This window comes from Prionailurus bengalensis, chromosome X (assembly GCF_016509475.1).
Source record: "Prionailurus bengalensis isolate Pbe53 chromosome X, Fcat_Pben_1.1_paternal_pri, whole genome shotgun sequence".
NCBI lineage: Eukaryota > Metazoa > Chordata > Mammalia > Carnivora > Felidae > Prionailurus > Prionailurus bengalensis.
The window spans coordinates 46,381,009-46,669,366 of NC_057361.1; the positions used below are offsets into that span (position 1 = coordinate 46,381,009).

The 288,358-nt window shown below is 45.3% G+C and overlaps 5 protein-coding genes and 1 long non-coding RNA gene across 47 annotated transcripts; 2 read left to right on the forward strand and 4 right to left on the reverse strand.

Annotated features, from left to right (window-relative positions):
- Positions 1-13,566: 13,566 nt before the first annotated feature.
- Positions 13,567-35,888, forward strand: LOC122477403. The gene is made up of 2 exons (XR_006295690.1): positions 13,567-13,880; positions 34,535-35,888. It is a non-coding gene; the product is annotated as an uncharacterized LOC122477403 (long non-coding RNA).
- On the reverse strand, positions 35,613-68,011 carry KDM5C (lysine demethylase 5C). 25 transcript variants are annotated; one of them, XM_043570347.1, is made up of 27 exons: positions 67,348-68,010; positions 63,388-63,465; positions 61,044-61,166; positions 60,566-60,736; positions 59,898-60,032; positions 59,066-59,189; positions 58,771-58,952; positions 57,566-57,724; positions 55,682-55,801; positions 55,410-55,568; positions 54,385-54,566; positions 54,128-54,290; positions 47,703-47,822; positions 47,401-47,595; positions 43,205-43,386; positions 42,992-43,116; positions 42,717-42,864; positions 42,003-42,108; positions 40,958-41,316; positions 40,211-40,349; positions 39,572-39,751; positions 39,288-39,425; positions 38,501-39,100; positions 38,161-38,230; positions 37,823-38,079; positions 37,595-37,720; positions 35,613-36,474 (listed from the first exon to the last, which is right to left on the reverse strand). In XM_043570347.1, the coding sequence occupies exons 1-27, from the start codon at positions 67,495-67,497 to the stop codon at positions 36,352-36,354; spliced, it is 4,614 nt and encodes a 1,537-aa protein (XP_043426282.1). In that variant the 5' UTR covers positions 67,498-68,010; the 3' UTR covers positions 35,613-36,351. The 25 variants fall into 25 exon arrangements, with proteins under 25 accessions (XP_043426282.1, XP_043426284.1, XP_043426290.1 ...); XM_043570349.1 differs by having other exon boundaries at positions 37,823-38,022; positions 67,348-68,009; XM_043570355.1 differs by lacking the exon at positions 37,595-37,720 and having other exon boundaries at positions 37,823-38,022; positions 59,898-60,029.
- A 6,713-nt stretch (positions 68,012-74,724) lies between these two features.
- On the reverse strand, positions 74,725-153,088 carry IQSEC2 (IQ motif and Sec7 domain ArfGEF 2). Of its 7 annotated transcripts, XM_043571332.1 has the most exons (16): positions 152,197-153,059; positions 128,455-128,484; positions 115,837-115,932; positions 94,348-94,609; positions 93,026-93,427; positions 89,718-90,613; positions 87,882-88,043; positions 87,286-87,408; positions 86,144-86,310; positions 83,812-83,951; positions 82,923-83,048; positions 80,707-80,806; positions 79,987-80,148; positions 78,133-78,306; positions 77,592-77,641; positions 74,725-76,993 (listed from the first exon to the last, which is right to left on the reverse strand). In XM_043571332.1, exons 1-16 carry the CDS (start codon positions 152,901-152,903, stop codon positions 76,028-76,030), a joined length of 4,563 nt encoding a protein of 1,520 aa, XP_043427267.1. In that variant the 5' UTR covers positions 152,904-153,059; the 3' UTR covers positions 74,725-76,027. The 7 variants fall into 7 exon arrangements, with proteins under 7 accessions (XP_043427267.1, XP_043427272.1, XP_043427268.1 ...); XM_043571337.1 differs by lacking the exon at positions 77,592-77,641 and having other exon boundaries at positions 152,197-153,088; XM_043571333.1 differs by lacking the exon at positions 115,837-115,932 and having other exon boundaries at positions 152,197-153,058.
- A 39,370-nt stretch (positions 153,089-192,458) lies between these two features.
- Positions 192,459-239,811, reverse strand: SMC1A (structural maintenance of chromosomes 1A). 11 transcript variants are annotated; one of them, XR_006295708.1, is made up of 27 exons: positions 239,587-239,805; positions 235,377-235,565; positions 235,154-235,266; positions 233,968-234,171; positions 233,636-233,874; positions 232,719-232,977; positions 232,496-232,636; positions 231,728-231,810; positions 231,365-231,572; positions 230,123-230,308; positions 229,851-230,030; positions 229,607-229,753; positions 229,370-229,507; positions 228,448-228,564; positions 228,235-228,341; positions 225,139-225,280; positions 222,995-223,140; positions 222,753-222,906; positions 221,588-221,698; positions 211,835-211,991; positions 211,024-211,178; positions 210,745-210,896; positions 209,545-209,614; positions 209,151-209,261; positions 196,693-196,900; positions 194,756-194,852; positions 192,459-192,666 (listed from the first exon to the last, which is right to left on the reverse strand). XR_006295708.1 is itself a non-coding variant. In XM_043570552.1 (25 exons), the coding sequence occupies exons 1-25, from the start codon at positions 239,693-239,695 to the stop codon at positions 196,688-196,690; spliced, it is 3,831 nt and encodes a 1,276-aa protein (XP_043426487.1). In that variant the 5' UTR covers positions 239,696-239,805; the 3' UTR covers positions 196,658-196,687. The 11 variants fall into 11 exon arrangements, 8 of the variants coding, with proteins under 8 accessions (XP_043426487.1, XP_043426490.1, XP_043426491.1 ...); XR_006295709.1 differs by lacking the exons at positions 235,154-235,266; positions 235,377-235,565 and having other exon boundaries at positions 239,587-239,811; XM_043570552.1 differs by lacking the exons at positions 192,459-192,666; positions 194,756-194,852 and having other exon boundaries at positions 196,658-196,900.
- A 141-nt stretch (positions 239,812-239,952) lies between these two features.
- Positions 239,953-254,944, forward strand: RIBC1 (RIB43A domain with coiled-coils 1). Of its 2 annotated transcripts, XM_043570561.1 has the most exons (7): positions 239,953-240,103; positions 247,742-247,855; positions 249,204-249,285; positions 249,489-249,833; positions 253,670-253,788; positions 254,222-254,616; positions 254,718-254,944. In XM_043570561.1, exons 2-7 carry the CDS (start codon positions 247,742-247,744, stop codon positions 254,797-254,799), a joined length of 1,137 nt encoding a protein of 378 aa, XP_043426496.1. In that variant the 5' UTR covers positions 239,953-240,103; the 3' UTR covers positions 254,800-254,944. The 2 variants fall into 2 exon arrangements, with proteins under 2 accessions (XP_043426496.1, XP_043426498.1); XM_043570563.1 differs by lacking the exon at positions 254,222-254,616.
- A 141-nt stretch (positions 254,945-255,085) lies between these two features.
- Positions 255,086-257,578, reverse strand: HSD17B10 (hydroxysteroid 17-beta dehydrogenase 10). The gene is made up of 6 exons (XM_043570564.1): positions 257,505-257,578; positions 257,020-257,184; positions 256,260-256,424; positions 256,019-256,147; positions 255,829-255,937; positions 255,086-255,419 (listed from the first exon to the last, which is right to left on the reverse strand). Exons 1-6 carry the CDS (start codon positions 257,529-257,531, stop codon positions 255,229-255,231), a joined length of 786 nt encoding a protein of 261 aa, XP_043426499.1. The 5' UTR covers positions 257,532-257,578; the 3' UTR covers positions 255,086-255,228.
- Between the last annotated feature and the right edge of the window lie 30,780 nt (positions 257,579-288,358).

Consider the following 288,358-nt stretch of genomic DNA (forward strand, 5'->3'; position numbering starts at 1 on the left):
CTCAGGTCATGATCTCCCGATTTGTGGGATCGAGCCCCACGTCAAGCTCTGTGCTGACGGCATGGAACCTGCTTGGGATTCACTCTCTCCCTTTCTCTGACCCTCCCCTGCTCATGCTCTCTCTGTCTCTCTCTTAAAATAAATAAATAAACATTAACAAATAATAATAACAAGAAACTAAAACCTGGCTGTTGGACAAATGAGTGCTCGTGTAAACCTAGCCATCCTCAACCTGGAAAAGAATCGTGGGGGTCTGAGTCTACTCAGACTGTGTCTGCTTTTATCCCCCAATTTTAGTGGCCCTGTCTCTGTTGATGGGCAAATTAACATTTTTCCCTGAACACTAAAGTCACCTATTCTGCCTTGCCACTCCATGATCAGTTTGCCTTGTCACATCTGTTGTTTGCTATAATTGAAATCAAGATCGAGACAATTATCCCTTACCTTATGAAATGGCTTCCTATCACCATGGGATGCCTCACTGAGCTATGTGCCTTCCTTTCTAACTCCTGCATGTCTACTAACACACCAGGTATAAATATTTCTTGCAAATCAAACATAGTAATATGCTGTAGGCCAGTTGGGCTATAATGACCTCCCCCTGTGATCTGTAACAGCTTGATCTGACCCACAGTAGCTGACTTGCTATGTTGGGTCCTTGCAGAAGTCCCAGACAGTTGACCTTAACAAGGGATGACAGCTGCTTAGGACACTCCTATTAAAGTCAAAACTACACAGCACATGTTGCCACCTTTTTGTCCCAGTGCCCACTTTCAAAACAGGCAGAAAAGGGAAAAGATCCTGTTACCAATGTATTCCTCAAACAAGGCATCTTAATGCCAACTCAGAATCTATGCAATGGCTCTGGTAAGAAAGCCAAATTTCTTTCTTTCGTTTAGTTAATTTTTTTAATGTTTATTATTTTTGAGAAAGAGACAGAGCGTGAGCAGGGGAGGGACAGAGAAAGAGAGAGGGAGAGACACAGAATCTGAAGCAGGCTCCAGGCTCTGAGCTGTCAGCACACAGCCCGACGCAGGGCTCAAGCCTATGAACTGTGAGATCATGACCTGATCCCAAGTTGGATGTTTAACTGACTGAGCCACCCAGGTGCCTCAGACAAGGCAAATTTATTTCTAAGAGCAGACAGGTCTGCCACCTTGATCAGGACCCACACCACATCAATGAATATGTCACCCCTTTCATCCCAGAGTGCTGAACCCACCATCATCCTCTCCATGAATTCAGTTCAAGCTTCTTTGAGGTTGATCTGACCAACACTTTGTTTCTCTGTCTCAGGACACCCCAATTCCCCAGAATTCTGCCTTCACCCACCATCAGCAACAGATAACTTGGGCTGTCCCTTCCCAGGCCCCACTCATTATCTCTAAGGGAACTAGACAGTGTTTCTGTTGGTCCTCAGTATGCGTCGGTGACACCTGAGAGCAGTAGTCTTAACACATAAGCCTCAATATGTCTCTTACTATCCTGAAATGGAATTCAATAGTAATGGAACCCACATACACACATAATTCTTAAAAATAAAGCTAATGTAGCGCACCTTGGTGGCTCAGTCCATTAAGCATCTGGCTCTTGGTTTCAGCTCAGGTCATGGTTTCACGGTTTCATGGGTTCGAGCCCCACATCGGGCTCTGCGCTGACAGCGTGGCATCTGCCTGGGATTCTCTCTCCCCCCTCTCTCTGTCCCTCCCCCACTTGTACTGTCTCTGTCTCTCTCAAAATAAATAGACTTTAAAAAAATAAAAAATAAAAGCTAATGCACCAACTTCAACATAAAAATATATCAAATGCTTGTTCTGCATCAGTTGAGCTAATTTATGACTGTTTTCCTTTCAACCATTTATACGGCGACTTTTGATGTTGAACCATAACATCTTTATATTCCTGAGGTGAACTCTACCTGGCCATCATCTGTGCTTTTGAATATACTGTTAATATCTGTTAGCCAATATTTTATTTTGGATTTTTGTTTCATAAATGAAACAGCCCTAGGATTTTCTTTTCTTGGGTTCTCCTTACCTGGTTTTGCAATCTAGGTTACAGTAGGTTCAAAAAGTAAAATGGATGGGTTGCACCCTTTTGTTATGCATAAGATCAGAAACTCAAAAGTTTGCTACAACTCACCTACAAAACCAACTAGGGTTTTAAAGGAGAGTTCTTTGGCTACCATTTCTGTTTCTTTAATACTCACGGGACTATTCAAGACCTGTTTTTTGTGTCAATTTTAGCATATTCTAGTTTTCCAAGTTTTTAAAGTTTTATTTATTTTAAATGTTTATTTTTGAGAGACAGCAAGTGAGAGAGAGAGAGAGAGAGAGAGAGAGCAAGTAGGGGAGGGGCAGAGAGAGAGGGAAACAGAGGATCCAAAGTGGGCTCCATGCAACAGCAGACAGCACCATGCGGGACTCTAACTCAGAAACCGCAATATCATGACCTGAACCAAAATCTGACGTTTAACTGACTGAGTCACCCAGGTGCCCCAGTATATTCTAGTTTTCTAAGGATGTATCCTTTTCATCTAGGTTTTCAAATTCATTGGCATATCATTCATACGCCTTTTTGAAAAAAAGTCTGTTTTGTTCAGTTATTGCCCCCTTTTTAAAATTTTTAATGTTTATTTTTGACAGAGACAGAGCATGAGCATGAGCAGAGGAGGGGCAGAAAGAGAGAGGGAGATATAGAAACTGAAGTAGGATCAAGGCTGTAAGCTGTCAGCACAGAGCCCGACGTGGGGCTCAAACTCACAGACCGTGAGATAATGACCTGATCCGAAGTTGGACACTTAACCGACTGAGCTACCCAGGCGTCCCTTGCCCCCTTTTTATTCTGTATCTTAGTTTTTAAATTTTCTCTTTGTTTTTTTTTTCTTGATCACTCTTTCCAGAGGTCTTTTCATTTTTAAAAAATGTTTTAAAGTTTATTTATTTTTGAGAGAGAGAGAGACAGAAAGAGTGCAAGCAAGGGAGGGGCAGAGAGAGAGGGAGACACAGAATCTGAAGCAGGCTTCAGGCTCTGAGCTGTCAGCACAGAGCCCGACGCTGGGCTGAACCCACAAGCATTGAGATCATGACGCTCAACTGATTGAGCCACCCAGGCACCCCCTTATTAGTCTTTTCAAAGACCAGTTTGGGTTGGGCCAATTTTCACTACTGTCCCTTGTTCTCTATTTCTTTTATTTCTGCCTTATCATTATGATTTCTTTCTTGTTTCTTTGAATTTAGCGATATAAACAGTGTAGTACCAGCACAAAAACAGAATAGATCAATAGAATAACATAGATACAGATTTGTGTATATGAAGGAACCTAGTGTATAACAAATCAATGGAGAAAAGACAGTTGTTTAGTTGATGGTGTTGAAAACTCTGGCTCATGACATGGAGAATAATAAAACCATATCCCTACCTCCTACCACAAACAAAAATGCACTCTGGATAGAGGACTTAAATGTGAAAGATAAAACTCTAGTGTTAATAGAAGAAATTGTAGGAGGGTATCTTTGTGACCTAAAGGCTTGGAATAACTTCTGAGGTGAAACTTCAAGATTATAACCTATATAATAAAGAGTTGATTAATTTGATTGCATCAAAATTAAGGATTCGTGCTTGCTGAAAGACACTATGGACAAAGGCAAGAGATCATCTACAGACTGCAAGGGGATATTTGCAATGTATAAGCCAACAAGGGATTTAATATCTAGAATATACAAAGACCTTCTGTGAGTCAACAAGAAGAGAATACCACCATCCGTATAAAATTGAGCAATGTATGGGGCGCCTGGGTGGCTCAGTCGGTTGAGCAACGAACTTCGGCTCAGGTCATGATCTCACAGTTTGTGAGTTCGAGCCCCGCGTCGGGCTCTGTGCTGACAGCTCAGAGCCTGGAGCCTGCTTCTGATTCTGTGTCTCTCTCTCTGCCCCTCCCCCGCTCATGATCTGTCTCTGTCTCAGAAATAAATAAACATTAAAAAAATTTTTTTAATAAAATAAAATTGAGCAATGTATAGAATAGGCAATTTGCAGATGCAGAAATTTGAAAAGCCAACAGCATATGATGAGGTATTCAGGATCACTAAAAATCTGGGAAATTAAAATAACCGTGAGATAGGACTTTATATCTATGAAATTGACAAAATTAGAAAGCAAGATAATGACAAGTGCTGGTGGGGATGTGAGGACCTACAAATCCACCTGTGTGGCTGGGGGGATGGTTGAACTTGGGCAGCCATTCTGAAGGGCTTGTCTGGCAGTAATTTGTCAAGTGAAATATGCACATCCTAATATGAACTGGCAATTCTGCTCATGGATAGAAATCCCAGGGAAATATATAGATGTATAAAGGGACATATGTGAAGGTGTTCACAGCATTAAACCCAAAAAGAACTAAGCTCCTAAGGGCAAAAATACAAGCCCTCACTCATTAAGGTGAAGTTTTCCAACCCATGTGCCCAGGTACCCTACAGTGCTGCAAATTGGTTCCAAAGGTGGGAGTTATTGATAGAAATTTTTTGATAGTAATATTGATTGTAAATTTTTTAGAGTTTTGAGAGAGAGAGAGAGATGGAGGGAGGGAGAGAGGAACAGAGGATGAGAGAGAAAGAGAGAGAGAGGGAGAGAGAGAGAGAGAGAGAGAGAGAGAGAGAGAACCTCAAGCAGGCTCCACACTCAGCTCAGAGCCCAAAATGAAGCTAGATCCCATGACCCTGGGATCATGACCCAAGCCAAAATCAAGAGTCGGAGACTCAACTGACTGAGGCACCCAGGCGCCCCCTTGATAGCTGTAATTTTTAATGATAAATGTTTTGGGGTGCCTGGGTGGCTCAGTCAGTCTCTGAGTCTTGATTTTGGCTCCAGTCACGATCCCACAGTTTCTTGAGTTCGAGCCAGGCAAGGGGCTCTGCGCTGACCCTGCGGAGCCTGCTTGGGATTCTTCCTCTCTCTCTCTCTCTGCCCCTCCCCCTGCTCGTGCTCTGTCTGTCTCTCTCAAAATAAATAAATCAACTTAAAAAAATGACAAATATTTTACAAATATCTCTAAAAAACATTTACAACTTTTTTTACCCCTTTCAAAATAGTTTGAAACTATATTTGAACAGTACAGTTTTCAACAGTTCCCTCTGTTCACTTTGCTCCTGTTTTGTGTGCATATGTATAATATTTAAAATTTTATGAGATTCAATCTGTTATTTTTAGCAGTTTTTTCCAGGAACACAGAAGTTATGTAAGTTCTGTCTTTGTTATCAGAATCATCAGCATGTATTGTCAGGTGCTGCTAAAAGGAACATAATTGAGTTTGTTTATTTTCTAAATTTTTTTACAATTTTTCTCAGTTTTTAACAGTCTCTTATGCTTTGGCTCTCTCCCATTCTAACCTCTTTTTTTTTTTCCTTCCCCTCCCCCATGGGTTCCTGTTAAGTTTCTCAGGATCCACATAAGAGTGAAACCATATGGTATCTGTCTTTCTCTGTATGGCTTATTTCACTTAGCATCACACTCTCCAGTTCCATCCACGTTGCTACAAAAGGCCATATTTCATTTTTTCTCATTGCCACGTAATATTCCATTATGTATATAAACCACAATTTCTTTATCCATTCATCAGTTGATGGACATTTAGGCTCTTTCCATAATTTGGCTATTGTTGAGAGTGCTGCTATGAACATTGGGGTACATGTGGCCCTATGCATCAGTGCTCCTGTATCCCTTGGATAAATTCCTAGCAGTGCTATTGCTGGGTCATAGGGTAGGTCTATTTTTAATTTTCTGAGGAACCTCCACACTGCTTTCCAGAGCGGCTGCACCAATTTGCATTCCCACCAACAGTGCAAGAGGGTTCCCGTTTCTCCACATCCTCTCCAGCATCTATAGTCTCCTGATTTGTTCATTTTGGCCACTCTGACTGGCGTAAGGTGATACCTGAGTGTGGTTTTGATTTGTATTTCCCTGATAAGGAGCGACGCTGAACATCTTTTCATGTGCCTGTTGGCCATCCGGATGTCTTCTTTAGAGAAGTGTCTATTCATGTTTTCTGCCCATTTCTTCACTGGGTTATTTGTTTTTTGGGTGTGGAGTTTGGTGAGCTCTTTATAGATTTTGGATACTAGCCCTTTGTCCGATATGTCATTTGCGAATATCTTTTCCCATTCCGTTGGTTGCCTTTTAGTTTTGTTGGTTGTTTCCTTTGCTGTGCAGAAGCTTTTTATCTTCATAAGGTCCCAGTAATTCACTTTTGCTTTTAATTCCCTTGCCTTTGGGGATGTGTCGAGTAAGAGATTGCTACGGCTGAGGTCAGAGAGGTCTTTTCCTGCTTTCTCCTCTAAGGTTTTGATGGTTTCCTGTCTCACATTTAGGTCCTTTATCCATTTTGAGTTTATTTTTGTGAATGGTGTGAGAAAGTGGTCTAGTTTCAACCTTCTGCATGTTGCTGTCCAGTTCTCCCAGCACCATTTGTTAAAGAGGCTGTCTTTTTTCCATTGGATGTTCTTTCCTGCTTTGTCAAAGATGAGTTGGCCATACGTTTGTGGGTCTAGTTCTGGGGTTTCTATTCTATTCCATTGGTCTATGTGTCTGTTTTGGTGCCAATACCATGCTGTCTTGATGATGACAGCTTTGTAGTAGAGGCTAAAGTCTGGGATTGTGATGCCTCCTGCTTTGGTCTTCTTCAAAATTCCTTTGGCTATTCGGGGCCTTTTGTGGTTCCATATGAATTTTAGGATTGCTTGTTCTAGTTTCGAGAAGAATGCTGGTGCAATTTTGATTGGGATTGCATTGAATGTGTAGATAGCTTTGGGTAGTATTGACATTTTGACAATATTTATTTTTCCAATCCATGAGCAGGGAATGTCTTTCCATTTCTTTAAATCTTCTTCAATTTCCTTCATAAGCTTTCTATAGTTTTCAGCATACAGATCCTTTACATCTTTGGTTAGATTTATTCCTAGGTATTTTATGCTTCTTGGTGCAATTGTGAATGGGATCAGTTTCTTTATTTGTCTTTCTGTTGCTTCATTGTTAGTGTATAAGAATGCAACTGATTTCTGTACATTGATTTTGTATCCTGCAACTTTGCTGAATTCCTGTATCAGTTCTAGCAGACTTTTGGTGGAGTCTATCGGATTTTCCATGTATAATATCATGTCATCTGCAAAAAGCGAAAGCTTGACTTCATCTTTGCCAATTTGGATGCCTTTGATTTCCTTTTGTTGTCTGATTGCTGATGCTAGAACTTCCAGCACTATGTTAAACAGCAGCGGTGAGAGTGGGCATCCTTGTCGTGTTCCTGATCTCAGGGAAAAAGCTCTCAGTTTTTCCCCGTTGAGGATGATGTTAGCTGTGGGCTTTTCATAAATGGCTTTTATGATCTTTAAGTATGTTCCTTCTATCCCGACTTTCTCAAGGGTTTTTATTAAGAAAGGGTGCTGGATTTTGTCGAAGGCCTTTTCTGCATCGATTGACAGGATCATATGGTTCTTCTCTCTTTTTTTGTTAATGTGATGTATCACGTTGATTGATTTGCGAATGTTGAACCAGCCCTGCATCCCAGGAATGAATCCCACTTGATCATGGTGAATAATTCTTTTTATATGCCATTGAATTCGATTTGCTAGTACCTTATTGAGAATTTTTGCATCCATATTCATCAGGGATATTGGCCTGTAGTTCTCTTTTTTTACTGGGTCTCTGTCTGGTTTAGGAATCAAAGTAATACTGGCTTCATAGAATGAGTCTGGAAGTTTTCCTTCCCTTTCTATTTCTTGGAATAGCTTGAGAAGGATAGGTATTATCTCTGCTTTAAACGTCTGGTAGAACTCCCCTGGGAAGCCATCTGGTCCTGGACTCTTATTTGTTGGGAGATTTTTGATAACCGATTCAATTTCTTCACTGGTTATGGGTCTGTTCAAGCTTTCTATTTCCTCCTGATTGAGTTTTGGAAGAGTGTGGGTGTTCAGGAATTTGTCCATTTCTTCCAGGTTGTCCAATTTGTTGGCATATAATTTTTCATAGTATTCCCTGATAATTGTTTGTATCTCTGAGGGATTGGTTGTAATAATTCCATTTTCATTCATGATTTTATCTATTTGGGTCATCTCCCTTTTCTTTTTGAGAAGCCTGGCTAGAGGTTTGTCAATTTTGTTTATTTTTTCAAAAAACCAACTCTTGGTTTCGTTGATCTGCTCTACAGTTTTTTTAGTTTCTATATTGTTTATTTCTGCTCTGATCTTTATTATTTCTCTTCTTCTGCTGGGTTTAGGCTGCCTTTGCTGTTCTGCTTCTAGTTCCTTTAGGTGTGCTGTTAGATTTTGTATTTGGGATTTTTCTTGTTTCTTGAGATAGGCCTGGATTGCAATGTATTTTCCTCTCAGGACTGCCTTTGCTGCGTCCCAAAGCGTTTGGATTGTTGTATTTTCATTTTCGTTTGTTTCCATATATTTTTTAATTTCTTCTCTAATTGTCTGGTTGACCCACTCATTCGTTAGTAGGGTGTTCTTTAACCTCCATGCTTTTGGAGGTTTTCCAGACTTTTTCCTGTGGTTGATTTCAAGCTTCATAGCATTGTGGTCTGAAAGTAAGCATGGTATAATTTCAATTCTTGTAAACTTATGAAGGGCTGTTTTGTGACCCAGTATATGATCTATCTTGGAGAATGTTCCATGTGCACTCGAGAAGAAAGTATATTCTGTTGCTTTGGGATGCAGAGTTCTAAATAGATCTGTCAAGTCCATCTGATCCAATGTCTCATTCAGGGCCCTTGTTTCTTTATTGACCGTGTGTCTAGATGATCTATCCATTTCTGTAAGTGGTGTATTAAAGTCCCCTGCAATTACCACATTCTTATCAATAAGGTTGCTTATGTTTATGAGTAATTGTTTTATATATTTGGGGGCTCCGGTATTCGGTGCATAGACATTTATAATTGTTAGCTCTTCCTGATGGATAGACCCTGTAACTATTATATAATGTCCTTCTTCATCTCTTGTTACAGCCTTTAATTTAAAGTCTAGTTTGTCTGATATAAGTATGGCTACTCCAGCTTTCTTTTGGCTTCCAGTCGCATGATAAATAGTTCTCCATCCCCTCACTCTCAATCTAAAGGTGTCCTCAGGTCTAAAATGAGTCTCTTGTAGACAGCAAATAGATGGGTCTTGTTTTTTTATCCATTCTGATACCCTATGTCTTTTGGTTGGCGCATTTAATCCATTTACATTCAGTGTTATTATAGAAAGATACGGGTTTAGAGTCATTGTGATGTCTGTATGTTTTATGCTTATAGTGATGTCTCTGGGACTTTGTCTCACAGGGTCCCCCTTAGGATCTCTTGTAGGGCTGGTTTAGTGGTGACAAATTCCTTCAGTTTTTGTTTGTTTGGGAAGACCTTTATCTCTCCTTCTATTCTAAATGACAGACTTGCTGGATAAAGGATTCTCGGCTGCATATTTTTTCTGTCTAGCACCCTGAAAATCTCGTGCCAATTCTTTCTGGCCTGCCAAGTTTCAAAAGAGAGATCAGTCACGAGTCTTATAGGTCTCCCTTTATATGTGAGGGCACGTTTACCCCTTGCTGCTTTCAGAATTTTCTCTTTATCCTTGTATTTTGCCAGTTTCACTATGATATGTCGTGCAGAAGATCGATTCAAGTTACGTCTGAAGGGAGTTCTCTGTGCCTCTTGGATTTCAATGCCTTTTTCCTTCCCCAGTTCAGGGAAGTTCTCAGCTATTATTTCTTCAAGTACCCCTTCAGCACCTTTCCCTCTCTCTTCCTCCTCTGGGATACCAATTATGCGTATATTATTTCTTTTTAGTGTATCACTTAATTCTCTAATTTTCCCCTCATACTCCTGGATTTTTTTTTATCTCTCTTTTTCTCAGCTTCCTCTTTTTCCATAACTTTATCTTCTAGTTCACCTATTCTCTCCTCTGCCTCTTCAAGCCGAGCTGTGGTGGTTTCCATTTTGTTATGCATTTCGTTTAAAGCGTTTTTCAGCTCCTCGTGACTGTTCCTTAGTCCCTTGATCTCTGTAGCAAGAGATTCTCTGCTGTCCTGTATACTGTTTTCAAGCCCAGCGATTAATTTTATGACTATTATTCTAAATTCACTTTCTGTTATATTATTTAAGTCCTTTTTGATCAGCTCATTAGCTGTTGTTATTTCCTGGAGATTCTTCTGAGGGGAATTCTTCCGCTTGGTCATTTTGGATAGTCCCTGGCATGGTGAGGACCTGCAGGGCACTTCCCCTGTGCTGTGGTGTATAACTGGAGTTGGTGGGCGGGGCCGCAGTCAGACCTGATGTCTGCCCCCAGCCCACCGCTGGGGCCACAGTCAGACTGGTGTGTGCCTTCTCTTCCCCTCTCCTAGGGGCGGGATTCACTGTGGGGTGGTGTGGCTCATCTGGGCTACTTGCACCCTGCCAGGCTTGTGATGCTGGGGATCTGGCGTATTAGCTGGGGTGGGTAGGCAAGGTGCTCGGGGGCAGGAGGGGCAGGCTTAGATCGCTTCTCCTTAGGTGATCCACTTCAGGAGGGGCCCTGTGGCAGCGGGAGGGAGTCAGATCCGCTGCCGGAGGTTTGGCTCCGCCGAAGCGCAGAGTTGGGTGTTTGCGCGGAGCGAGCAAGTTCCCTGGCAGGAACCAGTTCCCTTTGGGATTTCGGCTGGGGGATGGGCGGGGGAGATGGCGCTGGCAAGCACCTTTGTTCCCCACCAAACTGAGCTCTGTTGTCAGGGGGCTCAGCAGCTCTCCCTCCCTTTGTCCTCCAGCCTTCCCGCTTTCCGAGCAGAGCTGTTAACTTATGACCTCCCAGACGCTAAGACGCGCTTGTTGTGGGAACACAGTCCGTCAGGCCCCTCCGCTTTTGCAAGCCAGACTCGGGGGCTCTGCTTGGCCGGCGAGCCGCCCCTCCGCCCCGGCTCCCTCCCGCCAGTCCGTGGAGCGTGCACCGCCTCGCCGCCCTTCCTACCCTCTTCCGTGGGCCTCTCGTCTGCGTTTGGCTCCGGCGACTCCGTTCTGCTAATCCTCTGGCGGTTTTCTGGGTTATTTAGGCAGGTGTAGATGGAATCTAAGTGATCATCAGGACGTGCGGTGAGCCCAGCGTCCTCCTAAGCCGCCATCTTGCCTAAATTTTTTTACAATTTTTAAAAAATGTTTTTATTTATTTTTGGGAGAGAGAGAGAGACAGAGCATGAGTGGGGGAGAGGCAGAGAGAGAGAGAGAGAGAGAGAGAGAGGGACACACAAAATCTGAAACAGGCTCCAGGCTCCGTCAGCACAGAGCCTCACAGGGGTTGACTCCGGAATGGCGAGATCATGCCCTGAGCCAAAGTGGGACGCTTAAAGGACTGAGCCACCCAGGCGCCCCAAGTTTGTTTGTTTTCCAAGTTATTTCCCCATTTTCTCTTTCTGCTTCCACCCTTCCTCCCTCCCTCCATTGCTCCCTCTCTCTCTCCCTTCTTGCCTTCCTTCCTTCCTTCTCTCTCTACTTTCTCTCTGTAACTCTCCCCAATTTCTTTTTCCCCATCTTTATGTATGTATTATTGGATTTTGATGTTAACAATTGGCCACATGCTGAATTTTGATGGAATTTCATTCTGAATTATTTCCTTTTACAAAAAAATATGAAAACATAATAGTGGAATTATTTAATTAAATCCGTTCATTAGAGTGGGCTGATTATAAGCCCTTGCAGGTTCAAAGAAAAATCTCTTATTCAAAATGTTTATACATGAGTATAAGTAACATTTATTTTGAATATTTAGAATTAAAATTTTTTTTAACGTTTATTCACTTTTGAGAGACAGAGACAGAGCACATTTGGGGGTCGGGCAGAGAGAGAGGGAGACACAGAACCCAAAGCAGGCTCCAGGCTCTGAACTGTCAGCACAGAGTGAGACGCGGGGCTCGAACCCATGAGCTGTGAGATCATAACCTGAGCTGAAGTCAGATGCCTAACCTATTGAGCCACCCAGGTGCCCTGAATATTTAGAATTTTTAGAGTTTTCATTATGAAATTAACCAAAAAGTGAATATTTCATGTACCACATGTGAATTTTTAAATTTTCAATGAAATTTATTTTTAAGCATTCTAAATGTATCCTGATATTAAAAACCATTTTGAGACCCTAACATATAAATAGATTTAATTTATACAAATATTTATTTCCAAATCTGTATTAGAGTTCTCCAGAGAAACATAACCTATATACACATATATGGGGAGGGAGGGAGAAAGAGAGAGAGGGAGAGGAAAACAAGGAGTGATAGATTTATTATAAGGAATTGGCTCATGCAGTCATGGAGGCTGATAAGCCTCTAGACCTATGGGGTGAGCAGAAGACCCAGGAGAATTTCTGGTGTATTTCTTGTCCATGAGGCTGACAGGCTCAAGACCCATGAAGAGCTGCTATTTCATTTCAAATCAGGAAAGGCATGAAAAAAGCTGATTTCCCAGTTCAGAGGTAGTCAGGCAGAAAAAATCCTTCCTTACTCTGGAGGAAGGTCTGCCTTTCTGTTCAATTCAGGCCTTCAGTGGATTTGGATGTGTCCTGCCCACATTACAGAGAGCAACCTGCTTTACTCAGACTACCAATTTGAGTATTAATACCATCACAAAGCACTCTAACAGAAACATCCACAATATTGTTTGGCCAAATAACTGGTAGCCTGTGGCCCAGTCAAGCTGATACATTGAATTAACCATCACAAGTTTACCCCCATCAACTTGACACTCCTATGAATCTCCCTAAACTATACTTAATCTCCAAAGGAAGACAATAACAAGGTCAAACTTTCACCTAACATGTTACAATTACCCTGCATACAACCAAAAACGCACTAACCCCTTCCCTAGAAGAGAAGGTAAAATCCTTGACTCATGTTTACTTTTCTCTTTGATAGTCCATAACTTAAATACAATGATGTAAAGTTAACAATATTTAAATAGTATGATATAAAGTCAGTATATCTTATGTTACATGATAAGGGGATAAAGGAGGGAAAAAACAAAGGATAGATAGATAGATAGATAGATAGATGATAGATATAGGCTACGGGATAAACAGTACACACACAAATATATTCATATCAAAATAAGGAGAAAATAGTCACAACAATTATAGCCCTCCTTTCCGTAAATGGTAACATGGTCATTGTTGTATTATAACTCCCTTCTTCTACTACCCATTGTGTATTTCCTTTACCTTTAACAAGCACCTAGTTGGTCATGGTTCTTTACTGGTGGGGTAACTCAAACCTTTATTCCTGAAGGATCTGGGCCGATAGTATGCCTTCCTGGATCAAGTTGTACTTTTACATTGACCTTAATCACAGGGCATGGTGACACTAAGCGATTCCCTAAAGGATCATCCATATACTGATACACTATTCCTTACTACCATTGTGCAACAGCAGTCCAATTTCCCCTTGGCAGATAGGATCAGTCACCCCAGCCTGCACAGTAACTCCCTTCTTTGCCTATTGATTCAGAGGCATGAGGAGTCTAAAGTGGCTGGAGGAGCAGACTTAACTTCCAGTTTAGTGGAATCATTGTTGTGTCACCTGGTGGAAGCATCCCTCCCTTTGGAACTAAGGCCTCTAGGCCAGCAGAGAATAAGGTTGCCAGAACAGGAAGGAAAATTTTTGCTAGCGGGTCACTAGGTATAATACTGAGTGGCACCACTCTATTTCCAGCCCTTGATTCCTGGACTGACTTCTGGCTATGTGAGAAATAACACCACACACCGATGCTGATTCAGAGTACATACAGCCTTCTGGAGAACCTTGCTCCAGCCCTGCAAGGTATTGCCACCTAACTGGCCCTGCAACTGAGTCTTCAAAAGGCCATTCTACTGTTCCAGGAAGCCAACTGCTTTAGAATGGTAAGGAACATGGTAATAACAGTGAATTCCATGAGCATGGGTTCATAGCTGCACTTTTTCTGAGTTCTGTGATCAGAACCAAAGTTGTGTGGAATACCCTGATGGTGGATAAGGCACTCTGTAAGTCCACAGATGGTGGTTTTGGCAGAAGCATTAAGTATAGGGAAGGCAGCCCTGCATCCAGAGTAAGTGTCTATTCCAGTAACCACAAAATCTTGCCCCTTTCATAATGGAAGGGGTCCAATGTAATCAACCTGCTACCAGGTCACTGGCTGATCACCCTAGACAATTGTGCCATATCAGGGACTCAGTGTTGGTCCCTGCTGCTTCCAGGTTGGGCACTCAGTGGTGGCCATAGCCAGGTTGGCCTTGATGAGTTGAAATTCATGCTTCAGAGCCTGTGCACATCCTCCATCCTTGCCATTTTGTTCATGAGCCCATTGGGTGACAGGGGTGCTTGGTGAAGGAGACTGATATCCACAGAGTGGGTCATCTTATCCACTTGATTATTCAAATTTTCCTCTGCCAAGGTTACCCTTTGGTGAGCATTCACATGAAGCACAACGATCTTCACATTTTTTGCCCATTCAGAGAGGTCTATCCACATACTTCTTCCCCCAATTTCCTTGTCACCAATTTTCCAATCATGTTGGGTCAGATAACACCCAGTTTGTGATAGGCAGCTCAGGTCACATGGTAGCTCAGGGCCCATGGTTAAGCTTTCAGTCTCTGCTAAGGCTCAGTAGCAGGCCAAGAGCGGTTTCTCAAAAGGAGAGTCATTATACACAGAGGATGGCAGGGTTTTGCTCTGAAATCCTAAGAGCCTGCACTGCAGTTCATCTACAGGAGCCTGCCCCAAACTCCAAACAGCATCCCTATCTGCCACTGACACCAAGTACCCTTATATCTGCTGAGTCATATGGCCCAAGTGACAGAGCCTGGCACAGCAGCCTGGACCAGTTGCAGAACTTCATTTGTTCTGAGTCCCACTCCAAACGAGCAGCTTCTACAGTCACTCAGTAAATAAGCCAGAATAACTCACCCAAATGAGAAATATGTGGCCTCCAAAATCCAAACAGGCCCACTAAGCATTGTGTCTCATTTTTACTTCTAGGAGGGACCAGATGCAACAATTTATTGTCCACCTTGGAAGGGATATCTCAACCTGCCCCATATCACTGCATCCCCAGAAATTTCACTGAGGCAGAATTTTTGAATTTTTGAATTCTTGAACTTTTGTCAGATTTATTTTCCACTTTCTGACACTGTGTGTCTTACCAATGAGTCTACAGGGGTTGCTAGTTCTTGCTCACTAGATCCAGGCAGCAAAATGTCATCAATGCAATGAACCAGTATGGTATTTTATGGAAAAGAAAGGTAATAAAGATACATGTGAACTAAATTATGACATAGGGCTAAGGAGTTGACATACCCTAAGGGTGGACAGTAAAGATGTGTTACTGAAAGCAAACTACTTTGGGTGGTCCATATTATCAGGTACGGAGGGAAAAAAAAGAATGTTGCAGATCAATAGTCACGCACCAGGTACCAGGGGAAACCAGGGTGTGTGTTAATTTGCTCAAGCAATGAATCTGCATCTGGTACAGCAGCTTCAGTTGGAGTCACCATATGATTAAGCCTACTAAAATCCACTGTCATTCCCCAAGATCCATCTGTCTTCTGTGTAAGCCAAGTAGGAGAACTGAATGGGGAAGTGGTGGGAATCACCACCCTTGCATCTCTCCAGTCCTTGATGATGGCATTCGTCTCTGCAGTCCCTCTAAGGATGCATTTCTACTTTAGATTGACTCTATTCATAAGTAGGTGTATTTCTAGTGGTTTCCATTTGGCCTTTCCCACCATAACACCTGTCACTCCACAGGTCAGGAAAATACTATGAGTATGTATATTCCAATTATGGATTTAGCAGCTGAGTATATAGATTCTACTTATGAATTCCAGACTGGGGAAATAGCCACAAGATGGATTTGGGGACCCACTAGGCCTATTGTGAGATGGAACTGAACTAAAACCCCATTGATCACCTGACTTCCATAAGCTCCTACTCAGACTGCGCGGCGGGGGGGTCGATGGTCACAGTGACATTTTGGTGATCATGTTATCTCCCCCGTCAAGTAAGGGTCACAGTGACGTTTTGGATCTCCTGGAATCAGTGTCAGTTTGGACCTAGTGTCCAGTAATCCCCCAATGATCTGATTATTTCCTTTTACCCAATGCTGTTATCCTGTAAAAAGCTGTGGGTCCCTTTGGGAAAGGCTAAGAGAAAGATCAGAAATATAAATTTTTGGCAGTGTTCCTTAAGGAGACTCACCATCCCAACTTTCAGGATCCTATTCTTTCCCGCATCAGTGCTTTCACTTTAACCATAGACACCCTAGGGTTGGCTCAGTTGGTTAAGCGTCAGACTCTTGGTTTTGGCTCATGTCATGATCTCATGGTTTGTGAGTTCGAGCCCCATATTGGGCTCCATGCTGACAGCGTGGAGCCTGCTTGGGATTCTCTCTCTCCCTCTCTTTCTGCCCCTCCCCCACTTGGTCTCTCTGTCTCTCTCTCAAAACTAAAAATATACTTTAAAAAACGTATAACAGTAGACACCCTGTGAGGCTGTGAGTTTAGCTTATATTAAAATTCAACCAGTTGTAGAATGAGGTTCTGTGTTTGATTTTCAATGATCTCAGCCCCGCAGCTATAGGAGATAAGGGTCTCCAGGGCAACAACAGAAGCTTTCAAGTCATTTATGTGGCTCTTGCAGGGGGAATTCAAATCCTTGAGCTCATTCTCCCCCACCCCCCTACTTTGTCCAGCAACATTAGGAGCAAACAGCCAATCTCATTATATTTGTTAATTTGACCCCCCAAAAATGTTTAAAAAGTGTTAAAAAGTATATACACAGTCATCCAGATCCTTGCTTCTTGTAAGTGGTTGATTAGGAATATTACATGATGATATTTTGTGTTTCTCTATAAGTTCATGCTATGAACAATTAGTTCTCTACCACTGGGATAGAGTCATTAGTGTCTTTTTTTTATATATGAAATTTATTGTCAAATTGGTTTCCATGCAACACCCAGTGCTCATCCCAACAGGTGCCCTCCTCAGTACCCCTCACCCACCCTCCCCTCCCTCCTACCCCCCATCAACCCTCAGTTTGTTCTCAGTTTTTAAGAGTCTCTTATGTGTTGGCTCCCTCCCTCTCTAACCTTTATTTTTCCTTCTCCTCCTCCATGGTCTTCTGTTAACTTTCTCAGGATCCACATAGGAGTGAAACCATATGGTATCTGTCTTTCTCTGTATGGCTTATTTCTTTTTAAAAAAATTTTTTCAACGTTTATTTATTTTTGGGACAGAGAGAGACAGAGCATGAACAGGGGAGGGGCAGAGAGAGAGGGAGACACAGAATCGGAAACAGGCTCCAGGCTCTGAGCCATCAGCCCAGAGCCTGACGCGGGGCTCGAACTCACGGACCGCGAGATCGTGACCTGGCTGAAGTCGGACGCTTAACCGACTGCGCCACCCAGGCGCCCCACTGTATGGCTTATTTCACTTGGCATAACACTCTCCAGTTCCATCCACGTTGCTACAAAGGGCCATATTTCATTCTTTCTCATTGCCACGTAGTGTTCCATTGTGTATATAAACCACAATTTCTTTATCCATTCATCAGTTGATGGACATTTAGGCTCTTTCCATAATTTGGCTATTGTTGAAAGTGCTGCTATAAACATTGGGGTACAAGTGCCCCTATGCATCAGCACTCCTGTAGCCCTGGGGTAAATTCCTAGCAGTGCTATTGCTGGGTCATAGGGTAGGTCTCTTTTTAATTTTTTGAGGAACCTCCACACTGTTTTCCAGAGCGGCTGTACCAGTTTGCATTCCCACCAACAGTGCAAGAGGGTTCCCGTTTCTCCACATCCTCGCCAGCATCGATAGTCTCCTGATTTGTTCATTTTAGCCACTCTGACAGGCGTGAGGTGATATCTGAATGTGGTTTTGATGTGTATTTCCGTGATGAGGAGCGACGTTGAGCATCTTTTCATGTGCCTGTTGGCCATCTGGATGTCTTCTTTATAGAAGTGTGTATTCATGTTTTCTGCCCATTTCATCACTGTATTATTTGTTTTAGGGGTGTGGAGTTTGGTGAGTTCTTTATAGATTTTGGGTACTAGCCCTTTGTCCAATATGTCATTTGCAAATATCTTTTCCCATTCTGTTGGTTGCCTTTTAGTTTTGTTGATTGTTTCCTTTGCAGTGCAGAAGCTTTTTAATCTTGATGAGGTCCCAATAGTTCATTTTTGCTTTTAATTCCCTTGCCTTTGGGATGTGTCAAGTAAGAAATTGCTGTGACTGAGGTCAGAGAGGTTTTTTTCCTGCTTTCTCCTCTAGGGTTTTGATGGTTTCCTGTCTCACATTCAGGTCCTTTATCCATTTTGAGTTTATTTTTGTGAATGGTGTAAGAAAGTGGTCTAGTTTCATTCTTCTGCATGTTGCTGGCAAGCTCTCCCCGCACCATTTGTTAAAGAGACTGTCTTTTTTACATTGGATATTCTTTCCTGCTTTGTCAAAGAGTAGTTGGCCATACGTTTGTGGGTCTAGTTCTGGGGTTTCTATTCTATTCCATTGGTCTATGTGTCTGTTTTTGTGCCAATACCATGCTGTCTTGATGATGACAGCTTTGTAGTAGAGGCTAAAGTCTGGGATTGTGATGCCTTCTGCTTTGGTCTTCTTCTTCAAAATTACTTTGTCTATTTGGGGCTTTTGTGGTTCCATACAAATTTTATCATTGCTTGATCTAGCTTTGAGAAGAATGCTGGTGCAATTTTGATTGGGATTGCATTGAATGTGTAGATAGCTTTGGGTATTATTGACATTTTAACAATATTTATTCTTTCAATCCATGAGCACGGAATGTTTTTCCATTTCTTTATATCTTCTTCAATTTCCTTCATAAGCTTTCTATAGTTTTCAGCATACAGATCTTTTACATCTTTGGTTAGGTTTATTCCTAGGTATTTTATGATACTTGGTGCAATTGTGAATGGGATCAGTTTCTTTATTTGTCTTTCTGTTGCTTCATTGTTAGTGTATAAGAATGCAACTGATTTCTGTACATTGATTTTGTATCCTGCGACTTTGCTGAATTCAGTATCAGTTCTAGCAGACTTTTGGTGGAGTCTATCGGGTTTTCCATATATAATATCATGTCATCTGCAAAAAGTGAAAGCTTGGCTTCATCTTTGCCAATTTTGATGCCTTTGATTTCCTTTTGTTGTCTGCTGATGCTAGCACTTCCAGCACTATGTTAAACAGCAGCGGTGAGAGTGGGCATCCCTGTCGTGTTCCTGATCTCAGGGAAAAAGCTCTCAGTTTTTCCCCATTGAGGATGATATTAGCTGTGGGCTTTTCATAAATGGCTTTTGTGATGTTTAAGTATGTTCCTTCTATCCCGACTTTCTGGAGGGTTTTTATTATGAAAGGATGATGAATTTTGTCAAATGCTTTTTCTGAATCGATTGACAGGATCATATGGTTCTTTTCTTTTCTTTTATTAATGTGATGTATCACATTAATTGATTTGCAAATGTGGAACCACCCCTGCATCCCAGGAATGAATCCCACTTGATCATGGTGAATAATTCTTTTTATATGTTGTTGAATTCGATTTGCTAGTATCTTATTGAGAATTTTTGCATCCATATTCATCGGGGATGTTGGCCTGTAGTTCTCTTTTTTTTGCTGGTTCTCTGTCTGGTTTACGAACCAAAGTAATGCTGGCTTCATAGAATGAGTCTGGAAGTTTTCCTTCCCTTTCTATTTTTTGGAACAGCTTGAGAAGGATAGGTATTATCTCTGCTTTAAATGTCTGGTAGAGTTCCCCAGGGAAGCCATCTGGTCCTGGACTCTTATTTGTTGGGAGATTTTTGATAACTGATTCAATTTCATCGCTGGTTATGGGTCTGCTCAAGTTTTCTATTTTTTCCTGTTTGAGTTTTGGAAGTGTGTGGGTGCCTAGGAATTTGTCCATTTCTTCCAGGTTGTCCAGTTTGTTGGCATGTAATTTTTCATAGTATTCCCTGATAATTGCTTGTATTTCTGAGGGATTGGTTGTACTAATTCCATTTTCATTCATGATTTTATCTATTTGGGTCATCTCCCTTTTCTTTTTGAGAAGCCTGGCTAGAGGTTTATCAGTTTTGTTTATTTTTTCAAAAAACCAACTCTTGGTTTCATTGATTTGCTCTACAGTTTTTTTATATTCTGTATTGTTTATTTCTGCTCTGATCTTTATTATTTTTCTTCTTCTGCTGGGTTTGGGGTGTCTTTGCTGTTCTGCTTCTATTTCCTTTAGGTGTGCTGTTAGATTTTGTATTTGGGATTTTTCTTGTTTCTTGAGATAGGCCTGGATTGCAATGTATTTTCCTCTGAGGACTGCCTTCACTGTATCCCAAAGCATTTGGATTGTTGTATTTTCATCTTCATTTGTTTCCATATATTTTTAAATTTCTTCTCTAACTATCTGGTTGACCAATTCATTCTTTAGTAGGATGTTCTTTAACCTCCATGCTTTTGGAGGTTTCCCTGACTTTTTCCTGTGGTTGATTTCAAGTTTCATAGCATTGTGGTCTGAAAGTGTGCATGGTGTGATCTCAATTCTTTTGTACTTATGAAGGGCTGTTTTGTGATCCAGAATGTGATCTATCTTGGAGAATGTTCCATGTGCACTTGAGAAGAAAGTATATTCTGTTGCTTTGGGATGCAGAGTTCTAAATATATCTGTCAAGTCCATCTGATCCAATGTATCATTCAGGGCCCTTGTTTATTTATTGATCCCCTGTCTAGATGATCTATCCATTGTTGTAAGTGGAGTATTTAAAGTCCCCTGAAATTACCACATTCTTATCAATAAGGTTGCTTATGTTTGTGGTTAATTGTTTTATATATTTGGGGGCTCCCATATTCGGCACATAGACATTTATACTTGTTAGCTCTTCCTGATGGATAGACCCTGTAATTATTACATAATGCCCTTCTTCATCTCTTGTTACAGCCTTTAATTTAAAGTCTAGTTTGTCTGATATAAGTATGGCTACTCCAGCTTTCTTTTGACTTCCAGTACCATGATAGATAGTTCTCCATCCCCTCACTTTCAATCTGCAGGTGTCCTCAGGTCTAAAATGAGTCTCTTGTAGACAGCAAATAGATGGGTCTTGTTTTTTATCCATTCTGATACCCTATGTCTTTTGGTTGGAGCATTTTGTCCATTTACATTCAGTGTTATTATAGAAAGATATGAATTTAGAGGCATTGTGATGTCTGTAGGTTTCCTGCTTGTAGTGATGTCTCTGGTACTTTGTGGTCCTTGCAACACTTCACTCACAGAGTCCCCCTTAGGATCTCTTGTAGGGCTGGTTTAGTGATGCATTCCTTCAGTTTTTTTTGTTTGGGAAGACCTTTATCTCTCCTTCTATTCTGAATGACAGACTTGCTGGATAAAGGATTCTCGGTTGCATATTTTTTCTGTTCATCACATTGAAGATTTCCTGCCATTCCTTTCTGGCCTGCCAAGTTTCAGTAGATAGGTCTGCCATGAGTCTTATGGATCTCCCTTTATAAGTTAGAGCGTGTTTATCCCTAGCTACTTTCAGAATTTTCTCTTTATCCTTGTATTTTTCCAGTTTCACTATGATATATCATGCAGAAGATCGATTCAAGTTATGTCTGAAGGGAGTTCTCTGTGCCTCTTGGATTTCAATGCCTTTTTCCTTCCCCAGATCAGGGAAGTTCTCAACTATGATTTGTTCAAGTTCACCTTCAGCCCCTTTCTTTCTCTCTTCCTCTTCTGGAATTCTTATGATACTTATATTGTTGCATTTGATTGCATCACTTAGTTCTCTAATTCTCCCCTCATACTCCTGGATTTTATTATCTCTCTTTTTCTCAGCATCCTCTTTTTCCATAATTTTATCTTCTAATTCATCTATTCTCTCCTCTGCCTCTTCAATCCAAGCTGTGGTTGCTTCCATTTTATTTTGCACCTCATTTATAGCATTTTTTAGCTCCTCATGACTATTTTTTAGTCCCTTGATCTCTGTAGCAATAGATTCTCTGCTGTCCTCTATACTTTTTTCAAGCCCAGCGATTAATTTTATGACTATTATTCTAAATTCTTGTTCCTTTGTATTGCTTAAATCATTTTTGATCAATTCATTAGCTGTCGCTACTTCCTGGAGTTTCTTTTGAGGAGAGTTCTTTCGTTTCATCATTTAGGGTAGTCCCTGGGGTAGTGCGGAACTGCAGGGCACTTCCCCTATGCTGTGTGGAGTAACATGTTGGTGGGCGGGGCTGAAGTCAGACCCAATGTCTGTCCCCAGCCCACCGCTGGGGCCACAGTCAGACTGGTGTGCACCTTATCTTCCCCTCTCCCAGGGGCAGGACTCACTGTGGAGTGGTGTGGCCCCTGTCCAGGCTATTTGCACACTGCCAGGCTTGTGGTGCTGCTTTGGTGGGATCTGGCATATTAGCTGGGGTGGATCCTCTTCTGTGGGCCTCTTGTCTATGCTTGGCTCCAAAGAGTCCATTCTGCTAGTCTTCTGGTGGTTTTCTCGGTTACTTAGGCAGGTGTGGGTGGAATCTAAGTGATCAGCAGGACAAGTTGAGCCCGGTGCCCTCCTATGCCACCATCTTCCCCAGCATCCCATTAGTGTCTTTGAATATAATCAGATTAGGGGTGCCTGGGTGGCTCAGTTGGTTAAGCATCTGACTTGGGCTCAGGTCATGATCTTGTGTTTCATGGATGGGTTCAAGCCCCGTGTAGGGCTCTGTGGTGACATCTCAGGACCTGGAGCCTGCTTCAGGGATTCTCTGTCTCCCTCTCTCTCTGCCCCTCTTATTCTCTCTTTCTCTCAAAAATAAATAAAACATTAAAAAAACCCCAAAATATTTAGGGGTGCCTGGGTGGCTCTGTTGGTTAAGCATCCAACTTCGGCTTAGGTCATGATGTCATGGCTCATGGGTTTGAGCCCCGTGTTGGGCTCTGTGCTGACAGCTCAGAGCCTGGAAGCTGCTTCAGATTCTGTGTCTCCCTCTCTATCTCTGCCCTTACCCTGCTCACACTCTGTCTCTCTCTCTCAAAAAATAAACATTAAAAAAATTTTTTTTAACCAAAATATTTAGATTAGAGATTCAATTCCAGATGTCGCAGGATTCTTGCACAGAGAGTCGTTGACACTGAGGCTTTTCTTTCCCGGAAGCAACTTTATTCCTGCTGGCACCGTTCAGTTGGGTTCGTACCGGAAAAACTGAGACCCAAACGCCATGTGGTGTAGTAGTTTATACATTTTCCACTTCTTTGTCTCCTATATATGGTAACACACAAGCATGCAGTCTGATTAAGCGGTCTCATGTTACAAGGTCGTGAGGCATATTGTCATGTATGTGTATAACCAGGTTGCCTTGAGGTTTTTTTTCTTCTTCTTCTTTCCTTGGGGAGGGGACCCTACCACACAGAAACTCCAGAACCCATTCAGAAAAATCATCCTTAAAATTTTGTTCCTCGGGGTGCCTGGGTGGCGCAGTCAGTTAAGCGTCCGACTTCAGCCAGGTCACGATCTCATGGTCCGGGAGTTCGAGCCCCGCGTCAGGCTCTGGGCTGATGGCTCAGAGCCTGGAGCCTGTTTCCGATTCTGTGTCTCCCTCTCTCTCTGCCCCTCCCCCGTTCATGCTCTGTCTCTCTCTGTCCCAAAAATAAATAAACATTGAAAAAAAATTAAAAAAAAAATTTTGTTTCTCTAGCTGCTTTCTGTACCAAAATCTGTGTTAGTCAGGGTCCTCCAGAGAAAGAACCAACAGGATGCCAATATAGAGATATAGAGATTTATTATAAGGAATTGGTTTATTTATACACTTATAGAGGCTGACAAGCCTGAAGATCTGCAGGATGAGTTGGCAAGGGGAGACCCAGGAGAACTGATGGTGTAGTTCTAGTCCAAAGGCCAACACACCCAGGAAGAGTCATTGTTTCATTTGAGTCTGAAGATAGGAAAAAGCTGATATCTCAGTTCAAAGGCAGTCAGGCAGAAAGGATTCTCCCTTACTCTGGGGAGAGTCAGCCTTTTTCTTCTATTCAGGCCTTCAACTGACTGGATGAGGCCCACACACATTCAGGAGATCAATCTGCTTTACTCAGTCTACTGATTACTGATTTAAATGTTAACCTCGTCCAAAATAACACCTGAATTAATGTTTGACCAAATATCTGGGCAACCCATGGTCTGGCAAAGTTGACACATGAAATTAACCATCACAATATCGTAATGAACAACTTTTGGAATAAAGCTGCAATGTCATCGTATTTTCAAGACCAACTTCATGTCCATGTATGATGTTTCAGTCATGGGGATCATCTCAAGTTTGGATTTGGGTGCCCAAGAAGCCCTCATTGCTCAGCCCAATTGCCTGATTTGCATGGAAAATTATTGAGAGAAGCAATAATGCCAAGCAAATAATTCCAGGTTAAAATATTCAAGCAAATATTTCATGAATTATTTTTATTTTGGAATAATAACAAGGTTAAATTTTTTTTTAGCATTTATTTATTTTTGAGAGACAGAGAGAGACAGAGCATGAGCGGGGGAGGAGCAGAGAGAGAGGGAGACACAGAATCCGAAACAGGCTCCAGGCTCTGAGCTGTCAGCACAGAGCCTGATGCGGGGCTCAAACTCACAAACCGCGAGTTCGTGACCTAAGCTGAAGTCGGACGCTCAACCGATTGAGCCACCCAGGCGCCCCAGAATAATCACAAGGTTAAAGAGAAGTTGCAAGAACAGTATAGAGAACTTCTTTTCCTGATCCACTTGAAAGCGAGTTGCAGATCTAGTTGCAGACCCATCACTTCTGAATATTTTAGTGTGATTTTCTACAAATAAGGACATTTTCCTACATAATCACAATACAATCATCAGTGTCATGAAATTAATGTTAATATATCACTACCACCTAATCTTCATATTTCACCAATTTTCCTAATGTCCTATAATTTATAGCAAAATGGCCCAATCCAGGATTGTGCATTGCATTTTTATCAATATTTTGAAATAAATAAATTTGTGTAGTGAGTGAGACCACAGTGATAAGAAGATGTAAAGGCTTTGCATCTAGAGTTTGTTCTGAAAACCCTGAGATTCTATTAATATGTTGTTTCATTTATTTTATACAGAAAAGCCTTCATCTGTAAGAGTTTGCCTTTTGATCTGATTTCCATGGGAAATGGTACTATTGGCATGACAAGTCTAATTAAATACAATGCACTAACATTGCACCTGTTTTCACCTTTGTTTTAAGACAAAGGATCAGAACATCCCTCTTTGCTGTTTCACAAGTGTGTAAGCTGACCCAAAGGAAGAATATTTTAAAAAGTTTGTGAGGAAAAATCAAAATTGAGGGGTTTTTTTTCCATAAACAATTCTTACCTGGTAGATCTGTGGAAAGATTAGCTGACTTTTTTGGGTTCCTTAATATACTGTGTAGAAATGTGGAAGGACCATGTGAAAAGAGATGAATGTGCACTGACAGAGATTTGAAAGTTCAAAGCAAAAAGTCAACTTTGGATAAGTGATCTTAAAAAAATCATTCCCTGGTAATGTTGCTATTATAATTTGAATCATAAAGAAAATTAAAGAATTAGAGTAACATCTGTGAATAACTTGAAGAAAAGAACCATTATTTTAAAACTAGTATCATACGAAGTGCCTGGATGACTCATTCGGTTGAGCGTCCGAATTCAGGTCAGGTCATGATCTTGCAGTCTGTGAGTTCGAGCCCTGCATCAGGCTCTGTGCTGACAGCTCAGATCCTGGAGCCTGCTTCGGATTCTGTGTCCCACCTCTCTCCTTGCCCCTCCCCTGCTCGCACTCTGTCTCTCAAAAATAAATAAATGTTAAAAAAATTATAAAACTTGTATCATAAGATACCTAGGAATAAACCTAACCAAAGAAGTAAAAGATCTGTATGCTGAAAACCATAGAAAGCTTCTGAAAGAAATCGAAGAAGACACAAAGAGATGGAAAAACACTCCATGCTCATGGATTGGAAGAACAAATATTGTTAAAATGTTGATACTACCCAAAGCAATCTACACATTCAATGCAATCCTTATCAAAATACCACCAGCATTCTTCACAGAGCTAGAACAAACAATCCTGAAATTTGTATGGAACCAGAAAAGACCCCAAATAGCCAAAGTCATGTTGAAAAGGAAAACCAAAGCTGGAGGCATCACAATCCCAGACTTCAAGCTGTATTAAAAAACTATTAAAATATTCAACTGGATTTAAATGATTTCAAGGATGAAATAGAAATTCTGGTTAATAGAGGGGGAAAAAAGTCTCCTTTTCTATTTCCAACTAGCTGTACCTACTTGAAAAAAAAAAGCATTTCTCATTAATAGCAACAATCAAGATTTTAAAGAGGTCATTAGTAAAAAGTCCTGATGAGGACTGGGTGGCTCAGTCAGTTAAGCTCATTAAGTCACCACTCGTAGGTTTGAGCTTGTCAAGCTCTGTGCTGACAGCTCAGAGCCTGGAGCCTGCTTCAGATTCTGTGTCTCCTCTCTCTCTGTCCCTCCCCTGCTTATTCTTTGTCTATCTCAAAAATAATAAACATTAAAAAAAATAAAAAAGTAAAAAGTCCTGATGAGGAATTATGTATATATTCCAGCATAAAACCTTATGTAAAATATATATGCACAGAAGAGGCTCGATTATATCATTCAAAAATGTGAAAATACTTAGTAATATATGTTAAAGATTTACTATCTCCTCTGTGTATTTTGTTTTTTATCATAACTATATAAAATAAATGCAAAGGAGTACAAGTTTTCACCAAGCCCACTTCTCATCCCTTTCTCAGTACCCCACACCTCCTCTGAATTGGAGCTATAGCCACAGCCAGGGTGATGTCTCACTCCACCTATGAAAGCCCAAGGACCAGGACAAGGAATGTATAATAATAATAATGGCAGCTATCATTTATTGAGGACTTATGTCAGACACTAAATACATAATCTCATTTAATTCGGACATTAACCCTCTGTGGTAGGTACTCTTATTCTACTATTCTTCAATATAAACATGTGGGAACTGAGACTATAAGAGATTAAGTGATTTGCAAAAAACCCAAAACCAAAACAAAACAAAACCACAGCCAGTAATCAATGGAGGCAAGATTGGCACTCAGGCAGTTCAGCAGCCCCTGGGTGGGTGGCTCCTCCTGTAATTACCCCTTACCATGTCTGCTCTTTCTGGGCCCCTCTATGCTCCTTTTGGGCCTCAGCTGCTCATTTGCAATGCTTGGTTGTGAGAGGAGCTTATATTGGGACTGCCCAATATATTGGAGCTTATATTGGGACTGCCCAACAGGTTGGGGAGATGACCACATAAGTCACACAGCAGGACCAGCCCAGCTGGGGACACTGAAGTCTATAGTTAGGGGAAGCAAGGAGTAATGGAAGCACCAGCCCCTGGTCCAGTCTGACCCTAATACCTACTCTAGGGGAAAGGCCTGGCCTTTTACCTATCCCCCCTGTCTGGAGCTGATCACAGGATAACACAGTGGATGCCATTATCTGGGGGAGGAAGGAGGAGGGCAAGAAGGGGCTAGAAGGGAGGTGTTTAGAAGAGAATGAGACCTGAATACCAGGTAAAGGGCAGGAAAGTGTTCAATGCCAGCAGCGCCTCCTGGCAGTAGTTGAGAAGAAGATACGGCCAGAGAGGGAACTGGCCCTGAAGGCATCTCCAGAGATTGAGCCCCTCTGTAACCAGCCTCAACTCCCAATGCCTCTACACCTGGTCTTTCCTCCCAAACCAAGGCAGGCTCTTGGCACCACCTCCAAGCCCCATCGTCTACGTTTTGCCACTATCGTGACTTCAGACCACCCCCTATCTCTCCCAAGTCCCTACATCCATCCTGCAAGGTCCAAATCTAATCCCAACCCCTCTAGAAAAGCCGCTAAGGTCTCAGTTAAGTTTCCTCTCCTGATAAATTGAATGATCGATTCCTCCTTTTTCCCATTTGCCATTCTCAGGGAATCAAGCTAATGTTTTAATGTATAACCTTTTGTTTGTATGTGTTCTTCTGGTAAACTATACTGTTGTGTTTGCATGTGCAGTAAAACCCTGGATTGCGTGTAACTTGTTCTGCAAGTGTTCTGCAAGACAAGCAAAGATTTCTAATAAATTTTGACTTAAATGAGTGATATCTTGCAAATTAGTAAGTGATGCTGAATGTCATATGATCACAACTGAATCAATGGTTCCTCTCTCTCTCTCTTGCTGCAGGATTGTGGGTGATCATCTCCGATGCTCAGATGCTCAGTCTCAGGCTGCAGTGTTTGCCAGAAATCAGTGATTTTTCAGAACACTGGAAGGTACCCACAACTGGCACTGGTGTATTTTTTGTCACTTCAGACCACCTATGGACAGTCCTTTGCTTTTCCATATGATTAATCTTAGGAATGCTTTACTTCATTCTAGTTCAGATTGCCTGCAGATATAGGCCCTTTCCTCTGCTGCCTTATTGCCAGTTCCATTAAATACGGTTTATGACAAGATTTTATTAATACTGTACTGTAGTCAACACCCATGTAAGTGTACAATGACCCCCATGCAGAAAAAGATTCCATTGAGCCAATAGATAGCAGTGATTCCATTAGTGATAGATAACCCTCCTCTCTCTTGTCTCCCTCACACCAGCCACGACAGTTTTCAAAGGCAAGTGCAGGTTAATTTGCTAATTTGTCTTTATATTTTGTATTTTCTTTATTATTTTGTATTATATTACAGTATTATAATCATTTTTATATGAATATTTTTAGGTTATGGAACGAATCATCTGAGTTTTCATTATTTCTTACGGGGAAATTCGCTTTGATATACAAGTGCTTTGGATTACAAGCATGTTTCCAGAACAAGTTATGCTCGCAAACCAAGGTTTTACTGTATTTGTAGTGCATTGTGAAAATGAATAAAGAGAAACCTCACTAAAGTAGAATTGAGAAGCCAGAAGGGGGGAGCTGTCCTATTCCACCTCAGTCCTAGGAATTGTCAATTACAGACCCCCAACAGAATTGTCAACAGAAAATAAACATGAATTACAGGCCCCCAACAGGAAAAGATGTATATTGCATCTCCTGCAAGTAACTGACTACCCCTACAACTCACCAATGAGAAACTGTCATCACCCTGAACTCTTGCTTTTCTCCAGTGGACTTTCATTGGACTTTCATTGTTTCAAAACAAACCCTTTCCACTGAAATTAAAATTAAAACAAACAAAAACAACCCCTTCCAACTTTTCCTTCTCCATAAAATAACTCCTCTCCATTGTCAGACTTGCCCATGGTTTTGCTGTAGCTTGCTTGTCCCGAATTGCAATTCTGTTATTCCTGAATAAACCTATCTTGCTGGTAAAATAACTGGCTGTTCTGTTTAGGTTAACAGTATCTAAAGGTCTTATGTGGTATAATTCATTCTGTTTACTACTTGTTTACATAACAATATGTGCTTTTAAATTTTTTAGCTTTTTTAAAAAAATAATTTTGGACATCACAAGTTATAAAGCTAGTACAAAGAATTCTCATATATCTTTCACCTAGCTTTGCCAAGTGTTACCATTTTAAACAATCACAGTAGAATTATGTAGAATTATTGAAACCAGGAAATCAACATTGACACAGTACTATTAATCTATCCAAATTTCACTTTGAACTTTAGTCAGATTTTACCAGTTTTTCTCCAATTAAATTTTTTCTGTTCTGATGCCTCCATTACAATTAGTTATCATGTCTCCTTATCGTCTGTGACAGTTCCTCAGTCTTTCCTTGTCTTTCATGACTTTGACACTTTTGAAGAGTATTGGTCAGTTATTTTGTAGGCTATCCCACAATTAGGTTTTTCTGATGTTCTCTCATGATTAGATTTAAGTTGTGCTCTTTTGTCAAGAACACTGTTGGTGAGAATGCAAACTGGTGCAGCCACTCTGGATAACAGTATGGAAGTTCCTCAAAAAGTTAAAAATAGAACTACCCTATGATCCAGCAATTTCACTACTAGGTATTTACCCAAAGGATACAAAAGTACTAATTTGAAGGGATACATGCGCCCCAATGTTTATAGCATTATCAACAGTAGCAAGTTATGTAAAGAGCTCAAATGTCCATCAATGGATGAACTGATAAAAAAGATGTGGTGTATATATAATGGACTATAACTCAGCCATAAAAAAGAATGAAGTCTTGCCATTTGCAACGACTTGGATGGAGCTAGAGAGTATACTGCTAAATGAAATGTCAGTCAAAGACAAATACCATATGTGGAATTTAAGAAACAAATGAACATAGGGAGGAAAAAAGAGAGGAAAACTGAGAAACAGACTTTTAAGTATAGAAAACAAATTGATGGATACCAGAAGGGCAGTGGGCGGTGGATGGGTGAAATAAGTGATGGGGATTAAGGAGGGCACTTATGAAGAGCACCGGGTGTTGTATGTTAAGTGTTGAATCACTAAATTCTACACCCGAAGCTAATATTACACTGTATGCTAACTGGAATTTAAATAAAAACTTGGGGGAAAAAATACCACGAAAGTGTTGCGCCCTTCTTAGTCCACCAGAACAGAGGGTATATGATGTCCATATGTCTTATTTTTGACAATGTTAACCTTTCTCAAGGTGGTGTTCACCACTATAAAGTAGTAATTAGTAACTAACTTGTGAGGACATACTCAAAGTATTTATGCAAATCTTATTTTTTCATCAAGCTTTCACCCACTAATTTTAGCATCTACTGATGATTCATGCCTGATATAATTGTTATTGTGGTGTTTGCCAAATAGTGATTTTCTATTTCAACCATTCCTTCTACATTAAGACTTCATTAGACTTCTTCTTTGATGAGGGCTTTGCCTTCTCCCCTATTCATTCACTCATTTATTCATTCATTTGTATATTTCTATATGGACTCATGAATTTTTTAATTTTTTAATGTTTATTTTGAGAGAGAGCACATGTGAGCAGGGTGGGAGGGGCAGAGAGAGGGAGAGAGAGAATCCCAAGCAGGGTCCCTGCTGTCAGAGCAGAACCCAACTCAAGGCTCAAACTCACGAACCGTGAGATCATGACCTGAGCTGAAATCGAGTGGGACGCCCAACCAACTGAGCCACCCAGGCGCCCCATGAAATGTTATTTTATGGATTATAATTCATTCATTATTGTGTTGCTCAAATTGTCACAGATTTAGACATTAGGAGATCCTTCAAGTGGCTTCTTTGTGCTTCTAATGTTTCTTTCATTTTTAAGCCCTTGATTCTCTGGTCCTAGCCCTGGCATCAACCATTTCTCCAAAGAGGCAATAATATGTTTAGACAGATGATAGATGATGATAAACAGATGATAGATAGGTGATAGATATAGATATTTTGTATATCAGCAATAGGTTTATATATAACAGCTTTACTGAGATACCATTACCTCTAAAATGTACATAAGATATATAACACCTTTATTGAAATGTAATTCACATATACAATTCACCCATTTAAAGTATACAATTCAGTGTCTTTTAGCATATTCACAGTTGCCTGACATTATCACAATATAAATATAAAATATTTTCATCACCTCAAAAAGAAAACCTCTACCCATTAGTAGTCATTCCCCATTTCCCTCCAACCTCCCCCCACACCACTTCCCTTAGTAACCACTAATCTATTTTATGTTTTTATAGATTTGCCTATTCTGGAGATTTCATATAAATGAAATCATACAATAGGTATCTTTTGTGTCTAGATTCTCTCATTTAGCAAAATGTTTTCCTTCTTTTTGAGAGAGAGGGTGTAAAAGCAGGGGAGGGGGCAGAGGGAGAGAGAAAATCCTAAGCAGACTCTGCACCATTAGCGTGGAGCTCGATGCGGGGCTCGATCTAACAAACCATGAGCTCATGACCTGAGCCGAAATGAAGAGTCGGTCACTCAACCGAGGTGCCCCTAGCAAAATGTTTTCAAGGTTCGTCCATATATTTGTAGCATGGGTCAGTACTTCATTTTTATTGCCAAATAATATTCCATTGTACGGATATACCACATTTTATTTATTCTCAGTTATGGACATTTGGTTTGTTTCTATTTTTGGCTATGAAAAGTGAAGGGACATCTGGGTGGCTCAGTTAAGCGTCCAACTCGATTTCGTCTCAGGTCATGATCTCACAGTTCATGTTCTAGTTTTCAATATACAAGTCTTTGGCCTCCTTGGTTACATTTATTTTTAGGTATTTCTTTTAGATGCTATTGTAAGTGGAATTGCTTTCTTAATTTCATTTTTGAAATGTGGGTGCTAATGTATAAAGCACAACTGATTCTTATGTGCTGATCTTGTACCCTGCAACTTTGCTGAATTTATTAGCTCTGTGCCTTTTCTTAACATGATCATGTAGGGTTTTCCCTTTGTTCTATCAATGTAATGTATAACTTGAACCAGTTTTCTGATGTTGAACCATGCTTGCATTCCTGACACAAATCCCACTTGATTGTAGTGTATGATTTTTTTTTTTAATATTTGTTTTGAGAGAGAGAGAGTGCAAACAGGTTAGGGGCAGAGAGAAAGGGAGAGAATCTCAAGCAGGAGACCAACGTGGGGCTTGATCTCACAACCGTGAAATCCTGGCTTGAGCCAAAATCACGAGTTGGACGCTTAACCAACTGAGCCACCCAGGCGCCCCTAATCTTTTTATATGCTCTTGGGTTTGGTTTGCTAGTATTTTGTTGAGGATTTTTGCATCTATATTCATGAGAGATTGGTCTGTAATTTTCTTGTGATGTCTTCATCTGGTTTTGTTAAGATCAAGCTTTTCCATTTTTTTTTTCATCCCCTCACCCACCTCCCCTCTGGTAACCATCAGTTTGTTCTCTATAGTTGAGTCTCTTTCTTGGTTTGTCTTTCTTTGCTCATTTGTTTCTTAAGTTCCACATGAGTGAAATCATATGGTATTTGTCTTTCTCTGACTTTTCAAGTTTATTTCGAGAGAGAGAGATGGGGGGAGAGAGAAGGGGAGGAGGGCCAGAGAGAGCGTGAATCCCAAGAAAGCCCCACGCTGTCAGCACAGAGGCTGATACAGGGCTCCATCTCACAAACGTGAGATCATGACCTGAGCTGAAACCAAGAGTTGTAAATCATTGGGGGCCAGAGAATAAACTAGTCCGTTTCCAAGATGGCACCAATGATCTTCACCTCCTGGTATTCACATCCTTATGTAATCCCCTTCCCTCGAGTGTGGCTTGGACCTAGTGACTTACCCCTAATGGATAGAATATTGCAACAGTGATGGGATGTCACTGCAGAGATAGGTCATAAAGCGACTTCCATCTTGCACTCATGCAATTCTCTGTATGTCTCATCTCGACTGGTCTGATGAAGCAAGCTGCCATGTTGTGAGCTGCCCTATGGAGAGGACCACATGACAAGAAACTGAGGGCAGCTTCCAACAGCCAGTGAGGAAGTGAGGCCCTCAGTCCAACAACCCACAAGGAACTGAATCCTGCCAACACCCACATGAGTAGGCTTGGAAGCAGATCCTCCCCCAGTTGAGCCTTGAGATGACTGCAGCCTCGGCTGACACCTTGACTGCAGCCTGTGAGGCCCTAAAATTGAAACCCAGCTAAGTAGTGCTGATTCCTGACCTACAGGAACCATGAGATAATGTCATGGTTTTAAGCCATTAAGTTTTTGGAGTAATTTGTTACTCAACAATACATAATGAATACAGGCAGGCATGAAGGTTATGTACAAGTTCAAAAATAAGGACTTCTACCTACCAAGGCCAATCTGGCTGTTGCTCAGCATTGCTGAGTTCCCACCTGCCAACAGCAGAGATCAATGATGAGCCCCTGCAATGAAATATTTCCTGGGTGCAAGCTGATTACTTTGGACCCCTTCTATCATGCAGCACAGAGCAGTAGGTTCATAGAGACTTGGTGGGAATCCCAGCTCTGCGGGTCTGATATGCCCAGACAAGGCCTATTCTTCGAGGGTTCTGCTTCCTGCATGTCTGACAGGCACTTTGTGAAATGTCTCTCATGGAGCTGGCACCCAACAGGGGGCTCACAAGGGAGGCTGCTCCCTTTTCTTTCCGTGGAGTGCCCCAGGGGCAGGGGCCCTATCTGCCTCGAAATCCCTCTTCTCCCATCACCACAATTTCAGGAGTTCTGAGAAGCATGGTCAGTGTCTGCTCCTTCATGCCCCCAGTGACCATGGTCCTGGACCCCAGACCCCACTTCCACAGGGTAACATTGTTACCAATGAGATTCATGCAGTGCAAAGAGAATAGAGTTCCTATGCAGCGGGGCTCCAAATGCCGCTCCTGTCTCCCTCCTTCTGAACCCAGACTGATTTGAAATGGGGACAGAGGACTTAGACCTGGGCCTTGCCTTCCCTCCAGGAGCTCCCAGGATGGTGGGAGAGACAGACCCATTAATCCTAGAGTGTTTCAGACAACAGGTAATGCACAGTGGAAGCACTAGAGGAGTAAAGGTGTGTGGTTGGGCTAAGTCTTCAGTGGAAGTGATGTCTCTTCTCATCCTTGTCACCTGCAGACTCAGGAGCCATCCTGAATGATGTGGCAACCTCTGGGAGGATGCAGCAGCAGCAGCAGCAGCAGCAACAGCAGCAGCAGCAGCAAATAGGGTCTATAAAAAAGGACTTTTGAGGGTGAAGATGCCCTCTTCTTCCCAGGTCCTTTCTTCCCATCTCCCACTCTGTCCCCCACCCACTCCCGACTCCTCCTTTTCTAGGTGAGTGCTTCAGCAAGGGGGACATATGTGCCACCAGAGCAAGCTATCTGGAAGAGGCCATGTTTGACCTGGGTCTTGCATAATCAGAGCCGGGGCCTCTCCAGAGCTCATGGGATGCATGCCGTGAGGAATGGCACAGGGCAGTGCCAAGATGGAAAAGGCTGTCTGCAAACTGCTGAGGGCTGGGCCATACCCTGGAGGACCCCAGACTTGGGCCAGCAGTTTGCTAGCCCGCAGGTCATAGGTACCCTTTCCCCCACCTGTTGGGTTACTTCTGGGGGCAGACTGCCTTGCAGTGGGGAGTGGGAGTGAAGTGCTGAGCCTGAGCCCCTTCCTGTCCCTTTTGTAGCACTCAAGCCTGTCTCTCCTCTACGGTGTCTCCTCCAACCCTCCTTTCATGATCCATTCCAAGTAAGTGGGCAGACAGGCCAACCTTTCCCCCTAGATTGGGGCCTGGGTTGAACTGGGCCCAGGACAGGGGTATTCATTGGCTCCTGCCTCCCCTTTAACTTGTACAGCCCAGTGCCTCCTGACCAGAAGGCTAGAGGCAGGGCTTAGCCAGATCCTCCCACCAATCAAAGCAGCCAGAAAATGGTGGGCTTTCTCACTCATCACTAGGTTCCCATCAACTGGAAATCTTGGGAAGGAGGAGAAATGGAGCAAAATGAACCCAGTGAGGGAGCAAATGAGAAAAGGGAGAGTAGTGATGGCCCCCGATCTAGTCTAACACCCTCATTTTCCCTCATTGTCAAGACTCTGGGGCCCGGAAGGGGAAAAAAAAAATCTGTCCAATATAAAGGCACCATTGACAACTCCATTTAAAATCGAATTCAGCTTGAAACCATTGTTAAGTGAAAGAACACAGTCACAAAGGATCACAAATTGTATGATTCCATTTATATAAAATGTCCAAAATAGGCAAATCCATAGAGATTAGTGGTGGCCTAGGGTCAAGGGGCCGGGGGGGGGGGGGGAGGGCAGGGGAAGGGTGATGCCTGGGGAGTGTGATTTCATTTTGGAATGATGAAAACATTCTAAAATCTTTTGCAATGACGGTTGCACAACTAGAATATACTAAAAGCCATTGTACTGTATACTTTAAGTGGGTAAACTGTATGATATGTAAATTGTATCACAATAAAGCTGTAAAAGTGAACTTGGGCTGCAAATGACCACACATCTGAGCTTCAGTCTCCATTTCACAGGGGCAGAAAAAAACCCTTTAGGGTATAGACAAATCAGGGAAGCGTCCCTGAACATGGCATATGGGTGTGTCAGGCAGGAAAGCATTCCACAAAGTATGAGATTATAAATATAACCTCGATCTTAAGGGCAATGAAGCATCATGGATGGTTTTAAGCAGCAAGAGTGACAAGATCACATCTGTACTTTAGAAACATCCCTCTAAATCACTGAGTTTTACATTTAAAGCAGGTAAATTTTATGATGTAGAAATTATACCTCAATAAAGCCAAGACCAAAATTCCCCTCAGGGGCTTGAGGAGGACAGACTGGAGGGCATGAAGTTGGAGGAGGCCGTGGCAGAAGTTTAGACGAGGTGGCAGGCCGTCCGTTGGGAGATGGGGGAAAATGGCTTGGGGGGTAGGGTAGGGGGAGACTCAGGACGTCTTGCCCTCAGGTAAGGAGAACCCGGTAGAACTTGTTTTCAGAACCCAGAGCTCCCAGACTTCAGCCCTAGTGCTCCTCCGCCGCTGACGGGTGATGGAGGCACTGTTCTCCCCCTTCAAAGAGAAATACACTTCAGAAACATGTTTCCAAAAAATGTTGCTAAGGGTTTTATTTCTAACAAGAGGAAAATAATAAAATAAAATTAAAATAGGCTTCAGTTGGAACCAAGTTTCTTTTTTTTTTTTTTTGAACAAATTAATTACACACCAACAATCTTCTTTTATTACAACATGAACCCAGGAGGAGGAAAGGAGATGGGATGGGACAGGGAGAGAAGGTCAAGGTGGTTGTGAGGACAAGCACCAAAAGCTTTCTTCAGATCATGGGGAGCTCCCCAGCCAAATTCATTTAAAATAAAAAACTGTGAGCACAGCTATGTGAAGTTTCCTCCTCCTGGGTAGACCAGTCAGGGAAGGGGGAAGGGGGAAGGGGGAGGGGGAGGTAAAGGTGGGGGAATAGAGGTAGGAAAGGGGAGGGAGGAGAAAGAGTGAGAGGGAGGTGAGGTTAGTGTAGCATGGCCTGGCCAGGGCCAGAACTGGGGACAGAAGGGAGAGATTCTCCCAGTTTGCGTATGCACTGGCCTTGTCTCTGGAATGGTGCTGGCCCAGCCCCAGCCACCCCCCTGCCCACCTGCCCACCCATCTGTTTATCTGCCTCAGGTGTCTGGGAATGCTGGTTAGAGGCTACCAGGGAGGGGGACTCCAGGGGCCAGCCCCCAGGAGCTGAGGTCTGAACAATACCTTGGAGTCAGAATATAAAAGTCAAGGGACTCAGGGGTAGGCTGGGGAGTGGGGGGGGGGGGGGGACAGTGGCCATCCCCCCTACTTGCCCACCTCCCAAGAAGCAGGCTTGATGGTCAGAAAGAGGATCCTTGAGACCAACGGTGGGGGGGGGGGGGTCTTTGTTAGGGGTCTGTGCTAGGCTCAGCCACTGTCACAACTGTTGCTGAGGTGGCTGCTGTGGGCAGGGCACATGCAGCCTAGGAGTCAGAGTAGAGAAAGGGGCCGAGGGGCCTGAAGTGGCCCCTAGTGCCGGCTCCAAGCCATTCTGGTTCTCCTGGGTGCTGGGGCTGCCAGTGGTGGGCAGGGGTTGGGGGGGGCCCTCACCCCCAGTCTCCTCCTCCAGCTCCTCCTCCTCCTGGGCCTCCTCAGCCTCTGGCCCTGAGCTCCGTACCCTCTTTGGCTCTAGCTCCTCTCGGGCTGGGTCATCGCCCTCCCCACCCCGATCCACCTTCCGCCGTCGCCGCCTCTCCAACGCCCGGCCCCGTGCCCGGCTCCCATGGCGCTCTGCCTTTTCCAGCTGTGTGATCAGACAGGCAGAAAGAGGTGTGGGCCAGTGGTCAGGCCTGGGCTCCCTGCCTCCTTGGCCTGACCTCCTGGCCCTGTCCATCCCTCTCCTTACCTCTAGAAGTGTGCGGATCCGCTCCATGTCTGGAGGCTGCCCAGCCTGCAATAGCTGCCAAATGCTGTGGTTTTCATCCAGGGTCACCTCAAGCAGGTCCCCTTCTAACATAAGCTCCTCTAGAGGGGCCCGAGTTGCCTCAGGCAGCTCCAACACAGGGCCAGTCAACTGTGGCAACAGCGAGGAAAGCAGCTCCAGGTCTGGTGGGTTGCGGGGACAGGCTGGGTTAGAGGCTGCTCCTGGTTGTATCCCCACCACTAAAACAGAGCCGAGGACCACAGGGGTCACTGGGGATATCCAACCAACAGCCTACCCACACCTAGACCTACCTCTCTTACCTGAGCCCTCCCCGGGGGCTACCTTCTCAGGACTGGTCACACTGTCTCCGTTCTCCAGCAACCCCTGGACCTGCAAAGAGCAAGGATGGGTAGTGGTCGGTGAAACCAGGCCCTTATTTCCCACCAACCCCAGACTTGGGACGTTCCACCTCCTGGAGGAGGAGAGCAAAGGCTGCAGCACACGGAGCAGTCTGGGGATCTGGACAGAATGTAAGATGGGGCAGGGAGGCCAGGCCAAAAGAGGCCAGAAGTCAGAGAGCAGGGACAGGGCTGGCACCTAAATAGGGGCGGGGGCTAGGAGGCAGGAATTTGAGGGCAAGAGCTGGGTTGGGCAGCTCACCTTGGGCATATCCTTGCCACTGCCTTCTCTGAGAGGGTCAGAGGCAGGGGCTGAAGGGTAGGTAGGGGGTTCCTCAGGCCTGGGTTCAGCCTGCAGCCGCTGGCGAAGCTCGGCCAGCCGTCCCAACAGAGCAGTCACATCCTCAGAGGCCAAAGCCTGCCTGGCACGGCCTTGCCAGCTGATGGCCCTCTCTGTGAGACACTGCAGGGCCTCGCCCTCAGGCAGCCGCACAGGCAGTCTCTGCAGGGCTACCAGCAGTGCCAGGATGGTCTCCAGGCGGGGGCGCCGTGAGCGCATGCACAGCGGACACAAGAATTTGGTGTCCCACTCCCACCAGGCCAGCAGCGGGGACGAGGTGGGACTGGGCCTTGGGGAGCTGAGGAGGCGGGGTACCGACACACATCGCCCATGGAACCAGTCCTGACACAGGTCACACTGCAGAGCTCCCACCCCGGCCGGCACCTGCCCACACACACAGACGGAGGTTGCAGAGGAAGCTGTGGTCGATGATGCCAGTGGACTGGGCTTGGCGGAGTTGGTGCGACGCAGCTGCAGGATACCCTCCTTCTCCTTCTGTTCCCCCTCCTTGAAGGCCACGATCTGGCAGGCCCAGGACAGCGGGAGAGGAGGTCAGCGGCCCAGCCCCTCCCTTCTCTGACACCATTAACACCCTACTCCCAAACCAGGAGAAGTGAGGCCCCAGGAGCAAGCGGTCTGGCCATGGTCGCCCCATTCAGACACCTATCACCACCAGGCTCTTCTCCCAAACAGGGCCCCAGCTCCTTACCACAGAGCCTGGGTCCCTGAGGTCCTGTGCAGACAGTCCCAGCAGCTCCGTGTCAGATTTGTACAACCCCAGCTCCTTCTCCATCCACCGGCTGCGCTTGGTGCTGTCTGAGCCGGCGTCTGCACACGGGCAGAGCACCTAAGGCAGGCAGACACAGCAGGGATGACTAAGCTTCTCTTACCTCCCACTGCCAGGACTTCCAAACCCCCACATCCTCACATGAGCCATCTCCCAACAGCTGGGCCAGAGGCAGGAGACGGTGCGGGTCAGGGTCCAGGCCTTACCTCCAGCAGCGTGTAGCAGGAATTCCTCTTGAGGAAAGTCTTGGATGCCTTCTCCCTCCAGGAGTGTGCCGTCAGTACCTGCAGCTCTAGCTGTCTCAGCTCCTCCAAGCCCACAGGTAGGTCCCGGCCCACAGCCACCAGGCCCTCTAAGTCATCCAAGCAGGGGTAGTGGTCACCATTCTGGGACAGGGACAAGAGAAAGCTCCAGTCAACTTGCCAACATCTACTGATGGTACTACTCTGCCCAGCCCTGAGCTGGGAGGAGGGACTGAACTGGTAGTCTTCGGGTAGAACAAACCAGGGATCATCCCACGGGAAGCACTCCTGTAGCTCCTACATCCACTGGCTTGTCCCCTGATACCAGTGCCAGTGACTGCCAGACTAATCATCCTCTTGTGGCCTGCCTCTCCCACCCTCCCTGCCCCTACCATTCTCACCCTTTCTACAACCTCTCTGCCCTCAGGCTGGCCCTGCAATCCCTCTTCATGCTGCTCACCACACCAAGCCCATTTTGCCTCCACTAGATGTACCGCGCTCACTTCTCTAGCCCACCCAACCCAGCACAACCCAGTGTATGCCAGCTCTCCTGGCTGGACTGAAGGCCTGGGGTGGAGGTTCAGGGGGCAACAGGGTCCTCACTTGGATCTCATCCACATCAGCAATCCAGGCCCGGGCCTTAGCAAGAGCCTCCTTGAGAGCCTGGATGTTGGGCAGGTGAACAGGGATGTTTTCTGCCTCATGGATTATGGCCTCGAGTGTGGCTGGTGGATGCTTCTGCCTGAAGGTAGGGAAAAAAGAGGCCTCAGTGTAGGGTAATCTGCTTGACCAGCAGCCCGGCCTGACCGCCAGGTATATCGGCATGGGACCCTGGAGCTGCCATGTGGGCCTACCTGCTAGTACTCTGCCTACAGGGGGCTGCTGGTCCCTGTTTGCTCCAGACTGCATGCACCCACCCGACTTCTGCCACAGCCTTCGTGCCTCTGCCTGGCCAACCAGTCTGTCATCCTGTTCACACTTCCTACACAACTGGAAAGATTAACCTGGCACTCCAGTTCGTCAGACTGCCCTGTGTGTGGCTTCTTTCTATGGACAGCTGTCCACCTGCCTGTTAGTACTTGTGCTCACACGTGTGCCCACGTCAGCCCGTGGAGCTGGTGCCACTATACGTCTCTGTATCTGTCCATCTCTGCTTCCCCACTAGCCTATCTCTGCCTCTATGTATATATGGAGTTTTAAAAGATAAGCTAGGGAAGAGAAAAGGGGAAGAAAGTCAATACACCAGTGACAGAGTCTGGTACCCAAGGCCACCCATGAGAATCATTTCTGGCTTCTCCACTACACTTTGACAGTTAGGGTAAAGCAGGTAGGGGAGGAGGCTGGACCTACCTGGCCTCCAAGCAGAGGTGGGCTTTCTCCTCCCAGCGTTCAGCAATGGTCAGCAGCTCCTGCAGCTCAGCCCGGGCTTTGTCCACAGCAGGGCTAGGGGCTACGCTAGCACCCGCGACCAAAAGTCCCCGCATGACAGCCAGGGTGCCCCTCCGGGCTGAGGGGGCCAGCGTGCGCTTCACCTCATCCAGCCATCGTGCCTGTTCCACCTGCCGCTGGAGCTGCTGGGCCTCGGGCACCTCCACCCCTAGCAGCTGCCCCCTCTCCAACAGGGACTGCAGTAGCCCTGGACTGGAGGGCAGTGAGGCGAGGGCCTCACGGGCCTCAGCCTGGTAGGCCTCCACCTGTTCCAGAATACCCTACCGGGACACAGATGAAGAAGAAACTCTTCAGCTGGGCACACTTTGAGGTGCCAAGGCCAAATACCTTTGCCCCACCTACCATCTTACCCTCCAGTATTTGGGAAAAGCACCTAACAGGGGCTGCACTCTCTTCCTGTCCCACACCCTAAGACAACAGTTCCTAATACTCAGTACCTGGTAGAATGCTCTGAGGAATTTATTAAAATGCAGATGCCTGGGCCCCACCCGTAGAGATTCTTAATAGGGTTTGGTCAAGAGTCTGTGCTTTGCGAAAGTCCCCAGAGGATTCTGATGTTTAGCACCAGGAGACCCTTGGCCCAGAACACACTTGCTACACTTGGCCTTCTCACAAACCCCTATGCTCATGCTGGTGTCACTACCTTCTTCATCCCACCTCTCCTCTACCTCCCTGAACTTGACTCAGCTTTCTAGGCCCACAAACATCCTTGGTCCTTTACCTTCTTCCACTTCCACCAGGACACATTCCCTTGACTCCATATCCTGTACTTACCCCTTGCCACCTGGCCCTCAAACCCCCTTTGCTTATCTCCTGTTATTCTCATAAGTGCATCCTATCTTGCCCAAACACTTGATGCTTTTGAAGGAAGCCAAGAGTAGCCTGCTGCTCGGGTCTCCCAATCCCCCTGAATCCTTATCAGCACTCTGAGTGCACTCCTCCTCACCTTGACATCCCCAATCTGGTGCATGGCACAAGGCAGGTTGTTCATCTGGTCCAGAAATGCCCGGAGCTCAGCCAGGGTCATCTGTAGACCAGCCACCCTGTGGGGGCTATGGAGTTTCACATGTGGGGTTTCAGGTCCAAACCCAGTCCCCTCCCTCCATCTCTGCACTCAGACCCAATGCCTTTTCTCATGCTTGCCCACCTGGATCTCTCACACTTCAGTGCCCCCAACTAGCCAGATCAGAGGGAGGAGGGTTTTAAGATATAAGCACATTCATATGATGAGAGCAAAGAATTGGAAGGGGGGAATATAGGGTATGTTGGGGGGGGGGGGAAGCTGAGAAACTAAATGATAGTAACAAAGGCTGAACTTTTTAGCTCATCCTCTACTGCAAATTCTCTGATCAGGTTTATTCTTCTGTGTCCTTTCTTTGTCCCTAAACCTTCCACAACTCCTCTCTGGCCACAAAATCCCTCAGCCTGACATCTCCAGGTACTGATAAAAAGGACCATTTCTAGCTTTCTTAGCACTGAGGCACTCTTCTCCATCCTAGTTACCTGATCTCCCTGCCCTCCCAACACCTCTTAGGCCACCTTGCGCTGTAGTGCTTGTCAGCTTCCTGCTGTCATCTGCCCAGTGGCATTCAGAGCCCACTCCTTCTAGGTGCTGGCTCCTCAGCAGGCTACCTGAACCCCACACGTCCCACTGTCATACCCTGCTTCCTGGCCGCTGACTAGTCCCAGAGCCCGGGACACGCAGGCCTCTGCCTCACTCAGGCAGTTCTTCAGTTGCTGCAGCAGCTCACTGTTAGGAAACCTCCGTTCACGGGCCTCAGACTCTAGTGCCCTCAGCTCTTCAAGGCCTGGAGAGAGAATGAGAGCGGCAAGGAGTAGGCAGTATTGAGTAAAGGCAGAGAAGGGGGTGGGGAGGTACAGAACAAAAGGGAAGAGAACTTGCCTGTGGAGTCCCTCCGTCCCCCCATCACTCACTGCGCTTCCGCCCATCCTCCACCTCCAGGGCCACTCGAACTTTGTTGGCCCAGGTGTCAAAGGACTCGGCCCGAACCTTCAGTTTATGCAGCATAGCAGGGAGCTCATCCAAGGTGTATCGATACCTGGACGAAGACAGCAGGGAAGCACATCTGGCCCAGCTCTGTATCCCCCTCCTCAGCCCACTTCCTTCATAATAGGTCCTTGGCTCACCGCAGGTACTGCCGGCTACTGGAGCACTTGCAGAGGTCATTGATGTGGGAAAGGCAGACAAGCCCGTCCGGGCAGTCGTAGCAGGCCAGAGCTGACAGGAAGCATGTGGTCTTGCACTTGATGCATTGGCGCTCGTCATCTGGGAGTAGCTCGAAAGCCTCTCGCTCAGCTTCCGTGATGCCCTGGGGGCAATTCAACCCACACACGTCATACAGAACCAGAACAGGGCTGCAGAAATGCCCCTATCGCTGCCACAACCAAGCCTCAACCTAGACTCCACAATCTGTGCTAAGAGCTGTGGAGAGCAAACTCCTAGAACATACTGCCTCTGTGAAGTTCAAACTCTCAAAACTGGAGGAATCAGATGAACCAGGGCAAGATCAGTGAGGGCTGAGAGGAAGAAAAATTGGGTAGGATTCAGATCAGCAGAGAGGGCCTTTATGGGTGAAAGGAGGTGAGGTGGTGGATCAAGGCACCAGAGAGGTGGCAACGTGCGGGAGCGGCTAAGAGAAAGGCTATGTGCAAGGGAAACGATGCTGGCTTCCGGTCCCTTGGCACCCAGTGTTCCAGGCACCATGCTGGCAGCTTAGCAGGCAGGACACGCTGCATGCACACATATAACTCACAGAAATAAGACTCTGTGCTTGTGTCCAGTGTCTAAAGATACAATTTTTTTTTTCAACAACTTGGTTTCCAAACCTATGCCAATGACTTCATCTGTCACTCAGATGAAGAAAAAGCCATCTGTTCCAAAAATGGACGAAAACCCAGCTAGGCTGAAGTAACCAAAAGACAACACAATGTTGTACCTTATGGGCAATTTTAGGGATTTCTAAAGGGAAATTTGGACTAACAGTTTTTGTTCTACATTGACTCTAACATCTAACCTCTGCATAAGATATGAGTCCATTGTACGTTACAAATCTCGCTCTGCCTCTTATTAGTTGTGTGATGTTGAGTAAATTACTTAAACCTCTCTGGATTTCTGTTTCGCCGTCTTATTAAGTTGGAGATAATGGCACCATCCTCACTGTACTGTTACGAAAATTAACAAAGGTGCAGTGACTAAGACTTAGAAAAGTATCTTAACACTTAGAAGAAGTGGAACCACAAAATATCCCTAACAGCCAAAACAATCTTGAGAAAGAACAAAACTGGACACATCATACTTCCTGACTTTGAACTATACTACAAAGCTATAATAATTAAAACAGTATGGTACTTGCATAAAAATAGACACACAGACAAATGGAACAGAATTAAGCCCTGAAATAAACCCCAAAATAAATAAAGTCAATTAACATTTGATATGGGAGCCAAGAATACTCAATATAGAAAGGACGGTCTCTTCAATAAATGACAGTGGGAAAACTGAGTAACCACATACAGATGAATTTGGACCCTTCTACCACTCGTGAAAATTAACTTGAAATTGATTAAAGACTTAAATGTAATGCCTAAAACCGTAAAACTCCTAAAAGAGAACATAGTGATAAAGTTTCTTGACATTGGTCCTGGCAATAACTTCTTGGATAGGACACCTAAGCACAAGCAACAAAAGCAAAAATAAGTAAGTGGGACTACTATAACAGCATCTGCACAGCAGAAGAAATCATCAACAAAATGAAAAGGCAACCTATGGAATGGGAGAAAGTATTTGTAAATCATCTGTTTGATAAAGGATTAATATCCAAAACATATAAGGAACTCATCCAACTCAATAGCAAAAAAAAAAAAAACCCCACAAACAATGTGATTTAAAAAAACATGGGCAGTGGGGCGCCTGGGTGGCTCCGTCGGTTCTGACTCGGCTCAGGTCATGATCTCACAGTTCGTGAGTTTGAGCCCCGTGTCAGGCTCTGTGGTGACAGCTCAGAGCCTGGAGCCTGCTTCACATTCTATGTCTCTCTCTCTCTCTGCCCCTTCCCTGCTCATGCTCTGTCTCTCTCTGTCTCAAAAATAAACAAACATTAAAAAAAAAAATTTTTTTTAAAAGAAAAAAAAAACATGGGCAGAGAACCTGAACAGATACTTTTCCAAAGAGATACAAATGGGCAAGAGGTACATGAATATACACTCAACAGGACTACCAACAGGGAAGTACAAATCAAAACCACAATGTGATATCACCTTACACCTGTCAGAATGGCTATTACCAAAAGAGATAAGTGTTGGCATGGATGTGGAAAAAAGGGAACCCTTGCACACTGTTAGTGGGAATGTAAACTGACTCAATTACTTGGAAAATAGTATGGAGATTCTTCAAAAAATTAAAAATAGAACTACCCTATGATCTAGCAATCTCAATCCTGGATATATACCCAAAGGAAATAAGAATGTCAAAGAGATATCTGCACTCCCATGATCACTGCAGCATTATTCACAACAGCCAAGCTATGGAAACAACCTAAGAGTTCATCAGTGGCTGAACAGATCAGAAAAATGTGATATATACATACAATGTAATATTATCCAGCCATGAGAAAGAAGGAAATCCTGGCATTTGTAAGACATGGATGAGCCTGGTGAACGTTATACTAAGTCAAGTATGTCAGCCAAAGAAAAAAACAAATACTATAGGATATCACTTATGTGTGGAATCTAAAAAAGCCAAATTCATAGACACAGAGTAGAATAGTGGTTTCCAAGTGCTGGGGAGTAGGGGAAATGGGAGATATTGGTTGAGGACACACACTTCCAGTCAAAAGTTGAGCAGGTCTGGGGGATCTAATGTACAGCATGGTAACCGTAGAAAAGAAAAAAAAAAAAAAGAGTAAGTGCTCAACAAATATTTACTATTATTAACTTTAATTTTCAGATTAAGGATACCTATTCTCACAGGCCTATCCCATTTTACTGAGGAGGAAACTATGTCTCAGAGGGTCTGTAACCTGCCCAAAGTAAGAATCTGATGACAGTCTATTTTGACTATAAAGCCAGAGAATGCTCTAAGGACGAAGCTCCTAGGTATTTTTGGAACATAGGCTCCTCTGAGAATTGGATACAATTCTCCCCATAAAAGTGCTCAAATACACACACACAGTCTTTTACAGATTTTTAAGACTAGGGGGTTGAGAACCTTTCTCTACAGTAAGGACCAAGTATAACAAATTCTCAGGGTCAGGATGAGAACACCTTGTCTTCCCACCTTGCTGTGGCTCCTTCTTGCAGTCTGGTACAACCTCAGGGTCATCATTTAATAACTGCACTGAACAGAGAAAGAGAATGATGCCTGGAAAAGCCCAGGGGCTTACCAACTAACACCAGAGACTTCCAACATCACCACAGCTGCAATTCTCCTTACAGCCCATGCTCATAGGCAAATTATAAATGAGCTTTAAAATAAGAAAGGATTACCCTAAATGGGCAGCAAGGGATCCCTCAGGACCAGCATTCCCTTGTAATATTATGTAGGACTCTAAGTCAATTCCCTAGTTGGGCAAGAGTGGAACTTTAAGAAGGCAGCTGAGCTACAAGAGTAGCACTCCCACTGGTCTACAAACACAGCTGACCACAGGCTTACGAGAAATCTACTAAAGGAGGACCGCCTTTGTATTTGGTAGTGTCACCCTAGTTTGGGCTACTGAACCATCTGAATGCAATAAAATGGCATTTGCTAAAAAATGTTCCATATTTCAATCATTTCCTTCATGTGTTACTATTACCAACAACAGCAGCTGCTACGTTGCAAGCATAATAATAGATACTTTGACATAAATAAATGACCTTACTCAAGCTTTACAACTCTCTTGCAAATGTGGTATTTAGTCCCATTTTCCAGAGTAGGGAAGTGAGACTATGAGAGGTTATGCAACCTGAACAGGTCACCCAGCTAATCAGCAGTGGGGGTTTCATATGCCAGGCTGTCCTGTCGGGTTATTTAAATAATGACAAACAGCGGTAACACCAGGACCTGCTGCGGGTCAGTTACTTAACATAATCTTTATCTACTCAACTATCCAAAAAGATAAACATTATAATCCCCATTTTTCAGAGATGGATTAGGACACTCTGCAAATTAACTTGCTCACAGCTGTTGATAAATGGCAGAGCAGAGAATGGAAAGGGATTTCTAATCCAGATGCATCTAGTTCTTTTTACTACACTCCAAGACTAGAGGGTACATCTACTTCTTTCTTCCCCCACTTCTGCCGGGCTAGGGTGCCTAATTCAGGGCACTCTCCCCTCCACCCTACCTTTTCAAGCAGGGCCTTTCGTAGACGCCGTTCCTCCTGCACCATGATGAACATCTCCTTATGCACAGCTGCGGCCAGGTTCAGGTCCAGCTTCTCTGGGCAGGCAGCCATCTTACAGATGAGCTCCTCATGGGAGAAGACGCAGTATCTTCGGAGCCGGCGGTAGTGCTCAATGCATTGGCGCCCAGCTGGCAACTGTGGACAGATTCACGGTTGAGTGTGGCCAAGTCTGAAGGCCGTGGTGCCTCAGCTTCCCCACATCCCTCCTGCTTCTCCCTGCCAACCCACCACACTCCACTCACCCAGTCAGCAGTGCAAAAGTTGACAGCCTCCGCAAAGTTGTAGCCTTGGTTGAAGCCACTGTGGTAAGCACGAGGGAAAGTAATGACAAATTCTCCTGCACACTGGTTTGTACGGACAACCTGAGGAAGAAAAAGGCCAGGAAACCTGATTTAAGTGCAGGGTTCTTAAGGAGACAAAGGAGAGCTTGAGGAAACAGTGTGACAACAGAGTTCCAGATCCAATTCCAAAAGGACCGACCACTGGCCTCTGCTCTCAAAGTTGTGACTTATGTTGGCAGCCAACAGGAAGATCAGAGTCAAAAGTAGGAAATGTACATACCAAAGTATTTCAACTTTCCTAGTAATTTTTATAAAAATTTAAAATCTCACTTTTCATTAAGCTGGCTAAGCCTTTTTCATTAATAATTATTTTTATCAGTCATATATGCAGTTCCCAGAGCCATGTGTTCTACAAGATTTGTTTTAAAATCAGCAGGCCCTGGGGCGCCTGGATGGCTCAGTTGGTTAAGCATCTTACTCTTGATTTCAGTTCAGGTCACAATCTCGTGGTTCATGGCTTCGAGCCCCGCATCGAGCTCTGTGCTGACAGTGCAGAACCTGCTTGGGATTCTCTGTCTCTGCTCCCCCACCCCGCCTCTTCTATTGGTGAAAGCCAATCACTTTCACCTCTTCTATTTTGGCATTCTCCTTGACAACCCTAAATAACATGCCTCTCGACTATACTGAAAATAGCCACCTATTATTTCTCAGTTCGCTTAGTTTTCCGTGCATGTATTAGTAATTCAATCCCAACCTTTTAGACAAGTGTCCAACCCTCTTCTCATCTATCAGTTTTCACCTTTCTGTTGCAGAGCCTTATGATCTGTTCCAACCTGAACCAGCTACACTATACTCCCTGGATCGTCACTCTGCCATGATGATCTCCTGTTTCCTAGATCCCAGGTCTTCCTCTTTCTTGGTGTATTCTTTTGCTGTACTTGAGCACATCCTCCAATAGCTGCCTAGGAAACAGTGGGAACAACTTTTTGAAAATGTTTCTATTCTACTCTCATACTGCATAATTTGACCATATAGAATTCTAAATTGAAAACCATTTTGAAGGCATGGCTCTACTCTTCTAGATTCTAGTGATGCTTTTGAAAAGTCTGAAGCCATCCTGATTTCTAGTGCTATGAATTAAACCTCTTTTCTCTCTCAGAGAGCTTGTAGGATTTTTTCTGGTCCAAGTGTTTGATATAAAAATTTTACCAGATATACTTGGTGTAGATCTATTTTCATTCATGTACTGGGTAGGCGCTTCAATTCTGAAAGCTTGGGTCTTTTAGTTCAGGAAAATTTTCTTGACTGATTTCATTAATGATTTGTTTTCATCTCTGCTCTTTTCAGAACTCATTTGAATATAGAACCTTCTGAACAAATTCTCTACCTTTTCTCAACTTTCGTTACCATTTCTCATCTTTACTGTTTATCCTCTAAACCTTTTTCTTCCACTTTTGCTATCACAATTTTAATTTCCAAGAGCTCTTTTTTGTTCATCAGGATGTTCTTTTTAGAGTATCCTGTTCTTATTTCAGTTTGCAATATATGCTCATCTCTGAAGATCTTAGTGAGATTTCCTTCCCTTTTCAAGTTCTTTTAATGTTTATTTTTCAGAGAGAGTGAGCAAGTGAGCGCATAAGCAGGAGAGGGTCAGGGAGAGAGGGAGACAGAATCTGAAACAGGCTCCAGGCTCTGAGCTGTCAGCACAGAGCCCGATGTGGGGCTTGAATCCATTCACCACGAGATCATGACCTGAGCTGAAGATGGATGCTCAACCGAATGAGCCACCCAGCACCCCATCCCTTTTCTTTTTGAAGTTTACTTCTCTCCCTGCCTAACCTCTGTATATACAGGTTGCTTTTTTGTTTTGTTTGGTTCTGTTTTCTAGAGTTTCCTCAGTTGTCTGTTAATCTGTGGCTGTCTACTTTTTTAAGAGTAAAAAATGGAAAAGCTGAATGGAAGTTCTGAGTATATAGGTTAAGTCTGTCAACTGTCGCTGTAGGGTGATGTGGCTGAGCCATTTAGTTTAGGAAACTGTAGGTCTTTCTTTTCAGGTCACTCAAGATTCTCCAGGGAAAACTCCTTTTTTTTTTTTTTTTTTTTTTTTTTGCCTGAAAGAAAAACATCTAGCTGCTAGTTCTGAGAACCAGGTGAAGGAAGACTGGGAACCTCAGCATCCATCACTCATACAATGATGAATCCTACTATTTTCACTTTCTCCATCCTCAACTGTACCTAGACCTCTGTCCAGAGATATTTTAACCTCTTCAAAAGTAAATCTCCAGTCTTCTGCTTTAGTGAGGGAGGGCCACATTTCCAGCTGCCCAGCATGGCAGGGGATCTCACAGCTTCTTATAGACATGAATGAATCCTTATTTTCACCCCATTCTTCTTTCCTCCCAGAATGTCTGGTGCCACTGACTACTGAACCTCTGCGGGGATTCTGAACTATATATCAGGTTGCTTGGTTCTGAGATGTTTCAATACTGGCTTAAGTTTCAATTTTCTTATCTGTTTTCTAGTTTCAAGAATTTTGATCTCTCTCTTTTCTCCATTTTAATAATTTTTTACCTTAAAAAAAAAAGCCCTTTGTGCCATTTTAGTGGAGTTTCAGCAAGGAATGGAAGCAGCCATGTGTTAGTTTGCCATCTTTAGGAGAAGCCTCACAAAGTTTTTTGAGATGAATATTAAGATGAATATTCAATGATGATGAACACACAGTGAAATAGGTGCAAGGCTGGTAATGGGACCAGTAACTAAAACTAAGATATTATTACTGATATATATCAAGAGCCTAAAATGTTTATACCCTTCAAAACAATCTGCTAGGATTCTAGATTAATGGGGAGAATTAACATCCTCATGACACTGAAATTTCCCATTCATGAATACATCTCCGCATTTATCCAGGTCATGCATCAGCTCCCACCTCCAATACATTTTCTTTTCAAAGATGCAACAGCATTTCTTGCCTGGATTATTGTACTGGCCCCCATTACCAAGCACTAGAATTATCTTCCAAAAAATGCAAATCTGACCAGCAATGCCCCTGCTGAGAACCCCTTACTTGAAACTCCATGTCCACATGACTGAAGCCACTGTTACTCTTCCCTCAAGGATCATTCCTTCTACAAATGCTTTCCTGACCCCCTCTTCCTAATGACACAGTCTGTTGTTCTTCTGAAGCACCTCTAACATTTATTCCACTTGTTTACTCACCTCTGTTGTCCACTCAACTGCACATACCTGAAGGTAGGGACTGGTTTATTTGTCTTCAAGGTGCTGGCCAGAGGCCTTGTACACACAGGGAGTTCTAGCAGTAGTACTTGCTGAATGACCTAAACCCAGCCTTGATTCTATAGATGTGAAAACTGAGTCCCAGAGAAGCTTCAAGTAGCAGAGCCAGAAATAGAACTTAATGCTCCTGACTCTTATCTCAACCTGCACCCTCACTTTGGCAATGTTACTTTACCATGTCCTATGTAGTTATTTAAAAAGGCTCTCCTCACATTCTGTAGCTGTTAAAAATGACCCAAATATCCATCAAGTGGTGAATGGATAAACAAAATGTGATACATTCATACAATGGAATATTATTCTACCATAAATAGAAATGAGGTTCTGACACATGCTACAACATGGATGAACCTCAAAAACATTATGCTAAGTGAAAGAAGCTGGATGCAAAAGACCACATATTATTCCATTTATAAGAACTGTCTAGAAAAGGCAAATCTCTAGTGACAGAAGGCAGATTAGTGGTTGCCTGGAACTAGGGGTTGGAATGGAGAGTGACTGCAAAAGGGCATGAGGGATCTTTTTGGGGTGATAAATGTTCTAAAACTGGATTGTGGTGATGGCACAACTGTGTAAATTCACTGAACTGTGTACACTTAAAATGGGTAAATTTTAAGGTATGTAAATTATACTGCAATAAAAAAAATTTGTTTAAAAAGATGGTTATAAGCAGCTCATAGTAAGAAAGCAACAATCATTCTAGTCCAGCACTGTCCAACAGAAATATAATGCCAGCCACATATGTACTTTTAAATTCTCTAGTACCACATTAAAAAAGTAAAAAGAAACAAGTAAAATTAATAACTTCAGAGTATTCTATTTAATAGATCCACAATATCAGCATTTCAGTGTGTAAGTGGTATACAAAAATATCAGTAAGATATTTTCATACTAAGTCTTGACATCCAACACGTTTTATACTTTCAGCACATTTCAGATTGGACTAGCCATGTTTCAAGTGCTCAGCAGCCACATGTGGCTAGTGGCTACCAAACTGGACAGTGCTGTTCTAGATCATTCAACTTAAAATGAGATTATAAAACCCATACACTGATTGTTGTATCAAAATTTACATAGAAAAATAACAGATGGGAAACAACAAAATGTGGAGGAAATAGAGATGATCACTATATTTCCATTTTCTGGAAAGGGGGCAGGTTTCTTTTATAATGAAAATAAAACTTACACTATATAGCTATAAAAAAAAATGGTTTTCTTCTGCCAAAGGGGAAGGGGGGAGGGGGTGGGCTAAAGATAGATCCTGGGGGAGCTTCAGCTGGCTAAACTGCAGGCTGCCAGCATGAGAATATGAAAATCAGATGCCTTGGATTGAGGGGATACTGCCAAGTCCAAAGAGTCTGGAGATGCTGGGAACCACCTATAGGAGGGGCAGGGTGGGGGTGGGGTGAAGCAGCAGCTGGCCAGAGAAGCTGGTGAGCCATGAGCAGGACAAATGCTGTGGAGCTGGAAGCAAAGAGCACATGTTTAAAAATCTGTAATAAATTTTTCTTAAAAAGAGTTAAGGATTAAATAGTTACACACACACACACACACACACACACACACACACACACACACATACACGTGTGTGTGTATCTTGGCTGTCTAAATCTTTAAGGAGAATCCTCTTCTACTCATAATTTTCCTTGGCACTGTAGGCAAGGACTAATGCTGTGCTATGTGTCAGGAAGAATGGACTGTGAGGAAGTCAGACCCAGTGTCTACTTACGAAGAGCTGAATTGGAAGGGCCCTTGATCATCTCCACCTCTCGAGTCCAGTAATTCTTAAATGGGGTGAGGCAGTGACGGAAAAGGATACCTGCCATCCCCCTACCACTCTGCCACCTCAAGTGGAAGAAGGCTGCCTGAACGGTTGTAGGATACACTTCCACTAATTCCCTAGATCCCTCAAGGCTTGGTTAAGTATCACTAAAGTAGCTAATAAAAAAATACTACAGGGTATGTAGTATATCAAAACAAGGTGAAGGCAAGAAACAATATGGGTGAGAACCACTGACCTAGTCCAAAGCTCTACTGTACAGGTGCTCGGGGATCTCAAGGAGACATTAACTCAATATGTACTGACCGCTTACCACATCCTATGCATTATACCAAGTGGCAGGGCAGCCAAGGTGTTGGCAGGGGGCGGGGGGAGGGGGGGGTTGAAGGGAGTGGGGAGGAGGAGTAGCACAGAATAAGACTCAAAGTACAGGTGGACGATGTACCAATTACTGACCCTACAGGACTGTTGATCAGGCTGTTTTAAGATCTACACCAGAAAACTGGCTGATGCTAATCCTTGAAAGTTTCTTATAGGCAAGCCAGATTGTATACCCAGCAAAACATTTTATAGTGTGGGAGAGAAGTCCACAGAGGAGGAGGATAGGTTCAGTCTAGGACTCTGGGTTCAACTTTATTTTAAATGTTGACATTGGCACTTTTTTTTAGAGGTTACTTCCCCTCCAGCTTTACTGAGATATAGCTGATGTATAATACCCTACAAGTTTAAGGTGTACAACACGTTGACCTGATACACTTATATATTGCAAAATAATTACTACCACAGAACTTTTGACCTGTTAAATAAGTAAAAAGACCTACCCATTGCTCCCAAAAGGGCTACTATATGGAACATGTCAGAGACTGCTAGTTGCCCCCCAATATTCATCCTCACCCTCTCTCACAACAATATGAATTTCTAACTGGTACATGACCATCTGGAGTAAGAACCACATTTTCCAGTCTTCCTTGTAACTAGACATGGCCACGTGACTAAGCTGTGACTAACAGGAGATGAATGGAAATGACGCGCGTCTTGCTCTGTCCTTCTGCCACTTCCCTCTCCTACTGGCTGTCATACAGACGTGAAAAGAACCATCCTGAGGTGTTGCCCTCAAACACATGGCCCAGAGCGCTCACCATCACATCATGTATCTAACTATTGCTATGTGAAGTCTCTATTAGAGTTGTCGAATAAAGATAAAAGAGGAATGAGAAAGAAGCACGGGTAGATTCCAGATGAACACCACCACCACAAAGGACATCGCTACACCATTCCTACCCCTTGTCCTTGTTTCCTGAGCACTCACCGGCACACCATGGGACATGAGGGTATTGGGATTCATGAGGGTGACAAGTTGGTGCAGGAGGTCAGGCTGGCTATCAAAGAGCTCAGGTGTCAGCTTCTTCATCACCTCTTCCAAATGTTCTGCTGCAAGTGAGGGTACCCCATACCAGGTCTTCGGCTCACCCCTGGCCATGTGGAAAGGGGACATATGGAGTGGTCACACACATGGTCCTCAGGGGGCCTACCCTGCCTCCCCAGCTTCCCAGGGCCCCCGCTCACCAATGGAGGTAGTTAATGGAGTAACTCCAGTGATCCTCAATATGCCAGCAAAAGGCTGAAAAGACCATGCCCACATAGAGCCAGGGCACCTTCATGCCAGAAATATCTGCATTGATGTGGCATAGTACAGACTGCTCCAACACTGGCATCACATTCAGGTTCCAACCACTGGTAGCATACTCCTGTCAGGTTGGGTATTTGTGGATAGGGGAAGAGGGTTATACTAAGGAACCGAGAGCTTTAGCCCAGGGAACCTTAATTTTGAGGTCATAGACTTTTTTTTTTTTAACGTTTATTTATCTTTGAGACAGAGAGAGACAGAGCATGAACAGGGGAGGGGCAGAGGGAGAGGGAGACACAGAATCCGAAACAGGCTCCAGGCTATGAGCTGTCAGCCCAGAGCCCGACGCAGGGCTCGAACTCACGGACCGCGAGATCATGACCTGAGCCGAAGTCGGCCGCCCAACCGACCAAGCCACCCAGGCGCCCCGAGGTCATAGACCTTTTTGACACATCTAAGAAATATTATAGACATTCTCCACCTCCCACCCACCCTCCACCAAATGCATGCACACAAAATTTCAATTCGCTTCGATTTTAGCAAGTTTTACAGATATACTCACCCACCAAAATACCTGCAAGTTAAAGGCCCCCGCATTGGACCAAAATGCACCCTTCTCTTGAGGTAGGCCTGGGCCCTCATTTTTTTTCCTGCACATACAGTCTCAGTCCCTGAACACTTCTTATGAATGAGCCAGGCACCCTGCCAAGTATTTCATATACCTTCTCATTTAATTATTACAAATTTGTAAGGTAGGTACTATCCCCATCCTACAAAGAAGTAGCCAATCTCGTGGCTAGAGATGCCATTCCAGATACTAGGCTGTGTTCTTTACATGTACCACCTTCATCTAAATCTCACAGCAACTCTATGAGGCAGGCATAATGATCCCCACCCAAAAGAGATATTGAATGACCTGCCAAAGCTCACACCACTGACATATAATCATGAATCATCCACTCACCTCCTCCTCAGGGGTTAGGTGCCGCTTACTGTCACTGACGGGGAAACCGCTACCAAATTCTTTGGAATGGATGTCAGCCCCATACTCAACAGTCACATCTTCCTCAATGCTGTTTACCAACCGCCAGAACTCCTTTTCCACGAGTTCTGTGGGCACCATCTGGAGAACAGGGGTAGATGACCATGGCCCCAGTGACTCAGGAGAGCTAAGACCACCAGGCACCAACACCTACGACCCTAACCCTGACACTACCCCAGCCCTCCATCACCTACGTGCACAGGCATGTTGAAGTAATCGGCTTTAAAGGAGTCAGCCATCTCGCCAAAGCTCTGCAGAGTGTATTCCCGGGTAGCCTGCTCAAAGCCAAAGGCTTCAGGGGGGCGCTTACACTCCTGAAACCCAAAGGAGAACATGTCACCAAGGTAGAGGGCACAGGGGTGGAGATTCCTCAAAAGCGGAGCTGGAATATGGGGTAGGAGCAGGGAACAAGAACAGCCCTAGGTCTGTACTCAAGGCCCCTGAGGCAGACCTCACTTTATAGCTCCACCTTTTTCTCCTAGCACCTCAGCTTAGTCTTTTCATTCCCCACATGCACTGCCCTGCCATGCTTTTGCTCTTTTCTTCCTTTAGGACTTTACTACCTAAACCATGAACTCAGACTTAAATATGCTATCCTATATTCTTCTGCCATTTTTTTCTCTTGGGCTAAAATAGGAGTTTAAGCAGGGTGTGTAAGGAAGCTTTCTTAATGCCCAGCCTGGAACTACAAGCCTGAGAAAATGGCACTGAATGTTCTAGTAGCTCAGAGGATGGAAAACGAAGGCACTAGCTCCTACGCTGTCAAACCCTACACTATTCCTGTTCTTTAGACTGTCTCAGAAGACAGGATGTTGAGTCTACCTCACTTTGTACCTATGTTCATGGTTTTAGATGAGAGCTGTATGTACCCCAGAGTTAGACTCATGTCTGAAAAATCAATGTCAATCTGGTCCACTGGCCCACAACCACTTAAAGAGAGCCAAGCAGAGCTGACAGCCTTCATTGTCTATGATACTACTGGCGTCCAAACTCCTCCCTGAAGGAATCTCCACCACTACACCAAGGCCATTATGCACTGCCCCGGTCTCTTTCCTCAGCTGTGAGTGTGCACATGCACACCCAGTCTCTATGACCACAGCTGAGTCTCTAAGACAAGAGACCATCCACATTTGCTCTCCAGAAACCCACAGAGAAATGTAGATGAGTGCCCAGAATTTGGACGAAGGTAGAAAGCTCATGAAACAGACCTGACAGACAGACCAGGCCTCTCAGCCCTCACTGCTGCTTCAGATGCTCGCTCTCCTTACTTGTCCCTCTTGCACTAGGCACATTTGCCCCAAATACTCTTGCTCCAGCATGCCTCCATTCCCAGGTTTAGAAAGCCTGCCCATCTCTTCTAGTTAAAGCCTATATCACTGCAAACCAATCAAATTACCAAAACAAAAGGAAAACTAAGTATTATAACCATATGATGGACCCCCCAAAAGAAAAATTAAATCATACCCATGAATAAATTTAATATAGAAAATGATCATAAAGTAGCAAATGAAAATATACAGTAAGAGCCCAAACTCGTTAAAGGTAGTTATATATATGCAACAACAAAAAGATGAGAAGAAAATATACCAGACTATTAACAATGGTTGTCTCTAGATGGTGAGATGATAGGTAATTTGTCTATTTTCCAAGCTTTCTAAAAAAAACAAAGAATAAAAAACTTGGAAATCAAAAGAACAACTTTTTCTTCATATTCCTGTTCTCCAAATCTCATTCCTGACACATTCCCTGATTACTACCCTTAGTCATCTTCCTCTCCTCTGAACTTCTACACCTCAGAGTTTCTAACACCTAATTTAGCATTTGACTATACATCAGCATACCATGTGTCCAATCATGACTCTCACTGCCCCAGGTGGTCTGGGAGCTCCCAGAGGACATAAGCAAAGGCTAAGTCTCCTCCTCTTCTTTCTCCTAACACTCTGCCCAGCCTAGCCCCACGCTGGAACCCAAAATATTAAACTGTGGCTGAACTAGGAAGCTGTTCTCAATAAGGCCAGATGAAGGAAGGCAAAAATACCCTATGGGGCAGACATGATCTGGGGCTGTGAAGGCCTTACCGCCATGACACACTTTGGGCACCTCCAGACACCCTTGGGAATCTCAGGCAGAGGAGGCAGCAGGCAGAAGATGTGGTAGTTGTCATCACAGCCATCACACAGCAGAAGCTTGTCATCCTCATCCCCTCGGGAACACATCCGGCAAACATAGGACTCGATCTGCCAGGGAAAGGAGGCAACAGTTCATCAATCTAAGCCCTGTCCAGCCTTCAAACTGTCCTCCAGACAGTACTCTAGTCCACATAACTCTCCAATAGAAACCCACCATGCTTGCTGGCTAGATTAGTCATAGCCCTGTGACAGGCTAGTCATGCTAGTTCTGGAGTTTAACTGTGTGCACATACCATCTCCCCAAATAAACTGGTAGAGCTGTGAGAGCGGAGTCTTTATCATTCAGTCGTGAATCTCCCATTTTTATTCATTCAACAAACACTGAGCACTTATGTGTTCAACACTGTGCTGGACTCTGAAGTACAGCAATGAATAAATATGGTACCTGCCTCCTAAAGGCATACAGTACTCCAGAGACACATATTCATAAAAATTAAAGGGCAATGTGGCAATTGCCAATATTGGCCCATGAAAGTTACTATGGGAGCCTAGAGAAGGGAGCCCTCAAATCAGCCAGAGATAAGGAGGGATAGCCTTGAGGAAGGACTTCACTGAAAAGGGGACACTTGACAGTGACATTTGAAACTGACCAAAACCTGAATGCAAACTGAAGTCTGGCAATGGGGCAGAGCACAGGGGAAAACTTCCAGGCAGAAGAAACAGCATGTGCAAAGGGATGGGGGCAAGAAAGAGCATGGCGCATCTCAGGGGAAAAAACAAACATACCTACAAGTAGTTCAGTGTGGCTATAGCAGAGGAGTGAGGTGGGCAGTGCTGGGGAATGAGGCTAGAGGTCAGCAGGGACTGGATCATGCATGATAATGAGGAGCTTAGCCTTTATCCTGAAGCAATGGAGAGGGAGTCTCCTTCTTTGGACCCTTCCAGCACTTCATGTTGACAGCACTTGATCACCCTTTCTTGTCCTCTGTTCCATGTGAGTTGGCCTTGTTTCCCCAATTAAGTGAGCTACCTGAAGGCAGGGCCCACCAGGCCCACTTTTCTGCTTAACGCAACCTGGTCCAGAGCCATGCTGGGGAAATGCTCGTTGAAGGGATGAGAAGCAGAGCATTAAGAAGTCAGGGCTGGGTCCTTACAAACTGGGCATTGCTGTGGTTCCTCCGCAGTCTCATGGTCATCTTGGTGCAGGGCTCTGGGCTGTGACTCAGCTCCTCCTTGCTCTCCAGGAAGGTCTTAGGTGAGGTTGACTCCACCTTCACATCCCCGCCTGACTCCTCCTTCACCACTACGGTGGGGGGACACTCAGGCCCTTCCTTATCTGGGAGAGGGAAGAGTGGCTCTAAAGTACAGGTCTAGAACAGTCAGGGCCCCGCCTCCTCTCCCCAGGCGAAGCCACCATCCTTCACACTGCCCCAGCCTGTCAGGCCTCACCTTTCTTCCGCAGAGTCTTATCCTTGGCCATGAGGCCCAGGCCCATCATCTTGGGGCCTGCCCCATAGATCTGTAGCTTCTTCAGTTCCGGATTCTTTTCAATGTCTTCTTCCGTGGGTTCCGGCTGGGAGAAAAAAAGGAAATGAATCAAGCCTGCTATCTGAGGCAGACTGCCCATCCTAAAAGAACAATAGCTTGGACTATATATCACTTGAGCTCATGCCAGGGACTAAGGCAAGGGCAGGCCTGGGCAGAGCTGCTTTTTGGAGACTAGGGTTAAGTGAGCTCCCCCCTCAGCCCTCTCTTGGAAAAAAATTAAGATGCAATTTGTTTTCCCAACTGTAAAACAAGAATATTAACTCCTACCTTACAGAGAGGCTTACAAAGAGTTTTGGGGATAACATATATAAAGAAATCTAATAGTGTTTGACACTACCAATAAATGACAGTGACTAATACGATCTACTAAATGACATGCTTTGGTGAGCCCAGGGACAATGTCTATCTTATTCTACTGTATCCCCAGTGCCTAGAAGAATGTCTGGCACACAAGCTTCTGCCTAAAGCTAGGATACAGGTATAAGGGAAAAGAAGAGTTCAACCCCTACGAGCAGAGTGAGTCAGGAAAGAACAAGATAGGCAAGAAGGGCCAGCACAGAAAAGATACTGTACGAGGAGATCAAGACCCAGCTCAGAAGCTGGAGGGGGGCACACTTCTGCTCAGAACTCAGCGAGTGGAGTGAAGAAAAGTGGAACAGGGAACAGAACTCTGGTCAGAGGAAGGGAGAGGACTCCCACTTCCAAAGCTCTGAGTTAGAAGTGAAGTACTCACATCAGGCTGCAGTCTCTTGGCCCGCCGGCCATAGCTATTGAACTTGGAAGGTTGCACGGACTGTCGAAGGGGGATACTGTGGGGTTTGTATTCCTTGTCCTTTTCCTCATTATCAAATGGACGTGTGTTGCACTGCTGGGGACAAGTGAGGAGTAAGGGTGAGGGTATGGGGCCCTAAACCCCAACAATGACTTCCCTCTACCCTTACCCAATGGCAAACCAAGCTGTGGCTGCACCCACATGGCCCACACCAAAAGGCCATGCTCAACTGGTCGTTACCCATGACACCAGCACACAGTTTGAGAATTCTTCTCTTGCCTTTGCTTAGGTCATTCCTCCTTCAAACCACCTCCCCACAACCATCTCCCTAACTAAATCAGATGCCATCTCTTCCCAGACCTCTCCAAGTCCAAAATGTCTCTCCCTCCTTGGAATTCCTTTATCAGTTAAAACTTTGTTATATATTGGATAGTAGGCTGGCCCTGTGGGCAACTCCAGGACCTCTGATCCTGGGCAGCATGGAAGAGAATAAGCACCACTAAAAAAGGGTAGAGTCTAGCTCCCAGGTGTCCAGTTCTCTGAACCAGTTCCATTAAGAGCCAAGTGTGGGAGAGCTGCATCTAGTGTGGGGGGGAAAGCCTTTTTCCACCCCAGCCTGGCATCCTTACCACCAGGTTGGCTCCAGACTGGTACATCTCATAGGGGTAAACGATGCGTTCATAGTGGGAGCGTAGCAGGGAACCAATGTTTTTGCCTGGTGGGTAGTTGAGGCGCTGGGCCACCCGGGCCCACCGACGGTCTTTGCAGATGGCTTCATAGCCACCTTCCTCCACCACGATCTGCAGGGACAAGCAGGAAGGGATGTGGATGTGCTGTGTGTATGTACATGAGGGAATAGGCCTGCAGAAAGGGAAATGAGGACAAGTCCGGCCCCTCACTTCAGTGAGGACTATTCCCTCCTTCTACCACCACCACTCAGATTCAAATTGCAGTAGGAAACACCAAGAAGTTCTGACAACAGCTCATGTGCTACCAGGCTGTGCCCTTCCACTGCAGCCTAGAGATCTAATATCCAAACCAAGGGAGCCCCCAGAGTACCAAGGATATTAAGGGGTGGGGAGGGGTTTGGGAAAAACCTTCTCTTACTTTGCTGAGGCTGTAGAGGTCCAAGATCCGCCGTTCTACATTGGGAATTTTTAAGGAGGAGCCCTGGATTTCCCAGAATTTGGCAATCTGGTCCAAATAGTTCAGCTTCACTCTTGTCTGGGCCTGGAGAAGAAATTGGTCAAAGAGGATGGCCTCCCCCTCCACCTGAGCCCCATCTTCTGGCCTAATCTTAGGAGAGAAGAACGTGTACAGAGCAGCCCACCATCCAAGGCCTCTCCCCGTGAAATGGATCCCAAACTCTAGGCAGTGCTTAGCCCACCTCTCTCGCATCTCTGCCACCTTCTAGTCAATAGGATAAGCCCAAGGTTCCAAAACAGAGAGGGTTAGGTCACAACAGCTCTCTCAATCTCTTCGACAGGGCTGTGTGAATATCACCATTCCTGTTACAGACAGCCTCTGTTTCCTTAAGTCACAGAGCAGATATCAAGAGATCTGAACGTCAAATAACTTAAGTTTCAGCTTGTTTCCTGCTATTGATTTGCTTGTATAGCCTTCTATTCTCTGAAACTCCATTTTCTGATTATAAGGGGGAACTAACATAACTGCCCAGTCCACTTACTCCAGAAGGGTGGAGTTATGAGAGAAACAGGAAGACCCTCTGGAAACTCCAGAATTGTATCTAAGTTCTAGGCACGTTTCAGATTGAAGGCTCCAAAAGAGCACATTTACCTCTTCTTATGCACCACAGAACTTGTCCCATGGTGGCTGAAGGCTGAGAGTGCATGCTGGAGACAGAATGGCCTAAAGAACTAAGAGACAGTATACCAAAGCAGCACTGGCACCTGACCAACCCAGGACCCGATGTGGGCCAAGTATCCTAGGAACAAGGCATGTACCTTGCTTGCTTCCCTGAAATCTCAGTGACCCAAGAAAGGCTCCCCAAAGCTCTAAGTCTAGAACCACCTTGCCCTGGTCAGATAGCCTAATTCTATGGAAAACTAGATAAGTCACTACCATTCACCGCCTTGTTCAGATCCCATTAGAAAAACAGAAACAGTTCTATTTCATAGATGGGGAAAACTAAGGTCTATTTGTGGAAAGAAACAACCTATGGCTATTTAACTGCAGAAACCTGGAAGAGGCCAGCAACTCTACTCCCTCCATCTTAGCTTTCCAATCTTGGCCTCTTCGTTGCTCCTCCCCATCAACAGCCAGCACAGTATCTCTAGAAAACCTGCCCTTGTCCCATGCTAGGTGACACCTTGCACTAGCTGCACCTCCATAGATCTATTTCTTTAGGATCCATTTCTTTAAGGAACTTATACCCCATTCATGAGATGATTTTTTTCCCTGACCAGGACAGCTCCTAGATTGACCCTACAACAGTGGTTCTCAATGAGGAACAATTTTGCTCCCTGGGGGGATATTTAGCAATGACTGGAGACATTTTTGATTGTTATAACTGGGAAAAGGTATTACTGGCATCTAACAAGTAGAAGCCAAGGGTACTGAAAAACATCCTACAATGCATAGGATAGCCCCTCCATGACAAAAAATTATCTGGGCCAAAATGTCAATAGCATCAAGGTTGAGGAACTGTAGTCTAGAAACAAGGAAGCTTTTAGGTCATAAGTTTCCAGTAGGGCCCAATACACTCCCCCTCCCCAGGGCATCTAGTAAGGTTTATGGATACATAATGAGAGAAAAAGGTGGTAACATAGTTCTCAACTGTATCTTCCCTGGGAAACTCCAGGATCTTCCTAGGAACTGGTTTCAAAGCACACACTCTCATTATCCCAGGGCATTCTCAAGCCCTTAGTGGAGAACCTCACCTATCCATGCACAGAGCCTGGACTTCCTGTACAGAAAAGGGAGAGGGAAAAGCCTACCTGCTGACCCCTGTCCAAGTTTATAACCATTCTAGCCTTGATAAAGACCAGTTCTTGTGTTGTTCCTGCCCCCCCTCTACCTCATGTCCCACCTCACCAAGCCCCATAGAAGGCAGGCCAGAAGCACAGGATTGTGGATGAATTGGATAATGAGACCACATTCAGCTGGCCAAGCATGAAAGGGCTCAGCCAACCCCCTATTTCCCTTTTGTTGACTCAGTTACAGTAGGCTGGCTGACAGGGGACTTTCAGAAGTAGCAAACCTTTAGGGAAAGGGGCGTCCCTAGTCTTTGAGCTATCATATTAGAGATCCTAAATGCTCCTGCTCTTGGTTATACACAGAGCTCTAAAGCTTCCTCTATGACCTCCATGCAACTTCACAGGAGAGAGAATAAAGGCATAGTCAGGTAAAGCACCTTAGCTCAAGAAGGTATGAGGGAAGTGGAATCGGAGTTCATATATCCAACCCCGCCACCAGCTGCTAGTCTTCTCACCTCTAGTTCATTCAGCCTCTGGATTCGGGGAGTAAACCTGAAGTTGTCCACTTCTACAGCAAAGGGTGGCTGCCAGTCCTGGGGGGTTACACAGAGGGGAAAGGGAGTTGAGTTATTCCAGCATAGTGCAAGGCCAGAGGGCACCACAAGCAGCTCAGCACCCCATTTGTTCCTTCCCAGACCTCTAGCCACCCCAGGCCCTTTAACTTGGCAAACACCCAACCCACTACCTGCCCCCCAGAACGCACCACAGGGCTCTAGAAGTCCCTCAAGTCCATACTCAATGCCCCAAGCATTGAAATTTCTCCCAAGTCCCTCCAACAGTACAGCACCAGGATTTCAAGAAAGAGAGAGATGGCGCCCAAAACAGCTGACCTCAAACTCTCCCTACATCCACATTAACTCCTTGTTCCCCAGGCATGTACTGTAGGACATAGTCTGGAAGTACTGGTAAGCACAGGGATCTGGAGTCAGAAGACCAGGGTTCATGTTCTAGCTCCACTACTTACTAGCTGTGGGATTTTACTTTTCTGAACCTGTTTTCTCATCTGTAAGGTGGGAATATGAACACTTGCCCTGGTTTCCTCATAATACTGATAACGGCAAATTAAATTGGTTTTCAAATGAAAAATGTTATTCAAAGGAGTCATCCTTAAGACCTGGTATCTTAAGCTAACTCCACCACCTAATATACACGTAGGGTAGCTCAGCTCCAATTCTGCCAGGATTTAAAGGTTCAGGCCTTTAATGTCTTCTCTCAGTTGAAAGGGCCTGAGACATGTGCTGTAGGGAAAAGCAAGGGATGGGGAGCAAGAATCTGCATCATTCACCCAGTCTGGAAGGCTTCTTATGGGTCCTCTCTCAGACACCTGCCTGGTACAGGAAAAGGGGGGGGGGGGAAGCGGGGGAAAGGGTTAGTGATGGGATACCCAACCGTGGTCGCAAAGAACAGGAGAATTTGAGGAGAAGGAAGTTGCGGAAGGATAATGGAAGTGGGGGGTGACTGCCATGCCAAGTTGAGGCTTGTTGTGTCCTACCAAAGGGTAACTGTGGGGAGCCCCTCCCTGATGGCCTTTTCTCCAAAACCTCCCATGCAGTCCTCTCCTCCCCAAAGCCCTAGCTCCTGCTGGGGTGGTAAAAACTACCCAGAGTAACCTAGACCAATGCTCTCATTTTATGAATGGGGAAAGTGAGGCCCAGATATGAATTGTGATTTCTCCAAAATCACATGCTGATTTAGTGGTAGAGTCAGACTAGAACCCAGGTCTTCAGACCTCTAGTCCAAGGCTTTGTACAACACCAGGATACCAGTGTTCATACACACATGCATACATATGGAAGTGGGGGGTAGTAAAAGAGAAGAAAAAGCTGTTGGCCTTTTCTGCACACACACTTTTAGGAAAGAGGCCAGAGGACCCTTACTTGCAGGCACACATACTCTCCTCAATCCCCCAACCCCCAGCCGAAGCAGGTTTGCAGCAAACACCTGCGGCTCAGTGAAGCAGGGGCAAATTAAAAAAAAAAGAAAAAGAAAAAGAAAAGAGAGAGAAAAGAGACTAAAATGGTATGGCTCAAGCCCAGACAAGCTCCTCATGCCCTCTTGCCACCCACCAGTAGGGCACTCCCCTTAGCGCAGGTAGAAAGGTACTCAAACCCAAAACTCCAGGAACCCTTCTTTCCTGCTGAATCAAGTTCTGGATAAGAATAAGCACAGCATCAAGCAACCGGACAGGAAATGGCAGAACCGAATCCTAGAGCAGGAGCTGTGGGTGCAACAGATAGCTGGGGAAGGTCCAGCAAACCCCCACCCAGCTCTCCCTGGAACCTATGAGCTCCTTCATTCTGCCTTCAGTCTCCTACTCCTGTGTGCCAAACACACCCGTATTATTAGGATGGTGATAAAAAAGTTGGCTACCCGATGCAGGAACCAAGAGCCTTCCAAGATCCCCTGGGTCTACTCCAGGGTACCAACACTCTCCTCCCACCCACCTTCCCCAAGAGCAGCAGTCAACTGTCTAGCAATTCAAAGCCCAAATCGCCCTTCCTCAGGCAAACCTCCAATTTCCAAGAACCCACCCATACACAGGTTCCCACCCTGGGCTGAAGCACCACTTGGGCAAGGGCTTCAAATTCCAGCTAGATGGCCTGGCTGCCTAAAGGTGGCGTATGAGCAGCTCTACAAGAGGAAAAAACTGAACAAAACCAGAGAGACTAGGTCTCCTGGATTTGAGGGAAGTACACTGTTGGGGTAGAGAAGCATGCATAACAAAAGATGGCCTCCTTCAGGTCACACACACACTAGGGATGTGTCACTTTTCTCCTTCCTGGTCCCCCAAGGAAGGGTATCAACACCTGCACAAGGCCAGCCTGCCCAATAAGTCTAAGGCAGAAAAACAGAAATTCATGCCTCAGCTACCCTCTGTGTCAGATACGATTCCTTGCCTGCTGGACCACTTCAGGGAGTGCCTTCTTGAGGCTGCCCAGGACTCCAGCCTCTCCTTTCTGCTAGCCTTTCTGACTTCTCGCTACCAAATGCCACTCCTTCACCATGAACAAGGATACCTCAAAGATCTATGGCCAGGCTCCAACAAGGGAAAAATTAGTATACCCAACACCTCCCAAAAGATCCATTTGAAACTAGCCTAGATCTGTGGCTGAACACCAGAAAACACCAAGATGGACAAGGAGGCCTGTGGTGCCCTCCTCAGGTGGCAGTGAGGCTTCCCATCCTGTTTCAGCCAGGAGACACCTACTCAGAAACACCCTGTTCCAAACTCAATTCCTGTCCTTGGAATCCCAAGTGGTGACTGAACAACACATACCATCATTTCTCCTCCATGCCAGCAAGGTGGCAGCCTATCCTAGCCCTTGGGGGACTTCTCGCGGCCCTGAAGCCAGGCCTAGGAACAAAGATATGCCCTTTGTCATTGACCTCTGGAAATCAAGTGTTCTAAAGGAGACAGACTTCCATAGCTCCATTCTGTTTTGGGGAGTCCAAGAATATCCTATCCTCTGGGACCTGCTACATCCTGGGACAGAACACAGTACAAAATCTTCTGAGGACTCATACCCCACCGTCAAGTCGGCTGGTCCAAGCCTACCCATAGGAGCCAGGTCTGGGGGGATGGGGGGTGATGTGCAGGGAAGGATATTGCCTTCAGCTAGGAAAAGAAGGGGACAATTCTCTAATCCCATCTCAGGGGAGCCAGATAGAACATTCCCTGTAATAGAATTTCCTGATCTACTAGGCCAGGACATTATCTTAGATGGATTGGCCTGACAGGGCGTGAGTAAATATGAGTCAACCCACATAGGAGCAAACCAATGACCACATCAAACACCTTCGTAGTCACAATAATTACCACTTATCTAGCGCCTACTACAGAGAGACTCTACCTGGCTTAATCCAATTCTCAAAATAAGCATTCAGGGGACTCAATTCACAGGCTCAGAGAGATTAAGTTACTTGTCCAAGGTCACACAGCTAGTAAGCTTCACAGTGGAATTTTGAACTCAGGTCTGTCTCCCTTTAGAGCTGTGATCTCTCCACTACAGCACATTGCCTGCCTCGAGGGAAGTGATGACAATAAACGGAAAAAAGGCCTTGTTTGGTACAGCCTTGACCTGGGTGGTCCGGGATAACTGAGATGTGCAGATACCTCTCTGAACTCTCCCGGGTCCACTAGGCATCCCCGTTTTGAACCTCACCAGGAACGAATCTGAAAGGCGGAGTGAAAGTGGGGATGGGTCAGAGACCCAGGTCCCTTGGGGGCCTCACACCGCTAGAGGACCCCTGGCCCCACATCATCCTTTCTCCGACCCCGCGCCACATCCACAACGGTCCCAGCCACCCCCATTTCTCCACACCTCGAGCTGCCCTCCGCCCCAGAGTTCTCCACCAGCTACGCTAGTTCTTCATCCCTGGCCTCGCCGCCGGCGACCACGGACCCCGGGACTTACCGCGGGTGGGCGGATCTTGCAAATGCCCGACTTCTCGGCGATGGGCCGGATTTTCGCGATGTAGCCAAGAGGGTCTCGGAACTCGGCCCAGCTAGGCTCGAACACCGGGCACTCCGGCGGCGGTAGGAAGTCGTCAGACCCCGGCTCCATGGTGGGCCCTAGGACTTGGAGGGCTCGGACCGCCCTTAAGGACTCATGGCGGACACCGCGGTATGAAGCCGAGGCACTGCTCGGGGACTAGGCCCTAAGCGGGGCGGCCGCCGCCCGCCGAGGGCCTTGGGGGGCGTGTAACTGCCACGCTCTGAGAGGCTCAAGCTGGCGCTACTGCTACCGCCTCTTCGTCCTGCCTCGTTCCTTCCAAACTCTGCCGCTGCCTCCCAACTACCGCAGCCTTCACCACTACAGTTACCTCCCAGCCGCCGTGGCCTTCGGCGCCGCCGCCGCCGCCATCTTGGTTTGTCAGCGTCTCCTCCCCCCTCCCCTCACCACAACAAACCGGATCCCTCCGCGGTGTGTCCCTCCGAGCCTCGTATACCTTGCATGAGGCCAAGCTCTAAGAAACTTTCATCCCATGGAGACCTAGCTGAATCTGCAGGCATGGGTTCCCTATTTGGAAGCAGGGACGCAAAAGTACCTCCCAGACTGAGAGCAAATAGTCCACCACGGTGGCGGACGAGCAAAGCAATTCAACTGTCGGGGCCTTTTTCCGGTGGACCGGAGGCGCACGTTTAAAGGCCAGTGATGCGCATGCGCGTTATGAAGAGCGACCGGAAGAGGAGCTGGCGTTAGTGGGTGGTGGGTCCAAATTGGCTCTACCCTTTATGACCTCAGCCCTGGCGCGAGCCCCGCCCCAACATTTTCTTCTCCAGGGTCTTTCCGGTGTGGGCCTCAGAAGGCGGCTTTGGGTGCCTGCTGGCATGCAGGTTGAGGGAGACGTGGGAGTTCCCAGCTCTAGGCGCTGACACCGCTGGGGCTTTGAAAGAAGGAAGACAAGATGTTGCTTACCCCCTGGGAATTACGGATTTTTGGAATCCTAGGTCCCAAGGAGAGAAAGGAAATATTTATTTCATCCAAAATTATGTGTAGAGGCCTCTCAGAGATGGGGCTTCCATTCATACCCCCCAAAGAGTCATTGTCCGTCAGCATTTTAATGAACACTTTCAAATGTTCTGTATGCACTTTTATTGTGTACACATTTGTGGAAGGTACTCCTATAAAATAAGCCTAAGTGTATATATATTTTAACTGTTGGATGTTTAGCAACAGCATATTTGTCGCCTACTAATGCCTACTGTATGAAACACCTACCATTTGTAAGCCTAGAGTGTACTTATCAAACATTGTGTACATGGGTTGTATTTATTGTGTATAGCCCTGTCATATGCATTTGAGTACCTGCCATGTGTATATCTACTATTGTGTGCATGTTCATTGAGCAGTTTACGAATAAGTTTATGGCAACTAACCAGTTGCATGCATCAAACCAGTACTTTGCCGACACATCAGGCATCTGTTGCATTTGAGGATTATGCTATACATGCTTGTGGGCCTATTGCATACAGTTTGGACACCTACTATTCACACATTAGAGTACTTGTGTAAGTGCTTATTTTGTGTTCCCCCATTAGATTGAATTCCTTAAGGGCAGGGACCATGTGGCTTTATATATCCTTAGCACTTGGCATGGTAAGCAGTAAATGTTGAGTAAACAAAAGAAAAATGAATGTATATTTTTGAGCATCCTTAGTATATATTGACTAAAATAATACATACTCTTTGCAAACACTTTCTGTGTATATTAAACATCTGTTATAAGCTTAAATATGTTTGAAGCAGGGAACAGTTAACTGTTCCTAATCATATACCGTGTCCCAGTTAGGTACATTATTCTGCCTACTTCAGGACTGAGCTAAAGACATCCTATCTGTAGAGCGGTCCACACCAGTAGGCGCTCACACCCTAGGGTCAGATAGGCCTAATTATTTCAATTATTATTAATCTTTGCAATTTCCCTTAACCTTTGTCCTGGGAAAGATGTAGGTCAATTTACCCATTCTATAGTTGAGGAACTAAATTCTAGAAAGATTAAACAACTTGGCCACTGTTACACAGGAAGTTGCTACCTCCTGGTCAAATGTTCTTCCTATTATTTTTCTCACCAGGAATAGGATGGGGCAGGAGAAGGGTAAGGAGAATGCAGAAGGTGGGAGATATGCCAAATCCTAGGCTAAAGGAAGTTCAGCTTTTCCATCTAGATGCAGCTCATTGAAGGGCAAAGAACATGAATCAGGAGTCAGGAGACCATGTTTGGGGTCCTAGCTCAGCCTTCTCTGAGGTCCTTAGCCCAGACACCATCCCCACCATCCCAGAAGGGCAAATGGAAATTGCATAGAGTCTTTGAAGCCAGTCAGATCTAATTCATTCATTCACAAATATTTATTAAATTCCTCTTATGCACCAGGCACTTTTCTGGGCCTGAGAATATAATGGTGACCAAGACAGACATGGTCCCTGCTTTCCTGAAGCTGACATTTACCAACTGAGATCTGCAAAGTACCTCATTTACTGTAGCCTTTATTTTCTCACTTATCCAATGAGGCTCTATAATCCTTTCCTCACAGGGCAGTTATGAAGATGAGAGATAATGATAATTCCCGTTCATCAAGGGCCCACTGCTATGACATTGGTATTGTTATCCTTGTTGACATTGGTATTGTTATCCTTGTTTTACAGATAAGGGGACTGAAGCTCAGGGAAGCTTACCAAGTCATATGGCTAGTAAGTGGAAGACCCAGAATTCAAACCCAGGTCTCTCTGACTGCTGTAAAAGTCTCAGATGGTGCTCCCCACACCCACCCACCCCCAGGCCCAATAAAGTGCTCAGGAAACGGGTTCCTTTCCCAACCTTTGGGTCTTGCTGGAGATAAATCTGCATCTGGGAACTGCAGAGTTAAGAATTGGGAAGCATCAGGGAGCCCACCCTGGGCTGGGGGCTAGGTTGGCCTCACCTACCCACCTGGAGAGAGAGTCTGGCATGGAGCTGATGCAGGGCAGTGATTGGAGCCTTGGCTGGGCTCTCGACCACACTCATCCAATCCAGGTTTTCTGGATGAACAGGATGAGAGTGACTTTGTACCTCACTTTTTTGATTTGTAAAATAGGGTCCCTTCTAGTGATGTAGGTATGAACTGTGAGTTCTAACTAAATAGCTGTGGAATCCATCCATCCCCTTCTCATGCCATTTTCTAATCTTCTATCCCCCTGAGAGCCATTTATTATCTCTAGCCTGGATTATTAAAAGAGCCTCCTAAAGGCATCAAGGTATCCGTGTGAACTCATGGATACATACATACACATAATATATATTCAAAATAATGATAATTCCAAATGAATTATGATAGTGGATTATAATTCATTGAAGAGTGAAATAAAAATTCATGACTCCACACTGATATACATAAATAAAATGAGGGAAAGGGGAAAGCTTTTCCTTAAAGGAAGGATGGAGTAAGAAAATCATCGACAGATGCTCAGACTTTTTCCAAGTAAAAAAAGTAAACTCTTAAAACACACCTATAACCCTAAAATCTTGGCACCACAAGATTAGGAAATGCTCAAAGAAAGTTGGAGACTGGCCAAGAGGATATAGGAGCCAGCTTGGAGGGCCTCCTGCTGGCCACATCTGGGGCATTTTTGAACATCAAATATTAATGTGTTATAACCCACTGAATACAATAGACAACCAAAAGTCCATGAGGAGATAAACAAATACATGTAGAAGAAGGGAAAGCTTTCCCTTATAGTGGAGAGCCAACTAATCCATGTCAAAGGAATGGTGGCGTTTGAAAATCACCATTTGGCAACTTGGAGAATTGTCATTGAATACTAAAACCTGTGAGTGAAAGTTCGAGGAGAACAGGATATTTGCATAATCTCAATGTAGCTCTCCACAAGTTTCTCATTTATTACAAAGGGAAAAACAGTAACTTTACAGTGGGGACACTATACAGGCTAATGTATCCCTGGGCTCTTACTTCAGGTCCTCATGAGGCTCTGGTGAAAAAAAACCGGTTGGCAACAGAGGAGTGAGGGTACACTGACTGCCAGCCTCTGTGCTTTGGGATATGCTATGCCTACCACCTGGGCTTCCCTCTCCCATTCCGTTCTCAGTATGCCACTAACACATCACACACTCACATACATCACACACTCACAGGCCTTTGTACACACTGCTCCCTCTGACACATGCCCTTCTTTACCAGGATAACTCCTACTCACTTTTCTTTTCTTTCTTTCTTTTTAAGTTTTTATTTACGTAATCTCTACACCCAACATGGGGTTCAAACTCACGACCCTGAGATCAAGCGTCCCATGTTCTTCCAACTGAGCCAGCCAGGCATCCCCACCCATGCCACTCACCTTTCAAGACACAGCTAATAGGGCAGTTCCCTCCTTGCCCACCAATCACCCACGCTGACCCCAAGTTGGATTTTTCCCTTCTTTGCTCCCCCCACACGTGCTGTGCTCCCTTCAGGGACTGTACCTATTGCATGGACATTATCCCCAGGGACATTATCCCAATGTACATTCCTGAGGGTCTTGTCCTGAACTAATATGGTAGCCACTACCTACATGTGGCTATTTAAATTTAAATTTAAAAATTCAGTTCCTCAGTGGCACTAGCCACATCCCAAGTACCCAGTAGCCACATGTGCTAGGGGTTACTGTACTGGACAGCACAAATATAGGACATTTCCATCATCACAGACTTATTGGACAGCACTGGTCTAGGACAAAGACTCTGTGAGAGTCTAGGACCTTTGTCCTTTGTTATGTGTTGTCCCTCCCCATCTACGTCCCCAAAGAGACTGGCAGTAGGACCTTTGAGAGCTGGATAGCCACTAGGCTTCTTGTCTTCAGGCCCTCACAGAAATGGGGAGGTAAGGAGCCAAAGTACCCCTCCACAGTCTGGATGGTGAGGTGCCGGGAAGTGGGAGAGGGCGGGGCAGGGACAGTCCAGTGAAGGGTGGAGGGGGGAACATCAGAAATATCTGGAGGAGGCATGAGGAGGTCCCAGGGGGACCAAAAGCTTGGTATACAGGTTGCACCAATCAATAAGCTAACCAATGCAAAGATACCTAAGATTTAGCTTGGAAAGAACTATTCATTCAAATCAACAAAATTTCAGAGTCATCTATGCTGTGCAATGCTCTGGACAGAGATGATTCAGACCATTGTCACCCTTGAGGGCTGGTGAGGAAGAAAGGTAATGACATGAAGGATCTCAGAGGACATGATCAAGGGCACGCTTTGTAAGGGATGGGTCTTTTAAGCTCATCTAACAACAGTGAGAAAATCAGAGATATTGGGGGGGGCAACTTTTCTGGGGGTGGGGCAGGGAGCAGGAAGGCACAGGTAAAATAGAGTCTGAAAATTACACACAGGCCTTTTCAGGGAACAGTGAGTGGGTGGTCAAAGTGTGGGCGAGGAATGAGGATTAGGAGATTGGTTGGGGCCATGAGGTGGAGGACCTCCAATGTCAAGACAAGGAGTTTGCTTTCGTTTCTGTAGGTGGCAGAGAACAGCTTACTGTGCATCTGGCAGGAGGGAGGCATTTCATATGCATCTGTTAACAATTTCCCTGTGAGATTATTATTCCTATTTCACAGGTGGAAGACCAAGCTCTGAGGGTCTAGGTGACTTGCCAAAGGCAACACAGTCAAGTCTGTGACTGAGCCAGGATTTGAGTGCTAAAAGCTAAGCTTTGGGAAGACAAAACCAGCATGAAGTTGAAGGTGGGAGAATGGGGCGTGACTAAAGGCAGTCCAGCTTGGTCCACCAGGGAAGAAACCAAAGAGAAAGAAAGAAAGAAAGAAAGAAAGAAAGAAAGAAAGAAAGAAAGAAAGAAAGAAAGAAAGAAAGAAAGAGAGAGAGAGAAAGGAAGGAAGGAAGGAAGGAAGGAAGGAAGGAAGGAAGGAAGGAAGAGAAAAAGAAAAAAAAATGCTGGAGCACCTGGGCACCTGGGTGGCTTAGTTGGTTACGTGTCGGACTCTTGCTTTTGGCTCAGGTCATGATCTCACAGTTTCATGAGTTTGAGCCCCGTGGCTGACTCTGCAGCACAAGAGCCTGCTTCGGATTCTCTCTCTCCCTCTCTCTGCCCCTCCCCACTTGCACTGTCTCTGTCTCCCTCAAAATAAATACATAAACTTAAAACAAATTTTTTAAAAAAAATGCTCATTGGATTTCATTCTGAAACCTCCACATCTAAGCTCTTCCAAAGCTCAGGTTGGGTCCTGGAGGTGGCATCAAATGGTTACATGGCCCCAGCTGCTTCTCTCACTCAAATGTGCATATGAAGAAGAAAACAAAGGCCTCAGTCCAAGCTGCTAAAAAGTGGGGCCATACAAACCATTCCCTCTTAGGTGCTATTCCAGGCCATACAAACCATTCCCTCTTAGATGCTATTCCAGACTCTAAGAAAGCACCAAACATATTTACTGACTGCTGCTTCTGGGGACCCTGCTGACCCTAACCAACAGCCAGTGCTCTGCCCCACTCCTACTGGGCTCTCCCAAGACCCAGGACATAACTTGTGGGGCTGGAAACATGTTCATTTCATAGGGAGGCAGTTTGGGGGGACTGGCCTAGAAATCAGGAACCCCCATCTCGACTTGCTGTGTGGCCTTGGAAAAGACCCTTCCCTTCTCTGGACTTGTGTCCTCCCGTGTAAACTAAAGAGAATCCAGCTATTTGCTATCTAACAACATAAGTATATACACAAAAGAGCTCTTATGATGTATCCAGCCCCTGGCTTCCTGGCCCAGGTCACCTACCCCCCTACCCTCAAGGACAGAAACATGGCCAGCCTTGGGCAGTGGGGAGGGCCCCAGGGCAAAGCCAGGCAGCCACAAGAAGGGTAAGCACAGATGGCACAAGAGCAGAAGGAAGTATCCCACCTGTGAAAGGAAGAGCAGGGAACTAACCTCCCCAAGCACCTACTCCATGCTGTCTGCTTGATATCCGTTACCGCCATGTCATCATCGCTACTCCATGTGGCAATGGCTTTATCACCTCAAGGTTTAAATCAAGAAAACTGAGACCCAGAGGGTGCTTCTCCTGAGTGTGTGTGCCTCAGAAGGGAAAACCTCAGGACTGGAACTGGATCAACTCCAAAGCCCACACCCTTGCCGCTGTGGTCCATTAAGGAGCTGAGAGAGGGAAATCTCCCTCATCCCCACCTCCCACCCAACCAAAGCATCTCACCCACCCAGTTGCCTGAGCTGCTACCATTAGCTCCTCACCTCCCTGGGCTAAGGCTTCTCTCTCCAGGGGCTCCACCCTGGGGGAGGGGGCATAAGTAGGAGGCAGAGGCGGGAGGTGAGCACAAGGTCTTTTATGAGGCATCAAATATACATTCTTATATACAAGGAGGAAAAAAGACAATGCCTGAACCCCAGCTCCTCTCCATACAGCCCCTCCCACTGCTGCCCTCCCCCACCCCCAAGCCCCTGGGTCCCTGGACCTTTATACAGCCAGGGTCTGTCTGTCTGTACTGCAGCCCATGGTAGAGGGGGGAGAGGGAGGCAGGAGCTGAGAAAGGAGCTGGATGTGCGGGGCAAGAAGAGGAGCTGGGGCTTGTAAAAAATATATTTATAATAAATAAACAGGGCTGTAAAGGGGGCTGGAGAGGCAGCAGAGATTTTGACGGACAGAAGGACTCAGGCATCCTGGCTCCCAGCCCCTGCTCTGATGGCTTCAATCTGCCTCAGGAAGGACATCTTGGGCTTATGGTAGCCCTCTGGGAGCGTCTCTCCCCAGGGCTGATGCTGGGTGCCCTGCTCCAGCGAGGTGTATGTGGGCAAGATCTGTAAAGTGCATTGTCTTCAGTTGTAGGAGGGGTCAGTGTAAGGAAATGGGAGGGCATGCAATATGGGTGAGGGAGGGCAGTGCCCTTCTCATCCCAGACCTGAGCACCCCCCCCCCAAACCTGTCTGGACTTTTATCAGGGTAAGAACATTGCCATGAGAGGCAAGGCCCTGAAGCTGAAGTGGTCTGGGCGGGGGCCCACTGGAGAGAGGACAGAGGCTGGCTCTGGAGAGGAAGCACTGCCCATTTGGGGGCCAGCATTAGTGGGGACCCACCGAGTGCACTGACAGCCCTGTTCCTCTGGCAGGTTGAGAGACACATGAAGGAGTTTAGTCAGGCCCTGAGGTCTGAGAGAGGGCCGAGTCAGCCGAGGTTTGGCCACAACTCTACAGAGCTCTCTCCTAGCCCCATGTGGCTAGAGGTGTTCTGGGGAAGCCTCCACCCTTTACTGCTCCTGACACCTGCCTGCCCTTCTCTACCAGCCAGAGCTGATGGGCGCTCACACTGGCCCAGAAGTCTGAGGTCACCTTGGGGATGGAGGTGGGATGGAGACAGGGAAAAGAGGAGGAGGATCTCCAAAAGGTCCTCACCACTCCCCAGAGCTTGAGAGCCCTGCATCCAGGCTTCAGGTGGCAAGGATCCTTCAATCTGGAAGGAAACCCCATGGCAACTGTTGAGGGTTAGAGGAGGGGTCCCGAGGCAGGGAAGAAGTGGGGAGGAGGACATCTTTATGTGTATATATATTTTGGAAAAACTGGGAACCTCTTGTGGATTCCCCAGACCTCCCTGGGCCCCAGCTCACTCCCTCTGTTCATCAGACCACGGTGCTGATCCGGCTTGGCTTGGCCTTGGGGTTTGCACTGGGTGGGTTGGCCGTGCCAGGGGGCCCAGAGGCGTGCAGCGGGCCATGGGGGGAGGTGGGTGGCAGGGGTGAGTGTGGGGTATGGGGTGAGGGGGGGGGCAGGGGTGGGTAGGAAGGGTGGGGTGGAATGGGTGAGTGCGGTGACAAGGGTGACTGGGGGTGGTGAGGGTGGGAATAGGAGCCTCCTGGTGGCCGGGATCCAGGGCCCCCTGTGGCCCCTGCTGCTGGCATCATCTGTGGGTGGTGGCTGAAGATGAAGTGCTTGGGGCCCTGTTTGTGGGCTGGAGGGTGCTGGGGGGCAGGACTGTACAGGGGCAATGGGGATGTGGGCTGGTGCAGGGGGTGGCGGCCATGTGGAGCAAACTGAGGGTGTCCTCCAGCCCCCCGTCTGGGAGCCCTGCCTGGCCGGCCCAAAGTATAGTGCTGGGGGCCTGGGACTGGGCCATGGGCATGGAAGTGGCGGTGTGGCCCCACAGGTGGGGCTGAGGCGGGAGGTGGTGGAATGGAGCCCAGCTGGGGCAGGGGCGGGGGCTGCTGAGGAGGTGGGGGGAGAGGGGGTTGCTGGGGTGGGAGGTAGGGTGGCGGGGCAGGGCCTGGTCCTTGGCAATACTGGGCATGCAGGGCCTGGAGCTTGGACTGCCCATCAGGCAGCACCCCCAGGCCACCGTGGCTGTGACCATGGTGGTGGTGGTGGTGGTGGTGGTGGGTGGAAGAAGCAGATGAAGAGGAGGCAGAAGCCTGGCCTGTTGGCGGTGGTGGCATCTGGAAGGGCCCCTTGCCCCGCTTGCTTCCAAACAGGGAGCCCAGGAAAGATGAGGAGTTGGAGACCGGTCTCTGGCTCTTGTACTCCTCTGGCGGCGGGGGTGGGGGCGGAGGTGGCATCCTCTGGTGAGGGCGTGGACTGCTAATAACAGACCCCTGGAAGCGGGGAGGGGGGAAAGTCAGGCCAGTCTAGACTTCCTAAACCCCCAACCCTAAACTCCACCCGGTCCCTGAGGGCTGGAACTGGGGAGACAGGAACCCCCATGGCATAATGAAAACCAGTTTAATGGTCCTGTACTTGTACATGGAGCTCCCCAGCTTGCAGAGCTCCTCTGTCACATCCACTATCTCATCTGAGCCTCTGCTGGGAGAGGAAGAATTAGTAGTACCTCCTCCTCATCCCCATTTTGCAGGCAGGGAGAATGTTAGGCCCAGAGGCACAGAGTGACTTGCTCAGGCTCAAAGAGCAGGACTTGGAGGTGAGAGCTTCTCACGGTCCAACTCCAAGGGCATCTCAACTCAGAGTCTGCCCTGGGGTTGAGAGGGGCTAGGGAGAGTGGAAGACAGACTGAGAGACAGGCAGAGTGAGGACAGACAGAGTTGAGGACAGATGGAGAAAGTGGTTGGCTGGGAGAGGCAGCCTCGAGGTTCCCATCAAGGAAGAGGGGAAAGCATCAGGTCCCCTCCTCCTCTGGGGCTCCATGGCAGGGCAGGGTTCATGCAGAGGATGAGTGGGGCAGGAGCTGGCACTTACTTCGATGGTGCTGTCCAGCGATCCCACGCTGTTACGCCGCCCCCGCTTCCCTGCACCCACAAGCAAGGAGCCCAGCGTCAGAGCAGCAACCCCCCCTCCCCACCCTGCTGGGCTCCAGAGCTGGGCACCAGGCCTGGGCCCCTCCCGGGGACAGACACCCCTATTCCCTTTCCCCCGTTGAAGAGGGGAAGGTGGGGAGGAGGAGAGGTGGAGGAGGAGGAGTGAGAGGAGGAAAAGATGGCGAAGGAGGAGAGGTGGTGCTGGAGAGATAGAAGAGGAAAGAGAGGAGAGGTGGAGCAGTGAGAGAGAGAGAGAGGGGCTGACTGTGGCCCCACTTCACACTCCCTGGCCCAAACTCTGGGCTCCACCTGATCTGACCTGGCTCCCAGGCCCCCTGCGGCACAGTGCCCAGGGCTCTGGATAAAGGCCGGGTGTGTGCAGGTGTGGTGGGTGCAGGAGAGGCTGGCGGTCAGTGATAGGAGGCAGAGAGGACACCTGGTCCCACATCTCCCCAGCCAGGGCAGGGGCCCCAAAGACTTGCCTGCATCAGAGAGGTCTCGCAGAGAACTGCTGAGTGCGCCCCGTTTGAGCCCATCGCCTGCCCCATACGTGTCCTCCAGGCTGCTGCGGGCCAGCGTGCCATTCACTGAGTCCTTGGCCCCTCCGGGCTGTGAGGCATTAGGCCGCATCATACCTTTCTGCTTCTCTAGCTCCGCTGGGTGGTTGTGGGGGAGATGGGGAGAGAAGGTCAGGAACAGGAGTGAAAGGCCACTTGGCTAATCCCAGCCCTCCAGCAACCTTCCCCATTCTTGCCTGTTCTGTCCCCAGGCCTTCTGCTTTGCCCCCTGGACAGACGGCACATTCCCCCAAAACCTCAGTTCCATCTCTGAAGCCCCCCCACGGCACCCACCCTGTTTCACACCATCTCCTCTGGCTGGGTTTTCCCTCTGTCCCTCTCTGCCTGCTCCTCCTGCTCCTCTCCCCTTCCTCTCACCCTTCTTGCTCCCCCCTCCCCTGCCCACTCTCAGTCTGGTCTCCCAAACCACCCCTGCCCTTCAAAACAGAGCTTCACAGTGGCTGGCTGGTCACAGCAGGGGCAGGAAGGCCCTTCTAGTCTATGGCAAAGGGCAATCCTTCCAAAGTCAGCTCAGTTCTCAGCTATCTTGCTCCAGAGCAGAGGGCTCCAGGAAGAACAGGAGCAGGAAACCAACAGGAATGGAATCCTCTATTATATGCCAGCAGTCTGCTGGGAGCTATGTGTACTTGATCTCGCTTAATCTCACAACAGTTCAGAGGGAAGGATCATCATCCACATTTTCAGAGGAAGAAACTGAGAATCCAAAAAGTCATAAAGCTGGCCTGGGGTCATACAGCTGGAAATGGAGGGGGGGGCGGTGGGGAGCTGATATTCTGGAAGCAGGTCTGCCAGAGTCCAAAGCCTGTGCTCTCTAGCCTCCTTACAACGCCCCCCTTCACCTCCCTGAGGAGGTCATGGAGACTTTTGCCTGTTGCCTTCCCCTCATCATGCTCACCCCTCTCTGAATGTCCCCTGGGTCTCAAGGATCTGGTGAACTGAAATGTGCGGACCTTGCTTTGCTGAGTGGAGCGGACCCTGGAACCGTGAAGGGCTCACTGAGCAGCTGTCAGCTGCCTCAGTTTCTCTCTCTGTGTCTGCCTATCTCTTTCTCCTCAACATCATGTTACTTAACTGTGACTGCTTAGCCTGGAGAAGAGAAAACTTGGAGGGCATTGAGTAAAATTAGACGTAATCACTCTTTTCCCATTATATATGCTTAAAACGACTTGGCGTGGCCTCTGGGGGCCAGAAGGATGGGTGATGGGGACTCAGCTCAGGAAATGGAGTGTGGGAAAAGGACAGGAAAGGGGAGGGGGGCTGGGAAGAGGGATCACCTTTTTTGGACAACTAGGATGTTCAGTGCCAGGGTCCTACTAACATGTAGGACATCTCTTCTACCTTGCCTCATTAAATCTCCACAACTCTGTAAGGATATTTCATCATCCCAATGTCATGTATGAAGAAACTGGGGGATCAGGGAGTCAGGCAACTCACCCCAGCTTACCTATATAATAAGTAGCATACCTGGGATCTGAAACTAGAGTCCTACCTCCAATACCCTGATGCTTCTCCCTGCTGCCTTTCAATAGAAGGAAGAGCTGGCTCCTAATCAGGGCTTGGAATAATTATCTGAAGTTCAGAGGTAACGAGCCTCTTGTCCCTGAAGGTATTCAAGCAGAAGCTGAAAAGTTCCTAGAATGGGGGTAGGAAGGTTGGACAAGCTAACCCTCAACTCTGAGATTCTCAGAGGACAGGATTCTTGGTGTCTGGGGGGGATCGTATCAGGAAAAGGGACAAGAGGTACAGCTGGGTACTCACACTCCACGCGGTATTTCTCCATCTCCTGCACCTCGGCAATGGACTCGCGCAAGTCGGATGTGAAGCGCAGCCGGTCCTGGAGGCTGGGGGCATTGAAGATGATGAGGACTTTGCGCTCCCCGCCAGGTACTGCAGACAGCAACTTGATCCCAAACTGGTAGTCTGGTGGGGGAAAGGGGAGGTCGGGCACCCCTGTCAGCACTGAAGCAAGGTGGCTCATACATGAATGAGTTTTTCTACTCTTCAACTCCAATCCAGCCTCTTCTCTGCTCAGCATCCTCAGTGGCTTCCCTTTTGCCCCCCAAGGTCCCCAAAATCTTGGCAGTCATGGCCCTGTTACTCCCTCTACTCCAGATAGAAAGGCAAACTGCACTCTGACTCTCTCCAACCCCTGCCTTCACACCTCTGCCTCTACTCACATTGCTTCTGTTGCCACCTGACAGAGCTCCTCTGGCTCAGTCCTTCAAAGCGCAGCGTGATCACCATCTCTTTGGCCCACCAGAAAACGTACACACCACGGTTCTCTGCCAGACCCCCAGGGCACAGACCCAAATCATACTCCACCCTAGCCTACCCTGCATCCCGGGACCAAGTAGGTGCTTTGGAGACCTTAGTCCAGTTGTAAAGGACTCCAAAAACTGGAGGTTGGTATGGATGAAGGATGAACACGGGGGCCATGGCATAGACTTTGGGGATGCTGGGATCCAAGTAGGGACTCACATGAATTCTGGAAGAGCTGCATGTGCATTTCCACCAGAGGAAAGGACTGACGGAAGCTGTACGTCACCAAGATCTTCTTCTTCTGGAAAATTTTGGTGACCTTTGGCAGGGGGTGGGAAAAAGACAAGAGGCAGGGTTTGGGGTAGGGAATTTCCACATGACACCTATTTCTCATAGCCACCCTCCCCTCCCACCGCCACTGAAAGACATATACACACAAACACACATACCCACAAGTTGGGGAGAACTGAAGCTTGAGGAGCAGAACAGGAGAGATGGGAGAAAACGCAAGTTCCTGATGTAATGACAATGCGCAACGGACATTTGCGATTTTTATAGGAAGTAACCGAATGCTCCCCAGAAAGCCTGTTCTATCTAATACCTCACACAGACTCCCCCACCCTGCCCCCTTTTCTGAGCTTCCAGAGTGCTGCTTCAGTGCCTTTCACCACCAGGCTTTAGGTGAGCGCTCTGCGGGTGTAATCGCCCCCTGCTGGACCAGAAGCGCCACGAAGAGTCTGATTGTCCTGTTTCTTGCCCACCTCGGTAGAACCCCGCAACCTGTGGCAAATGCCAATGAACCAACGTCTAGAGTTAATGAGTCTCCCTCTCAATAGCCCAAGGTCTTTGTCAAGTACTTGGGCACCTGGATTCGACAACCGGAGGTTGTGAACACGTCAGACAGTCTACAAAGTGGTGTTTAAAAGCAAATTACTTGATTTCAGGATGGGTTATAGTGCATGGTTATGCAGAGCATTTTCTTAGTCCTTTGGACTGTGAGCTCCCGAGAATGAGGACTGACTTTCACTCATCTCTGTGAACCCAGTGCCCAGCATGGGGCTGGACACGCACAGGTGTCAGTGCATGACAGGTGCTGAAACATTTACACAGCACCCGTGTGGGCCTGGCACTCCTCTGGGTTAGGCTATTCCACTTCTGACTTCTTAACTCCATCCTCCTGACAACCTTATGAGAGAGGGATTAGCCCCACTTCACAGAGGAGGGAATTAAGGCTTAGTGAAGGCATTGGAGAGGCTTCATCTAAAGCAGCAATACTCGGGGCACCTGGGTGGCTCAGTCGGTTAAACGTCCAACTTCAGCTCAGGTCATGATCTCATAGCTCATGAGTTCGAGCCCCACGTCAGGCTCTGTGCTGACAGCTCAGAGCCTGGAGCCTGCTTCAGATTCTGTGTCTCCCTCTCTCTCTGCCCCTTCCCCCCCTCAAAAAAAATGAATAAACATTAGAAAAAAATAAAGCAGCAATTCTCAACTAGGTGTGACTTGGAACCCCAGGGGACATCTAGCAATGACTGCAAACAGTTTTGGTTGAAGGAGCGCTACTGGCATCTAGCAGGTAGACACCAGGGATGATGCTAAATACACTCCAATGCACAGGCTAGCCCCCACAACAAAGAGTTATCCCTCCCCAAATGTCAATAGTGGTGAGATCGAGAGACCCTGTTCTAAAGAACTGAAGATCACGGGGATAAGGGGGGAAGATAGCTCACTGTGCTCAAATCACTGAAGAGCTGTCTCAGAGCAAGAGAACACTCATTCTCTGTGATCCCAAGGGCCCAGGGAAGATGATTGGAGGAACCCCATTGGGAAACAGATTCTGTCAATCAGAGCTGTCTAACCAGGAAACTGGCTGCCTTAGAGGAAGGCACCCTTCTGTCTCCACAGTCATGCAAGCAGGGGGCCATGCAGGAAGTTGGTTTCAGGTAAGAGATTGGACAAGAGACCCTGAAATTCTCTTGTACCAGCAGAGTCCTTAAGAGTCCCAGCTCTAAAAGATGCACGTCTACAAGGGTGATGAGCTTGGTTTTAAGCTTGAATCACTTCAAGCATCCTGACCACCTGAAGGTTTCAGAGGGACCCCAGGGTCACAGGTTTCCCCTCCTTTCAGCCCACACTCTGGGCTATTGAGGTGAACAGGGACATTTCCTACCACTTCCCAGACTGTAAGCCTGTCAACTCCTCTGGTCCTCACATTTTCTCCCCCTGTGCAGCTGTCACTCCCTCCAAATGGATCCAAAAGGTGAAAGAGGGGCAGAGGTGGCCTATGCCCTATCCAAGACTGCACACATCACATGGTAAAGCACGTCATCCACCACACCTCCACCCACCAGCAGTTAACATGGTTCACATAGACCCAGGGTGCAAGTTCACCCTCCCCTCCCCCCGCCGCTCCATTTCCTCCCCTACAGTGCTCCTACCACGAGGAGATCGTTGAAGAGGAAGACTTCCCGCTGATGCAACCCTAGCCTCTGGGGGCGGTTTGGATCTGGCACCTCGTAGAGTTGACAGCAGCAAACCAGTCGACGGTGAGGAAGAGACAAGACCTAGATAGGCATGAAGAAATAGATGTCATCAAGGCTAGCCACACCAGCTTCAGGCCTCTGGCACCTTATCGTCCAACCTCAAGAGGAAGTTTACTCTGACACAAGGAGTCTAAGCAACAAAGGCCTAGGCTTGCCTTTGTCCTTGGAGCTCTCTTTGTTTAGAATGCCTTTCTTTCCCAGCTTTATATTCCATTCTTCTTCCAAATCCCAGTTCTAGTCTTTTCTCTTCCGAGAAGGTGTTTCTGATTTCCCCGGACCAGAAGTCACCTCTCCATCCTTTATGCTCCCTCAGACTAACTATAAGGCAGATGCACTGACACCCCCACTCCCAGCCTGTGAATACCTCTAAGGACAGAAACTATGTCTGATTCATATCTGTGTCCCTACTCCCCAGTCAAATGCCCAGCTCTATGGAAAGGCATCTGTAAATGCTTGTTGACTAAAAGACTACAGTGTGTTCTTGGGTTTGGTTATCAGTTTACTATTAGCTTGGCTCCTCACCTGGGATGGAGAGGCAAAACCGGGGGTGAGAAGGATGCCAATATTTATACAGCACCCACCACGTTCCTTGCAATGTGCTAGATGCATCCCCATAAGAGCATCTCACTCTGTACCACGCCCCGCTGAGGAATGCATTATCGCCTACTCCATTCAGCTGGAGAGGGGAGTCTGGGGCTCAGAGTCAGGGGTACTGACTTACCTGCCATTCAGTGGCAGAAGCAGACCCAAACCCCGTCCCTCTGCAGCCTCTCCAGGCACTTACCGGTTTCTTGCCAACAATCATGCGCTCCACAGCCTGCACCTGGGACACATGGTCATCATTGGTCCGCAGTTCACGCCCCTGGATTCGTTGGTAGATGCCCACCAAGAGGTCTCGGGGGATGTCTTCACCGTTGTCAACCCCTGGGTAAGGGAGTAACACAGGGGCATATTGCACAAATGTGAGGAGTGGGTGGCAGGGGTTCCTCCAAATGCCCCACACCCAGGCATGAGTGCAAACAATGGCCGAGACTGGAGGGAGTGGGCACCCTTGGTCCCTTGGTCAGGACTGGACTGGAAAAGGTGTCCTTCACCAAACAACTGGATAGCCAGTTGCTTTCTTTCCCATGGCGGGGATTTTTTCTAAGCCACTCAGAGCACACTGTGATTAAAATAATCAGATACTTTTCCCCTTTCTAACTAGCAAAACTAACATTAAATGTTAGTAAGAGTGCAGGAAAGTGGGCATGTATATTAACAAAACTGTTTTTGGAAGGTAGTTTGGCAAAAGCCTAAATATTCCATGATTCTTCTTCTAGGAATCTGCCCTAAGGCATTACTCAGAAGTATGCGCACAGATGTGCGTACAAGTGCTACTTACAGGAAAAACCTTGAAACAACCTAAGTTCTCACAATAGAGGGACAGTTAAGTAAAGCTGAGTGTATCCATTTAATAAAATAATTTACAGCTATTAAAAACTTGGTGTTTACAAAAAGCATGTGAAAGTTCCTGCAGCGAGGTTACATGGAAAGGGCAGGATAATAAAGAGCAGGAGAGAGAAGGAGGGAGGGTGGGAGGGAGGATTGATGAAATGAATGAATGAATGAATGACTAACAGCAGGATTCCAGAAGACAGATCCAGATGGCCTCTGATCTAACTCCCTCCTCCCAAGTCTACCATCCTTCTTCACTCCTGTCTGCTGAGTGAAACCCACTCACTCTTCCCTCCAAACCTTCTGCTAGAGAAAATGTTTTCTCCTTTGGAAATGCCACGCCTCCTCCCTGGACAGGTGCTAAAGGAACATGCTTCATCACACCGCCTTTTTACCTCAGCTGCCAGAGAGCTTAAGCCCATCTACTGTGCAAACCCTGCCGGTCAGCCAATTTGTCTCATCTGTTTGTTTTTCCTCATGTCTATTTCCCTCTTTCGTTTCTGTTTAAATAATCTTAGCATATGTGCCATTTTTAGGAGGCTGCTCTTTGGTGAGAGCCAGGGTTTGGCATCAATACAATAAACCAAGAAAAAAGGTCAAGGTGACACCTTCTACCTGGCATTCAAGGTCCTTGCATATTGATTCCAACTGACCTTCCCAACTGGATCATCCACCCCATCTTGATTGTTCTTCAAACAACTTTTCCTGCCTTTGTTATTCTTTTTTTAATGTATTTTGATGTTTGTTTATTTTTGAGGGGGGTGTTCAGAGAGAGAGGGAGACAGAGGATTGCAAGCAGGCTCTACCCTGAGAGGGGAGAGCCTGATGTGGGGCTCAAACCCATGAGCTGGGAGATCATGACCTGAACTAAAGTCAGATGCTTAACCGACTGAGCCACTCAGGTGCCTCTGTGCCTTAGTTATTCTTACTACTAGGTAAGCCTCCTCTATTGCTATTCTGTCATATTAGCCATGCCTTCAAAGCCCACCTTAAAATGAAAATACTGCTTCCTCCAGGAAGTGTGTTGGAGGTGGGCTCTCCCTCCTCTGAGGTCTGACTGCGCTTTTGGCCTGACATCATGGTTTGCTTTTTCTCTTGTGTTGGGTATCTGGTACTATATGTCAGTCTGTCCCACAAACCAGGAGCTCTCTCGGGGCAAGGGACTATGGTTTCCTTAGCACCCATCACAGGGCCTGGCACACGTGAGGCACTCAGTGTCAACTGGCTGGCTGGCTGGCTGGGTGTTCAAGCGGATAAAGGAATGTATGGATGGAGGAAAGGGTACGTAGAATACTTAAATGAGTCTTTATGGGCATAAATAAAAAGGAGAGGGAAAGAGGGAGGAGTGATAAGTGAACGGATGCATAAAATGACTGAGTGGATTACTGTAAGCTCTGTAAGAGCCAGGGCTTTTATCTCTCATGTTCACTGCTGTAACCCCAGAACCTTCTCAGTGAGTATCTGGTGCAGGAATGAGTAGATGGACAAACAACTATTTGAGTGAATTAATAAGTGAATGCCCTGGCAATACCCAGCTTTGGCAGAAAGTGAGAGAGCATCACAGGTAATTTTCCACAGAGGAGGTGTGATCTCCCCGCTCCTTCCCCAGCCCACCTCCACCCTGCCCACTCTCCCTTCCGAGGTGAAGGACAGGACAAGCTGCTAGCGATGTCTGGGGTCACCTCTCAGGTTCTTGATGAAGTCATCTAGTTTCATCTTGCGTTCAGCCTTGACGCTGGGACTGTACATGTCGGTATTGAGGAGGATGATAGCAAAAGCAAGGATGAAGATGGTGTCTGGGTTCCGGAACTGGCGCACAAGGGCTGGGTTACAGACACAATACCGCTGGCTGCAGGGCAGGATCAGGGCCAGGGTCAGGCATTAGTAATCTTCACCTACCCACCGTCCCCCCACCCCCAGTCTGGTGCCACCAACCCTCTCCCCCAAGAAATATTCCCAAGGCTTTTGGGTATGTCCTCTTTCTTCAGCTTCCCCAAGACTAGCATATAAAATCACAACCACTACCTTTTACAGAGCTCTGCCTACAGACCTCCATACATTGTCTCATGTAATCCTATAACGATCCTGTAAGGTAGCTATTAGCAGCCCCATTTTACAGAGGAAGTAATGAGGCCCAAAGTGGAGAGGTAATGTGCCCAAGGTAAAAGGTTGGTAAATGGTGAAGACAAGATGAAAATCCAGATCTTTCTGACTATAGGACAAATCCTTCTCCCATTATGGGAAACAAGTTGTCAGCAACTCTTCTGTTTCCCTGCTTGATACCCCTAAGTGGTGGAGCCGGGTTATGTCCAGGTCTGCCTGATTCCCAAAGCATTAACAGTAGAGGATAAGAGTCAAAGGCATTAGGTCATGGAGGCAAACACATTTGAGTTCAAATCCTGGTTTGTACCTCTTACTGTATGACACTGAGCAAATTACTTAACCTCTCTAAATTTCTGATTTCTTATCTGCAAAATGGGAATAATAATGGAAGCACCCACCTCGTAGGGTTGTTGTGAGTATTTGGTGAAATAATCACATAAAGTGCCCAGCTCAGCACCTGATACCTGGTAAACCAGTGCTTGACAAACATTAGCTGTTGCTAATGCTGTCGTCACCTATTGGATGCCCATGTCCCAGATGCTGAGCTAGACACTTTAGGCACACTACCTCTGATCCTCACAACTGCCTTGCATGATAGGATTTATGATTTCCAGTTTCTGGTGAGGAAAGTATGAGGCTCAGAGAGGTTACTTGTAGACACATACTACACTGCCCCCCAAAGGGGGGGAAGGGCAGCTTCAGGAATGGGAAAAAGGCACACCTGAAGGCTTCGATAAGTCGCTCCACTTTCTGGGCCTCGCCTTGGACCCGGATATGGGATTGGAACTTCCGGAGTGCATCATCCAAATCCATGGAGGAGAAGTCCATCTCATCCACCACACAGCTGAGGAGGAAAGAAGCAGGTATGCCACTCTCAAATCCTCTGCAGAAAACCTCTGACCTACCCTGACCTGCTCAAACGGACAAACACCCCCACTGACAGACTTCCAAAATCTGGACCCATAGCCCTACCAAGTACTTATGAGGATGGAATGTTTGAAATTGAATCCATCCCAGAAAATCAAGGCCAGACACATGGTTCTAAGGGTCCTTTCCACTGACCCGCTGATTTCAGAGATAGGCAAACTGGGGCCCAAAGCAGGCCATAGGACAAGCAGGACCACCCAGAGGACTTTTGGAAACAGGGCCAAGAGAGATCAGACGTTTTTGAAGTAGAGGGGTATGGGAGCAGGAAGGTCTCTTCATCCTGTTTTGTAAAGTTTATCTGAACAAAAAGGACAGGCTGCCCACTTCCTCCCTCCTGCCCTCCTTTTCCAGGAATCCCTGGCCCGATCTGCCCCATCCTGGGGTCCTCACTCCAACACATCTCTGTTGAACTGCTTCTGCCGGTTCCCTAGGAATTCCCCTATCATCTGCCGGCTCAGGCCTTTCCGTTCCAGGATAAAGTGAGCCACTCCCACCGGTGTGTCTGACAGGAAGCCCCGCTCGATCAGATACTGGATACCCTTCTCTGGCTTCCTGCAGAAAGAGGGGAGGTAGATGAGATGACTGTGCTCCTAGAACTCGGCCCTCGGTCCCACTTCATGAACTAATTTTGGGCCCAACCATAGCCTCAGAGAACCAAGGAAGGTGAATATATAACTTATGTCCAATCCCTTCATGGTACAGATAAGAAAACTGAGGCCCAAGGGGAGGAAGTCACTCTCACAGAGTTTCTAAATTCCAAGGCATCCTAAACCCTTTCACTGGAGCCAGTCAGTTAACTGGAGCCACACTACAATGGAAACTAAGATCTAATGAGAGGCTGCTCTATGCCAGGAGCTTTAATATTCCCAGTAGCCACTGAGGAGTCCTGGGAGAAGGCCTGAGCCCCCAGGCTAAACCCTTCTCTCTGAGTCACAGACCCTCAGAACAGGAAAGTGAAGAGGTTTCTCTGTCTGCCTCTCAAATCCCACCCAGACAAGGTAGTACCCAGCCTCTGTGAATGTGCCAATAGACAAGATACTCTCTACTTTCCACTAGGCCAAATCTGGGTCTGAGCTATCCCGTATTCAAAACCCCAGAGCCTTAGGACCCCATGAGGCTGGAATTTGGAAGAGACTTTGGTGCCACAGGAGTCTCACATCTGTCACTTACCAGTTGTGTGACTCAAGGCAACTCCTTTTATGTCTCTAAGCCTCAGCTCCTTCTCTATAAAACAGGGACACTACTTCCCACCTTCCTGAGCTATTGTGAGAAGTAAATATAGGAGGCAGTGTCTACTAGGCTATGAAGACACAAGGCATTTGGTTTCTAATTCTCTTCTGAGCAAATGTCAGGCTTCCACCCCACTCCTAAGCACCTGGCATAAGATCAGGCACCTAGAAAGGGCTCAGTCATGGTCACTGACTACTCCAGTACTCCACCCTGCACCCCCCAGGCCTGAGTATGCACACCCTGCTAATCAAAACTTTTTAAAAGTTTGTTTTATTTATTTTGAGAGAGAGAGAGAGAGAAAGAGAGAGGGAGAGGAGGAAGGGGAGGGAGGGAAAAAACGAGCAGGGAAGGGGCAGAGAGAGAGGGAGAGAAAGAATCCCAAGCAGGCTCTGTGCTGTCAGCTCAGAGCCCGATGCAGGGCTCGAACTCACAAACCACGAGATCATGACATGAACTGAGATCAAGAGTTGGATGCTTAATAAACTGAGCCACCCAGGTGCCCCACACACCCTGCTAATCAATAGATGGAAGCACTGAAGCCCAAGGAAGGAACACACCTTGCCCAGGGCTACACAGAGAGGCTGGCCGGAGTCAGGTTAGGGGTCGAGGGCTCCTGTTACTTAGAGCAGGGCTCTTTATACATCATATCACCTCCCCACCAAAAAGGGGACATGGGGGACCCAAGGTTCAGAATCCATCCTATAGACAGCAAACTGGGCCCAGAGGAGGAAACATCTTGCCCAAGATCACACAGCCAGTCAGAGGCAGTATTAGGGTTAGAATTACCTCTGACAGGTGTGTCTGTGTGTGGTGGGGAGGGCTTTCCATTCTGCCACCCTGTTGCCAATCCTCTTCCCTGAAAGGCTGGGGAGAAACACCACCCACAAAACGAGAGGATGGCTGAAGCAGGATCTCTGCTTGGAGTTCAGCCCCAGTGGTCCAAGTGCCTCTAGCAGGGTAGGAAGGGGCGAGGAGGCAGGATCAGGGAGCACGTACTTGTTGAAGAGGTTGAGGCCGATTCGGTAGTGCCGCCTCTGCACCACGTCGTTGTTAAAGGCTGGTGAGTCCCAGCTGTGCCTCGTCTCCCGCTGGTAAGTCTGCTTGCACAGGCCTGTGGCTGGAGGCTCTCTCAGGCTGTCCCTCGAAGAGGAGCCAGAGCTGCAGTTGATGGTCTCATTGGAATTGCTGGAGCTCTCCAGGCTCTCATTATCTCCACCATCAGAGTTCTCGCCTGCTGCCTCGCACTTCCCCAACCTCCGACCCCCAGCCACACCACTGGGCCCAGTGCCACTGTTGGGGGCTGGTGGCAGGGGCCCTGGCGGGGCTGGGGCTGGGCCCTCTGGGGCTGGGTAGTGGCGGTGTGAGATTGGGGCCCTGCCTGGTGGCCCCTTGTGCTTCAGGGTCCCATGGGGGCTGCAGCCATCAGCCTCATACACCAGCTGGCGGTGGACAGACCCGCGATCTGAGCGGTCACTCAGGTCCACGGAGCTGTCACTAGGAGGCTCAATGGTAAGCAGGGGAAGGTGGGCGGCCCGCAGCCGGAAATCCCGGCACTCCAAGCACCCAGGACCCCTGCGAGTGCCTTCCTCACGGGCACCATCTTCCCGGGTCCCAGGTGGCACTGGTGGAGGAACTGGTGGGAGAGGGGCTGGCGCCCAGAACTCAGGCCGGCCCTGGGGTGGGGGCTCTGTGCTGGGCAGTCGCTCAGGGGATGGTGGGGGAACTGGGTCATCCAAGTAGAGGGGAAGGTCACTGAAGGACGTGGCTGAGCTGTCCTCTTGCTGTTCCTTTGACTCTCGCTTCTCCAGTTGGGCTGACCCTGGCTCCTCAGACATGGGCCCTGATGGGTGGCAGTTCAGGGCCTCATCAATGGACTCAGCCAGAGACTTTACCTGTGTGGGAGTAAAGGGGAAGAGGGAAGGGAAGGAGGGTAGGATGGTGGAAGGGAGGGAGTAGGGGAGGGAGGGAGGGGAGGCAAAAGGGGGAATCTTCCTAGTGGGTCAGCCAAGAAGAGGGAATCCCCTCCCCCACCCCCACAGGTTCTCTGCAGTGTATAAAATAACTCCCAGGGAACCATTGTGAGTTCACAGGGGCTGGCTATTGGCCACAAGTCCCCTTCTCAATATCTCAATCCCTCCTTCATGTCCCTATGTACCCATGCCAAATGCCACCTACTCTCTGATTCAATCCACATTCCTGCCTCTGCCATCCCCCAGGGTAAACCAATATCCCAGCTTCCTCTGGGCTCCCAGAGCCCTCCATCTGGTTCTGTCTGGTTCAACCCATAGTATTTAGTATTTGATGATCTAAACCATGGCTGGTAACTCTGCTTCCCTGTGGTATCCAGCCTCCAAACTGGTCTCTAATGATCCCTGCCTCTTGGTATACATGATCCCAGGCTTGGTCTGTGGAGCCAACAGTATATGGCAGAAGTGATGGGATGTCACTTCCTACATCAGGTTATACAGGACTGCAGCTTCCTTCTTGAGCACTCTTGTTCACTGTTCTCTCTCTCAATCTCTCTCTCTCTCAGACCCCTTGCTCTGGGGGAAGCCACACCATGAGCAGTCCTAGGGAGATGCCCACATGATGAGGAGCTGAATCTTCCTGCCAACAGTCAAGTGAGTGAGCTTGGAAGCAGACCCATCAGACCCCCAGCAAGTCTTCACAGACTGGTCTCACCCTATGGCTTGATTGAAGCCTCATGAAAGACCCTGAGCCAGAACCACCAGCCAAGCCACTCCCAGATTCCTGGCCCTCAGAAACTGTGTGAGATAATAAATATTTCTTGTTTAAGCGCAGTCTTTATGTTCAGTTTGAAGCTACTAAATTTGGGGGTCATGTGTTATGCAGCAATGTAACTGATACATGTAACTACCACACTTCTCCATCATATTTAGATAGCATTAACAGCTGAGCCCAGGCCTGGTTCCTCAGTCTCTGCACCAGACTGTGATCCCTTATCCCCCATTCTCCCCTTGAGGGATGGGTCCAGGTTTCTGTCTTTTCAGCCAGCTCAGTCAGCTTCAGTCGACTCAGCTCAACACATTTGACACAGAAGAGGTATTCAATTAAATGTTTGTTGTATGGATGGATGAGTGACTTAGATCTTCCATTTAAAATTTCTTTCCTCCCCCCTACCTACACCCCTTCACTAGCTCCAGGGAAGCATGTCCTGGCTGATGGCAGGGTGAGATCAGAGAGCTTAGAGAAGAATGGTTTCTTCTCTTATAAAGCTTCATTCATTCATTCATTCAACCCTTTCTGCCAAATACCTCCTTGGTTTTAGGAAGGAAACTAACATGTACTGAGCAGCTGCTTTCATGTATATTACCTAGCTGAAGTGACTCTTCAAAACAGCTTTAAAAGGAAGGTTATATCTCCATTTTATTGATCATGTTTCAGTGAGGTTAAACAACTTTCCGGAGGTCACACAGCTGAGAGATGGCAGAACTGGGATTTGCACTTGAACAGCTAATGCTGACAGACCTCAAGCCGAGAATGATCTGCTACCACCATCACTGCCTATTATATTCCCACCATCTCATGCTTTTGCCAATGTAATGCCTGTGCAAGCAACACCCTACTCTCCCAACAATCTCTAACTTGCTAAGTCTTATTTGTCTGGTAAGGCCCAGCTCCAGTGCTATTTTCTCAAAGAGGCTTTCTCTTGTCCTCCCAGAAGAAAGTCTCTTTTCCCTCCTCTGCATTCCCATGATACTATATGTGATCCTTTCTCATGGCTCTGAGCACACTCTATTTCAGGAGACAGTCACGTGCATGTCTGTCATTTCCTACTGGCCTTGGAGATCCTCGAGAACAAGGACCCTGGCTGGCTCATCTGTCTCTGTCGCAGTGCCCACCACAGAGCCTGGTCGATAGTGGTAGTAGTGCAGTATAAGAAAAAGGGCATGGACTTTAGAACCAGACAGAGCTGAGTTCCAATCCAGTTTGGAAAAGTCACTTCGCCTCTCAGGGACTTGGAGCCCCAGTCTCCTCCTCTGTTATCACAATTGGGATAACAACCCCCATTGTGCAGGTCGTTATGATGCACACACAGCACCTGGCACGGAGTAGGAGCTCATCACCTGTTAGGCCTTAATTTGCTTGTGCATCAAGTTCCAAAGAGTGAGAACTTAAATTTTCTTATGTGTTCCAAAAGCCTAGATGTTTAACTTGTTCTAACTAGATGGATGCCTTTCTCATCCATCTCACAGTCCGTACTCACATGCTTGCCAGGCAACTTCTTTCAGTTTGGAATATAGGCAATATAGGGAGGAGAGGCCCTTTTCAGGGATGCTGACCTGTTTGGAGAAGGAGTCCTCGAGCTCTGTGATGTCATTGGAAAACTCTCCAGATGTGGTGACAGAGCTTCCCCCACCATCGATGCCCCCTCCACAGGAGCCCCCATATGGGAGCCCTCGGTCAAGCCGGTGGCTCCGGGCACCAGCCATGGCACCCTCGTCCAGCGAGGCAGGCTTGCCCTCGAAGTACGCGGGGTTCTGTGCCTTCTCATACTCCTCAAAGGAGAACTGCATCCGCATATTGGAAAGGATGATGCGGCGGGACATGCGGCTTTCTGAAGCCGAGCTGCGGAGCCGCTCAAAGTTCTTGTTCATGCGGTACTGGCGAAAGGCTGTCTGGATGGTCCTGGCGGCCCTGCGGCTCAGGAAGGAGCCCCCATACTTCCTCTCCAGCATTTCCACCTAGCAGGGGAGGGTTGAGGGGGATGAGGTCAGAAACTCACTGCAGCCTCATTCACCTCCCTGGGCCTCAACCCACACCACAGCCAACTGCGCATAGCTGCCTAGACAGGCCAGGCTGTGCTCTCAGTGTTGTGTCCTCACTTTAATCTCAGATAACACTTGTCACATGGGACTGGATTGTGGTTTTCTTTTTTATTTACAAGAAATAGATGTTCATTATGCCAGAAAAGTTAAAAAAAAAACAGAGATGCCAAAAATGGAAAGAAAAGTAAGAAATAAATTGAGAGCAAGGGGAAGGAAAGGAAAGAGGAAGAGAGAGAAAGAAGAAAGGGAGAGAGGAAGGGAAGGGGAGTGTGGAGAGAGGGAAGGAAAGAAGGAAGGAAGGAAGGGAGGGAGGGAGGGAGGGGGGAGGAAGGAAGGGAGGAAGGAAGATAGGTTCGTCTGAAGTCCCAATACCTAGGCATAACCACAATGAATGCTTTGGTATATGTCCTTCCAGGTTTTTTTTATATACATAGGATTTTGTGCTCCCTGACCTTTTTTGTTCTTTTTTTTTTTTAAGCTACACAAATCCTGTGTGATATATGTGATATACTATCTTCTGTGATATACACTCTTCTGAAAGTGCCCATTTATGTGTGTGCTTCTCCTATTAGATTTTGGAGGACTGGGTTCCCGTCTCATTCATCTTTGTGTCAGTGTTTGCTGAGTGAACTGGAAACTCAGTGGATGGGTGGTGAATGAGTGCATCCCCAGGAGGATGAAGGACCCCAGAGCTAGTCTCCCATTCTAGTTTCCCTATCCCTCCCTGGATACCGCCCTCAAGTGCCACATCCCAATCCCTCCCTTGGTTCTCGCACACCCACACACCCCCACCCCGTTCCCACTCCCATTCCCAGCCAGAACTGTCTCCTCTGCACCTTCTTGTCCTGCAGGTCCGTGGAGAGTTCGTAGCTGTCCGATAGGGCCTTGGAGCGCTTTATCTCCTCCTCCTCCTGCTTCCTCAGGGCGACACTGGCTGGCTGGAGGCGAGCTCGTTGAGCCCAGGGAAGGCCCACCCCAGTTGGGGGGCCCCCCATGTGGCTGCTGGTGGGGGGCATCTGGCTCAGCCGGTAGGGGGGTTGGCTCCCAGGACTATCAACCGCTGTGCTCAGGTCACTGCCTGGGGCATCACCCTCCACACTGTGGGGATGAGATAAGATGAGCCAGGATGTGGGACCAGGATATGGGCCTGCTCAGCAAGACTGAGAGTGGGTAGACCAGATCCCTGCCCACAACCCCATCCTCCCCAGCTCCCTCACAGACACAGGAACCCCAGTATTTAAGGGCAGGAAGGGAGTTCCCCTCTTTTCCCTTCAGGCCCCCTTGCCTTCATAGCCCTACCCTCATTGCCCTTCAGCCCCACCACTCACAGCTCCGGCCTCTTAGACTCCTTTACCTCAAGGTTGGGTCTTCTCACAGGCTTGTCCCCAGTCCTACTCACCCCTCACACCTGGTCCCTTCATAGTCACGTCCCCTCCACAGCCTTATCCCCAAACTGGTTCCCTCCCAGTCTTGTCCACTCAAGTACCTTTTTCTAATAGTGCTGGACCCTAACAATTCCATCCCCAAACCTTCCTTCCCTTGATGGACCAGTGCCCTCACAGTCCCATCCCTCTCAGCTCTAGCCCCTCATGGCTCTGTCCCCAACACTGCATGCTGTGGTTTCCTTCCCAGCCTGATCCCCCAGAACCACCCAGATCAGCCCTGACCCCAGGCCTGGGACCCACTCCTGCATCCTGCACCTCCACACTCACCCCTCCCCTGCCTAGCCCGACCCCCTATAGCCCCGCCCCTGCCCTCAGCTGCCTGGACACTGGTCTAGCCAGTTCCCAGGGTTCCCTGTCTGCAAGGGCTCAGGCTCCCAGACAGTGGGAGGCACCTCCCATTCAGCATCCTCACAGGTAAAGAGCTGCCCTGCGGGGCAACTTCTTTTTTCTTCTCATGGCCTCTTCTGCTCAGCTGGGGGAGGGGAGGGCAAGAGTCTCAAGGTTGAAGACTGGCAGGAGCTGGGCACTGGGCCTTCCATGCCCTGGTTACTCAGAGCTGTTGTTCTGCCAGACCTGCTCCCATGGTGCCATGGCAACCAGGCTGCCAGGGAACCCAGGTGGCGGCAGAGCCCAGGTGCCCTGAGCCTAGCGGGCAAGGTGAGGAACCACAGAGGTGGGGAAAATGGGGGAGGGAGGTTGGGAGGGGAAGGACAGGTGGGTGAAGCATGGGGGTTGTGGGGGAAATGGGTGTGGCTGGGGCCCAGGGAATGAATGGTCTGGTTTGGGCAGGCACCTGGTTGAAGGGGCCCTTGGTTGGAAAGGGTTAAGGGGCCACTCCCCAACCCCTACTTGGCAGAGGCCAGGGCACAGGGCAGTGCAAGCTGGGGTGGATGTAAGGAGACTCCCTACCAATATGGGAGCTTGAGCTGCAACAGACCTTCCAGCCTTTCAGGAGAGCACTCAGGGGTGCAGTGGGGAGGCTGTACCCACCCACCAGGCTGGGTCCTGGGCTGCAGGGGGAGAGCTCCTTTCCACCCCTAGTGGAGCCTCCCACCCACCATTCAACCTCCATCCTCCCAACGTCAGTCTATAACACTGCCAGGAGCAAGGCAGAAACAGACTGGGGAACTGCCCTCTACCCCAAATACTCTCTCCTCCTGGGCCTCAGGGCCTTGTGAAGTCCACTTTGGGGGTCAGACCTGGCCCAGCGCTCCCCCCACCAACCCAGGCATCTAAGGTGCTCCTCTCCACCTCACTCAGGACTGCAGGATACTGCCCAGCAACCTCTCAAAACTCTCCCTCTCAGCACACAGCTCAAACCCAGGTTTCCTCAATTGTCTCCTCGGTTCATGAACCATCCAGAGCTCCCACTGTCCACAAGAGATAGCCCAAGTTCCTTATTCTGGCATTTGAGGATTCTCAAAGATACCATAGCTAATGCTTATAGAGTGCTTAGCATGTCAGGCACTGTGCTTACCACTTCACATTTAATAACCTGTTTACTGTCCAAAAGAACCCTATGAGATAGGTATTGTGATTTATCTTCATTTTATACATAAAGAAACTGGGGTTCAGAGAGGTTAAGTAACTTATCAATGGTCACACAGCTATTAATGATAGACCCAGGATTCAAATCCAGGCGGTCGGTCTCCAGAGCTCACACTCTTCAATATTAAGCCATACTGCAAGCTTAGCTGCCAGCCCCCATCCCATCTACCCTTCCCTCCAGCCTGGCCCAGATCCTGTTTCTCCCAAATACTCCTCTGCTTTCCACCTCCAAAACTGCTCATACAGTACCTTCTGCCTGGAATACAGCCCCTATCATTTCTGCCATCTGCAATCTGAGAAATCCCCCCACACCCTACTTCTATCAAGATTCAGGTCATATGCCACCACAAGAAGCCCTCCTGAAGCCCACCTCCAGCCAGAAATTATTGCTGGTCCTGTGCAGAGCTCCCACACACAGCACATGTCTGTCCTTCTTTTTATGGTGCAGGTTAGCTTTGGCAAAGCATGACAACTATTTGTGTTCCCAGCACAGGAAGAGACTTTGGTAATCTCCTAGCCAGCACAGAGCACAAGGCCGGGAACAGAGTAGCTAAAAGCTTCTGGAGTGAAGGAGTCAATGAATGGGCCATGGTGGCTATGCTAATAGATCCTCCCACCTGAGCCTTGACCTCCCTCTCCAGTGTCTTCTTCCAATTCATTCTCCATCCTGCGGCCAGAGAGAGCTCTCCAAAGTACAGCTTTGACCATTTTGTGCTCCCACTAAAACCCTTCCACAGCTCCTCATAATTCATTCAACGAACAATTGAGCATTTTCTATGCACCAGGCACAATGCTAGGTGCCAGAAATAAAATAGTGGACAAAATACATAAGATGTGTTCCCTGGGGAGGTGACATTCGAGTGAGAGAAGCAGACTATAAATACATACTGTTGGGGCGCCTGGGTGGCTCAGTTGGTTAAGCATCTGACTCTCAGTCTCGGCTCAGGTCTTGACCTCACAGTTTTGTGAGTTCAAGCCCCCCATCAGGCTCTGTGCTGGCAGTGTGGAGCCTGTTTGGGATTCTCTCTCTCTCTCTCTCTCTCTCTCTCTCTCTCTCTCTGCCCCTCCCCTGTTCATGCTGTCTCTGTCTCTCTCTCAAAAATATATAAACTTAAAAAAAAATTTTAAATACATACTGTCCTTTCAGGTAGGGAGAAGTGCTAGGAAGGAAAATACAACAGAGGGATAAAAAGTGCTGTTTTCGATATTGTGGTCAGGGAAGGTCTTCTTGAAGAAGTGGCATATAAGCTGAGCCCCGATGGAAGTGAGGGAGTGAGCTCTGTGGTCACCTGAGGGAAAAGCAGTCCAGACAGAAGGTAGAGCTAGTGAAAAGATATAGAGTTGAATGGCACCTGCCATGTTTGAGAAACAGTAAGGAAGCCAGTGTAGCTGGAGCAAAGTGGATGAGGGGAGAGTGATAGAGAGGTAAGATCAGAGAGGTAATGGGGGCCAAATCATGAATGGCATTAAGCCCATGATAAAGAATTTGACTTTTTCACTCTGATTGAGATGAGCTGAGGAGGGACGTGATCTAACTTAGGTTTCATAGGAATCATCATCCATAGGATAACGTCTAACTTCCTCACCACAGCCATGGATGGTTCTGCTGACCTGACCCCTGCTTCATATTCCTCTGCCCCATTACTTCAACCTGGCTATGCTCTGCTCACCCTTCAACATTTAGCTCAGGTGTGCTCTTCCATGCCCACCTGCCCACTCCACACATGTTGGCTTTCAGGTCCTTCCTCTGCTGCCATAGGGCCTTACGGTCACTTCTATCCCTAGGGCAAGAGCATTAATGAGTTCATTGAATCCTCAAAATGTTTCGAGGCAGACACCATTAGCTCCATGTTATAGATGAGGACACTGAGGCTCAGAGAGGTGATAGAAACTTGCTCAAGGTCACACAGTTATTAGGTGAGAAAGTCAGGATGCAAACACAGGGCCCAGGCTGTCTTTTCATGACATCTCATTGCCTCTCCCCACTTCTGGCTCCATGTCGCCCCCAGGTCTTCACTCTTTGGCAATTCCTCCCTTCAGAGATGGCCCCCAACTCTGGTGCAAAGGGAATAGGGGCAGGGAGGTCAGACTGTCAGCACAGCCTCCCCCAAGAGGGCCTGGCAAAAAGGACAGTGCTTGAGGGTGTTGCCCCTGACATCATACGTACTGTTGAAGAAATAGCACCTGAGGATGTGGAATCCCTTTACTCAGGGTCCCCCAAAACACCAAAGGGCATGCTGATCACATGGAAAATCTCTCCTCTCTTCCTCATATGTGTGTGCGCGCACACACACACACACACACCGTACAGTAAAAGCTGGGCAGGCCTAGGTTCAGGTCTTGACTTCCACTTACCAGCTGTATGAGCCCAGGCACGTCCCTTTACCTCTCTGCACCTGTTTCTCTTCTGTGTAGGGCTAGAGGAAATGCAATTCCCTCTTTGGCTTCCTGGACTTCTGAAAGGGCCTGGGGGACCCCGCTCCCCCACCTCTGGACTCCTCCCAGTCAGGGGCAAAGAATATAAGAACACACACACACACACACACACACACACACACACACAACACGTGTGCACTGTCTTCTGGGCTATTCTGTGGGGGAAACTGGAGAGCATCCTCTGCATCAGGGGAAATAAACTACGTTATACAAATAACCACAGTACAAAGCTGAAAGTCCTTAAGGCTGGGGAACAGAGGAAGTGCTGGGGGAGCTCAGGAGAGAGATTCCTTCTGCTTGGGGGTGGCTGAGCAGAATAAAAATAAACTCACACTCACAGTGCACCTTCCCTGTGTCAGGCATTTTCCACACATTATTTAATCTGCATGACAAACGTGAAGGAAGAATTAGTATTCCTACTTTGCAGGTGAGGAAAAAGGTTCTGAGGGGGAAAGTAACAGCCAAAGGTCTCAGAGCTAGCAAGTGGCAGAACAGGAAACCAAAGCCCAGAGCCTGTATTAGTTCCCTTGCTGCCTTTTATAGAGGCTTCCTGGAGGAGGAAGCTGTTGACCAGGGCCTTGCCTAGGAGGAGCTGGTAGAAGTGAGTGACTTTGTGAGCCAAGGCACTAAGATAGGGAGAAGCAGGTAGGATATTCTGTAGGGATTTGGGGTGGCCTTCACATGGTGTGGGGCACTGACTCTCCCCAGATGCTGTTCCTAATGGGAAGTCTCTCTCCCTCCTTCTCTTTATTGGCACTGCCCAGAGCTAGGCAGCCAGCAGGGGATGGGATCAGGATGCAGTTGCCATGGAAATGAATGGGGGCTGTTGCTATGGATACTATAAGATGAGGGCAAGAGGAAGCTAGGGATGCTGAGGACTATTCCCATGACAACTTAGGCTGGAAAGGCGGGTTGGGGGGCAGTGAGGGGACCTGAAGTGAGAGACAAGAAAACAAGATGAGGAAGTCAGCGCACCTAGATGAGGGCATGGGCTTTCTTCGGGCCTTGGAGAAAGACAGGCAAGGACGCCAGACAAAGGGGTGGGTGGGGCAGATGGGCAGAGGGACCCCAATCACCTCTGTCTCCTCTGATGGCTCTTCTGCAAGCTGTTTCTACTGCTCAATCCCACTGCCATGGAGAATCCAAACCTGGGCCAACCTGGCTTGGCACAGGGGCTGGTAGGGGAGGAGGCCATCAAAGGGACTGACTGGGGAGAGAGTGGGCAAACACAGGCTTGGGAGCACAAAGACCCAGGTTTGAATCCCATATCTGCTTCTTTGCAGCCCTAAAAATAATTGTTGTCATTTACCAAGTATCTACTTTTTGTTAGGCCTAGCAACTTTGCAAGGTCTGGGTTGTTCTCCCTGAAGGAGATAACAGATGAGGAAACCGAAGTACAGAGAGATGAAGTAACTTGCCCAAAGTCTCAAAGCTCAGCAGTGGTGGAGCCAGGAGCCAAATCAACAAATTAAGGTGTTCTTAACCACCCTCTCTCGGCTCTGAACTGCCTCTCCCAGGTCTAGTCTGCATTCTCCAGCTCCCTACACCTTCCCACAATGATATGCACAGGGCCAGATGCTGGGTAAATATTTGTGGAGTGTGAGAAGAAGCCACCTGGGAGGAAGCAGGAAAGACTGAGGTTAGATGGAAGAAGCACCTGACTTTGAGAACTGTGAGTCATGGGTTAGACTGGCCAAGGGTAGAAGAGCCAACAGAACAGAGATGGACTCTATGAACCATGCAATCCCACAGATCCAAACTCAGGCTCAGAAAGTCAAAGTGGCATGCCCAGGGTCGCAAAGAATGAGAACCAAAATCCCCTACCTTCCAGGCCAGTGTCCCACTTTTTAGTTTCAGAATCCCCTTGAATCTGTCCAGCTGCCCCCCGCCAACCCCTGCACCTTTAAGTCCTAGACAACAGCTGGGCAACAGCAGGCTACTTGCACTTCCAACGCTATGTGAGCACAGTGCCTTTGTTCGTACTCTTAGTTTCTTCTTCCTTGTTCCCTCTCCCCTTCGCCCCAGACTTCATTGGTCTGGGTGAGCTCCTCTGCATCTTTCAGCACTCTGAGAAGGTGAGCCCTCCTGAGAAGCCAATTCTGACTCATGTCTACCCACCCCGCCATAGAAGTTGACAGGGTAAGCTACTCCCCACTCTGTGTCTTGTGCACAGTCATGTCACAGATGATCCTTATCAGCAGCTAACTTCAAGCTACTCTCTTGAAGTGTCTGTCCCCTTCCTGCTCCTGTCTCCTAAAGGCAGTGGCCTGGTATGATTCACCTCTGTGGACCTGGCATGCCCAGGCCAGGGCCCAGCACACAGCATGTGCTCACCAGCCACCCTGGTCCCCTAAGTCAGGTGGCAGTCGTGTGTGTCTGAGTGTGTGTGGCACACACTCCTGCCTGGCAACTGTCACCCTAAAAGCCATAGCCCCACATGCTCAAAAGCCACCCACACCCAGTCTCATGATTATCTCTACCAGGCACACACAGAGAGCCTGCCAGGCGTAGAAAGTCACCACGTCACACAATCAACCACACACACACACACACACACACACACACACACACACTCAGAATTCCTTATACCATCACATTCCCTTAGATACACAACAGTGCACAGTTTCTCACTACTGATCCACCTGCCTGCTGCACATAAAGTCATGCACACATATGCACAGGCACATACACACGTTTCCCTCACAACTGAGAGAAACCTTCCCTCTTCCCACAGCCTAGGCCCTCAGCCAATTCAGTTGTCTACATAGGAGTCTACACCTCCTCGGCTCCCACAACGATCATCTGACCTTGACTTGCCCTCTCCTTCCATTTAGTTGAATCCTCGCCCCTCTTCACTTCCTTCTATCTCCAATCGGATAAAGGGTAGAATGGTCTCTTCTCCAGCCACCACCGGTCATCTAGACTCACACGCCCTGGAGAGCCAGTGGAACAGATCTACACACTATTCCCCAACTCACCAGCACAACCCTGGAGCTCTCCACCAGGTTTCTGTCCATGCTGTGTGTCCTGTGATGCCTCTTCACATCTACCACCCATTCAAACCCTTCTGAGTCTTCTATTCTTGCCCTTCCTCCTCCACCAAGCCCTCCTAGACACTACAATCCTCCCCAGCCCACCTTGACATACCCCCTCCTCTTTGCGCCAGGAACATAGTTTGTTCATTAGTGAAGCCATATCTACTCCATCATTTCTGCCCTTCACACCCTGCCTACTTTTCCAAAGGAATTTCTCCTCTCCCCTGGGAGGTGGAGATCTTATGGAAAACACAGCCACTGTCTTCCTTCCTTCCACTGGATCCCTCACAGTATTAAGCGTGAAGTCTTTCCCACAGTTAGATGCTCAAACAATGCTTTCTGGACGAGTGAAGAAGGGAGAGGGGAAGAGAGAGAGGGAAGGGCAGAGTAAGGGACAGAGGGAGGGGAGAAATAAATTAGAATTTGGATGAGTAAATGAGTAGATGACTTGAGTGGTTGAGTGAAACAATGAGTGAGGGAACAAGGTGAGGGGACCCTGAAGGAGGGGGGTGCTGAAAGAAAGGAGAGGAGGAACTCTCACCTGCACCTTAATCAAAGCAAGAGCCACCAGCCACTGCACACTTGTCCAACTGTGCATCACACCTTATGCTGGGTTCCTAGTGTTTTCTTGCTAATCTTCATGACAACCCACAGAGATAGATATATTCTCACTGTACTCGTGAGGAAAATGAAGCTCAAGGAGAAGAAAATATTTGCTCAAGATTACACAGATAGTTAAGTGGGAGAACCAAGGTAAACTCAGTTTTGTTCAATGCCAAAGGCTTAGAAAGGGAAAGCCGGGGTATGAGCCCACTTGGGGCGGAGGGTGTCTCTTGACTTTGCTCCCAACACAGACACATTATGGAATGTGTGGGTCCCACTGTCCATAAAGGATACCTTCCACCCTCCTGCCAACAGCTTCCAGGGATGCTTAGAACCAGCTTCTGGAAGGTGCAGGATATATTTAGGGTCATTGCATCTGGAGGAAATGGCTTCCCCTTAGACTCAGAGATCCCTAAAGTTGTAGAATCAGAAACTTGAAAGTACAGAATCGAGGACTCTTAACCATCACAGAATATTAAAATCATATTATCAGAATTTTTTAATAACAGAATCATGAAATCTTAAAACCACAGGATTGGAGGGAGAATCCCCAAATCACAGAGTTGTAGAAATAGAAACCACAGAATTGCATGGAATGTGTCACTGAATTATCATATTTTAAGTCCATATAATCACAGTTTCTTAAAATTCTAGCATCTCAGATTGACAGAATGTCAGAGCTGGAGGAACCCTTGGAGATCCGCTGGTCCAACCTCCCTCCTCCTTTTACACATGGGGTGGGGTGGAAACTAGGTAGCAGAGGGGCCAAGCAACATGTCCAGGTTGGCCGGCCCATGCTGCCTCAGGCTGACTGACTGGAGAAGGCAGCAGACTTGCCCGTGGTGAGAGTGCCACACCATTCGTTCATTTATTGAGTGCCTTTTGGGTATTGACAATACCAAGAATCAGACCCTAATCTCTCTCCCAGGCCCTGTTCCCAGCCCTGGATAGGAAAGAAGGTAAGGCCCTGGTGGGGATGAGGAGAGGGAAGTGGGGGTGGGGTGGAACATACATCAGACAGAGAGAAGAGATCAGCTTTTATTGATGGAAATTCCTTTGTACACAGCAACACCCGCACTCTGAAAGCCCTTTCATCCTGATCATATTTACAGAGCACTATGGGAGTGGCAGAGGGCACGGGGCAAGGCCTTCAAGCAGTGGAGATGGCAGCAATGGCCACAGCGAGGGAACCAGAGAGCGAGCAATGGGGAACTAGGCAGGCTGGGTCCTGCCCCCGTCTGGTCCTCTGAGCCCTAGGCACCCTGAATCTCTGTTTGTGCTCACAGAGGACAGAGGTAGGTCCTTGGGATGTCATTTGGAGACCTCTCCAGGAGTGGCAGGCTCCAGGGTGCCTGGGAAGTGGGGTGTGGGTACGGGAGGGTCCAGGTTCCAAGCTCCAAGCTCTACTGCTCCCACATTTTAGTCAGACCTAGGGCTCCAGCCTTTATAATTCAGGGGCTGGAGTCCAGGGGAGGCAGCAGTGGGGGGATGGGGGAGTTGCAAGAAGGAGGTGGGGGAGGAAGGGGCATGATGCTTGCCTATCCTGAAGCAGGGACAGGGTCCCATGGGGGGTCCTGGGCAGGGCAGGTTGGGGGGCTGGTTAAGGCTTTTGCTTCTGCATAGAAAATGACCCTTGTCCTCTCAGTTACCGAGAGGAGGGACTACTGCACTCGGAGGCCGGACAGCAGAACTGATGAGCGTCTTCCTCTTCCTCTTCCTCAGTCTCCTCCTCCTCCTCCTCTTCCCTGGGGCCAGGAAGGGCAGGGTAGAGGCCACAGGCAGGTGGGTGACAGAGAGAGGCAGAGGCATTAGTTTGCAAAGCAGGGGAGATACATGAATGGCTGGAACCAGGGTGGTGGGGCTAGGACGGGGTCTGAATGGGGAGGCCGGTATGGCAGATGATCTATGGCCACACCCAACTCAGTCTCCAAAGAGCCTTTGAGAGCACCCCCCCCAAGCCAGGCTCATTTAAGGTCAGGCCCAGAGTATACAAATTCCATTTCTGACCTGACAGGTGCCCAACCTACATTTGACTATAAATAGCAGCAACCTGCTTGGGTGCTGGCTCTTTGCACACATCATCTCATTTAACCCTTGCAACAACACTGCAACATTTTAGAGACAAAGGAATTGAAGTTCAGAGAGGTTGGATAACCTGCCCAAGGTCACATAGCTGGGTGACTGGTAGAGTCAGGATTTCAACCCAGAGTTCTTAGAGTTCCAAGTCCCAGACTCATCCCACGAGGTCCTTTAGGTGAACTTGGCACTATCTTGAGAAATCCACCCTGCCCTTGAAGGACAAAGATTTGTATTTCCTGAAGGCTCGGAGTCAGGCAAATTGGAGATGCTTAGAAATGGAGTATGGAAAGCCCACAGCTTTGGAAGCCAACAGACCAGGGTTCCAATGCCAGCTTTACAAGTGCTTCCAGGCTATGTGCCCAGGCATATTATTGCCCCTCTTGAAGCCTAGTTTCCTCATCTGTAAAAATGGGGCTCATGATGCCAACCCCACATGATTGTTGCAAGGACTGGAACATACATCAACTGCCTGGCAAATAAGAGCAATAAGAACATGGTGGTGGTTATTGTTAACTGCTCATGAACTGAATCTAATTCCCAAGGTGGCCATTTGCACCCACACTGTAGTGCCACAGTGGCAGGGAGGAGTCATTGCAGGAACAAGTGCCTGTCCGCAGGGTACTAGGGGGCCATCACTGGAGCTGGGCTACAGTTTTTTTGGATGGGGGATGGACAGACAGTAGGGCTGAGGGGGTCCAGGTGCCTTGGGAATGAAAAGGCTGATCCTCTGGAGATAGCCAGTGAAACAGTATCACCCCACTCCCAGACCCCTTGGCTCAAGAGAGGTGGTAAGTATGGAATCCAGGAAACTGGAGGATTGGGAAGAAATGAGAAGGAAAGAGGACAGGCAAGGGAAGGCACTGCTGTCCAGGTGACAGACAAGCACACACACGTGCACGTACACACATACATGCACACAGGCACCCAAGCACACACACACACCCTCTTCATACTCAAAGCTCCCTGTGACACATTGTTCCACAGAATCACTGAGTCAGCAAAACCACGTGAAGCAGAGCTCAAGTCCTGGGCAAGCGGCTCCCCCTTTCTGAGGCTCCCATTCCTCATCTATAAAAGGAGAAAACTCCACACCTCTCAAGGCTGTCATGAAGAACAAATGATCTTCCAGTCCCACCGCTCACTCCTCTTGCATCCAGGTCAGGCCCCTGCAACCCCTCAGCCTGCCACTGCAGCCACCTCCTCATTTCTTCTTCTCTCTCCCCTTTTGGACCCGTCAGCCTTCCTAATAAAGACTGCAAGCAAAGATTTCTTGCTTGTCTCTGCTTAGACACCCACCTTGGCTCCCCACTGCTTCCTTGATAAAGGTCAGACTCCTCAACTTGGCATTCAAGGCTCCCCCACAATATGGCCTCACCTGGCTTTCCCTGTCAGGTGGAAAAAGCATGGGCTTTAGAGTTAGACAGACCTGGGTATGAATATTGGCCACACCTCCTACTAGCTGGGTAGCCTTGGGTCCACCTCTTCACTTCTCTAGGACTAATTTGCCTCATCTGCAAAATGGAAAACACCTATTCCACAGGGCATGGTGGGATTAAATGAATTCAAGTACGTAAGGCACCTGCCACAGGGTAGGTTTGGTGCTTCTTACGTAGTAACTGTTATTATTACTGTCATCATCAGTGGCTCACTCATCTCACCCTTCATCAAATCAGCTTGTTCATTATTCCATCAGGATGGCCAACCTTTTCACACCTCTGTGCCTTTGCTGACTCTGCTCCTTCCTTCTGCATACATCTTTTCCTATGGAAATCCCATCTGAACATCATAGCCCAGCTTAAATGCTGCTTCCTGCAGGAAGTCCTCTCTGACTCTCAACCAGAAGTATTCCTTGCTCCCTCCTAGCTCCAGCATCCATCCCTTGGTCAGGGATCTCCATTTGTTGCTCTGAACTTCACTGAAGCATTTCTCTCACCAACCCGCTCAACACCCTCATATTTCTCCACCCCACCACCCCTGCCTTCCTTTTCTGTAAGAAAGAGAGGGCCCCTATACTATTTAAGGCCAGCCCCTCCACCTGGGCTCTGGAACCCACCACTGCTACCTCCTCCACAACAATCACCCCCTCTCCCTCTTGTATCTCAACCCCTCTCTCTCTCTCTGTTGCCTCCTTCTTACCAACATTTATAGAAGCTCAAGTCTCTCCCATCTGGGAATAAGAACCCTCTATCTGCCCCCACATCTCCCTCTAGCAATCACTGTCCCTCTCTCCTTTTCACAGCTAAGCTTCTTGAGAAATTCATCTACACTGGCCATCTCCACTTCAGTACCTCCCACGAGCTCTTCAACCCACCACAATCTGCCTGGTGCGCCCACCATGCCATAGAAACTGTTCTTAACCAGGTCGTCGAGGACCTCCTAGTGGTTAAAGCCAATAGACTCTCTTCCACCGGCATCTAACTTCCACCAGCTATAACATTTGCCACTCTTAACAAGCCCCTCCTGTGCATGGATGGCTCTTTCCTTCCTCTGCTTCCATGAGCCCACTGCCTGCTGGTTTTCCTCCTACTTCTCCGACCACCCCCATCTCTTCTTCCTCTCCTCATTTCTTCTGTGTTGGTCCCTCTTCCCCAGTTCTGATCCTCTTCTCTTCCATTCCACACCCTTTCTCAGCAATCTCCACTGCATAACTTCAGGTATGGCTTAGGACCCTCCCCATCTCCTCCCCTCTCTCCTGGGTCCCAGACCCATCAAGCCTAATCCTTGCCAGAAACTCCATCAGGATGGTCTTTAAGGCCTTCTGAGCTCACAGGGACCCTGAACTCAGCATCTTACCACTGCAAAACTGTCCTCTGCATTTTGCACCTTCCTGAAAAGCACCACCATCCACCCAGGTGCTCAAGCCCAAAACACACCTGGGAGTCATGCTAGGTTCCTCCTGCTCCCTTAACAAGTCAGTTGCCAAATTCTGCAGATTCTGCCTCCTCATCTTCTCCTCTCACTCCCTGTTGACTTTTTGTTCAATCGTATTGGTGTCCTGCTGTCTCTCAAACATAACACGCACACTCCTGCCTCAGGGACTTTGTGCTCTATGTTCCTTCTATCTGGATCACTGTCTCCCAGCTAGGTGTGCCACCAGACACATTCTACATATTTAGTTGTTTATTTATTTATTATCCCTCTCACCCCCTGTAAGATCCATCAGGACCACCATCTGTTCTGTTTGGTGCTGTATTCCTAATGCCCGGCACAGCATCTGGCACTCAATAAATATTTGTTGAATGAATGACTCCATTGCCAGACCTGAACACTGAAACTCACTCTGAATTCCAACCTCTGTCATCTCCACTCCCTTCCACCCCCACAATTTATTCAGCCTACTATTCCAGTAGTAGAAGATCCTCCCAATCACCTCTCAAATCCATCTCCTCTGCTCTGTCCCCATGGCCACTATCTTCAGTTATCTCTCTTTTGGATTACCACAGCAGCCTCCTCCCTAGTTTCCCCTCCTTCGAAAAAGCTTTTTAGAAGGATGAGATATGCCACCTTGCCTGTTCGAGAACTGCTCACTGCTCTCCAGCTGCCTACCATGAAAGAGGAAGCCTTAACTCCCCAGACAGCTGTTTGGAGGCAGGTCCAACCTCTGCACCCTCCCATGTTTAGTTTCGCTATCTCTCACCCCTGGGCCTTTGTGTGCACACTCAGAGTATCCTCCCCCATCTCTAGCTCTCCGAATCTTTATGGACCTGAATGATTGGCTCAAACACTACTTTCTTCAGGAAACAACCTGACTCACAAACCAGAAGTAATTCCTCTTCAAAGACCATAGAGAAATAAGTGTCTCCAGTGTTGCTCAGGATCTCCGAGAACTGAGTAGGATGGAAGTTAGTAATTAGCAAGGACTTTGAATGCTGGGTAAGCATTAATAGAGATTCCCTTTTCCTCTTGCACTATTACCCTGGATTCATGTCCCTCTGGACCTCTGCTAATGCCAACTCATCCTTGTCTCCTCCCTTTCCTTCATCTTCTATTGGGTCTATCTCATTAATAACTCCCAAAGGCTTTAGATTCCATAATTTGAAATTAAAATGTTTCTATATGACTGGTGCCCAGTGGAGTACTGCAACAGAAGTCCTGCTCAAATCCATTCCCTTCCATGCCAATACCCCAGTTGAGGTCTTCCAGCTGGCCTCCATGCACACAATCCATTTCTCATACTGACTGCTACTGCAATGTTTCTAAAACACAAATTATACCAAATTTCTTTCCTGTTTAGAATCTACTCACATGCTACTTCATCACTAGCAACATTGGTTCTTGACCTTTATACATATAATGAAAGCCACGGACCATTTCCCCAACAAAAAATGCCCATAGGTACACACCCAAAATGTTTTGCATTCAACTTCAGGAGGTTCATGGACCACCGGAAGCCCATGAAACCCAGGTTAAGAACCTCTGGCCCTACCCAATAACTTCTAGGTTCTTCTACATATGCTGTTCCTTCTGCCTGAAAGGTTCTTCCACATTTCACCCTTCTGTCCCTGACCGCCTCTTACTCATCCTCTAAGACTCAGCTTTTAGTCTGAGTTGACCTGCAGCAGTCCTAGACCAGGCCAAATCCCTTCCTTTGGGCTTCCACAGTCCCCTCCACCATGAGCCCCTCTATCATAGCTCTCCTTGGTCTCCTCAACTGACTGGGAACTTGTGGAAGGCAAGAACCATTACCCAGCATAGGCCCTGGCTACAGCAGAACTCCATAAGTATCTACTGAAATGAACACTAATAACAGCTACGTGTTTTTTGAATACCCATTATGTGTCATGCATTCAGCAACTGGTCTCATCTATAAACCCCATGATGTTATGTGTTTCTTTTAACAGATAAGGAACTAGGCTCAGACATGTGAAGTGAGTTGTCTATGGTCATGCAGCTAGTGAGTGAAAGAACTGGGGATGAAATTGAGATGTGTTGGCACCAATGCAAGTATTGGCCCACCATGCTTCCCTGCCCTGGACTATGAGATTGGAAGATGGCATCGGTAGAACAGGGCCAAGAACCAGGGCCAGAATGCCCTGTCTGGGCTCCACTTACCATGGCTTCATTTTTTCCCTCCTGTGTCCCCTTTCATGGCAAGACCAGAGACCTGGCTCTCTCTTTTTATAGCGTAACCCCCTCCATCCCATGTACTACTCTCAGCTTCTCATCTCAAAGCCCCACTATGGTTGGGCCAATTCTTTGATCCGGAACCATCCTCAGATACATGAAGTTTTTAGATCCAATCCAATCCAATGCTACATACTTGGCTATGAGGAAAACAAGACATGGGTAGTGCATGCCCTTCAAGAGTTGAGAGTCACCCAGGAATTTTACATGCACCATCTCCAATCAGCCCTGAGAGGTAAGTAGGCATTATCCTCATTACACAGATGAGGAAACAGAGGCTCAGAGGTTAAATGGCCTGCCCATAGTCATAGAGTTGGTAAGTGGTCAAACTTGGATTTAAATAAAGAAAGGTACTAATTCAACTACTTTCCCCCACTAGGTCATCTTGCTTCGAAGAGCCAAAAAAGTAGGCAAGACCATTTCTGGCAGGGTTGGGGGATGAAGAAAAGCTATCACTCTTTCAAGCCTCAGTACCCATGTCCCCTCCTGTAGGGGACACGTGGGGTTAGGTGCCCTTCCTCAGGAAGCCCTCTGAACCTACTTCTGTCCCATACCAAACCATACTATGTTGTCATTGTCTACGTGTCTCTTCCCTCTAGACTTGAGCTCCCTGATAGGACAAGATACAACTCATTCCTGTATCCCACCAAGGTTCAGCACAAGGCCTAACCGACCATGGGCAGGACAAATCTTGCTGAATGAATAAGGTGGTATTTGAGCTAGTTATGAAAAGGAAAGCCAGATCTGAACAGCTGGATGTAGGGAAATGGTATATATAGAGAAGGAAATGTTAGTAAAAGCAAATAAATGGGACCGAGGATAAAGACCAGTAATTTTGAAATTATGACAGAATGTGTATAACATGTTTTCATTGTTGTTATGCAGATTTTCTTTTCCTTACAAGAATGGGATAATACTACAAACCATGTTCTGCAACTTGCTTTTTTCTTTTTTTTTTAAATGTTTATTTATTTTTGAGAGAGAGAGAGAGACAGAGCCTGATTGGTGGAGGGCAGAGAGAGAGGGAGACACAGAATCCAAAGCAGGCTCCAGGCTCTGAGCTGTCAACACAGAGCCCGACGTGGGGCTCAAACTCACAAACCGTGAGATCATGACCTGAGCCTAAGTCAGACACTTAACTGACTGAGCCACCCAGGCGCTCCAACTTGTTTTTTTTCTTATAGCGATAAGTCTTGGAGATACTTTCATGCCAGTATATAGAGATGTATCTTTTTCTTTTGATCTGTAAGAGTATGGGTGAATACAATAGGATGGGTGAATCATGAAAGAAAAGCTGTTCTCTTGTCGACGGCCATGTAGGTTGTTTTAATGTTTTGCTATAATAAACAATGCTGCAATGAACATCTTTGTGGATGTCTGGAAGCAGTTTTGAAGAATAGGTTCCTAAAAGTTGAATTGGTGGGCCAAAGGAATGCACATTTTGTTTAAAATGTAGATAAAACTTATTTCTGTTGCTTTAACATCTTTATAGACTGGCTAAAAATAAAGATTAGTCCTACTCACATAATCCAGCCTTTATTTTGAGAAGCATACATCATACAACCTTTTCATTAAGAGTTGGTTGAGAATAGCTAAATTATGGAAAGAGCCTAAATGTCCATCAACTGACAAATGGATAAAGAAATTGTGGCTTATATACACAATGGAATACTACGTGGCAATGAGAAAGAATGAAATATGGCCTTTTGTAGCAACATGGATGGAACTGGAGAGTGTTATGCTAAGTGAAATAAGTAATACAGAGAAGGACAGATTCCATATGTTTTTCACTCCTATGTGGATCCTGAGAAACTTAACAGAAGACCATGGGGGAGGGGAAGGAAAAAAAATGGTTAGAGAGGGAAGGAGCCAAAACATAAGAGACTCCTAAAAACTGAGAACAAACTTGGGGCGCCTGGGTGGCGCAGTCGGTTAAGCGTCTGCCTTCAGCCAGGTCACAAACTCGCGGTGCATGAGTTCGAGCCCCGCGTCGGGCTCTGGGCTGATGGCTCAGAGCCTGGAGCCTGTTTCCGATTCTGTGTCTCCCTCTCTCTCTGCCCCTCCCCCGTTCATGCTCTGTCTCTCTCTGTCCCAAAAATAGATAAACATTGAAAAAAAAACCTGAGAACAAACTGAGGGTTTATGGGGGGTGGGAGGGAGGGGTGGGTGGGTGATGGGTATTGAGGAGGACCCCTGTTGGGATGAGCACTGGGTGTTGTATGGAAACCAATTTGACAATAAATTTCATTAAAAAAAAAGAAAGAGTTGGTTGAGAATGCTATCCTAAAAGGGCATGTGATAAAGAGTCGCACAGTATGGTTTATGCTCAAAGTTGGGATTGAATGCTTTAGAAAAGACCTCTGGTTGGAGGACCATCTAGTAGTAAAGCCTTAGAGAAATCTACCTTCAAGACGTGGTTCTCAGGTTGGAAGTATACCCACATTTAAGATTGGGGGTGGCGGGGGGGGCAACTGACAAATTGGTGCCATAAAAAATGGTACCAATTTGCACTCCAATCATGGAACATGAGAGATTCTGTTTCCTCACTGGAAACAGTGTTTCTGTTTCCTCGATCTTTTAAATTTTGGCACTTTAAAATTGGTACTTTGTTCTTGTTTTAGTTATTTTCTCATTCATCAGCTAATGGATATCTATTCTCTGAATTGCCAAATCATGTAATTTCTCTATTCTAAAAGATGGTATACATCTTTTTCTTATTGATTTCCAGGAGATGATTTATATATAAACAGAGATCTTAACCTTTGCCTGATGTTTATGTACCAAATCCTTTTTCCTAGGCTGTTATGTTTTTTTTTTTAAATTTTTTTTTCAACGTTTATTTATTTTTGGGACAGAGAGAGACAGAGCATGAACGGGGGAGGGGCAGAGAGAGAGGGAGACACAGAATCGGAAACAGGCTCCAGGCTCTGAGCCATCAGCCCAGAGCCCGACGCGGGGCCCGAACCCACGGACCGCGAGATCGTGACCTGGCTGAAGTCGGACGCTTAACCGACTGCGCCACCCAGGCGCCCCTAGGCTGTTATGTTTTAACTTTGTGTATAGTCTCTTTCTCTACACAGAAGTTCTCAACTTTAATGTAGTCAAAATTATTGTTCTTTACTTTATGGCTTCTGGGTTCTTAAGTCATGCTCAGAAAAGCTTCTCCATCCTACTATGATAAAAATATTCTGTATTGTCTTCTGATACTTTTGCAGTTTTATCCTTTGTATTTGATTTTATGTGAGACAGAGGTTTAACTTAGTTTTTTCCCAAATGGTAGCCAATAGTCCCATCCCATTTACTGACTCCCTACTAATTTGAAATGTGTTTTTTAATCATAAATTATATTCCCATATGAATATTTGGTTTTGTTTCTAAACTCTCTATTTTGTTCCCTGTATGTAATTCTCTATTTCTGTGATGATATAAGATTGTAATTTCTGCAGCTTTATGGTAATTTTGTATAAGTTCCCCCTCATTGTTCTTCTTTTTCAAAATTTTCTTAGTAATTCATGGGCATTTACTCTTCTAAATGAGCTTTAAAATCCAATTGCCCAATTCCCAAAGAAAATACCACTGAAATTTTAGTGAGAAATGCATTGAAACTTTTGATCAGATTGAGGAAAAAACTGTCATTTTTACTATATTCAATCTTCGCATCCAGGAACAGGATAGGATCGTTGACTATTCAAGTCTTCTTACAGCCTTTGATGAAATTTTCTAGTTTTCTATGGAGAAGTATTTCATGTTTCTTGTCAATTCCTAGTAATTTTATCATTTTGTCTTACTATTGTGAATGGAATCTATTTCTATTATGTCTTCTAATTAGTTATTGTTGCTATTCAGAGAAGCTAATGGTTGGGGTATATATTTATCTTGTATCTAGCCATCTCACTGAATTTTCTTATTAGTTCTAATAATTTTCCCTTTTATTCTCTTTGATTATCTAAGTAGACAACCATATCATCTCCAAATAGTGCTAATTCTGACTCTTTCTTTCTAATATTTATACCACTTATTTCTGTTTTTAATCCTACTGGTTAAAAGTTTTAGAAAAAAATGTTGATGGGGCGCCTGGGTGGCTCAGTGGGTTAAGCGTCTGACTCTTGGTTTCGGCTCAGATCATGATCTCAGGGTTCATGAGTTCAAACCCCACATTAGGCTCAGCGCTGATAGCGCTGGGCCTGCTTGGGATTCTCTTTCTCTCCCTCTCTCTCTGCCCCTGCCCTGCTCGTGCTCACTCACTTTCTCTCTCTAGTATAAAAAAATTAAATTTAAAAAAAACTTCTAGGAAAAAATGTTGGTTAGTGACAGTGATAGCAGTCATACTTATTTTGTTCCTGAGGTTAATAGGAATTTACCTACTAGTTCACTATTAAATTTGGTGATTATCTTTGGTTTCTGATAAAAAATTATTTATCAAAATAAGGATGTTTTCACTGACAGCTTACTGTACTAGTTATCTATGGCTGTGTAACAAATCATACCAATACAAGTAAGAAATAACTAGGACACTTACTAAGAGTTTTAAAACCAAGAACAGATACATAATTCTATCAGATTATTTTTTCAGCATTTATGGAGATAGTTATACATTCTTTTTACTTTAATCTATTAATGTAATCCATTAAAATAACAGCTTCCCTAATGTTTAACAATCCCTGCACTGCTGGGACAAACTTTCATTTGTCACGATATGTTCTTCTTTCAATACAATGATGGATTCAGTTTGATAATCTTTTATTTAAAAAATGTATGACTATTGAAATGTGAGATTGGGCTATAGTTCGTTCTCTCTCTCTCTCCTTCTCTAAACCTATCCAGTTATACTAGTTTTCTGGAATGAAGTGGAGCTGCCCATCTTTTTCCATTATCTGATCTTTCCAGATTCAATAAAACTTCCATCATACCACCACTTCCGTAATACCAGTTGGGTCCTGGTACCATTTCTGAGGAGAAAACTTTGACCATATTTTTAACTTCTTCTATATTGTTCTATTCTATTCAAGTTTTCTGTCACTCCTTAAGTCATTTTGGTAATTTATATTCTCCTAGAAAACCACCCATTTCACCTATATTTTCACATGTATTGGTATAAAATTATACAGAGCATCTTTTATGACTTTTTTCATCTCTTCAAAATCTGTGGTTAAATCCCCTTCATCATACCTTATTTTATTTATGTTTCTTCTTGCTTTTTACTCAGTCATATCTGCCAGAGAATAGTCTGTCTAGTTTGCTGGTCTTTTCAAAAACCACCTCTTAGTTTATCAAATCTTTTGTTTTCTATTTCATTAATTTCTGGTTTTATCTATAGTAATTACTTTATTCTGCTTTCATTTGGTTGTTATTTTTCTAAATTTTTGACTGGGATAATTTGTTTAATTTAAACTGTTGTGTTCCCTAATAAAAACATTTAAGACTCTACATTTTCTTCTGGGAACCCCCATGGTCACATCCCATAGGCTTTGATATACAGTATTCCCATTGACATTTATTCTAAATAGTCTATAATTGATATTTATCTTAAATAGTCTATAAATTCCATTCTTATTTCCTCTTTCACACAAGTGTTTTTTTAAACTTTCAAATGGGTCTTTTTTTTTTTTGCTGTTGCTATATTTCATTTTATTGCCTTATAATTAGAAAATGTAAAATGTGATTTCTCATTAACTTGGAAATAATGTTCTCAAAGGTGTGGGTGATTGTTCCCTCTGCCTAAACATCCTTCTCCATCCTATCCAACTGGCAAACTCTTACTCATCCTTCAAAACAGCTCAAATATTACATATTGTAGAACCAACCATTCCCGCCTTTGGGAATGGGGACGTGTATCTGCGGAAGGATTTTTAAGGAAGCATAAACTACAAACAGAATCTGAATCTCCTCTTTGGTCTCCTACCTGGTCTCCCAGTCACTCTTCTCACATGCTCAGACATTCATTCCACAATCACTCAGGGGGGCTAGAGGGAGATGGGGGAGAGGGTCTGGCAATGCTATTGCAAATTTGTCTGGAAGGGTGAAGGATGAGGGGAAGGATGGGTCTAGCTCTTACCTGCTCTCTGCCAGCCTGCCTGAGGGGGTAAGCTTCATGGAGTCAAGGACCTGAGTAGGACAGCAATACTGGTGTAGAGTATGAGACGCTGTGGACCTGAGAGACAGCAAGAGACAGAGAGAGAGAGAGAGAGAGAGAGAGAGAGAGAGAGAGACAGAGACAGAGAGACAGAGAAAGAGACAGGGAGGGAAGGGAGAGGCCGGGTGGGGAGTAGGGATGAGGAAGTGAGATGGGGAAAGGGAAGACTGGGAAGAATGGGTGGTGGAGGATTGGGAATGAAGAGGAGGGGTGGGAGGTGGGGAGGCAGGGAAGAAGGGAGAGAAGGGAGAGAGGGAAGGGAGGAAGGGAGGAAGGAAGGAAGGGAGGAAGGAAGGAGGGAAAGAGAGGAAGGAGGGAGGGAAAGAGGGGAAGGAAGGAAGGAAGGAAGGAAGGAAGGAAGGAAGGAAGGAAGGAAGAAAAAAGAAAAAAAAAACACAAAGTCAAGAAAGAGAGGACGGCACTCGAACCACAAACAGAACACAACGACAACAGGGGGCAGCAGAGACAAAAGAGCCAGTCTGGGCCTCCTGTGTTCCAGGTGACTCCGTGGGGACCTAAGCCACGGAGACACTGGGACACCACAGCAGGGAAGGGGGAAGGGAGCCCTCCTCACACCAGACGCCACACAGGTAGGAAAGAGGGAAGGGGAGAGGGGATGAAAGAGAAAGGGAAAAGATATATGGGGGGCTCCCCCTTATAGAAGACCCCTTACAAGAAGGGAGGAAGGCATGGAGGGAGAGGAGACTCTGGATCCAAAGAAGGGGAAGAACCCAGGCCAGGTGGGTGGAGGAAACACTGTAGGAGGAGAGGGAGAGGGACAGAGAGAAACTGAAAGAGACACTGAAAGGGTAAGACAGAAAAGGAGAAAGAGAAAGAGGAAGACAGAGGAATGGTGAGACAAAAGACACAGAGAGAGGACAGGGAGAGGCAGAGAGCGCCAGAGCAAAGGAGAGGAGAGGCGAGGGCGGGAGGAGAGCTGCCAAGGTCTCAGTGGCCTAAGTGACGGATGGGACTGGGGCTGAGTGGGTGGGTGGAGCCCAGTGAGCCAGAGGACAGGGTGGTTCCCAGTAGGAGTCTTTGCTTCCAAGGCCAGTGCTGTGCCCCTAGCCCAGGACACGACCCACACTCCACCCCCCCAGCGCTGTACCCCCACCCCTAGCACAGGGTCCAAAGGCCCCTGTACCTCCTGCTTCCCATGATTAAAGTCCAGAGAATGGGCCTGGGGGAAGAGGGACAGTAGGGTAGTGAGGCTGAGGGCCTGGTCTACCCTGAGCAGGGCAGGTGCTGGGAGTGGAACTGGCCCTTCCAGGTCAGCCAGCCCCTCTCCCCGACATGCCCCTGAAGGCAGATTGTGGTCATGGCCTGGCCATTCCAAAGCCCAAGTAAAGGCCAGGAGATGTGGCTGCAGGCCAGGCCAGCTGCCCAGCATCTCACTTGTGATTCTGAGGATGCCCAAATCTTAGATCCTTATAGAGAATCTTGGAATCTGAGCCTGTTCTTGTCAGAGACTCTAGAATAAGCATCATCATCAGAATGACTGTCTCTCAAGTGCCATCTATGTGCCAGTCACCAACCCCAGTCCTTGACTCATTATCTCATTAAATCTGAGACACAGAGACCCTTAGGCTGCTGGAATGTTAGTATCAGAGAATCTCAGCGGCTATGGGGGAACCCTGCAGTGCTGAGCCAGGCTAGCATGCCAAAGCAGCCACTAGTTACACCCCTCATAGGCCATGGACTGTGTTGCTCAGGGCTCCAGGGTCCTCACAGTGTGGGGGGCACCCGATGCCCATGCGCTCACCCTCTCTCTCGCTAGCTCCCTCCCCAAGCCAAAGGCCTCCAAGAGTCCAAGAGGGGAGCCAGGAACCAGGAAGCCAGGAGGCTGCTGAATCAGCAGCCCAAGGACCAAGTCCAGGCCGGGGCAGGGAAGGAGGGGGTCAGGCTGCAGGGTCGGGGGTGGGGGGGCTAGGTTCCTACCTGCTACTCCTCCCGGAGGGCTCCATGGGTCTGGACCTGTCCCGAGGGCAGGCCCCCTGGTCGGGCGGTGCCTCCACTGTGTCACCACCCCCTCCTCCCAGCCCTTCCCTAGAAGGAGGAACCAAGGAGGCGGGGCCAGGCCAGCTGGGCTGTTGGCCAGACTGCAACTGGAAACTTTGCTCCTTCCCCTGCTCCCTCAGGAGGGCTGGGAACTCCAAGTAAGGGGAAGCAGTTTTGAGAACTCACAGTGACTCCTCTGGGCCAAACCCCAGGCTAGGCTCCCCATGTGCATCTCTGCTGGAATCTCCCCCAAGAACCCTGTCAAGTGTGTGTCACTAGCCCTATTCTCCGGACAAGAAAACTCAGATGGAGAGACATTAAGTAATTCAGTACCGGTACTACAGCTACAAAGTGGCAGAACCCCAAGATCGAGACCTGGTTTGACCATTCCCCAGATCTGGATCGGTCCCCTCGGCCATATTGCTGGCTTGTGAGTACAGAAACTTTTCCACAGAAGCTTTTCACATTCTCATCTTCTGCACAATTAGAGACCATGTTTTGTTGTTGTGCCTGGATGCTGCAGATCAAGTAATATTCAAATCACCCATTTAGGGAAATCAAGGCAAGACCCTGGCCAATATGCTTGACTACTGCAATAAGCTTGCATTCTCCTGTGTATGCTTCCCAGGACTGGCTACGAGAAATGCTCCCTGAAGAGAAAAGCAAAAATCAGAAGAAACACCATTCTCCATCAAGAGGCTCTTCTTCCAAGGAAACTGCCCTGCCTGACTTTACAGATGGGGAAATTGAGGCCTAGAGAGGGGAAGAGTCTTGCTAATGTTCACACAGCCAGTCAGACTAGAATCCAGATGCCCTGACTCCCCACCTACTCATCACAGGAATCTCTCTCTCTCTCTCCTTCCTTTGGATGAGGCTGGAGAAAGGAGAGAATTTGGAGGGTTGGAAGGATGGGGGATTCCTGAAGAGTCCCACAGATCCAGCTCAGAGTGCTCTTGTCCTTTCACAGCCCCAGAGCCCAGGCCCCTGGCTGTTCTGAGCAGAAGGCGGCCCTGAGAGGGGCCGGGGGGCAATGATCTAGAAGGAATAGGAACTGACAGGCAACAGGCCAGCCTTCCTGCCTTCCTGCCTCCCTGCTGGGGCAGCTGGTTCCTCTCAAGAAAGCCAAAGCCGTTGAGAGAGATAGGCCCTCTGGACCACGGCAAAGTTGGCATCTGCAGGCCCTTTGTGGTCTCTTCTCCCTCTTCCTACCCTCTAAAGACCCTGGTCCCCAGAGCTCTGGCCTTGACCCCTGCTTTTTTCTCTCTCCTTGAGCAACTCTCCTAGCTCCTGCAGCCGCTGTGCTCTGTGCCCATTTGCAGTTACTGCCCTAATGGCTGCACCTCTGGCCCAGACCTTCCTCTTGGCCTGGTAGGAGTTGAGAGACAGAAATTCTAGTCCTGGCCATAAGGCTGACGTTGTGGCCCTTGGGCAAGCTCCTTCTCCTGTGTTAAGGCCAAGATCCCACACCTGGGTGCCTGGTAGAGCAAGTACAAGTCCCAGCTCTACCACTTTCCAGCTGGATAACGCTTCTGAGGCTCAGTTACCTTATCTCTAAAAGACAAGTGGCAATTTCTACCTCATGGGTTCTTGTGATGATTCAGTGAAACGAATGCGCATCTATGGTGTAGAGTCAGCTTGAGCCTAAAGGAGTCTGACACGTCTCCCAAGAAGACAGGGGAGACCCACGGGAAGCCTATTTGTTTCAGGGATGGGGAAGATTCTAGGAAAATATCTCTGGGCCACTCCTGGAATTCAGACATATCTGAGACTGTTGGGTAGATTCATGTGATGACCCACCAGGGGCTGAAAGGAAGAAGGAATTAATGGTGAGCAGCTTGACCCAGCCACAGGGCACCAGAGGCCTTCATTCACTTATTCAACAGATCCTGTGGACCCGGCACTGGGCCAGGGGCCTGATACAGCAGGGGCTCAGGGTAGTCAATGTCCTGATCTCATGGAGCTCATATCCAAGTGAGAGGAGACAGACATTCAACAGCTAATGGAATTAAGCTGGGCAAAAAGAGGAGGCAGCAGGAGAGAGTGTTCCAGGCAAAGGAAATAATTTGGGCAAACGATCTGAGGTGATATTTCCAGGAACTGCAAGAAGGCCAATGCAGCTGAGTGGAAAAAGCAAAGGGGAGAGAGGTGAGACTGGAGATGTAGGCAGGGTTCTAATCACACAGAGCCTCGGAGGCCACGATAAAGTTTTGGTATTTATACAAAGAGCAGTTTGGCAGCCTGTGGTTCATGTACAGGCACTGGGGGAGGGGAAGTGCCTCAAAGCCCCTGAAGTTGTATGGAAAATATTAATGAGTAACAGCATGTTTGGGGGGAAAGTGTAGCTTTCATCAGATCCTCACATGGGTTTATGATCCCAAAAGAGCAGGGAAGCTCCTTATATGATTCCATTTGCTAAGCGCCCACCATGAGCTAGTGGCAGGCCTCCTAGAACCTTCTCTGAGCTGACTCCTACCCCCCCCTCTCAGCTAGACTCAGCCTTCCCCTGCCCCTGATCCTCAACCAGTGCTCCACCCAGACAGGAGTGCTTACATTCTCTGCCACACTGCTGTCCCAGCCTCATCTTTGCCTCTGCTCAAAAATCCATTCCCACCACCCACCCCCACTGCCACCTCCCCACCTCACTAGCTCCCCCTAGTTCCTCACAAGTCAGCTTACAGGTTGTGCCCCCTGGAACAGGCCCTGGCCCCTTCCCTGTTTCCTTCCCACCCTGCACTTGTCTCAGCCTTGTCTGTCCACAAGCTGATTCTCCCTCTGGGCCAGGAGCTCTGTGGGGACAGGGGTGCTGCCTTATTTATCCCAGTGTCCCCAGAATCCAGCACAGGGCACCCAGACACACAGGTCAGCACATGGTGGTGGTAGTAGACAATCCACACTGAGGTGGAGGCTGCAAGATGGGCTGGTGGACACTAGAGGGCACTGTGGTCACTAGAATCCTGGCCTGATGCTGCCCAGGCTGACCCACAGTGGGTACCAGGACCAGGTGCACCTGGAAGCAAGGAAACTGTGCTCCTGGGTCCTGCAGCTCCTCAGCTCTGGGCCTAACTGACTGGGGTCCCAGTTACAGCCTCCCAATTTACCTTCTGCGCCCTTCCCAGCCCATGGCTTATGACAGTCCCATTCCTCTGCAGAAACAGCTTTAATTCTTTACAAACACAGGTGCCAAACACGCCTCCCACAGTTCCAGCATACATTTCCTGCTCTGCCTGCAACTCTCTCCTCTCAGCTTCACCTCACCCCACCCCCAGTCCTCACCTGGCCAGCTTGTACTCATCCTCCAAGTCTCAGCCTAGGTATCAGCTTAGAGAGGCCTTCCAGCCCCTCAGGCTGGGTACAGTATACTTCTGAGATGCTCCCGCCCTATACTTCCCCTGTAATTGTCTATTTCCTCATCTCTTTCCCTCCTGGACAGTGAGTTTCCTCAGAGCAGACTTCTATGATTCATCAGTATATCAGCTGAATCTAATTTAGCACAGTGCCTGGCACATTGTAGGTACTCAAGAAATCATCCTTGAGTGAATGAGTGGATAGATGGGTGAATGGATGGGTGGGTGGGTGGATGGGTGGTTGGATAGGTGGGTGGATGGATGGATGACTCTGGGAAGTCACTTTACCTCTACAGGTTTCAGTTTCCCCAGCTGTAAAGTGCCCACAATCATCTCTACTTGGCAGAGTGGCCAGGAGGCTTAAAGAGAATGTGTGCCAAATGCTCCCTAACAGTACCCAATACACAGCAGACATTTTGCAGATCAAAGCAATTATTAATATTTGGAATAGTAAAAAAGGGGGGGAGGGGAGAAGTTGAAGGAGACTCTGCCTTGAACCTGGGATAATCTCTCCAACCTCATATTTACCGTTTACACATAGAAGATGGCTTTAATGATAATAAGGAAACTATCATTCCTATTAAAAATATTAAAAATAACAGCACCTTCTATATGCAAGCCAGAAACAGGAGGCCCCCAAGGAGGCGGTGGGCAGCCCCTAAGTCTCAGCCAGAGGATGCGAGGCAAAGGCCAAAGTCAAAGCCGTGGGCATTGCCCCTGCATCTGGAGAACAGTCATTATGGGCACAGCTGGTTCCGAACTCTTTACTCATAGGTGAAAACTTGTCTAAGAGGTCATTAATTCTCTCTGTAATTAATGTAAAAACTGCAGGGGTTTGTATTAATGGAAAAGTAAGCCCAAGCGTCAAGCTGATAATATTGATAATGTGCACTTATAATTATATACTGCAGATAACTATAAATTCAGTCCCTGCACTAATAAAATGTGAAAATTCCCGAAGCAACCAAGAACTCAGTAGTAGCTGTACCATGAGTAGCATTATGTTAGTTGTTCTGATGCTATGAAAATCACCACACACTGGTAGCAATGGTAATATTCACTGTGCACTTAAAAGCTGTTCTGGCATAAAAAGGGGGGAATTATTTAGATAAAATGAGGGTGTTTTAATGCAAGTGCATGGAACTTGAAAGCACAGTGAGCAAAGGTCAACTTGCATTAGAAAAGGAACCAAAACCTTAATGGACAGGCAATTTAACAACCATGGGCTTCTGAGCAGACCGCCCCCCGAGGCTCTGACCTCATGTGTGGACCCACAATAACTGCTAGCTGGAGATGTATTTGACCTCTCTACCCTCACCCACTTCTAAGAGAACTGACTCCCACCTACAGCCCCTTGCTGCCGCCTGTTCCCATAGGCTGGACAGAAACACTGTCATATGGAACGGACCCTTAAGCTTCCAGGTTGGCAGCCACATCAGATCGTATAAACAAACGCAGATGAAGCTAGTCCAGAGAGGTGAGTCAGTGACAAAGAGATGACAGAGACCAAGCAAGCCATGAGATACACAGAGAGATGAGACATGGGCCTGGGAGATGCAGAGAGAGAGAAGGAGGGAGAGGGAGCTAGGGCAAGTAATCTTGGTCCTCGATTTCTTGGTCCTGCTTCCAGTTGGTGTGAGGCCTGACTATATATATATATATATATATACACACACACACACACACACACACACACACACACACACGCACACTTAATTTCTCAGATTCGGTGAGATGTAGCTTCACAATAGTCCACCCCCCACCTTTTACATTCTGGAGTGAGTTTGAGTGGGTTTCTGTTCCCTGCAACAAAATGTACCCAGACTCAGACAAGGGAAAATTGGGGATATAAGTGGAGGGTTTGCATAAGCAAGACCACATAAAGAACATTATGTAGGGAGGGGTGGGTGCAATCATAAAGTGTTTGTGTTTGCTTATTCAAATGCTCCCTCATTTCCTGACACTTGCTTCCACAGATGCACACTATAGCCACATACTCACACACACTGACATTCAGTGGCACGCAGAAACAAAGGCAGCAATGGCTGGATATGCTTTTATGCAGATACCCAGACACACATGGACACATGCCAGCACCTCTGCATTCCTCACGCCCGCACGGACACAGAAGCAGGGGCCACGCAGGAGCACACACAGGCGCATGAACACAGTGGCGCTTGCCCACAAAGCTCAGGGCAGGAGTCGGGGCTTGACTGGGCTCTGTGCAGCCTCCCTCCCCAGCTGCCAAGTGACTCATCCCCGGGGCTGCTAATTAAAGCCAGGACAGAGGGGACAGAGGCAAGGGGAGGGGAAGAGAGAGAAGGCAAGTTTATTTTGGTTCCAACCAGGCACGCAGCCAGCTTAGGGGTCACCCACTTCCTGGGGCTAGGCCAGGCGGAGGCAGAGGAACACAAACTGGAAGGGGAGGGAAGACCCTCTTACCCCTTTTTGTCCCTCAGGATCTTCCTGGAATGGCACCTTCTTTGGGAAAATTACCCAACTCCCCCACACCATCCTCTTCTATCTCACTGTTATTCCAGCTGTACCCCCTCCAGACTCTTGTCCTTACAACTGGCCTCTCCTCTTCAGCACACTCTCATTTGGGCTTGCTGGAGCTGGCATATCTGTGTCTGTACCCCGCTTCTGTCTCCCCACCCCCAACAGACCACCCAACACAGGTATGGTACATAGGGAATGCTCTACGTGCTTCTGGAATACAACTGAGTTGACCCCAGTATACTGTGGTGACTGCACCTCTGATGGTCTGAATTCCTATCCTAGTTCTACTACGGGATAAATGCCTTCAGCTCCCTAAGATTAGTTTCCTCATCAGCAAAATGACAAGAATATACACCCTCTAGCATCATTATGGACATTAAATGAGAGAATATAGGTAAAGTGCCCAGCATGGTGCCTGGCATATAACAGCTTTAGCTAACACTCAGTAAGTGCTCCTGCTGTTAACACCCCACCTCAGGCCCAGGGTACTGGCAATAACACAGAGCCAAGTTCCAAGCTTGGCTCCACCACATGGTACCTGGGGAACCTCACAGAGAACTGCCTCATATGTAAAATGGGGGTCTGCGATATGATACCACAGATGGACTGCAAAGATTTGAGCCTGTCAAGCATCTTGTGTGGAGCCCAGATCTTAGAAGCTGCCAGATAAATGGCAGCAGTGAATACTAAGGGCAGCAGGAGGAGCAACTCTGGGGTCAGAGCATCCCAGGAGGGAGAAAGTAGGCAGGGTGGACTAGGGCAGCCAGGGAAGGCTTCTCAGAGTGAGGAGGACTGGAGTTGGGCTCCCAGAGCCAGAAAGCTTTCAGCAGACACTAAGTGACAAGGTTTTCAGGCACAGGAAGTGGTGAGAACAGAGGGCCGGGGCAGGGCGGGCAACCAGGCTATGCTGAACAGGACTCAGCCTGGGAAGGGAAGACTCCAACACAGCTGGGTTGCCTCCAGGGACTGGTGGAGTCTTCGACTTGTGGATGGGGGAGCCTTGGAAGATCCCTGCAGTCTCAGCCACCCCAGATTGCCAGGAGGTCAAAACAAGGAAGCATTTTAGAGATTACCTAATCCAAACTCCCGTTTGGCAGATGGGGGCACTGAGACCCAGAGTGGGAGGCCTCCTCTGGGAACAGAGCCAACCGTGGCTCCTCCTCCCACTTCTCCTCCCAAATGCAGCGGGCTCCCGTTGCCATGGGGACATCCCTGGCTCTGTGGGTGTCAGTGGCTCCCCCACCTCCTCCCTCCTTCCCTAGCAACAGGCCACCTCTTCGGCTCTCCTCCTTGTGTGCCTGGCAACCCCAGCCCTGTCCCCAAGGCCCCCCAGTTTCAGCCCGACCTTCCCTACTGTGGCACCGCCTCCAAATCTGGGACCCCTGGGAGGTATTGGCCCCTCCTGCCTCTCCCCACATTTCTCCACATCTCTCAAGCTTGACCATCCAGTAAGAGACAGTGGATTGGGCGTAGAGGAGGGTGGAGGGCACTACAACATATTGAGCACTATTTTATGCTGAACATTGTTTTACTTTAATTTCTTTCATCTGACCTGGACAAGTCAGAATCCTCATCCTGATTTCACCGGCCAGGAAACCAAGGATCAGAGAAGTTCAGTGACTTTGCAGAGAGCACACCGGCTAGGAAACAGGCTCTGCTAAGAGCTGGCTTTGTGAACTTGAGCCATCGCCCTCCAAGGGCCTTGGTTTAAAGTGCCTGTAGGCTTAACAACTTCTCACAAACCTACAGGAAGTCCGGACACCTTCCTGTGCCCACAGCCCTCGCGCAACACCAGCTGTTCAGCTCTAATTAGACTCCACACTTCCTCTGCCACCCCATACTTAGAAGCCCTCAGGCCTCCGTGGTTTTCAATCTACCTACCCTGCTTCCACAACTGCCAAGGCCTCGCTCCTCTCCTTGGTGTTTCTTCTCCCCCACCCCAGCCTCTCTCTTTTATGCACACACAGTGCTTATTAGATAAAGACACTGGGGCTCCAAGGGATGAACAGATTTGTCCAAAAGCACATAACTAGAAAGTGACCTGCCATAAATGGAGCCCTTTACCTGGATCTACTTGCTGCCCTTGGTATGTTGCAGAGCTCAGCCTCTCCCCTCTAGCCTTCCCTGGCTCCCACTGATGACAGAAGGTATCAGTCCGTGTTCTGAACTTTAACATTAGCTCTTTTCCTGCCCGGATCTGTTTTTGCCCAGCCAACTGCGCCCCCCTGGAGTCCCATCCTCACTTCTGATGCATATTGGCTACATTCCCAGGGATGTGCCCCCACCCTCCACTGCAAAGCCTGCATGTCAGTCCTCCACAGCCCAGATCAGATTCTGCCTTCTCCAGGAAGCTCTCCCTAGACCCCTAGCCGAAGCCAGCTCAAGAATTTACATGTGGTCCTGTGAGCATCCTCACACAGCCCTGGTTCCAAGTTCAAGGGTCTACCAATCAGGTTTGCAAGATCTTCCCCACAAGTGCTATGTTTTAAGACCCTTCCACAGCCCAAGTGTGACCCTTGCTTCCCAACTGCTGAGTCCTCGAGGCTGCTGTAGCCTCTTAGGCTGTGGACACAGGATGGATGTCGGGAAGCAAGTCTCCATAAAACAAATGCTGGCTTTGGAACCAGACAGCACAGGGTATGAGTCAGAGTGATGCTACCCTGACCTATTGCTTTTCTTTCCTTGGGCAAGGCACTGACCCTCTGGGGAACCTCATTTTCCTCATCTGTAAATCAGGGATCCCAATCTACATCTAATAGGGCTGTTATGAACATTAAATAAGATCATGTTCAGAGTTCTTAATATGCAAGGAGCAAATGATAACTGCTATTATTACTAATATTAGGATGATGATGAGGATGATTATTATTATCTGCAAGGCTGTCAAGAGCTCCCACAGTGACAGCGTGGGCAGGGCTCCGGGCTTGGTGCCAGACAGACCTGGGTTTGAATCCTGGCCCAGCCATCTATGAGTTGTGTGGCTGTAGGCAAAACCCATAACCAGCCCAAGCTTCAGTTTCTTCAGCTCTAAAACAGTGATGATAAGGCCAGCCTGGGTTCCACCTACAGTGTCACTAGGAGGATCATATGAAAGAAAGTCCCTGATGACTTCTATAAGTTGTAAAGGCCCAATACATGTCATCATGACTTATGATTATGATCATTAGTAAATACCCTGAGCTATAGGTCCCAGGAACTCCCCTGCTGGGAGAGCTGAGAGCTAGAGATGCCTTTAATAGGATTCTTCAACAAGTAGCAGGGATATCAGTGTGGAGGCCTATGACTGTGCTTGGAGCCATGCCAGGTTGCTTTTCTCCAAACCCACAGTGGAACAGTGGGACCCAGGTCCTTTGCTAGACTAGTGCCTTCCTAAATGCTAGGACAGGCTGTGCCCATGCCACCCTCCTTGGCTGCATCCTGGGACTAACTGCATCTTGTCATGTACTCCTTGCCTGCACACTGGGCCTGACTGCATCTGTCACATTCCCCTGCTTTCCTGTTGACACAAGTGTGCTCCCACCCCACAGTCCCGACCTTGGCCCTCATCAGTGTGCTCATCCCATAGCCCCTGCTTGGGATGCCAGGACACGGTGTGTCCCATTACACACTTCCATCTGTATGCTGGGATCCTCTGCCTCCCTCCCATATCTACTGCCTGAATGGCAGGACCTGGGTTGCCACATATGGTTGGGCAAGCTGTGCCCCGTACAAGGGTTCACAGCCAAGAGGCCACAAGTAGCGGACTGAAATGGTATCCTGTGCTCTGTTCACTAAGCCAGGAACCCCAGTGAGGGGCCACAGTAGACCAGTAGAAAGGGAACTTTCCTCCAACTGATCAACTCAGTGGATTCTACTCTTCACGAAGGCACTGTATATGCTAGTTACAATCCTGGCTGGGACTGAGTATACCCATCCCATCCCTTTGTTGCCTGGGCCCATCTCATCTCAGAGATCACCCCTGGCCTAGATGCTGAGCCTGAGCGAGCCTTATCCTGAGTCCCCCCACCATTCCCATGTAGACCCAGACCCCCTATCCTTCACACTTGTGTCTTCATGAAGCTTCTGATGGGTTAAGGCCTGGGAAATTCATAAATAGCCCTTTTCTTTACCCCCATTTTACTCCTGCCCCCACAAGCAGCCAACTGATCACACCCTGAAAACTTACTGAAGCTTGTAAATCCTTTTTACCAAGCATGTAAAAAAAATGTGCACTTGGCACCATGATGTATGTTTCTAATGTGTAGACTGTGTCACATTAAAAGTCCACCCAGATCCCAGTACTCAGGGCTAGTGCAGTTTGGGGTAGAGCACCAACACTAGACACAGAAGCCCCACTTCTCTCATACCCTCTTCTCCTGGAAGGAAAAGGTGGAGAAGGTCCCAGGTCCAGAGCCGACCTCTCTGCAAGTCAGCTTTCCCATCTGGGTAGCAACCATGAATCCCTCTGGGGTTCAGCCCAGCTCAGCCCAGAGTAGCTAGGGTCAGAAAGACTGAGGAACAATTTTCAACCCCTTTCCCATGCCTGCCACACTCACCCAGCCCTCCCAGTCTGCTCCATACCCGTCCCTGATACCAACGGGACAAAACCCCTGGGGTTGGCCCCCACCCCTGCCCATGGATCCCCAAGTTAGAAATCAGAGGGCCCCACCCCAGTCCCTGCCCCATCTCCCAACTGCTACTAGAGAAAGGGGGTACTGACCTGACTGTCCTGGAATTCTCACCATCAGATCTGAAAGGGAAACAGAAAAAAAAAAAAAGTCAGCATTCTTCTCTGTTCTTCTCCCTGTGCCCTATGCAATGACCTGGTGGCCTAATACATGTTATGAAAATGAGGGGTAGGGTATCTCATCCAGAGAAGAACCAGTGAGAAGGCTGGAAGATGGCGAAGGGCCTAGCCATTTGTTGGGACAGTGAGGAGGACAGCATGGCTGGAGTGCACTGAGCAAAGGGAGGAACGGTAGGGGGTGAGGTCAGGGAGGTGCCAGGAGCCAACCATGTGGGTCCCAGTGGGTCACAGTGAAAGGTAAGGCCCAAATCAGAGTGGCTGAGAGGCAGCCTGCAGCTTGGGCCAAGGCAAAGCCCAAGCTTTAAAGCCAGAGAGACCTCACTTCAGATATTGGCTCTGCCATCTACCAGCCCTGTGACCCAGGCAAGCCACCCCCCTTCTCAGGATCTGAGCCTCAGTCTCCCCACTTGGAACACAACGCCAATCCTGGCAGGGCTGTTGGGATGATTAAGCCCTTTGGAACCCAGCAGACAAATACCAGGTATTATAAACAACATAGCAAAGGCTTCACCAATTGCCTGGTCCAACCTGCTTATTTTCTAGATGAACAGAATGAGGCTGAGAGGGTAAGTGAGTCAGCTGCTGGGCTCCGTTCTACTACATGGGCCCTGCCTTCTCCATTGTGAGGCCCCCTCAGAGGTGAAGGAACTGCGAGAGAAGAGAATGGAGTGGAGGACAGCTTTGAAGGAACCCAAGGGAATGAGTGAAATCTGAACCACATCCCTCTGGCAGCTCCTCCTCAGAGGGGTGTGGGGGGGTGGGGTGGGGGGAGGATTGAGACAGTGAAGCTGGTGCCTTAGGGGTGGGGAAGGGGAGGAAGAAGGACCAGGGAACTTGGAAGAAGTGGGAGAGTGTAGAAGCAGGCTTTCCTATCTCTTTTGTCTTCTTCCTCCTTTATGTGCCCCCCATCCCTTCCGTGCCTTTTCCACAGAGAAGACAGAGATAACACATCACAGGCTCTGTCCTCAGTGAGGGGAGCATCATCTATGCTGAGTGCAAAGCAAGAGATGGATGCACAGGGAGGGGAGGTGGACCTCAGAAGGGAGTATTTGTTAGAAGAGTGAATGGAGCACTCACAGCGAGGTGGGGCAGGCAAGCATCAGGGTGTTGAAGCTCTGACTGGGTGAATACTGTGCTCCCAGTTCTGCTACTTATTAGCCACGTAATTCTGGGAAAGGCACTCCCCTATGCCCAGCCTCAGCTTTTTCACTTGTAAAATGGGGTGTGTGTGTGGAGGGAGAATCCCTCCTCTTGTCAGGTAAGACTTGCACAGCGTCTGCCTGGCACATGGTACATGTTCAGCCAAGGACAGTGGTACTCACCTTTGGCCTCACAGTCCTGTAAAGGGACAGATGACCAGGGCCACAGAGCACCTTTTCATGTTTATTAAAACTTTCCATCTCACTGTGCAGCAACACGATTGCTTCTGAGGCCTGGCCCAATTATTCACAGGTACCAGGTCAGAGGGGTCTGACTTCAATGACTCCCCAACTGCCAACAGAATTGAGGCCAAGCCCCTCAGCCTCTCTCCCTAACACTAACCCTCTGCTCCAGACAGGCTGGTCTTCTTGCTGCCCCATCCCACCCCCAAGCCCCAGTACACATGGATTCAATCTACCATATACCAGACCCAGACCTGGAAATATGAACCCTCCAGGAACTCACGGACTGGCCTCCTGCCCCAATCTACTTTTGAGCACAAGCAACATATATAATCACCTCCGTCAGCACTGAGCACCTATATGTACCAGGCACAGTGTCAGACTCTTTCCCTACATTATCTACTTTGATCCTGCAAAGGGGGAACTACTCATCCAACTTTAAGATGATCAAACGAGGACTCAGAGAAGTTGAAATGATTGGCCACACATCATGTAAGTAGGGGAGCTTGGCATGAACCCCAAAGCTCGTGCTCTTACCATCACATGCCACTGTATCGGTAGCTCAGTGCTGGGCACATATGTACTGTTAAGGTGAGTTCCCTTATCCGACTTCCCTAATGTCAAGACAGACCCTTCCTCTCTAGGGCTCTTTCTTCTGAGAGGTTATTAGATACCTATCTCTGCTCCAAAAGCAGGCCTATATGAGGTGTTACAGTCCTTAAGATGGCAGCTGAGGGGAGCAAAAGATCTCTAAGCCATGATGAGGAATGAATTAACCAGTTCTCCTCACTGTGGGCTGATTCTTACTAGTTTGAGGGTATATGGCATCATGGGACCCTAAATGTAGGGGGGGCATCCCACCTCAGAGGTTTACAGCCCTTTATGCATTTAGTGTATGATTAACTATGTGTAGATACCAATGATCATTAGTGCTGTGCTTTCCTACACCTCTCTGAGGGCAAATGCCCTGCCTAATGGTCAGTCTACCTCTTACTCCATGAAGCTGAGCCACCATTTTGGGGGAGGTGGCACAGACTTGGATAAGTCACTGCTGTCTGGACCTTGGTTCCTCATTTATAAACAACGGGGCTATGTTGGCTGAGTTCCAAACAATCTTCGGGCCCTAAAATATTTAGTTTCTTCAGAATGCCAAAGTTTCTCTTTTTTATCAACTGGGTTCAGCTGTCTAGATAGAGAGGCAAAGACGCAGGGTACCAGGCCTCCCTTTATCAATCCATGTCAGGAGAAGAGATCAATTTCTCCTGCTACTCCCATAGCCCTCTCCTAATGAAAGGTCACTTGGGACCCCGGGGTTCTCAAAAGGTTTAGCCATGCCAATTCCTATCCTCAGGAGCGATCCTCATAAACAGTAACTTATTGAAGCCTATGAGTATAGTGACCATATTTTCTGAACCAAAAGCTTGGGCATGTAATATGACCAAGGATTTTTCTTTCTTTTTTAAAATTTTTTTTAGCGTTTATTTTTTATATATATTTTGAGAAAGCATGAGCTGGCAAGGGGCAGAGAGAGAGAGAGAGAGAGAGAGAGAGAATGAATCCAAAGCAGGCTCCATGCTCTGAGCTGTCAGCACAGAGCCCGGTTCAGGGCTCGAACTCACAAACCGTGAGATCATGACCTGGGCTGAAGTCAGATGCTTAACTGACTGACTGAGCCACCCAGGCGCCCTGACCAAGGATTTTTCTTAAGTGATTTCTACCCAATGTGGGGTTTCGAGGACAACTGTGAACAGGGCTCCTTCCAGCAGTGCTCTGAGGGGAAAGAGGTAGATACCCTGGTCCAGGGATCATACAGGTCTCTCCAAAAGCTGAGAACCGGCCCAGGGGCAACCAGGCATCTTCTCTCCTGGACATCACCTGGTCTAACTGCAAGTCTCTCCAACGGAGAACTCCCTTCTCATTGCAAATCAGTTGACGTGGTTCTCCTGCACCAAACATTCAGTGACTCCCCTCAAAGACCTCCCTGCCAGTCCTGCCCAAACTCTCCAAAGCTCTCCATCTTACTCCGCCTCCTACCTACTTGTCTAGCACATCTGGTATTTGCTACTTGGAACACTCTTGCCCTTCTTTTATGCCTTTTAAAGTATTTTTAATTGTATTAGAGTGATACGTGAAATAGTTTAAAAAGTCAAATTGTAAAACGATCTTAACACAAAACTCATTTTCCACGTTTTTTTCTGATTGCACTTTCGTATTTCTAAAGTATATGTTCGTGCTGCTAATCTGTTTTTGAAACATATTTTCTTGTGTGTCCTTTTACCATTTTTTTGCCAAAGTAATACACATATGTAGATTTTCAAGTCACCCAGTACTTCAAGGATTGTAACAAAACACACAAATTTCCTACCCTACCCCCTTTGTACCCCCAACCCCCACTCTCAGGGACAAACCCTTTTCAACTCTTTTAACCGCTTTTTCAGGTATTTACCTCCTCATTTCTAAAGAGCCCATGTGTACATCTAGCTCAATCAATACTGGTAGCGGACATTACTATGACTATATCAATACTAATAATGGATAAATCGTATCATATGCTATAACCACATTTCCTTTTCCATGCAACTTTTTCTTTTCTCTGGTGTTGATGTTGTTGATGGTGATGATGATGATGGTGACGATGATCTTGCTTGCTTAGTTTTCTTCATATCTATGATCAATTCTCCCCAAACTCTGTCAGAAGTGCAATTCTCCTCTCAATACGTTTTGACACATCAGGTAATCTATCAGATTATTTTTTCCCCCTCTGAGACATTGTCCCTAGTGCAATTGAGACTGGGTGCTCTCTAGACCTGAACAAGGTTGCACTGAGATCTTCTCTCCTCATCACTCTGGGTTTCCTTTCACCTGTCTTCAGTGTTGGATTTCCTGGATCCCTTGGCCTTTTTTCTGACTTTATGTCCACATTTTGCTGGAGCACATTCCCCAGTGCTCCCTATGAGGCCTAGGGCATAGAATCTTTAGATCTCCTATGCCTGAAAATGTCTTTATTAGACCCTCAACCTCAATCGATAGTTCAACCAAGTATAGACTTCTAGGTTGGAAATTATGTTCGTTCAGATTTTTGAGAACACTGCTCCATGGTCTCTTAGCTCTCCAGTGTTGCTGCTGAGAAAGCCAATGCCATTCTTTTTCTTGATTCTCTGTGTGTCATATTTTTTATCTGGAACTTTTCAGGATCTTCTCTTTAATGCCTGGTATTCTAAAATTCCACAGGCATACCTTGCTGTGGTCATTTTAACATTTATTTTGCTGGTTACTCAGTAGGATTTTCATTCCTTCAGTTCTGGGACATGTTCTTGGCTTTGATCACTTTGTATTATGGCTTTGATCACTTTCTTCCTGCTGTTTCCTCCATTCTCTATTTCTGGAACTCCTAATGTCGGATGCTGGAGTTCCCCAATTGATCCTCCAATTTTCTCTTTTCTCTTCTGTTGTCTATTTCTTTGTCTTGTTATTCTGCTTCCTAGGATATTTCCTCACCATTTATTTTCTAATCCTTCTGTGGAAATCTTTATTTTGACTCTATCTTTAACTTCCCAGGTTTCTTCTCCTCCCTTTGTGACCTCTGTTCCCTCCAAGTGCCTTTGTTTTTTGTTTTCTTGCTTGCTTTTTTGGTCACTCTTATAGGTTGATGTTCTTCTTCAAACAGACTTGTACTATCTGATCATCTCTGGCTACCTAAGGCTTGCTAGTCAAGGGCAGGCAGGGAGGGGGCGGAGGTTAAATGTCAGTTGTACTGAGGTTTAATTTACATAAAATGAAATGTACCTATCTTAAGTGTCCTTGGCTGGTGATCCTTGGTGACTGGTTCCCATGACACTAACAAGCTGATAGGAAGCTCTGTGGATAGATGGAGCTTGTCAGGTGGTGGGCTTCACTACAGTTGCTTGGCTGAAGCCTGTTCTTTTGTTGGAAGACTCCCACATGTTAACTTTTGGAGGCCCTTTTCTAGGGACTTTCAGTTTCCTCAGAGAAGATTACTTTACCCTCTTGTATGCTCCTGATTTCGGTGTCCTGGAAGTAGGGGAGTGGAAGAGGTTGGGATCCCACTGTTTTAGGATGCTTGTAAGCCTGTTTCACCCCACCCTTCACTGTACCTGGTATTCCCAAGCCCAGGGCCTCTTAACTTCAATTTCTCCAAAAAATCAACCCCTATGTGCAGGGATGGGGCTGGAGGGGTGGGGGCCCTCACTAGATGGGGCCAGGGAGGGGCCAAGAGTGTCTGTTAACAGACTTCCAATATTCTCCCTGTTTTGAATTCCACACCTCACCCTGTCTGCTGCAGTTCATAGCCCCTCCAAATCCTAAGCATTTCTGGGGCTCTCTGAGTAGACCAGTTTACTTCTGGTCAGCATCCCAGACCCTGTGTGTTTCTACCTTTTTTAGTTATTTTTCTTTTTAAAAAATTATTTATTTTTGAGAGAGAGAGCGTGAACAGGGGAGGGGTAGGGGTGGGGGCAGACAGAGGATCCGAAGTGGGCTCTGCACTGACAGCAGCAAGCCTGATGGGGGCTTGAACTCACGAACCATGAGATCATGACCTGAGCTGAAGTTGGATGTTCAACTGACTGAACCACCCAGGTGCCCCTACCTTTTTTGTTTCTTTACTCATATTTCGGTTGGATTTGGGGAAGTGTCAGAGATAAATAAGTTTATTCAATTCATTATGTATAACAGGAAGTTCCTCTTCTTTTTTTAAAAAAAAATTTTTTTTTAATTTTTTTTTCAACGTTTATTTATTTTTGGGACAGAGAGAGGCAGAGCATGAACGGGGGAGGGTCAGAGAGAGAGGGAGACACAGAATCGGAAACAGGCTCCAGGCTCTGAGCCATCAGCCCAGAGCCCGACGCGGGGCTTGAACTCACAGACTGCGAGATCGTGACCTGGCTGAAGTCGGACGCTTAACCGACTGCGCCACCCAGGCGCCCCAGGAAGTTCCTCTTCTTATTGCAGCTAACTCCTATTCATCTTCTGTGACTCATTTAGGCAAGACCTCCTCCAGAAAGCTTATCTTAATGTCTCTAGGCTGGATGAGGAGGCCCTCCTCTGTTCCCCTGCACTGTCCTTTTCTTGCCTCCATCACAGCCCTGATCAAACTGTTCTGAAAGTGTCCATTTCCTGACTCTCCCTGCAGATCAGGAGCTCCTGGTGGTCTGGGGCTGTCACTCAGTCATGCCTGTACCCCCCAGTTCCCAGGGTCTGGTCCACAGAGGCACAGAGCAAATATGTGGTGATTGAATGAATGAATAAATGAATGACTTCCAAAATGAATCAGACCCAGCCAGAGGGACCATCTAGAAAGGGAAATAAGCCGAAGACAATTGTTCCTATACAAGGCCAGTTCCCTAAAAGCTAGATGTGCAAGGATGCCCACTACAGCATGATTTAAAACCGTGGACAAATGGGCCCAGCTTCCATGCCCTGCATTCATGGGATGGTTAAGTACGTTATGGTATATCAGTTGCCATGAAAAAAAATGCTTATGAAGAATATGCAATTACATGGGGAAATGCTCAATGAAAAGAAAGCAAGAAAAAATTTTATGTGCTGTATCATTTCAACTGTATGAAAAGAATGAAAAGAACAAGGGAAACACACCAACTGTTTGCATGCAGTGGCTGCCTTTGTGTGCTATAATTATGCGTAATGTTTTCCTCCTCTACTTTTCCAAGTTTTTCTACATTTTCTAATGGAAGAATGCATTGAATGTCTAATTTTTAAAAAGGTCCTGAGACGTGAAGGCCAATGTCCTGAGAGTGCTATGAACAAAATACTGTGAGGGGGGACCTAAGAGTCTGTGTGTGCAGGTCCCACAGTGCTTGGTGGGAAAGCTCCATTCTTCACTGTCCAGAGACCTTGAAGACCCAGGCCTATGGAATACGAACCCCTCTCGCTGCAAAAGTAGGACCTAGCTTGGGAAGCCAAAGGAGGAAGATTTTGGAGTCTAGCTTATTACAAATAGCAATACCATAGGCCATCCTGGGAAACAGAGGCCCCTACACTGGGCCCCAAACTTTAGAAACCCCTATCCATGAGGTAAAGGATCTGAGGGGCCAAGGGAATGGGACCATCAGGGTCTCAGGGGCCAAGGGAATGGGACCATCAGGATCTTTGGCCCTCTTTCTTCTAGACTGCACTCCTGGTACCCAGGACCCCGGCATTCCCTGCCTATGTCTCTTGAGCTTATTTGCGAAAATTGTGTGGTCTTATTATCAAGGTCCACCAGCTAGGCCCAACAGGTGGCCAAGGGGAATCTGGGAGTAGGGAGGGCTTTGATGTGGCCTGGAGTGTCCATACACATCTCAAGGTTCTATACAAACCACAGGTTCATACAGAATGGGGACAGGCCAAGGGTGTCAACTGGTACCTTGCCCGGGCCCTACAAAAGTAGAGCCAGGCAAGTCCATACCTAAGCCTCAGGGTTTATAGAAAGGTCTAACACTGAGAGGTGGATGGACCTGGGTTCAAATCCATTTATCAGCTGTGCAACCATGAATGAGTCCATTCCCTTCTCTGAATGTCAGTTTTCCCAACTATAAAATATGTATAATAATTCCAACTTCAGAGAGTTGTGGTGAGGCTTTCTGGGAACAGGATGGCCTAATGGTTATGAGCACAGGCCTTGGAGAAGACAGGCCTAGGTTTCAATCGCAGCCCTGCCCCTTCTAACTATGTGATTTGCATCTCTGAGGCTCAGTTTGTTCATCAATATAATGGAGGTATTAATAGCGTTAACCTGATAAAGCTGTTGGAAGGATTATGGTTGTAAAAAATATGTAATAAAATTGGAACATTCTTAAATGAGGAAAAGCTGCTTAATAATAGTTGTGCAAATATTGGTTATGGTGGAGTTGACGAGGCCTTCTATACTCCTGATGCCCCTGCCCAGCTTTATTTTTCTCCACAGCACTTACTACTACGTGACATACTCATATCTTCTTGTTTCTTTTCTGCCCCCACCCCCTCCAACATACAAACACTAGAATATCAGCTCCACAAGGCAGAGATTCTGTATGTTTTGTTCACTGTTTCTAAGTACCTAGAACAGTGTGAGGTACATAGAAGATGTTCTTCTACCGTTAGGTAGATATCTGCTACTTAGGGGTAAAAAGGCATTCTTGGCTGATAAAATAGCCAGAATACAGGCATGGAGGCACAAAGAAGTCCACTGTGCTTAGGGAACCATAGACAGTTGAATACAACTTGATTACTGGCCAGGAAGGGAAGAAAGTGGCTAGAAAGGTGAATGGAGCCACAGCCTGACCAAAAGGAGCATGCAAGAGCTTTCCCAGACCACAAGTGGTGTAAAGACTTACTTTTGATGGCTAGGGAATAGAAAAGCACTTGGGGGAGAGGCAAAGATACCTCCCAAGTCCAAGAGCATCTAAATCATGACAATGTGAAAAATGAAAGTCAAAACCTTTTGAAAGATTATTCATCTGGAGAAGACTCTTTCCGAAGGGACCCATCTGAAACAGGAATCAGATCTAGAAATGACAAATAGGCAGGTAGAGAAGTCAGGAGGATGAGATGATGGTGATGTGCAAAAAAATCTTATAAAGGTTAATGAAAGAGAACAACCAGATGAACCACCAGACAAATCAGAAAGCTTGTTGGATAATGAAACCACCTTCAGCAATAGAGCCACATCGAAGGCCAAGATGGTGGCACGGATGCAAAATGAAGGCCATGGTAATTTTGGTTGATGCTTATCCCTTTGCTGGTGATTACTCTTCCCATGGTCCTTGATCACCACTATTCATTGAACAAGTTCTGGGATGATAAGGATGATGATAATAATAATGAAGATTGCTGCATACTTCAAAGGAAATATTTTGCTTTTAATGTTTTGAATTTCTTTTTCAGGAAATAATGAGACAAGTACCACTTCACATTTTTATTTCAAATAGAAGATAGGCAGAGACTACAACAAAGAGCCTTGAATACCAGGCAACAGTGTATTGCCCTATAATTTCTGAGGAGCCTTTGGGGAGCTCAGCCCTAGGAGTGATTAGGTCAAATACTGCCTTCCCCAACTTCATGCTCCTTTCTGTCAAGCAGGCTTTATTTTGGTCCATAGCATATTCTGCCTTCTAATAATCCAAAAAGAATAAAGTGACTATTGATTAAGCACCTACAATGGTTCAGGGCTTGTGTTATACTCTCAACAGTTGGGCAAGATAGTGATTATTCTTCCCATTGTATAGATGTGAAAACTCTGGATCAGGGTAGCAATGAGATTTGCCTAGAGTTACGCAGGTAATAAGCAGGGAAGCTGAGATTCAAGTCTGGGTTTGTCTGACTCTGAAACCAAGGCTTTTAACTGCTACAGCTGTGGCTTCCTTCTGTCATGCCAGAGCTAAGCAGCACTTCATCTCCCATACCAGACTGTGAGCTTGGCCTCTCTCCCTCACCTGGCTCCAATCTCCCCTCCACACAGTGCAGCCCAACACCCCCGACACACCATGAGCACTCAGAGAGTACTTCTGGAAGAAACAATCATTCAAGGTCAGGGGGGGAGCAAAAATAAAAGGGAAGGTGGGATTAGGCACAGGTGTTGCAGCCCAGATCAGCTCAGCATTATGACAAAAAAAAAAAAAAAAAAAAAAAAAGGAAGGAATAGAGAGGGAGAAAAGGAAAATGGAACTGGCTCTCTCCAGCCCTCCCTTCCTGCCTCCCTCTGCTGGAGGCAGAGGGATGGAGGTTCAGCCATGACTGGAAGGAGAGTGGGTGGAAGGGGGTGCAGCTTAGAGAAGCTTGCTGTTGTAGAGGCCTCAGCTCAGCCTCGAAGCCCCTCCTGTGCACCAGGGGGCCCATCTCTGGTCTACCTGCTCCCACGGCCTAAGCAAAGGACCAGGACGTTGGGCTGCATGCCAGGCACCCACCCAATGCTGCCACAGCACAGCTCACAGCAGACCCAGGACCCTCTCAGGTCACAGTGAGGGTACCAAGAGAAGTAGAGGGGCTGGCCCGGGTTGGGGGGTACAGATGGAGGCCGTGGCAGAGCAGGAGTCAGAACCCAGGTCTTCAGTTTGCTGAGGGCTCTCTTGACTGCACCAGAGGTTGAGAAAAATGCTCATGAATGCACATGGAGCCAGAGGTAACACATGCTGAAATGAGGCCCTCCACGGTTAGGTATTTGGGGGGTTCCTAATAATTTCCAGTCTCAGTGCAGAGTGAGAAAGCAAAACAACCACTTTTAAAAGTATCTTTAGCTTCATTTGGGCCTCAGGAGCATAAATGTTTATCTCCTCTCTCTCCCAGGACCCCACTAAAACGAATGTGAAAAATCAAAGAAGGTAGGAAATTGTAACAGTGAAGAGGATGGAAGAGAGTGAGATCAATGGATGAGAGATTTCGACAAATTTCTGGAAGCAAAAAACAAAAAGAAGAGTGTGCACAGTTGGAAGGAGAGCCAGGGGCACCACTCAGGGGGTTGCAGTCCAGGGTGGGAACCAATTGGGCCAGCAGAGACCCAGAAAGACTCCAGACTTGGAGATGGTAGGTATGAGGAAAGGGTAGGAATGCTCAGGATCTGAAGACAGGGGAATAAACCAAGGGTAAGTACATGAAATCCTCCCCTGCTTCACTAACCCCTCAAATCTAGAATACAAGCTGCCTGGCATTCACCCTTAGGCAAAATATCAGAGAGCTCAGGGCTAAAGGAATTAAACTATCTGGGATGAATTAGGGCATCCAAGTAGCATGTTGGTGTCCCTGGAATAAAGTGCTTTTCAAGTGCTTTTCATCCTGGCATTTAGGGGGCACCCATTATAACAGTCAGCTCCCTGGAGGCTCATCTGAAAGAAAGCCAGCAAGTGGACAAGCCAGTGTGGATATACAAACATCTCAACCAGACTTTCTACTAACTCCTTTATAAACTACTAAAATAGAAAGTATGAGAGAAAAGAGCAGCAGCCCAGAGGATCAATCTGGGAAGCTCAACATCCAACTAAATGACATTCCAGCAAGAGGAAACAGAGAAAATGAAGGGGAGGAGACTATCAAAAAAATTATGTAACAAAAGACAAAATGCATCACATTTTTACCAGGGGGTCGGTGACTGGAAAACTGAGTGCTGGTTACATAGGTGTGTTTGGCTTGTAAAAATTGACCAAGCTATTCATTTGCGGTGTGAGCACTTTTTTGTATGCATATTATGTTTTAGTGTGGAGTTTAAAAAAAAATCCTTCTTCTAGAAATCTCCAAGGAGATTGTCCCCAGAAGAAGTGCTGTGATTATTCTGCAGGTGCAAGGAACTCCACAAAACAGTAACTAAATAAGCAAGGAAGCAAACAAACAAACAAGGTAGAAAGGAAGTCCTGGTATCAAATATAAAACAAAGTAAAAAGTGGCATGATTTTGAACAATGTCGTAGAGCAGAAGAAAGGAAAATTCATTTGATCTGGATGCTAGGAACATCTTCCTGGGAGTACAGAGGTTGTGACAACGGACCTTGGGAACTGAGGTGCAATTATAGTACACTATTTGGCCCTGCAATGAATAATATTGACATAATCATAATCCCATAAATAGAGTATATTGGTGGTCAAATTTAAAAAAAATTTTTCTAATGTTTATTTTTGAGAGAGAGAGACAGAGAGAGAGAGAGAGAGAGAGAGAGCACACAAGTGGGGGAAGGGCAGAGAGAGGGAGACACAGAATCCAAAGCAGGCTCTAGGCTCTGAGCTGTCAGCAGCTGGACGTGGGGTCGAACTCACAAACCATGAGATCGTGACCTGAGCCGAAGTCAGACAGTTAACTGACTGAGCCACCCAGGCGCCCCAATGTGGTCAGCTTTTAAAATCAATTTGTCTTGATACAGCACTGAAGACCTAATTATTGTCACAGAACAGAATATAAATGCAATCAAGCTTGCTGACAAAAGTATGGAACACACAAAGCAGGAGCTACAAGGGTGGAGGAGAGATGGAAGGAAGGATGGGGCCCTAATAACTATGTCTTACAAACCAAGTGATCGAGAGATACTGTGGAGGGGCACCTGGGTGGCTCAGTCAGTTAAGTGCCTGACTTCAGCTCAGGTCATGATGTCACGGGTTTGATTCATGAGTTCAAGCCCCACATCGGGATCTCTGGTGTCAGCACAGAGCCTGCTTCGGATCCTCTGTCTCCCTCTCTCTCTCTCTCAAAAATAAACATTAAAAAAAAAGAAAGATACTGTAGAAAATGGATGGAATAAGAAACCATAGTTTAAAATAGTACTTGATAAAAATTACAAATTTGAGAAGAGGAGAGAAAGAGTCAGGTGTTGTAAATAAGCTAAATCCTCACTTGTCATAGTAGAGAGAAGTCAGTGGATAATGTTCAAAGTTGATAAATGAAGAAATGATGCATGCTATTTAGAGATATGAAGTCACTGCCAGAAAACCTAAATGGTAAAAGCAGCCACCTCTGGGGACTGGGAAGGGGGCAACAGGCTTTTTACATGTGTCTTTGTGTACTACTTGCCTTTTTAAAACTATGCATATGTACTGCTTTAATTTAATTTTAAAAACAAGTCCCTCCTCTTTCTCTGGACCTTGGTCGCCCACATGCTACATACAAAAGAGGGAGCTTGATGATTCCACGTGGTGTGAGGTCCTGTTCTCCATACTTCCTTTTATAATTTTTTTAAGTTTATTTATTTATTTTGAGAGAGAGAGAGAACGAGCAGAGGAGGGGCAGAGGGGGGGGTACAGAGGATTTAAAAGGCTCCCTGTCAAAAGCAGAGAGCTCGATGTGGGGCTCAAGCTCATGAACCTCGAGATCATGACCTGAGCCAAAGTCAGATGCTCAACCACTGAGCCACCCAGGTGCCCCTCCATGCTTCTTTTTAGAGCAGGAACAAGACAGGCGAGTAAAGGGCTGACTCCCCCTAACTAATGCCTCAACTCCTCATGGCACCACAGTCATCTATGCAGATGCCTTCTCAGCTGCCCCAGCCTGCACCGCCCTCTGGTCTCCTTCAAGTCCCACCATTGCCTGTCCAGCCTCTCCAGCCCTCCATTCATTCAACTATTTACACCCGTTAGTTATTTATACCTGCCTGAGTCACAAAGGATTTGAGGTGGCTTACTCCAATAACACAGATAAAGAAAGAATAAAAATTGAACTAGAAAACGAGAGCTCAGAAAAAGAGATCAACAGAGATGCTAAAGCTGTACTTCAAATTAACTGGTAGCCGAGGAAGAAAGCGAGATACAATGAGTCATGGCAACCTCATATTAGGAAGGAGGAAATACACCCGTTTTCAGGGGAAGCAAATCTTTGCTGAGCACTGAATTCTTCAAATCATTGTCTATGGGAGATTCCAAGCAGGAGAAGGAGATGACTGGTTTTGTTTTGTTTTGTTTTTTAAACTTTAAGTTGTCTTATTCAGGATGAACTATTCAGATATTTGGATGAGTTATTTCCCATAAAAACTAAAGAATTTCAGGTAATACCATAATTATGAAATGAGGTATGTGTTATGGCACAATCTTGGGTTATTTCATTGATTTTCTTCCCCTGCAAATGACTATTAAGCACCTACAAGTATCAGGGAATGCCATTCAAACGTTCTTGGTTAATCCTGAGAGATGGGCATTGTCATCCCATTTTCCAGATAAGGAAACCAAAGACGAGAAGGTAAGTGACATAGCTGAGGTCATCCAGTGGGTTGGGGCACAGCCTAGATTCAAACTTAGGTTTGTATGACTATAGCTATGCTTGTGGTGAGCATATCATAATGTATAAACTTGCAAAGTCACTATATTGTACACCTGAAACTAATGTAACATTGTGTGTCACTATACTCAGAACAAAACAAAACAAAAACAAAGTTAGGTCTGTCTGTCTCCAAAGCTCCTTCTTTGTGTATCATACCATGGGGACTCATAACAAAGGCATCTAGGCTGGAGACACTCTGCCCAAGGCGATGGGCACACAAGTGATGACAGACACAAGCCCGCCCTCTTCCACAAAAATAGAAAAAGGGGGGATGACAGGGCAAAAACTGCCTGTGAGCTGCCTCAATTACATTAAATGAGGACTCCTAGGGTAAAAAGCAGCAGAAAAAATGGTGGGCCTGGGTGGAGAAAGTGAAATCTGGGTCTACTCCCCAGCTATGAATCTAGGAGATCTGATTTCTGAGGGGCTAAACTAGACAGAGCAGAGGGTCTGTCTGCCATCAAAGCAAGAGATCCTTTATTTAGGTGATCCCTCCTCTTCACGGCTTCCTCCCCAGCAAGTCTCCAAGCCTCCTCGAGCTCCAGTTTTCTCATCAGCAGGACCCAAAGATAATGATCCCTATAATCTTCACAGGCTTTTAAAGCATAAAATAGCACATCTAAGGAACAGTACTTTAAACACTGGCATTAACAGTAGAGTGACTTTTCTTTTAAAAAAACATTTTTTTAATGCTTATTTATTGTTGAGAGAGAGACAGAGCATCAGCAGGGGAGGGGCAGAGAGAGAGGGAGACACAGAATCTGAAGCAGACTCCAGGCTCTGACTGTCAGTACAGAGCCTGTCACAGGGCTCAAACCCATGAACCACAACATCACAACCTGAGCCAAAGTCAGACGCTTAACCAACTGAGCCACCCAGGCGCCCCTATAGTGACTTTTCTAGTCAGAGCTGTTCTGCTCATACATTGAGCAGCCTCATACAAGCCCTTTCTCTCTGGGCCTCAGTCTTCTCATCTGTAAAATGAACAGCTTGAGCTGGATGATTTTTAAGGACCCTTCTAGCTTGAAGTTTCTTGGCTTTTATGCTGGTATTATTAAAATCCTGCTCATCATGAATGGCTGCCGCTCCTCTGTGTCCCCACAGTAGGCTGCATGCCCCTCTGTCACAGCACTTGTCAATGTGTTGTCACTCTCCTCCAACAGAGTATCTCTACTCCCCACTACCCAAGCTCAGGCCTTATCATCTCTCATCTAGACTGTCACACTCGCCTTCTCACTGGGTGCCCTCCAATCTGTCTTCCAAACTGTCCACTAGTGGGATTTCTCCAAAACATGCCTCTCAACACATCTCCCCATTCTCTACAATAAGGACCTCTTGCCCCAACCTAAAACCCGATCTTGGCTCCCAATTCCCAACATAATAAAGCTCCTTATCCTGCTAGTCAAGTGTCCTCCTGATCTGGGATGGCTGACTCTTCAGACTCTTCTCCAGACCTTTCCTGCCTCAGTTTGTGCTTTAGTTTGTACTGACCTAATAAAAGTGCTCTGCCCCCCAACACACCCTGCTGGTTCCATGCCTCTGTTCATTCACTCATGCTGGCCCCTCTGCCTTAGTCTCCCTTTTGTTCTCCATTTCTGCCAAGCCACACACTGTCCTGCTTCACCGTGCTAACTCCTACTCATCCTCCAGGCCTCAGCTCAGGCAACACCTCCTCCAGGAAGCTCTCCCCGACAGTCTAGGTAGATGTCCGTCCTTTGGGCACCCACAGAGCCCTGTGCTCCCCCCCCCCGGCACAGCACACAGGAAACCGCATCACATTCATCTTCTCTGCCCAACTGTGAATGCCCTGAAGCCAGGAACTGTATAACATTAATCACAGAACTCCCTGCCTGCAGCAGTACAAGGAATGGCACGTCCTAGGCACACAATATTCACTGGACTGACCTCTCTTTCAGAAGTGTGGTGAGCTCCCACATGGCCTGTCCCTCTGGCTCCTCCCCCACACAGAGTTTTGCAAAATTATTAATAATAACAATGCCTCAGGGCACCTGGGTGGCTCAGTCGGTTAAGCTTCTGACTTTGGCTCAGGTCATGATCTCACGGTTCATGAGTTCGAGCCCTGTGTCAGGCTCTGTGCTGACAGCTCAGAGCCTGGAGCCTGCTTCGGATTCTGTGTCTCCCTCTCTCTCTCTCTCTCTCTGCCCCTCCCCCACTTGTGCTCTCAAAAATAAACATTAAAAAACTTTTAAAAATAATAACAACAATGCCTATCACCAACTAAACATACACTATGTGCTGAATACTTCACATATGTCATCTTACTCAATTTTTACAACAATCATGAGAATATGGGTTATTTATGAACTGGCCAGCATATCAGATATACAAGTGCCTCCCAGTTTTACAAGGGAATTTTAGGGAAGGAACATGTAGGTACTTTTAATCACAGATATGATGACAATAATTCTAAAGTGGTTATATAGAGGAAAATAATTGGTTTTATAAAGGCAAATACAGCATCCTGGATTCCAGTAGGAAATCACAAGGCCCAGATATATAGTCATATTATCCCTTTAAAAGGGTATAAAAATCACATAGCTAAAAAGACAGGCATTGATACTGGAGAAGTGGCACATATCAGGTGATAATTGTGATTAAATTGTGATAAAATAAAAACAAACTTTCCTTCTTAAAATGTTAGAGGAATCATCCTGATCAGCCCACGTAGCTCTGGCTTGTTATCTTTGTTTTGAAAAGGATGTGATGTGTGGATCTTGGCTGACTTGTTTGGTTTGCTACACTCCACCTCTAGGGGGCAGGGCAACCCCACAGACTATTTTCCATCCTTGTCTCTCAGCTTTCCATCCTGACCAGAACCTTCCTTGACTACTGTGTTAGGTAGACAGGAAAATTTTTGATACATTGGGGAGGTGGGGTGCAACATGAATCTGAATCTTATATATCAGAAAATATAGTTTTATCCCCATTTGCAACTTGAGAAAACCGAGGCTCTGAAAGTTAAGTGACTTGCTTAGAGTCACAGAGAGTCCCCCTTCCACGGCACTGCACTTTCCGTGAATACAGAGGCCCCAAAGAGCTTCAGCTCTTAAGTGCTTGATAACAGGCTTCCCTACATAAATGCTTTCAACATGGATGCCTGGAGAGATATCAAATAACTTCCATGAGAAAGTTAGAGTAACTAGCAAATTACCTTGCCCTAAATGAGTTACCTCAAAAGTGGAAATAAGTCATTTATTTATCGTTCTCCCCATGACCCGTGTTTATCATTCTGCCAGGGAATACAGCCAGGGAGTGAGCCAAAGGGGCTGTGTCTTATGACATTGAGACACCACACCCGGCCCAGGGTCTGAGCCCCAACAGAGACTTGTTGGATAAATAAGTAGCTTTCCACTAAACTGGGCAGGCTGCATACGAGTCCTACGCATGTCTCTTTGCTCCTTTCAGAACAGAAGATCTTGCACTGAGGGTCAAGACCACGGTATGATATGGCCATAGCATGGGAGGGAGAGGTAATGATGAATAGACAGGCCTAAATGTCTCCAAAGTTTCCTCTGATTCTGCTACCCTGATATCCCACAAACTGGAAGGCTGGTAAGTGTGAAAAGCCCAGAGTAGAGGCCAAACAATTCCTGGGAGCATGAGGAGAAAGCAAGGCAGGAGCCAACAGAATTCTGAAGTGGAGTCATCTCTCTATGGGGGGCCCTAGAATGAAGAAAAACTTAGGCACCTCTAGCCATTAGTGCACCAAGGCTTAATCTGACATTCATTTGTTTATTCAACATTTACTGAGCAGCTACTATGTGCTGTGCTGTGTGTTTCCAAGCTGCTGGCTCTGTCACTCATGCCCAGAGCACCTACCATAGGGACCAACACAACATGCTTTTGATACATGTCACTTAAATGTCAATCTGTAGGGGCTCTCAATCTAGTAGAGAGGATACAAGATGTAAACAAATAACCATAAAGGTATAAAAAGAGAGAGGGGCGCCTGGGTGGCTCAGTTCGTTAAGCCACCGACCGTTGACTATGGCTCAGGTTATGACCTCATAGTTTGTGGGTTCGAGCCCCACATCAGGCTCCATGCTGATGGCACGGAGCCTGCCTGGGATTCTGTCTCCCTCTCTCTGCCCCTCCCCTGCTTGCTCTCTATCTCTCAAAACAATAAAGGAAAGAAAAGAAACTTAAAAAGAGAGAAAGTGCTCATTTCAAGGGCCAGGGGTAGACCAGCAAATAGACACAGGAGAGATGACAGCTCAGCTCAGCGTGGGAACTATATGGAGCAGCCCAGGAGGAGGAACCAGCATCAGCAAAGACCCCGAGGCTATCAGAAGGCTGAGTGGGCTAACACTGGGGTGTACAGGCCCTTCTGGCTGGGGCACGGTCTGTGGGAAGTGGACTGTCAAAAGATGAGGGGAGAAAGGGAAGTCAGGTGCCGATGCTAAGAGGACTATGCATGGCAGATGGAGGAGTCTGAACGTTCTCCTGCAGGCCAAAGACAGAGTGGAACCACTGGAGCCCTGCAGAAAGCTTGGCCAGGCTGCATCTCGTCAGAGGCTTGATGGAACAAGAGCAGGAGAGGCATCTGTTAGAGAAGACTATGGCAAAACTTCAGGAAGCAGTCAGGAGACGGACCCTGACTGGAGCAGTGGTCTTGGGAGCTCTGCTGGGGGAAGCCCGGAGCCATGCCTGGAGTGTCTCTAATGTCTTTACACCCTGCCTGCGGGAGGCAGTGGTGTACCACAGTCTCAAGCCCGACAGTTCTGGGCCCCATGCAGTTGTGTAACCTCAGGCAGGTCACTGCACCTCTCTGATCCTTGTTTCCCTGTCTGAAAAATGAAGATAATACTAACACCCACCTGGCAGGGACTCTGCAAATGAGATAAGAGGCAGTAGTACTGCATGGTGGGTAAGAACGCTGCAGATGGACTCTGGAGCCTGGCTACTTGTGCTCCTTCTAGCTCCTTCTCAATTCTCCTGATTATTGAGTGACCTTGGGTAAGTTAACCAACCTTCCCGGGCCTCAGTTGCCTCATCTGTAAAATGGATTTAATAACAATATCTACATCAAAAGATTCATGTGGAGATTGAATGAATTAATACATGGAAAGCACTCAGAACAAATAGTGCTTGGCACACAGTAAATTCAGTAAAAAAAAAAAATGTTAGCTATTATTACATAAAGCCACAGAGGGTGGTGCCTGGCACACAGAAGGCTGAGACTCACTCAGCACATGTGTGGCCTCTTCTCCGTGCTCCAGGCCTTTACTATCCTCTCAGCAGATTCAGAGGCCACAGTAGGCAGGGGTGGGTGAGATGAAAGAGTAGCAGAGGGTAAGCCTCAGTCCAGTCTTCCTCCCACCTAGGCCCCCATTGGACCCCAGGAGACACCCACTCTCTTTGAAGCCCTTGAGCAGGGTCCCCAACCAGTGGCCTGGCCTACCCTGATCCTTCCTCTGAGAACTTCCACACTCCACCACCCTTGCCACTTGTTTTGTCCAGAGCACTGTCACGATGGTGGGCTGAGCCTGGAGCCCTGCAGCTCCGGCAAGGAGGAGGGGGCTCCTCAAGCGCAGAGAGCATGGTGTTTGCTCAGCCTAGTGGCCCCTCCTGCTCTGTGCACGCAGCCAAGAAATGTTTGTGGATGACAACAACCCCATTCTTGCCCCAGATCTAGACGGAGAACCAAGACTCCTCTAATTCTCATTCAACTCAACATTATCATTTCCTCCCACACAAGTATAATGCTCTCAACACAGTGGGGGGAAAAAATAGATGGCTTACCCTCCTGGGAGAAGGAGAAATCCCCCCCCCCCCGGAAAAGTACCTGAGAGCCCAAAGGAGACAGACTTCCCCGGGGCCCCTCCCTTGGGCTCACTCTCTCCCCCCCCCCCCCTTCCCAGTGCCCTCAGCCCCTGCAGGGAGAACACTGACACAGCCCAGCAGCCAAACAGCAGACCACGCATTGCCCTGGCTGTCAAGAACACCAGGCCAGGCATTCTGGTTGCTGCCCCCCAATGTGGACCAGCTTGCAGGGTGGGTGAGGGTGTGTGTGTGGGGGGGGGAGCGGTGGGTGGAGAGTTACCACCAAACCAGCTTCACCCCACCACTGCCTACGGCAGAGCCGGAGCTGGGCCCATGCACAAAGCGTGGGAAATACCGCTCTCTTCAGTGTGGAGCAACTCAGCAGTGGCCCCCAGCACACCCGTAAATCATTCCAGGCGCCAGAACTGCAAGGGGGGCCAGGTCAAGATCAACAACGAAAGCAGAACTCTTCTCTAATCATCTGGGGGTTCAGGGGAACAATTCCAGGGAAAAAAGACCTGAACACTGGTGGAGACCAGCAGCTACAAACAAACAAACAAACAAACAAGCAAGCAAAGCCCTCACATACAGAAGACCAGGGGGCAGAAGGAGGTTAAGCCTCATCTCGTGCTCTGCTGCACTAAGAAGGCCACACCCAGAGCACAGTAGAAGGCATACTGGCATCCGGGAACCCGTCCAGAAGAGACAGTGCGGGAGGATGTTGGAATCCTGGGGGTATGATATGGGTGGGGGTGGACATGACAGCCGCTAGCAACCGCAGTAGAGGGAAAGTTCACAGGATGAAGAGTCTGTCTTAGGGCCAGTGACCTCTGGTGTGTCGCTTCACTTCTCTGAGCCCCTCGGTTTCTTCGGCTGTAAAATGTGGACTGCGGTGCCTGACGCACAGGGTCGTTGGGAGGACTAAATAAGTCCCTAGGCATAAGGGGCCCTCAACAAGAGGCAGCTGGGGCCCAGGCCCATCTCTCCCCTCTTTCTCCACCAGAGGGAGCCTGGGGACCAGGAACGCCTAGCCTGTACCTGCTCTACCGATCCACCCCCAGTGCTGCAGCCTCTGCCGCTAAACTCCCACCTTGCCTGCCCTGGCTTCCAGCAGCAGCCTTCTCACCCACTCCTTACAAACCCAGAACAGGCCTGGCAAGGGAGTCTCTTCAGCAGCTGTGGTGGCAGCAATGGTTACTGCATGAACAAGCCCTCTGGATGCTTGGCTGGGAGGAAGAGTAGAAAGGAAGGAGACACAGCCTTCTCCCCCACACCCCTGCCCCTTGACTCTGCCACTCATCCCAGAGTCAGCTCCTCCTGCTCCAATCCTATAGATACCTAAGGCTTGCCTGGCCTCTCCGAGTTTGGGACCTGGCCAGGTCCTGAAGCCAGGAGATTCATGTGGGTTGGAAAGCTCTAGTGGAAAAATGACAGGTCTCAGACACAGGTGGATGTGGGTTCTAGTCCCAGCTCCATTAGGAACTAGCAGCGTAACCTTGGGCAAAAGCCTTTCATCTTGGGGCCTCAGTTTCCCCATCTCTCAAATGGAGTTGCTAATGCTCACCAGAACCTGTGGTGAGGCCCAAAAGAGGCAATAACTGATGTGCAAATATTTAATATGTGGCTAGGAGAAATTCAAAGCACTATCTAAATCCCCTTATTAATCCAGTAGGAAATGTGAGGCAAAGAAATCCAACAAACAGCTTGGAGGGTGCACAAAAGAGGGATAGACTGAGAGGCAGGCCTGTGCGGATGGCAGAAGCACAGAGCTCAAGAGCAAATGGGCTTCCAGCCAGCCAAGAGATCCACGTCTGCAGGATGGAGAATCTGAGGGTAATGAAATCCTGGTATTGGGGAAGACCCAGGTCACTTCACTGGGCTTTACACCCAATTCAGGAATGGTGCTTTTTCCAGCTCTTCCCGACACCCACTGGGCCTCTGCCGGACAAGTCCACCCAGCTCCCACCCCCACCTCTTGACTCAGTCCTCTGCATCACCAGGCAGCCAGGTTGGAAAGTTCTCCCTGATTTACCCCCAAATTTCCCACCGCTCCTGGCTCTGCTCTCTGGAGCCACACATAATGAGCCTCTTTCCTCTGTCATAGGCCTGACCACTCCAGAAAAGTCTTCCACAGTCAGGCTCAAGGACCACAGCAGGCTCCAGTCTCCTGCTCCCACCCACCGTAGCCCTCTCCTGAAACAGCTCTGCTTGGTTGATCTGGACCCTTCCTCCAGGGTGGGGCCCCAAGTTGCACACAGTCGGTCCACTGGGAATGGGCTCCCAGCAACCATGCCTGGACTGGAGAACCCATCTCCCTGGCCCCGGGACTACTCTGAGGCAGTCCACACCGAAACTCAGCTGAGGGTGCACTGCAGTGGAACCCAGCCGAGGCCTCAAGCTGCAGCTGCTGCTCCTGGGGCCCAGCCATCTCAACCCAGCACCCCAGCCTGCTGCCTCACCACGGGGGAGTTGCAGAGAGCTGTCTCCCAGCAGATTTCCTGAGGCAGAAGGCTTCCCCACCCCCAGCCCAGCCTCCAAGAGACACTCCACTGGTTGTGGCACATGGTAGGACCAGCTGAGCAGTGAGAGGAGGGGGAAGGCTGTCCATTCGCTAGAGGACTTCAGACTTGCTCGGTAGTGTGGCTGGATTAGTCACAGAACCATCAAATCTAAGCTGGGGGGTCTTAAAGAGCATTCAAGGAAGACAAGATATGGGGGGAACTGATGGCCTGAGAGAGGAAGGGAGTCAGTCAAGGTCACAAAGTCAATCTGCAGCACAGCTGGAAGGGGAACCCAGGTGTCCTAACTCCCAGTTCAGTGCTGTTCTTTCCAATACAGCAAAAGAGAAATCAGGGGGCCTTTAGGGCAGCCCTGTGAGCCTGCATGCCCTTGACTCTCTTAGCCTGACATTTATCCTGACCAGCTCACAGTAGTATCTGGATGGAAGAAGTGGACCCAGCCCATGTCCCACCAACCCAAGGTGTCCCAAATAGGCAGACACACGGACACCAGCAAAGAAACTGGCACTGATCCAACAAGAGAGAAGATCTGTAGGCTTCCCTTCCTGGGAGCTCTTTAATTGGGCGGTGTTTTTCTTGAGGGTGGAGTGGGGGTGCTCTTTGAGGAACTAGCCAAGGGCCTGGCCTCCATCTTTGCTCCCCCATCTTTGCTCCCCTGGCCAGGATGTGCTGCGGTTCCCATCAGAGGGATGTCTCAGCCTCCAGCAGCCATTCTAGTCCCCACCTGCCTCTCTGGGAAAGGATGGAGCTGAAGCCACCAGAGGAGACCAGATCAGGCCTACACTCAGGACCTGCAGAGGAGACCCAAAGTGGGGGGGGGGGGGGGGAGACAGGGGCTTTCTTTCCCTTGGGGCTCTGAGGTGACAATGTCACAGGTAATAAAAATCCCAAGCAGCACATCCAAAATAAAGAAATAAATGAAAAGCCATCCTCTGGCAAGGGTACAGTTAGGGGGTGAAGAAGTAGAGGGGTGATGACTGCTGTAGGCCCTCACTGGCCACGGTTTTGAGAAAGAAGAGACACCTGCACTCATCTGGCCAAGCCAGGCTGGGGTGGCCGGAGAAGGGGTGTCGGCTGCTTGAGCAGGACCGAGCTTCTCTGACAGTCTGGGACGGGAGAGGAGGACATGGTATCAGGCACTGGCTTCTTACTTTATCAGCCGGACAAGTTGGAGAGGGAACTGGAGGGGAAGAGCCGGGGTGAAGGGGGTAGGGGGGAGAGGGGTACAAACACACATTCCTTACTTTCTCTGGAGGGTTGTGGCCGGGCTGGTGCTGGTACTGGTGCTGTGGCCGCCACCGGCCCCGGGGCTGGAGCTCCTGGATGCGCCACGGCTCAGCTGGCCCCGCTCCCGCGGTGGCCGGGGCCCCACGCCCACCGCAGCTGAATAGCCGGCTTCCTTCTCGCGGCCCGGGTGCGCTGGCACGGTCTCCCGCCCGCCACGCTCGCGACCCAGGGCTGGGTTCTCGTGGTGCAGGTGGCACTGGGCCACGTCGCGCTCGCGGGCTGGGTAGCCGGTAGTGTCCTGGAGCGGGTAGGGGGCGTCCCGCTCCTTGTCCCGATACACTGCCTCCCGGTTCTGGTAGGCGCCGTCCCGGTTCGGGTAGCCCACGTCCCGGGCCGCCTGGTGGAACTGGCTCTCCCGCAGCTCGCGGTGGTGGAACTGGGTCTCGCGCAGGTTCTGGTACTGGCTTTCGCGGCCGGGGCTATCCCGCGCGCCGTGGGGGTCCCGGTGCAGCTCCCCGCGGTGCAGCTGGCTCTCCTCCCTCAGGTCGCGGTTCTCCTGGGTGAGCTGGTCCAGCTGGCCCTCCAGTTCTTCAATGCGCCGCCGCTGGGTCTCCAGCAGCTGCTGCTGGCTCTCAATGATGTTGTTCAGCTCCAGCAGGTACTCCACCGCCCGGTTGGGGCTCTCGGATCCCGGACCGCCCGGGGGCCCCGACCCCGCCTCCATCCTGGCGGCCCAGGGGCAAGGGAAGGGGCAGGAGAGCCCGGTCCCCGCTCGCTCACGGCGCCACCCTCCCCCGGGCCCAGCCGGGGGAGGGGGCCGGCGGGACGCGAGGGCGCGCACCGGGCTCGAGGGCCCGGGGGCCCGGGGGGGCCCGGGAGACAGCGCTGGGGCCGGCGGCACGGGGAGCAGGAGCTGAGGCTACCGCTGCCGCCGCCGCCACCGCCACCGCCACAGCTCAGGAGGACGCGGCCCACGGCGCTCCGCCCGCTGCGGAGTCACTGCGCAGCGCGGCCGCGCGGGACCGCCCCGGCCGCCGGCCCGCCCCCCGCCCCTGCCCCCACCCCGCGCGCCCGGCCCGCCCCCGCGCGCCCCACCTGCCGCCGCCACCCGCGCCCGAAGCCGGACCCGACCCGAGACACCCGCGCCAGGTCGGGGCCAGCCGCATCGCAGGCTGCCCGAGAGCTCTCCCTTCCACCGGTCCCAGGGTCTTCACCTAACCAAGGTCTTCAGCCTGACGAAGCCCTCCATCCCGGTCCGTTCCAATATCCCTCGGGTCCTCTCAGCCCAAGATCCTCATCTAAGACCTCCCAGGAACCCCCATCGCAGGCAGCCTCCAGGTCTGAGCATCCCACGAATTCCCCATTCCCTGGGTCTGCCAGTCCCAAGTGTCAGATTCCCCATCCCATCCAACACCTGGGCCTCCTATCTCAGGCGACCTTCCTCCCGCCCACATCCCGGGTAGTCCCTGGATCTCTCATTCTAGCCAGTCCCCTGACCATTCCTCCATCCCACCCAGCCCCGTGTCCCTCCAGCCAGGCAGTCCACACACAGTTCCCCCTTCCCAGGCAGCCTCTGGAACATCACTCCCCTATCCCCACACACAACATCACAGTCATCCCCCACTCCAGCCAGTTCCTAAACTCTCCATCCAAGCCAGCACCCAGATCCCCTAACCCAGTCAACCCCAGGATCCCAAAGGTTAGCCAGTCTCTGGGTCCTCCAACCAAGGCAGTCCCAGGATCCCATCCCAAAAGCTCTGGGACTGCCCATTGCTGCCAATCTTAGGATCAAAGCTTCATTCATTCATTCAACTCTCACTTTCCATCCTCCTTTGGAGATGCTCTTCTCCATTCTGTCCATCATCTTCATCCAATGAAACTGTACCCATCCTTCAAGACTTAAATGCCCCCTTCCTGAAGCCAACCTTGATTTCTCTAGCCAGAAATGCTTGTTCTCTCTCCTCTGGACCTCCAATTGCACTTCTCTACACTTCTCTCGTGGCACTTGTGGAACAAGTGGAACCCTACTTTATAGCGCATTGGTTTGTGTTCTTGTTATAGCATGTCAGTTTGCGTTTTATGTCCTCTGCCAGGCTGAGCTCCCTAAAGCCAGAAACATGTCTTCATTCATCTTTGTGAGCAGTTGAGGTAGAGGAAAAAGCATATGTTTTACAGTCAGACAAAACTGGATCTAAATTCCACCTTCTCCTCTCTGAACTTCCATTTCCCTATCAATACCACCTGCCTCACAGGAGTGGTCTTAGAAAAAAGCAAGTAAAAACGTTTGGCACAGAAAACACAACCCGGGGAATAGGAGAAAATATTTGCAAATGATATATCTGATAAGAGTTTTGTATTCATAATATGCAAAGAACCCCAGCCCCCTCTCCACTGTTGTTACAGCCCAACAACAACAAAACAACCCAATTTTGTTTTGAATGGGCAAAGAATTCGAAGAGACATTTCTCCAAAGAAGATGTACAAATGACCATAAGCTCATGAAAAGATGCTCAACATCATTAACCACCAGCAAAATGCAGATCAAAAACCACAATGAGAAAAAAAACACAATGAGCTTTCTGTGCTACCCACAAGGTGGTGTTCTGGATTCCTGTCATAACCTAAAGGGAAACTTTCATGATTTCCAGAGCCCTTGGGGTCCTGCAGATGAAGAAGGGGGCTGTCCTTAAATTCTTTGCAGCAGGAACCCTCTTAGGTGGCACCAACCTTGACTTCCAATCTTGACTTCCAAGTGGAACAGTACATGTACAAATGGAAAAGTGAAGGCATCCACATCTTAAATCTAAAGAGAACCTAGGAGAAGCTTCTGCTGGTGGCTTTTACCATTGTTGCCATTGAAAACCCGGCTGATATTGGAATACTGACCAGCAAGCTGTGCTAAAGTTTTCTGCCAGGGCCGAAAACGGGGGCCACTCCTATTGCTGGCCATCTCATTCCTGGAAGCTTCACTAAACAGATCAAGGAAGCCTCCCGGGAGCCATGACTACTGGTCCCAGGCTGACCACCAGCCTATCACAGAGGTGTCTTATGTTAACCTGCCTACCATTGCTCTGTGTAACACAGACTCTTCTCTGTGCCCTGTGGATATTGCAATCCCATGCAACAACAAGGGAGCACCTTAGTGGGTCTGCTGTGGTGATTGTTGGACCAGGAAGTTCTTTGTGTGCACACGTGGCATCATCTCCCATGAGTATCCATGGGAGATCATACCTGATCTCTGTTTAGCAGAGATCCCGAAGACATTGAAAAGGAAGAGCAGGCCACTGCTGAAAAGGCTGTCTAAGGAGGAATTTCAAGGTGAATTTACCGCTCCAGTTCCTGGGTTTACTGTTACTCAACTCAAGATCACAGACTGGTCTGAAGGTGTGCATATGCCCTCAGTGCCTTTCCAGTAGTTCCCTATTGAAGACTGGAGTGCTCAGCCCACCGCTGAAGACTGGTCCGAAGCTCCCACTGAATGGATAGGAACAACTAGTGGTGGTCTTAAACTGTTCTTCCACAGGCTCTTAAACAAAAAATGGAAATAAAGTTGTCGAAAAATAGACATCAGCTTCTTTACACACACACACACACACACACACACACACACACACACTTCACACCCATTATGGCAGGTAAAATAAAAAGGACAGACAGAAGTATTGGTGAGCATGCGGAGAAATTGGAACCTTCATTCACTGCTGGTTGGGATGTAAAATGGTGTGGTCACTTTGGAAAACAGTTTGAAATTTTCCTCAAATGTTAAACATAGAGTTACCATATGACCCAGGAATCCTACTCCTAGGTGTATACCCAAGAGAAATGAAAACATATGTCCACACAAAAACTTCCACATGAATATTCATAGCAGCATTATTCATAATAGCCAAAACATAGAAACAAATGTTCATCTAATGATGAATGGGCAAACAAAATATGGTGTATCCACACAATGGAGTATTATTCAGCCATAAAAAGGAATAAAGTACTGATCCATGCTAAAACATGGATGAACCTTAAAAACATTTTGCTGTGTTATACTCCATGAGACACAAAAGGCCACATATTATGATTTCACTTATATAAAATTCCAGAATAGGCAAATTCATGGAGACAAAAAGCACAGTGGTGGTTGCCAGGCATGTGTTGGGGAAAGAGGAGTGACTGATAACAGGTATGGGGTTTTTTTGGAGGGAGAATGAAAACATTCTAAAATTAGATTGTGGTGATGGTTGCACAGCTCTGTTAATTAAAAATCACTGAACTGTACATTTTTAAAGGGAGAATTTTATGATATGTGAATTTTATCTCAATAAAGCTTGTTAAAAAAAACCCATATACCTTGCACAGAGTATAGCACATAACAGCAGCTACAGTAATAATAACTAACACATCTATGGAGCTTACCATGTGCCAGGCACTGTGCTAGGCATTTTACATGTATGAGCTCACTCACTCCTCATGACAATCCAATGAGATAGGCAGTGCTATTAGTCCCATGTTACAGGTAGGGAAACCCAGAGGTTGAATTGACTTGCCCAGAGGCATAGCCTGGATGCTCAGATGTTTCCATCTCGCTTCTTTGTACCTTTCCTCAGTACTTTATATAAAAAAGGTACCCATAAGTGTTAAATTAACACACGCATCAAATACTTCTATGTATCCAATGATCACTTACAGAATATTTATTATGTTCTAGGCAATACCTGCATTATCATCTTTATCCTTGCTTCTCCCATTCAGATTCCCTGTGGGGTATAGGGAAAATGGGTACAAAGGTTCATTCACAAAATACTTATTGCATGTCTGCCACGTGTCAAGCACTATTCTAGATGCTGAGGATATAGCAATGAACAAAGTAGACAACAATCCCTAACCTCATGGAGCTGACATTCTGGTGGGTTAGACAGAGAGACAATAAACAAAAAATATAGAGAGCATGTTGGATAGTGTACTAGATTGAATAGTATCCCCTCAAAACTTGAGGCCCGCCTTGTGACTGCGATCTTATTTGGAAATAAAGGTCTTTGCAGATGTAATCAAGTTAAGGCGAGGTCATACTCTTTTGGTGTGTGCCCTAATCCAATGACTGGTGTCCTTATAAGAAAAGGGAAATTTGGACATAGACACACACACACACACACACACACAGACACGAGGAGAATGACCTGCAAAGAAAGAGGTAGAGATTGGAGTCTACAAGCCAAGGAATGCCAAGGATTGCCAGCAACCACAAGAAGGTGGGAAGAAACAAGGAGGGATTCTTCCCTAGAGACTTCACAGAGAACATGGCCCTGGCAACACCTTGATTTCTAACTTCTATCCCTCAGAATTGTGAGAAATTAAATTTCCATTGTTTTAAGTCACCCAATTTGTGGTAGTTTGTTACGGCAGCCCCAGGAGACTAACACAGATGATGATAGATGCTCTGGAGAAAGACAACACGGGAAAGGATGACAGAGAGCCCTGGGTGAATCAGATATAGCCTATGCCTCAGAGAGCTCCCCATCTAGTCAGAGAGCTATGACCCTAAGTCACAAACAGGACCAACAAGACAATGTGTAAAGTGCCAGAGTGGAGGCACCAGGACTGGGGTGCTGGGAGGTCTTTATGAATATGAAGTTGTTTGAACTGAGCTTAGGATTTCAACAGGTGGAAGTGGTAGAGCGGAGAAATACCTGTTGAAGGGAACCACGTGTGGTGGGAGGAAACGAGCAGTCAGTAAAACAGTGTGTATTTAGGGAACCACACAGAGTTTGGTTGAAGAGAGCACAAGAGATGCGTGCATGAGCAGGTGTGTGTGTGTGTGTGTGTGTGTGTGTGTGTGTGTGTGTGTGTGTGTGTGTGTGTGTTGTAAGGGATAGGAGGTAGTGGGAAGACATGGCTTGATTTAGCTTGGAGAAGGCTCCATTGCCAAGCTGAAGCATCTGGACCTTTTCTTATAGGCAATGAAAAATCATGGAATATTTTTGAGTGAGATCAACATGGTAGGCAGGGAGGGGGTCCACATGGATATTATATGTACCAAATAATACACACTACAAGGTGAGTTTTGTGTTGGTTCGTTGTTGTTTAGCAGAGACTGTGGTACTACCTTTTTTCCCCTTGCCTGCTGGCTCCCAGAGTCATTTCCAAGAAGCCTCAACCCCTGGTGTGATTGTTCCAATTCCCCTTACCCTAGAGCTGGCTTTGCCAAGGAATATGGAGCTTGAGCAGGAAAGAACCCTGAAAACCACATCTCACCACTGCCAGTAGCCAGTCAACAAGAACTCGTCATGATAATGAAAGCCAGGAAATATTTTCTTCAGATGCAAAGGTGGCATCTGTTCAAATTGGTTTTTCCTATTGGGTTCTCACAGCTCTGTCCATAAACAGATCTTCTGTTATACTGGTTAGCTGCCAGACATGAAACAGGAAAATCAAAATTAAAAAAAAAAACAATCATTGGTTTTCCCATCAAATCATTGGTTTTTCCATCAAATAGTTTACAGTCCAGGGGCACCTGGGTGTCTCAGTTGGTTAAGCATCCAACTCTTGATTTCAGCTCAGGTCATGATCTCACAGTTCATGAGTTCGAGTCCCGCATCGGGCTCTGTGCTCACAGTGCAGAGCCTGCTTCAGATCCTTTGTGTCCTTCTCTCTCTGCCCTTCCCCCATTCCCTCTCTCTCTCTCTCTCAAAAATAAATAAATGTTAAAAAATAACTTTAAAAAAGTTTACAGTCCACAACATCAGAGTTGAAGTGACCAAAGAGATTAATTCATTTTTCACATGAGAACACTGAGGACCCAAGAGAAATGATTTGCACATTTTTGCTGTGCGATCGCTAGGCTGCAATTCCTTACTTGGGCTAGTTCCTGAGGTCTGGTGTCCCAAAGAGTCTTAACATTGCAGACTTTAAAGAGCAGAATGGTAGGAAAGTGACCATCTTCAAGGAGCATAGGAGAATGAAAAAGTAAAGGAAAAGGAAGTCTCTCATCTCTGTGGGGTTCCCTAAAGAGATATCGGTGCTTAAAACTGAGACAGCATTTAGCTAATTAGTTAATCATCCTTCCAGCCTTCTTTCCCCTATTGGGGGAAGGGGCAAGATTTATCCAAAGTACCTGTCAGTCCTGAACAGTCTAACAGAAGGCACTCCGAATAGGCTAGTCTGGAGTTTTGTTTCAGGAAAAATTTTCTCTCTGAAGATGATTTGTAAGCTTGATCCTGTCAGAACATAAAACCACATAACCCAATGTGTTTCCAAATTTGTCCTAGCTGCCATAAAACTTTGAGCCAAATTCAGAGTCCAATTATAATCCAGTTCATTTTAGGTACCTGGCAACATCTATTTGTGCTTCCTTTACATGGTCTCTGGTCTGTTTTCTTCCACATTTTTATCCCTAATTGTCTTTCTTTCATGTTGTAACCGATGAGCCTCCTAATATCCTCTTTAAAGTAGGCGGGATATAAATCTTACATAAACTAAACTATATTTACAGATGCAAAGGGGATTTGAACTAGCAAAGAACATTTGAAGGAACAGATGATATTTGGCCTAGAAGAGAGCAGGCTTATGAAGACATGATTACTGGCTTCAAATATCGAGCAGGCTGTCAAGAGGGCAATGTGGTGAAATTATTATGCTTAGCTCCAAAGGGCACAACCAGAAGTAATGGGTGAAAATTACAGAGAGACAAATTCCCTGAGAAAACAAACCTCTTATAGGCAAAGCTTAGTAAAAATGGTGAGTTCATTGCTGGAGGTCTTCAAATAGTGGCTGGACAGCCTAATTCTGAGAGTCTGTTGCAGAGGGAATGGAAACATTGGATGGAGGGGTTGGATAAGATGATTTTAAAGGCCATTTCCAGTCCTAATAGATGCAAAATGCAGCTCTAGGTGTAGAAAAGAAGACAGGAGAGAGGGGGGCCAAGTGGGGAAAGGAGACAGGAAAGAAAGAAACTGAAGTTCATCAAATGCTAGAACATTCTAGTTAAAAGCAGCAAACCCTAACGCTTCTGAGATGCTTGCAAAGGGGAGAGTGGTCCAGAAACAGAATCCCAGGCTGCATTTCCCCAGTCCTATTCCATGTGACTCCTATGCGGCAGGAGAAATGAAAACATCAGCTCCATTGCTCCCACTGCTGTTATTCAGGAAAGAGCACATCAAGACTGTTAGAGCTGGAAGGAGACTTAGAGGTGATATAATCCCAACCCCTCATTTTAGAACTGGAGAGAAAGAGGCCCAGAGAGTGGAAGGGGCCTGTCTACCTGTCAGCCACTTCACCGACCATGCGCTGCTGAAGGGCAGAGACCTTTTTTTGTTTACCTTTTAATCCCCCAACTGGACCTGGCCACAAGTCCCTGCACATAGTGAATGCACAGGAAATCTTTAGAAAATCGAACTGAATTGCCCAGAACAGCTGGAAGCAGAAGCTAGGTCTTTTGACACCTTCACCCCCAGCCCACGATGCTTTCCATAACAAAAATTTTATCCAATTCAATTCAACAGACATATCCGTGTGCCAAGACTGGAGCTATAGCAAGAGATGAACAAGAGGCAGGCTGTGCCCTCAAGGAGCAAATAGTTCCTCCTGAGAGCTGGGCTCTTCCCCTCTTGGGCCCTGAACACCTGCTGTTCTTTTGGCATGGAAAAGCTCTTTTTGCTGCCTTTGCCTACTTACTGCCTATTCAGCCTTCAGATCTTAGTTCAAATGTCAGTTACTCAGCAGCACCGTCTCTCACTCCTGGATGAGGCAGATCCCTCTGATACACGCTTTCAGGGAGTCGTTTTCCTTCCTTGAACTTAGCAAGTATGTAATTACATATTGATTTGTGCGGTTCTTTCTTTGCTTCCCCCCTGCCTCCTTCAGTAGACTGTTAGCTCTACAAGGGCAGATACTCCGTCTGTTTTGCTCCCCACTGTACCACGAGTCTGGCAAAAAGCCTGGGACACGGTAAGTAAGCAATAAGCAATCCGTGTTTGTTGAATACATGAATCAACAATCTAATGGAGTATACAGATAGATCAATTATAACTACAATTCAATGTGATAAGGGATAGAAGGTAATACAGAAATCAATTCCGTAGGAGGGAGGAAGCCAGCTCTTGCATCAACGGATCTGGCATTGTAGAATATGTACACTGCCAGATAATCAAAGCAGGGGCCAACAGCATAGCCTTGAGAAGGTGCCTGTTGAGGGCGCCTGGCTGGCTCAGTTAGTAGAGCATGGGACTCTTGATCTTGGGGTTGTGAGTTCAAGCCCTCACATTAGGTGTAGAGATAGAAAGAAGGAAAGAAAGAAAGAAAGAAAGAGGGAAGAAAGAAGGGAGGAAGAAAGAAAAGAAAGTGTATCTTGTGTTCTGACAAACCAAAGCTGTGTGTAGCATCTATTTCCCCATTACCCAGAGAAGCAGGGTAGTTCTGCCACAGTGGGACAGACTAGGCATCTGAGTACCAGGCACAATTGGCAAAATCTGACCACATGGGGTTGGTAAGACCAAAAGGACGCTCCTGGGATTCAAAATCCACAGATCTCTCTGTTCCTCAGTGATGTTCTCTGTAGGAGAAAGATCCACAGGATTGGCTGGTCCTGGAATGAGGGGGCAGTTCTGCACCTATTGGGTGGGGGAAGACCTACTCCCAGGCGTAAGAGAGTGTTGCCCTCTAGTGGTAATAATGATAATGATAAAGATCATGATCATGATCATGATAACAAGTAGTGGATGTGGTCCTTGTTAGGGAGACTGACCATCCCAGTTTGCCCGGGGGACTGTTTCACCACCCAAGTTCCACTTCCCAGGAAACGTCTGAGTCCCAGGTAAACAGTAACAGTTGGTCATCCTACTCCTTGATGGTGTTCGATGCACTGTGCATACACATGATCTCATTAGATGGTTCAAAACCCCCAAGGTCAGGAATCAGGATTCAGGTTCCAGAGATCTGTAGAGCTTTAAATATCCAGCTTGATTTCCAGATGAGAAAAGAAAGCCCAAGAGAAGTAAATTCCTTGTTCAACATCACATTACAAATTTATAGCAGAAGTGGGATCAGCAGGTACATGTCCAGACTCCCTGCCACTGCCTGGCATGCCCTTGCCTGCTTTGTTAGTTTGTCTAGGTCCCATATCCTCCAGGAAGCCTTTCCTAAATTACCCACCTCTCAATCATTTCAGAAAGCTTTCCCTGAAACACTTATCTGACACTTAGCATGTGCTACAAGTACTGCATTATTTTTTAATGCTTTAAATATGTAACTGGAAAAAAAAGGAAAGTTCCTTGGCCTCACACCCCCAACCCCCCAGAGGTACTGGGGAGGAGAGCAGCCTCTGGGCATGAATCTCAGGTGTGCCTATAGTTTGTTCAGGGCCCTAAGGAAAAGGCATTTGGCATTGCAGAGCAAGGAAAGAAACAGGATTTTGCAATTACCAGGTGGGATGGATTTGAGAGTCAAGAGCCGAGCAGAGGTGAGAAGGAATCCCTGCATCCTTAAGAGGAAAAGAGAGTGAGAGCCTTCCTTGCTCCAGTGATATCATCAGGGAAATAGGTCCTTGTTTCTTGCTACCAGAACTGTGGTGTCCTTTGGTGCTCTCCTGGTCCCTGACAAGGACCCCCCAGATCAGCTCTTGCCTCTCTCTTCCACGGAGACAAATTTGCAAACTCCCACATCTCTGTGGAAACGGCAGAGAGCAGGAGACAAGAAAAAAGGAGAAAAATCCACCCACATGCCAACAAAATGGAAAAAAAAATAACCCAGGCCTTGTCTCACTCAGCTGTTGGCTTGCTGCTCCCTCCCACTGTGATGGCTGCTTCTGCCTCCTGGACAGGGACCCGGCTCAGTGCAGCCTCCCTTCCCATCCTGAGCTGACTTTTGTCAATACCCCTCCCCCAATCTCAGCTATGAGAAGGAGGGTCCTATAGCCTAGGGATAGAAAAGGTGGAAGGAAGGACTGACGGGGCCACCAAATGCTTGTGGCCAACTACAAACTCAGTTCCCATCACTGTCCCCCAAACCATGCAGGGGACCATCCTCCCATCCCAGGGAGAGAAGTCAAGGAGCTCTGTCCCACCAGGCAACTTCTCCTTCAGATGCTGTCCCCTGCCCATTTTCCCTTCTGCCTCTCTCTACCATTTCATTTTTAGGCTCTGTTTTTAGTCTAAGTCCCTCTATTCCAACCTTTTCGTGCCCTATCCTTTCTTCACCTTTTGCCCAGTTCTGGGCATCATACATTTTTTTAAAAAACCAACAAAATAAAGTGTGTTGATAGGAAAGGAGGGCTCTGGAAATCACTATTAGAAACTGTTAAAGAAAATAGAGATGTTTAGCCTATAGGAGAGAGGATATGGACTCCTAAATCATGGAAAGATGGAACAAGTTTTTTGGATAACTTTGTCTAACCCTTCACTTTTCAGCTGAGGTGACTGAGGCCCAGAGAGGGAAGAAGACCTGGGCTCTCAGGCAGAAGAGGGGACAGCTTTGGTTTGTGGGCCTCCAGAAAGCAGAAGGAGGACGAGTGGGTGAAAGATATGAGAAAGTAGATTTAAATGACAGTTTTGTTTATTCCTTCCAATTCCTTACTCCTGTTATTTTTTTTCCTTGTCTTACTGTTCAGGATCTCCAGTTCAATGCTGAACAAAAGGGACAATAATGGGCATCCCTGTTTTGTTATTCATCTTAAAGGGAAGTTTTTCCATGTTTCACCATTATATATGTTTGCTGTAGGACTTTGGAGAATGCTTTTTATCAGGTTAATGGAGTTCCCTCTTATTCCTAGTATGCTAAAATATTTTTTTTCTCACTAACAGGTGTTAAATTTTATTAAAGTCTTCCTCAGCATCTTTTGTAATGATCATGGTTTTTTTATTTTCTAATCTGTTTATATGGTCAAGAATGCAGTATTTAGCTCAAGAGAAATATGAAGTTTCTAACATACAAAACCACCCACAGAGGCATTGGCTGCCTCATAGATCAAAGTAATCAGCTCCAAGTCACTGGAAATGTTCAGGAGGAAGTTTCAGGCATTCAATAAATATTTAGGTACCAGGGTCTGCTCTAGATGTAGACAACTCAGTAGTGAAGAGGGCCCAAGCTCTCCTGGTGCTCACATTTTAGAGAAAAGATGATAGATACAAACAACCAACAAATACAAGAACAAGATCATTTCAAAAAGTTAAAAGTGCTTTGAAAACAAATGGAAAAAACTGTACAAAGGCAGTGTGACTGGGTAGGGATGGGGAACAAGATTAAATAGAGAGTCAGAGAAGGTGTCTCCAAGGAGGTGACAGTGAAGGCAATATTGAATGATAAGAAAGCAGTCATTTCATGAAGGTCCAGAGGCATGGCATCCCAGGCAGGGTGAAACACAAGGGTAAAGGCCCTAAGGTGGGGAAGAGTTTGGTATATTCAAGGGACTTCAAGAAGAAGTCTCACTAGAGAGACCAGGGAGACTGGTACTAGATGAGGCAGGAAAGAAGTTCTGGAGCAAGACTGTGTAGGGTGTATTTGTCATAAGAAAGAATGGAATCTTTCCATTTGCAACAACACGGATGGATCTAGAGGGTATAATGCTAAGTGAAATAAGTCATCCAGAGAAAGACAAATACCATATGATTTCATTCATATATGAAATTTAAGAAACAAAACAAACAAGGGAAAATAGAGACAGACAAAAAACCAGACCCTTAAATATAGAGAATAAACTGGTGGTTGCCAGAGGAGAGGTGAATAGGGAGATGGTGAAATGGTAAAGATGAAGAGAACACTTATCTTGATGAGAACTGAGTAATGTATACAATTGTTGAATCACTATATTGTACACTTGAAACTAATATAACACTGTATGTTAATTATCCTTGAAGTAAAAAAAAATAATTAATTAAAGAAAGACTGTGTAGGATCATACCAGCCATGAGAAAGTGTTTAGAATTTTTTCAGGTTTATATATTCATTTCGAGAGAGAGAGAGAGAGCAAGAAAGAGAGAGTGAGCACAAATGGGGGAAGAGCAGAGAGAGAGGCAGAGAGAGGGGCAGAGAGAGAGAATCCCAAGCAGTCTCTGCACTGTCAGCACAGAGCCCAATGTGGGGCTAGAACTCACCAACTGTGAGATCATGACCTGAGCTGAAGTCACACGCTTAACCGACTGAGCCACACGGGCACCCTGAAAGTGTTTAGATTTATTGTCAGTTCAGTGAAAAGCTAAACTTTTCAAAGCTAGACTTTGAGCTGGAAGTGATATGATCTATGATCATTCTGTGTGAGGTGAGGAGAATGGATTATAGTGAAGGCAAAACTGGAAACAGGTAGATAAGTTAGGAGGCTGGCTATGAAACCAGTTAGGAGGTCCAGGTGAGAGACCATGATAGTTTGGGCTATGATAGTGATGGTGAAGCAAGTTAAGTAGACAGATTTGGGATATGTTTTTACCTGAACATTATTATTAATCAACTTGATCTCATTGGCATTTATAGACTACTCCATCCAACAGCAGAGTGCACATTCTTCTCTAGACTGCAGTGAACACTCACCAAGATAGACCTTGTTCTGGTCCATAAAACACATTTTAGCAAATTTAAAAGAATAGAAACCATACAAAGTGGGGCACCTGGGTGGCTCAGTCAGTTAAGCATCCACCTCTTGATTTCAGCTCAGGTTATGATCCTGAGTTCCTAAGATTGAGCCCCACGTTGGGCTCCCAAGCTGACAGTGCAAAGCCTGCTTGGGAGCCTGCCTCCCTCTCTCTCTGCCCCCCCCCCCAAAATAAATAAATAAACATAAAAAAAGAAATAATACAAAGTATGCTCTCAGACCACAATGGAATTAAATTATAAATCAATAACAGAAAATAGCTGGAAAATCCCCAAATGTTTAGAAATTAAACAATGCATTTCTAAATAATGCATGGGTCAAAGAAGAAGTCTCAAGAGAAATTTTAAAATATTTTGAGTTAAATGAAAATGAAAATATAATTTATCAAAATTTATAGGATTGTAGAAAATCCCGAACAAGCTACACACATTCATACACCCACATCCACACACACAACCTTCTGGAACTAATGAGGACATACATAGCAAGGTTGCAGATACAACTTCAATATGCAAAAATCGATTACTTTCTTATTATACCAGCAATGAAAAAGTAGAATTTGAACTTTTAAGAAAATAGTACTACTTCCAGCAGCTGCAAAGCAATGAAATACTTAGGTATAAATATAACAAAATATGCACAGGATCTTAATGTGAAAAACGACAAAACACAAGTAAAAGAAACCAAAGATCTAAATAAATGGAGAGATATATTCCATGTTCATGGATAGGAAGACTCGGTGTTGTTAAAAATGTCAGTTCTTCCCAACTTGATCTATAGATTTAACATAATTTCAGTTAAAATACAACCAAACTATTTTGTAGCTATAAACAAAGTGATTCTAAAGTTTATGTGGAAAAGCCAATGACCTAGCACAACCAAAATGATACTGAAGAACAAAGTAGGAGAATTCATACTACCGATTTCAAGATAGCTACAGTACTATAAAGTTACAGTATATAAGGCAGTGGTATTAAAAGAAAGAATAGACACATAGATCAATGGAACAAAATGAAATATATTTTAAAATAGAGCCCCCAAACTTGTTAATGGATGTACAGGATGAAGAAAAGAAGAGAATCAAGAAGGACCATCTGTATGAGATGAGAGGAAGATTGGGTTAGATCATTTTAAAAAATCCTTCCAAACTTTAAGTTTTAATAAAGATTTGTAAGGTCTATGATTCCTTGGCCTGCCCCACATATTTCTCCTAATACACTACAACTATACTTGTGGCTGGTGTCTCCCTACTTACAGATCCCACACCTCCAAGCTCAGGCTTCCCACTCCCCTTTCCTCTTTGGAGGGGTTACTGGCAGCTCTCTGCAAGTGGGAGCCAATGAACAGGGTGAAGCTGCCTCTAGTCTTGGTTTTAAGAGGCTTCAAGCTATGTGTATCAAAGATCTGGTTACCCTATAATTATGTGTTAGTGAAGCATGAGGGAGGAGCTGGAAAAGGGAAAGACGAAGGGAAGGAGAATGAGGAAAAGAGTTTTGGAGAAGATGAAGAAAGAGAGACCAGGAGAGGAGAAAAGGAAATGAATAAATGATCTGTTGGCAGAAAGTGGGGAGAGGAGCAGGCCACAATAGCACACAGGAGCCCCTAGGAATAGGGTGCATTCAGCTCTGCTAGCCTCAGCCCATTTCCTCAGCAAAATTCCCTCCCTATTTGCAGCCCTAAGAGAGCAAAGAGGCTGTAATACAGAAATGATCCTCTGTAGTGACTACATCTGGTCAGAGTGGAGGGGTGGATGAAGAGAAATAGGCGGAGTTAGAGCAATGTGCTTAACTTTCTGTCAAGTCACAGACCTGCTTGAAAATGTGATGAAAGCTATGGTCTGCACACTCTCCCAGAAAAAATGCTAATGCACATAATTGTACCAAATTTTGCCTGCAATTCAGTATGTTCATGGATTTTCTAAAACCCTCTAGGGTCCATGAACCTCTGTGTAGAATCTCTGAATAAGACAATACTTAGGAGGTGAAAACCAACACTATTAGTAAATGGATTGCATATGGTAGTTAAGGGAGTGAGTCAAAGAAGAAGCCTGGATTTATGGCTGAGGTTGCTGGGTAAATGATGGAATGATTCACTGAGACAGAGAACACCCAAAGAAGAATGGTTTCAAAGGGGAAATGCTGAATTCAATTTTAAGTGGCTGTGGGATATCCAAGGGGAGATATTCAGGAAGCAGTTGAATATATGGATCTGGAGTTCAGGAAAGAAATGTAGGCAGGAGCTATAGAGTTGAGAGCAATCAGCATGTGGATGGTTAAGGCCATAGGAATGGATGAGATCACCTACCGTGACTGTACAGAGTAGGAAAAGAAAAGGGCCTTGGACATAACCCTATCAGACACCAATATTTGAGGAAAGGATAGAGGGAGAGGGGCCTACAAAAAGGACCAAGAAGTCGTGGCCAAAGAATACAGAATAGAACAAGGAGAGTGTGGTGTTGCATAAATCAAGGGCAAATCATCCTCCAAATGGAGGGAAGGGTCAACATGCCAAATATTACATGAAACAAAGTCTGAAAAACATCCATTAGATTTAGCAACAAGGTCACTAGTAGTCTTGCAGAGAACAGGGAGTGATGGGGGTGGATGGCAAATTACAATGGGTTAAGAAAGAAGGAGTGGGAAAAAAAAGGAGTGGAATGCAAAATGCAATGAGTTAAGATGTGACTGCAGGGGAAAAAAAAGATTAAAAAAGAAAAAAGTGAACAGGAAGTGAGGAAGTATATGGACAGCAAGTGCAGACAACATTCTTAAGCTGTTTGCCTATGGCAGAGAGCAGAGAAATAGGGTAGAAGCTAGAGAGTAATGCACTGAGGCATTGTTGTTGCTAATATAATTTAATTTAATTAATTTAATTTATTATTTTTGGTGAGAACTTTTAAGTTCTACTTTCTTAGCTAATTTCAACTACACAAAACAGCATTGTCAACTCTAGACACTATGTTATAGATTAGCTCCTCAGAATTATTCATCTTATAGCTAAATGCTTTTACCCTTTTACCAAACTCTCCCCATTATTCCCACCCCCCAGCCCTTGGCAACCACTTTTCTACTGTCTGTTTCTTTGGGTTTGATTCTTTTCTTTTAGATTCCACACATTGAATGATACCATGCAATATTTATTCTTCTCTGTCTGGCTTATTTAACTTAGCATAATGCCCTCAAGGTCCATCCATGTTGTCACAAATAACAGGATTTTCTTCTTTTGCATAGCTAAATAATAGTCTGAATATCTATATGAATATATAATATGTGGATATATATCACATGTTCTTTATCCATTCATCCTTTGATGGACTTTTAGGTTCGTTCCATATGTTGGCTATTGTGAATGATGCTGTAATGAACATGTGAGTGCAGGTATCTCTTTGAAGCTCTGTTCTTAGTTCCTATGGATATATACCTGGAAGTGGAATTGCCAGATCATATGGTAGTTCAAGTTTTAATTTTTTTAAGTTTATTTATTTTGAGAGAAAGAGAGAGAGAGAGAGGGAGGGAGGGAGAGAGAGCATGCATGCACTCGCAAGTGGGGGAGGGGCAGAGAGAGAGGGAGAGAGAGAATCCCAGAGCCCAATGTAGGGCTCAAACCCACAAAACTGTGAGATCATGACCTGAACCAAAATCAAGAGTTGGACGTTTAACGGACTGAGCCACTTGGGAGCCCCCAAGTTTTAATTTTTTGAGAAACCTCCATACTGTTTTCCATAGTGGCTGCACCAATTTGCATTCCCACCAACAGTGTGCAAGAATTCCCTTTTCTCCATGTCTTTGCCAACACTTTTGTCTTTTTTATGATAGCCATTCTAAGAGGTGTGAAGTGATAATCTTATTGTGATTTTGATGCGCATTTCCTTGATAATCAGTGATGTTGAACACTTTCATGTGCCTGTTGGCCATTTGTATGTCTTTGGGAAAATGTTCATTCGATTTCTCTGTTCATTTTTAATCTTATTGTTTGGGGTTTTGCTATTGAATTGTATGAGCTCTTTATATATTGTGAATATTAACCATTATCAGATATATTATTTGCAAATATTTTCGCCCATTCCACCCTTTTCATTTGGAAAAGGTGTACAGCATAATGACTTTCCTTTGCTGTGCAGAAGCTTCTTAGTTTGATGAGGTTACACTTGTTTATTTTTGCTTTTGTTACCTTTGCTTTTGGTGTCAAATCCAAAAAATCATTGCCAAGACCATTGTCAACTAGCTTGCCCCCTATGCTTTCTTCTATAATTTCAGGTCTTAATATCCAAGCCTTTAATTCATTTTGAGTTGATTTTTGGGTATGTTGTAAGATAGGGGTCCAATTCATTATTTTGAATGTGTCTGTCCATTTTTCCCAATACCATTTACTGAAGGGATTATACTTTTCCCATGTGTATTCTTGGCTCCTTTGTCATAAATTAATCGGCCATATATGCATGGGTTTATTTCTGGGCTCTCTATTCTTTCCACTGATCAATGTGTCTGTTTTCATGCCAATACTATACTGTTTTTTTCCAGTTTTATTGAGATAGAATTGATATACAATACTGTATAAGTTTAAAGTGTACAGAATAATGACTTGACATACATATACTGCAAAATGATTAAGTTTAGTTAACATAAGTTAACTAGAATAGCTAACGCCCATCACCTCATATAGTTACAAAAAAAGTTTTTTTTCCTTGTGATGAGAACTTTTAGGATCTGAGAGCATATTACTTAGATTACTATAGTTTTGTAATGTAGTTCAAAATGAGGAAATATGATGCTTCCAGCTTTATTGTTTATCAAGATTGCTTTGGCTATTCAGGATCTTTCATGGTTCCAACAAATTTCTGTATTGTTTGTTCTATTTCTATGAAAAAATTCCATTGGAATCTTAAGGATTTCATTGAATCTGTAGATTGTTTTGGGTAGTATGCACATTTTAATAATATTAATTCTTCCAATCCATAAGCACGGAATATCTTTCCAGTTACTTGTGTCTTCTGTCTTCTTCAATTTCTTTCATCAATGTATTATAGTTTTCAGTGTACAGATCTTTCACCTCCTTGGTTAAATTTATTCCTAGGTATTTTATTCCTTTTGATGCAATTGTAAATGGGATTGTTTTCTTAATTTATCTTTCTAATTTTTTTAATGTTTATTTATTTCTGAGACAGAGAGGGATGGAACATGAGTGGGGGAGGGGCAGAAAGAGAGGGAGACACAGAATCCAAAGCAGGCTCCAGGCTCCAAGCTGTCAGCACAGAGCCTGACACGGGGCTCGAACCCACAAACTATGAGATCATGACCTGAGCCGAAGTCGGTCGCTCAACCAACTGAGCCACCCAGGCACCCCTTTAATTTATCTTTCTAACAGCCCATTATTAGTGTATAGAAGTGCAACTTATTTTTAAATATTGATTTTGTACTCTGCAAATTTACTGAGTTCATGGATTCATTCTGATAGTTTCTTTTTGTGGAGTCTTTAGGGTTTTATATATGTAATATTAAATCATCTGCAAATAAGGGCAGTTTCACTGCTTCCTTTATTATATGGACACCTTTTATTTCTTTTTCTTACCTAATTTCTCTGGCTAGGATTTGCAGTACTATGTTGAATAATAGCACTGAAAATAGGCATCTTGTCTTTGTTCCTGATCTTAGAGGAAAAACTTTCAACTTCTCACCATTGAGTGTGGTGTTAGCTGTAAGCTTGTCTGTCATATATGGCCTTTATTATATTGAAGTGTGTTCCCTCTATACCCAGTTTATTGTGGGTTTTTATTTATGAATGGATATTGAACTTTGCCAAGTGCTTTTTCTGCATCCATTAGGAAGATCATATGATTTTTATCCTTCAATTTGTTAATGTGGTGTATCACATTGATTGGTTTGTGTATATTGAATCATCCTTGCATCCCTAGAATATATTCCACTTAATTGCGTGCATGATTATTTAAAAAAATTGTTTTATGTTTATTTTATTTTTGAGAGAGAGAGAGACAGAGTATGAGCGGGGGGGGGGGCAGAAAGCAAGTGGGGGACACAGAATCTGAAACAGGCTGCAGACCTTGAGCTGTCAGCACAGAGCCTGACACAGTGCTTAAACCCACAAACTGTGAGATCATGACCCGAGCTGAAGTCAGACGCCCAACTGAGCCACCCAGGTGCCCCTTGTGCATGATTGTTTTAATGTGTTGGTAAAACACAGGACATTAGCTTGCAATTTTCTTGTAGTGTCCTTATCTGGTTTTGGTAGTGGGGTAATGCTGGCCTCATAAAATGAGATTGGAAGTGCTTCCTCCTCTTCTATTTTTTAGAACAGTTTGAAAAGGACTGGTATTATTCCTCTATAAATATTTGGTAGACTTCACCTGTGAAGCCCTCTGATCCTGAGCTTTTCTTTGAGGTTTTTGCTTGCTAATTTAATGTCTACTGACAATTGGTCTGTTCAGATTTTCTATTTCTTCATGATTCAGTCTTGATAAGTTGTATGTTTCTAGGAACTTATCCATTTTTTAGGTTGTCCAATTTGTTGGCATACAATTGTTCACAGTCTCATGATTCTTTGTATTTGTGTGGTATGTGGTATCAGTTGTAATGACTCCTCCTTCATTTCTAATTTCATTTATTTGGGTTCTCTCTCTCTCTCTCTCTCTCTCGTAAGTCTAGGTAAAGGTTTGTCTATATTGTTTACCTTTTTATTTTTTTATTTTTAAAATTTATTTATTTATTTGTTTTTAGACATGTTGATTTTATTTTATTTTTTTCAATGTATGAAATTTATTGTCAAATTGGTTTCCATACAACACCCAGTGCTCATCCCAAAAGGTGCCCTCCTCAATACCCATCACCCACCCTCCCCTCCCTCCCACCCCCCATCAACCCTCAGTTTGTTCTCAGTTTTTAACAGTCTTTTATGCTTTGGCTCTCTCCCACTCTAACCTCTTTTTTTTTCCTACCCCTCCCCCATGGATTTCTGTTAAGTTTCTCAGGATCCACATAACAGTGAACACATATGGTATCTGTCTTTCTCTGTATGGCTTATTTCACTTAGCATTACATTCTCCAGTTCCATCCATGTTGCTACAAAGGGCCATATTTCATTCTTTCTCATTGCCATGTAGTACTCCATTGTGTATATAAACCACAATTTCTTTATCCATTCATCAGTTGATGGACATTTAGGCTCTTTCCATAATTTGGCTATTGTTGAGAGTGCTGCTATAAACTTGTGAATTTTCCAGTTTCATCCTTGTAATTGGTTTTTAGTTTCATACCATTGTAGTTGGAAAAGATCCTTGATATAATTTCAATCTTCTGAAGTTTATTAAACTTGTTTTGTGGTCTAACACATGATGTATCCAGTAAAATGTTCCATGTGCACTCGAGAAGAATGTGAATTCTGCTGCTGTTGGATGGCATGTTCTGTGTTGTTGTTCTTAGAAAAAACAGCTTTGTTGAGATATATTTAAGTAGCATAAAATTCACCTGCTTTAAGTGTACAGTTTAATTAGTTGTAGCATATTTACAGTGTTGTACAACTATCACCACAATCCACTTTTAGAACATTTCTGCCTCCCCAGAAAGAGCCCTCATGCCCATTTGTAGTCACTCTCAATCCCCACCCCTAGCCCCAGGCAACCAATAATCTACTTTATGTCTCTATAGATTTGCAATTTTTGGAAATTTCATATAAATGGACCCATAATATGTGGTTTTTGTATGTCTGGCTTCTTTCATTGAACAAATTTTTTTTGAGGTTCATGTATGGTATAGTACATATCTATCTCTGTTGCTTTTTATTGACAAATAGTATGGATATATCACATTTTGTTTATGCATTCAGCAGTTGGTGAACATTTGGACTGTTTCTATCTTTTAGCTATTATGAAGAATGCTGCTATAAACACCCAAGTACACCTTTTTTTTAAAATTTTTAATGTTTATTTTTGAGAGAGAGAGAGAGAGAGAGCAGGGAGGGGCAGAGAGAGGGAGACACAGAATGTGAAGCAGGCTCCAGGCTCTGAGCCATCAGTCCAGAGCCCGACATGGGGCTCGAATTCACGGACCGTGAGATTGTGACCTGAGCCAAAGTCAGACGCTCAACTGACTGAGCCACTCCGGTGCCCCCCAAGTACACCTTTTTATGCAGACATGTTTTAATTTATCTTAGGTAGATACCTAACAGTGAAATTTCTGGGTTATATGGTAAATTTATGTTTAACATTTGAAGAAATGGAGACGATAATTTTTTTTTTAAGAAGACTTCACACCCATCATGAAGCCAAATGTGAGGCTTGAACTCACTATCCTGAGATCAAGATCGGAGCTGAAATCAAGAGTCAGGCTTTTAGCCAACTGAGCCACCCAGGTGCCCCAGCAATGAGTTTTTAAACTGAGGTAAAGTTCACAAAACATAAAAGTAGCTATTTTAAAGTGTACAATTCAGTGGCATTTAGTAAATACATAATGTTGTGCAATCATCACTTTTATCTAGTTACAAAACATTTTCATCATACCCAAATGAAACCCTGTACCAATTAACCAGTCATTCCCCATCCCTCTTCTGTGCCCAGCCCCTGGAAATGAACAATCTGCTTTCTGCCTATATGAATTTACCTTTTCTGGACATTTTCATGTAAGTGGAATTATATAATATGTGGCCTATTATGTATGGCTGCTTTCACTTAGCATGTTTCCAAGATTCATCCATGTTGTAGCATGTATCAGTACTTCACTCTTTTTTATGGATGAACATTTCATAATATGGCCATACCACTATTTTGCTTATCCATTCATCAGTTGATGAACATTTAGGTTGTTTATTCCTTTTGCTTATTGTGAATAGTAGTATTATAAACAAACATTTGTTTGAATGCCCATTTTCAATTCTTTTTGAGTGTATACCTAAGAGTGGAATTGCTGAGTCATATGGCAATTCTATGTTTATCTTTTGGGAAAATGCCAAGCTGATTTCCACAGTTATTATACCACATTACATTCCTATCAGCAATATACAAAGGCTCCTATTTTTTCATATCCTTGCCAACACTTCTTTTCCTTCTTTTAATTTATGGCCATCCTAGTGTATGTGAAGTGGTATCTCACTTGTTTGCATTTCCCTGATGATTAAAAATATTGAGCATTTTTTTCATGTGCTTCATGGTCATTTATATATTTTCCTTGGAGAAATTTCTATGTGAGTCCTTCGCCCATTTTTCAATGGGTTGTTTGTCTTTTTGTTATTGAGTTATAGGAATTCTAGATACAAGTCCCATATCAGAGATATGATTGGCAAATGTTTTCCCCTTATTCTATAGGCTATTTTTTTCACTTCTCGATGGTGGCCCTTTATGCACAAAATTTTTTTCTTTTTAACTTTGATGAAGACCAATGTATCTGTATTCTTTTGTTGTTTGTGCTTTTGGTGTCATATATAAGAATCTATTGCCAAACCCAAGGTCATGAAGATTTACCCCCAGTTTTCTTCTAAAAGTTTTATTGCTTAAGCCCTTACATTTAAGTGTTTGATCCATTTTGATTTAATTTTTCTATATGGCATGAGGTAAAGGGTTCAACTTCATTCTTTTGCATGTGGCTACCACTTATCCCTGTATCATTGTTGGAGAGACTATTCTTTCCCCCACTGAATGGTCTTGGCATCTTTGTTGAAAATCAATTGACCGAAGATGTTTGGGCTTATTTTGGACTCCAAGTTCTATTCCATTGATCTATATGTCTATCCTTATGCCAATACCACACTGTTTTGATTACTGTAGCTCTGTAGTAAGTTTTAAAACTGGCAAGTATGAATCTTACAACTTTGTTTTCTTCTTCCAAAATCGTTTTGGCTATGTGGAGTCCCTTGCAACTCCATGTAAATAATAGGCTTAAGTTTTCAATTTCCACAAAAAAGATAATTGGGATTATTTTTGAAGTATAGTTGGCATACAATACTATATTAGGATCATAGGGATTTTGATAGGGATTGCATTCATTCAGTAGATGGCTTGGGTAGCATTGTCATTTTAACAATGTTGAATCTTCCAATCCATGAATATGGGATGTCTTAGTTCTTATTTCATTTCCTTCTGTAATGTTTTGCAGTTTTCAGTGTATAAGTCTCATATATCCTTGGTTAAATTTATTCCTAAGTATTTTATTATTTTTGATGCTATTATAAATAAGGCAATGTTTTTTTTAAGATGCAAGAGACTGGAACATGTTTAAAGTCTGAGTCAGCAGAGAGGGAGAGACTGAAGATACAGGAGGGAGAGAGAAAATGGATAGATCAAAGTTCCTGAGGAAATATTTGGGCATGGGGCACAGAACACCAGCAGAAAGATTAGTCAGCATGAAAAAGGGCATCTCTTCACTATGACAGAAGGGAAACAGCAAGGATTGATCAGGTGGGGATGCTCATGAGTTTGAAGATAGTTTGTGGCAAAAGGTTGAGAGCATTGCTGCCTGGGTGGGATCTTCTAGTTTAAGTTCAATAGGAGGTGAAGCAAGGGGGAAGACAGAGGAAAGTGTAGGAGGGCTAAGGAAATGGGAATTTGGCAAAGCTTCCATGGAGACTTGGAGAAGAGAGCAGGGAAACAAGATTCCTAGGGTGCAGTACAGTTTAGGGACCATGAATTTTTATTGGCTCCTGTCTAAACAATTGTATTATATGAGCATAGGATTGAGATAGCGAAGATGGAGAGTTGTATTCATCTGGGGTTGGGGCTGTGATGGAAGGACAATAAGGCATATGGTTGAGGATATTATTGGCTAGAGAATGGCAGACTGGGCAGATTTTCACTTTTCAGCGGGGAGAGGCAAGTTTCAGTTAAGTCAGGAAGTGAAAGACTGGTCAGTGATGGATTGAAGACTAGAGTGAACATAGATATTTTGGCTGCTTAGCATTCAAACACTCTTCCTATTTGGGAGACATCGCAAGATAGGTTTGGAAGCAGGGCCTTATCGAGCGTTACTGAAACCAGGGAAGGGGGCATATATTTTTTCTCCCCATCCCCTGATAACTAGTGCATGGGCAGGTGACCTCAGGATGGCAAATCACATGATCCTGCTTGGAACCTTGAATGTTGAGGGAGTGATGCAAAGGGATGCAGAGTCAGTGATTTTTCAACCAGCTAATGTAAAGTCAAAAATCTGATAGTACAGCAATAGTATCAAGGAACAATGGGGTCCAGATGTAGTGTCAAGTGTTAGTTGACAATGGAGGCAACAGTATCATCCTCTCAGACCATTCCTGCAGCAAAATCTTTGCTGTGTCATGTCATGCCACCTATCTGGCTCTCCAGGCCTCTTGTAGACCGCATGAAATACCTGACACCGTTTTCTGTTAGGATAGGATGGCTTATGTTTTGATAATAAATGAACCCCAAATCTCAATAACAACACATACAAGTTTACTTTTTTCTCATGCAAAATCTACAGCAAGTTCAGTGGCTTTTCAAGACAGTTCCTTTCCAAGTGGTAACTTAGGGATACAGGCTGGCATCTTGTGGCTGTCTCATCTAGCACCTGTGGCCTCCATGGTTGCCATAGCAGAACAAAGAACAGGATTGAGCATCAGTTTTTAAATGCACAGCCTATTGGCCAGAACTCCTCACTTGGCCTCATCTAACTCTGAGAGGACTGGGAAATGTAGAGAAGCACATGGATATCCAGCAAACAGTAAATGACTTGGCCACATCTTCCAGTAATTTCATTTTCTGCTGCAGTTAGCCAAATTCATCAGTGATACACTGCATTATTTATTTACAATCAAGAACCATGACTAGTAAAGGATATAGGTTGTCAGAATATATATTCATTTTTTCTGGTTATGAAAGTGATACATGTTTTAAAATTTGAACATTACATAAACATTTAATGTAGAAAGCCAAAAGTACCTCAGAATCTCACACCTCTGAGATAACTATTAAGTTTGTTATATAGTCTTTATATATTTTTCAAAGCCAATAGTAGTGTTTTATCAAAAATAGGATCATACTATAGTTACTATTTTGCAAGTGCTTTCTTCACTTAACACTATATATTTGACATTGTTCTAAGTTACATAGATCTATACTTTCTTGTTATTTCCCACCTGTTTTTATTTTTAATGATTTTTAATTACACAAGTAATAGAGGAGTAGATGACCCTTTAGAAATTTTTTAAGCATTCAGGTAAGGCTAAAGTTCTTTTTGACCACCACCCAATTCTAATTTCTTCCTTGCCTTTACATGTTTTTGAATGACTGCATAGTATTCTATTATGTGAATGCAATGTAATTTACTTGAGTAATTTCCGATCAGTAGACAATCAGATTTTTATTTTTACTGTGGATTATATACAAATGTTTTTCCAAGTTTGTCCTTTGACTTTGTGTATAGTGTTACTCACTAAATTGGACTTTACATTTGTATACAGTTAAATTTGTCTATCTTTATGTTGTTTCTTGAGGAAAAAAGTGAAAGAAAAGTGTATATAGCATGTTACCCTTTGTGTAAGAAAGGAGGGAATAGGAATAAATATTCACATTTGCTCATATTGGCATAAAGAAACATTGGATGAATGAACAAGAAGTTAATAAAAATGGTTATCTATAGTGTTCAAGGGAAAACAGGTGGATGGGGACAAGGGTGAGCACTGCATATCAGTGTACACCTATTTATATAGTTTTTTTTAAACTATATGTATTAGACTTCCTATTGCTGCTGTAACAAATTACCACAAACACATTGGCTTAAAACAACGCATATTTATTATCTTGCAGTTCTGGAGATCATTAGTCTGAACTTCTGGAACTAAAATCAAAGACTCTTTTTTCTGGAGACTAAGGAAGAATTATTTCCTTGCTTTTTCCAGCCTTTACAGTACACTTGTATTCCTTGGCTCATAGCCCCTTCTTCATCTTCAAAGCCAGCACTGTAGCATCTTCAAATCTCTCTCTTTCTGATCTCTGTGTCTGATGTCACATCTTCTTTGACTGTGACTCTCTTCTCTCCCTTGTGATTACATTGATCTTACCCAAATAATCCAGGATAATCTCTCCATGTCAAGGTCCATTTTAGCTCATTACTTTTTAGTGTTGACTAATATTCCATTGTATGGCTGTACCACATTTTGTTTATCCATTTACTTGTTAATGGGCATTTGGGTTGTTTTCAGTCGTTTTGTGTGATTATGAATAAAGTATGGGGAGATGTTGAACAAATATATATATATATATATACATTCAGTATAATTACTTATATAATTTTAATATATATATTTAAATGTTTATTTTGAGAGAGAGAGAGAGTGCAAGTGGGGAAGGGATAGTGAGAGAGAGAGAGAGAGAGAGAATCCCAAGCAGGCTCTGCACTGTCAGTGCAGAGATGGATGTGGGGCTCCATCCCACCAACTGTGAGATCATGACCTGAGCCGACATCAAGAATCAAACATTTATATTTGGTCAAAGTACATGTGAATTTTAAAATTTGATACATAAATGCCTCTTTGATTTCCAAAACTGCTTGGCCATTGTGCAGGCCCACCAATAGAGTAGAACAGTATCCTTATCTCTGAATATTCACTAAGAGTTGATGTTATCCATTATTTTAATTTTTGCCAATCAGATGTGTTAAGATATTTTATTCTACAGTTTATATTTCCTTGGTTGCTAATGACAATAACCCTCTATTAACTGGCAAAAAAAAAAAAAGAGACACTTAACCAACTGAGCCACCCAGGTGCCCTGAACATTCATATATTTTATGCATCTGGAACTTATTTTGGTGTAAGAAATGAGCTAGATATCCAACTTTATTTTTTCTAAACCACAAGCTAATTATCAAAAAAACAATTTATTGCACAATCTACCTTTTCATCAATGAATTAAAATATTACCTTTCAATATACTAAATTCTCCATAGACCAAATGACTTTTTCCTGAACTTTCTATTGTGTTCCATTGAGTGAGTTGTCAGTTTTGAAGCCATACCACTGTGTTTTAATTGCTATAGCCTTACAATGTGCTTCAATAAGTGGTAAGACTGACTGGTACACATTACTCTTATTTTCCAGAATTTTCCTGGTTATTTCTGGATGTTTATTGTTCTAAAACTATATGATTTAGAACTTTAATGTGAATGAAAATGATTTTGTTGCATTAGATTTATAAATAATTTGAAGGTAATTCACATATTTACAAATATTGAGTATGCTCATGCAGGAATCAGATACAGATATGTCTCTCTGTTTATTCACATATTTCTTAACCTACGGGGACCTTGCTAACTATAGAATGAAGTTTCCAGAGGGTATAGTAGAAAGGTTTTGGAGGAAGAGAGGCAGTTCAAGTTTGGCTCAAGGAAGGGAAAGCACAGAGTTGTATGAAATATGGGAGAAAATAGATGATTAGAGAAGCTTATATAAATGATGGTTACTATATTAGTTATCTATTGCTGAATAACAGATAACTACAAATTTTGTGCCTTAAAAAACATTTATTCACCTCATAGTTTCTGTGGGCTTAACTGGGTCCAGGTCCTCTGCTGAGTTCTCCATTTCAGGGTCTTTCACAAGGCTGCAATCAAGATATCTGCCATGACTGGGGCCTCATCTGAAGGCCTGACAGTGGAAGGATACACCTCCAAGATCACCTGATTGTAGGCAGATTTTCAGTTCCTCAAGGACTGCTGGACTGAGAGCCTCAGTTTCTGGCTGGATGCTGGCTTTCACTTCCTTGGCACATGGACCTCCCCCACATAGCAACTTGCTTCATGAAAGCTAGCAAGGGAGACAGTCCATGAGCAAGATGGAAGTCAAAGTCTTATGAGGCCAAATACCTAAGCGACATTCCATCACCTTTGCCACACTCTATCAGCTAGAAGTAAGTCCCTATGTCATCCCACACTCAAGAAGAGGGGATTACACAGGGGTGTGAATACCAGGAGTCAAAATTTGCCAAGGGAATGTCCTAGAAGTCTCCTGGAACATGCAGATAAGAAGGGACATAGGTCTTTAGGGTTCTCCTGTAACTTTGATCAATTGCATTTCCAAGAGAATTGTGGTCTCTGGTGGAAGAAGAGAATCCAGGCTCATTAGGTCAGGTAAATAATAACCATTTCCATTTGTATAACACTTCAGGGTTTACAAGTCTGCTTTGGAGCCATCATTTAATTTTTCTTGTAACAACCCTGTGAGTTGCAATGAAACTAAGGTTCAAAGACGGTACATGGTCACCTCAGATCTCAGAGTGGGTGGCAAAGACTAAAGTCTCAATCTTCAAATTCCTAGCCTATTATACCATATTGCCTTCTCAAAAGCATGGAGATATGCTGCCTTTTCTCTTTGATGGCCTCTCCTACCATCTTCCTCCTTCTCTGGGTTCTTATCATGGCTCAGTTATTACCAGCCAGTCAACCTCTCCACACCTTCCAGAATTATAGGGGAACAGAGATAATGTTTGTAAAGTTCCTAACCCACTGTCTGGCACACAGTAAGATCTCACTAAATGGAAGCTATTAGGTATTATTCTTTCAACTTTTCCAGGCCACTCTCATTGCTACTCATCTTTGGTTTTGCTCCTTCCCATGAATCTCTGTGGTACTACAACCCAAGGTACAATGTGCTTTCAAAAGACACCAATACCCAACAACTTCTATAGGCAGACATTGTCCATCTTCCAACAGTCCCAGAAAAGAGCATTTGGTTGTCAATGTTGTGGCTTCAGCTTTCTTTTCCCTCAAATACAAAATCAAAATTCTGAAAGTATGGCTATAATACTTAGCACCCAAAGTTTGCTTACTAATGCCATTCTCAACAAAAAAGAACTAGGATTCTTTAAAAAAAAATGGCTGATTCCAAGGCTGGGGAAGGGAAAGTACAAGATGGCCCTTGGGCATCTTGTGATGTCAGAAAACAAGGAAGTGCTCAAAGAAAGATGGAAACATATACAAATACATGTAGAAGAAGGGAAAACTCTCTCTTATAGTGAAGAGCCAACTAATCCATGTAAAAGAATGAAGGCATTTGAAAATCACCATTTAACAACCTTGAGAATCATCAGTGAACATGAAAACTTGTGGGTGCAAGTTTGAGGAGAACAGGATATTTACATAATCTCAATGTAGCTCTCCACAAAATACTCATTAATTACAAAGGGAAAAACAGTAACTTTACAATGGAGAAACACAAATAGTCATTATGTGCCTTCTGATATGATGCACAGAAAAGGACACAGCATTACTTCTGTGATATTCCTACCAAAATGTGTAACATGAATTTCATCATGAGGAAACATAAGACAAACCCAAATTAAGGGATAGTAAAAATAATTAGACTGCACTCTTCAAAAATGTCAGTGTCAGAAGACACAAAGGAAGACTTAACTCTTGCCTATCAAAGGGGACTAAAGAGAATGATGACTGCACATGATTAAGAGTTTCTTTTGCTATAAAGGACATTATTGAGGAAACTGGTCCATTCAAATAAGTTCTGTAAATTACATTTATAATAGTATTGTACCAATGTGAATTTCCTGATAATTGCTCTGTGTTTATGTAAGATAATTCTTTGCTTTAAGAAAAACACATTGGGGGTGCCTGGGTGGCTCAGTCGGTTGAGCGTCCGACTTCGGCTCAGGTCATGATCTCACAGTTCGTGGGTTCAAGCGCCGTGTCAGGCTCTGTGCTGACCGCTTGCTCAGAGCCTGGAGCCTGCTTCAGATTCTGTATCTCCTTCTCTCTCTGCCCCTCCCCCGCTCACGCTTTGTCTCTGTTTCTCAAAAATAAATAAATGTAAAAAAAAAATCATTGAAGTATTTATGGGTAAAGAGGTACCATGTCTGCAACTGATTATCAATTAGTTCAGGAGAAAAAAAGAAATATATGTATAAGAAATATAGAAATATATACATGAGACAGAGGGAAAAATAGAGTAGGATAAACAAATGTGGTAAAATGCTAACATTTGAAGAATCTGGGTGAAGAGTATATAGCAGTTCTTTGTACTATTCTTGGAACTTTTCTGTAAATCCGAAATTGTCTAAATAAAAATTCAAGAGAAAATTTCCTAATTAAAAAATACAGTTAAAGAACATCTACAAAAAACCTAGAACTAGTATCATACTTAATGGTAAGAAACTAGATGCTTCCCCACTAAGATCAGGAACAGGGCAAGGATGTCTGCTCTTATCACTCCTATTCAGTATTGTACTGGAAGACCTAGCTAATGCAATAACACAAGAAAAGGAAATAAAATGTATGCAGATTTGGAAGGAAGAAATAAAACTGGACTTTGTTCACAGATGACATAATTGTCTATGTAGAAAATCCCAAATAATCAACTAAAAAACTATTGGAGCTATTAAACAATTATAGCAAGATTGCAGAATACAAGGTTAACATACACGAGTCAATTGCTTGCCTGCATACCAGTGATGAACAATTGGGATTTTAAATTTAAAAACACAATACCACTTGCATTAGCACCAAAACAATGAAACACATAGGTACAACTCTAACAAAACATGTATAAGATCTATAGAAAGAAAACTATAAAATTCTGATAAATCAAAGAAGATAAATGGAGAAATATTCCATGTACATAGATAGGAAGAGTCAATATTGTCAAGATGTCAGTTCTTCTCAACTTGATCTATAGATTCAGTGAAGTCCCAATAAAAACCCCATCAAGTTACTTTGTGGATATAGACAAACTGACTCTAAAATTTATCTGTAAATGCAAAAGACTCAGAGTAGTCAACTCAATATTGGAGGAGAAAAATGAAGTCTGAGGACTGTCACTACCAGACTTTGAGATCTACTACCAGTTACAGTAATCGAGGTGGTATGATATAGGTAAAAAAATGGACAAATAGATCAGTGGAACAGAATAGAGACTTCAGAAATTGATCCACACAAATAGTAAACTGATATTTTAACAAAGGAACAAAGGGAATTCAATGGAGAACGGAGAGTCTTTTGAACAAATGGTGCTGAAACAACTGGACATCCACAAGTAAAAAAACATTAATCCAGACACAGATCTTACACCCTTCACAAAAATTAACTCAAAATGGATCACAGACATAAGTGTAAAATACAAAACTATAAAATTCCTGAAAAGATTTCTGAAAATTCTTTCAGGAATCTAGGTGAACTGGAGTTTAGTAATGACTAACTGTAACACCAAAAACACAATCCAGGAAAGAAAAAAAAATCAATAAATTGGGCTTCAGTACTGGTAGAAGACACAGTTAAGAAAACGAAAAGAAAAGCCACAGAATGGGTAAGAATATCTGCAAAACACATATCTGATAAAAGATTGATATCCAGACTATACGAAGAACTCTTAAAACTCAAAAATAAGAAAACAAGCAGTCCAATTTAAAAATGGGCAAAAGGCTTGAACAGACACCTCACCAAAGAAGATACACAGATGGAAAATAAGCATATGAAAAGATGTCCAACATCTATGTCATTAGAAAAACGCAAGTTAAAACAACAATGACATACCACTGCATACTTATGAGAATGGCTAAAATCCCAAATACTGACAACACTAAACACTAACGAAGAGGTAGAACAATAACTCTCATTCATTGCTGGTGGGAAAACAAAATGGTTACAGTCATTTTGTTTTTGTTTTTTAATGTTTTTAATGTTTATTTTTGAGAGGGAGAGCACAAGCAGGTGAGGGGCAGAGAGAAAGAGAGACAGAGAATTGAAGCAGGCTCCACGCTGTCAGCACAGAGCCCAACCTGGGGTTCGAACTCACAAACCATGAGATCATGACCTGAGCTGAAATCAAGAGTCGGATGCTTAACTGACTGAGCCACCCAGGCACCCTGGTACAGCCATTTTGGAAGACAGTTTGGCAGTTTCTTGTATATTCTTACCATACAATCCAAAAATCATGCTCCTTGGTATTTATCCAAATGAGCTGAAAACTCCACACAAAAACCTGCACATGAACGTTTATAGCACCTTTATGTACATTTGCCAAAACTTGTAAGCAACCAAAATGTCCTCCATTATGTGAATGAATAAGCTGTGGTACATCCAGACAATGAAATACTATTCAGCAATAAAAAGAAGTGAGCTATCAAGCCATGAAAAGACACAGAGGAACCTTAAATGCATATTACAAAGTGAAGGAAGCTAATGTGAAAAGACTACACACATCGTATGATTCCAACTATGTGACATACTGAAAAAAGCAAAACCATGGGATAGTGAAAAGATCAGTGGTTACCAGGGAGGGAGGAAGGGATGAACAGGCAGAGAGAGGATTTTTAGGTAGTGAAACTACTCTGTATGATATTGTTATGGTGGATACATGTCATTATACACTTGTCAAAACCCATAGAATGTACAACACATAGAGTGAACCCTGATGTAAACTATGGACTTTAGTTAATGTATCAGTCGAGTATATCTCAATAAAGCTGAAAAAAGAAAAATAATGTATCATTATTGGTTTATCAATTGTAATAAATTCACCACACTAATGCACAGCGTTAATAATTGGGGAAATTGGGGTTTTGGAAAGGGAGTATATGAGAACTCTATATTTTCTACCCAGTTTTTGTTTAAACCTAAAGCTTCTCAAAAAAAAATAAATAAAGTTTAGGGGCACCTGGCTGACTCAGTTGGTGGAGTGTGCAACTCTTGATGTCAGGGTTGTGCGTTCAAGCCCCACATTGGGGGTAGAGTTTACTTAAAAGAATAAAATTTTAAAAATTAAAAATAAAGTATATAAGGAATAAAGTATTGATACCTACTACAACATGGCTGAACCTTAAAAACATGCTAAGTGAAAGAAGTCATCCAGAGAAGGCTGCATAGTATATGATTCAATTTATATGAAATGTTCAGAATAGGCAGATCTATAGAGACAGAAAGGACATTGGTGGTTGTCTAAGGATGGGGAGATGGGGGCTTTGGGGTGACAGAAAAAAAGTTCGGTGCTTCTTTTTTGGGTAATGAAAATATTCTAAAATTTATTGTGGTGATGATTGCACAACTCTGTGAATACAGTAAAAGCCATTGAATTACACACTCTAAATGAGTGAATTGTATAGTATGTGAGTTAAGTCTCAATAAAGCTGTTTAATGTTTTAAAAAAATAAAAACATAGCTACACACACACACTTGTATAGGCTTAGAAAATCCACACACAAAGGACACACGAAGAAATGCTACCTGTGGATTACTCAGTAGAAGACTAGAGAACCAAGGGTGAGGGGTGAAAAAGAGACATATTTTTCACTGAATACCTTGTTGTATCATTTCAAGATTTTATCCTGTGCATGTTTAACACACTCTAAGAAAGTTTCCCTCAAATACAATTGTTTCCAACAAGCCTACCCTGCTTTTCCCAACTCCTCTCAAACAACAATCTCTCTTTATTCTATCTCCCAAAATAAGGCACAAGAGGAAATCAAACCTAAAACCTGGCCAAACAATTCGAAAGAAGAAAGAAAGAGAAGAAAGAAAGAAAGAAAGAAAGAAAGAAAAGTAATAAAAGGAATGCCAAAACCCATGCAGAAAGAAATTCCATAAGTATATTCACCCAATAGGACATTTTGTACCATTTAAATATGTTTACAAATAATTTTAATGGAAGAGGCACCTGGGTGGCTCAGTTAATTGAGTGTCCAACTTCGGCTCAGGTCATGATCTTGTGGTCCATGAGTTCAAGCCCCACGTCGGGCTCTGTGGTGACAGCTCAGAGCCTGGAGCCTGCTTCGGATTCTGTGTCTCCCTCTCTCTCTGCCCCTCCGCCACTCGTGCTCTATCTCCCTTTCTCTCAAAAACTAAATAAATATATTAAAAATTTAAATAATTTTAGTGGGAAATGTTTATGTGAAAATGGCAGTATATAATTGAATATACAGCGTGATCCCAAATGTATTTTTTAAGGACTAGAGTAAAGCCTAAATACACCAAGATGCTAACATTGGTTGTGCTTGGGCAGTAGGATGTTTTTCTCCCCCAAATTTTCATCAATGAACCTGTATTACTTTTGGAGGGAGGGGCGTTTATTTTGTTTGGGATCTTCTGGGAAGAGGGAGAGGTTACTCATGGCCTCAGATCAGGCATATTATCATCGTTGGCTCTTTCTTGGCTCCTCTTGATTCCTTTCTTTGTTCATTTTATTTATTTATTCTTTAGAATTCCCACACCCCACTCTCACCCCCGTTCCCCCCCAGAACAAACATTTAAATGTATTTAGAGAGTTTTACTTTTAGCATCAGAAAATTTTCTCTCTTCAGTATATATAAAATATAAATATATTTTATTATATAAATATATAATATATAGATATATATTATACATGTTCTCTATAGAGAATGTTGACTTATGTATATATATAGATATACAAATACATATTATATATAAATATATATTCTCTATGTAATTATATATATTATTACATTAATTATATATTATAATATGTATAGAGATATATGTGATATAATCTTATACATTATATATAATATATATGTTTTTTAAGTTTGTTTATTTCTTTGGAGAGAGAGACCGTGCACGAGCAGGGGAGGGGCAGAGAGAGAGAATCCCAAGCAGGTTCCTCACTGCCTGTGTAGAGCCCAATGTGGGGCTAGAATTCATGAACTGTGAGCTCATGACCTGAGCCAAAACCAAGAGTTGGATGCTTGACCAACTGAGCCACCCAGGAGCCCCTATTTGTTATTATTATTATTTTTTTAAAAGAAAGTGCCCAGTCTGGGCCTGGCATTCTAGCTCTGGGCCCTCCAGAGCCAAACTCCATACTTCCTCTTCAAAGCATAGCCCCCACCAGTCCCTCCTGTCCTCTGGGCCACTCTCAAAGTGGCTACTCTTGTCCCAGCCCCTTGCAAAGCCATGATTTAATTTGCTTCAGAGCCTTGCTGTCCCCTTTCATTGTGGAGCCTGACACATCTACGCAAGTCCTGCCCTTGCTGCTTATTAGGTGACTAAACTTATGTAAGTCATTTCCTCTCTAGAGGCCTCAGATTTTCAGAGGTGAATCGTGATATTAATAATTTCCACATAAAAGGGGCTGCATTAAGTGTTAAGAAGTTATGTACAGAGAGACCCAAGTAGGTAACAGAAGAATAAATGTTCAAGCTCCATCTTCCACCCCATCCCCCCTTGGTGTCCCCACAGCTTAAGGTCACTGTAGGTGTTCAGGATATGATTTCTTCTTTCTTTTCTGCCTTGACAATTGTTTCCCTATGACCCAGGCTGGAGTCACCACTCCACCATTCACTACTACAAACCTGTTGTCCAAAGTGAATCCTGGGAGAGATGGGGACAAGGTGAATAATGACCTAGAGTTGATCAGAGTTGGAGTCCCAGCATGACCATACTTAGCTGTGTGGCTTTGGCAAGTCACCTAAGACTCCTCATGCCTCAGTTTCCTTACCTATAAGGAGGAGGGAAAATAATAGTATCTACCTCAGTGGCTGCCCTCACTTTCTATCTCGCCTCTCACATCCCTTCTCTTTCAACATGACTCACCTTCAGGCTCAGGACTTGGTTGGCTGGCCTCACCCTGCAACAGCTGACCCACTCCACACCCCCTCTCAGAGAACCATGTCCTGGCGCCAAGAGGAACCTGCCAGGAACTAGTGACATCTTGCCGGCCCTTTAAGGCAAGAGTGTGCAACCACAGGGCTGAACCCAATTTCCATTCCTCATCCAACCTTTCATGCACCTGAATGCACACAATGAATATTCTCTGACCTTTCCTCTGGGACCAGCCAGGGGCTGAGCTTTGCTGGAGTCCCTGCCTTCAGGGAACTTCTGATCTGCTAGGAGAGAGAGCACTAGATATCAATTTCACACAGGGGCCGGCAGTGGAGAGCTCTGGGGGCTGTGGGAGCCCAGAGAAAAGGATCCATTCCCACTTGAGAATCAAGGTAGGCTGTTTGGATGAAGTCACACTTTACATGAGCTCATCAGGTTTGGGAATTCAGTGTAAAGGCCTTACACGGAAAGAGATCTAGACAAGAGAGGGCTTGGTACATTGTAGTAACCACTTGTAGTTCAGTGATCAAAACACAGCATGTGAGGCCAAATGTGGCAAGAGATGAGGCTGGAGAGGCCTGGTGGGGGTCAGAACTGTGGATGGCCTTAGTTGCCAAACAAGGAGCTAGAACTTTAATGCTAGTGGAGGGGGTGTAAAGGAAGAAAGCCACGTGTTGGCTTCTGCATCACTGCTCTCTCACTGCTTGTATGCAAAATAGTAGGTTGGAGATGGCCAGTCTGGAAGCAGGGAGCCAGGGAATAGATTTCGGGTCACACATATGAGGGATGTTGAGCCTGAAGCAAGGCAGTGGCAAAGGATGAGAAAAGGTGGATTTGAGAGACGGAAAGGAGAATCAGCTGGACTTGGTGAAGAATTGGCTCTGATGAGAGCAGGGGGGTTCAGGCTGCACGTAAGGCAGAGGACAAAGGGCAAACATACTGTTCAAGTGCCAAGGGGGTGATTAAGGCAAAGATAATGGCGGGAGGAACTCTGTGGGATAGAAGGGGCAGAAACACCTTTTTGTACGAGGAGGGATTCAGGCCACACTCACCGTGTGGCCTTGGGCCAGTCATTTTATCTTCCTCTAGTTCTTTAGATTTCCACCTGCTGGGAGTGCCTAGCTTGCTCAGTCAGTAGAGCATGCAACTCAGTCTCAGGGTCATGAGTTCAAGCCCCACATTGGGTATGGAGCCTACTTAAAAGAGAAAAAGAAAAAAGAAATATGGCTAGAATTCCAGCTGCTAACTTAGGAGGCAGAGAATAATTGTGAGGAATTAATCACATAAAAAAATGTCCAGGAAGTGCCTAGCCCTGTGGGTGATTTGGACAGGGAGGCATGTGGCAGGTGGGTTTGGTTCAGGGTGGGGTGGGGTGGGGTGGGGTGGGGCTGGGCTGCCATTTGTGCAACAGCAGTGACAGTGGCAGTGGGAAATACATACTTGCAGAAGGTGTGTGGGAAGGGGAACTGTGACCTGAACACATGTATCTTGGATTTGAGGGGGTCAGAGGCCAAGGCAGTCAAATGAATCTTACCCTGGGAGGCTGTGTCTTGGCAGTCAGCAGTGAAGAGCCTCTCTGAATCATGAACCCAAGACAGCCACCTCCCCCAGGTAGTACCCAGGCCTGGGAGGCCTGTGGCCTCTGGGTTCTCCTCTCAGATCAGCACCTGAGTTGCTGTGTGACCATGAGTCAGTTCTCACCCACTCTGGGTCCCAGGACTTCCATATGAACAAAAACAATAAAAGCATGGGTGTGTTGGTGGAAATGTGGATGAAATGTTTCCAAAGGCCCTCTCCATGTTTTTTATGCCTCAGTTCTATGACCCTGAGTCTTCTTTTTAAAAAGTCTAGTCCTATTTCCATCCCTGACTTACTGTGTGGCATTGAGCCAGCCGCTGGACCTCTCTGGGCCTATTTTCACATCTGGAATATCAGGAGATTGAGCAGAAGACTCTCCAATGTCCAATGATTCTCCCTGGAGGACGCTCATCCTCATCTCCATCAGAATCTTTCAGACAAATCAGAGGAAAGTGAGGCGCTGGTCACAGACGACCCCCTTCCATATCTTCCGTCTTCTCCCACTGCCCTCCCCTTCCTACTGTCAGGAGCTTGCAGCACTGGCTTGCTTGCCAAACTTGTTGCCATGACAACGGGTTACAAATAACTCAGATGCAGACGAAGATTTTAACCCAAGAGCTGCTGGTCCAAGGGCTTCTTTCTTCCTCCCCACACCAGACTGAGGGAACAATCTGGCATATTCTTCAGGTTCAAGTGACTCCTCAGTGTCACAAGAATACATCCTGCTGTCTGAGGCTCTCCTAAAACCTGACTCAAATCTTTCCAATCACTTGCTCCCATTAAGGAGTGATCACTCTTATCTTGAACAGCTTCTGTCTGTTAAGGGCTATATTGGATGCTTTACACACAGTAGCTAAGAAAATCTTCCCAGAACTCTTTCAGACATTATTATTCCCATTTTGTAGGGGAGAAAATTGAAGCCCATGGATGTGACTTGAGTAATGAGGTCAGAGAGTCAGAATTCAAACTCAAATTCATCAGATTTCCAAACCCAGGCTTTTTGCATTGCTAGTGGTTCACAAATGTTGGTCTACACACTTGGGGACATATCTAAATAATCTGGGGCAGCTAAAAATTCACATTCTCACTTCCATTCAAGAAGGTGGAATACATCTGCCTCCTCTAATTCCTGAGACCCTATGAAATAAGAGGAAAGGGATCGTGTATAACCCACGTCTCCAAAAAAAAGCTGGAGGAGGCCCCATCAATGGGAGTGAGATTTCACCAACTTTCTGGCAAGCAGAAAGGGACTTGAAGGGTGGTACCTGAGAAAGCAGGACAGGGAAGGGTAGAGGCACAGCCCACATGTGGAGGGGGGACATGCAAAGGAGAGCCCTGGTCTACCCTGCAAAATCCTGGTGAGACTCTGGCACAAAAGAGCTATCCTGATGGTAGGCAGGAAATGCAGAGCCCCTGAGAGAAGAATTGAAAGTATGTGTTGGAACAGTTGCCTCCCCCACCCTCCCTCTGCCCTTCCCCATGTTTGTTGGTAGAAATCAAAAGCGAAACATCTGCACTTGAAGTACAGAGGGTTTCTTGAATCAAACAGTCCCAGTGCAGAACCTCCGCTTTCTGGACTTAGGAGTCCTCCAGTAGAATGTGTGGGGCACATCTGTCACCTTAAGGGACAGTTTAGTAGTGGACTTGACCAACCTCTGTCTCTTACACAGGCCTCCAACCAGTCAACTTTTCATTGGCTTCTTCTTTTTCAATGTTTTTGAGAGAAACACACACAGCGTGAGTGGGAGAGGAGTAATGAACTAGCGGAGAGAAGGAGACACAGAATCCGAAGCAGGCTCCAGGCTCTGAGCTGTCGGCACAGAGCCCGACGTGGGGCTCCAACTCATGAACCATGAGATCATGACCTGAGCCTAAGTGGAACGCTTAACCGACTGAACCACCCAGGTTCATTGGTTTTCTTCTTAAATCAATGGGTGACAGGTTTGAACATATGTGAAGAACACGCTAATTGGTTTATGAATGGACTGATGAAGCCAACGGGAAGAACTAAGGGTGTGCCTATCTCAAGCAAAAAAAAAAAAAATTACCAAGCAATTATGAAGTTCAGGGACACACACACACATACACACACACACAGGAAAATAAATCCAGGTAATTATAGTACATTTCTTGGCTCTTTAGCAACTACTTATTTACTAGAAATTGGGATATAAACATACTGGCCAGGGCACCTGGGTAGCTCAGTTGATTAAGTATCTGACTCTTGGTTTCTGCTCAGGTCATGATCTGGCAGTTTGTGAGTTCAAGCCCCATGTTGGCTCCGTGCTGACTGGGCAGAGCCTACTTGGGATTGTCTCTCTGCCCTTCCCCTGCTCGTGCTCTCTCCCTCAAAATAAACTTTAAAAAAATTTAAAAATATGTAAACATATTGTAAAGAGTGAAGGGAGGGGATATAGGGATGTGTGTGTGGAGGGGGATAAAATCCTCTCCTACTATAATGAGTTGTGGAGAGATAATGTCTCAAATTGCTAAGAAATAGTAGCAATATCATATTGTATGTCAACTATACTCCAATAAAAAAAATAGTAGCATAAACATGTTGTATAGGAGCCTGGTGGTGCTGCAGTTAAAAATCCTTTCAGTTACAAAGTAACACAAAACCAAACTGACAGCAGCTTAAACACTTATGGCTTTACTCATTCATTTATTTATTTTTCGGGAAGTTAGTTTATTATTAACATAAGTGTGGCACGGGTTCAGCTGCGCAGTGATGCCATCGGGGAGCCAGGCTCTGTTTCTTCCTTCATGTGCTGTATCTTCATCCTCATGCTCAGCTCCTCACAGTCACAAGATTGCTGTCACAGCTCTAGGCAGCACGACTGTAGTCAAGGTAGAGAGAAGAAGGAAAGGGACAGCATCAGCAAAAGCCTCTTCAGAAGCCCCCTCTCCCCAGCAAACTTCTCATGGCCATAATTGAGACACATAACCATCTCCAGCTGCAAGGGAGGTTAAGAAAATCTCTGGCTCTTCAGCCTCTGACTGGGAGATGACAAAGGAGACGGGGGTTGGGAGTGGTAAATGCCAGAAGAAACAGCCAAAGACTGGTAAAAATCATTTAATGCAGTTGCCTCTACGAAGTGGGACTTGCAGTGGGAGAAAACCCAGATATTGCTGGGTTTTCTTATGAGCTCTTTAGCACCACTGTATTTTTTTTAAGTATATGCAAGTGTTACTTTGATGAAAAATTAAAATTTAGAAGTGTTATGGTTTCTGTGAAAGGAAAACATTAGGAAAAAAAATAGAAGCTGGCAGCAGTTTTCTGTCTCCAGAGGAAAGGACATCAATTCACCTTGGAAGCAAACTTAGCAGAACAAACTTGTTACTTAGACTAAGGTATCTCAGGAATCCACCCCTGATCTTAGAGAAAATTGTGCTATCACCATCAGCGGTAACATGGCTGGTGGAAACCAGTACAGCACTGTGCAGCAGTTACAGAGGTTGACTGCAGTTAGACAGTCCTGGTGCAATTTCCTGTCTGCCATTTATTAGCTCTGTGACCCTGGCAAGTGACACCTGGGAACCTCAATTTCCCTCTTCATGAAATGAAGGTAATTCAAGTGCCAGGTACAGAGTAAGCATTCAGCAAATGTTATCCACTCTGATTAAAATGTTAAATGTTCTGAGCAGTGACATAATTTGAGTGTACTTTAACAGCATTATGCTTCCACTGAGTTCATTTTTTATCTCAAACATGGGTTTGGACTGGACTGGCCCTGAAAATTACTTGCTCCTGAGACATGTGTGTGCGTATTTTGTTCACAGAAGATGCTCAGTTTGGACTACACCAAGAGATCTTCAGGCTTGGATTGCTGTTGACTCCTGTTGAAGGAAAGACTGTAAAAAGGAACTAGACTGGATTGTCGTTTCCACTATATATATTATTTAATGTTAAAAAACAATCCACCCTACATAATGTGCTGCTATTACAATTGCCTCATGTTGGCCTGGGAGTGGTGAACAGAACAGTGACCTTGTCTCTCTGATGTCAAGGTGAGAGCTAGAGATCTGAACTTCTGGTAGGGAGCATACGGCCAAACACTATCTGGTTGTTGGATGATCGTCTTGCCCACACATGGTATCAGTGTTGGGGGCTAAGGAGAAGGACAGCCAGTATGTAGCCTCATTCAGAGGGGCATGGGTGGCATTCTCTCAAAGAGGTAATATCTGATCATCCATTTATAATTTTCCTTCCTGGCTTGGTAATTATCATCTGTTATCCCCAAGACTCCAGTAAAGCTCTATTAAGCACACACTCACAGAAGATATTGCATCCATTAAAGAAAAGGATGCTATGAAAAAAGGCACCTTTGGAGAATAAGAAAGAGTGCTCAGAAATTGAAAATGACTGCCAAAATAAAAAAGTAGGCTAGAAGATAAATTCAAGAAAATGTCCCAGACTGCAGAGTAAAAAAACAAAGACATGGAAAATATGACATAAAATGAAAGACTAAGACAATCATCCAGAAGATCCAACACCCAACTGATATGAGGTCTAGAATGAGAGAACAGAAAAAATAGAGGAGAGAAAATTAACAAAGAAATAAAACAGTCATTTCTCAGAGGAGAGGAACACAAGTCTTCAGACTGAAAGAGCCCAGCCACCAGATGCCCAGCAAAACAGACAGGAGAAGAACACACTCCTGTGCTCATCACTGACATATTTCAAAACACATGAAGGGAGAAAAAAAAAGTAAGCTTCCTGAAGTGCGGAAAACAGGTCGCCAAGAAAGGAATGAGAATCATATTAGCACCCGACATCTAATCAGCAACACTACACACTAAATGCAATACCTTCAACATTCAGAAGAAAAAATATTTTGATCATAGAATTCTAAAGCCAAGCTATCATGCAGATATGAAGGTAAAATAATGCCACATTTTCAGATATGCAAAGACCCCAAATTTTACCTTTCTTAAGAAGTTACTTGAGGATGTTCTCCACCAAAATGCATGGTGTCTCAGTCAGGATTCTTGGATGCCGGTAACAGAAACGGATTCTAGTTAACTTAAGCAGAAAAGGGATTTATTACAAGGTTATCAGGTATTTCACAGAAATCTGGGGACGCGGGCAGAAGCCACAGCTAAAGCCACACTGTGGGAGCAGCCAGGTGAGAATGCTGCTACTGGTCCTGCTTATCCCCACAGCTGGAGCCCTGGGATGTTGTCCTGACACCACACACCACCACACATAAACTCTGGCCATCCTCCTGTTCGTTCTCATTGATTTGTGGTCAACTTTGGCATTGTGTTGTTACTCATGCTCTTCAGTCCATGGTATTGTTTTCCTCAGTTTATCCAAGGCCCCTCTTTTGCTTTATTTCATTGTATTATCTTTTCCCTTTCAATTCCCATTCCCACTCCCATTCTACTGCCCACCTCACTGTGCTACTCAAGTGTATTTCATGTATATACACTTCCAACCCATCTTCCATATGTTTATTTTGGTATATGCATATCCATGAAAACAGTGTTGTTTTACAGTTACATAAATGGTGTTATGCTGTAAATCTCATTCACCTTTCAGTCCACACTAGCCTTTGGAGATCTATCTGTACGACTCTAGTGAATTTAGCTCATTTCTTTTGATTGCTTTATATTTTGCATCCTATAAATATACCACAGTTTGCTTATCTGGTCCCATGGTGATGGACACCTGGATTGCTCCCAATTCTTCACCACCACAAACAATGCTAGAACAAATAACCTCAACTGTATTTCCTTAAGGACCTGGAGAAGAATTTCCCAGGTATCTATTTCTCTGGAATATATATTCAGGAGTGCAGTTGCTATGTTGTACGGTCTACACCTACTGAACTCCGGGAAGTATTGCCAAATTAGTCTCTGGAATACCTGTTTCCGTTTATGCTCCCACCCACGATTTTCCTTTTCTCCTCACATCCTCATCAGCATCTGACAATACCTCACTTTCTACATGTTGCCATTCTTGTAGCAATTTATTTTTTTTTTAATTTTTTTTTCAATGTTTATTTATTTTTGGGACAGAGAGAGACAGAGCATGAACGGGGGAGGGGCAGAGAGAGAGGGAGACACAGAATCGGAAACAGGCTCCAGGCTCTGAGCCATCAGTCCAGAGCCTGACGCGGGGCTCGAACTCACGGACCACGAGATCGTGACCTGGCTGAAGTCGGACGCTTAACCGACTGCGCCACCCAGGCGCCCCAGCAATTTCTATCTTAATTCTCATTTTTCTAATTATTAGCAGAGTTGAAAATGTCTTAATATATTCAAGTTTCCCCTTGTGTAAATTCAAGATTCTCTTGTTAGTTACTCTTCCTATCTTCTGCCCATTTTCCTATTGGGTTTACTATCTTCTTTTTTTAGTTACTAATCTTTTGCCAGTTTTACACCTTGCAAATATATTCCCCTAATCTATCATCCATCTGTTAATTTTGCATATTCCCCTCTCCCCTGTACTTTTGGCCCTAGATTCAAGGCCATGAACAGAGTATTCAGCCCTTGCTGCCTGGTGGACAGGGAAAGGAAGTTTCTGACCTCCTTCAGTTTCCATGGTAGGAAGTGAAGCCCTGCCTCCCACCAAGACTCACAGGAGGGGAGTAATCTCCCAAACAGAATGAGGATTTAGATGCTAGGCAGCCACTAGAGTTCACTCTTTTGGTTGTCCAACATCCATATGTACCCTTCTTCCCATACTTACTTACAAAAATGCTTCCCTCTTAGTACCTTATGTAACGAAAAAATATACTCATTCCTTCTCTAAAGGAAGACCGCAGAAAGTGTAAGTTTGAATGCTTTCAGGTGCAAGCAATATAAAACTCGACTCAAGCTGGCTTAAATAATAAATGTAATTTATTGAGTCACTTAACTGATATGTCTGTAGGCAGGGCAGACTTTAGGCACGGTATGATCAGCAATATGGTTCCATTTCTCTGTGCTTCTTTTGCCTCCTCCATTTGTCAGCTCCATCCTCAGGTACGCCTTCTGCATGTTCACAAGATGGCCAACAGCAGCAACCAGGCTACGTGCTTCTTTGTTCATATCCAAGGGAAGACAGGCCACCTCTTCCCTCAAAAACTGAACAAAAGTCCTAAACTTCAGTGTGACTGGATCATCTCTGAACCAATCATCACTGTGGGAATGGGGCATGATTACTCAGATTGGTTTCTACCAATAAAGGCCTATACCTAGAGCTGGCAGTGGGTTCAATCCCACTCAAAATTGTATAGTTGTTATACAATGGGGGAGGAGAGGAATGGATATTGGAAAACAACCACAAAGTCCACTACAAAGGAGTAAACTAAGAAAGAGGAAGATATGGGGTCCAGGAAAGATTGGGTCCAGCCCAGAAGAGTAATGAAGGGACGTCCCAGGATGACAGTTGCGCTGCAGGCCTACAGAGCAATCAGTCCAAATTGGAGCAGGAAGACGGAGGGCTCCCAGGAGGAAGGTATCTGGGAAAAAAGGGGATTCAAATGATTTTATACTTTCCTTGAGAATTTGGAACAATTTAAGAAGGAGATAAAGTCAGACAATGCAAGGAAAAAAGAAAGGCAATTAGAAACTCCAGGAAAAAAAAACTGCATAAGAAAAGAAATGTAATCCTAGTACACTAATTGGAGCTTCAGGGAACAACATTTACATAATTATAATAACATAAACACTTTATTGACTTTAAACTTTTAGAGTGACCTGTCAGCTAAGTATGGATGACTTAATTATGGTTATAGAGCAGAATGTAAATGTTATTAATCTCATTAACATAAAAGTATAAATGACAGAAGCTGAGAGACTGAAAGCAGCATAAGTCTATTATTTAAAGGTACGAAGGTAAGGAATAGAGAATATATAATTAACAATAGAGCTATATTGGGGGCATGGGAGGAGGGTAGTTGGCTGATTTAAATAGCAGGAAGTCAACAGATAATGCCTAAATGTGATAAATAAGTTGATAAATAGAAAAACCTGTATATTATTTAGAGATATTAAGATAATTACCAGAAAAATTAAAAACAAACAGTTGTAAGTAGACTAGTAGATTCCCAGGTCAAGATGGCAGACTTACCATGTGTTTATCTCCACTCCCACCTGAGACCTTGCTAAAATGATAGTAAAGGAATTTTTTAAAAAGGTATAAAAACACAATGAGGAAGATAATGAGAGCAGGTCCATCAGCAAAAGAGAGATTTCAACACATTTCTGGAAGATAGAAAGTAATGGAGGAATGGCAACTGATGGAGCATGGTGGAGGAAGCCAAAGCCTGGAGTATGCATGGAGATGATGCCACCGAGGAAGGAGTTGATCTTTCTCTGCAGAAGCCTGGAGTCTTGGGTCTTAACAATGTCAGGTATGATGTAAAGTGTGAGTGAGATGTTGGGTTGAAAACAGGGAGATTAATTGGAAGCCTGTATATCGAACCGTTAACCCACCCTCTTATGTACAATTCACAGCAGCCAGGTGTCTACCCATTAGGCAAAACCCAGAGGGTTCTTAACTAAGAAAACTGAACAACCTCAGAGAAAAGATCTTCACATTCTAGCATTCGAGGATTCTGTAGCATAGCAGTCAGTTCTCTTCTAATCATCCTAAAGGAAAGCCATCGGTCACCTAGCACTGTCCCCCCATACACAGAGCTCCCAATCAGATATTTGTTGCTACATTCTTAAATATGAGTATACAACCATGGATTACCAGGCATTTGAGAAATGACTGCAAATTAAAAGAGACCAAAATAAGCAAACAGGGTAAAACGAATCCCAAAGGAAACATATTTTTTGAAAGGAAAATAATAGAAAATACCTCTATTATACCCAGAGAGATTCAAGATACTAGTACATCCATTAAACAAAAATAGGATGCTGTAAGAAAGGAAAAGGAACATGAATGGATGTTTGGAGAGTTTAAAATGTGATTGCCAAAATGAAAAGAAATTCAATAGAAGAGTTGGAAGATAAAGTTAAATCTCCCAAAAAGTAAACGAAAACAAAGAGAGGGGGAGAGCTAGGGAGGGAGGAAAAATGAGATTGAGGGAGAGACCAGATTGAAAACTACAAAAGATCAATTCAGGAGTTGTTCCAGGAGAGAACAAAGAAAATGGAAGAGAGGAACTATATTAAATAAATAAAAGAATGTCCTAAAGAACTTCACAATGAAGGGACCTAACCAGTGACCAGCACAATGAATGACAAATACCCAAACTTAAACACATAATTATAAAATCTCAAAACACCAAGAATATAATTTTTTTAAAGTACTATTTAAAGTTTGGGGTGGGGGGAAGTAGATGAAGTACTTTTCCCTATTCCTCTCCCCAAGTACAGCTAAAATCCTGGGGCACTGTATATAAACATAATAAGACTCAGAAAGGTGAAGAGAAGAAGGCAAACAGGCTGGAGACCTTGGCAGCAGAGAAGTGACATGGTGGTGAGTTCCTTCGGTTTGCTTTTTTACTCGCACACTCCAGACTTGGTGCTGGAGAAGGTGGCAGTTAGATAATAACCACTTCACTCCAGCCAAATACCACAGAAAAAACTGTGCAAATGCCAAGTGGGGAGCTTAGACTTGTACCCTTACTGGCTGAGAAGTCACCCTTCCCCTTCCTGCTGGGGTGCTCTCAGAGAAGGTTGAGTAGGGAGCTGGAACTCCCACATCCTCACCCAAAGAGTAATGAGGATATCCTCCTTCTGGCTTGCCAGCAGGAGGGGATCCTAGACTTCCACACCCACCTGGTAGTAATGAGGCACTGGCCCCTCTCTCACTGCTGGAACAGTGTCTGAGGAGGGAAGCTGAAAAAGAATGCCCAGGTTTCAACATAAAATTATTCATCATACCAAGTTCCAAGAAAATCTCAACTTAAATGAGAAAAGTCACTTGGTAGACTCCAACACTGATATAAGATGTTAAAAATGATCTGACAAGGGTTTTTAAGGAGCCATCATAAAAATGCCTCAATGTACAATTAGGAACATGCTTAAAACAAATGAATAGAAACTGTCAGTAAAGAAACAGAAGATAAAAAGAAGACCAAATGGAAATTTTAGAAGTGAAAAATACAATAACCAAAACAAAAACCTCAATGGATAGGCTAACATCAAAATGGAGAGAACATGGTAAAGAATCAGTGAACTTGGATACAGAATAGAAATTACCCAATCTGAAAAACAGAAAAGACTGGAAAAAATAGTGAACAGAACCTTAGGCACCTGTGAAACTGTAACAAGAGATCTAACATTTGTGTCATTGAGATCCTTGAAGGAGAAAGAAAAAAAAGAAGATATGGGGAAAGTTACTATAAAGCAATGAGATTCAGACTGATATCAGACTTTTTATCATCAAAATTGGATGCTAGAAGGAAGTGGAATAATGCCTTCAAAGTTCTGTGGGAAAATGATGTTGAACCTCAAACTCTATAGCCAAGTATAAGGATGGAATAAAGCTATTTTCAGACATGCAAAGACTCAGGAGGTCTAACTCTACAAACTTTTCTGAGAAAGTTACTTGAGGATGTGCTCCATCAAAACAATGGAAAACAAACAAAAAAAAAACCCCTGGGAGCCAGCAAATGGTGGATTTAACCAAGGAAAGCAGTGAAGGAAGGTCTTGAAATGACAGCCATGCATCAGGCCTAGAGAGCAACTAGTCCAGATCTGAGAAAGAGTATAGAGGGTTCCAGGAAGAAGTTCTCTTAGAAGATTAAAAAAAAAAAAAAAGTAGGCTTGATGGAATACTTAATGTAAGAGAGATTTTGAGAACAAAAAATATGGAATACATGATAAAATAGTGAAAGATAAAGAGTATTAGAAATGTGAGGGAGAAATGAAAAACTACAAGGAAAAATTGAAAAGTACATTAAATGGCTTCCTCAATGAACAATACTTACAGTCACATTAATATAATTGCTTATTGCTTTTCAACTTTTCAAATCAAACTATCAAACTATTGGCAACACACATACAAAAAAACTTAAATCGTGATTACAGAATTCAATGTTATCAACTTTGACAATAATAAAAGACCAGATGGCAGAAGTTGGGGAGGTTGACAGTGGAGAAGGGGAAAAAAAAGAAAAGATATTCTCATCTAACAAAGTTCTGGTCAAGAAATATTGTCTCTAATTCACAGACAAGGAAAGAAAGGTGCTACTTAAATTCTGAAAAGTATCTTGTACAGAAACTCAATTCTGTTAGAAGCAGAGAAGACGAGAGTTGAACTTGGTGTAAGTGATCTAAATCCTCATTTGTCATACATAGCAGGACAGCAATGGGTTAATGTCTGAAACTGATGAGAGACAAATGTTCACATAGCTCACATAACATTTAGATATGGAGGTAACAATCAGAAGAAATAACTAGAAGTGGCTGCTAATAACTAAAAGTGGTTGAGTGGGAGTGGGGCTGTAGACTCTCACTTTTCAGTGTCCTTTTGTACTGATTTAAGTTTATTGACTTGTCTTCTAAATATGCACACATTACTTCTATTTTAAGATGAACGTGTTAAAATTAATTTTGAAAAACACAGAAAAAGGACACTCCTGTCCACCACTTATGCCCTCCCTCCAAATTCTCTTGTCACTGCAGACCTAATGGCAGAATACAAAAAAACTTTGACAGTCTCCCTTCCTGCCTCTCCCTTAGATACAGCTCTGCTGCAGCCAAACTGGGATATTTGTTAGCCTGAAGTTGCCATATTTACACCCACCTCCTTGCTTGTTTTCACGTCTCCCAGGCCTGAAAAGCCCTCACTCATCTCCACCAGTTGGAATCCTATTTTTCAAGGCTCAGCTCAAATTCCTCCTCCAAAAAGTCTTCCTTAGTCCCCTGGGAGAACTCTTTTCCTCTCTCCTCAGGGACTCTCGAGTCTTCATTCATGCCTCTAATTATGACACTTACATATTCTTTCAAGTATATTGCTTGGGTCAGTGTTTCATGCCTACAACCATCTTTCACGCCAGCTACCAGAGTGATCTTCCTAAAATACCCATCTGACTTACTCTCCTGCTTCAAACCCTTCCACAGCCTCCCACTGCCAATAGGGTCAAAGCTGAGCTCAAATGCCTGGCTTCCACATCTTCCACCACATGGGACAATGCCCACTCCCCCCAAAATTCATGCACTTCCACACTTTTCATGTAGCTTTGCTTAGGCAGCTCCTCTGCTTGGAATGTTCCATATCCCCTTTCTACATGGTAAACACCAACTCTTCCTTCAAGATTCCATTCAAGTGCCCCCTTCTCTATAAACGCTTTCCTGAGTACTCCCTCCATCCTGCCCCACCCCACATAGGAATGGTCCTATATTCTCTCCCTGCCTCATCTAGACTTCTGCTACATAATCTCTCGCTCTTGGTGCTTGCTTACTCATCTGAGTCCCTGATTAAACTGCAAATTCCTAGAATTGAGGGAGTATAGCTTATCCTCAGAACCTAGCACAGGGCCTGACATGATGCAAGAACTCAGTGTATGCCTGCTGGCCACATGGGTGCAAGTGATGACTGAGTGGATCCAGGAAAGAACAAATGAGCAAACAAATGAGTGAATGCTTATACTGAAGCCTGGGTGAATAAGTGAATGAATGAGTTATGCATGAATAGGTGAACAAAGGAATGATGAGTGGATGAACGAGAAAAAAAAGCCAATAAGTAAATGAATGAGAAGTGCCTGTGCCAGTGAGGTTATGCGACAGAGTGAATTCCCACCTGTGTCTTGTTTCAAACCCACTTGGGGAAGGCCCTCGTGCCCTGCTCTCCACCCATCTACAGTGCACACCACAATGTTCACTTCTTTCAGATTACAAGAACACACACACTCAGGTTAGTGATGGAGATTTATTGAAGCATTCACAGGGAAATAAGGAAGACAAGAACAGCTACACAGGCAGCCTCATGGAGGAACAGAAACTCGAAAATGGTTCATGATCCAAAGCAGCTCTAGAGCCTGGCTTATCTCATCACCCCCTCAGCTGCAGGCATCTGTTGCTCCCTTCTCTAGTGCTTCCCAAAATGGTGACTCAGCTTCTTTCTGGCTGTATTTATACTCCTCCTACTGCTACTGACTACCTTTTATCTTTCTTTCTTTTCCCTCTGCTCCCCTCCTCTCTAGCCCTTGGCCTTTGGGGGCCTCACAGCTTCTGGGCCTCCTGGCTCCCACAGCTTCCTGGCTTCTGGGGCTTCAGTTCTAATGAATCCAGGGCTTTCTGTGTTGTAGCTTCTGTTTGCCTTATAAATCCTGCAGCCTCTTCGATTCCTGCTGCCTGGCTACCTTGTGGATCTTACAGTCTCATCACTTCTGCTACCTCGTGGATCTTGTCCGTTTGAACCTTCTGCTGCTTCATGGATCTCAGATTCAGGGTTCTGCCTCATGGTTTCTGTTCCTCGTGGCTCCTGCTACATTGTGGCTCCTATTGCTTCATGGCTTCTTTGTCCTTTTGGCCCATTGTTGTCTTGCTGCTTCATGGCTTCTGCTACCTTGCGGCCCCATGTTCTCACGATAATAAACATCTATGGTCCCTGCAGCTTTCTCCTTGCTTTTGCTGTTTCGCTTCTGGCACCCCTCATCCACCACCACTTCTGTCTCACTAAATTCTAATTAATTGTTCACTTCTGAATGCCTCACATCTAGCCTCCCTGGAGGCCATTTAATATAGGCCATCCCTACGAGGTGGAGTTCTTACATCAGTCCACCTCATAGGCTGCGACCTAGAGACTGGCTGTCCTCAAGTCAGATACTATCCCAAACTAAACATCTGTGGCCAGGATTGTGAGGTCACATGGTACAGAGCATGGCAACTCATGCTTAAGAAACCCCTTAGAAGGGACTGTGGGCATGGCAGGTTTGCTGAGGGTTTCCAGAAGGGGGCAGTGTAATTGGCAAGCTTCTTGTTTGGCCTGTCCAGTACACTGACCTTCAAGGCCAACCTAAGTCCCGCCTTCTCCCTGGCCACCTCTGCTTGTCCTGATCTGTGATGGGAGAGATCAAGGCTCTAGGAGTGATGTGGAAAAGGAACTTAGGTTCCAGTTCTGGCTCTGACACTTTCTAGTAATGGGGCCTTGGGCAAGCTCCTTCCCCTCCCAGGGCCTCAGGAGGGAGTTGGACAAAGTCTGTAAGTTCCCTTACAGGTCTGACATCTAGGCATCTCACTTTAGGTTATGGTCTAAGGGATGGGAGTCTTACCTGGGGAAGCCCTCAAAAACATCTCTTGAGGTAGGAAAGAGGGAGTCAGAGTCCTGGCTTGGAAGAGCCTCACTGCATACAGGAGGTGCTTAGCCAAGATTTATTGAACTGGATGAATGAATCAATGGCTGGGAGGCTGGGCTGGGGGGGGGGGGGACCACAACACAGCACACAGAATGTTTAACTAACTTAGGGGAGGAGTTCCAGTTGCTGAGGCTGGAAGGAGATTCTGACTTAGATGGATGAGGAAAGAGGAGAATGACTGGGATAGGGTAGGAACGTGGGCTACTGATGGACATTCATTTATCCTCTCAGTCACTCTCCACATCCAATAATCAGTCACGAAGTCCAGCTCATCACCTTCCCTTTACAGCTCACTTTTGTTGCCTCCAACCCATTCTCACTACTGTTGCCCTTGAGTAGTCCTCCTAGTCTTCTCAATAGTTTCCTAACTGATCTCCCTGTCTCCATTCTCTCCCTCACAAGTGCATTCATTCACGCACTCACTCACTCAAAAACTATTTATTGGGTGCCTGTTTTGGGTTAGGCACTGTGCTTTTTGCTGGGGATATACCAGTAGCAAGATAACCCCAGGCCCATCCTTGTGGTGCTTTTAGTTTATTCAGAGACAAAACAAGCCAATACAGTGAGTAGTTGAGCAACAGGGAAACCACAGGTCTGGCAGCATACAGCATGCACATCTATCCTAAACCATTTCCATACTGGCTGACCAGAAAAAGGTTTATTAAGTTCTCATCTGACACACAGTCTCCTAAAACCATTCCGTGGCTCCCACACTGCCTACAGCTAGTTCCCAAACCTGGCTGCACCCTACAGTCACATGCTGACTTTTCTAAGCACTCAAGATCCTGAGGCCCCATCCATTACAGAAATTGAACGTTTAGAGGCTGGGGCCTGGGATGCTCCATGCGTCTCTGGTGCACAGCCAGTTTGGGAACCACACTGTCCCAAGGAAGTAAATCTGAACTCTGTCACCAGGCTCTTACTCCCCTCTTCAAATCTCTGGCTCTCGAATACTTCTCCAGCTTCACTTCCTGCTGTTCTTCCCCACCTCAGTAAAACTTTTTTCAGGATTTTGGAACTGTTTTGCCATTTCTTGCCTTCAGGTCTTTGTGCATACTGTCTCCACAACCTGGAAATTCCCTCTACTTCAACTGAATGGTTCCTACCAGTCTCTCGAGACTCAGCTCAGGTGTCACCTCCTAGACTAGAGGATGCCTTCCCGGAACCTCTACATTTAAGCTAGATACTCCTCATTTTTCAATGCTCCCGTCAAGAGTGCTATCACACTGTATGGTTAAAGGCTGTTCTATGAATTGCCTCCCCCAACTAGTGAGCTCCTCAAAGGCGGGGTAAAGACTGAACTCCTGTTTGTGTCCCTGGCGCACAACACGAAATTCCTAGAGTGAAGTGCCCAGTTAAAGGTAAACACTGCCATGGAGTTTTCTTAAACTCCCTAGACCAAGGCTACTGGGTCCAGAGTATAAAGGAGTCAGCCTAGTGCCATCCAACTAGCCCTAGAGATTCTATTTGGACATAGCCTACTCTTGGCAACACTGTGGTGTTGGCTCTCATCTGAGTACAGCCTTCACTCAGCACATGTTGCCCTGTGATGATAGGAGGCAGTGTGGCACAGTGGGCAAGCACTGGGCAAGCACAGCGATCCTCCTGGTTAAGTCTAGGCTCTGCCAACGAACCACTGGGCTCTAGGACAAGGCCTCTCACCTCTCTGATCCCCAGGACCTAAGTCCTTTGTCACATTTGTGTTCCTGTGGGCCAGGGCTTCAGCCCAAGGCATGTCATCTAATCCTTTCCACCCTGTGAGGTAAGGATTATTATCCACATTATTATCCACACCTACTGAATTAGACTTTCAGAGGCGGGACCAGAGCAAGGAGCTCCACATCATTTTGGATGTGGAGGTGCAGCAGGGAACAGCTGCTTTTTATTATAAGCCCTTCTGTACTATTTCACCTTCTAATCAGTGTATATATTGCTTTGATTTTTAAAAAGGAAAAAGAAAAAGCTTCACAAGTGATTCTGGTACACAGCCAAGGTTGATAACCATCCTCGCAGCAGAGAAAAGCACAAGACTGAATCGGAGGGCCTGAGTTCAAACCCTGTTATCTGGTAGCTTGGTCATTAACCTTCCTGGGCCTCAGTATCCTCAACTGTAAAGTGAGGAGAATAGTAACTGCTACTTTGAAAGGCCTGTGATAATCTAAGTGCCAGCCAAATTGCTTCAAATGTATTTCACTTCATCTTGCCTACACTGCTGCAAAGTAGGCACATATGACCTCCTTTCCTATGTGAGGAAACTGAGATTCAGGGAGGTGAAGTAACGAGCTAAAGTTTCTACAGCTAGGATTTGAACCAGGGTGACTCCCAGACTGTGCTCTTTCAGATATGCCAGCATTTCCCAAACTATAGCACACGTACCACTGGTGGTATGTGACTTCTTTGGTTGAACACAAATTTGAGTTATGCCTTTTAATATGTATTAGAAAAATACATAATTAGCATATCAAACCCGTGGTTTCACGGATATCACTACCTAGGATGAAACTGAAGTAGGTAACAACATTATACCTAAGACAACCTCAGGAAAATATTGAGTAAATAGTACAGGAGGGCAATTTGGAAGTATCTATTTAAAACAAAAATATAAATAGCCTATGACTCTGCAGTTCAACCTAGGAAGCAACCCTAGGTAAACTCATACACACACGCGCACACACACACACGTGTTGTTCCTGTGTAGTATTCCGTAATAGCAAAAAGAGAAAACAGTCTTAACTATCTATCACAAAAGAAATGGGAAGATGTGATAGAGTCCTATAATGGCAGTCTATATAGCCATTACAAAGGATGAATTGAATCTACATTTTGTAAAAACATGCATAGATCTCAAAAACATCATTAAATTGAAGAAAGCAAATTGTAGAACGACTCAATATGCCATTTATATTAAATACACAACAGTATTTTCAATGAATTATATACGTAAAAGTCTTAAAAACAGTCTAGATGGATGTACAACACACACGATAGCAGTTTAGAGGGGGATGGGGAATGGTAGTCAAATGAGGCTACCTTTATTTATAAATCTAATGTCTTAGAGAATGGATTCATGCATTACTTGAGTAATCAGAACTGACTTAACTTTTAAAAAACAAAAATGCAGTATACAATCAGAACAAGGTGATGGTCTGACAGTGTACATGAACGAGCAAAGGCTGACCTCATGGCAGCAGGCTCTGCTGCCTCTGCACGGTCCCTACAGCTGACACAGTTAGTTCCCAAAAGGAACTTCACACACATTCGGCCGGGATGTGGCCCAGGCTACCTCTCCCCGACTTCCTCACAACCCAGGTTGGGGCCCAGGCACCTGGTTACCACACAATTGAAGCTATAGGCTTCCTTAGGCCCTTCACTTACCAGATAAACCCCACTGGTGCCCTGGAACTTTCTCAAAAGCTAGGCATCCAGTATCTTCCAGATTTGGAGGCTCTTTCTGTCCCTAACAATTGGGATCAGAGCCCACAGGGGTCTAGGTATGAGAAGGCTTGTATTCTGAGGGGTCGGCACCTAGTGGGCTCCAAGCAGGGATAAGGCCCCCAGTGAGGAGCTTGACATCATTAAATCCTATGAGGTAGGTAATATTGTTAGCCCCATTTTACAGATGAGGAAACTGAGGCACAGAAAGGTCAAATGACTTGCTCAACATCAGATTAGTGACTTAAAAAAAGGACGAGAACCCAAAACTGTCTGTCCCCAGAGCCCAGGCTCTGCTCCTAGTGCCCAAGCAAATCCTACCAATTTGTCAAGGTTCAGCTCAAATGTGACCTTCTCCAGGAAGCCTGGAGGTGATCATCCTCTTCTCAAAGTACATATACATAGAATTCAGCTAACCATGGGAAATCATGAACCTACTACATCTCCTCAGTAGGAGGGTAGAGATCATGTCTGATTCAGCTCTGTATTTCTAGAATAGAGCCTGACAAATAAAGAGTGCTCGATATATGTCTGATAAACACACAAATGAATGAACACACGAATCAGTGAAATGAGGGCAGTTTCACATGACTGACTCCTATGAGGTCCTGAATACCTTTGCCCAGCTCTGGGGTGCTGTCATACTAAGCTCTCTTAGAATCAAGTTCAGCCTAGGCTCCTTCTAAAATGAATCTCCGATATCTTTATTATTGTGCTAACACACCCACATGCACACACGCAGACACATATATACACACATACATACCCACACACAAGCAAGATGCAAGAGGCCCAAGGGACCTATGGTTATGGGTGATGGGAGGGGGGTCTGGGGAGGGGAAGGCGGGGGGAGGGAAGAAAGAATGGACAGATGGCCCTGTTCGGCTCAGTTCAGCTCAGCACCTCCTTCCAAAGGCCAGGATGCTCCCTGTAGCTCAGGAATTTTTGCTCCAGACCTAACATCACCTCTGTTCCTCTTCATGCTTGACAGCAGTGCCTAAATCCCATGACTATACCAAACAGGGACAGGAGGTAGGGGAAGGTTGGGAGCCAAGTATTGAGAGATTGGGAGAGGGGCAGCTTAGGGATCCAGACAGGGCAGGAGGGCAGAACTACTGCTACTGCTCATTGGGGTTGGGGTTGGCATCTGGGTACTTGGTGAGGTCGAAGGTCAGGACTTTGCTGATCACACAGTCCCCTTGCTGAAGGAGGAGGGAGAAAAAGAAAAATGAAATTGTAAGGAGAGAATTAAGGGAGGGAGGGGGTCTAGCGCCCCAGGACTGGGGGCCTCAAACCCTCCTCCCTACATACCTGCCCAAAGCCCAAGCAATGGTTCTCTCTGGGTGTGAGAGGATGTGCTCGGTCCCATGTGCCTTCTCTCCCTGCCTACCTCTGCATTCTCCTCCTTTTCTCTGCTGTCTGGCTGCCTCTGCCTGGCCGTTCCACTTGTCCCCAGACGCAGTGGCCCTGCCCAGCTGGGCTGGCTAAGCCTCAAGGGCAGGGCTCCAACAAGCCCAGATGGTTGTTCAGGACCTGAGTCCCTATGCTCCCCCACCCCCATGGCCCTCCACTGCAGCCTTCCCTTCCTGCCCTGGGGAGTCAGGCAGGGAGTGGGGCTGGCTCCTGAGCCAGGCCCGCCCTACCTCGGGGTAGACTCCAATGAGGCTCTCAGCCTTGGTGTAGAACTCCTCCTTGAGAGAGATGACGATGGCCTGGAAGTTGCAAGTCGACTGCTCCTTGATGTAATTTGCCACCTGTGGGAGGGGCCGCCGGGCACTTAGCAGGGCTGAAGCCCTAACACTCCCTTGTGTTTTCCAGTCAGAACCAGAGGCAGAGGGGGTGGGGTAAGGGGTGAAGGGTTGGGGGAAAAGAGGCTGAGAGGCCACTGACTAGCACGGCGTGAATGACCCTGGGCCCAGCCTCCCAGGCACAGAGAGCAGGCAGCAGGAACGGCTAGAGCACACTCAGGAGTTGCTCCCTGAAACCCAGCCCCAAGCTAGGGGCCTCCCTCCCGGGCCCCACTTTCCTTGCACCCACCTTGCCAATGTTGGTGTTATCCAAGGCAGCATCGATCTCATCCAGGACGAAGAAGGGGGCTGGCTTGTAGCTGGGAGGGAACCAGTAGGTGAGCTGACACTGATGGGGGCAGGGGTGGGGCGGGAAAGCCCCAGGGCCCATCACACAGGCCAGCATCCCCCTCCACTTCTTCAGAGACTAAAAACCCCAGGTCATAATGTTGCCTGAGCCCCCAAAGGCCAGTATACCAACTGAGCCCTCCTCTGCATCCAACCCTGTGCTCCAGGAACCTACAGAACCAGGAGAGGACATGGTTCTCTCCAGAGCTTCCAGACTTGCTGGGGAGATAAAGCGGTCCTAGGCTCTGGCCACACTGTCCAAGCTACCTGAAGGTCCTCCCCACCCACCTGCACACGCTGCTGTGTCTCCCTGCCTCTCTGTACGTGCTACACCCTCTGCCTAGAATGCCTCCTGGTCTCTTGGCTATCTTCTACTCATCCTTTGCATTTCCTGCTCAAGTGTTACCTGCCCTCAAAAGCCTTCCCTGACCACCCAGACCCTCCCCCAGACTGGGTTGGTATCCCTCCTCTGTGCATCCACAGCACACACGCTCACCCAGTTACGACACTTAGCTTGCTGTTTACACATCTGGCTTTCACTAGACCATGAGCTCCTCAAGAACAGAGACCATGTCTGACTCATCTGTGTTCCTAATCCCCCAACAGAGTCTGGTACAGAGCAGCCCTCAAGAAATGCTCGCTGAATGATGCTGTACAATCAAGTACTAAGTTGTGGGGGTCAGACTCAAGTACTATTGGCATTCAGGAGGGGGAGATCAGGGTATGCCATAGTGGTCAAAGCAGGCTTCCTAGAGGAACAGGAGGAGGAAAATGAGATGTGAAGGTGTGGTAGGTGACAGTCAAGCTAGATTTGCATAGAAAGGGCTTGTTAGCCAGCAACCATGTAAGCAAAAGCCTGGTGGTAGGACTGAATACATGCAGGGGCCAGTGAGGGCATGCTGAGTGGATGAGGGTGGATGGGAAAGACAGGTCCAGGAAACCAAGGCCAGATATGCTGTAGTAGGTAGGGAAACAGGGATGCAATCCAGATTCCACCAGAACATCTTCACCTCTGCAGATCTCTGCATATCCTTGGGCCCCAGAGCCTCTGGTGGCCTCAGTTCAGTCTCTCCGCCAACTGCCCTGGGAGGAGCAGCCTTACCTGTGGATGGCAAAGAGCAAGGCCAGAGCTGCCACTGTTTTCTCCCCCCCTGACAAGTTGTCCATTGGCCGGAAGCGTTTGCCAGGAGCCACGCAATTGTAGTTGATGCCGTCCAAGTAGGGCTCCTCAGGGTTCTCAGGGCCCAGGAATGCCTAGGGAGAAGGCAGATGGATCAGAATCTGGGTCTGGGTCTGCATCTAAATGAGGATGGGGACAGGATGCCTAAAGGGAAGGGCAACAGGATGGTAGGGGCTAGCCGGGTAAGGGGCTCCAGCCTACCTGGGCACTGCTGTTGCGGGATAGGGCCTTGTAGATCTCATCAATGTTGGTGGCCACGGATTCAAAACAAGCATTGAAGCGGTCAAAGCGCTCCTTCTTGATCTGTTCGAATGCCTGCTTGGCTTTCTTGGCTCGCTTTCGGGCTGCCTCAAATTCTGTCACAAGGGAAAGACAGGTGACTCCTCAGTGCCTAGGCTCTGCCAAGGCTGAGGAACATATCCTGGCAAGAATGACCTGCAAATGACAATCCACAGAGCAGGGACATCCCAAAGGGAGAGGAATGTCTGGGGAGGGTCCCAGGAAAATGATCCCACAACCACCCATCCATCACCAGTGGGCCAGCCACATAGTATAAACGAAGAAACATGGGCTTGGAGCCACAAAAATATGAATTCTTCCCTGGGCTCAGGTAGGTGACGGTCAAGCTAGATTTGCATAGAAATGGCTTGTTAGCCAGCAACCATGTAAGCAAAAGCCTGGTGGTAGGACTGAATACATGCAGGGGCCAGTGAGGGCATGCTGAGTGGATGAGGGTGGATGGGAAAGACAAGTCCAGGAAACCAAGGCCAGATATGCTGTAGTAGGTAGGGGCTATGTGACTTTGGGTGGGTCATTCACCCCCTCTGAACCTCAGCAGTTTTCTACTCTATAAAACAAGTGTGGTAATTAACCCCTACTGTTTAGGGCTCTTGGGAATTTCAAGTTAAGAAAGCACGTAAAAAGGGGAGCTGCTGTGATATGTAACAGGCCCTTGCTGTAATTCCGGCCTTCTGCCTTCACCTTAGACCCAAGTAAAAGGGAAAAATCTTACCATCTGAGGTCTCCTGGAACTTGTCTCGGACACTTTCCAGCTTTTCCATGGCTTTCATGTTAGGGGCAGCAATACGCTGGAGTACACTCTGCTGCTCATTGAGCTTCTGCTGCAGTGTATTCATCTCCTGTTTGATCTCCTCCTCGGCCTGGGCATCCTGTAAACCCCAGGCCCAGCAACATCAAGAAGGGCCATCTCCATAAGAGATGCTCCACCAAGTGGGGGCCCTGAGCACTTGCTCCCATGTAGAAGCTCTTCTGCCCTAGCTCAGCTCCTTCCACCAGGTCCTCCTCACAGGAACCATTCCTACCACCCTGGAAATTACAGGCTGACGCCACTTTCTCATCTCTAGCCCTTCCCCCAGGCCCTGCCAACCTCTCCGTCTCTCAGGAAGAGCAGCTGGTGGTGCCCCTCTCTGGCTCTCAGCCCAGGCCATGAGCCAGTACCATCCCAGGGTGACCTAGAGGCTCCCACACAGGCTGGTCTGGACTCCACCTACGGCTCCACAATGAATAAGGCAACTCACGTTTTCTGCTCAGATCACCACATCTGAGCAAATTCCATTTAAGTTTTAGGTCTTATGGTATTGCAATGCTTGTCTGCGCCTGTGCCTTTCTGCCACTTTCAGTCAATATATATTTACTAAATGCCTTCTAAATGCCAGGCGGCACTGGGGCTCTCATATCCTGTGAGCCAGGGCTCCTGTGCTCACAGAACTCATGGACTAACAGAGGAAGGCATATAAGTAAACAATCAGAACACTGTACAATGAACACCAAAACAATGATAAACAGATGGTGTTGGGTCAGCACATAAGAAGGGCAACTAACTCAAACTCGGGCTACAGAAGGCTTCCAGAAATATGTTTAAGCTCAGGCCTACAGGATGAATGGTGAGGACAGAGAGAAGGAACAGCCTATGCAGACAGGAGCATCACATGCAAAACCAGGGGTCTGCTTGTGGTTCATTCAGGGAAGTCAAACCAATTCAAAAAAGTAACCAATTTTAATAAATTTCAAAAGCCAAATAAAGGTGGGGGGGCAATTCAATATGGCAATAATTATGCACTGTGCGCATGTGTGTGTGCACGCGTGCACATAAGCATGCTGGGGGATGAGGTAAGGCTGGAGACATGTGCAGAAGCCCGATGATAAAGGGCTTTTTAAGCCTTGTAAGAGGTTTGGACTTTATCCCAAGGGAGGTGAGGTACCACTGAATGGCTTCAAGCACAGGAAGGACATGAATATACACAAATGGATGCACAAATATACACATTTTAGAAAAACCCTTCTAAAGATCTCTCTACACTGCTATGAAGTGGTCTCCTGGATATAAGTGAACTATGAAAGGTACACAATAGAATGCTTTTTTTTTATATCTAAGAGAAGGAATGGGAGTATCTTTGCATATTTACAGATATATTTATATTTTTAAAATACAACAACAAAAAAAGGATAATCTAAAAACCAATTAAAATGGTTGCATATAAAGGAAGGGAGATGAAGGGGACAGGAAAGAAAGTTAAACTTATTTTCATGTACCTTATGTTATACTTTTGGTTTTAGAACCATATTAAGATTTTATAGAATTATAAAAGAAAATTCGATCAAAATGTGAAAACCACCAGGTAAAAAGATTGTTGGGAACAAGACATTCACAATATACCAAACAATCACCCTAAAGATGACTAGTTACTACTGACAACAGTAAGAAATGTGGCAATTGATACCTTAACTGAGGACCACACTTAACATCATGAATAGTAGGACATCCTCACGTTACATGCCTCCTGGCATGATGCAGTACAGAGTACACAGCATCACCGATGAAAGGTTCTGGCCAAAAAATTACTTAACCCAAACCCAACCCAGACTAGATCAAACTTCCAATTTATAGGAAACAATAAGGGTAGGTAGAACAAGGTTAGCAACAATGAAAGGAAACAAACATATCCATAACATATCCATTCAAGACAACACATAGACTTCAAAAGATCAATGATGTGGGAATGCTTCACATTAAAAGAAACTAAAAAGAGATCAACCAAAAGCAATACGTGAATCTTGATTGGATCACAGTTTAAAACAATTATTAAAAACAAACTTTTTTGGAATAACTAAGGACATTTAAAAATGGGCAGGATATTAGATATGACATTATTAATTTTCTTAAATGTAATATGGAATTGTGGTTATGGAGAATCCCTTGTTATTAGCTGAAGTATTTAGAGTTGAAGTCTGCAACTTCCTTCAAATGGTTCAGCAAAAACCAAAACGCATGTAGTGCAGAGGGAGGGAATCAAGCAAGATGAGAGAGGGAAAAAAACCGGAAAATTATTCATTGGGGAGTGTAAAGTGAAAGACATGTGAACATTCATTGTACTATTCTTTCGATTTTTTTGTGGATTTGAAAATTTTCAAAGTAAAGTTGGAAAAAAAAATCAAAATGCAAAAATGAGCAGCCCCTTAAAAATGGAAAACTAAACAAAGAACCATGACTATATATTAAGCTGATTAAACACTCAGAGGATTCTTTCGAATCACTTTAAAATACAGGAACATGCCGTACATGTTCAATGAGCCATTAGCTTAACAGCAAAGAGGACTTCAAGGAAATCTTCAATAGCATTCAATAATCAAATTATTACTAAGAATATCTCATTGATATTTTCAAACTATTACATATATAGAGAATAGGTTAAAAAATACATTATTATGTTAGTGTTGCTAGGAACCAAGATTTTTAGCAAGAATAACTGAGGGAACTCAAACATAAAACCAATGATGTTAAACTGTGAAAATTACAATTTCAACTGAAGTATCAATGTGAACTCATGGTAACATTTTTCCTTCAAAATAAAAAATGCATCCTGTAGCCCGGTCTACTGAAACGTTCTAGAAGCACTCAGCAACCCAGCAGTCATGAGCACTCCAGTGCTCAGTTGGTGGTTGCTAAATAGCATTTCTCACTGCAAGAAGTCAAGGCTTCTCAGAGAGAAATGGCTAATTATAGATCTGGGGAAATGTAAAGGATGAACTTGGACATACCAGAAAGCAAGGAAGACAAAAGTCTGTAACAGTTATGTCAAAATGATTCAGAAGCCAACTTGAACCAGTTCTCACTGGCCAAAGATGCAACAACTTGATCAACAAGAAGGATAACAACCACAACAGTGCAACACATCTAATATGTTTAAATCCTTGAGTTCATAATGATATACCTGAAAACTCAGTGAACAAATCTTGAGAATGCCAAAGAACAAATTCATTATTTTATAAACTAGTAACAAAAGATTCAAGCCTACATACCCTGCCTTTTTAATATAAACTGCATACCTCAGAGTAACCAAGTAATTGATAAGAGGAAATCTCTCTTTACAGTATTCCAGCTAACAAAGAAGAATGACAGAGTAAGAAGATTACCATTTTGCAACCACAGACAAATTAATGAATCTAGACAATAACCACCATGGCTGCAAACACAAAAAGAATCACAATCAGACATTACCAACCTCCTGATTAAAGTTAAGAACGCCACTTATGACCAGTCATAACAACCCCCAAACTTGACCAAAACAAACCCCCCAAACTTAAATCTAATCAAACCCCTAGATCAGAGCTGTCCAGTACGATAGCCATAAGCCACATATGACCAATTTTAATGGATGTTGATGGATGTAAAAACCAATATTCAACTTAGTTACTAGAAAACTTTTAAGTATATTTGGAAAAAACCTGGCTATGTGGTTCTCCTTTTTCAATTGTAAAGTTTAAGGTAGCAAAATACAGATCAAGTACATCCAAGGAAAATTTAGCATCCAAATTGAGATGTGCTGGAAACATAAATAGATACTGTATGTTGAAGACTTAGTACAAAGAGACTGTCAAATATCTCATCAATAATTTTATATTGTTTACACACTGAAATAACTCTTTAGATATACTGGGTTGAACAAAATACAGTAGTAAAATTAATTTTACTTTTTAAAAAATGCCACATGTGGCATTATATGTCTACTGAACAGCACTGATCTATGTCTACCCACTTTCAGGAACTACAGGGGATACCAGAACTTTTTTTTTTTTTTTTTGTTCTGGGGGAGCATTAAAAAATCATAGTACACAATCAAAAAGGTATAGCATATAGAAAATCATTCAGGAGAATTAAGCCAATTTCTTCAACAACAAAAAATACTGCAAAGAAAAATAAAAACTGATAGAGGGGCATTTATATAGTAGTCCCCCTTATCCCCATGGGTACATTCTAAGACCCCCAGTGGATGCCTAAAACCATGAACAGTGCCAACCCCGACATACCATGTTTTTCCTCATACATACATACATACCCTTGATACTTTAATTTATAAATTAGGCACAGTAAAAGATTAACAGCAATAATAAAATAGAACAATTATAAAAATATACTATAATAAAAGTTACATGAATGGTCTTCTCTCTCAAACTATCTTATTGTACTGTAACTCACCCTTCTTGTGATGACAGGAGATGATAAAATGACTACGTGATGAAATGAAGTGGATGACGTAGGCACTGTGATACACCACTAGGCTACTACCGACCTTCTGACAATAGGTCAGAAGGAGGATCATCTGCTTCTAGACCGCGGTTGACCGCGGGTAACTGAAACCACAGAAAGCAAAGGCATGGACAAGGGGGCACTCCTGTAGATTAATTGAGACTTAAGAGACATATCAACCAATCACTGTATCAATTATCTATCTATCTATCTATCTATCTACCTATCTATCTATATCTATCATCTTATTTGACTCCCAGTTCAAGCAAGCAAACTGTGTGTGTACATGACAATCAGGGAAATGTGAATACTAATACTGATATTAAGAAATTATTTTAGGGGCGCCTGGGTGGCGCAGTCGGTTAAGCGTCCGACTTCAGCCAGGTCACGATCTCACGGTCGGTGAGTTCGAGCCCCGCATCAGGCTCTGGGCTGATGGCTCAGAGCCTGGAGCCTGTTTCTGATTCTGTGTCTCCCTCTCTCTCTGCCCCTCCCCCGTTCATGCTCTGTCTCTCTCTCTGTCCCAAAAATAAATAAACGTTGAAAAAAAAATAAATAAATAAAAATAAAAAAATTTAAAAAAAGAAATTATTTTATAATATAGAATTCCAATATTAAAGAATTATTGGGTTTTTTGGTGTAACAATTCTAAATATTTCTAAAGATCTGAAAATGATCTCTTTTAGACTCTTAAGTACAGAAAACAAACTGAGAGTTGATGGGGGGGCAGGAGAGAGGGGAAAAATGGGTGATGGGCATTGAGGAGGGCACCTGTTGGGATGAGCACTAGGTATTGTACATAAGCAATGAATCATGGGAATCTACCCCCAAAACCAAGAGTACACTGTATGTTAGCCAGCTTGACAACAAATTACATTTTAAAATATTAAATAAAGATAAAAATTATCATTTAGAGATACATTCTGAAATATTTACAAACGACATGACATGATGTCTAAAATTTGCAGCTGACCCTTGAACACAAGGGGGTTGGGGCATAAACCCCCACTCCACACAGCCAAAAATCCATTTACATATAACTTGTGACTCCCCCAAAACTTAATTACTAATAGCCTACAGTTGACCGGAAGCATTACAGATAACATAAACAGTGATTAATGTGTATTTTTATTTAAAAAAAAATTTTTTTTAATGTTTATTTATTATTGAGAGACAGAAAGAGACAGACCATGAGCAGGGGAGGGGCAGAGAGAGAGGGAGACACAGAATCTGAAGCAGGCTCCAGGTTCTGAGCTGTCAGCACAGAGCCCGACGTGGGGCTTGAACTCACAAACTGCGAGATCATGACCTGAGCTGAAGTCAGATGCTTAACCAACTGAGCCACCCAGGTGCCCCAATTAACATGTATTTTTAAAGTAAGCTAAGGAAAAGAAAATGTTACTAAGAAAATCATTAAAAAACACATGTACAGTACTGTGTTTATTGAAGAAAAATCTGTGTATAAGTGGACCTGCACAGTTCAAACCCGTATTATTCAAGGGTTGACTGTATTTTTTTTTTTTAGAGTGCAAGTGGGGGAGAGGGGTTGAGGGAGGGAAGGGAGCAGGGGGAGAGGGAGGGAGAAGGAGAGAGAAAGGGAGGTGGGGAAGGGGTGAAGGGGTGGGGGGGGGGAGAGAGAGAGAGAGAGAGAGAATATCTTAAGCAGTCTCCATTCTCAGCACAGAGTGGACTTGAGCCTTGATCCCACAACCCTGGGATCATGACCTGAGCCAACATCAAGAGTCAAATGCTAAACCGACTGAGACACCCAGGCGCCTTGGGATTGACTGTATTTTTAAAGAAGCCAGGGGTAGGGAGAGAGGATGAAGTGTATGAGGTGCACAGAAAACAAGTCTGGCCATGAGTTGATAACTGTTGAAACTGGCAATGTCTACATGAGACAGCACTGTGCTATTTTGCTTTTGCCTGTGAAAACTTCCCATAATAAAAATCTAAACATAAGAGCAAAAAATCAACTTGAAGTGGCTCCTGCTGGACAAAGATGGGACAATATGAACATAAAGAAGAAAAATGGCTCCAACAGATAAACATCAAAATACCTTTAAACAGTTTATAATAAATACAAATTAAAAAAGTCACTGGTCACCTTTAAGGGTTACAAGGGCAACCACCTCTTTCTGAAAGCTCGTAAATAAAAGAATGAAGCATTTATCCTACCCTTTCTGTACTGGCTGTATTTCAAGGGAACTAAATAGTTGATATGGGAAACTTCTATTTAGAATTCCAATAAATAAATGGAGGAGGAATGGAAGAATCAGGAAATTACCACTTTCCAACCCTTAATAGGGCTAGTCAATGATGATTAAGAGTTGCTAAAACCAACTTGTGAAAGACTGACAGGGAATTTTATAAAAACTGATGAGCTAACAACACCTGAACCTGGTGATCAGCTTCTCCACACCCTCCAATTATTTTTCTCTTTATATTATGTAAATTTTCAACATACACAAAAATGCAGAGGATAATACAAAGCACCCCTGTGTACCTATTATCCAGCTATAATTATCAACTCAGGGCCAGTATTCTGCCACCTATACTCAATTCCTTTCTATCTTCAATTATTTTTAATTTTTTTTAATGTTTATTTTTGACAGAGAGAGAGACAGAGCATGAGTGGGGAAAGGGCAAAGAGAGAGGGAGACACAGAATCTGAAACAGGCTCCACGCTCCGAGCTGTCAGCACAGAGCCCGACACGGGGCTTGAACTCACGGACAGCGAGATTGTGACCTGAGCCGAAGTCAGACGCTCAACCAAGGTGAGCCAGGTGAGCCACCCAGGTGTCCCTCAGTTATTTTAAAGCAAATCTCAAGCATGCCATTTCATCCATAAATACTGCAGTATGTGTCTCTAAAATGGTTCTGAATCTCAGCACTACTGACACTTTGGACCAGATGATTCACTGTTGTAAGGGCTGTCCTTTGTGCACTGTTAAGATGTTTAGCAGCATCCCTTGTATCTACCTACTCAATACTGTCAACAACCAATTACGACAAGTGGGTGTCACAAGTATCTCCAGACATTACCAAATGTCCCCTGGGAGGCAAAATCCATGCACCATTGAGAACCACTGCTATAAAAGATAAGGACATTTTAAAAAGCCACAATACTATCATCTTACCTAAAAATATTAATAGCAATTTCTGAACATCATAAATTATCCGGTCAGTGTTCAAATTGTCCTGATTGTTTTATTAAAGAAAAAAAAATTTTTACAGGGTTTTCAAAGCAGGTTTCAAATAAGGTACACACACTGCAACTGGCTGATTTGTCTCTTATGTCTCGTCTATAAATTCCCCTTCCTCTCTTCGTAATGGACTTAAGGGAGTGCCACATGTTCCAACTGGTTGATTTGTCTCTTATAGCCAATAAAAATTTTCCCTTTTTCTTCTCATTTCTCTATGGAAGACACCAGGTCTATAGAGTTTCCCTCAGCCTGGATTTAGCTAACTGCATCCCTGTGTTTTTATTTAACATGTTGCTCTGGCACCGGTGTTTCATATAATTGGTGGATATAAGGCTTGATCAGATCCTTGAGTTGCTGACAAGAATAGTCACAGGTAACGTTGACTCCTGCTCAAACTTATTACAAAGATAGAGAGAAATGACATTCAATGTCAACTGATGTGATGCAAAAGAAAGTTCACAAGCAGACAGCACCACCTATGATATATTCCTGCCCAAAATAAAAAATGAACTGAATCCAATCAAACCCCAGATTTAAGTACCAGTTTACAGGAAGTACAAGGGATGGGAGGACACGTTAAATAACATTATAGGACATAATCAGCCAAATTCGGAATGTAGAAAATTGTACAGGGCCAATAACCTAGTTTCTTCCATATACAGGTAGAAAAAAATAAAAAGGGATAAGAAAATGTTACAGACTAGAAGAGACCACTTTTAACATTATGAACCTCACTTGAATCCTGATTTAAATACACAAACTGTGGGGCACCTGAGTGGCTTAGTTGGCTAAGCATCCGACTCTTGATCTCAGCTCAGGTCCTGATCTCAGTTCCTGACTTCAAGCCCTGCATCAGGCTCTGCGCTAACAGTGTGCAGCCAACTGAGGATTCTCTCTCTGCCTCTCCCCTGCTTGTGTGTGCGCATGTGCACTCTCTCTCAAGATAAAATAAACTTAAAAACAAAGTGTTTTTAAAAAAGGTATTTATGGGATATTTGTGCAAATCTAAAGATTTACTGAATATTAGATGACATTGCAGCTAGTCTTAAAATTTTTTTGGTAGGATACTATAGTACGTCTTTTAAAATGTCCTTCTTTCTAGAGATGTATACTGAGGTAATTATGAATATTATCTGCAATTTTATTTAAAATATGCCAATGGGGAGGGAAGGGTATAAAAAACAAGAGTGACCACATGTTGCTAATTGCTGAAGCTGGGTGATGGGTACCTGGGGTTCATTATATTCTTCTCTCTACTTCTGTGTATATTTGAAGTTTTCCGCAGTAAAGGTTTCTTTAAAAAATCAAGTACCCCTGGCTATGATGATGGATTGGAAAGCATCAGGACCTGTTTAGGAGGCTCCTACAGTAGTCCACGTGAGAGGTGAAATGGCCTGTACTAGAAAGACCACAGAAACAGAAAAAAGTAGAATTCACTAGATATCTAAGGAGGTAGAATGGATAGGGCTTGGTAATTCAATGAGTATGCAAAATGAGAGAGGCAGTCAAGAATGAGGCTCAGATTTCTGGTTTAAACCTGTCGCTGGCACTGAGAAGGGGAAGACTTGGGGAGGAAGGCTGGGATTTGAGGTACCTGTGGAGCATAGCATACATGGCAGCTGAAGCCAGGGGAGTAAAAGAGATACCCAGGATGAGAGAATGCAAAGTGAGAAGGAAGAGTGCCTGGGACAGAGTACTGAGGAACACCCAAGGCCCATCTGTTCACTGTAAAGGAGCATGTTCTCTGTGTGTGCATCTGGGCTGAGACGTGTATATGCGTGGAAGGGGAAGACTGGCAGCAGGCAGGGATGGGGACAACTGGGGTGGTGGTGGAAGATGTGCCTGTGTCTGTATGTGCATAGCTGGGGGAGACCCTAAGTCACAACTCTCTCCCTCCTTTGCCAGCTTACCCCTCTTTCCAGCCATGGTCTCCATGGGGCCCCCAGGTGGGCTGACTCTCTTCCCTTTGAACAGCTAGGAAGATGTCCCCACCCCTGTGGCTGATCCTCACCTTCAGATCCTCACACAGGTCACCGTAGTCAATCTCGATGAGGGCCTCTCGTGCATAGATACTGGAAGTTCGCTGAGAACCACTCACTGAATCCTCCCCCTGGGAGCTACCCTGCAATGGTGAGAGGGAGAGTCCAATGGAGCACACTGGCCATGAGAATGCTCCTCTAGAGGGTGCGGGGGGGGGGGGGGGGGAGGGCGCTCCTATGCAGCCTTCAAAGTCTTTGAGAAGCACCTTGCTAGAGAACACCTGTGGCAGAAGGACAGCAGCTCTGAAGGCACAGAGACCTGAGTTCAAATTTGGGCTCTACCACTAACGGTGGGATCCTGGGCAAGTCATGCTGTCAGATCCTGACACCTGAATCCTGATTTAAACACACAAACCCTCAACTATAACACGGGACAACGCCTGCCTGGCAGGATTGTTTTGGATTAGGAGTAATTATGTCACCTGTTACCATGGCGCCTGGCACATTTCTGGTGTTCAAAATATTTTGCTGAATTAAATTGAAATGCTATTTGGGAGGAGGGAGGGAAAGACATGTGGGCCTGAGATCCGTGCCCAGGTCTAAGACAGATATATGCAAACCTCCTCTCAGTTAATGTTCCCACCCCTTGCTACCAACTGTCAATTCCAGGACATAAAATGCCTTGGCTCCTCTACTGGCTAGTGTCCCTCCCTTTCCTATGACTAAACTTTGTCACCTCTGCATTCCTGATGTCCCTTACCCAACCCTCTCCTGGCCAACCTCTTTCACTGCAGCTAGGCCATCATTTCTCAGGTCCCTCAGCTTCTGTCTTCCTTTGCTCTTGGCTAATGTCCCTCAACATGCACTCTTCCCAATAGTCATCACCTGCGGGAGCTAACTTTTTCCTCAAGTCCCTAAGGTTACATACAGAATGATTTCATCTTCTCCTGGCCTCACTCCCTCACCACCCACTGACAGCACTACCCCTCAATTCAACTTCCCTCTCACACCAAGGCTACTGCCTTTCACTTCACCTGCCTTCACAGCCTCACCCTGCCTCATCTCCCCTTCATCCTTCCTTATGTTCCCCACCACCTCCACCCACCATCCTTTTCTCTCTCTCCCTGGTCACTCTCACCTCCCATCTCTGGTCAATGTTGTTCATTGCCCACTCCCACCACCAGCCATGACACACACCTCTTCCTGACTAATGTCGTCCATAGTGCCTTTAGACAGTGGCAACTTGATGTCCTGCATCTTGCAGGCCTGTAGCAGGTTGTGGCGGTCACTGCGTTTCTGTTCAAGCTTGGTCTCAATGGCTGTTACCTCCTTCTGTAAGTGGGTCATTTCCCTAAGAAGGTCCAGGGAGAGGTGAGATCCAAATCCAGCAGGCTGCCTGCTCTACCTAGTTCCCCCACCCCAGGCCTGAACCCACTCACTTGTTGGCGCCCCCCAGTTTCTTACGAATCTCCTCCATCTCATGATTCTTATCATTCACCTCCGACTTCTTGGCCAGGTGCTGATTCTTCAGGTCTTGTAGCTGGGCCATGGTCTCATCTATGATCTTCATGTGTCTTTGCTCCTCCTGGTCCCAGCAGGGGGAACAGGACAAGAAGTGAAGGTTTTCCTCATCTCACCTTGGGATCTTCTCCCCTTGCCCCCACCCTTTCCACCAGGCAGAAGGAGCCTCTGGGTGTGTCAGAACCTCTTCAATAAGCTCTACTTTCACATACCACCATCACCCTCTGGGCTTCTTTTTATCTTTTTTCAAATTTGGTTGCCCTCCCCTACATACCCCATAATACAAGTTGCTTGATGTAGAAAAGTTCAAAGTACTGAAACAGTATCAAGTAGGAGGAGAAAAAGTCACTCGTAATCCCACCAGCCACAGATAACCAATTAACATCTTAGTCTGTTTCCTCCTCATATCACTTCTAGATAGCCCTACAGACTAGAGACTAGATTAGAATTAAAACTCTATATTCTGACTTAGTATTATATTTAAGCATCTTTTCCACATCAAAATTGCCATCATGAGCAATATAACATCAATTTTTTAAAAACCCACACAAACAATACTGTGTATTTTCTATGAGTGTACCTATATGAATATACAAGTATTTAAGTAAATGCCTACAAGCTCTGGAAGAATACACACTACATGGGATTAGCCCCAGGAAGAGGAAAGGGAGTGGCATTGAGCATGGTCAGTCAAGGGGATCGGAGTCTTACTTAATAGATCAGATTTCTTAAAGGAAGAATGTTTGGTTTTCATTTTGATCTTAAAGTCACATAAAGGAGACATATCTGCAACTTCCTCCCAAATGGCTCATAAAAACAATATGCATACACAGACAATGCAGAAACAAATATGGCATGTCAGTGACTGATGAATCTTGGTGACAGGTAGGGGGGAGTTCTTTGTAATACTCATTTTCAAATGATTTCAAAATAAAAAGTCATAGAAACATGACTCTGGATCATCTAGATGTCCATGTATGCCTGCCTGATCTTCATTTGCATTTAAGATTCTGGTGACACCAAAGAGAACTACTTTAATTATCTGGGTTTAATGAAAACACACACACACACACCACCACCACCACTACCACCAACAAACACAGGCAGACATAAAAGTCAAATGGTTTAAACCAAGTGAAGAGGATCAAATCACCTCAGGACAGGACGCTGTGAGAAGAACAAAGGTTTGACAGGAATTTAAAGAGAAGGAATGTGGGAAAAGGGAGTTGTTAGACAATACCCAGTGACACAGGCATGCTTGACTCAAACTGAGCCGTGGCAGTCAGCAGCACAGGCGCACTGTGAAAAGGGACTCAGTTTCAGCAAAACACCATCATCTGTTGCACTGAATTAATGTGGTTAATTATAAAAATTAATTTGTAAGTTTATCCTGGCTTTCTGGTTAAGTGCTCTAAGTATGGATGTTTGTATATATTTAACAGTAAGGATTTTTTTAAGCCAACGCTAAAGATCTTAGGTCTTTAAACAGGTTCTGTATATTACTAAAATTTGAAGACCATTTAACTACACACATATATGAATGTAGCATAATTTGCTAAACTCCTAATTCCCAGAGGACACTGGAGAGTTTCCAATATAGAACTATAAATGTTTGTAATAAACATCAACCTCCATGCACAAAGCTGTGCCAGCATTCTGGATTTCCTCAGGTATTACTGAGTAAGAGGGGATAAATACATTCTGAAGAATCTTGATGGATGGTGCCATATGGCATAAAAGAATGCTGGTCTTGGGCACCGTGGCCAGTGTTAATCATTTTTTTTAATCTTGGATGTGATAGGAAACAAATTACCTCTGATTGTTGCTTTAATTTGCATTTCTTTGATTTCTAATAAGGCTAAATTATGTGTATGTGTTTATGGGCTATTTGAACCTTCTTAAACTGTTTGTGCCTCTTACTCATTTCATTTTTCCTATTTAGGTCTTGGTGTTTTCTTATTTCAACAGGGCTTTATAAATAATGGATATTATCCTTCTATCATATCTCTTCCAATTTTTCCTCCCAGTTTTTAGTATGTCTTTTCATGCTCTCCTTCCTTACCTTCTTGAGCTTTTCTATCTCATTTTCATCCTTTTTCACTGTCTGCTCCCACATGTGCACTTTATCCTGGTCCTCTTTCAGTTGGTTCTTTTCAAAATCCAACTGGATGCCCAAGCGAGTCTTCTGATTCTCAAACTCCAAACTGTGGGGAGAAAAGAGAACTAGACCCAGGATGCAGGGACTCAGGTACTACCAGATTTCAGTCACCACTCAGCTCATCCCTCCATATCCACATAAAACTATTCCAACTCCAACTGACACTGGAGAACTAAGTTCCTCAGCCTTGCCTTGTGGATATGGCACAAGGCAGGGGAGATCAGGCCAAACTCCACTACTCCCCCTTTATATATTGGAAGACTCCAGAACCCTTCCAAGTTCCTAGGAGGCACAAAAAGGTCCACCTGAACCCACCAGCCATGATAATTCCTACTTATTAAGTTTCTGTGTACTTTACAAAATTACCTCTAATCCTCTAATTAATAGCTCCACAAGTAAGCATGATTATCCTAATTTTACAAATGAGGGAACATGGGCCAAGAGGTAAAAGACCTTGCCCAAGGCCACACAGGAATCCAGGTCTAACACCAAACCCAGGCTGTTTCTCCTATGGCACCATCGCAATGTAATGTGGCAGAATAAGAGGTCTGGCATCCAAACTCTGCCATTCACTAGTAGTGTAATCTTGGCCAAGGTAGTTATACATTCTATGCTTCTGTTTCCTCATCTATAAGATGGAAATAACAGTAGTGCTTACCTCATAGTTATTGGGAGAATTTTTTTAACAAGTTAATATGCATCCAGTCCTTAGAAGCATACCAGACACACAGTTAAATACTTAATAAATTTTAGTTACCATCATTATTGACAGTATCCTGGTTGCATTCAGCTTATACTTGCTCATGGGCTTTGACTCTTTCCAATGAGCCCACCCACCCTCCCCCATCCCAGAACCTTCAAGGAGCAGAGCTTAGGTAGTAAAAACAAAACATAGAGAAAATACTAGATTTCTGCTATTGCCCTGCTCCCCATCTCTTCAGAAACTCAAAGAGTATGTAACCAGCATCCAGATACTAGCAGGCCAGACAGGGCTAATTTCCAACTGCCTCCCCACCCCCGCAATATGGTGTGACAGATGCTGCCAGATGTCATGCTAGCAGCTTAACCCTATTAGTCACTATAATCCAAATGGAATGTAATTAACTCTATAATTTTGAGCTATGCAATTTTAAGTCCAATATCCCAAGCATGACTCATAAAGCCCTCTGCAATCTGGCCCCTGCTGACCTGTCCACCACCCCCGCCTTCCTCCTGACCCCATTTTTATGCTCCAGACATTCAAAACTACTTAGTTTCCAGTACAAGGCACACTCTCTCACACCTCCGAGCATGCTGTTCTCACTGCCTGGAACTCCCTTCTGTCTGCTGCCCAGCTGGCCAAGTCCTACTCACTCTACAGGCATCCAGTTCATCGCTTCTTGTTCTGGAAAAGCTTTCCTGACAGTTGTGAGCAGGTTCTCCGCTTTTATTACATGTTTCTGGGTTTCCTCCCTTTTTGGTGCAGTTAATTATATCCCACAGTTCGTAACACACTTATGTTCACTGTCTGTGCAAGACCATGGTCTCCTTTGGCTCAATACCTGATTTCCACTCCCATTACTCTCCCTACAGTGAGCACACGCTCCAAAGTGACATACATACATACATACATACATACATACATACGTATATAGCCTTAAGAATACACACCCTTGTAAAATATACTTGTTTTTAAATGTACACAAATACAATTATAAACGTATGTATGTTACAGCCTGTAAATCTAGTTCTTGCTTTGAACTGCTACACAGTATTGCATAGTCTATATATTCATCACATTCTACTTATATTTTCCTCCAAGTGATGGCCATTTACGTGGCTACCAATGTCCAACTACTATAAATTATGCCAAGACACAACCCCGAATGTGTCTCTTTGTTGCCCTGTGGCAACACTCTCTCTGAGCTATATATCCAGAAGTGGCTTTGCTAAGTCATAGAGCTTATGCAGACTTATTTTCACCAAATACTGCTAAGACTGTTTTAATTTGCATTTCTCTGATTAGAAACAAGACTGAACATCAATCTGTAGTTATAAGCCATTTGTGCTTCTTTTTCCATGAAATGCTAACTACACCCTCTGTCCATTTCTCTATTGGGTCTCTCGTTTTTATCTTTCTTCTTGATTTGCAGTTCTTTGAACATTTCCTCTGTATTTTCTATGTACCTCAAGTACAGCATCAATGACACTATTCTGAAATTGTTGATCTACTTGTTTGTCTCCCCCGCTTCCACAACCCCCTGAGGACAAGGACAGTCTCTGATTCAATTCTATATCCCTTGAGCCTGGCTTATGGGTAGGAGAGCAATGAGTATTTACTATATGGCCATGAGCTACATAAACTGCAGACTGAGACCCAGGGTCCAGGGGGCGACCTCTTTTAAAGATTGTCACGTTCGTCTGTGTCACCCCAATCTCCCCACCAATACCTAGCACAGGACAACTTTGTACAACATAGGGACTCAAGAAAAGTCTATTAAATTAAATATAGTAAAGAGGGGGAAGAGAAGAGGAACTGTTGTGTTGTTCTTACTATTCTTCCAACTTCATTCCATCCCCACCCCTCTGCAATGCCCATCAGGATAATGACAATAACAAAAGCTAGCATTTACTACTCCTGGTAGGTGCTAAGTATTATCCTAAATACTTTACAAGGACGAGTTCATTTGATCTGCCTAAATGCCATGAGACAGGCATCCTTATTATCCCACTTTACAGATAAGGAAACTGGGCCTCAGAGAGGTCAAGTCACTGCCCAAGATAATGAGTTATGGAGCTAGGATTCTAACCCAGGTAAATCACATTTAAAGCTGGCACTCTTAAGCATGAGACCATGCCACACTGCCTCCCTGATGTTCCTGTTCTTTAAAGCCGACCTACTACACCCATCGTTCTAAGAGCTGCTCTTTGTCTTATGATGGCATGTGACTTCCCAGGATATCAGGCTGGGGGCTCAAGGGCACCCCAGTGTGTCCTCTTGTACCCCACACTTCCACTTACCGCTTCTTGGCAATTTCGTTCTGCCGCTTCACCTTCTCTTCCTCAAACTCTCGGATGTTGCGCACACCAATCTCCCGACAAAACTCTTCAAACACCTCATCCTCCACCTGAGGGGAGAAGCAAGGGACAGCAAAGGCCCTCTGGATCAGAGTGCTGCTGCCAGTCCCAGTCCCACCCCACTGCACACACTGGCATGGTTCATCCCTTACCAACCTGGTTCATCTTCTCCTTCAAGTCTTTCATTTCCCTCTCTCGGCTCTGGATGATCCTCTTGATATCATTAATGCGAGGCCCAAAGTTGGCTAGCTCACTCTCCAGCTTGGACTTTTCCTGCAGGAAACAGGGTTGAGGGAAAAAGAGACCAGGCTCTTTGGAGGAACGGAGCCACCCTGAGCTCACCGGCCCCTGCAAAAGAAGGGCTAGCTCTCCACATGCTGAGAGAACATGGCTCACAATTCCCCAGTCAAGGTTCCATCATCTCCCACTTGAACCATCACACAGCTTCCTCCTCGGGCTCTATTTGGCTAGCTTTAATCCACATGGTAAACATCATCAGTTACAGGTCCACATTTCCTTATCTATAACCCTCGGAATTCAGACTTTTTGATTTTAGAAGAAGGTAAAGGGATATTTATACTACACTTTAAATAATGCCTCCAGGTGGTCTCGGGAAGCACCCTATGATCAAACACATTAATATACCTAGAAGAGCACCCCCACCGAGAGGGACTGAAATGCCAGCGTTCACTTTCAATTCACTTTCAGAAGCAGCTCAGATATTTGTTGAACGAATAATGCTAATAATAGCATCTAACATTTACTGAGCACTTACCGGGCGCAAGGAATCAGTCTAAGTACTTTACAGGCATGTAATCATTCAATCTTTGCAAGAAGGCTATAAAGCAGGTGGTATTCTAACTCCCATTTTACAAATAGATGAAAAACTGATGATGACACATTAAGTAAGCTGCCTCCCACCATAAAGTCGAGATCTGAAGCCCGGGCTGCTATGCTTGGTTCCCTGAGGCAGGCTGGGAGGAGAGAGGGAAATGGGATACATTTCCACTCCCAGAGAAACTCTGACCAGGAATGTGAGGGTGGCCTTTGGAGGACAGGGCTGAAGACTAAGCCCCACCTGCAGATTCAGGGCTAGATGTCTTGTCTTAGTCTGTTCCAGGTCACTCTGCGAGTACTTGAGCCGCATCTGTAGTCCATGGGCCTGAGACTGTACCTGACGTAGCTCTGCCTCTTTCCGCTTTGCCTTCATCTGCTCCTGAAGTGGACACGACAGAACAGCTAGGTGATAAGAACAGGAGTGGCCAGCCTGGGCTTAGGACTCCAAACCCTGGGGACAGTAATGCCCATGACTTACTTTCAGCTCCTCTGTCAACCGCTCCTTCTTCTCTTTCAACTTATCTACCGCTTTCTCATCCCAGCGCCGAGCCTTGGCTTTCAAGTCACTGGCTCCACCAGAGATCACCCCTGACTTCTGGAACAGGGTCCCATCCAGTGCCACCGTCTACACACAGTAGGGAAAAGAGAGAAGGAGGGAGAGAAGATGAAGAGTCTCCAATACTAAGCCTGTCCAGCTCCAATGTGCACAAGGGAATCCATACCTTGTGACGCTGGTGGCCGCCAAAGGCAATGCGGCGGGCATCCTCCACATTGTCACACACAAGGGCGTTGCCACAAGCATATTGCAGGGCCTTTTTGATGTGGGGTGGCTCATAGCGAATTACGTCAATCACCAGCTTGGCCCCCTTCAGTTCTCGGAGCTTCTCATCTGTAGGTTTCACCTATGGGAAGAAGCTCAGTAAGTGGGAGAACATGGAGGGCTAGGAGAAGGGGCCCTCTCACACTGCCCTGACCCCATCCCCACCAGCCTCACCTCCAGGTAGTCAAGAGGCAAGAAGGTCTCAGGCTCCCCACGCTGTTCCTTGATATACTGAATACAGTCCCGGCCTGTCTTCTCAGAGTCCACGATAATGGCATCCATGTTCTTGCCTAAAACCTTGGTCACGGCAATCTGGTACTTCTTTTGTGTGGGCTGACAGAGGTCAATGAGGCGTCCATACTAAGGAAAGTCAGAAGAGAAAACTGAAGCATGAGGCTTTTGGGGACTGACTCAGGAACCCCAATTCCCAGTTCAGAAGTGGCAGACCAAAACCTGCATGAGGAACGTAGCTTCCATGCTATGGAGGAAAAGCCTACTCTGTCCCCAAAGCAACAATCACTCCAGTCATGCCTGAATCCAAAATCATCTTTCTAAACCTCAGTTTTAGCATTTCACAGACCACTACTGCCCCAGGCACTGTCAGATACCCCTTACATACATTACCTCAAATTCTCACAAGCACCCAGCAAAATAAATCTTTTTCTAGTTCATGTCCCCCATGCCCCCTAAGCTAATCCTGGTTCCCTAAGAACTATCAGATAATGGGTAAGATCTTCAAGGGCAGGAAATGAGCCTAAATCATCCTTATAAACTCCCCAGGAGTGTCTAGAGGACAGATCAGGAAATATCTATGGAACCAAATTAACTTAAACCCAGGGAAGGAATTATAGCAATAGAGATCCTTATAACTCCCCCAGAAGTGTCTAGAGGACAGATCAGGAAATATCTATGGGACCAAATTAAGTTGAACCCAGGGATGGATAGCAATAGAGAGAGAATACTCAGGGAACTCAAGATTTGGTTTACGAGGCCAAGAGCTCTGATAAAGCCTAGGATATCCCTACAAGTAAACGAACCACTTGGTACAGGCCATGTGAGCTCATATCAAAGCCTGCAGAGTTACTTCCTATGAGACTAAATCATATCCTGTGGCTCCTCCCACTTCCAAAGGCCTCTCCAGTTTCCCAGCATCCCACAGAGGAGTGGAAGCAGCAAGACAAAACCTTCAAGAAGTTGCAACTGGTGTGATAGAAAGAACAGGAGGTTCCAAGTCAGACATAAGTTGGGTTTGGATTACAATTCTTATAAGCTGTGCTGTTTTGGGTAAGTCATTTCATCTCTCTGAGCCTGTTCCCCCAGCTGTAAAAAAGGGATCAGCAATCTTGTCTTCACAGGGCTGCTGACAGCCAGTGGGAGAGTAGGTGCTCAGGAAAGGAGTTCCCTTTCCATTCTTACCACAGAGCCAGGGTACAAGCGCTTGATGCTTTCCATAATCTCTGCCTTTCGCTGTTGGCGGCTGCTCTCCTGGCGGTCAATACGGGCATCACCTAGCTGCTCCATCACCTGGTTCAGCTCCTTATTGATCTCATCAATACGCCGTTTGGCCATCTCCACCTCCTCTGTCAGCTCCCCCTCTAACTTCTTCTGCTCCTCTAGGGACTGCCTACAAAGTGAGGGATCACAAGGGGTTACCCTGGCTAGTGAGAAAATATACCTGGCTGAAAGGGACTCTGGGGATCCTGCCTGAGGAGGGGCAGGACAAATAGGGTTCACAACAACAGCCCTGGAAATAAGAGGAAAGGCTGCAGAGCCACATACTTGCTAGTGGTAATGTATTCCTCTAGTTTCTCAATCCGTTTCTGATTCTCTTCAATCTCCCGCAGCTTTTGCTTGATCTTGGCCTGGAAGACAAATATACACCATCACCAGGGGCTGAGCAAGCTAACTCTAAGACCATGGGGCCCTGGCTTATACCTGCTATGTGCCCACTGATCAAAAAGCCCAACAGTCCAGGACAGTCTGTCACTAATGGGGGAGACCTACTAAAAAGCAGACACACAACAGTGTTCAGTGTGGCTCTGCTAATTGATGCCCCTCCCAGAGCCCTGAGACCTTCTCATGACGTTCTACCTAGCCTGGGTAGAACATGTCCTGGTTCTGCCACTTCATAATGATGTGACCTTAAGCAAATTACTTCACCTCTGCACTATAGTTTCCTCATTTGGAAAATGAGGAATTAAATGAGTAAATACATGTAAAATATAGTACCTAGCAAACAGTAAATGCTTACTAGTTGTTAGCTATTGTCATTACTGTTAAGGGGCACCTGGGTAACTCAGTCAGTTAAGCGTCTGACTTCGGCTCAGGTCATGATCTTGCGGTTCGTGGGTTTGAGCCCTGCATCAGGTTCTCTGCTGTCAGCACAGAGCCTGCTTTGGATCCTCTGCTCCCCTCTCTCTGTGCCCCCTCCCCTGCTCACGCTCTCTCCCTCTCAAAAATAAACATTAAAAAGAAAAAAAAAAAAAAGACTTTCATCACTTCTTTTTTCTCTGGACCATCATCCCTAATCTTGTAACACATGCCCACCTCTGTCTCTACTTTCTTCCGCTCTTCCAGATCCAGCCGGTCCTGGTCGGCTTTCTGATCTCGATTGAACTTCTCCAGCTCCTGGGCCAATGTAGCCGCTCTCTTGCTGGCTTCTTCTTTCAACCGGTGGTATTTCTTCACCTGTATTAGGAACAGGTAACCAAATCAGTCTCTGTAGAAGCACAGCAATCCCCCACCCCACCCCCAACCTCCCAGAGCTTACCTGATTCTCCTCCAAGGTTAAGTCTCTGCCCTGACTCTGACTCTCCTCTTCCATCCGTTCCTCAAACTCCTGCCGGGCTTTCTCTACTGACAGCATCTCCTTTTCCAGCTCATCCATGTCACCTTTACGCTTCTTGTAATGCTTCTGAGCATTCTGTAGGGACTTCTTGGCTGCTTCCAGCTTCTTGATTTTGTGGGAGGTATTCTCCTTGGCTTTGATGTATTGAGGTCGCTTCTGGTTCAGCTCTGAGTCCTTCTCCCTTTTGCCGGAGGGGGGGTGGTGGGTAAATCAGTTAGCACTGTGGCAGAAGAGAGGGTTCCCAGGCTTTTTACCCAAAGGGGGGGCCTGATGTCCCAGCCAGCCTCAGGGAATTGCTTAAAGAACGAGGACCTGATGCCCCACAGATCCTCAGAAAAGGGGCAGTCTGACTACTCCCTGGAACTGATGGCTTCAGCCTGGCATTCCGGCCATTCCATAAGGTAAAGCTGCCACTCCTGCCTCAGCCCTAGCCAGGCCAGGACCCTCAGTAACAGCTCCCAAGAATGCCCTATGTTCATGGAGTTGTCCCCCATCTGATCTAACTTTTTCATGTCCTTTAAACTTCTAGCGCCAGTTTTCCTCTTCCAGGAAGGCATTCCCAGCCACTCTAGTAGCCAGGCCTCCCATTGCTTCCTCTCACTTGGCAAGGTCCCCACCCCTTTCAAGTTCTCTCTTTCATGAGTAGCCATCTACCCAGAGTCTGAGTACTCAAATGCTTTGTCTAAAATGCAAGTCAAGAAATGTGTTTGGTTCTGGCCAAAGCAAGTCAAGAGGAAGACAAACTAGGACGAACACCGGACTCTAGGCTCAGAGGAGCCCTAGGAAACAGCACAGCCTCTTGGTTTCCCATAGGTTGCAGGCCCAGGCCTGCCTCTTACTTGATCTCCTTCTCAATCTGCTGCTGCTCCCGCATCATTTTGCCCAGCTCCTTCTTCTTCTCCTTCAGCTCATCCTCTACCTTGTCCATACGCTTCTTGTCCTTCTCAATCTCCTTGTTCTTAGAGGCCAGTTCCTTATTGAGCTTCTCAATCTCCACTTCATTGTGATAAAGCTTAAAGAGCTGCAGCTGCACCTGAGCTCGCACCACCTCATCCTTCAGGCGCTGGTAGCGGTCGGCCTGCGCAAACAGGAGCACGGAGGCAGGTGTGCATCAGTAAGGCACTGGCTCGACCCTGGCCCCTTAGAGCCCAGAGGTAGCCTAGCCACCTACCTCTTCTTTCTCCTGTTTGGCTTCCTTGCGTTCAGCCGCAATGTTTTTTTTGCGATGGTAATTAAACTGTGTGTCCTCTTCAGCCTTCACCATTTCCTTCTTTCGCTTGTCATACTCCTGGGCCAGCTCCCCAGAGCGACTTATCTCTTCAAATAGAGCTGTCCTCTCTTTGGGATTCTTCATGGCAATAGATTCCACAGCACCCTAGTAAAGATCAAAACACTCTCCCCATTTAGAGCCTATCCAACCCAGTTCCTTCTACCCATTTCTACTCAGTTATTCAGAAAAAGGTCTCTGACCCTCTCCCTGCACTAGGTGCCACATTTCACACTGGGCCTTGAGGACACGTTCCCTGCCTCTTGAGGTGCACACAGAGCAAAAGAGACAAAAGCAAAGACAACACCATGTGTTATGTGCAGTGACAGAAGCAACACAGAAAAAGCACTAAGTGAAGCTTGGGGGTAGGAGACTGATAGGAGTGTCTATCCAGGAAAGCTTCCCAAAGGTGACATCTAAGTTGAGTTTGAAAGATGAGGAAGAACTAACCAAGAAAGTTAAGAGAGAAGGTCATTTCACGTAAAGGACAATTAATATGCAAAGGCCTGCAGGCCAAAGAAAGCAAGTGAATTTGGGGAACTATAAACAGTTTAACTGAGCTGGAATGCAGGGTTGGAAGGGAAAAATACCGACAGGTGAGGGGCTAGTAAGGTGGGCAAGAACCAAAGGATGATGTTTCCTGAATGCCAGGAGTTTGGAGTTTATGCTAAAGCAATGATTTAGCATGCATAATAACCTGGAGAGCTTGGTAAAACACTCAGTGCTGGGCCCCATCCCATAGTCTCTACGTCTATAGATCTGGGATGGGACCAGAGAAGGTGCATTTCTAGCATGTCCCCAAGTTGATGCTGATCCAGAGACTATAATTTGAGAACCACCATCATAAGACAATGAGCAATCACTGAAATGCTTTAAGGAGGAAAAGGAAAGAAACAGATTTGTGTCTTTGTAAGATGAACCTAGCCTAAGGGATGAACTGGAAGAGGACAGACTGGAGTCTTGTAAGCCCAGTGAAGAAGCTGCTACATTAATTCAGGGGAGAGATGAAGCTCAAGATGAAGCAGGCCCAGTGAGGATGGGACAAGGATCAGCAAAGAGCAGACAGCCAATAATTGTTAAAAATGCTCACCTGGAAGACGAGGAAGTTACGAGCTTTGATGAGAATGCCCAACTTCTCTAATTCCTCACTGTACTCATGTAGCTGAACCACTTTGTTGTTGATCTTGTACTCAGAAGAACCCCCTACAAGACAGTGCATGAGTTAGCTGAAGGTCAGACATCCACCTATCCCAGTCAACTAGTCTAGTCACCTCCCGGGACCCAAGGGGAGCCTTCTGGCCAGCCTCACCCACCAACAATGACACGGGCAAAGGTGCGGTCCTCAGCACCCTCCTCAGAGTAGACCATGCTGACAAAGGCCCGATTGGCAGCTGGCTTGCCCACAGGAGCTCCATGGATCAGGTCCCTCAGGGTCTTTACTCGCAGGTTGCTGGTTTTCTCACCCAATACAAAGCTGATCGCATCCATGAGATTTGACTTACCTAAGGGAGTAGGGGACAAAGCAGAGGAGGGGAAGTCAGGGAACACTGCTCTGCCCCCACCGGAGCCCTGGTTCAAGGGCTGAGAAAAACAGTCCCTTTGCAGCTATTACCTACAGCAGTTAAAGACTAGAATCCCATCTAAGGAAACAGCATATTCACATAATGGATTGTTCTACAACCATTAACGACACGGGGAAATGCCCATAATAGAAGAAATAAGCAGATAATATAACTATAACAAAAAATATAGTTTGATCTCAACCAAGTTTAAAAGTTAAAAAAAAAAAAAAAGAGCTAAGGGAAGGTGCTAATGGGGAGTTGCTGTTTCCTGTGTACACTTTCAGTTTTGCAAGATGAAAAAGTTCAGGAGATCAGTTGTACAATGTGAAGATACTTAACATGGCTGAACTGTACACTTAAAAAATCGTTAAGATGACAAATTTTGCTATGTGTATTTTACTATATTTTTTAAAAGGCATATTCCTATTGTGATACGATATGACGCATACAGCATCATCTATGAAGTATCTTGCCAAAATATTTCACCTAAATCTGAACAAGCCTTTAGACCTACCTTCCAGTTTACAGGAAATATAGTAGTTGGAGGAACATAGTAAGTGACACTATGAAGAAACCTTAAGACAAACACAGAATGTGAGATACTCTCCAAGACAACTGGCCTGATTTTTTCAAAAAGTGAATGTCTAAAAAGAAACATGTGGAGAACCACTCCAGAACACAAGCGATTACTGAGAAATAAGCAAAGGCAGTGCACGAACTTTGATTGGATTCGAGTTTCCCTTTAAAACCAAAACCAAAACCAAAGCCAAAGCCAAAGCCAAAACGACATTCTGGGGAACAATTAGGGAAGCTTGAATATGAACTAGATAACTGACGACAACAAGGAAATTAATTTTCCCGGGTGTGATCACAGTCTACTGGTGACACAAGAGAATGATGATTTTAGGAGTCGAATGCTGAATCCCTAGAGGTGAAATGTCATGAAGTCCACAGCTTACTTTCCAATGATTAAGCAAAACACACAAGTAGGTTTGAATATTTTCATAATAAAAACTTGGGGAGAGGCAAAGGCATAGAAAAAAAATACATGAAAATGTGAACAGTGTAACCAGTGGTCACTTCCCAGAAGGAAAATAGGTTAACAGGTCAGGGAAGGGTATCTTTTTACTGTCTATCCTTTGGGATTTTTAAAAATTGTATACTGTGTGCATATATCAGCTATTCAAATAATTAAGATTTTTTTAACATTAAGAGTGGTTATCTTTTCAATAGTGGAGTCACAATTGTTACTTTCTTCATTTTAGACTCAGGGAAAAAAATTTTTTTCAATTTAGACTGGGGGTGGGGGGTGGGAGAACACTTTAATCTCTATAAATGCTACTTCAGGATTATACCCCAGCATGTTATATGACCTTGAACGGAAGACCTGATTTCCCACACCTTTCTACTCAGGTATAAAAATAACAGCCCAGTTCCTTCCAAAGCAGTACAACACCATGATTAAGAGCTCGGGTTCTAGTCCAATAGACCAGGTTCTTAGTTTCACCAATTCTTAGCTGACCTTCCATTCCCTCACTTCGAAAATCTAAAAAACCACAACTGATAGGTAAAGCCTCTAAAATAACGCTTAGCACACAGTTCTCTGTTGGGAGTGGCAGGAGCACAAGGCTTTGAAGTATGACAGGCACAATTTCTGACCCTGGCTCTGAGAATCAATTAGTGTGCAAGTGATCACAACTGTTTGTGCCTCACTCTTCCACCTATGAAACAAAGATAATGGTACCTCCCTGATTGGGTCATTTTGAGAATTTAAATGTAAAAGGTCCCAATAAATAAAGTACCTGACACACACTGGTGCTCAATAAATGGCACTCCTATCTTAACACAGGTCTGAACTCAGCTCTGTCTCCCTTATCAGAGCAGGACTAGCACACCATGCTGACCAGGAGTCAGACTTTTAGGCACCCACTTCCAACCTTTAGGCTTCTCCCATGCTCTCCAGAGATGGTTAGAACGTCTCACAATCAAAGCCCTCCCTATGAGCAATCATTCCATATTGTAAACATTTTTATAACATGCATTATGAGCTGAACACTGATAAAATGTTTTAAGGAATGTCTTCTTTGGGGCACTCATAAACCAGTAATGAAAACACAAAAACATACACCATAAATACAAGACAGAAGAAAGTAAACATTAACATGTGCCAAGTGTCTACTGTGTGCCACAGAAGAAACGCAATTCACTCTTCTTCTCTGCCAAGGAATGGGTTGTGGAGGTGGGCATTGAAGAATTGGGGGAGGGGACAGGGTCCAGACCAAGGGGGTCTTTTTGGAACAGCTGGGTATACAAATCTACCCACGCTGAGGGGAGTGAATGCCAAGAGGTGCATCCTGGCTCTTTCCACGGGGGCCACCACTCGAACATCCTAAGAAACTGGAGTGAAACCCCAAGCATTAGTCCTCTAAGCCAGTGGTCCTCAAGCGAGGATGGGGAAGGCAGGGAGTGATCTGCCCCACCTCTCAGGGGGACACAGGCATATCTGGAAACATTTTTGGTTGTCACATCTGGGAGGTAGGGGTGCTATCATCTAGTGGGAAAAAGCCAAAGATGCTGCTAAACATCCTACAATGCACAGGACCTACCTCACAGCAAAGAATTATCTTGCTAGAAATGTCAACAATGCCGCTGTTGAGAAACCCTGCTCTACAAAGAGCACCAAACACAAGCAAAAGCCCCTCATACTAGGAAATAATTTAGCTAAAATATCTCTGGGGTGGAGGAACACAGTGGGATTCCAAACAGACTGCCTATGGGAGTAGATGGAAGGAATCCATGGTGTATCATTTAGAAATGAGGCGTTAAGATATGAAATAGAGGTGTTACCTAGCCACTCTTTGCCCCTCCCCAGTTTTGTTGATATAACTGACATATAGCATTGTGTTAGTTTCAGGTGTACAACATGATTCCATAGCTGTCTATATCGAGAAATGATTACCACAATAAGTTTAGTTAGTTAACATCCATCACCTCACATAAACGATTTTTTTTTCTTGTGATGAGAACTTTTAAGATCTATTCCTTCAGCAACTTTCAAATACACAATACAGTATTTACTGACCACTCTTTCCAAAGACACCACCCAAGTCACTGTATCCCATCAACCTAATTTCCTGCATAGCATGTATCACAGCCGAATAGTCTTATTTTCTCCTTCTTTATTATTGTCTTTCCCCTCTGGAATGCAAGTCCCGAGAGTAAGGCTTACTCTATTCTTCACTGTTTCCACAGCACCTCGAATAACTCCTTACAAAACTGTAAGCATTCAATAAATTTGGCGAGCGGAAGAGTTCTTTTAACGGCTTCAGTGGTAAATTAAAGGGATGCCGAAGCACCCCCATCTCTGAGATGGGGGTGGAGGGTGGAGACCCCAAGCACTCCAGCTGGAGAGGCGAGCGCGGGATCAGAAATTCAAAACTGCCGCCTCCGGAGGAGAGTAAAAAAAAGGACGAATTGGAGCATACCAGAGCGAAGCGGGAGGGGGCGCTGGGCTGAGGCAGAAGTGTACCGCTGGAGACCGGGGGCCAAGGGAGGGCTACCAGCGGTCCCACACCCTCCGGAGGGTTCAAACAAGGCAAGGGGAAGTAGCCGGAAGCAGCAGGTCCGGCGGAGGACTGAACGGCCCGCCGCTGGCAGTCGGCTCCGGACGCGCCACTTTTGGCGGGAGGGGGCAGTGGGCGGAGTAACGTACAGATCGGCCCGTACCACTTGCTCCGGGGAGGGGGCCGCACAGAGAGCGGGCAAGTGACACCTGGGGAAGAGATTTGAGTTAGAGCACTCGAGCGGGCAAAGCGGGTTCGAGTTGAGCCCGCACAGGAGGGAGAGGAACCTGTGAGGGTTCCCGACATTTCAGGTCACACGGGCTGGGTTGGACTACTCTGCTGCCGGATAGGGGGTCCAGGCTGGGACGTGCGGAGGGCCGCAGCCAGGTTTATCTCACCAGAGCCATTGGGTCCAATGATGGCGGTGAACCTCTGAAACGGTCCGATAATCTGCCGACCCTTGTACGACTTAAAGTTCTCGATCTCAATCAGTTTCAGGAAACCCATGACAGCGGCGGCGCCGGCGGCTGTACAAAAGGCCGCGCCGTACGCCCGGGAACTGGGGTAGCCCGCGCGGGAAACACCGCAGTGCAGGCCGGGCGGAAGACAAACCTCGCGAGAATAAGTCCAGGCCTAACGGGATTTCCGGCTTCCGGCGCAAGCGGAACCAGGGGCGTGGTGTGGAAGTTTTGTTGATCCGTTGCCAGGGCGCGAGCTTACCACGGACGTTTGGGTCCCGCCCCCCTTTCTTGTTGCGTGGCAACGCCAACAACTGACACAGCCTACCAAACCTCAGAGGAGGCGGTTACGCAGGATTCTGCGGCTTTTGGGATCCGAGGAAGCAGGCAGGACCACAGCCCAAGTTTACTGAGACAGAAGTCACAGCAGGGTTATGCCCTCCAGGGCAAGAGGAAGGTGGGAATTTGGCAGTGGCTTTAGCCTGGCCGGCTGGAAGGCTCAAACAAGAACAGGGTCGGGAATTGGAAGGACCCCGAGGAGCGAGGGCTGTATGGGAAGGAGGGGCCAGTGGGATGATTCGGTGTTAGGTGAGCTCAGACCATGCTGATGGTGAAGTAGAGTTGGAAGTTCCACTAGGAATATGGGTAGGAATGGGTTGGGGTGGGAGGGGGAGAGAGTGTGAAGGGAGAGGAGGGTATTCTGGAGCGGCAGGCTATGGGCTAGGGAAAGCTACGGCCACAGGTACTGCCTCTGTCTCCCGCCTCCCACCTGTTCTTCCAAGCAGAATTCAGAGACTGATGCTGTAGCCCAAGAATAGTCTTGGACCTGAGCCACTTGTTGGCTACTTGAACACAGATCCAACCTGGGAGCTTCAAAATTGATACTCCTTGCTAAGAAAAGTATTTTGTGTGAACTCCCTGGAGTCAGGGTTCCTGAGCCAGTGCTCTCCATCTCTATTCTCTTCCTTTCCCCCCATTTTATCTATCTCTCTTCATGCTTCATCCCCATCCCATTTCCTCCTCTCCATCCTCCTCTGCCCCCTCCCTCGCTTTCCTCCTTTCCCTTCTCTTGCTCTCTGTCCTCCATTCCTATTGGTAATAGGTTGCCCTTCTTCCCCTTTCCTTTTCTCCCTCCCCCTCCATTCCCCATATTTTCTATCCTCCTTCATACTTTCATCCCCCTATCACCTTATACTTGCTCATTACAAGATCATGGCTGGGACAACGAAATGGCTCAGTGGGTTAAGCGTCTGACTTTTGATTTTGGCTGGAGTCATGATCTCACAGTTGGTGGGATCGAGCCTGGCATGTGGAGCCTACTTGGGATTCTCTCTCTCTCCCTCTCTCTCTGTTCCTCCCCCACTCACACTCTCTTTCTCTCAAAAAACAAAACAAAACAAAAAAACAAAACAAAAAAAACCACAAGGTCATGGCCTTAGCAGTCCAAGAAGCTTAAAATATCTGCCAAATCTTCCCGTTTAATGACCTTACATTGTGGTGACAGATGGAATGAATAGGCTGGGGTTGGTGCTTAGGCTTAGACATGGAAAAGGTCTGGTGGTTGCCACAGCCATTCCTGAAACCATTTTAAAAATGATGTCTGGAGGCTGGGAAGAGTCTAAAAGTTCTAGGACAAGTCCAGGAAAGTGAGAAAGCTTGGTTTATGGAATCTAGTAGAGTAATCGTAAATGAATTCAACTGGGAGAAACAATCACAATCAGGCTGAGGGGACAGAATGACCAAAGGACAGCAATCTCATATAATTGACAGGAACTAGTGTTCCATTTTAAAAAGATGAGATGGAACTTGGAAAAAAATCTAATTGGATCCCTACCATATATAAAGTGCAATTCCAAATGGATTAAAAACTTAAATGAGAAAGGCAAAATTTTAGACATTTTAGAACATATAACAGGATATCTTTATGACCTCAGGGGATTTCTTGAATAATGAAAACTTCTAAGTTTAAAGGAAAAGATTTGTGAATTGGACTGCATTTAAATTCATCCAAATTACAACATAAAGAAAATGAAAAAATGGGTAAGTGCACACAGAAAGCTTCTGAAGTATTGATTATGTTTTATTTTCTGGCTTCTCTAGGGGATCCACAGGTATTCATTTTGTTGTTGTGCTTCATAACTTACATGTATGTTAACCAGATTCCTTTGTATGTATCAATTGTTACCATAAAACAATAGTAAAGTGAGGGAGCACCTGGCTGACTCTGTTAGTAGAGCATGTGATTCTTGATCTCTGGGTCATGAGTTCAGGCCACACATTGGGCATAGAGCTTTTCGAAAAATAAATATTATTAGTTTTTTAATGTTTATTTATTTTTGAGAGAGAGCATGAGCAGGGGAGGGCAGAGAGAGAGGACACAGAATCCAAAGCAGGCTCCAGGCTGTCCTGAGCTGTCTGCACAGAGCCTGACATGGGGCTCTAATTCACAAACTGTGAGATCATGACCTGAGCCAAAGTCAGACACTTAACCAACTAAGCCATCCAGCTGCCCCTAAAAATAAATATTATTTTTAAAAATCTGGGGCGCCTGGGTGGCTCAATCAGTTGGACATCCAACTTTTGATTTTAGCTCAGATCATGATCCCAGGGGTGTGGGTTTGAGCCCCACATTGGGATCTGCACTGAGTGTGGAGCCTGCTTAAGATTCTCTGTCTCTCTCTCTCTCCCTCTGCCCCTCCCTCCTGCTTGTGCTCTCTCTCTCTCTCTCTCTAAAATGAAAAAAATAAAATAATAAAAAATAATAAAGTGAAAAAACAAGCCACAGATTGGAGGTGTTTGCCACATTTAGGCTAGTAAATGATTAGTGTGTAGAATACATAACTCCTAAAATTAATAAGAAAAGGACAAGCAACTTGATTTCTTTAAAATGAACAAAAGGTATGAGTGAGCACTTCACAGAGGAGTATTCAAAAATGGCCAAAATACATGAAAAGATGTGCAACCTCGTTAGCAATAATGATAATATCAATAAAAATTGATAATTATAATTTTATGTTAACAAATTGGCAAAAATTAAAAAGTCTGCAATACCAAGTATTCCTGAGGATGTGGGGTGACTAGAGTTTTTATACACTATAGTGAAAGTGTAAATTGGTACAGTCTCCTTGGAAAACAACTTGTAAAGTTAAATACATTTATGCCCTATGATCAGCCCTTGCACTCTGAGGTATATGCTAGAGAAATTTTTCCACCTGTATATAGGTTTCTTTTAATCTACAGATTCCTCCTTTTTTTTCTCTTGCAATTAAAAATAAATAAACTGGGTTGTTTGTGCTGCAGAGTCCTAGTCTCTCCTAAACTCACTTCAGTCAGGTCTTCATCCCCACAACCCCACCAAAAATGTTTTTGTTAAGATCGTCAACAATCCTCATGTTATTAAACCTGTCAGTTCTCAGTCCTCATCTTAACATAACATCAGTTGCTCACTCTTTCCCGAAGTCTTCTCAGATACCACACTTCTAGTTTTCCTCCCACCTCACCAGACACTCCTCCTCAGCCTCAAGTGCTGACTCCTCCACTCCCCATCTCCCCTGGGGCATCTAAACTTACTGCCCTAGAGTAAGATCTCCTACAGCCTCATAGCTTTAAATTCCTGGGGTGCCTGGGTGGCTCAGCTCAGGTCATGATCTCCCAGTTCGTGGGTTCGTGAGTTCAAGCCCCACATTGGGCTCTCTGCTGTCAGCATAAAGCCCACTTTGGATTCTCTGTCCCCCTCTCTATGCCCCTCCCTGTTCACTCTCTCTCTCTCAAAAGTAAATAAACATGAAATTCCTTTGTATTAGGATACACTAACTTTTGCTGAAGTTACAAACAACCCCAAAGTCTCAGCAGCTTAAAATAACAAGAATTTCTCATGCATCTTGTCTGATTTGAGTTGGCTACATCTCTGCTCTATGTCATCATTCCAGGACCAATGCTGAAGGAGCAGCTCTTACCTGGGACATTGCCAGACTCCTAGCAGAGACTGAAGAGGAAAACGTGGCAATCACATAATAGCTCTTAGTTCTATTTGGAAATAACACAGGCCAATTCTCCCATTGCAAAGGGCAAAGCCAATCACATGGCTAACTTTGAGGGCAATGAGATGTATAAGCCTTCTGTAGGGAGAAACACCAGATCTTTTGGAACAATAATGAAATCCACCATACCATCTGTACGCTATCAACGGATATCTAATAGACTTCTCAAACTCAACACTTCCAAACATGATCTCTTGATACTCCTCCCCATTCCACTGTTCTCCCACACAGACTATTCAGTTGATAACAACTCTATCCCTCTGATTGCCTTAGCTCAAATCCTTGAAATCATTCTTGATACTGCTCTCATACTGCACATCTAATCTATCAGAAGTCCTGTTGGCTCTGCCTTCAAAATCTATCCAGAATCTGGGGCGCCTGGGTGGCTCAGTCGGTTGAACATCTGACTTTGACTCAGGTCATGATCTCACAGCTTGTGAGTTCAAGCCCCACATCGGGCTTGCTGCTGTCAGCACAGAGTCCACTTGGGTCCTCTGTCCCCCTCTGTCTCTGCCCTTCCCCCACTCATATTCATTCTCTCTCTCTCTCTCTCAAAAATAAAAACATTTTTAAAATACATGCATATATTCAGAATCTGACCACTTCTCACTATCCTTGCTGCTCCTGACCTGATGTGATTCACCATCATCTTTTGCCTGGATGGCTGCAATAGCCTTCTGTCTGGCCTCCCTGCTTCTAGCCTTGCCTCCAGTCCCCTTAGTCTGTTCACACAACATCCAGAAGTGAACCTTTAAAAAGCAGAGGCCGAACACATTCCCACTGCTCAAAATCCTCCAATGGCTGCCCATTTCTCTAAGAATAAAAGCCACAGCATTTAACAATGTTCTGCAAAGTCCTACAGGCTCTGCACACACCCCACATTATCTCTCTAATAGCATTTCCTACCTACGTCTCCTCCACCCACTTGCCTCCCTGCTGTTCCCCTGAATGTGTGCCTTTTGCATCCTCCTTAAGGGCTTTGCACTTGTTCCCTCTGCCTGAGTGCTCTTCTCCTAGATATCAGCATAGGTGACTCCCTCACCTTCAAGTATTTGCTCAAATATTACCTGTTAAATTATGCCTCCCCTGGCTTCAACATTTAAAATTGTAACACTCCCCATTTCCTTGGCACTTCCAGTTCCCTTTATTCTGCTCTATATTTTTTCCCAGAGGACTTATCATCTTACAAACTATTTAATGTGCTGTTGATTGTCTGTGCCCCCCCAAAAGCAACCTCCACAAAGACTCAGATTCTTGTCAGTTTTGTTCCTTGATGTCTCCCAAATGCTTACAGGAGTGTCTTGACAGTAGGCACTCCCCAAAGATTTGTCAAATGATAGAATGAACGTGAGTGAACACAGGAAGATGAAGAAGAATGCACACTGCATGATACGTTATAAAGTTCTTAAATGAGAATATTTCAAAATATTGTCCAGGGAGTCGTATACACACACAGTATATTAATGCCCATTAGTAAGTGAATGTCAACATTTGCACAGTAGTTACCTCTTAGGGTAAGGATGAGGGAGAAGAGACATAAGATACTTCAATAGTATTGATCATGTTCTATTTCTTTTTTTTTTAATTTTTTTTAATGTTTATTTTTGAGAGAGACAGAGTGTGAGAGTGGGGAAGGGGCAGAGAGAGGGAGACACAGGATCTGAAACTGGCTCCAGGCTCTGAGCTGTCAGCACAGAGCCCGATGCGGGGCTCGAACTTGGGAACGGCGAGATCATGACCTAGGCTGAAGTTGGACGCTTAACCGACTGAGCTACCCAGGTGCCCTAATCATGTTCTATTTCTTAAGTTGGGGTGTTGGTTCATGGGTCTCTTTTATCATGCTTCCTAACTTGTAAATGGGTTATATATATATTCTCTTGTATGTGTCAAATATTTCAACCACAAAATGTTTTAAAAAAAAAAAAAAAAAAAGACCAGAACTAGCTCTAGGAGGAGTTGAGGAATGGTATTCTAAACAAAGAAACACCATGTACAAAGGCCTTGAGGTGGGAATGGTTGTTGCATTGGAGGACTTGATAGGAGGCCAGTGTGCCTGGAAGACTGTAAGTGAGGGAGGCTGTGACGTGGGATGAATTGAAGAGGTGTGCAGGAGCCGGATCTTGAAACTCGTGGTTAGGCATTTGGATCTGATGCTAAGTGCAGTGGGAAGCCATTGGATTGTAAGCAGGTGAGAGACATGATCAGATTCATGTTTGCAAAAGTGTATTTGGCTGTGGTTTCAGCTAGCTCACAATGCCAAAAGTGAGCTTCCCAAAATATGAAAGAACACAGGTGAATTTAAGCCTTCTACCCTGTCACTTGACTAGAGAATAAGTAGCAAATAAAGAGGAAAACGTGGTGCCATTTACTGAAATAGGGAAAACTGAATAGAGCATAATACAAATAGAGGAGACTTGTAAATGAGTTTGAGAATTAGAAAGATGAGCAGGGGTCAGATCATGAAGACTGATAAACCTGGCAAAGAGGGTTACATTTTATCTTGTAAACACTGGGGAGCCATTTGCTTTAAAGCTGCTTTTAAAGTTGTTGTTTTTTAAGATCTTTTATTTTTAAGTGATCTCTACACCCAACATGAGGCTTGAACTTACAACCCTGAGATCAAGAGTCACATGTTTCACTGAGTCAGCCAGGCACTCTATTGCTTTTAAAGGTTTTTTTTTTTTTTTACTTTCTATCATTTCTTTATTTTTTATAATTTACATCCAAGTTAGTTGGCACATGGTGCAACAAAGATTTCAGGAGTAGATTCCTTAAGCCCCTTACCCATTTAGCCCATCCCCCCTCCCACAACCCCTCCAGCAACCCTATGTTCTCTATATTTAAGAGTCTCTTATGTTTTGTCCCCCTCCCTGTTTTTATGTTATTTTTGCTTCCCTTCCCTTATGTTCATGTTTTGTATCTTAAAGTCCTCATATGAGTGAAGTCATATGATATTTGTTTTTCTCTGACTAATTTCACTTAGTATAATACCCTCTAGCTCCATCCATGTAGTTGCAAATGGCAAGATTTCATTCTTTCTGATTGCCGAGTTAATACTCCATTGTATATGTATACCACATCTCCTTTATTCATTCATCCATCGATGGACATTTGAGCTCTTTCCATACTTTGGCTATTGTTGATAGTGCTGCTATAAACATTGGGGTACATGTGTCCCTTCAAAACAGCATACCTGCATCCCTTAGATAAATACCTAGTAGTGCAATTGCTGGGTCATAGGGTAGTTCTATTTTTAATTTTTTGAGGAACCTCCATATTGTTTTCCAGAGTGGCTGCACCAGTTTGCATTCCCACCAGCAGTGCATCCTCACCAACATCTGTTGTTGCCTGAGTTAATGTTAGCCTGTCTGACCGCCATGAGGTGGTATCTCAGTGTGATTTTGATTTGTATTTCCCAGATGATGAGTGATGTTGAGCATTTTTTCATGTGTCAGTTAGCTATCTGGATGTCTTCTTTGGAGAAGTGTCTATTCATGTCTTTTGCCCATTTCTTCATTGGATTATTTGTTTTTTGGGTGTTGAGTTTGGTAAGTTCTCTATAAATTTTGGATACTAAACCTTTATCTGATATGTAGTTTGCAAATATCTTCTCCCATTCTTTCAGTTGCCTTTTCGTTTTGCTGATTGTTTCCTTTGCTGTGCAGAAACTTTTTAATTTGATGAGGTCCCAATAGTTCATTTTTGCTTTGGTTTCCCTTGGCTTTTAAAGGTTTTAAGCTGAGGTGCAATGGTCAGATTTGCTTTCAGAAAGGTCACTCTGGTAACTAGCGGAGAGAGAGAAGTAGAGAGGGTAACACTGGAGCAAAGGAGACCACTGAGGCTCCTGGGAATATTGTCTGGCACCCAATTGTGAGGCATGAGTTAGGGTGGTGACAACAGAGATGTAGGACACATATATGAAGTATACCAGTAGGTAAAATCAGTAGGAATCAATAAGTGGTCAGACACTGTGGGGAGAAAGGAATGGGGGTTAGGGGTGTAGTCAAGGGTGATGGTTAGCACTGATTAGCCATTCCACCCCACCCTTGCTCCAGATGAATAAGACAAACCTGCCAGATCCGAAGGAGGTGGCAGCCATTGAGGCTAGAAAAAATCAAGAAAAACAGCAACAGAGCCGATTCGTCAATGTGCGGACCCAGGTCATGGGGGTGAGTGGGAAATGGGGACTTTCTTGGGACCAGGAGTAACATCACTCCTGCACCCGGAGCGGAACATAGCAGTGTCTGTTACAGCCCTCCTTGATTTGAGCAGGCCCTCGGGTTGGAAAGGAAGGAGAATGGAGAGAAGGCATCCACTCCCAGGTGTGGGAAGGAAGAGGGCTGGGGGTACAGGAGAAGAGACTGGGGGAAGAGGAGCCAGTGACAGCTGACTCTCCTCCAGTCAGCTCTGGGCTGAGTGTCCTGGTTCTCGAGAGACAGACAACATGGAGCCAAAAGAAGTCTAAAGAATATTTGGTATTGTATATGCCTAAATGCTATCTGGAAGGCCACATAAGAAACTGTTAACTAGGCTGAGAGAGATGGGAGGGACTTACTCTTCACTAAACTATATTCCCTTTTGCACTATCTTGAAATGTTTTAAATGAATTATAATCAAAATAAAGAGAACATATTGATAGTTTAAGAAAAAAACTAAGTAGGTGGAAAAAGCTAAGTAGGTGGATAGATGGGGGGATGCAGCATGGTATTCTGGAAAAGACCTTATACCTATGCTCAAGGCCAGGTCTGCTGTTTACTAGATGCATGGCTTTAAATGAGTCGCCTATCTTCTCCGAGCTCCAGGCTCCTTGGTAAAATGAAGCTAAATAAAGGAAGTGTGAAAGTGAATATTAACATATGGTGATGGCTCTGGAAACCAGAGGTATAGTGCCTGACATAAGTAAGTATTTGGCTGAGAGATGTGTGGTGTGATTGAGATCCAGTTGGCAAGCTTTTCCTCAGGGTCTGCTCTGTGCCAAGCACTGGGTTGGGCAGAAGGGTACAAAACTGACTAAGGCCCGGTCTCCACCCTGAATGGGCTCACAGTCTGGTGGAGGAGATCATCAAGAGAGGCAAACTTCAATATAATGTGGACAATGGGTCCTAGATTCTATGGTAGTAAGGAATGCCTAAGGAATTAGGGAGGTGAAGCCTGGGCTGATCTTGAAGGATGAATAGGAGTTTGGGTAAAAAGAGGAAGAAAGAGTTCCAAGTGGAGGGAACGGCTGGAGCAAAGGCTATTTGTTCAGAACAACCTAAGATGTACAGGGAAACATAAGCACAGAGCTCTTGAGGGTGGGGTGGGTGAAAAAGGTACTGAGATAAGGCTGGAGAAGGAGGCAGAAGCTAGACCACCAAGGGGCTTACAAGCCATGCTCAGATGATAGAATATTATCCAGTAGGTATTGGGAGTCTATTGGAGGATTCTGAAGCAGGTAAATTCTCAGCAGTTTGTGTTAGAGCATCCAAGGACCACTGCTGTTCCCCCACCCTGATCTACCTCTTTCCTTGGGATCAGGTGGATGTTAAAGCCCTCGACAGCCAGGTGGAAGAGCGAAAGTTTCGAGAGGCAACAGAGCAGAGCAAGGAGGCAGCTTATGGTAAAAACTCAAGGCAAAGGGCAAGCCAAGAAGGCTAGTATAAGGGCTTGAGTGGGCTGAGGTAGGGCCTTACTGCCTTGGGGTGGGGCCTGAGGCCTGGGGTGTGGTGGGACAAATCCAATGGGCCTTGGGAGCAGAGGCCATGCTGAGTGGGCTCTGTCTCTGCCTTGGGGCTTTTCCATGTTCCTTCCCACCACTCCCAGCTACTTACCAGAAGCAGTATGATATGGTAGCCCAGATGCTAGAGAAGGAAGAGGCAGAACGGACACGTCGGCTGGCCAAGAAAGTCCAGGAATTTCGAGAGCAAAAGCAGCAGGTCAAGAACAAGCAGGAAATTGACTTTTGGGATCCTAGCCGACAGTGGATGGAGTATCCAGCCTATCTCAGGGACAGCGAATCCTGCTATGGTCCATCCAGCCTGCAGTACTTTGCAAGGGAGGACCTGGAGAAGGCCACATGCCTGAAAATGCAGCAGGAGCAGTTCAGGCAAAGCCTGGAGAAGCAGCTGAAGGAGCGACAACAAGTCAGGGTTGATAAGAAGTATTCAGGTAGGCAGCCGGAGCCCTCCAGCTTTATGTAGGGATACAGTATATAACATATAACATATAAAATATGTGTTCATCAACGTTATGTTATTGGTAAGGTCAAGAGCAGCAGTAGGCTATTAGTAGTTAACTTTTGGGGGAGTCAAAAGTTATATGTGGATTTTTGACTGTGGGGGGCATTGGTGCACCTAAGCCCTGCATTGTTCAAGGGTCATCTCTATAATGTGGTTAAGATAGTTGCTAGGGAGAAAAATAAAGCACAAAAGGGGGATATGAGGACTTTGGGAGACGGGTGCACAGTTGCAATTTTAAGTAAGGAAAACCTCACTGAGGTAACGTTTGAATACAGATCCGAAGATGAGGAAGTGAGAAATGCAAACATCTGAGGGAAGAGCTGTCCAGGTAGAAGAAATAGTACAAAGGCCCCGAGGCAGGAGAGAGGGTGTCTGGAATGTTTGAAGAATGGCAGTGGGGCCAGAGTAGCTGAAGTAGACCCATTGAGGGGAAAAGTGATAGAAAACAAGTTCAGAGAGATGGAAGGGGCCAGATCCAGAGGGCCTTACGGGGCATGGTGGGGACTTTGGCTTTTACTGAGTGAGGTAGGAGCCATGGGAGGGTTTTGTGCATTGGAGTCACGTGATTTGTATTTTAGCTGTAAAATTTTGCCAGCCATTGTGGAGACTAGGTTAGAGGGGAAGACTAGAGGCAAGGAGATTAGCTAGAATGCTGTTGCAGCCAAGAGGAGGTGGCCAACAGGCAGCCATGTAGCTATATGATTCTGAGGTGGCATATAGCCAGCCAGCCTGGGGTGCAGGGAGAGATCTGGAGGTCCAAGATGGGGAAGGCTGTGCAGATGAGCAGGATGCTAAGCCTGAATGGAGCCTGGGAAAGGGTGAGCAAATGGTACACTCTGTGAGGACAAAGGTCAGAGCTGTCTTATTAACCACTACAACCCCAGTGACTTACACACTACACTACCTTGTACATGGTAGATGCTCAGTAAATGTATCTTGAGTGAATGAAGGAGCCCATAACAAAGGGATCAGGGAGGTAGGATAAAAGACACATCAAATAATAAAAAGAGCTAACCTGTATTGAGCACTTACTGTATACCAGAGACTCTAAGTTTGCTACCATATATTAACTCAGGTAATCCTGACAACCAGTGCATGAGGCAAGTCCTAGTATTATCCCCATTTTCAGTGGAGGAAACTGAAGAACAGAGATGTTAAATAACTTGCCCAAAGTCATACAGCTAATGGTGATGGACGCAGGAAGTAAACTTGGGCAAGCTGGCTCCAGAGCCCAACCATGTCTTGACCATGACACCATGCTTGCCTTCTCTCAGTTGCCACGAGAAGTAGGGACTCAGAGGTCAAGGGAGGAGTTTCAGAGAGGGAGTCATCAATAATGTCAAAGGCCCTGGAGAAGTTCAGATAGGAACAGAAACCTGTCTACTGTATTTGGAAATTGGGGAGTATTTGGTGATTTTTGTCAGAGCGCTGCAGTGGCGCCATGGGGCCCAGCTACCCTGTGGCAGCAGGCAAGTGTATGAGAAGGCAGAGCTAAGCAACAGGGACAGCAGAATACCAAGGGAGAGTCCACACAGTGTAATGGAAGGAGCATGGGCTGATTCCTCGAGAGACTTGGATTCAAATCCTGACCGACTACTTGCTGTGCAACCTTGGGCATTTTGCTTCACCTCTGGACCTTAGTGTCCTCACCTGAAAAATGGTGCTGATACTTTCCTCTCTGGGTTGTTGTGAAGAGTGAAATGAAACCATGTACCTCTATCCATCCTCCCCACCCCACCCTTGCCATCCTCCAGCATCTGAAGTCTGTGTCCCTGTGCCTCTTCAAAGCCAAGCCTTAAGCCTATGTTCTGGACCCCATTATCCCTGTGCCTCCCTCTACCTGCCCCCAGGCTGTGGTCTCTCAGATATCCCCTGCACTGTGTTTTCAACATTTCCCCTTTCACTGGTCCCTCCTGTGCCTGCTGTAAACATGCTTATGTCTAACCCATCTTAAAAAAAAGCCTCCCTCCACCCTGTGATTCCTCTAGATGCTGTGAGCTAGCTGTTGTTCTTTACAGCCATACTTTTTGAAAAATCTGCTTCTGCTTGCTGTTTTTTCTTCCTTTCCAGTCATACCTCAACCCCAAGATCTCCTTTCTCCCCCACACAAATGCACTGACCCTGCTCTTGCTAAATCGCCAATGTGTTTGTGTTAAGTACAAGAGGTTCTGTTTAGTCTTTCCTCTTTGGACCTTTCTTGCTACACTTGACTAATCACATGCTTCTTGAGGCTCTTTTCCTTGGCTTCTGTAATAGTACATTCTGCTCTTAGCTCTCTGACCATTTCTTCAGTATCTGCCTTTTGTGGGCTCCTCTTCCTTTACTCCTGCCTTCTTGAGGCTTGGTCTCTGGCACACTGCTTTCCCTACCCTGCATACTTACCTCAGGTGCCCTCGGCCCTCATTCTGGTTTGAGCTACCATGTCACCACCTCTGTGCTGTGGACTCTCTACCTGCAGAATCAGATCTGCAGATGCCTGTTGACCACCTTCAACTTAGCTTCCTAAACAGAATTCCCTAGCCTGCTCTTCATTCTCTTTTATTTCCAGTGGTGGCCACACCGTACGTCCAGTCATCCAAGCCAGGACCCTGGGAAGCATCCAAATCTTTCCCCTCCCTTACTCTCTCATGCAATCAATCGTGTACTGCTAATGTAGCTTCCTATATATTTGACCTGGCTTGAGCCCTCCAAGATGGCTTCTCTACCTCTATTGTCTCCCACCAGCCTGACTATATTCTATACCGGCCCGGAAGGAGCTTTCTAAAATACACAGCTAACTGTGTCCCCCCCCACCACCCCCTTGCTTAAAATCCTTCCATGTTCCCCACTACCTTCAGGGCAAGTTTTTGGCTCTTAGTCTGGCCCCTGCAAAGCTCTCTAGCCACTTGCATTTTATGCTCCAGCAAGAGCACACTATTTGTAGTTTAGATAGAGAACATACTTTTTCTTGGTTACCTTCATTCATTTGACAAATATTTATTGAGCACCTACTATGTGCCAGGCTCTGATCTAGGTGCTGGGCATCGTAGTGAATAAAACAGACAAAATCTCTGCCCTCACAAAGGTTACTTCCTAGTGAGGAGAGAGATAGGCAATAAACAAAATAAGTTAAATGTAGAGTATATTGAATGGTGGCAAATGGTAGGGAGAAGAATAAATCAGGGAAGGGGGATAAATGTTGGGGACAGGAAGGTTGCAATTTTAGGTAGGAGAGACAGGGAAGGCCTCACTGAGGTGGCAATATTTGAGCAAAGACCTGGGGTGAGCAACAGAACATGAGCCAAGAGTAACATCTATTGCAAATCCCTGGGGCAGTAGTGCCTGGCATGTTCTAGAAACAGCAATGAGGCTGGTGTGACTGGACTAAAACACGGCCTGGAATGCCCTTTGCTCTTTCTTTCTATATGCAATGCACATTTCAAAGATCACCTCCTCCTGGAAGCCTTCCTCTCACCCACCACCCAAAGCTCTCATGATGCCCTGTATACGTTTCTATCATTGCCCTTATTAAAATGTGGTATGATGATCTATGTTTGATCCATCTCCCTGTATCTTTCAGGTAGGCACTTGAGAAATCCTTTGTTGCTGCTATTTTGGCTATCCCTAGCCCCAAAGAGAAACTCCTCCACATCCCTACAGTTAGGACATTCCCCTCCCAAACATACATATACACACATCCACCGAGCTTGTTGAACAAATAGCTGAATGAATGAACCAGCAATGGGGCAGACCAGTATAGTGCCCTGGCCATATTTATCTGTGTAGATCTGCTCGATGACCAGCTGCGCCTAGCCGTGGATACACGGGCCGCCCAGCTGGCCAAGCTGGAGGAGTCCTGTCGTGTGGCCATGATGACTGCCATGGCCAACGCCAACAAAGCCCAGGTATGGCCTGAACCATTCAGTGTACTGGGCTCTCCCCAACCCCTTGAACAAAGTCCTGGAGAACCTTAGCCGTATCTTTGCCCACATAAACTTTCTTGAATCAACACCAGCCCTCTCATCTAGCTGAGGATGTCCCCTTTCACCTAAGGGCCCTCTTAGGGCAGAAGATGCTCTTCCCCACATCCAGACTCAGGATGACCTGAAAATGGAACACCACCCTCCCTTCCCCAGCCTCTCAGTCTAAAGGTTTCCAGAGAACAGGGAAGTTCCCTGTCATCCCACCGCCACCGCCCATATTAGGTCAAAGGTCAGGCAGTATCTGTTCCTTCTCTCCCAGAGATAGAGGAGAGTAGGGTCATGTCTTCCCCTCCCCTGTGACTGAGGGTTCCCCGATGTTGGGTACCCAAATGCTCATATTTTGGGGCCCCACCAGGCAGCTGAAATGGCTCAGCGGCAGCGCCATGAGCAACGCCATGAACAGGAGGCTAACCTCAAGGAGATCCAGAAACAGGTCACGAGTAATGTATTGACTGAGAACCCCCAGACTACCCAAAACCCTGTGGCTCCCCACCGGGTCCCACTCCATTGTTGGAAGGGCATGACTCCAGATCAGTGTGCTGCCATCAAGAAAGCCCAAAAGGTGCAACACCATGAAAAGGAGGCACAGCGCCGGGCTGAACAAGCACTGGATGCCAAAAGGGAAAGTCAGACCTTGAGCTTGGCCCAGGCAGCACTGCAGCTAGAAGAGCAAGAGAGGGAACTTTGTGCTGTATTTCAAAGGGGGCTGGGCTCCTTCAATCAGCAGCTGGCTACAGAGCAAAAAGCTCAGTGAGTTCTAGGGGGTGGCAACATGAATGCCAAGGGAGGGATGGGAAGGGTCAGGGAGAGAGGGAAGCTCATCAGCTGAGGCCTCTGCACTTCTTTCACAGGCAGAATTATCTGAATTCGATAATCTACACCAATCAACCTACAGCCCAATATCACCTGCAGTTCAATACCAGCAGCCGCTGAGCTCAGGATGGTCATCTCTTCTCCCTCATCAAACTCACAAAGGCTTGGAGTCAGAGATGAAAATGCTGAAGGCCTCCTCCACCAATCCATCCCCCCAATATCCCTACCTTTGACCCTAGTTAATAAAGTTATTCACTAAAATCAAGGCCATGTGTTGTAACAGGACACAAAAGGTGTGAGGTACTGCCTTTCCCACCCACCCCTGGGCTTGGAGGATCTGACCCTGTCACTAATTCACCTTTCTTCCCCATGCCAGTTTACCCAGCACACAGCGTTACCCACTCCCTGTGAGAAACAGAGGCTTTATTAGGCACAGAGTGTGACTGCTGGGCAGTTACAAGATGGCTACTGGACTTCCTCTCAAGCTGCAGTACAGTACTCCAGGGGAAGGAGGGGCAGAAGAACAGGTGTTTTCTGTGCCCTCTCCCTTCAAGGCTGCATGCGGATGGCCCCATCTAGCCGGATGACCTCTCCGTTGATGAATGGGTTTTCGATGATGGCTTGTACCAGATGAGCATACTCAGCAGGGTCACCCAGGCGGCTGGGGAAGGGCACCTGGCTGGCCAAGAAGTTGCGCACTTTTTCTGGGAGGCTGGTCAGCAGTGGGGTACCAAATAGGCCTAGACAAGACAGTCAGAGTCAGAGGCCTACCCTTCCTTTTTTTTTCAATGTTTATTTATTTGAGAGAGAGACAGAGAGCACATGCTCAAGTTGGGGAGGGGGAAAGAGAGAAGAGAGAGAGAGAGAATCCCAAGCAGGTTCTGTGCTGTCAGCACAGAGTCCAACGTGGGGCTCGATCTCACCAACCTGAGCCGAAATCAAAAGTCGAATGCTTAACCAACTGAGCACCCAGGCGCCTTTGCCCTTCCTTTCATATTTACTCATTCCCTCCTCACCTTAGCCCCAACTATGTACTTATGATGCCCAGAAATGGAAGACTATTGCTGCTTAGTTGGTAGACACCTTCCCCTCTCAACTGCCCATGAATCCTACCCAATCCCAGGTGTGGCAGGGAGGGAATATATCTACCTGGAGCAATGGTCATCACTCGGATGCCCATGGGAGCCAGATCCCGAGCAATGGGCAGTGTCATGCCCACTATGCCCCCCTTGGAAGCAGAGTATGCAGCTTGTCCAACCTGGAGAAGGAGTAGAGGTCATAGGTGGAAGAGCCCTAACAAGTCACCAAGGACACACAAGCCTTGTCCCTGCCCACACACCTGGCCCTCAAAGGCAGCCACGCTGGCAGTGTTGATGATGACCCCGCGTTGGCCTCCCTGATCTGGTTCATTCTGGCCCATCTCACCAGCCACCAGGCGGATCACATTGAAGGTGCCCATGAGATTCACCTGGAAGACCAGTAGAAACATGGTGTAGGACCTTTTGTCCCCTAAAAGCTGTGGGGGCACCCACAGTCAAATATCTCTTACTTGTACCCCTGGAGAACCTCCAAGGCCTTACATTAAGAACTCGCTGGAAGTCCTCCAAAGTATGGGCCTGATTCTTCTTTAAGTTGTATGTCTTCATAGCCACTGCAATGCCTGCACAGTTGACTGCCACATCCACACGGCCAAACTTTTCTCTTGCTAGAGTCAGGGCTGCTTGCACGTCCTTCTCTGAGGTCACCTTCAAAGGGAGAAATGGAGAAAAGTATACATCTCCCAGCACACACACTCACCACTAAACCTGGAGGAGGAGGGAGCAGGTCCAGTCTTTGAGTGACAACAGGATTCTGTAATCAAGGGAGAGGCCAAAAGAAAACTCAAGAGTGGGGCAAAGGTGAAAATGTTAGGTAGTATAGAGCAGTGTTCAAAACATTTTTCAAATCTATACCCTCTTTTGATAAATTCACATACCCCTGGAGATTTCTGTGGATCAGAGCAGCTTTGAGAATTAGTGATATGAAGATAACTAGCTTCACTTTCTGTAGTTTCACTAAAAGTTTTTCAACTTTGTAAATATAAAACTACAGAGCACAATATGCATTTTCAAACTGTACATACCAACTCCAGGAGATTGTGATATGTCCAATCTCCATCCCCACTGCCGTGGATCCGGGCTTTGTACATTCCTTATTGCAAATGCTCCCACAGTGCTTGACAGAGAGCTTAGGCCAAAAGGGGCAAGGAGATGGGTCCACTGTCCACATGGATAGCACCCTTATGGAAGGGGACCCCACCAGTTCCCAGGCCTATTTCAGTGACCTCATGTACACACTTACGTCAGCTGGGGCAAAGACGCAACTCTTCCCTAACTTCTTGGCTTGGACCTCCCCATCGGAGTTAGGCAGGTCCAGAAGCACAGCAGTGGCCCCTTGCCCCACCAGTCGCTCCGCCGTGGCCAGACCCAGACCAGAGGCTCCTCCGGTTATTAGAGCAACTAGGCCCTGTGAAGGATACGGTCAAATGGCTATGCTGTGCAGACCACCCCCACTCCTGCAAGGGAGACTCCTGGTCACGCCTGCGGTGTAACCCAGGTGTGTTTCCTCTCCTTACTGATGGGACCTTTTGGTGGTGTCTCATCACCAGACAGCCCATACACATGCAGCGGAGAGTTGATCTTCACCTCCCAAGCCCAACTGCCGGACTACCAGGCCTAGATAAGGGTGACCCTTTCTCCCAACACCGATCTCTACCCCCTAGTTCCACGACCGCGCGGTCCCAGCTGGCGCAGCGGGGCAGCCAGCAGGAGCGAACGCCCCACTACCTTCACAGTCCGACATGCCGCAGCCATCTTGCCCTGGCCTCTCCACGAGCCTGGCCATGAGGCAGACCCTGATTGGCCGAGGCGGAGGGATGGGGCGGGGCCTGCGAAGGGACGGGCCAATGCGCAAGACTCCGGGGCGTGGTGTCGGCTGTTTTTGTCCCTGCGCACTGCGCGAAGCCAAAGCCAGGTGTCTCCGGAGTTTTTTCACCTAGATAAAAAACCCAATAGCAGCAGCACAATACCATCACACCTGCCGCACTACTTACTCCCTAGCTAGTCTTTGAGCAGTCGGCCAGCTCCGCGGGGAGTAGGCGGACAGGAGATTGAGAGTATTCCTTACTCAGAAAAAGCCTTCATTCAAGCATACACATATGAGAGTTTCTCATATGCTAGGCTCTGTGCGGGTCACTGGGGATACCCAAAGGAATATTAAAAGATTCATGCCTTCCAGAAGGACACAGTTCAGTTCGGGAAAGATAATTACAGTACAGACACAGACAAAGGGACAGAGAACAAAGTTCTGAGACATAAACATGGATATGCAAAGATGTAGATTCTGAGAGCCACCAGAGAGAAATATGTTAAGAGACTGAGAAGAACAGAGATGCCAGATTGGATCACGAAGATATGGATGTAAAGAGCCACTAAGAGAGGGAAGTCAAACTCACTTTTCGTAGATGACATGATACTCTACATGGAAAACCTGAAAGACTCCACCAAAAAACTGCTAGAACTGATACACGAATTCAGCAAAGTCGCAGGATGCAAAAATCAATGTACAGAAATCGAGTGTATTTGTATACAATAATAATGAAGCATTAGAAAGAGATATCAAGGAATCAATCCCATTTACAACTGCACCAGAACCCATAAGATACCTAAAAATAAACCTAACCAAAGAGGTAAAAGATCTGTATGCTGAAAACTATAGAAAACTTATGAAAGAAATCGAAGAAGACAAAATGAGATGGAAAAACATTCCATGCTCATGGATCAGAAGAACAAATATTGTTAAAATGTTGATACTACCCAAAGCGATCTACACATTCAATGCAATCCCTATCAAAATAACACCAGAATTCTTCACAGAGCTAGAACAAACAATCCTAAAATTTGTATGGAACCATAAGAGATCCCAAATAGCCCAAATAATGTTGAAAAAAGAAAACCAAAGCTGGAGGCATCCCAATTCTGGACTTTAAGATTACAAAGCTGTAATCATCAAGACAGTATGGTATTGGCACAAAAAACAAACACATAGATTAATGGAATAGAACAGAGAATCTGTAAGTGGACCCACAGATATATGGCCAACTAATCTTCGACAAAGCAGGAAAGAATATCTAATGGAAAAAAGACAGTCTCTTTGGCAAATGATGCTGGGAAAACTGGACAGCAAAATGCAGAAGAATGAAACTGGACCCACCTAATCTACCTAATCTGACTTCCTTTCATACTTCTCCCCAAACCAAGGTCTTCAGGCCATAAATCTTAGTCTACATTTTCAGTCCCATTTGGCTTTATGTTTCCTCTACCTAAAGTATCTCCCCACATGCTTTCCCACCAGGATGACTTCCCTCTAGGCCTCCTAGTTGTTGACAATCACCACACTCATGGACACTACACCATATTCATCAAAGGATTTAGTATCAGATTCACCATCTTTCTGACTACATGAAGTCCGCGCAGCAATTTATAGCACTCTTCACGGGGTCCAATATGCTCCAGCCACAGTTGGCCTCTTTGTGTTCATCTTTGCATTAGCTGTTCCCTCTGCTTGGAATTCTCTCTCCGTGAAGTTTGCATGACTGCCTTTTTCTTCTTCTTCTTTTTTTCATCATGTAGAACTAAACTTAAATGTCACCTTCTCTCCCTGATCATTCAAGCTGTGGACACCTAGTTACTATCCCATCGTGTTGGAGAAAGTCATTGAGGATGTGACCACTGGTTGACCTGAGAGTTGGAGCCAGGCAATGGGTATCTCTTCACCCCTTCCCTTGTCTTTGGAATGTATACTCTGCCCAATGTTCCCATGGCTGGAGCCATTTCAGGGACATAGCCTTGAGAGAATAAGGTATTGTTGAGACTATCTAGACTGAATACATGGTTGAACCTAGTTAAAGCCTGTCTATACATTTTTAAGATTTCAGTGGGTGGATGCAGATATCTACTTGTCTTTCAGCTAAGACAAACCTTGTATGTAAGTTCCCTTGCTTATTAAATCTGCCATCTACCAATCTGGAGTGGTTTGCCACTTTCTTTGGTCTCTCCATGCCCTTTTTGTACAGGGGCCATTTTGTGAACCAACACATTGCATATTTGAATTATCTGCGTAGCCCTTACAGGTCTGTAATCTTTTTCTAATCTTGGGACCAGATTGTTTTGGAATTCATATTTTTTTCAATTTTAGAAAAGAAGACATATTTTATATAACATAATTCTGTATACTGCATATAGTCTATTCTATATAACTACTGAGAAAGGTCTAGAGCATCACATAATTAAAATGTAATATTTCTAGAGTGAAAAGTATGAACAATAACACTTAAGTGTGAATCAAGACTATAGATAGCCTCATATTACTTCAGGTCAGGTTTTGCCACCTGATGGGTTTGAGCTCCAAAGTATGAAAAAAAACCTTATGCTTTTCAGAACTTTTGGGGTCATGGAATTGTGCCTAAAGGCACTTGAGCCTTGTCTAATTTTCAAAAATTTTTGTTTATTTTTTTTTAATTTTTTAACGTTTTATTTTATTTTTGGGACAGAGAGAGACAGAGCATGAACGGGGAGGGGCAGAGAGAGAGGGAGACACAGAATCGGAAGCAGGCTCCAGGCTCTGAGCCATCAGCCCAGAGCCTGACGCGGGGCTCGAACTCACAGACCGCAAGACCGTGACCTGAGCTGAAGTCGGATGCTTAACTGACTGAGCCACCCAGGCACCCCTCAAAAATTTTTAAATGTTTATTTAATTTTGAGAGGGAGAGACAGAGAGAGCATGAGTTGGGAAGAGGCAGAGAGAGAGGGAGACGCAGAATCCAAAGCAGGCTCCAGGCTCTGAGCTGTCAGCACAGAGCCCGACGTGGGGCTCGAACCCACGAACTGCGAGATCATGACCTAAGCCAAAGTCAGCCCCTTAACGGACTGAACCACCCAGGTGCCCTGAGCCTTGTCTAATTTATGTATGAGAGTGTGTGTGTGTGTGTGTGTGTGTGTATGTGTGTGTGTGGTGTGGTTCTCTCCCTGCTGGAAGGTAAGCCCCATGGCCACAGGATTTTGTCCTGCTGGTTCACTTCTTGGCTACCCAATCCCAAGAAAACTGCCAGCATGTACTAGACACACAATAAAAATGAATGAATGAATGAATGAATGAGTCAGTTGGTCAATCAATCAATCTTGGGAGAATTTGGGGGCCCAGTTTCATGATTCCTTCATCTGCTCAACTGCAAGGACCTTCACCTCCTCTTGACTTTAACCACTTCTGCCTAGGTCACATTATTAACCTTGCCAAGCCCTGGAATGACTCTCCCACTTCCCCAGCATCTACACACCACCATCTCTCACTCTGACCATGTTCTCCCGGTCATGTTGACTCTCCTTCCACCACTTCTTTTATCTCCTTGAACCCTGTTATTCTGTGGGCCTTCCCATTTCCTTCCAGCCTAGTAGCCTCTTCCTACTTTTCTTCTGGCCAGCGTAGACCCTCACTCATTCCTGCATAAGCAGGCCAGGGCAGAGAGAGAGAGGGAGACAGAGAATCTGAAGCAGGCTCCAGACTCCAAGCTGTCAGCAGAGCCTGATGTGGGCTCGAACCCACTAACCTTGAGATCATGACCTGTGCTGAACTCAGACGCTTAACTGAGTCACCCAGGCACCCCTCCTCTTCTCTCTTTAAACAGTCTTGCTGGCACCCTCAACCCATTTGCCCCTTGGCATTCTACTAATTCAACGTCTTGACTTTTCAGCACAGACTCTGAAGCCAGAAGGCCTGGGTTTGAATCTCAATTCCATCCTTAAGAGCTGAATGACCTTGAGCAAGTTACTTAACTGTTGTGCCTCAGTCTCCTCTTCCATAAAATGGGTATAATCAGGGGTACCTGGGTGGCCCAATCGGTCAAGCGTCCAACTCTTGATTTCGGCTCAGGTCATGATCTCATGGTTTGTGAGTTCGAGTCCCACATCAGGCTCTCTGCTGTAAGTGAGGAGCCCACTTCATATCCTCTGCTTCCCTTTTTCTCTGCCCTTCCTCTGCTCACACTCTCTCTCTCTCAAAAATAAATTAAAAAAACATCAAAAAATGGGTATAATCAAAGCACCTACCTTGTAGGGTTGTTAGGAGTAAATGAGTGAACTATTATATAAGAAAAAAAAGTACTCAGTACCTGGCCTTTAGCAAGAGCTATGTAAATGGTAGCTATTGTTACTCTTCAGAGCAGTGTCTCTTAGCCTTTTTTATGCTGTGAAAACTTCTGGCAGTCTGGTGAAGTCTAAGGAATCCCTTCTCAGAATAATGAATGTATTAGATAGGATATAAATAGGATTACAAAAGAAATACAATTACCAAAATAATAAGAAATATATCTGTAGTGTGGTAATATATGTGCTTCTTTTTTTTTTTTTAATTTTTTTTTCAACGTTTTTTTTTTTTATTTATTTTTGGGACAGAGAGAGACAGAGCATGAACGGGGGAGGGGCAGAGAGAGAGGGAGACACAGAATCGGAAACAGGCTGCAGGCTCCGAGCCATCAGCCCAGAGCCTGACGCGGGGCTCGAACTCCCGGACCGCGAGATCGTGACCTGGCTGAAGTCGGACGCTTAACCGACTGCGCCACCCAGGCGCCCCATATGTGCTTCTTTATACATTAAATCCCGAGCTCTATCAACAGGTCTTATGACTACCATGGTTTCAAAATAGTGATGTTATTTTGAGAGATCTGTAACAACCCTGATACGCTATGAAAATCTGATTTCTATTAGTAACAGAGCCACGGGTACTGCTAATACTACTGTAGTTTGTTATCCACATCCCCTAGAAGGACATACTAACTTGTGTTGGTAATAGTGAAAATAAAGATGCAATTTTTATTTTGCATCCAAGTCCTATCCAAGTCCATGGGCTGCCTGAATTCTCCCTATAGTCTCCAAAGGGGCTGTGGACCCTGGATTAAGAACTCCTCTGTTTAGAGCAAATGGAGGCCATTAAGTGAACATTTCCTCTCTTGTCATCTCCAACATTGTCTCTACCCACACTATCCTTTCCTTGGATCTCAGAGAAGAGAGGTCCTGTTTGGGGCTTGCCCTTCCCACTAGGCTCAGGCATTTGTGCCATTGAGCATTCTCTCTTTATTGTTCACACCTCTGTCTCAAGGTCATTAGAAAACAGGGAACTGAGCAAACTTGATTTTTGCACACAACAGATAATCATGAGTTTGGCTGTACGAGGTTGAGAAGTGAGAGAAGGGCATGTCAGGGACACCAGAACCAGCAACATCCAGCATTACCTCACAACCCCCAGGGGGTATTAGCCATACCAGGAGATGAGAGAAAAACATAGACAATCTTCACTCCTGGGAGATAAAAACCACAAAATAACCTGTTTAAGCCTTTTAGGTGCTTTCCATTACCCCGGCAATGACAGAGTGCATTGGCTCCAGCTGGCTCTGAGCTGGCATTGACAAATATAAAGGACCCCAAATGATGAGCGTGGGGAGCATCCAAATGTGTGCCTGTAACTCCTGAGTAAGTTGGGGCACAATTTGAATGAATGGCTTAAATTCTGAAAGCATGTGTGCAACATGGGAATGTGGCCAGCATCTGAGACCATGCTGAGGATTCGTGCTGGCTGAGTGTTTACCATTTGAATAAATAGCACTGATGTCTGAATGAATCTGTGTGATGCCAGCCTAAGTTCATCATGACTTTCCCATCACTCAAATCAATGGCCATTGTTTAGCCTTTTTTAAAGTTTATTTATTTTGAGAGAGAGAGAGAGAGAGAGAGAGAGAGAGCATGTGAGCAGGGGAGGGGCAGAGAGAGTGAGGGAGAGAGAGAAAATCTCAAGCAGGCTCCTCGCTGGTAGTGAAGCTCAATCCCATGAACCAGGAGATCATGACATGAGCCGAAATCAAGAGTCAGGCACTTAACCAACTGAGCCACCCAGGTGCCCCCCATTGTTTAGCCTTTGTATAATCAAAACTTTCTGGCTGCATTTGACATGTTTGATCACTTATTCCTCCTAGAAACCCTCCCTTGGCTTCTGTGACACCTAACTCTCCTGGTTCCTCCTACTTCCCTGACTGTTCCTTCTTGGTCTTCCTGGGTTCCTTTTCTTCTGCACCCCTTGTCTCTGGGGAGCTCAACCATCTCTTAGTTTCAATACTGCCTCTCTACTGAGGACTTCCAATCTCTACCTCCAGCTCACCTTCTCCACTGAACTTCAGAATGAGATAGCCAATCATATGCTAGTCCCCTACACCAGATGTCTCTTGGGCACCTACAACACATGGCATAAACTAAACTGAATCATTGCCCCTTAAACCTTCTCTATCTTGGTAGTAATACCATATTCCCAGACACTCAAACTGGATCTTGGGACTGATGCCCTCTTCACTCCTTTTTTTTCTTATAAGTAGGCCTCACACCCAGTGCAGAGTCTAACATGGGGCTGGAACTCATGACTGTGAGATCAAGACCTGAGCTGACAAAAACAAACAAACAAACAAACCTGAGCTGAGATCAAGAGTCAGACCCTTAACTGACTGGGCCATCCAGGCGCCCCCCACCCTTCACTGCTTCAAATCAATTGCCAGATCCTGTTGATTTAACTCCTACATATTTCTTGAATCTGGCACCTCCTCTTTCCTCTCTTCCAATTATCACCACCCCAAATCTCTTGTCTGTACTATTGCAACTGGTCAGATCCCAGTTATCCCTCTTAAAAGGATCCTTCAAGAAGCCAGCAGAAGCCTCTTCCTAAGACTCAAATTTTATTATGTTGTCCTCGTTTCTTTAAACCCTTTAAGTGGTTCCTGCTCACTTTCAGTGCTCTGCATAATCTGCTGCCTGCTGCCTGACTTCAGTCTGTGTAAAACACTGTACTTTCCAGCAGCAATGCACTGCTTGATACCTCTCACAGTAGTGCTGCCAGATCAGATACAGGGTTCTCAGTAATTAAATTTGAATTCAGATGAACAATAAATAATTTTCAGTTTAAGTATCTCCCATGCAATATTTGGGACATACAAAGGAAGTCCAACAATGCCAGCAAAACCAATAACACCAAGTCTTGGGAAAAAATCCAGGAGGTGCATTTTGGAGATAGTCATAGCTGTCTAACCCCTACTGAACCAAGCTCTGCATCTTGGGCTTAGTTTGGGAGTATATTTCCTGACACTGACTTGCATATGGCTTGCAATAATGTCAGAGATGTGAGAAATTTTCTTCAAGTTGGGTCCTTGGCTCCTCCACAAATTTAGACTGAGCCTCAGGAATGGAGTAACCTTCGTGGAAAAGTTTTTTGAGGTGAGTCCTTTTCAGGTGATGCATAGACTCTGAAGGTGAGCAGACCCAGGCTGGCTGGCCCCACAGACCTCTAAATTACCTTGCACGTGTTGCTGACAGAAGTGGCTCCAGCAGGGTCCAAAGCCAAAAGTTTTAACAGGTGGATGCTGTCTCCTGTGAAGAAGTGTGGGAAAGGGAGCAGAGAAGCAAATCATCTATGTATTACAAGGTAAAGCCTGATGAAAACTTTGTATCATCCAAATGAGCTTTTAAGGCTTGTGAAAAGTAAGAACTCTCTGTGAAATCCTGGGGCATTACTGTCAGGGTGTATTGCCATTCTTCTCAAGTGAAAGCAAAAAGATATTGGCTATCTTTGTCAACTGGAATACTAAAAATGCACTGCATAGATTACAGTGGAAAATTTGCTTTCAGTGGGGATGGATGTTAGCAGCACATGGGGGTTAGGAAGAACAGGGTGCCAAGGAATAGCAGTATTATTTATTGCTCAGAGGTTATGAATAAACCTCCATCCTTGGCCATTGGGTTTTCTCACAGGTAAAACAGGGCTGTCACAGGAACTAGTGCACAGGATAATGAGGCCCTGAGCCTTGCAATCTTCTATTATGGGCTTGATGCCATGAAGGGCTCCTTTATTTATACGGCATTATGTATGGGAAGAGTTTTTGAGGGATCTATTTGAATCTTGATTGGAGGTGCAGTGTGGATTCAGTCAACAGCAGTTGAGAATTTTGACAATAAAGAGAATGGTAGCTGATCCAATAGGAACAAATGCTCAGTGTCCCTGGGCTCAACTACAGTGCCATAAGAGACAGAACAAATAAAAGAGGTCAAAACAGTCATTTAATTCCCTGAGTTGGCTATTTTTATTGCTTCTGTCAAATTCTAGGATTATTTTCCTGCTTTGGGAGAAATTCTGGCATGATACTTTTCTAAGAAATATCAACCCAATAAATGAATAGGGGCAGAGTAACTAAAGAGAAAAAGGTTGAGTAGCTTTCCAAGAGCCTAGACAAAAGGGAATAGGTTCAGAGACAGGAACCTGTTGAAGTGTATTAGAGATCTCCATTATTTGAACTGTTTTAGGACTCCAAGGCAGGAACTGCTTTATAGAAGGGGGGTTAAGCACCGAGAATATAGCTCTGGTGTCAATAAGGACAGAGATTCATTCCCGATCTGAAGAATGGTTTCTCTGGGCCAGTTAAGAGGGAGGATTGGGATGAGCCCTTGTAGTTCCTCAGAGCCCCAGTCACTGGGAATTAGGAGGACATTAGAAAGACTGACTAGAGGGCTGAAGGTGCCTGGAGTACTTAAATTTGTAAAACTCTTTTTTTAATGCCTTGGCTCTTTGCAATAATAGCAGAAACTTGAAAGTTTTTGGTTTTGTTTAATGGATTTCATTTGCCAATGTTGAAAATTGAGAATCAAAGCAGTCTTTTAGATGACTCACCTAGGATGCAAGCAAGCTGGTTTGCCATATTAACTAAATCTCGAGTAGGCAGTTTCCCATTCCACCCTAGTCCTTTTAAATTTTTTTATTTTTATTTATTTTTTTAAGTTTATTTATTTATTTTGAGAGAGAGAGAGAGAGAGAGAGAGAGAACAGGCAAAGGCTGGGAGGGGCAGAGGGAGAGAATTCCAAGCAGGCTCTGCACTGTCAGCACAGCCCAATGTGGGGCTCAAACTCATGAATTGCGAGATCATGACCTGAGCCGAAATCAAGAATCAGATGCTTACCACCTGAGCCACCCAGATGCCCCAATTTTTTTAATTTTTAAATCTTTATTTATTTATTTTTGAGATAGGGAGAGAGGGAGAGAGAGAGAGAGAGAGGAAGGATGTGCACGTATTGGGGAGGAGCAGAGAGACAGAGAAGGAGAGAGAGAATCCCAAGCAGGCTGCACACTGTCAGCCCAGAGCCTGAAGTGGGGCTCAATCTCAGGAACTGTGAGATCATGACCTGACCTGAAATCAAGAGCCAGACGCTCAACCGACTGAGCCACCCAGGCGCCCCCATCCTGGTCCTTTTAACCAAAAGAGAAAGATCCCAGTTCAGCTTGTTAGTAAACATAGAGTTAGGGGCACCTGGGTGGCTCAGTCGGTTGAGTGTCTGACTTCAGCTCAGGTCGTGATCTCGTGGTTTGTGGATTCAAGCCCTGCATCGGGCTCTGTGCTGGCAGCTCAGAGCCTGGAGCCTACTTTGGATTCTGTGTCTCCCTCTCTGTCCCTCCCCTGTTCATTCTCTGTCTCTGTCTCTCTCTCAAAAATAAATAAATGTAAAAAAAAAAAAAGATAGAGTTAAATGCTACCCAGTGGATTCAACATCTAAAGGAAGACCAGAATACTCTAAAAAACAATTTGGAATAGTCATGAACAGGCTCATCAAGCTTTTGTGTACAGGCCTGAATTTTGCTCCAATCAGCAGTCTTGGGAAAAGCTACTGTGATTGCTCGGTGGAGATTTCCAGTGAGTGCTCTAGCATCTTGCCAAAAGTTAGGGGTTTGTTTCTCTAAATCCCCTTTGGGATGATCCATTCTAGCTAGTTTCATCCAATGCTTGGCCTGGTCCTTGCCAACAAGCATGTGGATTATTGATAGAAATCTGAAAAACCAGATTGGTAAATTTGAATAACTATGTTAAATTATTTGGAAATCTTATGGGGGTCCTCAGTCACTTTAGGAAACTCTTTAATTATGGCTCATAATTTGGCCTTAATCCAGGCAACATAATTTGAAGTTTATTTGGATCCTCAGAAGAATTTGAAACGGCAGCAGGAGAGGAGCGAGAGGGGAGAGATTCAGAGGAAAGTTAAGCTCCGCAGACAGAATAGAGGAAAAAGGCACCAGCCAGCCACTGCAGAGCCTGAGGACAAGGTGGCCACCATGGGTCTGCAGACAAAGAAAATAGGGGAGGCAAAAAAGAGGCCTCAGAAGCCATTTTGGCTTCTTTCAATTGTTTTCCTCAGTTAATTTAGAAATAGTGTTTCTGCAAAGAGAGACACTTAGAATCCTGAAAACATTTGGAAGCCTCAGGTACCATTTAAAATAGACATTCCAGGGGTGCCTGGGTGGCTCAGTAGGTTAAACATCCGACTTCAGCTCAGGTCGTGATCTCATGGTTGGTGGGTTCGAGCCCAGCATCAGGCTCTAGGCTGACAGCTCAGAGACCGGAGCTTGCTTCTGATTCTGTGTCTCCCTCTATCTCTGCCCCTCCCCCACTCACACTCTGTCTCTTGAAAATAAATGTTAAAAAAATTTTTAAAAATAAAATAGACATTCCATTAATTTTCTATTTTTCTTTTCTCCCTTTTTTACCCTTTAAAAATTTGTATGTATGTATGTATGTATGTATTTTTAGGAGCTGCAGCTTTCTAATTTAATCTTGAGCAAACAACTTTGGGGAGATCAAAAGTTCAAGATCATGTCCATTAAAGCCTTAAATTTCTTTGGTTAAGTCAGTCCACTGACTTATGACTGTGCATGTGGAGGAACCATAGTTTTTAAACATAAAACTGGCCAGCGTCCCAGTAGAGAGGAGTGCCCTCAAAGCATTTTGATGACTGGAATCCTATTTCTTACAGGTTTTTCTCTAGAGCAAAGAGAAAATTCCTCAACAGAACAGTTTCAAGAGGTACAGCCTGGTTCCAGAGGAATCAGACCAAAGGCCAGCACAGTTCTAATGAGAACAGCTCAACTAGAATGGTCCCATCCCAAAAAGGAGTTGGCTCAGAGTCCTACACAATTCAAACTGGCACAAGTTCCAACAGGAACAGTCTGGTTCCAAACAGGATTCAGACTGAAGGCCAGCACAGTTCTATCAGGAATGTTCTGATTGCAAAAAGGAGTCAGCCCAAAGGCCAAATGAGTACTGTTAAGAGATTAAAAAAAAACAAACAAGCAAAGCTTTAAAAATAGATCCTGAATAAATTATGGGGAGCTCAAACACAAAGCATTCAGCATAAAAACCAGAAGAAAACTTATTCTCAAAACCCCAGAGTCGGCAAGAAAGCAGTGAGCCCAATGAGCTCTGTGCATGTAAACACCTGTTTGTTCACCAGCCTTGGAGTTTTTGGGGAGGGGGACCCTTTCGGGCCACCAAGTAATGTTAAACTTAAAAATAAAACTGTTATTTTACCAGCAAAAAAATGCATTTATTCAGGAATAGTTGAGAATTACAATTCAAGACAAGCAAGGTATGATAAAACCATAGACAAGTCCAGAGAACAAAGGAGAGGAACTCTCTTTTATAGAGGAAAAGTATGTGTGTTCAGGGGACAGTTGGGAGGAGCTATTATAAATTAAAAGTCTATTGGAGTAGGGGCACCTGGATGGCTCAGTCAGTTAAGCCTATGACTTTTTGGCTCAGGTCATGAGCTCATGGTTTGTGAGTTCAAGCCCCATGGAGTTGTGCTCTGCATTGACGGTGCAGAGCCTGCTTGGGATTCTCTCTCTCTCTCTCTCTCTCTCTCCCTCTCCCTCTCTCTCTGCCCCTCCCAGAGCATGCTCTCTCTCTACAATAAATACATAAACTTAAAAAAAATCTATTGGAGGGGCGCCTGGGTGGCTCAGTTGGTTAAGCGTCCGACTTCAGCTCAGGTGATGATCTCACGGTTCATGGGTTCAAGCCCCACGTTGGACTCTGAGCTGACAGCTCAGAGCCTGGAGCCTGCTTCAGATCCTGTGTCTCCTTTTCTCTCTGCCCCTCCCCTCGCTTGCGCTCTCTCTCTCAAAAATAAACATTAAAAAAATTCTTTTTAATCTATTGAAATAAACTGGGGGGTTGGAAGTATAGTGGCTTCTCATTGGCGGGGCTGTTGGCAGAGTAGGAAGAAACCTTCCACTGGGTTAGTAAAGTAGTATGGACTTGCAAAGTCAGTTTCTTCTTTTTGGGTCTTCAATGATAACTAGTACTAGGGGTGAGAGCTCCCCTTGGCAGCCTCCGAATTCCATTCTAAATGGGGTTTTCTTTTATTAATTTTTACAAAAATCAATAAGTGCTGTGATCATCACACAGTGTCAGTTCCACTTATATCCATCCACCTTCCCTTCACAGCTTTGGAAGAATTACCTCATGGTTTACACATGCACCCAGCAGACAAGCTAGAAACGTGGAAGTCATCTGAAGGCTTAGAGAAGCCATTCATTATAGGACCAGTTTGGGGCTCTTTTTGGAGTGAGAAAAGGAATGGGAAGAAGACAGCTGGTATTCTGGCTATATGGAGGTCGAAGAAGGCAAAAAGGACCAGAGCAACGGAGGAAATGGGGGAGGAAGGAAAGACGATGTGGACAGCCTGAAGGAAAGGCAGAAAAGCAAGCAGGTAGGAACAAAGGCTAGAAACAAGGGGCCACCTGGCACCAGAGGAGGAGTACAGCCAGGTGGCAGGGGGCAGGAGCCAGCAGCCAGAGGAGGGAGGCTCTGGCAATATGGATGGAACCATTCTTCTCCCTCCAGGATGCCACACTGATGTGGAAATGTTGGGTTTGGGAGCAAACAGTCAAGAAAGAATTCTTGAGACGTCTTTGGTGCAAAAAAAAGGTGGTTTTGTTAAAGCACGGGGACAGGACCCCTGGGCAGAAAGAGCTGCACAAGGGCTGTGAGGGGTGACTGATTATATACTTTCAAGTTGGGAGGGGGTTAGGCACAGCACAAGCCTCCAAGGAATTTTGGAAACAAGGTTTCCAGGACCCTGAGGGGGCTAGCTATTGTTAGGAAAACGTCATTTATTAGTGTTTGGTAAACTCTCAGGAGTTTACTCCCCTCAGCTGTATATCAATGGGCCATCAGCTTGGAGGATGATTGCTAACATATATCTTGGGTGGGGCTAGATATAAAGGAAGTTTCCAAAGGAATTTCTATATGTTAAAGTAGACTCACAGGATCCTGGGGGCATCAGGATAATGTTAAGCTAAGATTGCCTTTTGCCCTTAGCAAAGTGTCAACATTGTGGCAGCTGAGCTCCCAGAGGAAGGTCACTCTGCCTGTCAATGGGACTTGTCAATGGGCTGTAGGTAGTAAGGAAATTTAATTTTTTTCTTTTGCCTTTGTTTCCCACATCAACACCACCTCTCCTCCTAATGAAGGCAAAGCAGAAGACCCCCACCCTGTTCATGGTCAGAGTCAGACACAGGGGGCTTGGCCCTCTCCAGGCCTCCTAGCTCTCCAGCCTGGGAGTTTACCTAGTTTCTCCAACTCCCCCAGCCTCCACATCATGTGGACCAGGGAGAGATTCTGATAATCCCCTCCTCTCTGAAGCCAAGGTCCAGTTAGGAAAGACTTGGAATAGAATAAATGACTATGGGGGAGATGAATCAACCCAGGTGGGGCAGCAGCACCCAGAAGTTGGGGGCCCATGGTGTGGGGGTGCCCATTCTGGGTGTGAGGCTTTTGAGGAAGTGTCTGTAATAAGTCTTGACCACGCACCCACTGAAGGGGCACTCGTGGGACATGGGTCAAGTCGTCTTCGTCTCCCAGCCTCAATTTCCTCCTTTGTGAAGTGGGAATACGACTACTCACTCGCTTTATGAGAGCATACTGTGTCTGCCACAAAAAAAAAGCGGTAAGTGAGTAGTAATGATCAATCTTAGTGCTATGCCCTCTACCTTACTTAGTCCACTTGCGTCATGCGAGACTGTCCTAATGGTGGGGGTCTGAGGGAACCCAAAAGGTCTGGTGAAGGAGCTCGGGCAGGCGGTAAATTCCTTTTTTATTTGTGCGACTTCCAGGTGGAGAAGAAAAGACGCCCGCTCTGGGACCAAGGACTGGGTGGCGATGTACAGGCTGCACCCTCTCTAAGCAAAGTCACCTTAGATTCACTATGGTTGTCACTTACTCATTTTCTCTACTAGAGGGAAGCTAGCTAAACAGAAGGATTCACACTAAGACTCCAATACGGGGCTGTCCTACGGTCCTGACTTGGTGTGGGAAGGGGAGACCAAGGGAGAGGAAGGACCGCGGCAGGGGTCTCGGAAACGCACCGGGCCAGCTTGACGCCGCCAGGCACTTGCAGCATCTTGTCTACCTTGCCTCGCCTCCGCGCAAGCGCTCTCCGCACCGACCAGGCCTTCTGGAGGGCATGGGCTGTACTCGCGCATGCGTGTCCAGCTCTCATCAAGTTCCCCGTGGAGTTGGAGTCGTCTCCTGTGGAGCTGGCGGTGGGAATGAGTGGGAGGACCGCGGCCCGGTCCACAGTGGGTGGCTATTAGGGGATTAGGACGAAGCTGTGTGTGATAGTGACAGATCACAGCGGGAGGAAGAGGATAAGTGCGGCCACCAAGAGAGGTTTAGGCCAGCGCAGAGTCCTCAGAGGTAGGACAGTTGGGATTGCTCTTTTCACCCGGACTGCAATTTGCAGCCCCCTGGGGGAGACGGGAAACCGCAGGACAGAAAGGAGTGGGTGTGTTAGACCTGGAGGAAACATTTTTCGATCCCGTCGTTACAACTCCATGCCCTAGAAGGAACTCAGTCTGATGTCTAGTCGCCCCCAGGTCATCCTCTTTGGAAGAAAGTCTAAATTTGGACAGTGACCGCGCCATACCCCACCCCCAGTCTTCCAGTCAGTCCCAGAGGCCACACTCTGGAAGACTCTAAGTCAAAAAGGGGGTCCTGTGAGGGCGGGGCAGGGTTGGAAGACCTGCGGTGGAGCCTCTGTGGTCTGGGAAGAACCACTTCCAAATCGGGCACTGCGCTGATGGAAGACACCAGACCGGCCCGGCAGCTCCCAGAAGAGTGACTTCAGACCACTGATCCGGAAGTGAAGCCTGAAGGAGGTGCTCATAAGCCCAGTGTGAGACTAAATTAATGACTCTGACCTCAGACCCCTGTACCGAAAGGGTAGGAGCCATTGGCATCTCCAGCTGCAGGTGCTAAGTCGCAGAAGCTTCAGGGACCTTAAGGCCTAATACTTCTTATGAATGAGGATCCCAAGGCCCAGTCATACTATCTAAGGCTTATATGTGATGAGTCAGGCTCTGTTGCGAGTGTATTTACTCTATTAATCCTCACAGCAACCCTATGAGGTAGGCATTACAATCATTCCTGGCTTAAGATGAAGAAAGTGAGTCCTGGAAAGTTAAGCTACTTTGCAAAGTCACATAACTAGTAAGGATCAAAGCAAGACTTCACAGTCAGGCAGTCTGGCTCCAGAGTCTGCACTCTTAGGAGCACAAGATTATATTGGTCTGGGTAAAAGACCAGACAAGAGAAACCCAGGAGAAGGTCAAGACTGGAACTCGTTTTCTGAGCACCTACTCTCACAGTATTGTGTTTCTCTCACATTATTTCAATCTTCCCAACAACTTTCTAAGGAAGGAATTGCTAGTTGAAGAAACTGAAAGAGGTTCCATATCTTGCCCAGGTCATACAGATAGTAGTTGGACCAAGTTGATGAAGCAACTTGACTCAGGTAACAGATTAGTTAACAAGACAAATGATGAGACTAAAATCTAGTTCTCCTATCTCCCAACCTTGGGGCCTTTTTACTAAGTGCATTCTAACAAACATTTATTTGTTCGCTTAGCAAATGTTTGTTGTGCCAGGCGTTCTTGCAGGCACTAAGGATTCACCCGTGACCAAAACAGACATGGTCCCTGCCCTCTAGTCTCTGAGGGAGGGCAAAGGTGGAGGGTGGCAAAGATAAACAAAACTGACAGTTAAAGCAGTGAAAACAGATTTTATTCAGTAACTACTGTCAGTAAGGAAAAGAGCTGAGCTCCGTTCCAATTTGTGCAGAAGTGACTGAGTATTTTAAAGGGAGGAGGAGGGAGGAGGGAGAAAGGGAGCAGGGGCTCAGGTAGAGTCAAGGAAGTGAAAAATTACAAATTAGGCCTGCTGTGTGTGCTAGCTGGCACTTAGGATGCTATTCCCCCTACAGAGACTGGGAGGTAGAGGCCCTAGCATTTCTTATGCTTACATTTTAAAGGAATGGCTCTCAGGTGCTTAAGAAATAACTTTCTGAAGTGTAGGAGATACATATACATCTCAAAGGGACAGGAACAATTCACAGTTGTAAGCCCTTTTTAGTAAATGCTCTAAGAAAACGAGGTCATGGGATTACCATCTGGTGCTGGCTACAACAAATGATAAAATCTTTTAGCAGTCCTGAGCTTTTTCAGACACAAACTCAAAAGAGGGCTGGGTCGTCTCTGCAGTCTTAGGCTGCTAGAAGCCAAGCCAAAGTTTGATCAAATATTTTAGTGCAGGAGGTGGGTGGGTGGGTGGAGTGGGGGTGTTTGAATGGAGTGTTTGTGTGGAGACTTTTTACAGTTCTCAAGGGAGATGGAACCAATAATAAACATTCATAAGATTTTCAGGTAATGATGATATTGGAGACGGGATTTTCTGTATTGATAACTGAGAACCCAGATATGCAAAGGTCTAGGAAGGAAAGCAATCTGGAGGGAAGAGCAAGTGAAAAGATTTGAGGCAGATGTGAGGGCCAGTATTACTGGAGTGCAGGTAACACACAGTGAAAGCAGTGAATGTGAGCAGAGCTGGAGAGAGTTGGACAATTAAAGTCTGAGGACTTGGGTACAGTCAGGGAGCAAATCATTGGTACTTAGGTGCCAGCAGGACCACCCAGTGAGGTCCCCCAAGTATTTACCGTACAGGACACCTTGTGCTGAGGGAGTGACGACAGGGATCTAAAAATTAACCTTTCCTACAGTCACCCAGCTGTGCAGGGCTCCATGGGCAGGAGAGAGAGGTTCCTTATACTAATAACCACAAGCTAGCCACACGGTGAGCAGGAGGAGCTGTCTTCCCAGAAGGGCAGCTTTGTCCAAACAGAATGAAGGTGCTAGACAGGCAAGCTGTGGCTTGTGTGCCAGGCGCTGAGCTAGTAGTTGCCAGGGTAGCAGACCAGTTATGAGGTTATTGAAAAAGCTGAAACGGCTTAGCCGCTGCCTTAAAAACAACAACAACAAAAAAAACCCAGTGCCATGAACAATGAATGTACATTACCTTATTACAGAGCCCATAGCGGTAGTGCAGTGGGCGTAGTCAACCCCTCCATGGAGAAACTGCAGTGAGGACTGAACCGAGGAGAGTATGATACATCGGGGTACTCACTAATACTTGAGCGTGACTTCATCCAGGTGACTGAACCCCTCTTGCCCCCTCTTCCTGCATCCCCTTTCCCTCTCCCCCTTCAGGCTCTTTCTGGGTCTCTCCTTCCCATTCCTTTTGTTTATTTCAGCAGAATTGAGCATTCATTACTTGGTACAGTGCATACAAAAATGTCCTCACTTGATGTCTTCAAAATCAGGTAGAGGAAACAGACCCATTTTTTTCTAAATTTATGAAGTTATTGATTTATACATTTCTATCTTATGTGAAGGATTTGAAGCGGCTGTCAAGTCCCAGATTTATCTTTTTCTGCCATTATACTAAGGTGGACAATAGAATGAACCTAGGGCGAGATGATGATAAGAACTCCTTTTATTTATTTTGCTTTATTTTATTTTTATTTATTTTCTATTTTTTAATGTTTATTTATGAAAGAGACAGAGAGAGAGACAGAGCGTGAGCAGGGGAAGGGCATAGAATCCGAAGCAGGTTCTGGGCTCTGAGCTGTCAGCACAGAGCCCAACGTGGGGCTCTAACTCATGAACCACAAGTTCATGACCTGAGCCGAAGTTGGATGCTTAACCGACTGAGCCACCCAGACGTCCCTTCAGATTTGATTTTTTAAAAAGAGAGCATTAACAAAGCAGTTGAATCCCCCTCAGCTGTTCCCTCAGGGGCACCCCATTTCCTCCCCCAGTTACCATTGTCCTGAATTTGGAGTTCATCATGACCATGCATGGTTTGTTCTCCAACTTTATATGAATGCATCCATAAATGTTTTGTAGTATTTTGTAAACATGATATAGTCTTATTTTGCGCAAGCGATGTTAACACTATATGGCCCCTGTGTTGGTAAGCGAAGCTCTAAAATTCTGTATATTTACATGGTGCTCTTCAGCACCCAAAGGACTTTAGGGTCCATTATTTCCAGTGATTCTCACATAGGCCTCCTAAGGAGTCAGAACAAGTGCTATGATCCCCATTTGACCCAAGAAGAAACGAAGATACAGAGAGTGAAGGGACTTGCCCCAGGAGCACAACAGGGCAGAGGTCCAGGCTTACTAACTCCTAGCTCAGTGCAGTTTCCACTACTCAGTTGACATCTGGGACATAAGGTGAGTTGTGTCATCAAGATAAGTGTGAGCGACCTGAGAGCAGGCAAAGTGAGAGGGAGAGGAGAGGAGTGTGGAGATGAGGGTAGGAAGGAAGGGTAGACAAGGGAGGAAAAAATAAAAGGGCAGAGCCAACGGAGAGAGCACCAGTGATTCTCAATGTTGGCTACACTTTGGGATCGGCTGGGAGCCTCAAAAAACACCGATGGCTGGGACCCACCCCCAGAAATTCTAATGTAATTGGCCTGCAGGGTGGCCTGAGCAGTAGGATGATGAAAAGCTGCCCAGCTGGTTTTGAATGTATAGCCGAGGCTGCGAACCATTGACTAAGCAAAGCAATTTATCAGGCGGTGAATTGATTGAGGGGGTGGTACTCAAAGACTCGCTTATTAACATTAATAAGATCTTACACCTCAAAGCCTGGCTTGATAATGCAATGTAAATAAGTTATTGAGATCTTAGCCCTAGATTCTAAGGACAGAAATGGACTAAAATGAAAGAGGTGATAATCCAGTTTCCTCAGTGCTGTTCATACTAGTTTTAGACTACTGTGTTCGGTTACCAGGCTTTAACTTGCAGGAGAGAGCAGCAATTTTCACAATGAATACCAGTGGAGTAATAGAACTTTGCAAACGTTCTCTAAATACTTCCTTTATGCAAGGTTTGTGCTGCAGGAAAGTGAGAGAGATGGAAACATTACAATCCTTGCTCTCAAGAAGTTCAGACTAACTGCATCCCAGACAAATACAAGACAATTAACACAATGTGCTGAATGCCAGTGATAAATCAAAAGTGTTAGGGGATAGAGGGCAGAGAGAGGAGTCTCGGGAGACCGGCAGAGGGGCTCAGAGTTGGCTTCACTTGAGTGCTGCCTGAACTGAGTCTTGAAGGATGAGTAGGAGTTAGCTAAGGGCACTGTTGAGGCTGGGGGCTGGGAAGAGCATGTGCAAGGCTCAGGCATAAGTGCGGCTGCAGAAGGGCAAATTGGTATGGGAGAAGCACAGGGAAGAAATATGTGGTGGAACAGAAGCAGGTGATGAGGCTGGAAAGGTGGGCCTGTTCCAGTTTTGCCCTGTAGGCATCAGGGAATTATCAAAGGGTGTGGGGGGAGAGCAGCGAGGTCCTTATGAAGGAGACAGCATCTAAATTAGGGCTTAGAAATGAGTAGAAACTCAAGAGGCAGGGATGTGGGATGGAGAAGAAGGCTTCCCAAGCAGGGGTAGGGGGAAGTGTGGAGGCAGGAATGAGCCTGATGTATGTTAGTGCAGCAAGGGGACCAGTAGTCTGATAGGAATGATCAAAACATCTGGGGCACTTTTTAAAAATATCCATGCCTGGGCTCCACTACCCCTTTCCCCAGAGATTCTGATTTACATAGTCTGGGGGTGGGGCCCAGTCATCAATTTTTTTTTTAAGATTTACACAGAAATGGCTGATCAATACCCTAGTTGTGTGAGCCAGTAGATCATCCCCCTTTCTTTTTTTTTATTAAGTTTTAAATTTTAATTCCAGTATAGTCAACATACAGTGTTATATTAGTTTCAGGTGTACAATATAGTGATTCCAGAATTCTATACATTACTCAGTGCTCATCAAGGTAAGTTACTCATTAATCTTCGTCACTCATTTCACCCAACCCCTCACCCACCTCCCCTCTGGTAACCATCAGTTTGTTCTCTATAGTTAAGAGTCTGTTTCTTGGTTTCTCTCTCTCTCTCTCTTTTTTCCTTTGCTCTTTTGTTTCTTAAATTCCACATATGAGTGAAATCATGTGGTATTTCTTCCTGACTTATTTCACTTAGTATTATACCCTCTGGATCCATCCATGTTGTTGCAAATGGCAAGATTTCATTCTTTTTTATGGCTGAATAATGTGTTCCATTGTATATGCATACCACTTCTTTATCCATTCATCTATCGATGGACACTGGGGCTGCTTCCATATTTGGCCATTGTAAATAATGCTGCTATAAACATAGAAGTACATGTATCCTTTTGAATTAGTGTTTTTGTATTCTTTGGGTTTGCATTTCCACCAACAATGCATAGGGGTTCCTTGTTCTCTGCATCCTTGCCAATACCTGTTGTTTCTTGTGGTTTTGATTTTAGCCATTCTGACAGCTGTGAGGTGATAGCTCATTGTAGTTTTGATTTGCATTTCCCTGATGATGAGTGATGTTGAGCATCTTTTCGTATGTCTGTTGGCCACCTGGATGTCTTCTTTGGGGAAACGTCTGTTCATGTCCTGTGCCCATTTCTTAGTTGGATTGTTTGTGTTTTTTTTGGTGTTGAGTTGTATAAGTTTTCCATATTTTTTGGATACTAACCCTTTATTGGACTTGTCATTTGCAAATATCTTCTCCCATTCAGTAGGATGTCTTTTAGTTTTGTTGATTGTTTCCTTTGTTGTGCAGAAGTTTTTCATTTTGATGTAATCACAATAGTTTATTTTTGTTTTTATTTCCCTTGCCTCAGGAGACATGTCTAGTAAGAAGTTTCTATGCTCAATGTCAAAGAGGTTACTGCCTGTGTTCTCCTCTAGGATTTTTATGATTTCAGGTCTCCCGTTTAGGCCTTTAACACATTTTGAATTTATTTTTGTGTATGGTGTAAGAAAGTGGTCCAGTTTCATTCTTTTGCATGTAGCTGCCCAGTTTTCCCAACACCATTTATTGAAGAGACCGTCTTTTCCCCATTGCATATTCTTGCCTCCTGTGTCAAAGATTAATGGACCAAATAATTGTATGTTTATTTATGGGTTTTCAATTCTGTTCTATTGATCTTTGTGTCTGTTTTTGTGCCAGTACCATATTGTTTTGATTTCTACAGCTTTGTATATAACTTGAAGTCTGCAATTGTGATGCTTCCAGCTTTGCTTTGCTTTTTCAAGATTGCTTTGGCTATCGGGGGGGGGGGGTGTCTTTTGAGTTTCCATACAAATTTTAGGATTATTTGTTTTGGTTCTGTAAAAAAAAAATGCTGTTGGTATTTTGATAGGGATTGCATTAAATCTGTAGATTGCTTTGGATAGTATGGGCATTTTAACAATGTTTGGTCTTCCAAGCCATGGGCATGGAATGTCTTTCCATTTCTTTGTGTCGCCTTCAGTTTCCTTCATCAACATTTTCCTCTTTGGTTAAGTTTATTCCGAGGTGTTTTATTATTTTTGGTGTAATTGTCAGTGGGATTTTTTCTTAATTTCTCTTTTTAAGATTTTTTTATTTAAAAAAAATTTTTAATGTTTATTTTTGACACACAGAGAGAGACAGAGCATGAGTGAGGGAAGGGCAGAGAGAGAGGGAGACACAGAATCTGAAACAGGTTCCAGGCTCTAAGCTGTCAGCACAGAGCCCAACATGGGGCTTGAGCTCATGGACAGCGAGATCATGACCTGAGTTGAAGTTGGACGCTCAACCAACTGAGCCACCCAGGCATCCCGGGATTTTTTATTTTAAAGCAATTTCTACACAGTTTAAAGTAACTCTACACATTTCTACATATGGGGCTCAGACTCACAATCCTTAAATCAAGAGTCACATGCTCTACTGACTGAGCCATGTAGGAGCTCCTTATTTTTTTTTCTGCTGCTTCATTATTAGTATGTAGAAATGCAACAGATATCTGGCACAAAAACAGATCATAGACCAATGGAAAAGAATACAGAACTCAGAATTGGACCCCAAATGTATGGCCAACTAATATTTGACAAAGCAGGAAAAGAGTACCCAATGGAAAAAAAGACAGTCTCTTTAGCAAATGGTGCTGGAAGAACTGGACAGCAACATGCAGAAGAATGGAACTGGACCACTTTTTTACACCATACACAAAAATAAACTCAGAATGGATGAAAGACCTAAATGTGAGACAGGAGACCATCAAAACTCTAGAGGAGAAAACAGGCGACAACCTCTTTGACCTCAGCCACAGCAACTTCTTACTCAACACCTCTCCGAAAGCAAGGGAAATAAAAGCAAGAATGAACCCTCCGGACCTCATAAAGATAAAAAGCTTCTGCACTGCAAAGGAAACAATCAACAAAACTAACAAGCATCCGATGGAATAGGAGAAGATATTTTCAAATGACATATTGGATAAAGGGTTAGTATCCAAAACTTATAAAGGACTTGCCAAATTCAACACCTGAAAAACAATCCAGTGACAAATGGGCAGAAGATATGAACAGATGTTTTTCCAAAGAAGACATCCAGATGGCTTACAGACACATGAAAAGATGTCCAACATCACTCATCATCAGGGAAATACAAATCAAAACCACACTGAAATACCACCTCACTCCGGTCAGAGTGGATAGAATTAACAACTCAGGAAACAACAGATGTTGGTGAGGAAGTGGAGAAACGGGAAACCTCTTGCACTGTTGGTGGGAATGCAAACTGGTGCAGCCACTCTGGAAAACACTGTGGCGTTTCCTCAAAAAATTAAAACTAGAACTACCCTATGACCCAGCAACAGCATTACGAGGAATTCATCCAAAGGATTCAGAAGTGCTGATTCATAGGGGCACATGTACCCCAATGTTTCTAGCAGTGCCTTCAACAATAACCAAATCATGGAAAGAGCCCAAATGTCCATCAACTGATGAATGGATAAAGAAGATGTGGTTTATATATACAAGGAATACTACTCAGCAATGAGAAAGAATGAAATCCTGTCATTTGCAACAATGTGGGTGGAACTGGAGGGTATTATGCTAAGTGAAATAAGTCAGTCAGAGAAAGACAGGTATCAAATGTTTTCACTCATCTGTGGAGCTTGAGAAACTTAAAAGAAGAGCAGGGGGGAAGGGAAGGGGAAAAAATAGTGTCAGAGAGGGAGGGAAACCCATAAGAGACTCTTAAATACAGAGAACAAACTGACGGTTAATGGGGGGTGGTGGTGGTGGGAGGGGAAAATGGGTGATGGGCACTGAGGAGGGCACTTGTTGGGATGAGCACTGGGTGTTGTACGTAAGCGATGAATCATGGGAATCTACCCCTGAAACCAAGAGCACACTGTATACAATGTATGTTAGTTAACTTGGCAATGAATTATATTTAAAAAAAAACAACATAAATAAAGTAAAAAAAATTAAAAAAAAGAAATGCAACAGATATCTGTGCATTGGTTTTGTATCCTGTGACTTTACTGAATTCATTTATCAGTTCTAGCAGTTTTTTTTTTGGTGGAGTCTTTAGGGTTTTCTCTATATAGTATCATGTCATTTGCATATAGTGTAAGTTTTAGTTCTTCCTTACAATTTGGATGTGTTTTATTCCTTATTCTTGTTTGATTGTTGTGGTTAGGACTTCCAGTACTATGCTGAATAGAAGTGAAGAGAATGGACATCCTTGTCTTGTTTCTGACCTTGGGGGATAAGCTCTCACAAAACCCCTCAGTTTTAATGCACGTGTTATGAGGGTCCTGAGTATCAAAGTCATCTACCAATGCTAATTTCTGTAGAATTTTAGCTCCTAGATTACTATCACTGTCTCTAATACCACCTCTCCTTTGAACCTTGGTGATTTCATTTCTCTTTAAATGACTCTTCCATCTTCACATACATACCTGGCCTTTCACTTTCTTGACCTCCTTTCCTACAGTGGTCTCCGCAGCCACTCACATCCACAGAAATAACCTTGACATCATCACCCAAACTGGAACAAGTATAATATTAAGTTTATGCATCCCATTCTCAAATTCTTCCTGTTATTTCAGCTCATTCTCTCTGGTGCCCCAACTATAATAATTATCACACCCTAAGAAACAGACATTGAAATATCCTAGAGACTTCACACACATGGCACAGATACCTAGGCATATGAGAGACAACTTGCCATGGAAACATCACCCCAAATCGTTCTGACTTCAAATTCTAACACAGATATGTGAAAATCTCAGAAACCTCCCACCATGGACAGAACTACCAAAACTCAAGTATGTCTCAGACTGGACACAAATCTCCAAAAAGACCAGAGACTTCACTACCCTGGGACACATACCAACCCCCCCCCAAAAAAGTACAGGGATTTCACAACCTAGGACACAGACCCCACAGTAGCACAGATCTCATCCTCTGTAACATATCTGCAAACTACTTAGATACTTCAGACATTAGATACCACCTAAAAGTTCTGAGACCTCAAACCCTGACACAAACCTGTCCAAACCTCAGAGAGCCCAAAACCTAGAAATGGTTTCCCCAGTCTCCTTAGACACCTCATACACCAGACACAAATACTCAGAGAGCTCAGAGGCACCACACACCAGGTCCCAAGTACCTTAAAAACTACACACCCTGAAACACAGACCCCCCAAAAACTCATAACCCACATATGGTGGGCACAGACCCCCAAAGCCTATACATCTCATGCCATGGACACAGAATTCCAAAAAAATTTGAGGCTATACACCTTGGGACACAGAAACCCTGAAAGAATGCAAACATCAGATCCTAGAACAAGAAACTTTAAATCAGCTCAAAGATCATCATTACATGGACCATCTCCACAAAGACATCATAGAGAATTTAACACTCAGAGATGCCACCCTACAAAGAGTTCAGAGACCACACATCCTGGAAAATATCCAAGAGGGGAGACATTTCATTATAAGATGAAATCACCCAAGCAACCTTTGATACCATGCATGTAGATATCCAGACCCACAAACTGTTTGGGTGCTATCATCTCAGACAGAAACCTAGACAGTTGAGTGACCTCACATTCTGGATGTAGGTATGAAATCAGCTCAGAGACCTGAAACATACTCCAAACAATAACTAGGAATGAAATACTTAAAATGCCAGAGCCTCCACACTCAGGAACACAGGCCTGCAGAATATTAAATCCTCACCATCAGGGAGAGTCTCACAAAGGTTGAGAGTCCCCACACCCTGGATAGCAGAAACACAAAGAGCTCAGAGGTCTCATACACAGGCAGAAAATAAACAAGTCAACTTGAAGATTTCACAACCTAGAAAACAGGGCACCAAACAACTCAGAGACCTCACACCTGGAACATAGCCCACAGAAGAGCTCAGAGACTCACCCCATGGAACAAAGACTCAAATAACTCAGATACCACACACCATGGTATAGATACTCTACAGATTAAACTATAAAGATACCAAACCTTGGACAAAGTCCCACGCAGCTCAGACACTTCATAACCTGGTACACAGAACACCCAAACAACTATCACCATATGATAAAATGCCTCCATCAGCATTTGAGATTTCACAACTCGGAACAAAGATTCCTAAAAGTACTGTACCTTTAACATCCTGCAAGGAGACACTAAAAAGTTCAATGACCTCACATTTTGGACATATATGCTAAAACAGCTCAGAAACCTCTCACAAGGCTAAACACAGCTTGGGATAGCAACATGGCCTTAAATTCAAGGAGAGAACCTCAGAAATTCAGAGATGTTTACAGTGAGGGATGCTGACCCTCAAAATATCAAATACTTCAAAACAATGAAAAATAGACTCACAAAGACTTCAGAGAACTCATGCCACAGCCAAAAGTAAACCAGCTCAGAGATTGCACATACTAGGAAGTGTGAGATGTCACACATTGAGAAGGAGAACCCCCAAATGTTTCAGAAGCTTCATAGCCTGAGCTACAGCCTAGAGACCTCACATTCTAAAACTCAGACCCTCAAACATCCCCAGGCATTCAAAGCCAGGGGCAGAGAAGCACAAACATCTCAATGACCTTACATTTGTGACACAGACTCCCAAACACCTCCATACCTCAAACCACGGATCAGTAACCCCCAAATATCTCAGAGGGCTCATACCCTGGAAACATAGACCCAAAGTACTTGAAGTCTTCACACATTGGGAAGCAGAACCCCAAACAGTCCACAGACCCCCAAACTCTAGGACACAGATCCCCAAAGAACTACAATCTCTCATACCTGGTACATGGTCTCTTAAATAGCCTAGAAGCCTCACACTGCCCCCTGAAGATAAGGAACACAGTTTAGGTGGTCTGGCCTTGTGGTTGTCTCCCTCCTCTAGCTATGGTGGCAGGGAGGGAGCTTTGTCTGGATTCTCTGTTATTCTTCCTGTGAGAGCCTAGTGGATCTCCTGGAGTAAAAACCTGCACTCTCTACAAGCTTCACACTCTCCTTCCAATTGGCCTCCAGCAATTTGTGAACATTTCTAGTTTAATGTTCCTCTTGGCTCATATAGCATCCAGTGGCTTCCTACCCAGGTGAGCAAATGCTCTGGTCCTGTGTCTCCCTGCAGGCAACTTCCTTCTCTCCAGATTTCAAGATGGCCATCTGTCCTGTGATCTCAGTTCTCTGATGAGTTTACAGAGTCATCACTTTGTGCCCTTTCTTGTAACGATGGGAGTGTCTTTTCTGCAGTTCTTTACACGTCCAAGTTGAAACCAAAAATCTTTTCATTTATTTTTTATTTTAAAAATTTTCCTCCTTTTCAATTAAAAAAAAAAAAGGCGGGGTGCCTGGCTGATTCAGTCGGTTTAGTGTGCAACTTTTGATCTTAGGGTTGTGAGTTCGAGCCCCATGTTGGGCGTAGAAATGACATAAAAATAAAATTTTTAATTTTTTAATTTTTTAACGTTTATTCATTTTTGAGAGAGAGAGAGAGAGAGAGAGACAGAGTGCGAGTGGGGGAGGGGCAGAGAGAAAGGAAGACACAGAATCTGAAGCAGGCTCCAGGCTCTGAGCTGTCAGCACAGAGCCCGACGCGGGGCTTGAACCCACCAACCGTGAGATCATGACCTAAGCGAAGTCAGACACTTAACCGACTGAGCCACCCAGGCACCCCTAAGAATAAAATGAAAAAAAAAAAAAAAACTTTCCTCTTTTTCATGTGTTTCTCTTAGGCCATTATCTGTTGTGTTTCTTTGCTCTGGTGTTCCTTCTAGTTTAGTCATTTCTGAAATGGTTTTGTTTCATTTCCAATTCTTTCTTGAATTCTATTACCTCATTTCTGAACTTTTCTCATTCTGATTTATGCTCCTCTTTCATATCTTGAATCATTTCTTATCTCTTAGCTCATTTGAAAACACTAGGATGGAGTTTTCATTTGTTTTATAAGCGTGTCTTTCTGGAATTCTCTCATTGCTTATAGAGTTTATTCTGCTCCTTACCCTCTTTCTTCTTACGATAACTTTATATGGGATTTGACCTCCATTCTTTTATATGGAATTAATTTTCTTGAATGTTTAGAAGGGCAGCATGGTTCAAGATTGCTTTTCTCACTTCATGGCTCTATAGCTCCCTCTTCTGTTTTTGTGAAGAGCTTAAAACTTTTGGAGATCATGGGCTTCTGTTCTCCCTCACTATTACCTGGACCTCCTTTTTCCTTTAACTCCTAATTTCTACTCCTGACGTTAGTAGTTTGAATTCTCACTTTTACTCCCTTGATCAGTATTTCTAGGACTTTTCCTATTTATTGACCTTTGAAATGATTAATAAAAGTTATTTCATAAAAAAAGTGCCAACATATGTCACATACTGCAGGTAGGAATACAAAATAGTACAAGACCTGTGGAGGATAATTTGGCAATATCTATTGAAATTACAAGTGCACATATACTCCTTAACTCAGTAATTCCATTTCTGTGGCTATGCAAAGTGATCCATATACATGATTATTTATCACAGAATTTTGATAGACACTGAAAACAACCCAAGATTAAATAAATTATGGTACGTGAACACAAACAAATTCTAAGGAGCCGCAAAAAAAAAAAAAAAAAAAGAATGAGGATGCTCTCTGTGTAGTGATATGTAAAGATTTCTAGGATATTTTGTTAATAAAGCAAGATGCAGATTAGTATATCTAGTGTGCTACCTTTTGTGTAAGAGAGGGGGAATATACATTTGCACTTGCTTGTATATGCATAAAGAAATTCTGGATGGATATACACTAAACTAATAAAGATGGTTACAGAAGAAAACCCAAGTTTTTTGGCCTGGAATACAAGTGTTTCTAGGATATGCTTTGAAGCCAGACTGCCTGACACTCTTTTGGTATATAAGACTTTGGTCAATTTACTGTTTCCTCATCTGTAACATAATGATAATAGTACCTATACTCATAGGATTGTGAGGATTAAATGGATTACTACACATAAAGTGTCTAGCACATAGTTAACTTTCAATAAACATTAGCTAATTTATCATCTCTGTTATCTGGCTCTAGCCTATCTTTCCATCCGTATACTGAACAGCTCCTTTATAGTTCTCAAGCCCAGCTACATAGTAGGATCACCTGGAAGACCTTTGAAAAAATACTGTTTGCAGATGACATGATATTCAATTCATAAAACCCTAAAGAATCCATCAGAAACTACTAGAACTGATCAATGAATTCAGTAAAGTCATAAGATACAAAATCAATGCACAGAAATCTGTTGCATTTCTACACAATAATAATGAAGCAGCAGAAAGAAATATTAAGAAAACAATCCCATTGAAAATTACACCAAAAATAATAAAACACCTCGGAATAAACTTAACCAAAGAGGTGAAAGACCTGTATTCTGAAAACTATAAAATGTTGATGAAAGAACCTGAAGGCGACACAAAGAAATGGAAAGACATTCCATGCCCATGGCTTGGAAGACCAAACATTGTTAAAATGCCCATACTATCCAAAGCAATCTACAGATTTAATGCAATCCCTATCAAAATACCAACAGCATTTTTTTTTTACAGAACCAAAACAAATAATCCTAAAATTTGTATGGAAACTCAAAAGACACCCCCCCCCCGATAGCCAAAGCAATCTTGAAAAAGCAAAGCAAAGCTGGAAGCATCACAATTGCAGACTTCAAGTTATATACAAAGCTGTAGAAATCAAAACAATATGGTACTGGCACAAAAACAGACACAAAGATCAATAGAACAGAATTGAAAACCCATAAATAAACATACAATTATTTGGTCCATTAATCTTTGACACAGGAGGCAAGAATATGCAATGGGAAAAAGACGGTCTCTTCAATAAATGGTGTTGGGAAAACTGGGCAGCTACATGCAAAAGAATGAAACTGGACCACTTTCTTACACCATACACAAAAATAAATTCAAAATGTGTTAAAGGCCTAAACGGGAGACCTGAAATCATAAAAATCCTAGAGGAGAACACAGGCAGTAACCTCTTTGACATTGAGCATAGAAACTTCTTACTAGACATGTCTCCTGAGGCAAGGGAAATAAAAACAAAAATAAACTATTGTGATTACATCAAAATGAAAAACTTCTGCACAACAAAGGAAACAATCAACAAAACTAAAAGACATCCTACTGAATGGGAGAAGATATTTGCAAATGACAAGTCCAATAAAGGGTTAGTATCCAAAAAATATGGAAAACTTATACAACTCAACACCAAAAAAAACACAAACAATCCAACTAAGAAATGGGCACAGGACATGAACAGATGTTTCCCCAAAGAAGACATCCAGGTGGCCAACAGACATACGAAAAGATGCTCAACATCACTCATCATCAGGGAAATGCAAATCAAAACTACAATGAGCTATCACCTCACAGCTGTCAGAATGGCTAAAATCAAAACCACAAGAAACAACAGGTATTGGCAAGGATGCAGAGAACAAGGAACCCCTATGCATTGTTGGTGGAAATGCAAACCCAAAGAATACAAAAACACTAATTCAAAAGGATACATGTACTTCTATGTTTATAGCAGCATTATTTACAATGGCCAAATATGGAAGCAGCCCCAGTGTCCATCGATAGATGAATGGATAAAGAAGTGGTATGCATATACAATGGAACACATTATTCAGCCATAAAAAAGAATGAAATCTTGCCATTTGCAACAACATGGATGGATCCAGAGGGTATAATACTAAGTGAAATAAGTCAGGAAGAAATACCACATGATTTCACTCATATGTGGAATTTAAGAAACAAAAGAGCAAAGGAAAAAAGAGAGAGAGAGAGAGAAACCAAGAAACAGACTCTTAACTATAGAGAACAAACTGATGGTTACCAGAGGGGAGGTGGGTGAGGGGTTGGGTGAAATGAGTGACGAGGATTAAAGAGTACACTTATCTTGATGATCGCTGAGTAATGTACGGACTTCTGGAATCACCATACTGTACACCTTAAATTAATACAACACTATATTAACGATAATGGAATTAAAATTTA

What these genes read in the sequence shown, in the direction of transcription:
- KDM5C (XM_043570341.1), bottom strand. Translation starts at nt 67,497, where the DNA reads ATGGAGCCGGGGTCTGACGACTTCCTACCGCCGCCGGAGTGCCCGGTG. An exon ending in AGAGGCTGAATGAACTAGAG is followed by an intron (nt 61,167 to 63,387) that starts GTGAGAAGACTA and finishes TTTCTTCTCCAG; the next exon opens with GCCCAGACAAGAGTGAAGCT. An exon ending in AGTAGCCGGCAGTACCTGCG is followed by an intron (nt 43,117 to 43,204) that starts GTGAGCCAAGGA and finishes GTCTTCGTCCAG; the next exon opens with GTATCGATACACCTTGGATG.
- IQSEC2 (XM_043571332.1), bottom strand. Translation starts at nt 152,903, where the DNA reads ATGGAGGCGGGGTCGGGGCCCCCGGGCGGTCCGGGATCCGAGAGCCCC. An exon ending in TGATTGTTGGCAAGAAACCG is followed by an intron (nt 83,049 to 83,811) that starts GTAAGTGCCTGG and finishes ATGCCTATCTAG; the next exon opens with GTCTTGTCTCTTCCTCACCG. An exon ending in GCAGCTCTTCCAGAATTCAT is followed by an intron (nt 80,149 to 80,706) that starts GTGAGTCCCTAC and finishes TTCCCCCACCAG; the next exon opens with ACTACCAGTTTGGGATCAAG.
- SMC1A (XM_043570552.1), bottom strand. Translation starts at nt 239,695, where the DNA reads ATGGGTTTCCTGAAACTGATTGAGATCGAGAACTTTAAGTCGTACAAG. An exon ending in CAGATTGAGAAGGAGATCAA is followed by an intron (nt 232,978 to 233,635) that starts GTAAGAGGCAGG and finishes CTCCGGCAAAAG; the next exon opens with GGAGAAGGACTCAGAGCTGA. An exon ending in ATCTAGCCCTGAATCTGCAG is followed by an intron (nt 228,565 to 229,369) that starts GTGGGGCTTAGT and finishes TGTTTCCTGCAG; the next exon opens with GAAAAGTCCAAGCTGGAGAG.
- RIBC1 (XM_043570561.1), top strand. Translation starts at nt 247,742, where the DNA reads ATGAATAAGACAAACCTGCCAGATCCGAAGGAGGTGGCAGCCATTGAG. An exon ending in GGTTGATAAGAAGTATTCAG is followed by an intron (nt 249,834 to 253,669) that starts GTAGGCAGCCGG and finishes TTATCTGTGTAG; the next exon opens with ATCTGCTCGATGACCAGCTG. An exon ending in CCAACGCCAACAAAGCCCAG is followed by an intron (nt 253,789 to 254,221) that starts GTATGGCCTGAA and finishes GGGCCCCACCAG; the next exon opens with GCAGCTGAAATGGCTCAGCG.
- HSD17B10 (XM_043570564.1), bottom strand. Translation starts at nt 257,531, where the DNA reads ATGGCTGCGGCATGTCGGACTGTGAAG. An exon ending in TGGCTGCCTTTGAGGGCCAG is followed by an intron (nt 255,938 to 256,018) that starts GTGTGTGGGCAG and finishes CTCCTTCTCCAG; the next exon opens with GTTGGACAAGCTGCATACTC. An exon ending in AGTGATGACCATTGCTCCAG is followed by an intron (nt 255,420 to 255,828) that starts GTAGATATATTC and finishes TGTCTTGTCTAG; the next exon opens with GCCTATTTGGTACCCCACTG.